At 45.5% G+C, this 288,358-nt stretch overlaps 2 protein-coding genes across 3 annotated transcripts; one reads left to right on the forward strand and one right to left on the reverse strand.

Moving 5' to 3' along the window:
* Window positions 1-33,019: 33,019 nt before the first annotated feature.
* Window positions 33,020-183,229, reverse strand: NUP210 (nucleoporin 210). The gene is made up of 40 exons (XM_073574284.1): window positions 182,884-183,229; window positions 174,335-174,471; window positions 171,560-171,691; window positions 171,188-171,284; window positions 167,959-168,109; window positions 167,712-167,844; window positions 166,754-166,916; window positions 156,291-156,355; window positions 155,453-155,559; window positions 154,492-154,632; window positions 154,196-154,333; window positions 153,814-153,969; window positions 151,395-151,590; window positions 144,852-144,997; window positions 144,466-144,687; window positions 142,221-142,394; window positions 127,645-127,837; window positions 127,454-127,560; window positions 126,999-127,103; window positions 121,376-121,477; window positions 112,842-112,970; window positions 112,520-112,647; window positions 112,268-112,403; window positions 111,419-111,481; window positions 105,193-105,372; window positions 105,008-105,088; window positions 99,854-99,985; window positions 91,001-91,159; window positions 81,572-81,663; window positions 69,896-70,070; window positions 64,993-65,168; window positions 64,263-64,483; window positions 49,968-50,104; window positions 45,818-45,941; window positions 40,222-40,368; window positions 38,762-39,012; window positions 36,560-36,767; window positions 35,698-35,805; window positions 35,543-35,617; window positions 33,020-35,350 (listed from the first exon to the last, which is right to left on the reverse strand). The coding sequence occupies exons 1-40, from the start codon at window positions 183,039-183,041 to the stop codon at window positions 35,241-35,243; spliced, it is 5,655 nt and encodes a 1,884-aa protein (XP_073430385.1). The 5' UTR covers window positions 183,042-183,229; the 3' UTR covers window positions 33,020-35,240.
* A 33,276-nt stretch (window positions 183,230-216,505) lies between these two features.
* On the forward strand, window positions 216,506-267,343 carry HDAC11 (histone deacetylase 11). Of its 2 annotated transcripts, XM_073574285.1 has the most exons (10): window positions 216,506-216,586; window positions 222,303-222,451; window positions 226,825-226,925; window positions 231,910-232,026; window positions 233,356-233,398; window positions 247,769-247,845; window positions 249,964-250,026; window positions 257,881-257,977; window positions 265,230-265,408; window positions 266,707-267,343. In XM_073574285.1, coding segments are annotated over exons 1-10 (1,008 nt in total). In that variant the 5' UTR covers window positions 216,506-216,584; the 3' UTR covers window positions 266,887-267,343. The 2 variants fall into 2 exon arrangements, with proteins under 2 accessions (XP_073430386.1, XP_073430388.1); XM_073574287.1 differs by lacking the exon at window positions 231,910-232,026.
* Window positions 267,344-288,358: the final 21,015 nt, after the last annotated feature.

Raw genomic sequence — 288,358 nt, forward strand, 5'->3', positions numbered from 1 at the left:
TCCCCCCAGAGGAAGGCAGCCTGCACGGTCTCATACTGCCACCCTGTACACAAGTAACACACCGCCATACACTGCCCAAATAGAAGGGCTGGGACGCCTGCACATTCCCCCCAGAGGAAGGCAGCCTGCACGGTCTCATACTGCCACCCTGTACACAAGTAACACACCGCCATACACTGCCCAAATAGAAGGGCTGGGACGCCTGCACATTCCCCCCAGAGGAAGGCAGCCTGCACGGTCTCATACTGCCACCCTGTACACAAGTAACACACCGCCATACACTGCCCAAATAGGGCTGGGACGCCTGCACATTCCCCCCAGAAGAAGGCAGCCTGCACGGTCTCATACTGCCACCCTGTACACAAGTAACACACCGCCATACACTGCCCAAATGGAAGGGCTGGGACGCCTGCACATTCCCCCCAGAGGAAGGCAGCCTGCACGGTCTCATACTGCCACCCTGTACACAAGTAACACACCGCCATACACTGCCCAAATAGAAGGGCTGGGACGCCTGCACATTCCCCCAGAGGAAGGCAGCCTGCACGGTCACATACTGCCGCCCTGTACACAAGTAACACACCGCCACACACTGCCCAAATAGAAGTGCTGGGACGCCTGCACATTCCCCCCAGAGGAAGGCAGCCTGCACGGTCTCATACTGCCACCCTGTACACAAGTAACACACCGCCATACACTGCCCAAATAGAAGGGCTGGGACGCCTGCACATTCCCCCCAGAGGAAGGCAGCCTGCATGGTCTCATACTGCCACCCTGTACACAAGTAACACACCGCCACACACTGCCCAAATAGAAGGGCTGGGACGCCTGCACATTCCCCCCAGAGGAAGGCAGCCTGCACGGTCTCATACTGCCACCCTGTACACAAGTAACACACCGCCACACACTGCCCAAATAGAAGGGCTGGGACGCCTGCACATTCCCCCCAGAAGAAGGCAGCCTGCACGGTCTCATACTGCCACCCCGTACACAAGTAACACACCGCCATACACTGCCCAAATAGAAGGGCTGGGACGCCTGCACATTCCCCCCAGAGGAAGGCAGCCTGCACGGTCTCATACTGCCACCCCGTACACAAGTAACACACCGCCATACACTGCCCAAATAGAAGGGCTGGGACGCCTGCACATTCCCCCCAGAGGAAGGCAGCCTGCACGGTCTCATACTGCCACCCTGTACACAAGTAACACACCGCCACACACTGCCCAAATAGAAGGGCTGGGACGCCTGCACATTCCCCCCAGAAGAAGGCAGCCTGCACGGTCTCATACTGCCACCCCGTACACAAGTAACACACCGCCATACACTGCCCAAATAGAAGGGCTGGGACGCCTGCACATTCCCCCCAGAGGAAGGCAGCCTGCACGGTCTCATACTGCCACCCCGTACACAAGTAACACACCGCCATACACTGCCCAAATAGAAGGGCTGGGACGCCTGCACATTCCCCCCAGAAGAAGGCAGCCTGCACGGTCTCATACTGCCACCCCGTACACAAGTAACACACCGCCATACACTGCCCAAATAGAAGGGCTGGGACGCCTGCACATTCCCCCCAGAGGAAGGCAGCCTGCACGGTCTCATACTGCCACCCCGTACACAAGTAACACACCGCCATACACTGCCCAAATAGAAGGGCTGGGACGCCTGCACATTCCCCCCAGAGGAAGGCAGCCTGCACGGTCTCATACTGCCACCCTGTACACAAGTAACACACCGCCATACACTGCCCAAATAGAAGGGCTGGGACGCCTGCACATTCCCCCCAGAGGAAGGCAGCCTGCACGGTCTCATACTGCCACCCTGTACACAAGTAACACACCGCCATACACTGCCCAAATAGAAGGGCTGGGACGCCTGCACATTCCCCCCAGAGGAAGGCAGCCTGCACGGTCTCATACTGCCACCCTGTACACAAGTAACACACCGCCATACACTGCCCAAATAGAAGGGCTGGGACGCCTGCACATTCCCCCCAGAGGAAGGCAGCCTGCACGGTCTCATACTGCCACCCTGTACACAAGTAACACACCGCCATACACTGCCCAAATAGAAGGGCTGGGACGCCTGCACATTCCCCCCAGAAGAAGGCAGCCTGCACGGTCTCATACTGCCACCCTGTACACAAGTAACACACCGCCATACACTGCCCAAATAGAAGGGCTGGGACGCCTGCACATTCCCCCCAGAGGAAGGCAGCCTGCACGGTCTCATACTGCCACCCCGTACACAAGTAACACACCGCCATACACTGCCCAAATAGAAGGGCTGGGACGCCTGCACATTCCCCCCAGAGGAAGGCAGCCTGCACGGTCTCATACTGCCACCCTGTACACAAGTAACACACCGCCATACACTGCCCAAATAGAAGGGCTGGGACGCCTGCACATTCCCCCCAGAGGAAGGCAGCCTGCACGGTCTCATACTGCCACCCTGTACACAAGTAACACACCGCCATACACTTCCCAAATAGAAGGGCTGGGACGCCTGCACATTCCCCCCAGAGGAAGGCAGCCTGCACGGTCTCATACTGCCACCCTGTACACAAGTAACACACCGCCATACACTGCCCAAATAGAAGGGCTGGGACGCCTGCACATTCCCCCCAGAGGAAGGCAGCCTGCACGGTCTCATACTGCCACCCTGTACACAAGTAACACACCGCCATACACTGCCCAAATAGAAGGGCTGGGACGCCTGCACATTCCCCCCAGAGGAAGGCAGCCTGCACGGTCTCATACTGCCACCCTGTACACAAGTAACACACCGCCATACACTGCCCAAATAGAAGGGCTGGGACGCCTGCCCATTCCCCCCAGAGGAAGGCAGCCTGCACGGTCTCATACTGCCACCCTGTACACAAGTAACACACCGCCACACACTGCCCAAATAGAAGGGCTGGGACGCCTGCACATTCCCCCCAGAGGAAGGCAGCCTGCACGGTGTCATACTGCCACCCTGTACACAAGTAACACACCGCCATACACTGCCCAAATAGAAGGGCTGGGACGCCTGCACATTCCCCCCAGAAGAAGGCAGCCTGCACGGTCTCATACTGCCACCCTGTACACAAGTAACACACCGCCATACACTGCCCAAATAGAAGGGCTGGGACGCCTGCACATTCCCCCCAGAAGAAGGCAGCCTGCACGGTCTCATACTGCCACCCTGTACACAAGTAACACACCGCCATACACTGCCCAAATAGAAGGGCTGGGACGCCTGCACATTCCCCCCAGAGGAAGGCAGCCTGCACGGTCTCATACTGCCACCCTGTACACAAGTAACACACCGCCACACACTGCCCAAATAGAAGGGCTGGGACGCCTGCACATTCCCCCCAGAGGAAGGCAGCCTGCACGGTCTCATACTGCCACCCTGTACACAAGTAACACACCGCCATACACTGCCCAAATAGAAGGGCTGGGACGCCTGCACATTCCCCCAGAGGAAGGCAGCCTGCACGGTCACATACTGCCGCCCTGTACACAAGTAACACACCGCCACACACTGCCCAAATAGAAGTTTTGGGACGCCTGCACATTCCCCCCAGAGGAAGGCAGCCCGCACGGTCTCATACTGCCACCCTGTACACAAGTAACACACCGCCATACACTGCCCAAATAGAAGGGCTGGGACGCCTGCACATTCCCCCCAGAGGAAGGCAGCCTGCACGGTCTCATACTGCCACCCTGTACACAAGTAACACACCGCCATACACTGCCCAAATAGAAGGGCTGGGACGCCTGCACATTCACCCCAGAAGAAGGCAGCCTGCACGGTCTCATACTGCCACCCTGTACACAAGTAACACACCGCCATACACTGCCCAAATAGAAGGGCTGGGACGCCTGCACATTCCCCCCAGAGGAAGGCAGCCTGCACGGTCTCATACTGCCACCCTGTACACAAGTAACACACCGCCATACACTGCCCAAATAGAATGGCTGGGACGCCTGCACATTCCCCCAGAGGAAGGCAGCCTGCACGGTCACATACTGCCGCCCTGTACACAAGTAACACACCGCCACACACTGCCCAAATAGAAGTGCTGGGACGCCTGCGCATTCCCCCCAGAGGAAGGCAGCCTGCACGGTCTCATACTGCCACCCTGTACACAAGTAACACACCGCCATACACTGCCCAAATAGAAGGGCTGGGACGCCTGCACATTCCCCCCAGAGGAAGGCAGCCTGCACGGTCTCATACTGCCACCCTGTACACAAGTAACACACCGCCACACACTGCCCAAATAGAAGGGCTGGGACGCCTGCACATTCCCCCCAGAGGAAGGCAGCCTGCACGGTCTCATACTGCCACCCTGTACACAAGTAACACACCGCCACACACTGCCCAAATAGAAGGGCTGGGACGCCTGCACATTCCCCCCAGAGGAAGGCAGCCTGCACGGTCTCATACTGCCACCCTGTACACAAGTAACACACCGCCATACACTGCCCAAATAGAAGGGCTGGGACGCCTGCACATTCCCCCAGAGGAAGGCAGCCTGCACGGTCACATACTGCCACCCTGTACACAAGTAACACACCGCCACACACTGCCCAAATAGAAGGGCTGGGACGCCTGCACATTCCCCCCAGAGGAAGGCAGCCTGCACGTTCTCATACTGCCACCCTGTACACAAGTAACACACCGTCATACACTGCCCAAATAGAAGGGCTGGGACGCCTGCACATTCCCCCCAGAGGAAGGCAGCCTGCACGGTCTCATACTGCCACCCTGTACACAAGTAACACACCGCCACACACTGCCCAAATAGAAGGGCTGGGACGCCTGCACATTCCCCCCAGAGGAAGGCAGCCTGCACGGTCTCATACTGCCACCCTGTACACAAGTAACACACCGCCACACACTGCCCAAATAGAAGGGCTGGGACGCCTGCACATTCCCCCCAGAGGAAGGCAGCCTGCACGGTCTCATACTGCCACCCTGTACACAAGTAACACACCGCCATACACTGCCCAAATAGAAGGGCTGGGACGCCTGCACATTCCCCCCAGAGGAAGGCAGCCTGCACGGTCTCATACTGCCACCCTGTACACAAGTAACACACCGCCACACACTGCCCAAATAGAAGGGCTGGGACGCCTGCACATTCCCCCCAGAGGAAGGCAGCCTGCACGGTCTCATACTGCCACCCCGTACACAAGTAACACACCGCCACACACTGCCCAAATAGAAGGGCTGGGACGCCTGCACATTCCCCCCAGAGGAATGCAGCCTGCACGGTCTCATACTGCCACCCTGTACACAAGTAACACACCGCCATACACTGCCCATATAGAAGGGCTGGGACGCCTGCACATCCCCCCCAGAGGAAGGCAGCCTGCACGGTCTCATACTGCCACCCTGTACACAAGTAACACACCGCCATACACTGCCCAAATAGAAGGGCTGGGACGCCTGCACATTCCCCCCAGAGGAAGGCAGCCTGCACGGTCTCATACTGCCACCCCGTACACAAGTAACACACCGCCATACACTGCCCAAATAGAAGGGCTGGAACGCCTGCACATTCCCCCCAGAGGAAGGCAGCCTGCACGGTCTCATACTGCCACCCTGTACACAAGTAACACACCGCCATACACTGCCCAAATAGAAGGGCTGGGACGCCTGCACATTCCCCCCAGAGGAAGGTAGCCTGCACGGTCTCATACTGCCACCCTGTACACAAGTAACACACCGCCATACACTGCCCAAATAGAAGGGCTTGGACGCCTGCACATTCCCCCCAGAGGAAGCAGCCTGCACGGTCTCATACTGCCACCCTGTACACAAGTAACACACCGCCACACACTGCCCAAATAGAAGGGCTGGGACGCCTGCACATTCCCCCCCGGGGAAGGCAGCCTGCACGGTCTCATACTGCCACCCCGTACACAAGTAACACACCACCACACACTGCCCAAATAGAAGGGCTGGGACGACAGCACATTCCCCCCAGAGGAAGGCAGCCTGCACGGTCTCATACTGCCACCCCGTACACAAGTAACACACCGCCATACACTGCCCAAATAGAAGGGCTGGGACGCCTGCACATTCCCCCCAGAGGAAGGCAGCCTGCATGGTCTCATACTGCCACCCTGTACACAAGTAACACACCGCCATACACTGCCCAAATAGAAGGGCTGGGACGCCTGCACATTCCCCCCAGAGGAAGGCAGCCTGCACGGTCTCATACTGCCACCCTGTACACAAGTAACACACCGCCACACACTGCCCAAATAGAAGGGCTGGGACGCCTGCACATTCCCCCCCGGGGAAGGCAGCCTGCACGGTCTCATACTGCCACCCCGTACACAAGTAACACACCACCACACACTGCCCAAATAGAAGGGCTGGGACGACAGCACATTCCCTCCAGAGGAAGGCAGCCTGCACGGTCTCATACTGCCACCCCGTACACAAGTAACACACCGCCATACACTGCCCAAATAGAAGGGCTGGGACGCCTGCACATTCCCCCCAGAGGAAGGCAGCCTGCACGGTCTCATACTGCCATCCTGTACACAAGTAACACACCGCCATACACTGCCCAAATAGAAGGACTGGGACGCCTGCACATTCCCCCCAGAGGAAGGCAGCCTGCACGGTCTCATACTGCCATCCTGTACACAAGTAACACACCGCCATACACTGCCCAAATAGAAGGGCTGGGACGCCTGCACATTCCCCCCAGAGGAAGGCAGCCTGCATGGTCTCATACTGCCACCCTGTAGACAAGTAACACACCGCCACACACTGCCCAAATAAAAGGGCTGGGACGCCTGCACATTCCCCCTACAGGACGTTTCACACTGTCCCTTTCTATATCCACAGGAACTAAAGGGGACCTGACAGCGCTGCCTAAACTGTGGCTAGCTTGTATCGGCCCCTGACTGTACGATCACAGCAGGGTATGATTGTCCTAGTCATACTTTTATTAGCCGCAGAGGACTGAGCCGCACGGGTGACTAGTCATAAAGACTGGCGCTGACCGTGACTGACGAGTGTCTGCCATTGTCAGCGGGCAGGGAGATGCCACCGAGGACTGGGTGCCTGTATGATTAATAGTGGGGCTCGGTCCTCTCTGATATGCCGCAGCGTTTTAGAGACAAACATACATACAGCCATGTGGCTATGATTGTGTGGCCAGTGGCTGATGCAGGCTGCCCATGGTTTGGGCAGCCTGTATCAGCTTACATGTTCCCTTTAAAGTGGTCGGTCTACCTGGCCACCCCTTATAAAATAAAAATAATATACCAGTGCCGTAGCGGTGATGCCACGTGAGCCCAGCATACACTATTGGGCTGCTGCGTTTCCTCTTTTACATGTTCGACATTCATCAGAGGGAAATGTGGAGGCAGCAGTCCAATAGTTGACTGCAGGACTAACGCAGCATAACAACGTCACGGGAAACCTGGTGCTGAGATGGCTTGGACGGCGCAACTGTGGGAGGTGAGAAATCTGTTATATTTATTTTAAAAGGGGGAACACTTCATTTTAAAAGTAAACAGCCCCTCTAAGGGCTCGTGCAGATGAGCGTATTTTTGTTCAGAGTTCAATCCGATAAATCATCGGCTCGCACTCAGGCTAATGTTATTCTATGCGGTCATCCACATGTCAGATCTTTACCTCTGACAGAGCCAACCCAAGGTAGAAATCCCTACATGTCCGAGTTTGATTTAATATTCAGCGCACTCGGCCGTGCTAGTCAATGAGTGCATCAGAAACATCTGACTGCACTCGGATAACATCTGAGTAGAATCCGATTTCTGCGCACTGACAGAATGGAGAAGATGGAGCACATTCTGCTTGCCCTCTTATTGCACTCTGATCACACTATCATCACACTCTGATCACACTATCATCACACTCTGAACACACTATCATCACACTATAATCACACTCTGGTCACACTATCATCACATCCTGATCGCACTATGATCACAGTCTGATCGCACTCTGATCACACTATCATCACACTATAATCACACTCTGGTCACACTATCATCACATCCTGATCGCACTATGATCACACTCTGATCGCACTATGATCACACTATCATCACATCCTGATCGCACTACTGTATGATCACATTCTGATCGCACTATGATCACACTATGATCGCACTCTGATCGCACTCTGGTCACACTGTGATCGCACTATGATTACACTCTGATCGCACTATGATTACACTCTGATCGCACTATGATCACACTATCATCACATCCTGATCGCACTATGATCACATTCTGATCGCACTCTGATCACACTCTGATCACACTCTGATCGCACTCTGGTCACACTGTGATCGCACTCTGATCGCACTCTGATCGCACTCTGATCGCACTGTGGTCACACTATGATCGCACTCTGATCACACTCTGATCACACTCTGATCGCACTCTGGTCACACTGTGATCGCACTCTGATCGCACTCTGATCGCACTGTGGTCACACTATGATCGCACTCTGATCGCATTATAATCGCACTCTCGTCACACTGATGACACTCTAATCACACTCAGCCAATGTCCAGAATATGATATGCTGTTTTCTTCCCTTGTACATATGTACAGTATGTAGTAGATGATATCTATTTTCTTTCACACGTCTTTTGTTAATTTTGATTTTCTTTATATTTTTGTATTGTACACAGATGTTTGAAAACTGATATTGGACAACCCCTTCTTAAAGGACCACCAACTGTTTGTTTTTATTGCTACACTGGAGTTGTGCTACTAATCTAAGTTCCCTGCACTAGTCTCATTCTTACCAGTCACCATCTTCTGTTTTCGGCACCACTCCGGTTGTCTTCTGCAGCTTGTGACCTGCCGGATCTCTCCAGTGTTTGCTGGGTGATCCAAAAGTCACAACTAAGTAAGTCAATGAGGGCCAGAAGGAGGGTCTCATAGAATGACACTGAGACCATTACCTCTGACTTTACAGCAGTCAGAAGCCGTGGTCAAAAGGTGGCAGCACGGAATCGGAGTGGCGCTGGGAACACCTGAAGACAGCAGCTAATAAGTATAAGACTAGGATTAGGGAACTTACATTAGTGGCACCACTCCAGAACTTAAATTAAAAAGAAACCTCTGGAGTGGTGCTTTCAACTACAGAGTAAAAAAAAACCCACATACCCCTGACATCAGCGCCATTTCAGAATTATCAGTGCCGGGTTTCCTGGCCCTTGCATGACTTAGTAATATTATGTGAGTGCTGAGCCCGCTAATCGGCTGCTTCGCTCACACTTTCCTTTGGACAAAACTCACACATTCGTGGCGTGGGATGAAAACCACTGATTGGGCGCTGATTGGCAGCAGCACTCACCTGACATAAAAACGTCACGTGAACTGGCGCTGACATTGCTGGATTGGGAGGTGAGTATTTTATTTTTATTTTACTCGGGGGATTAAAGCATTTAAGATGAGATCTTCCAATAGTGATGAGAGACCGTGCTTGGGTAAGGTGTTATCTGAGCATGCTCATGTGCTATCAGAGAATTTTCGGCATGCTCGAATACTATGTTCGAGTCCCCGTGGCTGATCGTCGGCAGCAGCAACACATGCAGGGATTGCCTAACAAACGGTTTTTGCTTTCCGCTTGCCTTCAATGTTTTTCATTTATAATCTATGGTGCTATTAATGTATCCGCAGAAAAAAAGCCAAGACAATAACTTATTCTAGCCGTAAGAATATGGATCAGTGAAAAAAAAACCGGCATCGCGTAATGTTGAAACGGGTCGCGGCTACACAGTGGATTTTCCAGTGGAAGCGTTGTGGAGGAGCATAACTCGACCACTGCTGCGGATTTCATATCTCCAGCTTTCTAAGTCTTGCTGCAGTCATTCACCATGGATTTCACTCTTTGTAATGAAAAGCGTGAACATTTTGGAATATCCGCAGCATTCGTGCAGCTGAACCGCAGCTATATATCTTCCCAAGTTAAATACCAGAAATCTTGCAGCAAATGCATCCAGTGTGAACGCACCCTTACAGCGATGGCATGGTGTGTCGGCTCTGCTTTAGGGCAGTTTCACGCGTCCAGATAATTCCGGTACCGGAGCTATCCGTGTCCGTGTGGATACGTAGGCCATCCGTGTGTGATCCGTGTAGTGAAAAAATTGGTTTCAATATTAACCCTATGACTCCTAAAAACGCACATGGACGCCATCCGTGTGCGGTACGTGTTTACACGGACCCATTGACTTGTATGGGTCCGTGTGATCCGTGCTGTTGCACAAAAACGGACATGTCAGCGTGTTTTGCACACGGTCACACGGTCCATGAAAACACGCTGACATCTGCATAGACACATTCATTAGAATGTGTCTACGTGTGTCAGTGTCTCCGGTACGTGAGAAAACTGGCACTACACGTACCAGAGACACTAACGTGTGAAACTGGCCTTAGGCAGAACCCTGCTCCTGTTTTCTCGCAGAAATAGAACAGGATTCCACCATTTTTGTTTATGTCACATTACGGTCACCAAAGGTACTCAATGGACCCTACCGATTTTGAATGAGGTCCTTTGGGTTTCGTCATGGTGTCCATCTTTTTTCACCAGAACATATTACTCTATTTGCATCAAAGGATCGAAAGCCGATGTCAGCAGAGCCTTATATACTGTAAAAAGGTCCAAACTATGTAGCCTTTAATTTAAATATACATTTTTTTTTAGTGATACAGGACAATCACGCTTTCACTTAGCCACAGTATTGTCTGAAGACATACTGATAGGGAATCCAGATTGTGAGCCCCAATAGGGACAGCGATGATGATGTCTATAAAGCGTTGTGGAATTAATGGCGCTATATAAGTAAAAAAAATAATAAATATTTCTACTTGCTGAAAACGCCACAAGGGGGCGACCACTGCACACATAACACAGCTCCTACTGAAGTCAATATAGCGGCAGCGATACAATGTGGGAATATCAGACCATGAGAGCACCAGGATTTCTGCTGTCAGACATGGCCGTTCTTAGGATAAATTCACATGCCGCTTATTTTTCGATAGGGTACCTGCCGCAAAATCCGTGCTTGTCAAATGCAGATTTTTGCTGCAGATTTGCAACAGATTTTTGAGATCTGGCGAAATTGCAGTGACCCAATTATATCACGGCCAGGCATGGTGGAGGGGTGCAAAGACTAAAATCTGCAGTCAAATCTGCACGAAGAATTGACATGATGCAGATTTTGACTTTTCGGTACTGAAAGTTAATTTCCGTGCAGAAAATTTTAGCAACTTGCAGACAAGATATGTTGCATTTTCGCTTATTAACTTGCTACTGTGGATCTTCCACATGCAAATCTGTGCATAAAGAGAACCAGAGAGGCGTTCCATCCTGACCATACCGAGTGCATCATGAATCACACCCTGGCTGCACGCTTCTGAAGATCCTGCTGGGGACACTAGCTGCAGACTAGATTAGTCTGGCTCTGCTCTTGGCCCTGGAAATTGCCGGCCAACTAGTCTGCTTTCTGGTTATGGTCGCCAGATGGATCTTCATGGTATATTTTTTCTGAAACACTGGAGCATTTCAGCCGGGCTGTGATTCCTGCTACCTGCGGTTTGAGCAGCGTTAATTTCCTAATAGGTTCCCTTTAACGTACATACCATGATACTTTTGTTTACTGATTTTCAGTAAGCAGATAAAATTGTCTGATGGATATCCTGATCATGAAGTGGGGTTTTGTTGCATCACGCCTGCTCTAAGGTTTGGGGTTGCAGGGGTTTGGTGCATCACTCTTGTAATATGGTTTGGGGTTGCTGGGGTTTTGGTGCATCACGCCTGCTCTAAGGTTTGGGGTTGCAGGGGTTTTGGTGCATCATGCCTCTTCTATGGTTTGGGGTTGCAGGGGTTTTGGTGCATCAGGCCTGCTCTAAGGTTTGGGGTTGCAGGGGTTTGGGTGCATCACGCCTGTTCTATAGTTTGGGGTTGCAGGGGTTTGGTGCATCACGCCTGCTCTAAGGTTGCAGGGGATTGGGTGCATCACGCCTGCTCTAAGGTTTGGCATTGCAGGGGTTTTGGTGCATCAGGCCTGCTCTAAGGTTTGGGGTTGCAGGGGTTTTGGTGCAGCATGCCTCTTCTATGGTTTGGGGTTGCAGGGGTTTTGGTACATCATGCCTTTTCTATGGTTTGGGGTTGCAGGGGTTTAGGTGCATCAGGCCTGCTGTAAGGTTTGGGGTTGCAGGGGTTTTGGTGCATCATGCCTCTTCTATGGTTTGGGGTTGCAGGGGTTTGGGTGCATCACGCCTGCTCTAAGGTTTGAGGTTGCAGGGGTTTTGGTGCATCACTCCTGCTCTATGGTTTGGGGTTGCAGGGTTTTGGTGCATCAGGCCTGCTCTAAGGTTTGGGGTTGCAGGGGTTTTGGTGCATCATGCCTCTTCTATGGTTTGGGGTTGCAGGGGTTTTGGTACATTATGCCTTTTCTATGGTTTGGGGTTGCAGGGGTTTAGGTGCATCAGGCCTGCTCTAAGGTTTGGGGTTGCAGGGGTTTTGGTGCATCATGCCTCTTCTATGGTTTGGGGTTGCAGGGGTTTGGGTGCATCACGCCTGCTCTAAGGTTTGAGGTTGCAGGGGTTTTGGTGCATCACTCCTGCTCTATGGTTTGGGGTTGCAGGGTTTTGGTGCATCAGGCCTGCTCTAAGGTTTGAGGTTGCAGGGGTTTTGGTGCATCATGCCTCTTCTATGGTTTGGGGTTGCAGGGGTTTGGGTGCATCACGCCTGCTCTAAGGTTTGGGGTTGCAGGGGTTTTGGTGCATCACTCCTGCTCTATGGTTTGGGGTTGCAGGGGTTTGTTGCATCAGGCCTGCTCTAAGATTTGGGGTTGCAGGGGTTTTGGTGCATCAGGCCTGCTCTAAGGTTTGGGGTTGCAGGGGTTTTGGTGCATCATGCCTCTTCTATGGTTTGGGGTTGCAGGGGTTTTGGTACATCATGCCTCTTCTATGGTTTGGGGTTTCAGGGGTTTTGGTGCATCAGGCCTGCTCTAAGGTTTGGGGTTGCAGGGGTTTGGGTGCATCACGCCTGTTCTATGGTTTGGGGTTGCAGGGGTTTGGTGCATCACGCCTGCTCTAAGGTTGCAGGGGATTGGGTGCATCACGCCTGCTCTAAGGTTTGGCGTTGCAGGGGTTTTGGTGCATCAGGCCTGCTCTAAGGTTTGGGGTTGCAGGGGTTTTGGTGCAGCATGCCTCTTCTATGGTTTGGAGTTGCAGGGGTTTTGGTACATCATGCCTCTTCTATGGTTTGGGGTTGCAGGGGTTTAGGTGCATCAGGCCTGCTGTAAGGTTTGGGGTTGCAGGGGTTTTGGTGCATCATGCCTCTTCTATGGTTTGGGGTTGCAGGGGTTTGGGTGCATCACGCCTGCTCTAAGGTTTGAGGTTGCAGGGGTTTTGGTGCATCACTCCTGCTCTATGGTTTGGGGTTGCAGGGCTTTGGTGCATCAGGCCTGCTCTAAGGTTTGGGGTTGCAGGGGTTTTGGTGCATCATGCCTCTTCTATGGTTTGGGGTTGCAGGGGTTTGGGTGCATCACGCCTGCTCTAAGGTTTGGGGTTGCAGGGGTTTTGGTGCATCACTCCTGCTCTATGGTTTGGGGTTGCAGGGGTTTGTTGCATCAGGCCTGCTCTAAGGTTTGGGGTTGCAGGGGTTTTGGTGCATCAGGCCTGCTCTAAGGTTTGGGGTTGCAGGGGTTTTGGTGCATCATGCCTCTTCTATGGTTTGGGGTTGCAGGGGTTTTGGTACATCATGCCTCTTCTATGGTTTGGGGTTGCAGGGGTTTTGGTGCATCAGGCCTGCTCTAAGGTTTGGGGTTGCAGGGGTTTTGGTGCATCAGGCCTGCTCTAAGGTTTGGAGTTGCAGGGGTTTGGATGCATCACGCCTGTTCTATGGTTTGGGGTTGCAGGGGTTTGGTGCATCACGCCTGCTCTAAGTTGCAGGGGATTGGGTGCATCACGCCTGCTCTAAGGTTTGGCGTTGCAGGGGTTTTGGTGCATCAGGCCTGCTCTAAGGTTTGGGGTTGCAGGAGTTTTCGTGCATCATGCCTCTTCTATGGTTTGGGGTTGCAGGGGTTTAGGTGCATCAGGCCTGCTCTAAGGTTTGGGGTTGCAGGGGTTTGGGTGCATCACGCCTGCTCTAAGGTTTGAGGTTGCAGGGGTTTTGGTGCATCACTCCTGCTCTATGGTTTGGGGTTGCAGGGGTTTTCGTGCATCATGCCTCTTCTATGGTTTGGGGTTGCAGGGGTTTAGGTGCATCAGGCCTGCTCTAAGGTTTGGGGTTGCAGGGGTTTTGGTGCATCATGCCTCTTCTATGGTTTGGGGTTGCAGGGGTTTGGGTGCATCACGCCTGCTCTAAGGTTTGAGGTTGCAGGGGTTTTGGTGCATCACTCCTGCTCTATGGTTTGGGGTTGCAGAGTTTTGGTGCATCAGGCCTGCTCTAAGGTTTGGGGTTGCAGGGGTTTTGGTGCATCATGCCTCTTCTATGGTTTGGGGTTACAGGGGTTTGGGTGCATCACGCCTGCTCTAAGGTTTGGGGTTGCAGGGGTTTTGGTGCATCACTCCTGCTCTATGGTTTGGGGTTGCAGGGGTTTGTTGTATCAGGCCTGCTCTAAGGTTTGGGGTTGCAAGGGTTTTGGTGCATCAGGCCTGCTCTAAGGTTTGGGGTTGCAGGGGTTTTGGTGCATCATGCCTCTTCTATGGCTTGGGGTTGCAGGGGTTTTGGTACATCATGCCTCTTCTATGGTTTGGGGTTGCAAGGGTTTTGGTACATCATGCCTCTTCTATGGTTTGGGGTTGCAGGGGTTTTGGTGCATCACGCCTGCTCTAAGGTTTGAGGTTGCAGGGGTTTTGGTGCATCACTCCTGCTCTATGGTTTGGGGTTGCAGGGGTTTTGTTGCATCAGGCCTGCTCTAAGGTTTGGGGTTGCAGGGGTTTTGGTGCATCAGGCCTGCTCTAAGGTTTGGGGTTGCAGGGGTTTTGGTGCATCATGCCTCTTCCATGGTTTGGGGTTGCAGGGGTTTGGGTGCATCACGCCTGCTCTAAGGTTTGGGGTTGCAGGGGTTTGGTGCATCACACCTGCTCTATGGTTTGGGGTTGCAGGGGTTTTGGTGCATCATGCCTCTTCTATGGTTTGGGGTTGCAGGGGTTTTGGTGCATCATGCCTCTTCTATGGTTTGGGGTTGCAGGGGTTTTGTTGCATCACTCCTGCTCTAAGGTTTGAGGTTGCAGGGGTTTTGGTGCATCACTCTTGTAATATGGTTTGGGGTTGCAGGGGATTTGGTGCATCACGCCTGCTCTAAGGTTTGGGGTTGCAGGGGTTTTGGGGCATCATGCCTCTTCTATGGTTTGGGATTGCAGGGATTTGGGTGCATCACTCTTGTAATATGGTTTGGGGTTGCAGGGGTTTTGGTGCATCACGGCTGCTCTAAGGTTTGAGGTTGCAGGGGTTTTGGTGCATCACTCTCTGCTCTGTGGTTTGGGGTTGCAGGGGTTTTGTTGCATCAGGCCTGCTCTAAGGTTTGGGGTTGCAGGGGTTTTGGTGCATCAGGCCTGCTCTAAGGTTTGGGGTTGCAGGGGTTTTGGTGCATCATGCCGCTTCTATGGTTTGGGGTTGCAGGGGTTTGGGTGCATCACGCCTGCTCTAAGGTTTGGGGTTGCAGGGGTTTGGTGCATCACGCCTGCTCTATGGTTTGGGGTTGCAGGGGTTTTGGTGCATCATGCCTCTTCTATGGTTTGGGGTTACAGGGCTTTGGGTGCATCACGCCTGCTCTAAGGTTTGGGGTTGCAGGGGTTTTGGTGCATCACTCCTGCTCTATGGTTTGGGGTTGCAGGGGTTTGTTGCATCAGGCCTGCTCTAAGGTTTGGGGTTGCAGGGGTTTTGGTGCATCAGGCCTGCTCTAAGGTTTGGGGTTGCAGGGGTTTTGGTGCATCATGCCTCTTCTATGGTTTGGGGTTGCAGGGGTTTTGGTACATCATGCCTCTTCTATGGTTTGGGGTTGCAGGGGTTTTGGTGCATCACGCCTGCTCTAAGGTTTGAGGTTGCAGGGGTTTTGGTGCATCACTCCTGCTCTATGGTTTGGGGTTGCAGGGGTTTTGTTGCATCAGGCCTGCTCTAAGGTTTGGGGTTGCAGGGGTTTTGGTGCATCAGGCCTGCTCTAAGGTTTGGGGTTGCAGGGGTTTTGGTGCATCATGCCTCTTCCATGGTTTGGGGTTGCAGGGGTTTGGGTGCATCACGCCTGCTCTAAGGTTTGGGGTTGCAGGGGTTTGGTGCATCACGCCTGCTCTATGGTTTGGGGTTGCAGGGGTTTTGGTGCATCATGCCTCTTGTATAGTTTGGGGTTGCAGGGGTTTTGGTGCATCATGCCTCTTCTATGGTTTGGGGTTGCAGGAGTTTTGTTGCATCACTCCTGCTCTAAGGTTTGAGGTTGCAGGGGTTTTGGTGCATCACTCTTGTAATATGGTTTGGGGTTGCAGGGGTTTTGGTGCATCACGCCTGCTCTAAGGTTTGGGGTTGCAGGGGTTTTGGGGCATCATGCCTCTTCTATGGTTTGGGATTGCAGGGATTTGGGTGCATCACTCTTGTAATATGGTTTGGGGTTGCAGGGGTTTTGGTGCATCACGGCTGCTCTAAGGTTTGAGGTTGCAGGGGTTTTGGTGCATCACTCTCTGCTCTGTGGTTTGGGGTTGCAGGGGTTTTGTTGCATCAGGCCTGCTCTAAGGTTTGGAGTTGCAGGGGTTTTGGTGCATCAGGCCTGCTCTAAGGTTTGGGGTTGCAGGGGTTTTGGTGCATCATGCCGCTTCTATGGTTTGGGGTTGCAGGGGTTTGGGTGCATCACGCCTGCTCTAAGGTTTGGGGTTGCAGGGGTTTGGTGCATCACGCCTGCTCTATGGTTTGGGGTTGCAGGGGTTTTGGTGCATCATGCCTCTTCTATGGTTTGGGGTTGCAGGGGTTTTGGTGCATCATGCCTCTTCTATGGTTTGGGGTTGCAGGGGTTTTGGTGCATCACTCCTGCTGTAAGGTTTGAGGTTGCAGGGGTTTTGGTGCATCACTCCTGTTCTATGGTTTGGGGTTGCAGGGGTTTTGTTGCATCAGGCCTGCTCTAAGGTTTGGGGTTGCAGGGGTATTAGTGCATCAGGCCTGCTCTAAGGTTTGGGGTTGCAGGGGTTTTGGTGCATCAGGCCTGCTCTAAGGTTTGGGGTTGCAGGGGTTTTGGTGCATCACGCCTCTTCTATGGTTTGGGGTTGCAGGGGTTTGGGTGCATCACGCCTGCTCTAAGGTTTGGGGTTGCAGGGGTTTGTGCATCACTCCTGCTCTATGGTTTGAGGTTGTAGGGGTTTTGGTGCATCAGGCCTGCTCTATGGTTTGGGGTTGCAAGGGTTTTGGTGCATCACGCCTCTTCTATGGTTTGGGGTTGCAGGGGTTTGGGTGCATCACGCCTGCTCTAAGGTTTGGGGTTGCAGGGGTTTGTGCATCACTCCTGCTCTATGGTTTGAGGTTGCAGGGGTTTTGGTGCATCAGGCCTGCTCTATGGTTTGGGGTTGCAGGGGTTTTGGTGCATCAGGCCTGCTCTAAGGTTTGGGGTTGCAGGGGTTTTGGTGCATCAGGCCTGCTCTAAGGTTTGGGGTTGCAGGGGTTTTGGTGCATCATGCCTCTTCTGTGGTTTGGGGTTGCAGGGGTTTGGGTGCATCACGCCTGCTCTAAGGTTTGGGGTTGCAGGGGTTTGGTGCATCACGCCTGCTCTATGGTTTGGGGTTGCAGGGGTTTTGGTGCATCATGCCTCTTCTATGGTTTGGGGTTGCAGGGGTTTTGGTGCATCATGCCTCTTCTATGGTTTGGGGTTGCAGGGCTTTTGGTGCATCACGCCTGCTGTAAGGTTTGGGGTTGCAGGGGTTTTGGTGCATCAGGCCCGCTCTATGGTTTGGGTTTGCAGGGGTTTTGGTGCATCAGGCCTGCTCTAAGGTTTGGGGTTGCAGGGGTATTGGTGCATCACGCCTGCTCTAAGGTTTGGGGTTACAGGGGTTTGGTGCATCACGCCTGCTCTAAGGTTTGGGGTTGCAGGGGTTTGGTGCATCACTCCTGCTCTATGGTTTGGGGTTGCAGGGGTTTTGGTGCATCAGGCCTGCTCTATGGTTTGGGGTTGCAGGGGTTTTGGTGCATCAGGCCTGCTCTAAGGTTTGGGGTTGCAGGGGTTTTGGTGCATCAGGCCTGCTCTAAGGTTTGGGGTTGCAGGGGTTTTGGTGCATCATGCCTCTTCTATAGTTTGGGGTTGCAGGGGTTTTGGTGCATCATGCCTCTTCTATGGTTTGGGGTTGCAGGGGTTTTGTTGCATCACTCCTGCTCTAAGGTTTGGGGTTGCAGGGGTTTTGGTGCATCAGGCCTGCTCTAAGGTTTGGGGTTGCAGGGGTTTTGGTGCATCACGCCTCTTCTATGGTTTGGGGTTGCAGGGGTTTGGGTGCATCACGCCTGCTCTAAGGTTTGGGGTTGCAGGGGTTTGTGCATCACTCCTGCTCTATGGTTTGAGGTTGCAGGGGTTTTGGTGCATCAGGCCTGCTCTATGGTTTGGGGTTGCAAGGGTTTTGGTGCATCACGCCTCTTCTATGGTTTGGGGTTGCAGGGGTTTGGGTGCATCACGCCTGCTCTAAGGTTTGGGGTTGCAGGGGTTTGTGCATCACTCCTGCTCTATGGTTTGAGGTTGCAGGGGTTTTGGTGCATCAGGCCTGCTCTATGGTTTGGGGTTGCAGGGGTTTTGGTGCATCAGGCCTGCTCTAAGGTTTGGGGTTGCAGGGGTTTTGGTGCATCAGGCCTGCTCTAAGGTTTGGGGTTGCAGGGGTTTTGGTGCATCATGCCTCTTCTGTGGTTTGGGGTTGCAGGGGTTTGGGTGCATCACGCCTGCTCTAAGGTTTGGGGTTGCAGGGGTTTGGTGCATCACGCCTGCTCTATGGTTTGGGGTTGCAGGGGTTTTGGTGCATCATGCCTCTTCTATGGTTTGGGGTTGCAGGGGTTTTGGTGCATCATGCCTCTTCTATGGTTTGGGGTTGCAGGGCTTTTGGTGCATCACGCCTGCTGTAAGGTTTGGGGTTGCAGGGGTTTTGGTGCATCAGGCCCGCTCTATGGTTTGGGTTTGCAGGGGTTTTGGTGCATCATGCCTCTTCTATGGTTTGGGGTTGCAGGGGTTTTGGTGCATCAGGCCTGCTCTAAGGTTTGGGGTTGCAGGGGTATTGGTGCATCACGCCTGCTCTAAGGTTTGGGGTTACAGGGGTTTGGTGCATCACGCCTGCTCTAAGGTTTGGGGTTGCAGGGGTTTGGTGCATCACGCCTGCTCTAAGGTTTGGGGTTGCAGGGGTTTGTGCATCACTCCTGCTCTATGGTTTGGGGTTGCAGGGGTTTTGGTGCATCAGGCCTGCTCTATGGTTTGGGGTTGCAGGGGTTTTGGTGCATCAGGCCTGCTCTAAGGTTTGGGGTTGCAGGGGTTTTGGTGCATCAGGCCTGCTCTAAGGTTTGGGGTTGCAGGGGTTTTGGTGCATCATGCCTCTTCTATAGTTTGGGGTTGCAGGGGTTTTGGTGCATCATGCCTCTTCTATGGTTTGGGGTTGCAGGGGTTTTGTTGCATCACTCCTGCTCTAAGGTTTGATGTTGCAGGGGTTTTGGTGCATCACTCTTGTAATATGGTTTGGGGTTGCAGGGGTTTTGGTGCATCACGCCTGCTCTAAGGTTTGGGGTTGCAGGGGTTTTGGGGCATCATGCCTCTTCTATGGTTTGGGATTGCAGGGATTTGGGTGCATCACTCTTGTAATATGGTTTGGGGTTGCAGGGGTTTTGGTGCATCACGGCTGCTCTAAGGTTTGAGGTTGCAGGGGTTTTGGTGCATCACTCTCTGCTCTGTGGTTTGGGGTTGCAGGGGTTTTGTTGCATCAGGCCTGCTCTAAGGTTTGGGGTTGCAGGGGTTTTGGTGCATCAGGCCTGCTCTAAGGTTTGGGGTTGCAGGGGTTTTGGTGCATCATGCCGCTTCTATGGTTTGGGGTTGCAGGGGTTTGGGTACATCACGCCTGCTCTAAGGTTTGGGGTTGCAGGGGTTTGGTGCATCACGCCTGCTCTATGGTTTGGGGTTGCAGGGGTTTTGGTGCATCATGCCTCTTCTATGGTTTGGGGTTGCAGGGGTTTTGGTGCATCACTCCTGCTGTAAGGTTTGAGGTTGCAGGGGTTTTGGTGCATCACTCCTGTTCTATGGTTTGGGGTTGCAGGGCTTTTGGTGCATCACGCCTGCTGTAAGGTTTGGGGTTGCAGGGGTTTTGGTGCATCATGCCTCTTCTATGGTTTGGGGTTGCAGGGGTTTTGTTGCATCAGGCCTGCTCTAAGGTTTGGGGTTGCAGGGGTATTAGTGCATCAGGCCTGCTCTAAGGTTTGGGGTTGCAGGGGTTTTGGTGCATCAGGCCTGCTCTAAGGTTTGGGGTTGCAGGGGTTTTGGTGCATCACGCCTCTTCTATGGTTTGGGGTTGCAGGGGTTTGGGTGCATCACGCCTGCTCTAAGGTTTGGGGTTGCAGGGGTTTGTGCATCACTCCTGCTCTATGGTTTGAGGTTGCAGGGGTTTTGGTGCATCAGGCCTGCTCTATGGTTTGGGGTTGCAGGGGTTTTGGTGCATCAGGCCTGCTCTAAGGTTTGGGGTTGCAGGGGTTTTGGTGCATCAGGCCTGCTCTAAGGTTTGGGGTTGCAGGGGTTTTGGTGCATCATGCCTCTTCTGTGGTTTGGGGTTGCAGGGGTTTGGGTGCATCACGCCTGCTCTAAGGTTTGGGGTTGCAGGGGTTTGGTGCATCACGCCTGCTCTATGGTTTGGGGTTGCAGGGGTTTTGGTGCATCATGCCTCTTCTATGGTTTGGGGTTGCAGGGGTTTTGGTGCATCATGCCTCTTCTATGGTTTGGGGTTGCAGGGCTTTTGGTGCATCACGCCTGCTGTAAGGTTTGGGGTTGCAGGGGTTTTGGTGCATCAGGCCCGCTCTATGGTTTGGGTTTGCAGGGGTTTTGGTGCATCATGCCTCTTCTATGGTTTGGGGTTGCAGGGGTTTTGGTGCATCAGGCCTGCTCTAAGGTTTGGGGTTGCAGGGGTATTGGTGCATCACGCCTGCTCTAAGGTTTGGGGTTACAGGGGTTTGGTGCATCACGCCTGCTCTAAGGTTTGGGGTTGCAGGGGTTTGGTGCATCACGCCTGCTCTAAGGTTTGGGGTTGCAGGGGTTTGTGCATCACTCCTGCTCTATGGTTTGGGGTTGCAGGGGTTTTGGTGCATCAGGCCTGCTCTATGGTTTGGGGTTGCAGGGGTTTTGGTGCATCAGGCCTGCTCTAAGGTTTGGGGTTGCAGGGGTTTTGGTGCATCAGGCCTGCTCTAAGGTTTGGGGTTGCAGGGGTTTTGGTGCATCAGGCCTGCTCTAAGGTTTGAGGTTGCAGGGGTTTTGGTGCATCACTCCTGCTCTACGGTTTGGGGTTGCAGGGGATTTGGTGCATCAGGCCTGCTCTAAGGTTTGGGGTTGCAGGGGTTTTGGTGCATCAGGCCTGCTCTTAGGTTTGGGGTTGCAGTGGTTTTGGTGCATCACGCCTGCTCTATGGTTTGGGGTTGCAGGGGTTTGGGTGCATTACGCCTGCTCTAAGGTTTTGGGTTGCAAGGGTTTTGATGCATCACGCCTGCTCTAAGGTTTGGGGTTGCAGAGGTTTTGGTGCATCACTCCTGCTCTATGGTTTGGGGTTGCAGGGGTTTTGGTGCATCAGGCCTGCTCTAAGGTTTGGGGTTGCAGGGGTTTTGGTGCATCAGGCCTGCTCTAAGGTTTGGGGTTGCAGGGGTATTGGTGCATCACGCCTGCTCTAAGGTTTGGGGTTACAGGGGTTTGGTGCATCACGCCTGCTCTAAGGTTTGGGGTTGCAGGGGTTTTGGTGCATCACGCCTCTTCTATGGTTTGGGGTTGCAGGGGTTTGGGTGCATCACGCCTGCTCTAAGGTTTGGGGTTGCAGGGGTTTGGTGCATCACGCCTGCTCTAAGGTTTGGGGTTGCAGGGGTTTGTGCATCACTCCTGCTCTATGGTTTGGGGTTGCAGGGGTTTTGGTGCATCAGGCCTGCTCTATGGTTTGGGGTTGCAGGGGTTTTGGTGCATCAGGCCTGCTCTAAGGTTTGGGGTTGCAGGGGTTTTGGTGCATCAGGCCTGCTCTAAGGTTTGGGGTTGCAGGGGTTTTGGTGCATCAGGCCTGCTCTAAGGTTTGAGGTTGCAGGGGTTTTGGTGCATCACTCCTGCTCTATGGTTTGGGGTTGCAGGGGATTTGGTGCATCAGGCCTGCTCTAAGGTTTGGGGTTGCAGGGGTTTTGGTGCATCAGGCCTGCTCTAAGGTTTGGGGTTGCAGTGGTTTTGGTTCATCACGCCTGCTCTATGGTTTGGGGTTGCAGGGGTTTGGGTGCATTACGCCTGCTCTAAGGTTTTGGGTTGCAAGGGTTTTGATGCATCACGCCTGCTCTAAGGTTTGGGGTTGCAGAGGTTTTGGTGCATCACTCCTGCTCTATGGTTTGGGGTTGCAGGGGTTTTGGTGCATCAGGCCTGCTATAAGGTTTGGGGTTGCAGGGGTTTTGGTGCATCACGCCTGCTCTAAGGTTTGGGGTTGCAGTAGTTTTGGTGCATCAGGTCTGCTCTATGGTTTGGGGTTGCAATGGTTTTGGTGCATCATGCCTCTTCTATGGTTTGGGGTTGCAGGGGTTTGGGTGCATCACTCCTGCTCTAAGGTTGCAGGGGTTTTGGTGCATCACTCCTGCTCTATGGTTTGGGGTTGCTGGGGTTTTGGTGCATCAGGCTTGCTCTAAGGTTTGGGGTTCCAGGGGTTTTGGTGCATCATGCCTCTTCTATGGTTTTGGGTTGCAGGGGTTTGGGTGCATCACTCCTGCTCTATGGTTTGGGGTTGCAGGGGTTTTGGTGCATCATGCCTCTTCTATGGTTTGGGGTTGCAGGGTTTTGGGTGCATTACGCCTGCTCTAAGGTTTGGGGTTGCAAGGGTTTTGATGCATCACGCCTGCTCTATGGTTTGGGGTTGCAGGGGTTTTGGTGCATCAGGCCTGCTCTAAGGTTTGAGGTTGCAGGGGTTTTGGTGCATCAGGCCTGCTCTAAGGTTTGAGGTTGCAGGGGTTTTGATGCATCACGCCTGCTCTATGGTTTGGGGTTGCAGGGGTTTTGGTGCATCAGGCCTGCTCTAAGGTTTGGGGTTGCAGTGGTTTTGGTGCATCAGGCCTGCCCTAAGGCTTGAGGTTGCAGGGGATTTGGTGCATCAGGCCTGCTCTAAGGTTTGGGGTTGCAGTGGTTTTGGTGCATCAGGTCTGCTCTAAGGTTTGAGGTTGCAGGGGTTTTGGTGCATCACTCCTGCTCTATGGTTTGAGGTTGCAGGGATTTTGGTGCATCACTCCTGTTCTATGGTTTGGGGTTGCAGGGGTTTTGGTGCATCAGGCCTGCTCTAAGGTTTGGGGTTGCAGGGGTTTTGGTGCATCACGCCTGCTCTATGGTTTGGGGTTGCAGGGGTTTTGGTGCATCATGCCTCTTCTATGGTTTGGGGTTGCAGGGGTTTGGGTGCATCAAGCCTGCTCTAAGGTTTGGGGTTGCAAGGGTTTTGATGCATCTCGCCTGCTCTAAGGTTTGGGGTTGCAGGGGTTTGGTGCATCACTCCTGCTCTATGGTTTTGGGTTGCAGGGGTTTTGGTGCATCAGGCCTGCTCTAAGGTTTGAGGTTGCAGGGGTTTTGATGCATCAGGCCTGCTCTAAGGTTTGAGGTTGCAGGGGTTTCGGTGCATCACGCCTGCTCTAAGGTTTGAAGTTGCAGGGGTTTTGGTGCATCACGCCTGCTCTAAGGTTTGAGGTTGCAGGGGTTTTGGTGCATCACGCCTGCTCTATGGTTTGGGGTTGCAGGGGTTTTGGTGCATCACGCCTGCTCTAAGGTTTGGGGTTGCAGGGGTTTTGGTGCATCAGGCCTGCTCTAAGGTTTGGCGTTGCAGGGGTTTTGGTGCATCAGGCCTGATCTAAGGTTTGGGGTTGCAGTGGTTTTGGTGCATCAGGTCTGCTCTATGGTTTGGGGTTGCAAGGGTTTTGGTGCATCATACCTCTTCTATGGTTTGGGGTTGCAGGGGTTTGGGTGCATCACTCATGCTCTAAAGTGTGGGGTTGCAGAGGTTTTGGCTCATCACTCCTGCTCTATGGTTTGGGGTTGCTGGGGTTTTGGTGCATCAGGCCTGCTCTAAGGTTTAGGGTTGCAGGGGTTTTGATGCATCACGCCTGCTCTAAGGTTTGGGGTTGCTGGGGTTTTGGCGCATCACTCCTGCTCTATGGTTTGGGGTTGGTGGGGTTTTGGTGCATCATGCCTGCTCTATGGTTTAGGGTTGCAGGGGTTTTGGTGCATCAGGCCTGCTCTATTGTTTGGGGTTGCAGGGATTTTGGTGCATCACGCCTGCTCTAAGGTTTGGGGTTGCATTTGGTGAAGTCATATGGGTAGAGACCCTACATGCACCTCCTCGTGAGCACACAGCTGTTCACACTGCTCAGGTCAATATGAGATGGACTTGTATGTGAGAACAGTCATGGGTTTTTCTGTACGTGACAAGTTGATGCTTCACCCTGTATTACCCTAACTAGAGAACTGTCTGTGCCTTCACCAGAGGGACCTATTATCTGCCGTCTGCTGGAGCTGCTCACTGTAGTGTTTAACCAGAAAAGACAGGTAAAAATAAAAAGAAGCTAAAAGCTTTTTTTTCCCCTTTGCTTATGAAAGTTTGGTGCAGAAATGACGTACCTTTTTTTTTAAATTAATTTTTAAGTGAAGAAACACTGGAATTTTGTATTTAAACACAATTGCGGTCTGTTTTGCCCCCCCATAGAAGCCTAACAGTAAAATATCACCAGAAAACACACAATACTAATGATATCAACCTGCAGATTAAAAGCTGCCTGGCCACTGTACAGAAAGTGCTGCACTGGGCAGAAAATGGACTTTATTTCTCCCGGCAGCCACCGGCTTTCAGTCATAGGGGCGGCGCCGACAGGGCATCAATAACCGAGCAGCGGCTGTAACTGCACCCCCGACACTGACTGACAGCCAGGTCAACGGTGCAGGAGGCTGTCAGTGTCAGGCATGATTACACTGTGTACTGAGTGGTGACTATATCTGTCCCGGAACGCCTGTGACAAAGTCGGAGGCTACCGGGAGGAATAAAGTCAATTTTCTCCCCAGGGCCGCACTTCCAGAACAGCTACCAGGCACCTTTATAATGCTATTAACATGCAGAGTAACCCTATAGATTTCAATACAGTCTCTTCCTACTTGCTTTGCAGTAAAAGCCTTTTCTATTATACCGCCACGAGGCTCTGCTCTTTCACTGACAAGCAGGGCAGAAAATTATGTTTTTGGCTTCCCTGTAATGAACAGAGGATAACTATGAAGAGGTGACTGTGGGGAGGGTGACTGAAGAGGTCACTCAGCCCATTAGCTGGGCGTGCACTTTGCTATACACTTTGAACACCAGGGGTGCCAGTGAGTTCCATAATCTCACTGCTCTTACAGTAAAGAATCACCATCAGTGATTATGATTAAACCTTCCTTCCTTCCTTCCTCCTGTTGGTCCCTAATTTAGTCAGGCGCTATGGCATCCATTCAGACCAGGGCACTGCCAGGGGTTTACCTCCTGAGCCTATACTCCCCAACATTATCCACAAACACAGTGGGCATTGAACCTTTATTATTTTTCACTCTTTGAATCCAGTCTTGACTTTGTTAAAAAAATTAAAAAAAGGCATAAAAAATTACACGTGTGATTGCAGCTTTACATCTGTTTTTCATTTATTTATTTTTTTTACCAAAAATGTGAACAAATCTCATCAAAATCAAGCAGCGAGTTAAAAAAAAGAAGAAAACTTTAAAGAGGGAGCAATCAAACATTAATGCGATCACGCCTTTAACGAGTTTCTTCTGTTCCGACTAAGTAGTATCACATCGCTGCGGAACTTGACAAATAAAAAAAAAAAGATTAAAAAAGGAAGGTTGCAATGTAATAGTAAAAGCAGAAAACAAGCGCATATCTGAAAATGCTTTTCCGACTCCTCTGGGAAGTTTCTGTAACGCTCAGTCATACGAGACCTCCAGATTACCAGCTGATGGAGGAGTAACCGCGCTTTGATGTTAAGAGGAGAGCGTTTTAATGACTCCTGGGTGTCCGTTTTTCTGCTTACTATGTACATATCACATGGCTTCCTAGCGATTTACTCATCTACATGTGACCTCCCGCCATGTAATTGGGGCGGCATGATGATGAGCAAGGAATCATTAGGGATTTAAAGGGAAGCTTCTACGATATAATAAGATAGCATCCATCAGATGTAATCAGAAAGAGCCGACTGCTAAATCCCAGGTGCTCCTCATATTCTGGACTATCTAATGGACTCATATATACATGACAGTAGTGGGGACCGAGTACAGCTCACCCGCTTTACTTCTTTTAGTATGGCAATCACTGTCTCCTCATGGTCAAAAGTGTTGAAATTGTTCCAGAAAAAGGCCAATAACATCCCTGGCCAGCGTCTCTCCGCACCACTCCAGGTTTCATAGGTAAAGGCCTATCATTAACTGGAGTGGCGGGGGAAGATGTCAATCGGGAGGTGACCCCTGACCAGCCTAATCTCCTCCTATAGACCCCGGAGGGCTCCTCAAACTAGATTTTCTTTGAAAGGTTGCAGCGATTCAGAGAAAGTCTTACTTGGCTGGAATCACACAGCCAGGCTCTGATTCATGCTGCCTGTGGTTCGGGCAGTATGAATGTAATGACAGGTTCCTTTTATTAAATATTGGTCAACCCCCTTATTAAAAAAAAAAATCTTATGCCAATTTTCCTAACCTTTACAAAATTTATTTTTATTTTATGAAAAAGAATGCGCCTTTTGCTCCTTGAAAACAGATAATACAGATGTGGCTGAAAGTGTTGGCACCCTCGAAACTGTTCCAGAAAATTATTGCAATTACACGTTTTGTTACCTACACGATTATTTCCTTTGTATGTATTGGAATAACACAAAAAAGAGGGAAAAAAAAAAAAAAAAAGGTAAATTGGACCTAGTTTCACACAAAACTCCAAAAATGGACTGGACAAAATTATTGACACTTTTCCAAACTATGTTTCAGGCATGTAATGCTCGTTCAAAGTCACCTGTGGCAAGTAAAAGGTGTGGGCAAAATCACACCTGAATTTAGTTACGAAAATAGGTATGATTTCTTGATAAGTGGGTGGACAATTTTTTTTTTTTTTATTAAAAGGAACCTGTTATTAGATTGATGCTGCCCTAATGACAGGCAGCATGAATCAGAGGCTTGACTTGTTCATTCCAGCCATGTTTGTGTTGAATCACTGCAACCTTTCAAAGAAAATAGTTTGAGGAGCCGGTCTATGGAAAGAGATAAGGCTAGTTAGCCTCCGGTCAACATCTTCCTACACTGCTCCAGTTGAATGATAGGCCTTTCCCTATGAAAGCTGTCAATCAGCTGGAGTGGTGCAGGGACACGCTGGCCAGAGATGATATCGGACTAGTCCCGTCTTTCCCTTTAGTCCCCATTAGACCAACTTTTTAAAATTGCTGGAGTGTTTCAGAGTAAAAACAAATCTGTTTGAAATTGGCAGCCGGTCTCCGATTCATGCTGCCTGTGCTTCTGGCAGTATCAGTCTAATGACAGATTTCCGTAAAGGAGTGTTGCATTCATAAGCTGATCATAGGAACTCCCTCTCCTGTGACCACTACCAGTAAAACGATTCACGGGATCCTGGTCCAGTCCCCATCCAAGGGATAGGAGTTTGTTTCTAGGTGACGGGAGCCCTGTGACCTGCCTCCTAACATCACCTTTTATGATTAATAGTCCTGATGCACCATCTTGTCTCACAGAAATGCAACGTTAATTCCAGCAGGCGGGAGGCAAATCATAGGTTCTCCTGTCCCACTGCCCCCAGACCAAGGTCCTGTGGATAAATCCGTTCATCTCTAGCTGTAATCTGCAAGGGAACTTGACATTTGCATCATGGCATTGTGCAATTCCCGTGCAGTATCATCACAACTTAATAAAGTTGAGCAAGAAGATTTCTGTAGCCAGAATAGGATGGTCTTCACTTGTCCTTGGTCCAGCATGCTGGCCACGTCTTGAATTTACTAGCCATAATGTTATATCACTGGGCACAGGAGGCACCAAGAAAGGGAACACTTCCCCTGGTCCAGCTGGTAGGATGCCGGACCAGAGCAGGAAATTCCGTGGTTGGTCTGGACATTTAATGCATGTACTTGCCAATATACACTAAAACGAGTTTATTTTTTTGCCACATATCATTGGTACACATAGACCTATGTGACCGAGCGTGCATGATCACCATCAATCAGCTCGTCAGATGGACCTGGACATTGTTATACACGTTCGACGCGAGGTGGCACCATACTGTGTAGTCCTCATTCACATCAGTTTTTTTTCCCCATACAAGAAAAATGGACAGAGTTTCATTTCAGTGTCATCAGTTTTTCTTCAATGTGAAAAAAAATCCCCAACGTTTCTCCTATGTAACAGTCTGCAAAAATTAGAACGCACTCAGATGACATCCGAGAGAGGTCCCTTTTTTTTCACGTATCCATTGACTTGCATTGCCATCTCCCTCCGACAGTTGGATAACAATCGGACATGTCTGCGCAATTTTGCGCGCACCTCTGGGTCTCGATCTGCGAAATTGTGAATGACCCCATTCTCTATCATGAGTATGAATGCCATCCATGAAAAACCTAGATCGCACTCTGACGAGCAAAGCGGACGTCTGAACGAGCCCCAAGAAAATGTCCCAACTCTTCACGGGTTCATTTTTCTAAAACCATGTAGATTGCAAATAACATAATTTTTTTATTATCTGTAGAGATATTTCACAAATTCTCTTCTTAGATCTATATGAAGGCAAACATGGCTTGCTTTGAACTAGTGACATCATTCAGTCAGCAAGAATTTAGCCGGTAGTGAGAGCCACGCTCGGTGTCAGCCATAACTTACAGGCCTGACTAATGATCGCCTGTATCTAGGATCTCACAAGGCATATAGCACACAGCTGCCAATAAGACTTATGTATCATCCCCGCCTCATCCCTGCACCCAACATATTTAATTATCTATATTCCATACATCTAATAATGACAATTGGTCATTAATTCACTAATCCCTCACTGCCCCCACGTATGTCACAAATAGACCCAGCAGCCATGTCATGAGCAAATAAGTAATGATTATTAGTTCTAAGAATGACATTGATCAGCCATAATTCAATCTGCAATGAACGTGCATTAATCAATAACTCTCGGGATGATGGCCACACTAGACCTTTTCTTAGGCCGGGGGGGGTCACACTTGCGAGAAACTCACACGAGTCTCGCGTCTCAATACCCGGCACTGCCGCCGATACTCGGGACCGGAGCGCTCAGCTGCATAGAAATACATACAGCTGCACACTCCGGTCACAGCGCCAGGTATTGAGAAGAGAGACTCGTGCAAGTTTCTCTCAAGTGTGACAAGAGTCTGTTAGGTCAAACTGCAAGTAGAAACTAAGCACATTGTCCTATAAATATTGCAGCCGTAGTCTAATCTACTAATTAGGGTGTTTGGTGCACCCTTGGTGTGGCCAAGAGGCTCGGTGCACTGTGCCGCCTACTGGTTTTTGCATGTCCCACCACCCTTAGAGGTGATAGACAGCGCAGGCTTGCCTTAGCTTTCTCTAGAGACAATGTAATCTCCAGGAAAAGCAGCGCTGTCAATCAGCAGTGATCGAATGCCAAAACCGTGTGCGGAGAACAGTCACCCCAAGTGTGCACCCTAACTAGCATATTTGGTTAAAGACAATAAGGCGTTATCTGAAAATGCTCAGGTGCTAACAGTGTTTTAAGCGTGCTCGAATAATATGTTCGAGTCCCAGCAGCTGCATGTCTCGAGGCTGTTCGACAGCCGCAGCACAAGCAGGGATTTCCTCTTTGTTTCGGTTGTCTCATCCATATCCAAGCACGTTCGAGCATCACTATTAGTTGAGCAAGGCAGGGCTGGCGTTAAAATACCAAAAACTTTATAAAATATTTGCAAAATTTAGAGTTCTGCTAAAATTTTTTACATTTAAAGCAATTTATTAGATGACTGGGCCTTTAAAAGGTGCATTTTTTAATGGTGCCATGTCTCCTACAAGGGTAGGTGGTTAGTTTATACGGTCAGCTTGGGCTGACAGACTCCTTTTAAAAGGAGTTTAAAGGGAGTTTGTTCAAACTAAGCTCAGCACCTTGTATGAAACATTGTACCCGCAAAGTAGGTCACCTTTAATTTTAAAATCTGTTGGGTCGTTTTGCAGAAATCATGAGTTATGCTAATAAGGTGTTCTATGCACGGAGGACGGAGAAGCTTCCCTCCTACATGTTCTCAGGTGATCTTCAGCCCCAACTCCATCGATTAACAGTGCGGTCTCTGCTGAAATCCCATATACGCGCACAATAGGGAGCAGAGCAATACCACAGGGAGAGGCTGTTCTGTCCAGGTCCAGTACTTGACATCAGTATTTGCAAGCCAAAAATCAGGAGAGGACCAATCAGATGAAAAGTATCATAGAAACACGTCACCACTTTTGCCAACAGTAATACATAAAGCTCTCAGCACCTTAGGCTTTGTCATAAACGATTAAGATATTATTTAGAGGGGTTTCTATAATTTTTGAACCCCTTCTAATATAGATCACATCTCATTTTGAAGTACTTAGGTTTTCCACTAAGGCGAAGATGAGCACTAACTCTGTTACACGTAGTTGTTTTATTGCACTGACATCTGCTGGGCGCAAACAGTCCTACCTAACCTGGTGGAAACGTCCTCTGGGATCTACAAATACACACATTTTTTTGAATTTAGCAAATATTGTAATCTGCCTATAGTACTGGGAAAAAGTTTGTCAGGTGTTGATAAACTTCTGCAAAGTTAGAATGCTTAAAATTGAAAAACAGAAGTTTATTTTTACCAATTATCAAAATGCAAAGCGAATGAACAATCTGCTTGTCTTGGCACACTTGCACAGGTTTTGAAGGAACTTCACAGGAAAGTTCTTCTAAAAATCTTGGAGAACATTTGGGACGTAATTTGTGTAAATCCTCCTGTCTCATCACAGACTTGATGTTGAGATCAGGGCTCTGTGGTTGCCGTATTATCACTTCCAGAACTCTTTGGCCCCAATTCATCCAAGCAATTTTGCCAGAATTGTATATATTCATAAATTGCTTTCAACAGTTGAAAAATGTTTGCGCAACTCGAAGTTGCACAGAAAATTTGTGTGACTTTTGGTGTTATGTCGAATTCTCCTAGCTCCTTCAAAATGGGCGGAATTGGGGTGGGATGGGGGCATGACGCCACAGCTGGTCTAATTCATGCCGAACTGTTGCATTCCTTACCCAGAAATCTTACTCCAGTCAGTGACTGAAGAAAGTTTTGTAGCGTGGCGCACACCACTTGTCAGACACTACTGATTCATTAAGAGACATGTACATTATCAAGTCTGGCAAGAAAAATTGCCAGTCTTAATTAATGAACATTGGCTTTATGTTTGAGGTCTTTTCCTTTTGTTGAAGGAATTTGAAACCAAGCAAACGCCTCCCTGTTGGTACTGAATGATTAATAAGCATCTGTCTGTACTTCTCAGACTTGAAGACATCATTGACCCTGACCAAACCTCCAACTTCAAATGCAGCCCCAAACTTGCAGGGACACTCAACCATGCTTCACTGCTGTCTAGCATGGTGGAGGGTCCCCACTTTCCAGCCCTTCAGTAAACAAACTGCCTTCTGCTATTGACAAATACATGGAATAAAAACTTATCAGTCCACCCCACATCCTATTATTTTGTGTATCTTTGAGTTGCTTGCCTTGTTTTCATATTGAAGGTATAGTTTTTGCTGCAATACTTCCATGAAGACCACTTCTCGCCAGACTTCTCAGAACACTAGATTGATGTAGCTGGCCCAACTGGTTGCTGCCAGATCTGAACTGATGGCACATCTTCTGACTTGGAAGACAAGCATGAGGCGTCTTTCATCTGAAACACTAAGCTACCTTCACAAACCACTAGGGTCCTCAACGTTGCCAATTTCTTGGTGTTTCTGCAAAAGAGTTTAAACAGTACACCTTGAAACTAGTCTCCTTTGAAATCATTGTTTTGGAGAGAGACCTTGCCGATGAAGTATAACTACCTTGTGTCTTGTTGATGTGATCACACTTGCCCTAGAGTGTATGACATGTGACATGAAACGGTCTTCCACAACCTCAGCTTTGTAAGAGTTTAGCTGTTCCTCACCCAGTTTTAAGCCTCCTACACAGTGTTTCTGTTTAAAGATAATGACTGCGTTTCAACATACATATGAAAAAGATGTTCCCATTATACTTTCTGGTGCTGTTCACATGTATAGGTTTCTTAGTAGGCACCGAACTTGTTAGTATCCACAGACATTTCTGTTCTTGATCAGAGTTGTGCATCAAAATCATCTATTCAATTCTAAAGGTCTGTAAAAATCATGGACAGGATACAGACTGGTCTCCTTAAGCTAGCATCACATGACTCTCCATCTGGAAAAATCAGAGTTGAATCCAATTTTCTCGGAGGTGGAGAAAAAAAAAAAAAAGTTTCTCCACCTTCACACGGTCACAAGTGCTAGGAGTGTAGCCCATAAGGGGGGGCTGCCGACTGACTGCAGTGCTCACGTGCCACACAATCCCGTCAGACCCGATGCTGACAGTGCTAGAATGATGCGAGTATATGCTTTTCCTCTATTTTACAAGGAGGCCTTGGGCTGCGTATTTATGGAACGCAACAGAAATAAATCATATGAATGTACTGTACCGTACCTTTAAACCATAGTATTATCATAAGAATTGTGGTACACACATATATAGAAATGTAATAATTCAGCGAACGACACGTATTAAGAAACAGTTTATTATACAAAGGAAAATTACAATGCAGCTGACACGGTAAAAAAAAAACAAGGCACAAATGGCATTCACGACAATAGCGAGCTAAACAAACGAGGATTCTGAGCCGCCATTATAGTATAAGAAACAAAAACAAAAATCAGATGACGTGTACATTCAGCTTGGTTTATCTTTAGGGGGAAAAAAAAAAAAAAAAAAGAAAGCTTGAGGTATTTGAGTAGAGAACACTTTACTACACTTTGCTGGCCCCTGAGTACGAGCTTCATCAGTTTTCAGCACTTGACTGCGACAAAGAAAACAAAATTGACATTTTTCACATTGTATTGCTCCCGTTACACATCACAGCGATCCGTCTCACGTCATGCCGGTACAACAATCATTGGCCATGAAAATTTTAGCATCTTGAAAACTGGCAAGACTGAATTATTTAAGACGTTTTAACACACGGTATCCCTGTGCCCATTAAATCAATAGTAGTACAGGAAGTCTGCATTAAAGGGAAAACTGTGAATCTCTGGCGAGATTCTTCATCGAGCCGAACAATTACCACTTGAAACACAAAATAATCAAATGCTCTGGGTACTAAACCTGACGGTGGGATATTGCCGACAATGAACTGTTAGTTGCACAGTAAGTAAATACAATTAATCAAGATATTGGTGACACTTGGAATAGGATGATATCCACTATGGAGGCAAGGGTGAGGTATATAGGTAAGGAATGTAGATGATATGTAACCGGTATGATAACGAAAACACAGCGGAATCACTATAAAAGACTAAAGGAGCATTTAATCACCACAATTCTGGACTGTCAATGCTCCTTTAACTAGCGCCATTCGACCATATACAAGACGTTTGGCGCTCGCTAAATAACCCGATCACATAAGCCGGTGACCAACGATGAGGGCAGAACGATGATCACTAATTACCACGGTTCTGACCACATACAGTGTCAGGTTGTCAGCAGCCCATCACCCATGTACACTGGGTGACGCGCCGCCGATCAGGATTTTCTGCCACCATAAACAAATAATTGCCCAATGTACAAGAAAACAGCCAATTCGTATGGTGATCGCTGTCATGTTTTCACCCGTGGATAACCAGGAAGTATGAACCTAGACTTCCTGGCTCTTTTATGAGAGTTTTCCATTGGGACAGTTCACAGTTTGTGTGTGAATTTTACTAACCAACCCGACTCGCCTAGTACCATCTTTACAAGATAAGTGTCAATGCCACAAGAATTATAACGGATCCTTTCCTTACATTCTTGCTATTTGGACCGTTGTGCAGAGGTAAGGGCGGAGTATTGCTCAATTTTATCCAGAAACATTGATTTGATGCTTACATTTGTCCAGTTGTATAATGATGATCTAACCAAGCAAAGCAAACGGCAGGATAAATAATATTACTATTAGTAAAAAAATTGGTGTTCTAGGAGGCAGCAGCCAGTCTTTGCATGGAGAATCGCTGAATGGTCATGGGGATAGTGGTTTCTCATTATCATTAAATGTCTCAAGCTCACAGAGTACTCTCTATCTGATTGTGACACCTCATGCACGTTTACCCCTAAAAGACAATGCCGGGTCTGGCAGTAGAGTATAGCGCAGTCAGTTTGTCGTTTCTATGGATAGAGACTAACATGCACAGGATTCATTCACAGCTATGCATTTCCAATTGGTCAGGCTCACATTGCAAGGCTACAATTACTGATCAGTGCAAAATATTCCTGAGTTACACAGAAAGAGCTGCCACGAATCACGCTTTCTACCTTCTACCTGAAGGGAAAAGCGAGTCGTTCGAAAAAGTTGAAATTATAACAGAAGAAAAAAAAAAAAGAAGTGAATAAAACCAGTCCTTCAATCCAACAACTAAAGTTGCAGTAAAACACACATAAAACAAACAATTCCATCTGATCTTTGTAAAAATAAAAAAAAGTACCGAACAACGAAATCAACTGGACGGCATTAAAACTGGCTGCCGACAGCTAAAAATTAGAAGATTTATGATGCCCTAAGACACATGGATCTCGGCCCATCCAGCACAGAGGAACCCACATGTATAAAAGAAAAGGATGCAAAACTCCAGTCATCAAACACGAGAACAGAAAGTGCATAATATGTCAGCATCATGCTGCGCAAAACACATGCACTACATACAAAAGGCACCCAAAGGAAACAGATCTGCTCTTTGGTAAATCCGGGGTTTCTTTAGTTGGAAGCGTAGTCTGGACTCCACAGTGGCCGAGTCTTGGAGTTGCTCTGAGGCCAGTTTGGACTGTGATGATTGGCAAAACTCCCTGGTGGTGTCGAAGAAAAACCTAAAAACACAACAAAAGGCAAAGCTTTTATAAAGTTTTTTCCATTAATTGCTTAAACAAAACCAACTATTAAGATCTTGACACATGCCAAAAGCATGACCAAAACTTTATAGTATAAGGACGAGTATGAAAACGCCAACCCCATCTCCACCCCAAAATAGTCTAAAAAACACTTAATAGGTATTAACTTACTATTCGGCGGTGCGGATTGAGGAGGCGAACGTGGGATAAACGCCGGGTGATTAACAGTCTCCTTTGGTGAAAGAACTGAAAAAGGAAAAACAAATATTACCGAATTGTGACGTTAAGAGACTGAACTACACTTGTATTATTGTGTCTGTGCTTACAGAGAATAGCAATGGCTGCCCCGGCTATGAGAGCAAACAAGGTGAAGAAGAACACAGGATAAGAGTCCATAAAGGTCTTGTAAAAGCTGTGCTCCCCGGTATAAGGCACTGCAAGAGAGGAACACCATGGAAGAAAAGAGACAAGTTGTTATTCAAGTTTCTGTTCATCACTGGAAACTAACATATATGGGGTATATATAAAGTATTAGGAGTCTGCCATACTTAGTGGTTGGCCGACACATAACATGCCCTTTATAAATAACTATTTTTAACCTTTATCCACTTTTGTAATTTGCTTCAATAAAAAATCCCCCACCATTTTCCCTGTCCTGCTATTCCCTATAACTTTTTTTTTAACTTTATTTCCTGTGATGTGACGTTTCATTGGAGGGGAGTGTCAAACAAGATGTCACAGGAGGATGGTCCTGCAGTCACTTCCCCTCAGCTTCAATCACCCAAGATGAAGTCCTGAATCAATTGTGGAGTTGGAGTTAAAGTGAAGTGGCTGCAGCTTCTTTCACCACCACTTCAGTCACCACCGCCCTACATCTTCAGTCTCCACTGCCACATAGCATCTGTCCTCGGCTGCCTTGGTCACTGAATCGAGGCGTCATCAGGGAAGGTGATAGAAGCAGGGTAAGTGACTGCGGCGCTGACCCTTAATGACTATTTGTTTCAGGTGTGGAGACAGCTGTGATGCGGCACTGATTTGACTCGCCCTACCATCACCGCCCCCCTGATGACGTCTCGTTTTAGTGCACGAGGTGGAAGGAACAGAAGCTGCGTGGCGTCCATGGAAAAAGCAGCAGGCACCTCTCCATTCCTCGATCACCACGATGGTAAATGTCACACACCTACATACCATTAAGTGGACCTGTAGCTGCCATAAGTCTGATGGGAACATCTATGGTTTGGTCTGACATGTAGCTGGAAACAGAAAGCGATGTGGATAATGATCCTCGATTTAATGCCTGCACATCAGTAATGCCAACTTCATATGTAACAAAGCTGGGAACTCCAGAGGACTTCTCTTTCAGATAAACCGTCACCATCGGGGATCCAACCTTCACCTGTCGGAAGAGATCACACAAGTTAGACAGATTTTATTCTGTAGAACGTACTACGTTATAGCCTGGGTAATGAAGAGCAAGTCTTCATTAAGTGCAGCCATTTTTTTTTTTTTAACTATATGATAAAATGTATGCTGCGCAGGAAGGATATTAAAGAAAATAAAACAATAAACATGTGACTCTGTATTACTTGCATCCTGCATTTTTCACTAATTTTCCCCTCTGGAGGTGCTGTGTTTATGGCCGAGTTCAAACAAGAGTATCAAAAATCGCTCAATTTCCATCCAGAAATTTCATACGATCTTCATTTGTGCCCCATCCGTTTTTAGACAACATTTTAAAATGTACATGATCAAATAATATAATAGGTTAACAATAGCAATGTGTCACTAAAAATTAAATGCTACACAGATGATCCATATTGTAGCTGATTCTCTTTTCTGCGCATCCTTTGACTTATATAGGCGAATTGCATCCGGTACACGGAAGAGACTAATGCATGCAGCTATTTTTTTTTCCACACAAGCACTCAGTCCGTGTGATCTAACAGCTATTTGAACAGATGTATTAAATTACATTAGTCGGTGTGCTTTCTGATGTTTTCTCAGACTGAATGAGCTCTGTTTCGCAGTTCCCCGTGAACGAGTGGGTGAAATCTAGCTGCTATCTTGTCTTCTTAAAAGAGAACACAGAGGTATTCCTGGTTTTATTTCCCTATGTAGCACATTACACAGAACTACTGAACTGTGTGGTGGTGAATACAGCTCTGGTGTGTGATAAAAGTTGACTGAAGCTGCAGCTGAGTGGCTGTGAATCCAGCACTGGAGTTAGGTGAGAGTTGATTGAAGCTGCAGCTGAGTGGCTGTGAATCCAGCACTGGAGTTAGGCGAGAGTTGATTGAAGCTGCAGCTGAGTGGCTGTGAATCCAGCACTGGAGTTAGGCGAGAGTTGATTGAAGCTGCAGCTGTGTGGCTGTGAATCCAGCACTGGGGTTAGGCGTGAGTGGATTAAAGTTGCAGCTCCCTGTAGCTCACCAATGATAAATACTTCTCTCCCCGCCCTAATCCATACTGTCTAATAGAAGGTCAGAGCCGGACACCTCACCTATTTTCTTTTTCCCCAGAGTGGATGGCGAGGTGGGTTCAGGAGGCAGGTGGAAGCAGTGGCTCATAAGTGTTAAAATAAAAGTATTTCTCTGATAAGATATAATACAAAGTGTTTTATATTAATTTATGCAAAGTTTGCTGAAATGACAGTGACCATTTAAAAGACTAAAAAAGCATCTCCCACCCCCATTAGCAGCTCTATTCCATGTATTACAAAACCGGACACTCATTTTAATGGCCTCAGTAGAATACTACAATTCCCCTGCAGTAGTGGCTGCAAAATAAATGAATGCACGGCGGCAGCTTGTCTCATCAAAGAATGCCCTGTTTAGATTAAAGCCGACCATGCGTTTAATTGATCAACATGGGTCCGGCCACAGGAACCCCCAGCAGTCGTCTGCCATCTCCTGGGATGTTCGAAGAAGAGAAACAGCCACGATCAAGCAAGAACTGGGCCGGCTTCGATCTAAGAGCTTCTGTTGAGGAGTCGATCCCTTTACTGCCACGCATAGTAATCGACATACATATCACGGCAGGGAAAGGGATAAAAAAAAAAAAAAAAAAAAAAGCTTTTTTTATTGCCTTAAAATAAACCAGCCTCTGCAATATTAAAGAATTGATCTAAAACTTTTCAGTGTTGTTTACCCACAGAGAGAAGCATGAGCCGAAAGAAGAAGCAAACCGTACCCATCTGATTTTCCCGTGCAATAACTCAACAGCTTGTCTTACAAGATATTACCGCAATCTTAAAGACTCTGGAAGGGGTTGAGAGAAGACTTGTGGGATTTGAAGACGCTGATATGATCGGGCATCGATTAAACCAGAACATTTGGGCAGGTTCCCGCTTCGCTAGGACGTGTGAACGATGATTAGCTTCAGAGCGCTCACCTCCAGATTGTTCAGAACTTCGGCGGCTCCAAATATCTTAATGTCGGCCGTTGTGTAATGATCGCTTAGAACTATTTCCTTCTGATTGGCGTAAAAGCCGGGATAAACAGAAGCCAGCGCACTGATCTGCTCCCTGTAGACGTGATTCCCAAGTGTGGCTGCCGTTACAGTAAGAGACGTGTCCCCCATGCTGAGATGTCTTAGCTGGCTCTCCGAAAGCTGCTGCCTTGAGAGGGAACAGGTGTAGTGACCTAGATATCGGAGAGATAACAGAATGGTGAGGAGTCGGCTCAGAGGAGGCCGTTATGACAGCAAAGAATTAGCAGGATAAGCGGACAGACGCAAGGCATAGCACTTTATACAGCTCATTTGGAAAGCTGCTGTGCTAAGTGTATTAATGGAGAATAAAGCCAAATTAAAATCAGGATATTGTAAAAGCTTAAACCTGCTTCAAATATAATCAAGACCTAAAAGTAAAAGTGTGGGAAATAAAAAAATAAAAAAAACGTTCTACACATTCATACTCTGAACTCCACAGAAAGTTAGGGCTTCTCTTGTGGACTTACCTTAATTTTACTAAAAACTTGCAACAAAATTAAGATCTGTTCCCTCGCTCATCCTAAATCCATTCATTATATGATCTTTTCTAAGCCTTTTTTTCTTTTGTCATCATCTTGAATTTTGCACCAAATTCACCAAAATGGGCGTAATTTTTCATAAATTGTTGCAAATTCAATAAATGGGGAGGCTTTTTCGTTTTGCACATTTTTAGAGAAATTAATTTCATGATCTTTTCAATAAACCTTAAAAGGGAACCGGTCACTCAATTCATGGTGCCCAAACCTCAGAAGGCACAGACTGTTGAACAGCCGCAAGACATGCAGCCATGGGGACTCGAACATATTATTCGAGCACACCGAAGACAGTCGGTTATAGCACCCGAGCATGCTCAGATAGCACCTGATCCCAGAACTTTCTCTCATCACCTGCCAATCAACTAGATTGGTGCAGGGAAAATCAGAAAACTAGTCAGGTCTCTTCAAACCATATTTTGTCAAACGCCGAAGCATTTCCAAGAAAAACATACCCGCCTGCAGCCAGGCTCTGATCCATGCTGCCCATGGTTTGATCTGAGTGACAGGTTCTCTATAAAATGTTGACTTTTAGTCTTCATCTCCGCAAATGTAAAATTTGAAACACAATTTTGCGACATTTCAAAATGGAAATACTCCATGGAGATGACGTACCTCGTATTCCAAGGTTTAGCTCTATGTAACCAGGAGAAGTGGAAAAACATGGATTTTTGTGATAACTCACCGTAAAATCCTTTTCTCCGAGATGCTCATTGGGGGACACAGGTACTGTGCTGTGTCCCCCAATGAGGCGAAGGAGAAAGTCCAATTCCACAGTCATACAAAATAAATAAAAAAAAAACACCAAATCTATGACAATCATCGTACCTGTCTCTACATCAAATCCAGTTTTAACAGAAAATATTTCAGGAGGTGAAACATCGGGATTCTGATTTTTAAAATGCAGGTGACAATGGATGAGGTTTTCTGGGTGAAGATCCTGAATGCTTTCAATCTGGACGGAAGAACAATCCCCTTAAAAGTGATTAAAAAAAAATTAGGAAATTTTAATCTACAAATATTAATAAACCAAAACCATCAACAAAACAGAAAAACAACAGAAAATCAATTGTTGCTGAGTTGCTGTGGACGGGTTTAATACACCAGTGTTAATTAAGGTATTTATTTTATTATAGATCTTACAGATCACGCTGAACTCTGGGGAACAGATGGGACAAAAGGGTAATTGGGAGATCTCACTGCTGGATTGCTGTAAAGCAGACATCAGACCGTCCTGCTTGTTTTACACTGCTGGCGATTTCCTTTCACATATAACGCAGGAAACATGTCATGTATATACATGCTATAGGTTTGTGGGTTTTTTTTATAAGGTGTTGTAGGACAAAAAAAAATGGCAATAGATAAAGCAAACTGAGAAAGGAGGTCTCCAACCACACTACAGCATAAGAGCACCATAACAGAGCAATTTCGGCCACAACTGAGACCGGTAACAGTTGATTGGCGAGGGTGCCGGATGTCACAGCCCCACCAGACATTGATGACCCATTAATTCCGGCCACCACCAAGACCAGGAACAGTTGATCGGCGAGGGTACCACAGCGCTACCGGACAACACCTTTAAAGGGAACTTGTCACATCCACAAACGCAACAGGGAGAAAAATCACACTATATTCTTCCTGAAGACACTCATTTCTGGTCATCGGGGGCAGTGCACACATTGGTTACCGCCACTGCTCACTATAATACAGGGCAACACGGTGGCTCAGTGGTTAAACCGTTACTTTGAAGCACCGGGGTCCTGGGTTCAAATCCCACCAAGAACAACATCTACAAGGAGAACCTCCGGGTCGTCCAGTTTAATTCCACACTCCAAAGACAAACTGATTAATTGGGACAGTTTCAATGTTTGTAAAGCACAGTACAATATCACAGCGCTATATAAACAATGCATAAGAAATAATACTGTGGAGCGCGGTTGTTATGGCTCCCCGGTACGGTGATGGACAGCCAGCTTTGCAGCACAACTAGTTAAAATCAGTGTAATTTTTCCAGGAACATTCCAGAGTCTTATGCTCAGTAACTTTTTATCAATGCTTTTTTAGTTATCTTTTAGTTAGTGATTTCTTTTCTTCAGCATTCTGTTATTATAATGTGTGCTGGAACATATTTTCCCTAACGTCCCAGCATGCATTGCGCCTGTGCTGAACTGATTCATCATCTCTCAAGTTATGCTTTTATGTAGTTTGACAAGATAAGTAGAGAGACATAGACCAACTACCAACACCTTCTTACAACTCTTCTGCGTCTCTGCTGCTACAGACGGATTACACTTTACAACAGGCAGTGAACAGCAAATGAAGACACTATGGAGACCCATAGTGCCCGGCAGTTTGAAGTGAATTTTTGGTGGAAAGACAATATAGTAATTTGTATATAAACTACTTATATTACCTAGAAATTGACATCCTGCTGTCTAAAAGTCTTACTCTTTCTGTATGAGAAATACAAGAATTTTCTAAAAAAAAAACAGTAATGTCAGAAAATCAGACAGACATGTTGGAGGTGCATCTGTCTTACAATATATGTTCAAACAAAGTACATTATTGCCCAGTGGCCCATCTGCTGCCTATACCTGGTGATCTGGTGTTATATACTGTACAGCTTATTTTTCAGGGTAAGACATAAATTGATATCACAGCACTGGATTATATTTAAAAAAAAATACCAGAGAAATAAAATTTTTATAACTATTGAAAAGTCTCCAATGCAGCAAGTCAGGAGAAAAAGAGGCCATATTTTATACTCCGCTACCAGAATGTACGATAAGTGGTTTCTTTGGATATACAGACATGTCAGACAGTGAAGTCCTTTGTGGATATAAGGCAGAAAAAAAAAAACATCTATTTTGTTTTCTAATAGACATCACACAAATGGTTATCATCTCTGCTTCAGACGCCTTATTAACCATCTGAACAATGACAAACCCGGCTCATTTTCTAGCTCAGACTTCTAGGCAATAAAATGATCCGACAAGATAAGCCAGACGGGAATACAGCCATCAAGTAAAAAAAATAAAAATCCTTCTACGAGGTAGTAGTAGCTTTTTATATAATTGTAGCGGAGAAGACAAGTAATAATAAGGACAACCAATTTGATGTCCTCCTGAACAACGTACCAGTGGGTGTGTAAAGGGGGCAGTCAGTCATTTGTTTTACCACTCACATGTCCCATTAAGTTGTCCTCAGAATTGTAAAAGTTTGTGCTACTTAGTAGCCACAGTGGGTGCAGAGACGGCAGCACTTGTGGCCCCAGGGGGAAGAAGGGGGGAAGCACTCGTGGCCCGCGTGGGGGTCAATGGCATGGATGCTCTCCCTCCAATGGCTACAGCTGCGTCCGCGAAGCCCCAAGCTATCAGGTACGAGGACTCTGATATAGCAGTGGGGGAAAAATACCCCAGACTTCATGAGCCCCGCACCTGCTGAAGGAGCTAGATTGACCCCGAAATGTGAAGTCTGAATAAAAAGTTTCTAATCTTACCGTTGGTCCCTATTGGTTGCCATCTTCGTGGCAGCGCTCACCAAGTCCACAGTATTTTTCTTCCACTACTATGAAATACCGATGTGACCGCTGGACCAGAGTCTTGCAAATTTATTTGTACATCTCTATTATTTAGGCACCATCAACCGCTATCCCAACCCCCTCCCTCCCCCCAGTATAAACCCTAAAGACTGTAACCACCAGAGCCCAATTATGTGATTTCCAGGTCCTACAGAAGCATCAGCAGTGCCAATTCTTCTGTTGGCTCAATGCCGTCAAGTGAGAAGACAGAGGCGGTAATAAACCACTTCTGTGCTTTACTGGCAACTTGCTGTTGGCTTGTAAAATTGCTCTTGGCTTGTAAAATTGCTCTATGTACATGCGGCTTTGGGGGGCTCTCGCACTAGTGTCATTTTATAAAGTGTTGTTGTATAATGGAGGCATTTACATGAACAGAGAATTTAAGTGGTTTTGATGGGCTCTCAAGAGACCAAACAGTAATTGCAATGAAGTGGATGAACCATAATCGCTAGCTGCAATCTAGAAACACAGATAGTTCTTTCATCCAGGGCTGTGGAGTCGGAGTCGTGGAGTCTGAGTCGGTGCTCATTTTGGTGGAGTCGGAGTCGGAGTCGGTATAAAATGGACCGACTCCGACTCCTAAAATATATAATAAATTGGGTACAGTAATTCAATGCAGAATGTGCTGAATATTTTTTCATAGGAGTTTGGGAAAGTTATGAAATGTCCTATAAATGGCTGTTATATTCCTGATCTAAGGCTACATTCACACACAGCATTTTTCCTGTGTTTTTTGAGGATACGTTTTTCAGCTGCAAAAGTTGATCATCTTTTTAAAAAACTGCATCACCTGAAAGGTTTTTGAGCTCATAGATAATGTTCTCAATAGCAAAAGCAGATTAGAAATCTGCTCTATCTATCCATTTATCCATATCTGTCTATCCATATCGTATCTGTACCAAAAAGAATGAAAACCGGGTAGTACACCAATATATATTCTGTTCTATCTAAATATCTTGATTATTGGATCATAAAAATGATTAAATGTCTGAGGTTCACATTGTACTACAATAAATTTTTCACTTAAATATCAGCAATATGTGTGGGAGTCGGAGTCGTGGAGTCGGAGTCGTGGAGTCGGTGTAAGGGAAATTGAGGAGTCGGAGTCGCAGGTTTGGCTTACCGACTCCACAGCCCTGCTTTCATCTAAAGAGACTAAAAAGTGACTCCACGAATGTCAAGGTCATGGTCACCAACGCGCCTCGCTGTGTCCTTATAGTGGGGACTTAAAACTTAAACATTAAAAGGGACATTTTCATTACACTTGAGTTTGCAGCTTCTATACAGAACGATTCATACAAATCTTTCACTAACGCAGAGGAGTTAATCCTTCATAGAGCAAACACATCCCACACTTACAGTTATTATGGAAAATCTCTGGGGTTTTAGTGCATTATATGGCATTTTACAGGAATATTCACACATACACTTCATCTGCCGTCACACAAATGTAGATGATGCCAGGAAGGGAGGTATTAGCCCTTGTGTAGCCGAGCTAGACTTCATACAGACAAATGGCTCCAACACACTACGGCACAGAGTAATCTTGGCTAACACCGAAATGGTCTGAAGAATCTGCGCACCCAAGATTGGATCGAACAATCGATGCCCCTGAATGCTCTTTGACATATTAGGCAGGAACATACTGTGTTTGGTGCTACTTTTAAAGCACTGGAACTTTATGGAAACAAGAAAACACACATCAAATTACCACCTTATGCAAATATTACTCCCGGCATAACTTGCCGAGATACTGATAATTGTGAACCAAAATATCTCGTCTTTCAATATAACAAACAGTGTGAAAAATTAATGAAAGTATCAATCTTTTCACACCAGAACATAAAAGATGATTTTTAAAAAAAATACATTGGGGCACATTTATCAATATGGTCCAATGCCGCATTCACACATGTGTGGATCCAGCTGGATAACAAAAGTTAGGTGGGCTGCGATGCTGCAGTAATCCAATTCTTCAATGAAAACAAGGTTCTTTTTTTTTTTTTTACAACGCGCTTCAATGCCGTACAGACGTCTTTATCAAATGGAAAGACACATTCATGTGTCACGGTCCATAGAGCGAACCTTAAGCAAAGAACTGCAGACTGTCCATGCATCTTGAGAATAGGGTCCGTTTTTGTTCTGTTGCGGCGTCTGTCGTTGGTGCCGCGAACGTCAAATTTTTTAAAAACCTTTTACTGACCACCAATAAACCTTTCTACTAACCTAAGGAAAGAGAATAATGCTCCACTATGGGTGAAAATGCAGAGGGCGTCAGTTTTACATTATAGATGACGTCCTGCTTCATTGGCAGCAATCGACGTTAGAACCAATCATAGCTGTTTAACCCATCATATGCTGCTTTCAATAGAAACACCAGCAACTAAATGGTTAACAGCATGTGTTTTGAACACACTGAGGTGGGCAATTTTTAAATTGGTTATCACTTTAGGGAAGGGTGTCACATAATGCAATAGAAAGGAAACTGTGCAAATGGAAAACAAAAACCGAAAGGATGGAACATTGTACTCAAAACTGTTATACAATTACTGGGCTCAAAATATAAAATAATGCTTTTAAATATATATATATATATATATATATATATATATATATATATACACACACACACACACACATATATACATACATACACACACACATATATATATATATACATACAAACAAAAAAACAACAACAAGCCGGAATGTTCACCGAAAAAAAAAAAAAAAAAAAAAAAAGACTGTCTAGCTGAGAAAAGGCATCTTGTAATATTGTTTGCGCTCCCTGCTCCCAGGCTGTTCATACAGAAAATTGAAATAGAGCCGTATGTTAAGAGTTACCTTTCAAATTGTTGCCATTTTCCCCAATATCAACAAGGAATTTATGAATATTTCCAGACTGTAAATTGATTTTCTCTCCGTTTGCATCTACAACTCGTGTTCTCTGCGGTGAGCGGATTAACACCTGTAATGTACAACAAAAAAAAATAAAGAATTGAATATTTGATAGACAAAGTATTGCCATGATATGCTTGAACGCCGTGCAGAGTAATGGTTTCCATGCAGTGAAAACATTTCGGTATTAGATAAAATATTTTTTCTGTCGTTTTCATTGGGGAACACAGGAGACCATGGGTGTACGCTGGTGCCGCCAACAGGCTGATACTAAGCATTGCAACTAAGAAAAAAAAAAATTCAGCTCCTTCCCAACCGGCTACACCCATGTACTGGCAACCAAGCTACTCAGTTTAGCATAGTGTCACTAGGAGGCATAGGTCTGGAGCTCCAAACCAGTTTTTGCTAAAAGTCTATTTTTCATTTTTTCTTTTTATTACTTTTCTTCTCTTGTTTCAACAGAAAGGACAACAGAGCAGGTTGGGCCACCGATTTCTCAACCAGAGGACAGAGAGCATAGTCTACCAGGGGTCAGTATGTATCCAGGACGGCAGGACCTTTTTTTCTACCGACGCAGTTAGCATTATGTACAGATACAGAAGGTGCGGACGGGTCCTGGATTCCTTTTCTCCTGCTCACTTTGTACACCAGAGCAAACGCGTGCATGGAGCAGAGACAGAGCCGAAGATCATCCTTGCGAAGAATTCAGCATTCCTTCCTTTAGGATGGGCAAGTGGAACATCTCCTGAATCCCGTTGGGTTTATCCAGCGACGTTTTACCTTTTTTCAATCTTTCTTCCTTTCCTTCATTCTGCCTCTCTTTTCCTTTCTGAAGCTCTTTCACAACCTTCTGAAGCCTCACCAGGGGTCAGGATTCAAATTTAGACCCTGGCTTCAGTTGTGGCTTAGTCGAGCCAGTAGGCCATGCCCCCTTTCTCCTTGGCCAGACACTTGCCTGAGTAATTCTCCCAACCTGCAGTGTCTCTGCCTCCTCCTACTTTCTGTGTAGCGCCATTTTCTTCCCCTGCAGCATTATATGGACCTTCCCAGTTCCACATCAGACCACTGTAGCTGGTACCTCTTTCTAGCTGGGACAAGTCTTTAAACTCCATGGATCGTTGAATTTGTCTTTCCCACCAGGTTAGAGTCTCTGTTATGGTGGCAGGACTCACCCCTTGTTTTTCTCAGTCGTTCCTTCCTCCCTATTAACTGGCAGATCATGACAACGGACACCAGCCTACTCTGTTGGAGAGCAGTCTTCTGGAAGTTGATGTTGCAGAATTGGTGGAAGATCCACAAAGTCCTCTTCCATATCAACATCCTGGAACTTGAGGTAATTCATCTTGCACTATTGCATTGCATTGGTAGGTTTAGCTGTTGGGTTTCCCAGTCCGACAATGCCACCGACATGGCTTACATCTATCACCAAGGAGGAACTTGTGGTTATCAATGTCAGAGGTCTCTCAGATTCTCAACTGGGCAGCACAAATAATTCCAAACAACTCCGCAAAACACATCCTGGTAGAGGAAAAGTGCGCTCAGAAGTCTTAAGTCTCGAAGGTCTATCTTCGAGAGAGTGGCCCCTACCTCAGACTGTCTTCGATCAGATCTGTCTTTGCTGGGACACTCTAGACCACGACCTGATGGCATCCAAGAACAATCATAAGGTATCCTAATTCGTGTCCAGAGCTTGCGGTCTTCTTGCAGTTCCATCCGACGCCCTGGCAATTGCCTGGTCTCACTTTTCCCTTCCTTATCCATTCCCACATCTAACTCTACTACTTAGGATTCTCAAGAAGATCAGGTCAAAAGGTATTCCTGTTACCTCATGGGCCCAGCCTGGTTTAGAAGATCAGGGTACACAGAAGTGGTCAACTTTCTAGCAGACATTCTGTGGAGGCTCCTGGACCATCCAGACCTTCTCTCCCGAGGTCTCCTCTTCCACTTCCCGGCTGCTCAATTTGAACTGATGAAGCCACAGTTCTAAGATCCTCCCGTTTCTCCAACAAAGTTGTACAGACCATGATCAAGGCTCGAAAGCCACGGGGAGATCATACAATCCATTTGCAGACATTCTCCTTCGTGGGATTTGAAGCCAGGATCCCAGCGGTGCATGGTTAAAGCAGTAACCACTAGAGCCACCATGCTGCCCCACATCATACAGTACAAATGACCACCAGCATGAAGGATATTTTCCCTTGCTAGTTAGTAGTGCCGGCCACAAAAGCACAAACAGAGATCACCACTTGGTAATAAGTGGAGCTGAGCTGCGCGGAAGATATGGAGCGGCCGGCTGCCCCTGGGAGCAACCGAGAGCGACCTGTCATCTGAAGGCGAGGGACCGGGGCCGAGCACTGACATGGCCGTGCCCGAGAGCTGGGTCACCAAATTTGTGGATCTTCAGAGGAGACACAGCGAGCAGGAGAGGTCCATGAGTGGAGGCTGAGACACCGGACAGAAAAACGAAAACGGTGCCATCCAGAAGACCAGGATGGTCGGTGAGAGCACGAAAACCGATAAGATAGCAGCCCTGGACACCCTCCAGGAATACTTCGGGGTCGATGATGGTCTGAATCCTCCTGTGTCCAACAAGGTGATGAGGAAGTCACGGCTAGAGCAGAATTTGGATGAGTGTTGAACAGAGGAGACTTTGTAATATGTTAGTCTGAATTGTGGTTTTGATCATTTAAAAGCTGCCGTATAAGCCATTTCATTTGGTTTCTAATGGATCCAAAAAACAGGTATGGTAAAAGCATATTTTGGTTATTTACCGTTATAGTAAGCACTATATGCAATTTTTTTTATTGTACTTTTCTCATCATGTTCACTGAGAGACAAACTTTGGTTATACAGCTGGAGTCGGTGCAAACCGCCTAATTTATGCAGGACCAGGAGACCATCAGATGTATATGAGGGCCTCCAACTCTCCCCCGACAGACTGTTTTGGTCATTGAAGACAAACCACTGCTAGAGGTGTCTGCCAGGTGCTTTCTACCCTCTAGTCATCGAAAATACATGAACGCTCAGAAAAGAACTCGTGTATGGGGGGAGCGGGGAGATAAATAGCAGACAGAGATTGCCAGGTTATCAAGACAATCTATTCTGCATCACATCCGATTACTATAAATTTGGTCTGAACCTTGTAAGAAAATCCTGTAAGAATTTTGCAGATCTCGTTGGACTCTGCACAAAGTATTTTTAACCGACAGCACCTGGGATCGTGACAAAGGAAATTCCACTAGGAACCTTTCCCTAAAGAGGATCTGTCCTTACTCCTGACAAGTCCGTTCTAGTAAATACCTGCATTTCTCATTAACTAATTCCAGATCTTATTTTCTAACAACTTTAGGCCAGTTTTACCAATTGTGTCTATTAGGAAAAGGAGACCTAGATCAGTCGCAAAATTGTCTAATGAATCACATTGGCTCTTCCTAGATAATAACTTTGGTGCATGTTTATTCCAACTATCGATTGGTCGTCAAAAAGTCGACTTTTTTTTTGCTACAGCAGTATAAAAAGTTAATGACACCCCTTTTATACACATTCAAGAAGCATTTCAGAGTAATTGTACTGACAGATTTTCTGAAAAAAAAAAAAAAAAAATTCTTCCTGAAATGTTAATTAATGTGGAACACACAGTTTACTAAAAGAAACAATACGTGTGCTAACCGAGTGTTTTCAGCGTACTCAAAAAATATGTTCGAGTTTTTTGTTAGGTAATCCCTGCATGTGTAGCGGCTGTCGAACAGCTGCGAGACATGCAGCCGCGGGGACTCAAACATACTATTCGAGCACGCCGAAGACACATGGTTAGCACCTGAGCATGCTCAGATAACACCTTATACAATCACGTTCGCACATCACTAGTAATTATATTTATAGAAGGCAAACTTTTGGGAATCTAGCCAGGTGGTGCGAGAGACGCAGTAACAAATTAATTGGGAAAGCAGAGGAGGGGACAGACCGTCCTCTCTCCAGGACTTAGAGAAGTAGGAGTCTAGCCCCAGATTTATTTCGATAGCTCCTAACGCTGCGTATAGACTGTACTTTTCGTTGATTGTGTCCTTTGATCAAAGCTCATTATAAAGTCCATTACCTCTCGGTAGGTTTTCAGCAGCCCAGGAATTTCATAATACACAGTTACATGTCCAGATTCTCTGGCTACAGCTGCACCCGACCTCGGATCAATCTGCAGAAGTGCCCTAGAGGAAGAGCTCCATGTCCCAGACAACCCTGTAAACCAAAATAAATGTATTAGAAGCCAAAGTTATATCCCATCTTACAAGGTTAGAATATTGGAAACGGCTTGTAAAAAAATATCAACATTTAAAATGACTTTTTATTAAAATTATGCCTCGCTACTGTTGTGCATTTTATTGTTTATAGCATGTTGTGATCGAACTGAACGTGTGCGGTGCTTACAAGTGATCTTGTGTGCACGGCACTGAAACTGGCAAGGATCGCAGAAGCGCGCCAATGGCTCTCTATCACAGCCAGCTTCAGTGTCACTGGGACCATGGGCCTGCAAGTGAATAGAGATGGCTACAAAGCCAAGTGGATGGGAGGGGTGTTATGCACTGGAAAACAAAAACTATACCGGGCACCAGAGCTGCATCCACTTTGCCCTCAGGATTAGTGATGGTCAAAGAAGTCGAGGCTCCGTGATCATAAAGTGATTTACCATCATATTCACAGATGGGAATAACCCTCTAACATCCCAACCTGTCACCAAAGCGACACATGAATGAACGGTTATCTAATGTGACACACAGGATCGTTTCATTCTCAGAGATTTGGCATTTTTGGACCTTACTCTTACCCAACACGCACCAACAAGCAGTTCATAAAGAAAATTTCCTTTTTGGATAATTTTCAGAGCAGAGATGCTTTGTAAATTTCATTAAATCATCGCACACTGATCTGAAATCCCCATCTGTTTCATCAATGAGAGCTGCATTAACCAATTTTTTTCAAGCTTCAGAACAGAAATCTTAAAGCATTATTTCCAGGCTCAGTGTCTGCACAGAACGAGCTCTAGCAATATTTGCTCTGTGACACGTAAAACAGGCTCTGTACTGTAGCATTATGAAGGAAAAAAAACCACACCAGTCGGTTACGTTATTGGTGTTCAGCTTATCTAAATAGTAAAGCTATTTTAGAGAGTCACCACATTACGTTTAAGCTTGCATGAAGTCCAGAGCTGCAATCATAATTGTGCAAACTGGAAGCCTCCCAACAGATGATATTGGGATAAAAAAAAAATAATATATAAATATATATATATAGTATTCCATCTGGTTATATAATAGACAAAAAAATAAATAAATAATGCTTCACGGTGGGAACCAGGCATGTAGAGTCCATCAGTTCACCTTTTCTGCGTCGCACAAAGACACGGTGGTTGGAACCAAAGATCTCAAATTTGGACTCATTAGACCAAAGCACAGATTTCCACTGGTCTAATGTCCATTCCTTGTGTTCTTTAGCCCAAACAAGTCTCTCCTGCTTGTTGCCTGTCCTTAGCAGTGGTTTCCTAGCAGCTATTTTACCATGAAGGCCTGCTGCACAACGTCTCCTCTTAACAGTTGTTGTAGAGATGTGTCTGCTGCTAGAACTCTGTGTGGCATTGACCTGGTCTCTAATCTGAGCTGCTGTTAACCTGCGATTTCTGAGGCTGGTGACTCGGATGAACTTATCCTCCGCAGCAGAGGTGACTCTTGGTCTTCCTTTCCTGGGGCGGTCCTCATGTGAGCCAGTTTCTTTGTAGCGCTTGATGGTTTTTGCCACTGCACTTGGGGACAATTTCAAAGTTTTCCCAATTTTTTGGACTGACTGACTGACTTTCATTTCTTAAAGTAATGATGGCCACTCGTTTTTCTTTACTTAGCTGCTATTTTCCTTGCCATAATACAAATTCTAACAGTCTATTCAGTAGCTGTGTATCCACCAGACTTCTGCACAACACAACTGATGGTCCCAACCCCATTTATAAGGCAAGAAATCCCACTTATTAAACCTGACAGGGCACACCTGTGAAGTGAAAGCCATTTCCGGTGACTACCTCTTGAAGCTCATCAAGAGAATGCCAAGAGTGCGCAAAGCAGTAATCAAAGCAAAAGGTGGCTACTTTGAAGAACCTACAATATAAAAGACATTTTCAGTTGTTTCACACTTTTTTGTTAATTATATAATCATAGAATCGTAGAGTTGGAAGGGACCTCCTGGGCCATCTGGTCCAACCCCCTGCTCAAAGCAGGATTCGCTAAATCATCCCAGTCAGATGTCTGTCCAGCCTCTGTTTGAAGACTTCCATTGAAGGAGAACTCACCACTTTTCGTGGCAGCTTGTTCCACTCATTGATCACTCTGTCAAAAAGTTTTTTCTAATATCTGATCTGTGTCTCCTCCCATTGCTTCTAGTCTTTCCTTGTGCAAATGAGAATAAAGTTGATCCTTCTACAATGTGACAGCCCTTGAGATATTTGTAGACAGATATTAAGTCTCCTCTCAGTCTTCTCTTTTGCAAAGTAAACATTCCCAAATCCTGCAACCTTTCCTCATAAGACAGGGTTTGCAGACCGGTCACCAATCTGGTCGCTCTTTTCTGAACTTCCTCCAGTTTGTTGATGTCGTTTTTAAAATGTGGTGCCCAAAACTGGACACAATATTCCAGATGAGGTCTGACCAAAGAGGAGTAGAGGGAAATAATGACTTCACGTGATCTAGACTGTATGCTTCTGTTAATACATACCTTATCCGAAAGACCTTAATGACTATAGACCTGTAGCATTGACATCACACCTGATGAAGGTATTAGAGAGATTGGTTCTCACACATCTCCGTCCTCTAGTGAGCTCAGATATGGACCCTCTCCAGTTTGCCTACAGGCCAGGCATTGGTGTGGATGATGCCATTATCCACCTTCTAGATAGGACTCTCTCTCACCTGGAGAAACCTGGGAACACTGTGAGAATAATGTTCTTCGATTTCTCTAGTGCTTTTAACACCATACAGCCAGGTCTACTGAGAGACAAGCTGGGCCTTGTTGGTGTGGACCTCCAACTCTCCACCTGGATCCTTAACTACCTCACGAACCGACCTCAGTTTGTAAAGGTTCGGGACAGTGTGTCAGACACGGTGATCTGCAATACAGGGGCACCTCAAGGTACAGTTCTTGCCCCTTTTCTCTTCACACTGTACACTGCGGATTTTAGGTGCAACTCATCTAGCTGCTACTTGCAGAAGTATTCTGATGACTCTGCAATAGTAGGCCTCATCACAGGAGGTGATGAAAGAGAGTACAGAGATACTAACCAAGCTTTTGTGGAGTGGTGTCAGAGGAACCACCTTAGGATTAATTCCGGGAAGACCAAGGAATTGGTGGTGGACTTTCGCAAGGGCAAAAATCCACCAGTAGTGGTGAACATTCAGGGAAATGACATTGAGATAGTCGACACCTATAAGTACCTTGGTGTGATCCTCAATAATAAGCTTGACTGGGCCCATCACTTGGATGCAGTGTACAGGAAGAGCCAAAGCAGGCTTTATCTGCTCAGAAGGCTGAGAGCCTTCGGAGTTAGAGGGGAACTCCTTGCATCCTTCAACTCTGTTGTGGCATCAGTCATCTTCTTTGGTGTGGCGTGCTAGGGTAGTGGCATATCAACCAGGGATAGGAATAGGCTGGACAAACTGATTAGAAGGGACAGCTCTGTCCTGGGATGCCCCCTTGATCCAGTTCAGGAAGTAGGCGACAGGAGGATACCGGCCAATGTGAGCTACATGGTGCAGAATGATTCCCATCCCATGCATGAGACCGTGACAAAGATGTGCAGTACTGTCAGTGACCGGCTACTTCATCCTAAATGTGAGAGGGAGCGCTATCGAAAGTCCTTCCTTTCTGCTGCAGTTAGGCTGTATAACCAGCACTGTCCAAAACGGAGAACGACCCAAACAATGAACTGATCGATCCAAAGTTGTGACAGTCCGGTTAGATTTTTTTTTTTTTTTCTTTTCTTCCCCGTATATGTACCTACCTACTGTCAATGTAATGCCTTTATGCATCTGTATCTGTACTTGTTCCTGCCTTGCTATTGTAATGCTCTGAATTTCCCCATGGTGGGACGATTAAAGGATTATCTTATCTCATCTTAGAATTGCATTTGCCTTTTTTGCTGCTGCATCACACTGTTGCCTCATATTCAGTCTGTGATCTATTAGTATACCCAAGTCTTTTTCACACGTGCTGTTGCTTAGCCCTATTCCTCCCATTCTGTATATGCTTTTTTCATTTTTATGGCCCAGATGTAGTACTTTGCATTTTTCCCTGTTAAAAACCATTCTGTTAATTGCTGCCCACTTCTCCAGTTTATTTATATCTTTTTGAATCCTCTCTCTTCTCTAGTATTAGCTATCCCTCCTAGATTTGTGTCATCAGCAAATTTAATCAGTTTACTATCAATTCCTTCATCTAAATCGTTGATAAAGATGTTGAACAATACAGGGCTCAGGACAGAGCCCTGTGGTACCCCACTTGAGACATTTTTCCAACTGGATGTGCAGCCATTTACGACCACTCTTTGGGTCCGATCACTAAGCCAGTTATGAATCCACCTAACAGTTGCTTTGTCCATTCCATACTTAGCCATTTTTTCAATAAGGATTGTATGAGATACTTTGTCAAATGCTTTGCTGAAGTCAAGATATACTATATCTACAGCATTTCCTTGATCCACCCAATCAGTGATTCCATCATAGAAGGAAATTAAGTTAGTCTGACATGACTTATTAGTTACAAACCCATGCTGACTCTGTTTAATCACTTCATTCTTATCCAGGTACTGACATACATGTTTAATAATTTGTTCAAAGATCTTTCCTGGTATAGAAGTCAGACTCACCGGCCTATAGTTGCCTGGGTCCACCTTCTTCCCCTTTTTGAAGATAGGAACAACATTTGCTCTTCTCCAGTCTTCTGGGACTTCTCCTGTTCTCCAAGAATTTTCAAAGATTATGGAGAGGGGTTCAAAAATTTCTTCTGCTATCTCCTTCAGTACTCTGGGGTGTAATTCATCTGGACCTGGAGACTTGAATTCATTTAGTTAGCTAAGTGTTTCCTCACTATCTTTCTGTTTATAGATATCCTGGATTCTTCTATTCCCTTAATAGGACAGTGACGAACAGTTGATGTTACATTTCCTTTCTGAGAGAAAACAGATGCAAAATAGGAATTTAAAAGGTCGGCCTTCTCAACATCCTGTCTTACCATTTCATCATTTTCATCCTGTAAAAATCCTGTAGCATCTTTGACTTTTCTTTTACTTTTTACATATCCCCAAAATCCTTTATTATTGCTTTTGACATCTCTTGCAAGCCTCAATTCATTGTCAGCTTTAGATAATCAGATTTGTGCCCTGCAGGTTCTGCAGACAGCATTATATTCTTATTTAGATATGCCTCCCTCTTTCCATTTTATAAACATTTTTTTCTTCCTTTTTAGCATGTGCTTAAGTTCTGTGTTCATCCATCCAGGTTTCCTTAAATGCTTCCTATTCTTCCCTCTTTTCGGAATTGTTAACATTTGTGCTTTGAGAATTTCATTTTTCAAGATTTCCCATCCTTCCTGGACATTTTTGTCTTTAAGGATATCCAGCCATTGGATCCCTCCAATTCTCTTTCTGAATCCCTTAAAATCTGCCTTTCTGAAATCTAACCTTGACATCTGAGTCTTCATAGGTCTTCCTCCTCTAGTTATCCAAAATTCTAAAATAGCATGGTCGCTACCTTCTAGGGTCCCAGCCACTTTTACCTCCTCAACCATTTCCTCCCTGTTTATAAGGATTAGATCCAAGGTAGCAGTTCCCCTTGTTTTGTCCCCTACCTTTTGGAAGATAAAGTTGTCAGCAAGAGAGGATAAGAATTTCCTTGACCTGTTAGTTTTGCCTGAGAGAGATTCCCAACAAATGTCTGGATAGTTGAAATCTCCCATGACAACTATGTCATTGTTTGGAGAACTTGGCCATTTGATGCATAAAAAGTTCATCCATATCTTCAGCTTGCACAGGCGGCCTGTAGTAAATGCCTACAATGGTGTCCTTTCCATTGTTCTGTCCTTGTATTCTTACCCAAACAGTTTCCACAGAACTCCCAGTCTCTGAAGCTTCAATCTCTGTGCAGATATACGCGTTTCTAACAAACAATGCGACACCTCCTCCTCGTTTATCAAGTCTGTTTCTTGCAAATAAGTTGTATCCTTCTAGCCTTGTATTCCAATCATGTGTATCGTCCCACCAAGTTTCAGTGATTCCAATGACATCATATTTCTTTTCCTGTGTTAGTAGTTCCAATTCTCCTTGTTTGTTGCCCATGCTTTGTGCATTAGTATAGAAACATTTTAGTTTGTGATTGGTTTCTCTTTCTCCAATATTTTTATTAATTAGATTCTTTTGTCTTTGTTCTTCCTTTCCACTTCTAATAGCAGAGTTCTCAATAGCATTTGTCAGGTGTATGGCTTTTTCTGGTCTTTTGCTTCCCTTCCCATGTTGTTCTAGTTTAAAGCTCTCCTTACAAGTGTAGCAAGGCGACTTCCAAATACATGTTTTCCAGTCTTCGTAAGGTGCACCCCATCTCTAGCAAGTAGTCCATCATAAAGGTAATTCATTCCGTGATCCATAAATCCAAATCGTTGCTGACGGCACCATCGACGTAGCCAGTTGTTCACCTGCAGAATCTTATTCCACCTCCTTGTTCCATGGCCATCCACTGGGAGGATTGAAGAGAAGACCACCTGCGCTCCCAGTTCTTTCACTTTCTTGCCTAAGTCTTCAAAGTCTCTGCAGATGGTTTCCAGGTCGTTTCTTGCGGTGTCATTTGTCCCCACATGTAGTAGCAGGAATGGGTAGTCATCTGTAGGTCTGAAGAGTCCTGATATCCTGTCAGACACATCTTTAAATTTTTGCACCTGGAAGAGCACATTTCTCTTGAAGTTATATCCGGTCTGCAGATAGCGGCCTCTGTTCCTCTCAACAGGGAATCCCCCATGACCACCACTCTCCGTTTCTTCTTCACAACATTTTTCTTTCTCCATCCAGGAGGACTCTGAAGGTGTACAAGGTTGCCGTTTGTGGGCAAAGTCTTATCCTGATGTATTTCTTCATCGTTTTCCTGCGTGAGAGCCTGGTACTGGTTCCTGAGAAGTATGGGTGCCGACTGCCTCCTGATCCTCCTGCTTCTCTGGGTCACATGTCTCCATTCCTCTGTTTCTTCAGGTGCACTTCGAATTTCTTCTCTTTCTGTAACATGAAGAGATAATTCTGCTCTGTCCAAGAACTCTTCACCTTCCTTAATGATTTTCAATGTAGCTAACCTCTCTTCGAGATTTTGCAACTTTTCCTCCAACAGGGACACAAGCTTGCATTTCTGGCATGTGAAGTTTGGCTTTTCAACTGGTAAGTCTGTTAACATGTAGCAAGAAATGCAGCTCACCAAATGGCTCCTGACCTCTTCCATATTGAGATTTCTTAAAAACGATGAAAGATGAGCCAAAATTGGTTTTCCGATTTCCTCTTTTCAGCTGCAACGGCCAAAACCCAGTGATCGTTGAGCTCGCGGAGACTCTCCACTTATCCCAGAAGGCACTGGGAATATGCAAATGATCTCCTCAAGACTCTTCCCCTGGTTAATTCATAATTTTGATGCCTTCAGAGTGAATCTACAATTTTCATAGTCATGAAAATAAAGAAAACTCTTGGAATGAGGTGTGTCCAAACTTTTGGTCTGTACTGTGTGTGTATAATATATATATATACACTGTGTATATATATATATATATATATATATATATATATATATACACACACACACACACACACACACACACACACACACACACACACACACACACTACTATACACACACTGCTCAAAAAAATAAAGGGAACACTTACATAACAGAAAATAACTCCAAGTAAATCAAACTTCTGTGAAATCAAACTGTCCACTTAGGAAGCAACACCAGGAGACGTGGAGGGGGCCGTAGGAGGGCAAGAACCCAGCAGCAGAACCGCTACCTCCACCTTTGTGCAAGGAGGAACAGGAGGGGCACTGCCAGAGCCCTGCAAAATGACCTCCAGCAGGCCACAAAAAAAAATGTATCTACCTATATCCAGGTTCTCTTGCCTTGTCCATGTATGGTTTGTTCCAGTAGCCCACTTTTCATCAGATTGTCCTGGCTCCTCAACATCTGGCGCGTACCTTGTTAATTCGGGCGACGTCCAAGCCGGCATGACACTGTTCGTGCCACTCATGTTTATTGAGGTAGGCACTCTAGTGCTAATAGTGTATAGTGCTCAATGGGAAGAAAAAAATCTGAGCCATCAATACATATGCCCTGCCATTTATCAGATACCCTGCTGGCAAAGTGTGCTGGCCCAAAGAAGAGATGGAAGCTGCAGATGTGAAGACAAAAGCTCCTCACAATGCATGGAGGCTCCACCCTAAGTCTAGCACCCAAAGATTGTATAACAGAAAGGAGGGCGGCCGAGGCTTTATAAGCATCCAAGCCACCATCACAGATGAAATAAGGAGTATCCAGGAATATATCAGAAGAATGGCACCAGAAGATGAGATGCTGAGAGAAAGTCTGAGGCAGCAACAACAGATCTGGAAGGAAGAACAGGAACATGAAGCGCCATGGCAAGACAAGCCGCTGCATGGCATGTACCATTGACAGATAATGGAGGTGGGTGACATGGAGAAATCCTACCAATGGCTGGAGAAAGCTGGACTCTGAGACAGCACAGAGACACTAATCATAGCGGCACAAGAGCAAGTACCAAGTACAAGATCCATAGAAGCAGGAATATACCACACAAGACAAGACTCAAGGTGCAGACTATGCAAAGAAACCTCAGAAACCGTCCAAAACAGTGTCAGGATGCAAAATGCAAGCAGGAACAGCGTATACTGAACGCCACAACCAAGTAGCGGGAATTGTATACAGGAAGATCTGCACAGCATATGGGCTAAGTCCTCCTAAGTCCAGGTGGCAGTGCCAAGTGAGAGCAACATCAGAAAGAAGGAATATGAGAAGCTGGAGAAATACCAGGGCCTCAAAGGACAACTGGAGAAGATGTGGAAGGTGAAGGTAACAGTGATTCCAATGGTGATAGGAGCACTTGGAGCAGTGACCCCTAAGTTGGAAGAATGGCTACAAAAAAAAAATAATAAAAAAAAAATATTATATATACACATATACATACACACATATATATACATCTCTATCTATCACACTATTTATATATATATATATATATATATATATATATATATATATATATATAAATAGTGTGATAGATAGAGATGTATATATATGTGTGTATGTATATGTGTATATATAATATTTTTTTTTTATTATTTTTTTTTTGTAGCCATTCTTCCAACTTAGGGGTCACTGCTCCAAGTGCTCCTATCACCATTGGAATCACTGTTACCTTCATATATATATACACACACACTCACTGGCCACTTTATTAGGTACACCATGCTAGTAAGGGGTTGGACCCCCTTTTGCCTTCAGAACTGCCTCAATTCTTCGTGGCAGAGATTCAACAAGGTGCTGGAAGCATTCCTCAGAGATTTTGGACCATATTGACATGATGGCATCACACAGTTGGCGCAGATTTGTCGGCTGCACATCCCTGATGCGAATCTCCCGTTCCACCACATCCCAAAGATGCTCTATTGGATTGAGATCTGGTGACTGAGGAGGCCATTTGAGTACAGTAAACTCATTGTCATGTTCAAGAAACCAATCTGAGATGATTCGAGCTTTATGACATGGCGCATTATCCTGCTGAAAGTAGCCATCAGATGTTGGGTACATTGTGGTCATAAAGGGATGGACATGGTCAGCAACAATACTCAGGTAGGCTGTGGCGTTGCAACGATGCTCAATTGGTACCAAGGGGCCCAAAGAGTGCCCAGAAAAAATTCCCCACACCATGACACCACCACCACCAGCCTGAACCGTTGATACAAGGCAGGATGGATCCATGCTTTCATGTTGTTTACGCCAAATTCTGACCCTACCATCCGAATGTCGCAGCAGAAATCGAGACTCATCAGACCAGGCAACGTTTTTCCAATCTTCTACTGTCCAATTTCGATGAGCTTGTGCAAATTGTAGCCTCAGTTTCCTGTTCTTAGCTGAGAGGAGTGGTACCCAGTGTGGTCTTCTGCTGCTGTAGCCCATCTGCCTCAAAGTTCGACGCACTGTGCGTTCAGAGATGCTCTTCTGCCTACCTTGGTTGTAACGGGTGGCAATTTGAGTCACTGTTGCCTTTCTATCAGCTCGAACCAGTCTGCCCATTCTCCTCTGACCTCTGGCATCAACAAGGCATTTCCGGCCACAGAACTGCCGCTCACTGGATTTTTTTTCTTTTTCGGACCATTCTCTGTAAACCCTAGAGATGGTTGTGCGTGAAAATCCCAGTAGATCAGCAGTTTCTGAAATTCTCAGACCAGCCCTTCTGGCACCAACAATCATGCCACGTTCAAAGGCACTCAAATCACCTTTCTTCCCCATACTGATGCTCGGTTTGAACTGCAGGAGATTGTCTTGACCATGTCTACATGCCTAAATGCACTGAGTTGCCGCCATGTGATTGGCTGATTAGAAATTAAGTCTTAACACACAGTTGGACAGGTGTACCTAATAAAGTGGCCAGTGAGTGTATATATATATATATATATATATATATATATATATATATATATATATATATATATATATATATACACACATATACATACATACATACAGTGCCTACAAGTAGTATTCACCCCCCTGCAGATTTAGCAGGTTTGATAAGATGCAAATAAGTTAGAGCCTTCAAACTTCACACAAGAGCAGGATTTATTAACAGATGCATAAGTCTTACAAACCAAAAAGTTATGTTGCTCAGTTAAATTTGAATAAATTTTAAAAACATAAAAGTGTGGGTCAATTATTATTCAACCCCTAGGTTTAATATTTTGTGGAATAACCCTTGTTTGCAATTACAGCTAATAATCGTCTTTTATAAGACCTGATCAGGCCGGCACAGGTCTCTGGAGTTATCTTGGCCCACTCCTCTATGCAGATCTTCTCCAAGTTATCTAGGTTCTTTGGGTGTCTCATGTGGACTTTAATCTTGAGCTCCTTCCACAAGTTTTCAATTGGGTTAAGGTCAGGAGACTGACTAGGCCACTCCAACACCTTGATTTTTTGCCTCTTGAACCAGGCCTTGGTTTTCTTGGCTGTGTGCTTTGGGTCGTTGTCTTGTTGGAAGATGAAATGACGACCCATCTTAAGATCCTTAATGGAGGAGCGGAGGTTCTTGGCCAAAATCTCCAGGTAGGCCGTGCTATCCATCTTCCCATGGATGCGGACCAGATGGCCAGGCACCTTGGCTGAGAAACAGCCCCACAGCATGATGCTGCTACCACCATGCTTGACTGTAGGGATGGTATTCTTGGGGTCGTATGCAGTGCCATCCAGTCTCCAAACGTCACGTGTGTGGTTGGCACCAAAGATCTCGATCTTGGTCTCATCAGACCAGAGAACCTTGAACCAGTCTGTCTCAGAGTCCTCCAAGTGATCATGAGCAAACTGTAGACGAGCCTTGACATGACGCTTTGAAAGTAAAGGTACCTTACGGGCTCGTCTGGAACGGAGACCATTGCGGTGGAGTACGTTACTTATGGTATTGACTGAAACCAATGTCCCCACTGCCATGAGATCTTCCCGGAGCTCCTTCCTTGTTGTTCTTGGGTTAGCCTTGACTCTTCGGACAAGCCTGGCCTCGGCACGGGAGGCAACTTTCAAAGGCTGTCCAGGCCGTGGAAGGCTAACAGTAGTTCCATAAGCCTTCCACTTCCGGATGATGCTCCCAACAGTGGAGACAGGTAGGCCCAACTCCTTGGAAAGGGTTTTGTACCCCTTGCCAGCCTTGTGACCCTCCACGATCTTGTCTCTGATGGCCTTGGAATGCTCCTTTGTCTTTCCCATGTTGACCATGTATGAGTGCTGTTCACAAGTTTGGGGAGGGTCTTAAATAGTCAGAAAAGGCTGGAAAAAGAGATAATTAATCCAAACATGTGAAGCTCATTGTTCTTTGTGCCTGAAATACTTCTTAATACTTTAGGGGAACCAAACAGAATTCTGGTGGTTTGAGGGGTTGAATAATAAATGACCCTCTGAATAAACTTTTCACAATTTACAAAAAAATTAAACAAAGAAATAACATTCTTTTTTGCTGCAGTGCATTTCACACTTCCAGGCTGATCTACAGTCCAAATGTCACAATGCCAAGTTAATTCCGAATGTGTAAACCTGCAGGGGGTTGAATACTACTTGCAGGCACTGATTATATATATATTATATATATATATATATATATATATATATATATATATATATATATATATATATATATATATATATATATAGTCATGATCCAGGTAGGATGATTACAGTTAAAAGCACATGTAACTTTTTTTTTTCCTTAAGCTGTGTGCTTAAGTGTGCTTTTTGCCCCCGGTAGCCATTTGGATTATTGCACTGTGGTGTCCTTTGTTCTGAGTTTGCCCCCGATGGTGGTGAGCATCATTGCACTCTGTTTCTTTAGTTAAGTGCATATGTTATAATGCAGGTGTGATTGCTGGCTCTGCTATAAAAGAGTCACAGGTGTTGCAGTCAGCGTTTGGTGATAGTATTCATTTCCAACCATCCCTGGTGGAGGAAGGAGCTGGAGAGAGCTCCTTGCTGCACGGTCAGAGCCCTGGTGTGGAAGGAGTCAGAGGGAATTTCCTTGCAGCTCTGACAGAGCTTGGTGGCAGCGTTTCAAGAGGAGAGCTGCATTCTGGTGGTGGACTCTGCTGCCAGGAGCGAGTGCAACAGAGTAAAGCTAAGTGGTGTTTCCCTGTTTGTGCCTTTCCTTTGTGTGTGTTTCAGTGCAGTGGTGGGATTAGTCTCTGCACCGGCCATTTCACTAGAAAGGGGTAGGTGCAGGGCGAGCTAGAGTTTAAATGTATCCTGAGCGGCGCCCGATGCGGAACTGGCCTAGGGATCATTAGGAATGTAGAGACACTGACTCAGGGGAGAGCAGGAGGTCTCCACGTCCCCATTCCCTATCGCAGGGCCCACCACTGTAATTGTTTCTCTGGTGTTTCCCCTTATTATTTAAATTCGCCCTGCTGGAGGCGGTGTATCCGGTTTTACGTGTATTTCTGAAATTCGCCTGCTGGAGGCGGTGTATCCGGCTGCACGTCTTATTATTTAAATTCGCCTTACTGGAGGCGGTGTATCCAGGGTCGCGTGTGTCCTATAAATTCGCCCTGCTGGAGGCGGTGTGTCCAGTCACACGTGACCATTACATATATATTCTGATTATATATAAACATACACACATATATACAAATTTCATAATATATTATGATTATTATACAGCAGACAAAATATATCTATTCTATTATGTCTAAACACCGCTTTTCGGTGCTTCCTTTGTATCTCCGTTCATACTCCACCCACACACACAAATGATACACCATTTGAAAGGTAAACTTGCTCCCTTCAGCAATAAAATAGCCAAACAAACCACACATCCACGATTTTATCACTAAATACAGTCTAAATATTAATTTTAATAAATCTGCAGTAAGGAAAAATGACCTGCAGGTGGCACCACAGTACCCCAAAGCACACTACCACAAAGCTGCTTACAGACATCACAAACAAATCCAAACATTTGCCTTGGGGGCTTTCCAGCTTGCTCAAGTGCTTGCCCAGCCTGTTTCAGGCACATTGGAGGATTGCACACTTCACTGCAGGTGAGTCACATATGCAAAACACATCTGTATACATGCTCTGCTTTTTCAGTGATTACTTTGCCCCACACACACAAACACAAATGGTGAGTCACATATGCAAACACATTTGTAAACATGCACTGCTTTTTTTGCTGATGACTTCGCCCCACACACACAAATGATACACCATTTGACAGGTAAACTTGCTCCCTTCAGAAAGAAAACAGCCAAACAAACCACACATCCATAATTTTATCACTAAATACTGTTTAAACATTTATTTTCATGAACCTACAGAAAGACACAATGACCTGCAGGTGGCACCTCAACCGGAAAACATTTTTTTGTCCTCTACTTATCAAAACAATTTACTGTATTACTGTACCTGTATTAAATATCTGTCTTTGTGTGTTTATCAGCTCATGAAATACATTTACATTTGACCAGCTTGCTTTTTCTGAAATTGCCTGCGCCCCCGACGACCAATGTGCGAAAATTTTGCACGGGCCAAGTATAATAGTTTTTTTTAATTGAATAATAGTTTATTACCTTCCTGGCTTGTTACTGGGCATGAAAAACAAATGATATCCCCAACCACAGCTTCTTCCTTCACAGCTGGGAATATGCTGTGCTGTACAGGGATGGGGACATAATCGGAAATTCCAGGATTCTCAGTATCCCATACTGTAAATATTGTAAAACCAACGTTGACTGTGCGCATGATAAAGCTGTCATTTGTTGCCCCCTTTCCAATTTGTACAAAATCATCCCTGCAACCAAGAACATAAAAAAATAAAATAAAAAACAACCCGAGATTAAAACACAAAAAAGATCCACAATATTACCATGTAAGAGAGTAACGCTACAACACTGCCATCATGTGGTTAAAGAAATGCATTACTAACGTCAAGACACTCATTCATAAATATGTATTTTTTTTTTTCTTTTATAAGACAGAGATCTGCAAGATACGATTTGTGATCGTAAAGCCGCAGTCTCATTGAAGATCTTAATGTGAAAAGAACAGCAAAAATTCATAGAAGAATTAGGCGTAGTGTCCCTTTAAATTCTTATATTTTGTTATAAATCTTGTAATTCACAGAAATTCTAACCATGTAAATGTATTTATGCAAATCTGGAAAGTCAGATATTGTCTTTACATTTTTTTTTCTTAAATGACAAATTTGAGACAGATTGCAGAGAAAGTGGCTGCCGAATGCATCATTTACAGAAAACTAATGGCTTTGATAATGCACAAAAATACTGAATCTACTCAAACCTGTTAATTGCAAAGTTGAGAATGGAATTCTGTGCGTGGAAGACCTCGCCGGTGTTGTCATGGAAACGGGCTGAGAAACGCAATGTAGCTCCCAGTGGAACTGCAGACAATAGATGGCCGCTGCCCGTGAGTATGGCCGGGCCGGTGACCAGGCGCATATACGAGATGGGCGAAACCTGTGTGATAATAGCAGGAATATTTAAAGACAAGATGGAAAAAAAAAAAAAAAAAAAAAAAAAGCGCAGGTATAAAGTGGAGACCCATCACTTACACAAATATTAGAGGTTTATTCCCGACCCTTAACACCTCTATGTATCTCAGACCCCACTGCACAGGGCCGGATGTATATTACCGCCAGCGGCACACAATGCATACTTGTATATTGTTACAGTCATATGTAAAAGTTTGGGCACCCCTATTAATGTTAACCTTTTTTCTTAATAGCAATTTTGTTTTTTGCAACAGGTATTTCAGTTTCATATATCTAATAACTGATGGACTCAGTTATATTTCTGGATTCAAATGAGGTTTATTGTACTAACAGAAAATGTGCAATCTGCATTTAAACAAAATTTGACCGGTGCAAAAGTATGGGCACCCTTATCATTTTCTTGATTTGAACACTCCTAACTACTTTTTACTGACTTCCTGAAGCACTAAATTGGTTTTGTAACTTCATTGAGCTTTGAACTTCATAGCCAGGTGTATCAAATCATGAGAAAAGGTATTTAAAGTGGCCACTTGCAAGTAGTTCTCCTATTTGATTCTCCTATGAAGAGTGGCATCATGGGCTCCTCAAAACAACTCTCAAATGATCTGAAAACAAAGATTATTCAACATAGCTTTTCAGGGGAAGGATACAAAAAGTTGTCTCAGAGATTTAACCTGTCAGTTTCCACTGTGAGGAACATAGTAAGGAAATGGAAGAACACAGGTACAGTTCTTGTTAAGCCCAGAAGTGGCAGGCCAAGAAAAATATCAGAAAGGCAGAGAAGAAGAATGGTGAGAACAGTCAAGGACAATCCACAGACCACCTCCAAAGACCTGCAGCATCATCTTGCTGCAGATGGTGTCACTGTGCATCGGTCAACAATACAGCGCACTTTGCACAAGGAGAAGCTGTATGGGAGAGTGATGCGAAAGAAGCCGTTTCTGCAAACACACCACAAACAGAGTCGCCTGAGGTATGCAAAAGCACATTAGAACAAGCCAGTTACATTTTGGAAGAAGGTCCTGTGGACTGATGAAACAAAGATTGAGTTGTTTGGTCATACAAAAAGGCGTTATGCATGCGCTGTATTGTTGACCGATGCACAGTGACACCATCTGCAGCAAGATGATGCTGCAGGTCTTTGGAGGTGGTCTGTGGATTGTCCTTGACTGTTCTCACCATTCTTCTTCTCTGCCTTTCTGATATTTTTCTTGGCCTGCCACTTCTGGGCTTAACAAGAACTGTACCTGTGTTCTTCCATTTCCTTACTATGTTCCTCACAGTGGAAACTGACAGGTTAAATCTCTGAGACAACTTTTTGTATCCTTCCCCTGAAAAGCTATGTTGAATAATCTTTGTTTTCAGATCATTTGAGAGTTGTTTTGAGGAGCCCATGATGCCACTCTTCATAGGAGAATCAAATAGGAGAACTACTTGCAAGTGGCCACTTTAAATACCTTTTCTCATGATTTGATACACCTGGCTATGAAGTTCAAAGCTCAATGAGGTTACAAAACCAATTTAGTGCTTCAGGAAGTCAGTAAAAAGTAGTTAGGAGTGTTCAAATCAAGAAAATAAGGGTGCCCATACTTTTACACCGGTCAAATTTTGTTTAAATGCAGATTGCACATTTTCTGTTAGTACAATAAACCTCATTTGAATCCAGAAATATAACTGAGTCCATCAGTTAGTAGATATATGAAACTGAAATAGCTGTTGCAAAAACCAAAACTGTTATAAAGAAAAAAGGTTAACATTAATAGGGGTGCCCAAACTTTTACATATGACTGTATATGTTCAGGTAAATAAGATATTACTCCTGAAAGGCTGATTTTAATAACAGGTGTAAAAACTATTAAAATGATTATATAGTCATTCTGATATGACCTTTCATGGGAACTACACCAGCTTCATCAGGTCTATGAGATTTATTAAATAATGTATGTGGTTTAGGTTGTGAAATTTAGTGACAGATCTGCTTGAAATAAAAAACAAACACCATCAGCTTCTCCACCACCTGACCTCCAGCATCACCAGCGTCACCACCACCTGACCTCCAGCTTCACCAGCGCCACCACCAGCTCACCTCCAGCTTCACCAGCGCCACCTCCAGCTTCACCAGCGCCACCACCACCTGATCTCCAGCTTCACCAGGGCCAGCACCACCTGACCTCCAGCTTCACCAGCGCCACCACCAGCAGACCTCCAGCATCACCAGCGCCACCACCACCTGACCTCCAGCATCACCAGCGCCACCACCACCTGATCTCCAGCTTCACCAGGGCCAGCACCACCTGACCTCCAGCTTCACCAGCTGACCTCCAGCATCACCAGCGCCACCACCACCTGACCTCCAGCTTCACCAGCGCCACCAGCAGCTCACCTCCAGCTTCACCAGCGCCACCTCCAGCTTCACCAGCGCCACCACCACCTGATCTCCAGCTTCACCAGCGCCACCACCACCTGATCTTCAGCTTCACCAGGGCCAGCACCACCTGACCTCCAGTTTCACCAGCGCCACCACCACCTGACCTCCAGCATCACCAGCGCCACCACCAGCTGACCTCCAGCTCCACCTCAAGCTGACCTCCAGCTTCACCAGCGCCACCACAAGCTGACCTCCAGCTTCACCACAAGCTGACCTCCAGCTTCACCAGCGCCACCGCAAGCTGACCTCCAGCTTCACCAGCGCCACCACAAGCTGACCTCCAGCTTCACCAGCGCCACCACAAGCTGACCTCCAGCTTCACCAGCGCCACCACAAGCTGACCTCCAGCTTCACCAGCGCCACCACAAGCTGACCTCCAGCTTCACCAGCGCCACCACAAGCTGACCTCCAGCTTCACCAGCGCCACCACAAGCTGACCTCCAGCTTCACCAGCGCCACCACAAGCTGACCTCCAGCTTCACCAGCGCCACCACAAGCTGACCTCTAGCTTCACCAGCGCCACCACAAGCTGACCTCCAGCTTCACCAGCGCCACCACAAGCTGACCTCCAGCTTCACCAGCGCCACCACAAGCTGACCTCCAGCTTCACCAGCGCCACCACAATCTGACCTCCAGCTTCACCAGGGCCACCACCACAAGCTGACCTCCAGCTTCACCAGGGCCACCACCACCTGACCTCCAGCTTCACTAGGGCCACCACCACCTGACCTCCAGCTTTACCATGGCCACCACCACCTGACCTCCAGCTTTACCATGGCCACCACCACCTGATCTCCAGCTTCACCAGGGCCACCACCACCTGACCTCCAGCTTTACCATGGCCACCACCACCTGATCTCCAGCTTCACCAGGGCCACCACCACCTGACCTCCAGCTTAACCAGGGCCACCACCACCTGACCTCCTGCTTCACCAGCTGACCTCCAGCTTCACCAGCGCCACCACCACCTGACCTCCAGCTTCACCAGCGCCACCACCACCACCTGACCTCCAGCTTCACTAGGGCCACCAGCACCTGACCTCCAGCTTCACCAGGGCCACCTCAACTTCAGCTTCATCAACACCACCGCCTGACCTCCAGCTTCATCACCAACACAACAGAATACTCCCAACTAAATGATGGCCATTGTGAAGGAGCAAAACCACTTGTAGCAGCTTGCTCTGATAATGAATGGGGGCTTCTCTGACCTCTAAAGTGTTCATTTTTGGAATTATGAGGTCAAATTGAACACAGTAACATGAAGATTTTCTGGAGGGTTGTCTACATAAATTATTTTAAAAACATTAAAGACAATTCAATAAATGATCCTCATATCACGGAGACTATCACCCTCTCATAATTGTAGAACCAATTTTTTTTTGTAGCATTTATCTTGTGACCCCAATAAAAAAAAAACCAAAACAGAAAACATTAAGTTGATTTCATAAGTCCTGGTATATCTCTTTTCATTCTTATAAATGTTTAAGTGTCGGTTGCGCACCCTAATCTTACAGTTTACCCCGCCAGGACACTGAGGGGACATAGGTTTCTACTCTAGTACGGATTTCTCATCAGCGGTAAAATGATAAAATGTAGTCCTTTATCTAAAGTTCTAGATGTTATCTCACTCCTAGCAGTTTAACAACGACTACCCATGGCCCCTGCGTAACTTTAGATGGTGGCATGTGAAACTCGTGTTATTTCAAGTCACAAGGGTGAAGGGCTCAAATCTTCTGAACTTACCGGCCCCTGTAAGGTTTGTGTAGAGGTTTTACAACCCCCTTTTATCAGAAGCTTAAGCCGTATGATGTATTTGATGGTCAGAACTCAACTTTTCATACAAAACAATCATCTAAAACTCCCAAACTGAACTGCTCCCTTGAGTACATCACCTATCGCTTGTCCCACAATATTAAGACAACGGACATTGAATCTGACACATCTTTAATCCAGACTCCCCCATTGCCATGAGCTTTTAATGAACCCACAAAGCCGATTCTGCTCCAGCTCTATTGTGGCTAGGTAAATCAATCACAGCTACAGCCCGGCCATAAATAATGTGCGAGCCAGGAATCGAATCCAACTTCGACTATAACTTATGTCACTTTGCGGCGGTTATACACAAGCACCACTAGGCACTTTATTAAGTTTTTAACCGCGGCATCAAGAACAATCTTTGATTTCAATGACAAACAGTATAAAACTACTAAACAGCGCAAAACACAAAGATAATTATTACAGTCACTCAGCACCAGGAAAATTACCTTAACTGACACAATAATGGTTTGGTTGATTCCAAAGGGTTCCTGAGAATTAATTTCTATGGTAGAAAGCCCAGTGAGAAAACCCGACGTCAGTAACCCATTACTGTCCACTTGTACAACAGGCAACTTGCTTGGCCCATCCAATATCTGGTAATTAACAATGGCGGCTCGGTCTCTGTAGGAAGAGGAAGGTGACGTAATGTCAGAATTGTATATCAAGTAAGAAATAGAACTTTATGTAAAAGTAGAAGAATCTTTTCTTAATTTGTTTAATATATTTTTCAGGTATACATACATGTATATATGTGCGTGTATACAGGTGAAAAAAAAAAACAAGGCTATATAAATACATGCAAATTAAAAGAAAAAGTTTTTTTTAACATGCATGTATTTAGCCTTTTTTCTTTTTAATAATATATATATATATATATATATATATATATATATATATATATATATCTCCACAAATTGAGAAAATAGATATCCGGAACTGTTGTGTGAAAAAAATGCCCTCAATTTCTGCACATTATTTTTCACATTAATAAAAAAACACCTTAATCCCACTTGGAACGGGTGCTCAATCCCATATTGAAAAAACCACCATGGTTACTTACCGGTAGCCGGTTTTTCCGGAACCCATGACAGCACCACATGAGAGAGCGATCCGCCCCGCCAGGACAGGAACCTACTGAAACATAAGGGGCGGCACCTCTCCCCCGCTTCAGTTGGATTACAGAGCATTTGAGAGGACTTCCCGGTTAGTTACATATTTATCCAACACCACATCACACAAATACACCCGACTATTGTGCACATCCAAACGGTGAAAAGGGGGGGAAATATACGGGTGCTGTCATGGGTTCCGGAAAAACCGGCTACCGGTAAGTAACCATGGTGGTTTTCCCTTCACCCATGACAGCACCACATGAGAGATTCTGGAGACTTCGAACACCTTAGGGAGGGACCACCGCTTGCAGCACCCTTCTACCAAAGGTCAAGTCAGCAGAGGAGGATAGATTTAGTTTATAGTGTCTAAAGAAGGTTGAGGGTGAGGCCCAAGTAGCGGCCTTACAAATTTGCTCTATTGATACCTCTGCTTTCTCAGCCCAGGAGGTCGCCACGGCTCTGGTGGAATGAGCCTTGATGCCGTCAGGAACCGGGACGCCACTAGCTGAATAGGCTACACTAATGGCCTCCCTAATCCATCGGGCAATAGTCCCCTTTGACACTCCATAACCTTTCCTAGCACACTGGAAGGCTACGAATAGGGACTGGGACCTCCTCCACTGGCTGGTTATAGACATATACTCTACTAGGGTTCTTTTAACGTCTAGGCTATGAAATTTCTCCTCCCCTGGGTTTTTCGGATTCTCGGAGAAGGAAGGGAGGACAATTTCTTGGTTTCGGTGAAAGTTAGTTACTACTTTCGGCAAGTAAGCAGGGTCTGTTCTCATAACCACCCTATCCTGGTATATCTGGGTATATGGTGGGTTGACCGAGAGGGCCTGCAAGTCACTAACTCTACGTGCCGACGTTAGAGCTACCAAAATGATGGTTTTTAGGGTGAGATTTTTAGTTGAAATCTGCTGTATGGGTTCAAACGGCTCCTTCGTAAGGGCTTCCAGTACCAGATTTAGATCCCATGGAGCTATTTTTGGTAGGGAAACTGGCCTAGCTCTGTGGCAAGATTTTATGAACCTGGCTACCCATCTGTTTGCCGCTATATTGCAATTGTATAACGCACCCAGCGCTGAAACCTGTACCTTGAGGGTATTAACCGCCAGGCCTAGCTGCAGGCCTGCCTGCAGGAACTTCAAGATGGACTCGATTGGGGGCTCTTGACCCAACGGTTTTCCCAGGAATTGTAGAAACTTCTTCCACGTCCTGCCATATATGTTGGTCGTTATTGGTTTCCTACTTTTCATTAGAGTAGTCACCAACCCCGGGGAAAACCCTTTATCTCTCAAAAGTGCCCTCTCAAATTCCACGCCGTCAGATGGAACCCCTTGACTTGTTTGTGGAATATCGGCCCCTGAGCCAATAAATCTGGGATTTCTGGCAGTACCCACGGGTCCGAGAGAGACATCATTCTTAGTAGTGAAAACCACGGTCTTTTTGGCCAGAACGGGGCTATGAGGATTACTCTGGCTTGCTCGTCTCTTATCTTTTTTACCACTGCCGGGATTAACGCTACTGGGGGAAAGGCATAGCTCAGTATGAACAGCCACGGGATTTGCAGAGCGTCTACTGCCCACGGGTTTTCCCCTGGGTTTAACGAGCAGAACCTCCTCACTTGCCGGTTGTTTTTGGTGGCAAAAAGGTCGATCACTGGCTGCCCCAATAACTGTACTATCCTCTGGAATATTACACGATTTAAGGCCCACTCTCCCTGTTTTAACTTGTTGCGGCTTAGAAAGTCGGCTTGAACATTTTCTGTCCCCCTGATGTGTAGGGCCGTCAGGGAGGTTAGATGTTGTTCTGCTTTGAGAAAGATTCTTCTGGCTTCGTCCATTAGGGAGTTTGACCTTGTCCCTCCCTGGTGGTTGACATACGCCACTGCCACCCTGTTGTCTGACATAATTCGGACGTTTTGACCCTGTAACATGGGAATGAATGCCTCCAAGGCTCTGTTCACCGCTCTTAACTCTCTTAAGTTGGAGGAAGCCTTCTGCTCTAGGTGACCCCAGGACCCTTGGGCTATTTGTTCTCTCAGGTGTGCCCCCCATCCCGAGGAGCTTGCGTCCGTCAATATTACATCGGACACGGGCCTGTGCCACAAAGTTCCTCCTGCTAAATTTGTGCCGTCTATCCACCAAGTGAGAGAGTTTTTCCCCTTTTCGGAAAGTTCCAGCTTCCCTTCTAAACGCCCTTTCAATCGTTTCTGGGCTGACAAGATATCCGCCTGCAGTTGACGGGTATGAAACTGTGCCCAGTTGACCGCAGGAATACAGGCTGTTAGCGTGCCCAACAGGGACATTGCCCTTCTTAGGGTCATGTGAGGATGCTGTACTGCCGTAAGGGTCATTTCTCTCACCTTCTCTAGTTTTTTCTCTGGCAAGAGACAAACTTGACGGTCGGAGTCCAAGACGAAACCTAGAAATGTTTGTTTCTTTAGGGGTTGATGTTTTGATTTCTTTAAGTTTATCATCCAACCCAGTCTTTGCAGGGTTTCTGTTATTTTCTCTACTTGATGTGCGCAGTGATGTTCTGAATTGCCAATGACCAAAAAATCGTCCAAGTAAGGCACCATAATCACATTGTGGATTCGAAGGAAAGCTGTCATTTCCGCTATTACTTTCGTAAAAATCCTTGGCGCTATGGAGATGCCAAACGGAAGAGCTGTAAATTGAAAGTGCCTGAGGTCGCCCTGGATGTATAGGGCTACCCTCAGGTATTTCTGGTATTCTTGGTGCATCGGGATGTGGTAATAGGCGTCCTTCAAATCTATTACGGCCATGAAGCAGTTGTGGTGTAACAGCCTTATGGCCGAAGTCACCGATTCCATTTTGAATGTTTGGTTTATGATCCATTGATTGAGGCGCCTGAGATTTATCATTGTTCTGAAGGAAAGGTCTGTTTTTTTTATTAGGAAGAGGGGAGAATATAACCCCCTTCTCTCTTGATCTTTCGGGACCTCTATTAGAACTTGTTTCTCCAACAGTCCTAAAATTTCCGTTTCTATGGCTGATTGCTCTCCTGGTTCCTTTCTGACGGGGGTTACCACAAATGAAGCTCTCGGATGCTGGAAGAAAGGGATTTTTAGGCCATTCTTTATAATGCTCAGAATCCAATTGTTGGCCGATATTTTCTCCCATTCTTGAGAAAAGAGCTTCAATCTTCCCCCCACGGGAGGGCTGACGTCATTGCGGGGATTTTTTGGCGGTTGCGGTAGTTCCCCCAAACATGAACCCTGGTTCTTTTTTCCTCTTGTCGTCCCACCTTTTCCGCTCTCCCGGGGGACGGCCCCGATTGAACTTTCCCCTCCGAAAGGGCGGTCTCCTCTGATCACCCATGAATCTGGGGAAGCCCTTTTTTTTATCACCGGCCTTCTCCAGGATGTCATCCAGGTTTTTCCCAAACAGGAACTGTCCATCACATGGTAACGAGCATAACCTCGCCTTAGATTGAATGTCCCCAGGGCAGCCTTTGAGCCATAACGCCCGTCTTGCGGCGTTCGATAGCCCCGCTGCTCTTGCCGTTAACCTCATTGAGTCGGCGGAGGTGTCAGCCAAGAAAGCGGCAGCTCCGTGTAGCAAGTACATTTCTCCTAATATTTTCTCTCTTGGTACCTTGGAGGCTAATTTTTCTTCAAGTTGTTGCAACCAGACCATTAATGATCGGGCTGTGCAGGTGCCGGCTATTGCCGGTTTCAGACCCCCTGCCGCTGCCTCCCAAGTGTGCCTTAGGTATGAGTCCGCTTTTTTATCCAGGGGATCTCTCAAAACCCCTGAGTCCTCCAGGGGCAGGGCCGACTTCTTGGAAGATCTAGACACTGCTGCGTCAATCTTTGGGACCTTGTCCCAGACGTCCGTGTCCTTAGCCTCAAAGGGGTATCTTCGCTTTGAAGAGGAGGGAAGGCTACCTGACTTCTCCGGTTTCTTCCATTCTCTTTCGATTAGGGCCTGAACCTTGTCATTGACCGGAAAGGTACGCTTCTTCCTTTCTTGCAGGCCGCCAAACATTACATCCTCCAGTGATCTCTCTACCTTTTCCACTTGCAGGCCCATAGTGGACCTGATGGCTTTGAGGAGAGCGTCCGTATCTTCTACGGGAAAGCAAGGTCTGCCCCCCGTATCACTGTCTGAGGATGAAGATGACCCGTGTTCAACATGATATTCCGAAGAGGAGGAGCCTGACTAGGAACTCGGGGAGGCTCTCCTACTCTTACCCTTCTTTTTTAATAATTTTTTAAGTGAGCCCTGCACCTCAGATTTTATTATCGATCTGAGGTTTGTTGCCAGGCTCGGCACCTCTTTAGCCATAGTCCGCTGGATACAGCTGACACATAAGTCCTTTTGGTAGTCTTTTGCTAAAGGGCTGTGGCATATGGCACATTCTCTATTTTTCTTTTTGCTTATAGCTTTTTTGCCTCCCTAAAGGAGAAAAAACAAGACATAGGAAGGCCTATTATTGTCTAACTTTCACGGAGATCACTCACCACCCAGGAAAGACGAATACCGGGTTCTGGGGCTGCGAAGGAGCGCGCGCTCTGCGCTCTCTTGATCTCGAGGAATCCCTCGATCGGTGACTCGGACGGCTGCTGCTTTTGCCGCTCGAGCGGCTCTTGCGACCAGAAGCTTGCGATGGGGGCAGGGACAACGGGGATGGTGAGCGATCCTCCTGAGACGCCATTGTCACCCCTGCAGCCGCTTCTGCTCCTTCCTTTATGTGGTGAGTGAGCCCCTCATTACCCCTCCCCCCCGCGACCGCCAGCCGCTTCTCCTGGCAGGCGTCGCGCCCGGCGCCATGACCGTCGCGTCCAGATGACGTCACGCGCCCCACGTCAGATGCCGGTCTCCGCCCCCGGCTTCCCCTGCATGCAGGGGAAGGAACGGGCGCGCGCGCAGGGGGAGGGCGGCACAGCGAGGAACCTCCGAAGGGAGGACATCGGACCGTGCCCGCACGAACCCGGGGCCCGTACAAGGAAAACCCCGGGGACTGCGCTACCAGCTGCCGACGGCCAGCGTTGCAGGTGAGCCAGCCCTGCATCTTCACACGCCGGGACGGCCCTGGGTCTTTTCATCCTGACAGGCAGCGCCGCTGTCAGAGGGATTCCTTTCCAGGACAGGAACCCAACTGAAGCGGGGGAGAGGTGCCGCCCCTTATGTTTCAGTAGGTTCGTGTCCTGGCGGGGCGGATCCCTCTCTCATGTGGTGCTGTCATGGGTGAAGGGAAAACAGAACATTTCGTTGTAGAGAAAGAGAAAAGGCAGGATGGCACTCACCGTTCATGTGAACCAAATCACTTTATTTCACATACAGAGGGCATAGGCATGGGAGCAATGTGCTGGAAGACAGACAACAGCCGTTCCGCGCTACACATACATACATATATATATATATATATATATATATATATATATATATATATATATATATATATACACACATATATGAAATATATATATATATATATATATATATATATATATACACACATATATGAAATATATATATATTATATATATATATATATATATATATATATATATATATATATATATATATATATATATATATATATATATATATATATACACACATACATACATACATACACACACACACACACCAGCAAAGCAAAGTCCAGCAATAACGTGAGCAATCCAGGATGCTGTTAAAAAATTTTTTCTTTCTTTTTATTCTGGACCGTGAAGAAGGCGGGTTCTGCCGCTGAAACGAGTAGTCCTATCTGCACTACTTTCCTGCGTTATTGCTGTTTTGAACTGCTTGGACCATTGCATTTTAATGGATTTATGAATAAAAAGAAAGAAAAAATTTTTTAACAGCATCCTGGATTGCTCACGTTATTGCTGGACTTTGCTTTGCCATTGTTCACATTTGTATGGATGGACTACTGCATCCAGATCCGGGCACAACGGAGTTAACCAGGTCAGCTGAGGCTCCAGGTGGTTCACAGGAGTATATATATATATATATATATATATATATATATATATATATATATATATATATATATATATATATATATATAATCTATATATCTTTTTTAAGGTTAAAAATGAATCAGAAAGAGGAGAAAAAACAAACCATTTTTGGTCTTACTGTGTTCAGAAAATGAGGCAGCATGTATGTCTATCCAGCTGTCACACTCTGGTCAGGAGAGCCGATGGCCCATCCATGCATTGGGTTGCAGTCCTTGAGTTATAGGACAGTCCCACTCTTTCCTAAGATGCGTTTTTTTTTTAGCAAGAAACACCAAGGTTACTTTCCGGTAGCCGGTTTTTCCGGAGCCCATGACGGCACACATGAGAGAGGGGATCCGCCCAGTCAGGACAGGAACCCTACTGAAGATAAAAGGGGCGGTACCTCTCCCTCGCTTCAGTTGGTTTACAGAGCATGAGAGGCCTCCCCGGCTTAGTACACATGGTAAAACTATCACCACATTATTTCTAACTAAAAAAGCACCTAAACTATAGTGCACACCAAAGGAGTGAAAAGGGGGGGGAAATATACAGGTGCCGTCATGGGCTCCGGAAAAACCGGCTACCGGTAAGTAACCTTGGTGTTTTCCTGTCTCCCATGACGGCACACATGAAAGACTTTTGTAGAATAAGACACCTTAGGGAGGGACCACCGCTTGCAGCACCCTTCTACCAAAGGTTAGGTCAGTAGAGGAAGATAGATCAAATCGGTAATGCTTAAAAAAGGTTGAAGGTGAGGACCAAGTAGCGGCTTTACAAATTTGTTCAATCGATACCTCAGCCTTCTCTGCCCAGGAGGTAGCCACGGCTCTGGTGGAGTGAGCCTTGATGCCTTCTGGAACCGGAGCGCCACTTGCAGAGTAGGATGACATAATGGCCTCCCTGATCCATCTGGCAATGGTACTCTTAGCTACCCCGTACCCTTTTCTACTACCCTGAAAGGCTACAAAAAGGGACTGATCTTTCCTCCACTGACTAATTATAGACATATACTGTAATATGGCTCTTCTTACATATAATGTATGGAACTTTTGCTCCCCAGGGTTTCTAGGATTGTTACAGAAAGATGGCAAGGAGATCTCCCGAGTCCTATGAAACTTTTGGACTACATTGGGGAGGTAGGCCGGGGTCTGGTCTTAGAACCACTCGGTCATCCAAGATCTGCGTATTTGGAGGGCATATAGATAGAGCTTGTAGGTGGCTCACTCTCCGGGCTGATGTTAAGGCTACCAGTAACACAGTTTTAAGTGTAAGTAGCTTTGGTGACAGCTCTAGTAGTGGTTCAAAGGGATCTTTGGTTAAGGCCTCAAAGACTAGGTTAAGGTCCCAGGGTGGTATCTTTCGGATAATGACCGGCCTTGACCTGCCACAGGACTTTATGAACCGGGACCCCCACCTATTGGCTGCTAAGTTGCAGTTATATAGGGCCCCCCAAATCGGAGACTTGGACTTTGAGTGCGTTAGTGGCTAACCCAAGTTGCAGCCCCGACTGTAGGAATTCTAGGATAGGTCCCACTGGAGCTACATCCCCCAAGGGTTCCCCCAGGAAGTCTAGGAACTTTTTCCATGTTCTATCGTAGATTTGGGATGTTATAGGTTTCCTGCTTTTCAACAGGGTGGAGACTAGCCCTGGAGAGAATCCCTGGCGACTCAGTAGCACCCTCTCAAATTCCAGGCTGCTAGATGGAAGCCCTTCACTTGAGTGGACCACTGGTCCCTGGCAAAGCAGGTCTGGAATCTCCGGTAATATCCATGGATCTGTCACTGACATGAGTCTCAGAAGGGAGAACCAAGGTCTCCTTGGCCAAAACGGAGCTATAAGAATTATTTTCGCTCGATCCTCCCTGATCACTACTGGGATCATTGTTATCGGGGGAAATGCATAGGCCAGGATGAACTTCCAGGGTATTTGTAGGGCATCTACTGCAAAGGGGTTTTCCCTTGGATTCAGTGAGCAGAACTTCTTGACCTTCCTGTTGTGTGTGGTAGCGAACAAGTCTATTTCTGGTTTGCCCCTGGCCTGAACTATTTGTTGGAAGACTTGGGGGTTTAGGGACCATTCCCCTTGTCATAGGTGCCTGCGACTCAGGAAGTCTGCCTGTTTATTTTCTACCCCCTTTATATGCAGTGCTGTGATGGATAACAGATGTTGTTCTGCCAGCTGGAAAAGTAGATCCGATATTTGCATGAGGTCCCGAGATCTCGTCCCCCCCTGGTAATTGATGTAGGCTACTACTGCCTGATTGTCAGTCATGACTCGAGTGTGGCGGCCCCAAAGTAAGGGAAGGAAATGTTCCATGGCTTTTTCTACTGCCCATAGTTCTTTTACATTTGAACCCTGATCCTTTTCTAGCGAGGACCAGGTCTCCTGTATTGAGTGTGATCTCAGGTGTGCTCCCCATCCTGTGGCACTCGCGTCGGTTGTAATAAAGTCCTCGACTGGTTTTTGCCACGGAACACCGGCAATTAGATTCTTTTCTACAGTCCACCAAAGCAGGGAATCTCTTACAGCCACTGAGAGACATAGTTTGTCCTCTAGATGCCCTTTTAATTGTTTCTGTGCTGACAGAACTTCCCACTGTAGTTGTCTTAAGTGGTACTGCGCCCCCGCTACCACAGGTATGCATGATGTCAACGAGCCTAAAAGGGACATTGCGTTCCTCAGTGTCATAGCTGGTCTTTGTATTACTGTGCGAGCTAGGCCCCTTATCTTGGTCACTTTGTTCTCTGGCAGGAGGCAGCATTGTCGCTCGGAGTCCAATATCAACCCTAGGAAGGATTGCTCTTTTACTGGGGTTAACCTTGACTTGGGGATGTTTCCTATCCATCCTAGTCCTACTAGAGTTGCTATCACTTCCTTCACTTGGTGTGCGCAGTGGGTCTCCGACCTCCCTATTACAAGAAAGTATTCTAGGTATGGGACGATCACTATGTCCCGGGAACGAAGAAAAGACATTACTTCGGCCATCACTTTGGTGAACACTCTGGGGGGCTGTAGACAAGCCAAACGGAAGGGCTGCGTATTGGTAGTGTTTCACCTCTCCTTGGACAGAGTGCTACTCTCAAGTATTTTCGATACTCCCGATGAATTGGGATGTGATAGTAGGCATCTTTTAAGTCTATCACTGCCATGAGGCAATGCTGGAACAAGATCTTTGTGGCCGTGTTGATTGACTCCATTTTGAAGGAGCAATTGTCTACCCCCTTAAGGCTAGTCACCAAATCAGGGGTTTCCTCCTGTATAATTTTATTTATACAATCAGCGCAGGGGTCTTTCTGCCAGTGGGTGTTTGCATAGGCCGCATTCCCTATTCTTGGTTTTGCTGCTAGCCTTCCTCGACCCCTAGTGATCAAACAGAGAAAATGGAACCCCGTTACCATAAGGGTGACATTCACGTAGATCACTCACCACCGCTGACAATCAGGGGTACCGATCTCGGAGGCTCCTCAGATGCACTCGTGACATTTCTTCTGGACGTCTCAGAGTCATGCCGGTCGCGTTTACGACTGCCGCTCCCACCACTCGAGCGGCTGCTCCTGGTATGCTGGCGGCTCGGCCTGGCATCTGGCGAGAGCTCTTGCTGCTGACGCTGCTGCTGATCTTGCCCCATTTCCATTGTGAAGCCTTGGGCATGAGTGCGTCTTCTGTGGTCATCCCCCTTATGTAAGGGGGATCCACTGCACTCTCCGCCTCCTCCGGTTACCCCCACAGCCCCTCCCCCCCGCCATGCCGCCGGGATATTCTTTTGCCGGCCGGCGGTTTTTCCTATGGGTGCCGCCATCTTGGATACCGGTGCCGCCTCCCGACGTCACGCGGGCACGCCCCTTCCCAGCGTGCCCTGCGTACGACATCAGAGGGGCGCGACCCGGAAGCGGCCGCTCCCTGACGCTGCTGTGCTGCTCCTGGATGCGGCAGAGGGGAGAGGGCGGCGCGGCAGCGCCCCAGGCCGTGCTGCTTCTGCGCCCGCTGAGCCCCCGGGGGACCAGCTGACGGCGCTTCCCCCTCCCGACGCACAGCGCCCAGGACCCTGCCTGTTCTTCCATGCCGGCACGAGAGAGGGGCAGGTACGTGTTCTTCAGTACACGGGTCCCTGTCAGGACAGGAAACCCAATTGAAGGGAGGGAGAGGACCGCCCCTTTTATCTTCAGTAGGGTCCCTGTCATGACTGGGCAGATCCCCTCTCTTATGTGTGTCGTCATGGGAGACGGGAAAAAACCCTTGCTAAAAAGTGTGTGCACCTTGTAGTCCAGAGGCAGCTTCCTAAGATGGGAGGACTGCAACCTTCCCAATCACAGAGAGAACTGCTGCACTACACTGTTCTATGTGATTGGAGCAGAGCAGGAAGCCACAGGGACCAGTACACAGGCTGAGTAACATGCCTGGAAGTAATAGCCGTTACTGTGATGACAATGAGAAGACTGCTGAAAAGTGATCGCTACAGAACAGGAAGCTGTCAGCCCATTATGGAATTCAGCCGTCTAAGTGCAAACCGCAAGAATGCAGGACTTTCTTCCAACATAGATCGTGATCTAGAAAGTCTAAAAAAAAATAAACAAACTTGTGAATGCTCACATCATGCACAGTCAGCGCTGTCAGGATTCTCTGGTGTCGGGACTGGTGGGTCACGTGACCACAAGTTTGTGATTTGCAGACTCTGGGTCGTATTCCGACCAGACTTGTCCGGCTTCAATCGATTCACTTGTATGGAAATCAAATGATTGTGGTCAATATGCCTGTGAATCCTGTCAGTGCGCACACTGAAGATTCACAAGTCTGCAGGCAGAGTGTGACTTTAAATCAATAGATTAGTAAAGGTAATTTAGATGGCTTAGTTTGAGTATCATGGACCAGCTGTATCTACTTATGAAATTTCAGGGTTTTTTTTTTTTACTTACACACCTTATTCTTACCTTCACCCTTCTTTTTTCATTTTCTTTTTATTAAATTTCAAGGTTTTGGAAACTTACACCACTATATATTTCTTTCAAGAGAAAAAAAGCAATTAAATTACCTGTTAGTTTGTAGCCTCAAGTTGGAATTTGGAGACATAAGTATCTGCTCAGCTTCTATACTGGGGTTTATTAAATGCAATCGCTCAAATACCTAGAACAGAAACTGGAAGTTAGAAAATTGCTGCAGGAAAATGAGCCATGGGAAAAAAAACAATAATGAAAAGTCACGTAACGTCAATACTTGTCACAGGTTTAGGGCGACAGAGAGGGTCCAGAAGACAGCGGTGTCTGATTTCACATACTGCTGCACTAATTAGAAGCAATTCACCATCATATTAAACAGTGCAGGTTTTTTCTAACAGTGCAGGGGTTACTTTGATCAGTTGGAGCTCCTGGAGCTTTCCTGCTTTGATTGTGTCAGCTGTTCAGTGTTCGCCACTCCCCTCCGCTATAATATTTATTATTATGGCGCCATTTATTCCATGGCGCTTTACATGTGATGAGGGGTATACATGATAAAAACAAGTACAGTAATCTTAAACAATACAAGTGACGACAGGGTACAGGAGGAGAGAGGACCCTGCCAGCGAGGGCTCATAATCTACAAGGGATGAGTGAGGATCCCGTGAGGGCTCATAATCTACAAGGGATGAGTGAGGATACAGTAAGTGAGGGTATACTCGCCTCTGGCAATCAGGGATTGCCAGTGTTAGTTTCATACTGCCTGTTTCAGGAGGAGGAGGTGTTGGTTGTTTGAGAAGTTAGGAGTGTTGTTCAGAAGACTGTTGCTTGGTGATTTGTCTGTGGGTGCATATCCTCATCCTCTCCTATTTGATTTTTTCCTTCTCGGTGTTCCACTCTGTGAGTGCATATTTGTAGGATAGGCATTTTCAATTATCCCTGTACGTCTTCCCTTGTTAGTCTGGTTAGTGTATTCTTATACACTACAATTCCCCACTTTCCTGGGTGGGGGAGGAGACATAACGGCTGATTTAGGCGTTCAGCAAGGCATGTGGCCCTAGTGTCCCAGTACCTCCTATCTGCTGTAAAATATAGTTGTCGGGTGGTTACCAAAAACCTATGTCCTGTTATGTGATTTATTTGATAAATTGAGAGGTCACCTTCCTAGGCCACTCTACCTTCAGCCTAGGTCCCGCTTCCCTTAACCCCTTCATGACCCAGCCTATTTTGACCGTAATGACCTGGCCATTTTTTGCAATTCTGACCAGTGTCCCTTTATGAGGTAATAACTCTGGAACGCTTCAACGCATCCTAGTGATTCTGAGATTGTTTTTTCATGACATATTGGGCTTCATGTTAGTGGTAAATTTAGGTCGATAATTTTTGCGTTTGTGAAAAAATCAGAAATTTGGCGAAAATTTTGAAAATTTCGCAATTTTCAAATTTTGAATTTTTATTCTGTTAAACTAGAGAGTTATGTGACACAAAATAGTTACTAAATAACATTTCCCACATGTCTACTTTACATCAGCACAATTTTGGAAGCAAAATATTTTTTGTTAGGAAGTTATAAGGGTTAAAAGTTGACCAGTGATTTCTCATTTTTACTTCAAAATTTACAAAACCATTTTTTTTAGGGACCACCTCACATTTGAAGTCACTTTGAGGGGTCTATATGGCAGAAAATACCCAAAAGTGACACCATTCTAAAAACTGAACCCCTCAAGCTACTCAAAACCACATTCAAGAAGATTATTAACCCTTCAGGTGTTTCACAGCAGCTAAAGCAATTTGGAAGGAAAAAATGGACATTTTAATTTTTCCAACACAAATTTCCTTTCAGATAAGATAAGATAAGATAATCCTTTAATCGTCCCACCATGGGGAAATTCAGAGCATTACAGCAGCAAGGCAGGAACAAGTACAGATACAGATGCATAAAGGCATTACATTGACAGTAGGTAGGTACATATACGAAAGGAAAAAAAAAAAAAAAAAAAAAAAATGTAACCGGACTGTCACAACTTTGGATCTATCAGTTCTCTGTTTGGGTCGTTCTCCGTTTTGGACAGTGCTGGTTATACAGCCTAACTGCAGCAGGAAGGAAGGACTTTCGATAGCGCTCCCTCTCACATTTAGGGTGAAGTAGCCGGTCACTGACAGTACTGCACATCTTTGTCACGGTCTCATGCATGGGATGGGAATCATTCTGCACCATGTAGCTCACCTTGGCCAGTATCCTCCTGTCGCCTACTTCCTGAACTGGGTCAAGGGGGCATCCCAGGACAGAGCTGGCCCTTCTAATCAGTTTGTCCAGCCTATTCCTGTCCCTGGTTGATATGCCATTACCCCAGCACGCCACACCAAAGAAGATGACTGATGCCACAACAGAGTTGTAGAAGGATGCAAGGAGTGCCCCTATAACTCCGAAGGCTCTCAGCCTTCTGAGCAGATAAAGCCTGCTTTGGCCCTTCCTGTACACTGCATCCAAGTGATGGGCCCAGTCAAGCTTATTATTGAGGATCACACCAAGGTACTTATAGGTGTCGACTATCTCAATGTCATTTCCCTGAATGTTCACCACTACTGGTGGATTTTTTGCCCTTGCGAAAGTCCACCACCAATTCCTTTGTCTTCCCGGAATTAATCCTAAGGTGGTTCCTCTGACACCACTCCACAAAAGCTTGGTTAGTATCTCTGTACTCTCTTTCATCTCCTCCTGTGATGAGGCCTACTATTGCAGAGTCATCAGAATACTTCTGCAAGTAGCAGCTAGATGAGTTGCACCTAAAATCTGCAGTGTACAGTGTGAAGAGAAAAGGGGCAAGAACTGTACCTTGAGGTGCCCCTGTATTGCAGATCACTGTGTCTGACACACTGTCCCGAACCTTTACAAACTGAGGTCGGTTCGTGAGGTAGTTAAGGATCCAGGTGGAGAGTTGGAGGTCCACACCAAAAAGGCCCAGCTTGTCTCTCAGTAGACCTGGCTGTATGGTGTTAAAAGCACTAGAGAAATCGAAGAACATTATTCTCACAGTGTTCCCAGGTTTCTCCAGGTGAGAGAGAGTCCTATCTAGAAGGTGGATAATGGCATCATCCACACCAATGCCCGGCCTGTAGGCAAACTGGTGAGGGTCCATATCCGAGCTCACTAGAGGACGGAGACGTGTGAGAATCAATCTCTCTAATACCTTCATCAGGTGTGATGTCAATGTTACAGGTCTATAGTCATTAAGGTCTTTCGGATAAGGTTTCTTCGGAACTGGTACCACACACGATAATTTCCACAGTTGTGGTACTATACCCATTCTCAGGCTCATATTGAACAGATATGTAATGATCTCACTCAGCTGGTGCCCGCAGGTTTTGATTAGCCTTGCACTGATGCCGTCAGGACCTGCAGCCTTCAAAACTTTGATCTTATTCAGTTATTTTGCAACCTGGGTACTTGTGAAGAACAGACCCTGGCTCAGTTGACAAGTTGCAGCAGGGGGTGAGGTTATTGTAGCAGAGAGGTGTGAATGGTATGCAGGGGCAGGAGCAGCCAGTGTGTGATTAAATCTGTTAAAGAATAGATTAAGTTCATTAAGCCCCTCTTTATCTACAACCATCCTGGAGAAAGTCTGTCTATGCCCAGATATAGACTTTAGACCCTCCCAGACTTCATGGATCCTTTTCTGTGACAATTTCAGTTCAATCCTTCTCTTATAATTAGCCTTTCCCTGCCTGATTAGATACTTCAGATCCTTCTGAACCTCTCTCAGCCTGCCCTTGTCACCTGATCTGAAGGCCAACTTCTTCTCTTTGAGAAGAGCCTTTATTCCGGGGCTGATCCATGGTTTGTTGTTAGAGAAGCACCTCACTACTTTTGTGGGTACCGTGTTGTCTACACAGAAATTAATGTAGTCCGTTATACAGTGTGTGAGACCATCCATGTCATCACCATAGGAATCTTGCAGCACTTCCCAAGTGGTTGTTTCAAAGCAGTCTCTCAGAGCATCATCACTCTCCTCAGTCCATATCCTCATTGTGCGAGTGACAGCAGGTTCTCTCTGTACAAGTGGCTTGTACACGGGTTGGAGGTGCACTAGGTTGTGATCCGATCTTCCAAGGGGCGGTAGGGCTGACGAGGCATATGCCCCTCTCACATTGGCAAAGAACAAGTCCAATGTTTTGTTGTCTCTAGTGAGGCAGGTAACATACTGTGTGCAACTGGGTAGTATGGATGCTGGAGACACATGATTGAAGTCTCCCGAAACCAGAAGGAGTGCTTGGGGGTGAAGGGACTGCATCATGCTCACTGTGGATTGTAGGACCTCAGTGCCGGCATCAGTTTCGCAGAAGGGGGGACATATGCAGCCATCATGATTACATGCGATAGTTCCCTCGGTAAATAAAAAGGTCTCATGCCCACAGCTAATAGCTCAATGTCCTTACAGCATGTTTGCTCTTTGACCACGATGTGCCTAGAGTCACACCATCTATCATTCACAAATATCGCCAGCCCTCCGCCTTTCCTCTTACCGCTCTCCCTTGTCCTGTCCGCGCGAATGAGTTTAAAGCCATCCAACGAGACAACAGTGTCCGGAGTACCTTCGGTGAGCCAGGTCTCTGTAAACAGCAACATGCTGCTCTCCCTTAATTCCCGATGATGTCTGGTCAGCGCCGACAATTCGTCCATCTTATTCCCGAGTGATCTCACATTGCCCATAATGACGGAGGGAAGAGCAGGTCTATAGCGCCTTCTTCTAGCTTTCCCGAGGGCTCCAGCTCTGCAACCTCTTCTCTTAGTCCTCCTTATTTCTGGTGGAATGACCTCTGGTCTATTAGCAGCATGCTGCCTTGCTGGATCCCTAAGCAGCAGTATAGCTTCTTTGGAGTAGACAATAGGGTCTTGTTCAGTTCCTGGATTTCCCAACACAATAGATCCAAGTAAAAACAAGGTAAAAAGTCCATCAAAGGTCCAGGTCCTCTTATGGTTTTCCATAGTGCAATGTCCCTTTGGAGTAACAATAAAAAAAAAAAAAAAGGAGAAAGGAAAAATAGAAAATAGAAAAAAAAGGAGAGCAAAGAAGGAGCTACTGTAACAGGCTGCCACTCCAGCGGCGCCAGGAAGTGAAATCAATTTTTTCATTTTCACATGGGCAACAGGATAAAATGGATCCTAAAATTTGTTGGGCAATTTCCCCTGAGTACACCGATACCTCATATGTGGTCATAAACCACTGTTTGGGCGCACGGCAGGGCTCAGAAGGGAAGGAGGGCCATTTGACTTTTTGAATGGAAAATATGCTGGAATATTTAGCGCTTGCCATGTCGCGTTTGGAGAGTCGCTGTGTGCCTAAACACTGGAGCTCCCCCACAAGTGACCCCATTTTGGAAACTAGACCCCCCAAGGAACTTATCTAGATGCATAGTGATCACTTTGAACCCCCAGGTGCTTCTCAAATTGATCCGTAAAAAAAAAAAAAAGTACCGTTTTTCAGAAAAAATTTTTCATTTTCACATGGGCAACAGGATAAAATGGATCCTAAAATTTGCTGGGCAATTTCTCCTGAGCACACCAATACCTCATATGTGGTCATAAACCACTGTTTGGGTGCACGGCAGGGCCCGGAAGGGAAGGAGCGCCATTTGACTTTTTGAATGGAAAATTAGCTCCAATCGTTATCGGATACCATGTTGTGTTTGGAGATCCCCTGTGTGCCTAAACTTTGGAGCTCCCCCACAAATGACCCTATTTTGGAAACTAGACCCCTAAGGAACTTATCTAGATGCATAGTGAGCACTTTGAACCCCCAGGTGATTCACAGAAGTTTATAATGCAGAGCAGTGAAAATAAAAAATCTTTTTTTTTCCTAAAAAAAATTTTTTTAGTCGGCAATTTTTTATTTTCACAAGGGTACCAGGATAAATTGGACCCCAAAAGTTATTTTCCAGATTGTCCTGAGTACGCTGGTACCCCATATGTGGGGGGGGGGGGGGACCACTGTTTGGGCACACGTCGGGGCTCGGAAGGGAAGTAGTGACATTTTGAAATGCTGACTTTGATGGCATGGTCTGCGGGCATCATGTTACATTTGCAGAGCCCTTGATGTACCTAAACTGTGGAAACCCCCCACAAGTGACCCCATTTTGGAAACTAGACCCCATAAGGAACTTGCCTAGATGTGTGGTGAACACCTTGAACCCCGAAGTGCTTCATAGAAGATTGTAACGCAGAGCCATGAAAATAAAAAATCTTTTTTTTACCTCAAAAAATGAATTTTTGGCTCGCAATTTTTTATTTTCACAAGTGTAGCAGGAGAAATTGGACCCCAAAAGTTGTTGTCCAGTTTGTCCTGAGTACGCTGGTACCCCATATGTGGGGGGAACCACTGTTTGGGCACACGTTGGGTCTCAGCAGGGAAGTAGTGACATTTTGAAATGCTGACTTTGATGGAATGGTCTGCGGGCGTCATGTTACATTTGCTGAGCCCCTGTGTGCCTAAACAGTAGAAACCCCCCACAAGTGACCCCATTTTGGAAACTAGACCCCCCCAAGGAACTTATCTAGATGTGTGGTGAGCACCTTGAACCCCCAAGTGCTTCACAGAAGTTTATAACACAGAGCCGTGAAAATAAAAAATAATTTTTTTCCCTCAAAAAAATGATTTTTAGCCCGCAATTTTTTTTTTCCACAAGGGTAACAGGATAAATTGGACCACAAAAGTTGTTGTCCAGTTTGTCCTGAGTACGCCGATACACCATAAGTGTGGGGGAACCATTGTTTGGGCACACGTCAGGGCTCGGAATGGAAGTAGTGACGTTTTGAAATGCAGACTTTGATGGAATAGTCTGCGGTCGTCATTACGTTTGCAGAGCCCCTGATGTGCCTAAACAGTGGAAACCCCCCACAAGTGACCCCATTTTGGAAACTAGACCTTCCAAGGAACTTATGTAGATGTATGGTGAGCACTTTCAACCCCCAAGTGCTTCACAGAAGTTTATAATGCAGAGACGTGAAAATGAAAAAAACATTTTTTTTCCACAAAAATAATTTTCTAGCCCCCAATTTTTTATTTTCCCAAGGGTAACAGGAGAAATTAGACCCCAAAAGTTGTTGTGCAATTTTTCCTGAGTACGCTGATACCCCATATGTGGGGGTAAACCACTGTTTGGGCACACGTCGGGGCTTGGAAGGGAGGGAGCACCGTTTTACTTTTTGAACGCAAAATTGCTGGAATCAAAGGTTGCACCATATCGCGTTTGGAGACCCCCTGATGTGCCTAAACAGTGGAAACCCCTCAATTCTAACTCCAACCCTAACCCCAACACACCCCCCTAACCACAACCCTAACCCCAACACATCCCTAACCCTAATCCCAACCCTAACCATAAACCTAACCCCAACACACCCCTAACTCCAACTCTAACCATAACACTAACCACAAGCCTAACCCTAATTCCAACCCTAACCCTAATTCCAACCCTAACCCTCTTTTCAACCCTAACCCTCTTTTCAACCCTAACCCTAATTCCAACCCTAACCCTAATTCCAACCCTAAGCCTCTTTCCAACCCTAAGCCTCTTTTCAACCCTAACCCTCTTTCCAACCCTAACCCTCTTTCCAACCCTAACCCTCTTTCCAACCCTAACCCTCTTTCCAACCCTAACCCTCTTTCCAACCCTAACCCTCTTTCCAACCCTAACCCTAACCCTGATGGAAAAATAAAAATAAAAATATTTTCTTTATTTTATTAGTTATGCCTACCTATGGGGGTGATAATCGGGGGGTTCATTTACTTTTTATTTCATTTTGATCACTGTGAGAGTGATCAAAATGAAATAATGGAATCTGCAGCCGGCAGATTCGGGCTGGCGCATTGCGCATGCGCCCGGAAGAGTATCGCAGCTAGAAAGATTGCACCTCAGTCAACAATCTATCGCATCATCAAGAACTTCAAGGAGAGAGGTTCCCTTGTTGCCAAAAAGGCTCCAGGGCGCCCAAGAAAGACCAGCAAGCGCCATGACCGTCTCTTAAAAGTGTTTCAAGCTGCGGGATCGGGCTACCAGCAGTGCAGAGCTTGCTCAGGAATGGCAGCAGGCAGGTGTGAGTGCATCTGCACGCACTGTGAGGCGGAGACTCTTGGAGCAAGGCCTGGTCTCAAGGAGGGCAGCAAAGAAGCCACTTCTCTCCAGAAAAAACATCATGGACAGACTGATATTCTGCAAGAGGTACAGGGAGTGGACTGCTGAGGACTGGGGTCATTTTCTCTGATGAATCCCCTTTTCGATTGTTTGGGACATCTGGCAAACGGCTTATTCGGAGAAGACCAGGTGAGCGCTACCACCAGTCTTGTCTCATGCCAACTGTCAAGCATCCTGAAACCATTCATGTGTGGGGTTGCTTCTCAGCCAAGGGAATGGGCTCTCTCTCAGTCTTGCCTAAAAACACAGCCATGAATAAAGAATGGTACCAGAATGTCCTCTAAGAGCAACTTCTCCCAACCGTCCAAGAGCAGTTTGGCGATCAACAATGCCTTTTTCAACATGATGGAGCACCTTGCCATAAAGCAAAGGTGATAACTAAATGGCTCAGGGAACAAAACAGAGATTTTGGGACCATGGCCTGGAAACTCCCCAGATCTTAATCCCATTGAGAACTTGTGGTCAATCATCAAGAGACGGGTGGACAAACAAAAACCTTCAAATTCAGACAAAATAAAAGCATTGATTTTGCAAGAATGGACTGCTATCAGTCAGGATTTGATCCAGAAGTTGATTGAGAGCATGCCAGGAAGAATTGCTGAGGTCCTGAAGAAGAAGGGTCAACACTGCAAATATTGACTTGCTGCATTAACTCATTCTGTCAATATAACCTTTTGTTACTCATAATATGATTGCAATTATATTTCTGTATGTGATAAACACATCTGACAAACACACATAAAAACCAGAGGGCAGCAGATCATGTGAAAATATAATATTTGTGTCATTCTCTAAACTTTTGGCCATGACTGTAAGTGCTCAGTGTGAGGGACACAGGGCTAGCACGCCACAACGCCACCTGTGACATTCCTAATTTATTTATTATTGGCCAGCCCTGGCACCTATAACATCTAGTTCCCCCCCTGGGCACTGCATCTTCACCATCAGAAGTAATCCGGGGAGCAGGGATAGCTAGGGCACCCCTAGCTTTAGGAATAGGGAAGGAGCTACTAAACCCTAGGAAATTATGCAATAGTGCCGTGACACCACTGTTGTGTAAGAAGATGACAGTGACCATCACGTAAAGAGGGGACAACACGGAAAAAAGACCCCAAACACAGACTAATTTTGGCAGAACCCACCCATATCTGTCAACTCTATGTGGGGGCTTCTCGAAAAATATCACTGGCGAGAAGAATACGGCATCAGCTCTCAGAGAACACAGAAGCGCTTGGTGTATTGTGGAGTGGCTAGAGTTCACTGTCAGTCGACCAATCGTTCATAAAGTTCTTTAATGTGCACAGGAGCCATTAAAATAGTGTTTTTGTTTCAATTACCTGAATCTGAATCTCATCCGACAACTCCCGTTTCTGGCCGGAGAACTGATTTGCCGAAGCATCCGTTACTCGCACGGTTACTCTGAGCCCTGTTTTTCCTTTCATTTTGGCATAAACATTCATGGCAAAGTTGAATTGTTCGGGAAGATTGAAAGATGCCTGATGAGAAAAATTGCAAAAAACAAACAAACATCACAGTCTGGAGTATAGAAAACAATAAGATGACAGAAGACACTATTGGCCAGCGAGATGGCACTTTGGACACCCAAATATGTCAAAACATATGCTTTAGAATTGGCAGACAATGTAATTATCAAGAAGAAACTGGCAACATTATGTATCAGATTATGCGGTTCATTTCATACAAAAAGACAATTCCGCAATTCTTTTTTCTGTTCCTGGCAATCATTGTGTGGTAATAATGACCTGGTAATATGACCTGTAACCTTTTCATTTTTCAGTCCATGAATCTGTGTGAAGGTTTGCTTTCTCATCCCAGCCTGACTATTTTATTGGTACCATCTTATATGTCAGCTATGATACTTTGATTGCTTTTTACTGAATTTTTATAGCGAGATTGCAATGATCAAAAACACAATTCCACAGTTTTTTTTCTCACTTTACCAATCACACCACACAGCCACCGGCTGGTACCGTATTTATAAGAAAAAGTCTAGTGATGAGCAAACTCGAAACTAGAAAGTTTGGGGTTCGTACCAGACACTTAGTGGCCATTATCAAACCCCGAACCCGGACTTTGTACTGTATGTACTTTTTGCTGTTTGGGTTCGCCAGTCTAATACAGCTTGTTGAAAGGTTGCAGAGCAGCCAATCAACAAGCTTTTGTAGACTGTGGGCACTTCCAAAACCATCACAGCTATGCCAAGTACTGCTGTGGTTGTGATTGCCCGGCGCAGCTCGTGACCCGGCCTGTATAAAGGATGGAACATGAGTGCTGCCGCCATTATGCTTTCATTAGTGTACGGATAGGACACAGCTGGAGTGCGGGACAGATAGTGACTGTGCCCTCTGCAACCCATATCAGTGGTATTACTGTGCTAAATGTCACTGTGTGTACTCTGCACCCCCACCTGTGGGAGTACTATCTTTTAAGTCGCTGTGTGAACTCTGCACCCCCCCTCCCCCGTGGGAGTACTGTCCTTTAAGCCGCTGAGTGTACTCTTCAACCCCTGCCTGTGGGAGTACTGTTAATTTAAGCTGCTGTGTGTTTTCAAGTAGTCTAAAAAATAAATAATTGGCATCAGCTGTCTCATTACCATTAGTAGGCCAAATAAATAATTTTTCAGGACCTCTGTGTATTTTCTAGTACTTTTGCCAATGAATAAATCTACTCTTCCGCCATCTCTTTGTGAGCAGGGTTTAGAAAATCAACTTCCAAAACTGAGGAGAGAATCAAATAAAGCGACATGGCAGTGCTCATGTAACTGCTGATGGTGTAGCTGATGCAGGGAGAGGACGTGGCTCCAGTTCCTTCGCATTTTCTTAAATAATGCAGAAAGTGCACAGTTGGCACCAGAGGGACATGGTCATCCGGCTTCCACCTCACCGCTCACAAATCAGCCAAGCAGTCTGAGCCCCATGTCATGCAGCAGTCTGTTCTGCTTTTTGATGAATCTGATGGCTGCGGTTCCATGGCCCATCGACATATCCCTACTTCAGAAGTGGAAGACTGATTGCACTGATGCCCAGCCACTTGTTAGGTTGGATGAGGAGTACATGGGAGGGCTAGTGCACACGTCAGAGGATGATAAAAGTCTATTAACAACTGCAGCGTCTTTATGCAGTGTGCAGACTGGCAAGGAAGGCAGGGTTGAGGAGTTGGTGGAAGATGATGTGGGGGATGAGATGGCTTGCGGAGGCCAGCCTAGTGCCGTGCACAGTTCGGAAAAAGAGGAGGTGGCCACTCTGCTACAAGAGCACAGCAAAAGAGGGAGCAGGGCACAGAGGACAGCCCCTAGGCAGTACATCGGCAGCTGCTGCCCACCGCACCGCTGCTTTAAGCACACCAAAGTTTAAAATAACTGCCGGGATTGGCATTTCTTCAGCGACAGGTGGTTTGCACTTTGTGCCGTCAGAACCTGAAGTGAGGCATAAATGCTCTGAACCCAAGCACCACTTGTATGACGAGGCATCTGAATTCCAAGCATGAGGTGCAGTGGAGGACACACACCTTAAAAAGCATGACAGATCTGAGCCTCCTCCTGCCTCCCTCTTCTGCTGAGGTCTCGGCCTCTTCCTCTCATTCACGATCAACACAGCCACCTACTTCCCGGCAAAGATAGGATGTGACCGCATCACCACCACCACCAGTGTCAAGGAGCGACTCCAAATCATCCTATGTATGTGTTCAGATTCCATCCCCCAACTCAGACAATTTTAAAAAACTAATGTCTGTGGCTATCCCACTGTACGTTGTTCCCAGCAGTCACAACTTTTCCCAAGCTGGCCATCCCTGCCTAAACATGTTGCAGAACAAGCCAAGTGTGCACTGCACATTGCCAGTAGCAAGGTCCACACCGATACGTGGACCAGTAAGCACGGCCAGGGTCATTTTATCTCCCTAACTGACCACTGGATAAATATAGTGGCAGCTAGGGCACAACGCAAAGGAGTTGTGGAATGGGATCAAACAGCAGACAGATCAGTGGTTGGTGCCGGTGTACCTCAAAACCGGGCCTGGTGGTGCGATAACTGCTGAAAAATAATAGCAGCCTTGGGCCTAGCCGGTTTGACGCATATCCTTTGCCTGGCCCATGTGCTAAACTTGGTGGTGCAAAGTTTCCAGAAGAACTAGCCACACATTTTGGCGCTGCTGCTGAAAGTGGGGGCAGTGTGTGCACACTTTCGGCGTTCTCACCCTGCTGCTGTTAGCCTGTCTGCACTTCAGCGTCACTTCTGCCTTCCCGGTTACTGGCTGATATGAGACATACTAACAAGGTGGAACTGCATCTTGGCATATGCTGAAGAGACTGTGAGAGCAGCAGCAGTCAGCAGTGGAGCTTTAGCTGCAGCACGCATGGATGAGTCGCTCTGCAGGACACCACTTCAAGACCAATGAGTGGGCCTCCACGCGGGACGTTTGTGCCGTGTCACGCTGCAGTGAATATTCCACTAATATGGCCAGCGATGATGATGGCATCATCATCGTTACTATACCACTTATATGCCTGCTGGAAAAAAATAATTCAGGCAATGATGGATGAGGTGGTGGCATAGGAAGAAGAGGAGCAGGTCAAATTTACACCGTTATCAGTCCAGTCATCTACACATGGCTCAGAGAGTGTTACTGTCCCAACATCAGCCAGGTACCCAACTGTACAGCCAAAGGACAGTATGGGAGTATAGTGATGATGAGGAGGCGTGGGAGGAAGAACAACCGTGTTCACAGCAGGATGGCACTCAGATCAGCTCACAGGCATCACTGGAGCACGGCTGGGGGGATAGAGCACCCAGATAAGATACCTCCCACTGAGGATAGCTTGTCGCTATCTCTGGGCAGCCTGGTACACATGAGCCAATACATGCTGCAGTGCCTGTGCAATGACCACAGAGTTGCCCGTATTGTTGCTCCCGAAAAGCGCCATACATTAACTGCGCTCGTCTTTAACCCCTTCACCCCCAAGGGTGGTTTGCACGTTCATGACCGGGCCAATTTTTACAATTCTGACCACTGTACCTTTATGAGGTCATAACTCTCGAACGCTTCCATGGATCCCGGTGATTCTGACATTGTTTTCTCGTGACATATTGTACTTCATGTTAGTGGTAAAATTTCATTCAAATAACTTGCGTTTATTTGTGAGAAAAACGGAAATTTGGCGAAAATTTTGAAAATTTTGCAATTTTCCAACTTTGAATTTTTATGCCCTTAAATCACAGAGATAAGGCACACAAAAAACTTGATAACTAACATTTCCCACATGTTTACTTTACATCAGCACAATTTTGGAACCAAAATTTTTTTTTGTTAGGAAGTTATAAGGGTTAAAAGTTGACCAGCGATTTCTCATTTTTACAACACCATTTTATTTTTAGGACCACATCACATTTGAAGCCACTTTGAGGGGTCTATATGATAGAAAATACACAAAAGTGACACCATTCTAAAAACTGCACCCCTTAAGGTGCTCAAAACCACATTCAAGAAGTTTATTAACCCTTTAGGTGCGTCACAGGAATTTTTTTGAATATTTAAAAAAAAATGAACATCTAACTTTTTTTCATAAAAAAAATACTTCAGGTTCAATTTTTTTTATTTTACCAAGGGTAACAGGAGAAATTGAACTGCAAAAGTTATTGTGCAATTTGTCCTGAGTACGCAGATACCTGATATGTGGGGGGGAACGACTGTTTCGGCGCATGGCAGAGCTCAGAATGGAAGGAGCGCCGTTTGACTTTTTCAATGCAAAATTGGCTGGAATTCAGATTGGACGCCATGTCACGTTTGGAGAGTCCCTGATGTACCTAAACAGTGGAAACCCCCTACAAGTGACCCCATTTTGGAAACTAGACCCCCCAAGGAACTTATCTAGATATGTGGTGAGAACTTTGAACCCACAAGGGCTTTACAGAAGTTTATAACGTACAGCGGTACAATTAAAAAATCATATTTTTTCCACAAAAATGATCTTTTCACCCCAATTTTTATTTTCCCAAGGGTAACAGGACCCTAAAAGTTATTGTGCAATTTGTCCTGAGTACGCTGATACCCCACATGTGGGGGTAAACCACTATTTGGGCGCATGGCAGAGCTCGGAAGGGAAGCAGCGCCATTTGACGTTTTTGGCTGGAATTGAGATCGGACACCATGTCGCGTTTGGAAAACCCCTGATGTACCAAAACAGTGGAAACCCCCCACAAATGACACCATTTTGGAAACTAGACCCCCTAAGGAACTTATCTAGATGTGTGGTGAGAACTTTGAACCCCCATGGGCTTCACAGAAGTTTATAACATAAAGCCATACAATTAAAAAATCATATTTTTTAAACAAAAATGATCTTTTCACCCTCAATTCTTATTTTTCCAAGGGTAACAGGACCCTAAAAGTTATTGTGCAATTTGTCCTGAGTACGCTGATACCCCACATGTGGGGGTAAACCACTATTTGGGCGCATGGCAGAGCTCGGAAGGGAAGCAGCGCCATTTGACGTTTTTGGCTGGAATTGAGATCGGACACCATGTCGCGTTTGGAAAACCCCTGATGTACCAAAACAGTGGAAACCCCCCACAAATGACACCATTTTGGAAACTAGACACCCTAAGGAACTTATCTAGATGTGTGGTGAGAACTTTGAACCCCCATGGGCTTCACAGAAGTTTATAACATAAAGCCATACAATTAAAAAATCATATTTTTTCCACAAAAATGATCTTTTCACCCTCAATTCTTATTTTTCCAAGGGTAACAGGACCCTAAAAGTTATTGTGCAATTTGTCCTGAGTACGCTGATACCCCACATGTGGGGGTAAACCACTATTTGGGGGCATGGCAGAGCTCGGAAGGGAAGCAGCGCCATTTGACGTTTTTGGCTGGAATTGAGATCGGACACCATGTCGCGTTTGGAAAACTCCTGATGTACCAAAACAGTGGAACCCCCCACAAATGACACCATTTTGGAAACTAGACCCCCTAAGGAACTTATCTAGATGTGTGGTGAGCACTTTGACCCCCCCAGTGCTTCACAGAAGTTTACAACGCCCGGGCGTGAAAATAAAAAATTCGTATTTTTTCCACAAACATGATCTTTTAGTCACCATTTTTTTATTTTCCCAAGGGTACCAGGAGAAATTGGACCCCAAAAGTTGTTGTCCAATTTGTCCTGAGTATGCTGATACCCCATATGTGGGAGAAAACTACTGTATGGGCACACGTCGGGGCTCGGAAGGGAAGTAGTGACGTTTTGGAATGCAGACTTTGATGGAATGGTCTGCGGGTGTGATATTGCCTTTGGAGAGCCCCTGATGTACCTAAACAGTGGAAACCCCCCACAAATGACACCATTTTGTAAACTAGACCCCCCAAGGAACTTATCTAGATGTGTGGTGAGCACTTTGACCCCCCCAGTGCTTCACAGAAGTTTACAACGCCCGGGCGTGAAAATAAAAAATTCGTATTTTTTCCACAAACATGATCTTTTAGTCACCATTTTTTTATTTTCCCAAGGGTACCAGGAGAAATTGGACCCCAAAAGTTGTTTTCCAATTTGTCCTGAGTACGCTGCTACCCCATATGTGGGAGAAAACTACTGTATGGGCACACGTCAGGGCTCGGAAGGGAAGTAGTGACGTTTTGGAATGCAGACTTTGATGGAATGGTCTGCGGGTGTCATGTTGCCTTTGGAGAGCCCCTAATGTACCTAAACAGTGGAAACCCCCCAAAAATGACACCATTTTGTAAACTAGACCCCCCAAGGAACTTATCTAGATGTGTGGTGAGCACTTTGACCCCCCCAGTGCTTCACAGAAGTTTACAACGCCCGGGCGTGAAAATAAAAAATTCGTATTTTTTCCACAAACATGATCTTTTAGTCACCATTTTTTTTATTTTCCCAAGGGTACCAGGAGAAATTGGACCCCAAAAGTTGTTGTCCAATTTGTCCTGAGTACGCTGACACCCCATATGTGGGAGAAAACTACTGTATGGACACACGTCGGGGCTCGGAAGGGAAGCAGTGACGTTTTGGAACGCAGACTTTGATGGAATGGTCTGCGGTTGTCATGTGCGTTTGGAGAGCCCCTGATGTACCTAAACTATTGAAACTCCCCACAAGTGACCACATTTTGGACACTAGACCCCCCACGGAACTTATCTAGATGTGTGGTGAGCACTTTGAACCCCCAAGTGCTTCACAGAAGTTTATAACACTCGGACGTGAAAATAAAAAAATCATTTTTTTTCCACAAAAATGATATTTTTGCCCCCAATTTTTTATTTTCCTAAGGGTAACAGGAGAAATTGGACCCCAAAAATTGTTTTGCAATTTGTCCTGAGTAGGCTGATACCCTACATGAGGGGGTAAAACACTGTTTGGGCGCATAGCAGAGCTTGGAAGGGAAGGAGCACCATTTGACTTTTTCAACTCAGAATTGGCTGGAATTGAGATCAGACGCCATGTTGCATTTGGAGAGCCCCTGATGTGCCCAAACAGTGGAAACCCCCAATTCTAACTCCAACCCGAACCCCAACACGCCCCTAACCCTAGCCCTAACCCTAGCCCTAACCCTAGCCCTAGCCCTAACCCTAACCCTAGCCCTAACCCTAACCTAACCCTACCCCAACACACCCCTAGCCCTAACCCTAGCCCTAACCCTAATGGAAAAATGGAAATAAATACATTTTTTTTATTTTATTATTTTTCCCTAACTAAAGGGGTGATAACGGGGGGTTTGATTTACTATTTATGGCGGTTTTTATGTTTGGCGGCTGTCGCACGCTAAAAGACGCTTTTTATTGTAAAAATAGTTTTTGCATCACCACATATTGAGAGCTATAATTTTTCCGTATTTTGACCCACCGAGTCATGTGAGGTCTTATTTTTTGCGGGACGAGTTGACGTTTTTATTGGTACCATTTTCGGGCACGTGAAATTTTTTGATCGCTTTTTATTCCGATTTTTGGGACGCAGAATGAACAAAAACCAGCGTTTCATGAATTTCTTTTGGGGGGGGTGCGTTTACACCGTTCCGCGTGCGGTAAAATTGATAAAGCGCTTTTATTCTTCGGGTCAGTACGGTTACAGCGATACCTCATTTAGGTCTTTTTTTATGTTTTTGTCAGTTTTATGCAATGAAAACTATTTTATATAAAAAATAATTATTTTTGCATCGCTTTATTCTGCGAGTTATAACTTTTTTATTTTTTTGCTGATGATGCTGTGTGGCGGCTTGTTTTTTGCGGGACAAGATGACGTTTTCAGCGGTACCATGGATATTTATATGCGTCTTTTTGATCTCGCGTTATTGCACTTTTTGTTTGGCGGTATGATAATAAATCATTATTTTTTGCTTCGTTTTTTATTTTTATTTTTTAAGGGGTTCGCTAAAGGGGTTAACTAATGGGACAGTTTTATAGGGCAGGTCGTTACGGACGCGGCGATACCTAATATGTGTACATTTATTGTTTTTTTTTTTTATTATTTTAAAAAAATGAATTTATTGGGGAATATTTTTTTTTTTTTTACTAATTTATTTGGCGATTTTTTTTAATTTATTTTTACACTTTTTTTTTAATTTTTTTTTACTTTATTACATAGTCCCAGGTGGGACATCACTGTCCTGTGACAGATCGCTGATCTGTCACATCACAGATCACTGTGACAGATCAGCAATCTGTCACAGGCAGTGCACAAGGCTTCCTCGTGCCTGCGCTTTGCAGGCACTGAGGAAGCCAGCTTCCCCAGGCCCCCGAAGGCCCCCGTCGCCATCTTGGATTCGGGGGCCTGGAGGATAGGAGTCCCCCGCAGCAGCGCTGCACATTGCGCTGCCGTGGGGGGCTCAGGGAAGCACGGAGGGAGCCCCCTCCCTGCCGATGCTTCCCTTTAACTCCCGGTACACCGCGATCGCGTTTGATCGCGGTGTGCAAGGGGTTAATGTGTCGGGGGCGGTCCGTGACTGCCCCTGACACATTGTGCCGGGTGTCAGCTGTGATAATCAGCTGACACCCGGCCGCGATCAGCGGCGCTCACCACGTGGGCGCCGCTGATCGCGGTAGACGTACTATCCCGTCCCCGGTCATACGGGCCCGGGTACCGTGGACGGGATAGTACGTCTCATGTCAGGAAGGGGTTAAAGAGGTTAAATATCTGCATTTCTAGCACAAAGATGTCTTACCTCATCGTGCCTGCTCTTCACCTCTATGAAATCCCGTTTTATCACAGACCAGTGGAAAGTAAGACCAGGAACAGCATTACCAAATGAGAATGGGGTTTGGCTACTGGACATTCCCATTACGTAAACCGGCATCTGTCATAAAAAAAAAAAAAGCACAATATTGGCATATAACAGATTATTTGTAGATATACTAATTGCCTACTAAAAAAAAAAACAATGTAAGAGCATATTCACACATCACTTATTATAATAATAATAATGCTTTATTTATATAGCGCCAACATATTCCGCAGCGCTTTACAGTTAAACAGTTTCAAACACAACAGTCATAAGTAACAATATTAACCGGGCCAATTTTTACAATTCTGACCACTGTCCCTTTATGAGGTAATAACTCTGAAACTCTTCCATGGATTCCGGTGGTTCTGACATTGTTTTCTCGTGACATATTGTACTTCATGTTAGTGGTAAAATTTCATTGATATAACTTGCGTTTATTTGTGAAAAAATGGAAATTTGGTGAACATTTCGCAATTTTCCAACTTTGAATTTTTGTACCCTTAAATCACAGAGATACGGCACACAAAAAACTTAAATAACATTTCCCACATGTTTACTTTACATCAGCACAATTTTGGAACCAAAATTTTTTTCCGTTAGGAAGTTATAAGGGTTAAAAATTAACAAGCGATTTCTCATTTTTACAACACCATTTTATTTTTAGGGACCACATCACATTTGAAGCCACTTTGAGGGGTCTATATGATAGAAAATACCCAAAAGTGACACCATTCTAAAAACTGCACCCCTTAAGGTGCTCAAAACCACATTCAAGAAGTTTATTAACCCTTCAGGTGCATCACAGGATTTTTTTGAATGTTTAAAAAAAAAAAAAATGAACATTAACTTTTTTTCACAAAAAAAAATACTTCAGGTCCAATTTTTTTATTTTACTAAGGGTAACAGGAGAAATTGGATGGCAAAAGTTATTGTGCAATTTGTCCTGAGTACGCCGATACCTGATATGTGGGGGGAACCACTGTTTCGGCACATGGCAGAGGGAAGGAGCGCCGTTTGACTTTTTCAATACAAAACTGGCTGGAATTCAGATCGGACGCCATGTCGCGTTTGGAAAGCCCCTGATGTACCTAAACAGTGGAAACCCCCCACAAATGACACCATTTTGGAAACTAGACGTGTGGTGAGAACCTTAAACCCCCAAGGGCTTCACAAAAATGATTTTTTCACCCTCAATTTTTATTTTTACAAGGGTAACAGGACCCCAAAAGTTAGGCTAGTTTCACATTAGCGTTTACGGCCGCGTCAGGCTGCGCACGGCCGCCGCTAAGCCCCGCCTCCGCCGGTAGCTCCGGCCTACGGACGCATGAAGTGGCATGCGTCCTCTATCTTTAGCACTGGGGGTGCAGGTATGCGTTTGGCCGTGCATGCGTCCTTTTGACGCTGCGCCGAGCGCACCAAATTGCACCTTTGGTGCGCTCGGCGCAGCGTCAAAAGGACGCATGCGCCGCCAAACGCACACCTGCGCACGGCCTGCGTCCCCAGTGCCAAAGATAGGGGACGCATGCAGCGTCATGCGTCCGTAGGCGGAGCTACCGGTGTCGACGCGGCAGGGGGCGGGGCTTAGCAGCAGCCGTGCGCAGCCCGACGCTGCGGCCGTAAACGCTAATGTGAAACTAGCCTTATTGTGCAATTTGTCCCGAGTACGCTGATACCCCATATGTGGGGGTAAACCACTATTTGGGCGCATGGCAGAGCTCAGAAGGGAAGCAGCGCCATTTGACTTTAATCGCTGGAATTGAGATCGGACGCCATGTCACGTTTGGAAAGCCCCTGATGTGCCAAAACAGTGGAAACCCCACACAAGTGAAACCATTTTGGAAATTAGAACCCCCAATTAACTTATCTAGATGTGTGGTGAGCACTTTGAAATCCCCCCCCCCTCCAAGGGCTTCACAGAAGTTTATAACGCCCGGGCGTGAAAAAAAAAATATATATTTTTGCCCCCAATTTTTTATTTTCCTAAGGGGTAACAGGAGAAATTGGAACACAAAAGTTGTTTTGCAATTTGTTCTGAGTAGGCTGATACCCCATATCTGGGGGTAAAACACTGGGCGCATGGCTGAGCTTGGAAGGGAAGGACCACCATTTGACTTTTTCAACGCAGAATTGGCTGGAATTGAGATCAGATGCCATGTTGCGTTTGGAGAGCCCCTGATGTGCCCAAACAGTGGAAACCCCCCAATTATAACTCCAACCCTAACCCCAACACACCCCTAACCCTAAATCGGAAAATGGAAATAAATACATTTTTTTTTTAATTTATTATTTTTCCCTAACTAAGGGGGTGATAACGGGGGGTTTGATTTACTATTTATAGCGGGTTTTTATGTTTGGCAGCTGTCACGCTAAAAGATGCTTTTTATTGTAAAATAGTTTTTGCATCACCACATTTTGAGAGCTATAATTTTTCCAGATTTTGACCCACAGAGTCATGTGAGGTCTCACTTTTTGTGGGACGAGTTCACGTTTTTATTGGCACCATTTTTGGGCACGTGACATTTTTTGATCACTTTTTATTCCGATTTTTGGGACGCAGAATGAACAAAAACCAGCATTTCAAAAATTTCTTTTGGGGGGTGCATTTACACGGTTCCGCGTGCGGTAAAATTGATAAGGCGGTTTTATTCTTCGGGTCAGAACGATTACAGCGATACCTCATTTATGTCATTTTTTTGTGTTTTGGTGCTTTTATGCAATGAAAACCATTTTATATAAAAAATTATTTTTGCATCGTTTTATTCTGCGAGCTATAACTTTTTTTTAATTTTTTTGTGGATGATGCTGTATGGCGGCTCGTTTTTTGCTGGACAAGATGACGTTTTCAGCGGTACCATGGTTATTTATATCCGTCTTTTGGATCGCGCGTTATTGCACTTTGTTCGGCAGTATGATAAAGCATTATTTTTTGCTTTGTTTTTTACTTTTATTTTTTAAGGGGTTCGCTAAAGGGGTTAACTAATGGGACAGTTTTATATGGCGGGTCGTTACGGATGCGGCGAAACTAAATATTTGTACTTTTATTGAATTTTTTATTTAGCGATTTTTTTATAAATTATTTTTACACTTTTTTTTTTTATTACATTGTCCCAGGGGGGACATCACTGTCATGTGTGAGATCGCTGATCTGACACATCACAGATTGCTGTGACAGATCAGCGATCTGAAACAGGCACTGCAGCAGACTTCTTCATGCCTGCGCTCTGCAGGTAGTGAGGAAGCTGTCTCCCTGCAGGCCCCTGAAGGTCCCCGCTGCCATATTGGATCCGAGGACCTGCAGAGAAGGAGGCCCCCGCAGCAGCGCTGCACATCGCGCTGCTGCGGGGGTCTCAGGGAAGCACGAAGAGAGCCCCCTCCCTGCCGATGCTTCCCTAAACCCCTGGTACACTGCGATCATGTTTGATCGCAGTGTGCCAGGGGTTAACGTGCCGGGGGCGGTCCGTGACCGCCCCTGACACAATCAGCTGGCACCTGGCAACGATAACGATCAGTGGCGCTTCCCCCCGTGAGCGCCGCTGATCGCTATGACGTACAATCCCGTCCATGGGCATAGGGGCCCGGGTCCCATGGATGGGATAGTACGTCAGATGTCAGGAAGGGGATAATATAATGATTAAAGCAAAATAAAGCGACCTTGCTCGTGAGAGCTTACAATCTACAATCAGGTGGGGGAGATACAAAGTACAGGTGTGTATTTACAATGATGTATTTACAATGATGGTCCAGCCATCTTGAGGGAGTGAGGGATGGATGGAGATTGTGCATGGGCTACACATGCACACTTACACGTAAAAAGACTGATTAGGGAACGTGATAAGCCGCTCTGAACAAATGTGTTTTGAGGGAGCGCCTAAAATTATGCAAATTGTGGATAGTTTTAATTTTTTGGGGTAGAGCATTCCAGAGGATTGGCGCAGCGCAGGAGAAGTCTTGGGAGTCGGAAGTGGGAGGTGCGAATTAGTGCCGAGGTTAGTAGAAAGTAGGTTGCAGAGCGCAGCGGTCGGTTAGGCTGATAGACAGAAATGAGGGAGGAGATGTAAGGGGGTGCCGCACTGTGGAGAGAACAAGTACTTTGAATTAGATCCTATAATGATTGGGCAGCCAGTGTAATGACTGTCGAAGAGCGGACATGTCAGAGTACCGATTAGCCAGATGGATGACCCTGGTTGCTGCATTAAGGATGGAATGGAGAGGGGGAAAGTCGAGTGAGAGGGAGGCCAATTAATAGAGCATTGCAGTAGTCCAGGCGGGAGTGGATCAGGGCGACAGTGAGGGTTTTTGTTGTTTCCATGGTGAGAAAAGGGCGGATTCTAGAGATGTTCTTTATGTGTAAGTGGCAAGAACAGGCAAGAGATTGTATAATGGATGTGAAGGAGAGATTGGTGTCAAACATAACACCCAGACAGAGCGCCTGCTGCCGGGGTGTTATTATGGTGCCACCCACGGAGAGGGAAATGTCAGATTTATGGAGGTTAGTAGATGGCTGGAGCAGAAGAAGTTGAGTTTTGGAGAGGTTGAGTTTCAGATAGAGAGCGGACATGATGTTGGAGACTGCGGACAGACAGTCACTGGCGTTCTGTAGTAAAGCAGGGGTAAGGTCAGTGGATGACATGTATAGTTGTGTGTCATCAGCATAAAGATGGTACTGAAAGCCAAGTCTGCTGATGGTCTGTCCAATTGGGGCCGTGTAGAGAGAGAAGAGAAAAGTTTTCTCTCTGTTTTTAAAAGGTGAAAGCACACAGACTTTATAGAGTTTAATGGAACTATTCATACATTCGTTTTTCATCTGTTTTAAAAGGATCACTGACAACAGAAAATAAAAGTTCATAAAGTTTATCTTTTTCAGTTCTATTTAATCCCCCCTGCTGGAAATCTCACGCAGGTGGGATCACTCCCAATGCAGATTGTCTTCTCAGAGGGGACAGTGTATACACAGATCGATAGTCTAGAACTTCCTTGCACATGCTCCGCTCCGGGAGTGATGGCACCTATGTGAGATTCCTCAGCCTGCTTTCTCTTTTTTTTTTCATGATATTCTATCAGTGCTTGTCCAGTCACTGCATCATTACTACCTACCTGTGTGCCACTCTTCATCCTGGTGACCGGGGCGTGAATCCGAACACCAAAGAGTTTAACTACTTCAACTTGTACTTTATCCTAAAAAGAGAAGTGACGTCATGCACACAGAAAAGCTGTAGATGGTTGGCTTTCCCTGTAATCATTACCTGATCGCCCATTCTATTAAACAAGGATCTCTTTACCTCGGATACGATTGCCACTTTTCCAGATTCAGCATCAACGGCTTGGATGACGCCGGTCACGGTAACGTTTCCAACTTTTGCTCCTTTCACCAATCCGTTACCGCTTACCGAGGCTACGGCATCATCCGTGATCGAGAAGAGGATGTTGGACTGGGGTTGTGGGCCTCCTTCCGACGTTATCTAGATGAACGCAGATTTATTGTTTCAATACATAAAACAGGATTTTTGGGTTGCTTACCGTAAAATCTGTTTCTCGGAGCCTTTATTGGGGGACACAGAGACCTTGGGTGTATGCTGCTGCCACTAGGAGGCTGACACTATGCACAAAAAAAGATAGCTCCTCCTCCGCAGTGTACACCCCACCGACCGGCAGAGAATTCCTCAGTTAGTGAGAAAGCAATAGGAGAAGGAACAGAATAGGTTGACAACATAGACAACTCAACTGTAAACATTCAACCAAAGTAAGAACAGGAGCTGTAAAACATGGGAGGGTGCTGTGTCCCCCAATGAAGGCTCCGAGAAACAGATTTTACGGTAAGCAACCCAAAAATCCTGTTTTCTCGTTCGCCTTATTGGGGGACACAGAGACCTTGGGACGTCCCAAAGCAGTCCCTGGGGTGGGAAACAAACTTCCATCAGGCCAGCGGACTCACCACCGCGGCCTGCAGAATCCGTCTACCTAGGCTGGCGTCCGCCGAAGCGTAGGTGTGGACTCTGTAGAATTTCACAAACGTGTGAACCGATGACCATGTTGCAGCTTTGCAAAGCTGCAGTGCGGAAGCTCTGTGGCGCACCGCCCAGGAGGCACCAACTGCTCGAGTAGAGTGGGCCCTGATACCCGGAGGGGCTCCGCGACGCTTAACACGGTAGGCTTCCAGGATAGCCGATCTGATCCAGCGAGCAATGGTGGCTTTTGATGCCGGGTGACCTTTCCGCGCTCCATCAGGGATAATGAAAAGAGACTCTGTCTTTCGCAAGGAAGTCGTCCTAGACAGATAGACTCTTACCGCCCTAACCAGGTCCAGCTTGTTCAAGGACCGCTCTCGGGGATGAGTTGGATTCGGACAAAAGGACGGGAGCACGATATCCTCGTTGAGGTGAAACGAGGACACCACCTTCGGAAGGAACGAGGGCGGAGGCCGCAGAACTACCTTATCCTGGTGGAGAACCAGAAAGGGAGAGCGGCACGAAAGAGCTGCCAATTCCGACACGCGCCGGACGGAGGTGATGGCCACCAGAAAGGCTACCTTCCAAGAAAGGAGAGAAAGGGAAATATCCCTGAGGGGTTCAAAGGGCGGACCTTGCAGAACCTCAAGAACCAGATTAAGATCCCATGGATCCACGGGCGCCCGGTACGGCGGGACCGTGTGAGCCACGCCCTGAAGAAAGGTCTTAACCTGAGGACGGGAAGTCAACGTTTTCTGAAACAGAATGGACAGCGCCGAAACTTGACCCTTCAGGGAACTGAGGGCAAGCCCCGCATCCAATCCTGCCTGAAGAAACGCTAGGACTGAAGGGAGCGAAAAGGACATGGGCGCGACGTCATTGGTCTCACACCAAGTGAAATAGGCCTTCCAAGTACGGTAGTAAATCTTGGAAGATGATGGCTTTCTGGCTCGGATCATGGTCTGAATTACGTGGTCGGAAAATCCTGCTCGTTTCAGAACCTCGGTCTCAACAGCCACGCCGTTAAATTGAGCGGCCGAGAATTGGGGTGGCAAATCGGACCCTGAGACAGCAGATCTGTTCTGTCTGGAAGCCTCCAGGGGGCGTCCGCGAGAAGGTTGACAATGTCCGCGAACCAAGACCTTCCGGGCCAATTCGGGGCGATGAGAATGACCGGAAGTCCTTCTGCCTTCATCTTCTTCAACAGCTTGGGAAGAAGAGGCAGAGGAGGGAACAGGTAGGGAAGTTCGAACTGGGACCAAGGAACGGCCAGGGCGTCGGCGCCCACTGCCAGAGGGTCCCGAGACCTGGACACGAATTGTGGGACTTTCCTGTTGAGGCGAGACGCCATGAGGTCTACATCCGGGGTTCCCCACCGAAGGCAGAGCAGATGAAACACTTCCGGATGTAGGGACCATTCTCCCGCCTCGAGACCCTCGCGGCTGAGAAAATCGGCGGCCCAGTTGTCTACGCCGGGAATGTGAACCGCGGAGATTGTCGGGACGGAAATCTCCACCCAACGAAGAATCTTGGACACCTCCGCCAGGGCTGAAACACTCCGTGTTCCCCCTTGGCGGTTGACATATGCCACCGCTGTGGCGTTGTCTGTCTGAATCCGTACCGGCAGTCCCTTGAGGAGCCTTTCCCAGTGGACCAGAGCAAGATGGATCGCTCGAATCTCCAGAACGTTGATCGGTAGCGCTGATTCCCGATCCGACCATCGACCCTGAACAGTGTGGTTGCGGAACACAGCACCCCAACCGAGGAGACTGGCATCTGTGGTTACTATCTGCCAGTGAATGGGAAGGAAGGATCGACCCGAAAGAATGAGAGGTGACGACAACCACCAGTTGAGAGACCGCTTGATCCGGTAAGAAAGATGGACAGGGCGATCCAGGGACCGAGGCGACCTGTTCCATTTCGACAGAATGGCCTGCTGGAGAGGCCTGGCGTGAAATTGGGCAAAGGGAACTGCCTCTATTGCCGCGACCATCTTTCCCAGGACCCTCATGGCTGTACGGAGGGATGGGAATCGCGAGGTCTGCAGCGATCGTACTTCCTGCTGCAGAGAGAGAATCTTTTCTTGTGGGAGAAAGACCCTTGACCGACGAGTGTCGAACAGAAGACCTAGAAAGACCAGGCGTTGGGTAGGAACCAGACAGGACTTTTTCCTGTTGACGATCCACCCGAAATTGGAAAGAGTGTCCAGGACGATTGACAAACTTTGGTGAGCCTGTTGGAATGAGGGAGCCTTGATCAGAATATCGTCTAGGTACGGGAAAAGAACGAGGCCTCTGACTCTCAACAAAGCCATCAACGCAGCCATGATCTTCGTGAAGACTCTGGGAGCGGTGGCAAGACCGAAGGGCAGTGCGACAAACTGGTAGTGGTGCTGTCGAATCGCAAAGCGCAGGAACTTCTGATGTCCGGAGAAAATTGGAACATGTAAATAGGCATCTTGGATGTCTATTGAGCACATGAATTCCTGCTCCTCCATGGAGGCGATGACCGAGCGAAGCGACTCCATGCGGAAGTGGCGAAGGCGGACCCTCTTGTTGAGCAGCTTGAGATCCAAGATGGGTCGAACTGCGCCGTCTTTTTTCGGCACTACAAACAGGTTCAAGTAGAACCCCGTGAAGCGCTCCGATTCGGGAACGGGCACAATCACCCCGGAACTGAGGAGAGCGGCGATAGCTGTAGAGAACCCCGGGATCAAGGCTGGATCCTTTGGAGGCCGGGATTCGAAGAAACGATCCCGTGGGAGAGAGACGTACTCTATCTTGTATCCTGAGGATACGACCTCCCTGACCCAGGCGTCCTCCACGGCGGCCAGCCAAACGTCCTTGAAGGAAAGAAGTCGACCTCCCAATTGGAAAGGCCCTTCGCGTGCCCGATGATAGTCATGCTGAAGTAGACCGTCCAGATCTAGATCTGGACGGTCTGCCCTGGGAGGAGTGGGGTCGCCAGGAAGGAGTGGGTCTGAAGGAAACTTTCCTTCTCTCCTGGCGAGCCAGCGGTCTCTGTTGGCTGGAGGAGTTGTCCGCCGTATTGAAACGGCGGAAAGTCCGAAAGGGTCGAAACTGACGCCTTAGTGGGGGTCTGCGAGGCTTGGACTGAGGGAGGAGTGAACTCGTGCCTCCGGTGGCGTCCTTAATAATCTGGTCCAATTGGGACCCAAAGAGGCGCACCCCCTGAAAAGGCAGGTTAGTGAGGGACTTTTTAGAAGACAAGTCCGCTTGCCATGCCTTTAGCCAAAGTGTACGTCGAATTGCAATAACGTTGCTTGACGCCTGAACTGCACAGGATGCAGCATCCAAGGAAGCGGAGAGAAGAGTCCCCAGCCTGGGAGATCTGATTGGCGAGATTGGCCAAATGCTCCGGTTGCGCCTTATCTAAGATGCCCTGCCGAAGGTCGTCTGCCCATGTGGCTATGGTCTTTGCTGTCCAGGATGAAGCAAAGATTGGACACACCGCCGCTGAAGCCGCTTCAAAGGCAGACTTCGCCAGGGATTCTATAATCCTGTCATTAGAATCCTTTAGGGACGCCACGCCTGAAAGCGGGAGAACCGTGTTATTGGATAGCCTGGACACGGGCGGATCGACTGAGGGGGAGGCCGACCAGTTGTCCGTGAGCTCCTTAGCAAATGGGTAGAGTATGCCGAGACGTTTTCCTCTTTGAAAGCGTCTGGTCGGATCCTCTCTTTCCTTGGTAAAAATTTTCCCAAACTGGGAATGGAAAGGAAAAACCCTGGAGGGAGTTTCTGCCCGTCTGAACGAAACCTCCTGATCTGAGGATTTCGCAGGGGAGTCAGCAATATCGAAGGTATGATGGATCGCAGCAATGAGGTCCTGCACTGTGACCTTCATGCTTGCATCCTGGTCTGAATCCAGCTCTAAAATCCCCTCAGATGACCTGTCCGAAAGCGCTTCCCCTGACTCGGGAGAGGAGGCCCGAGAGGGAGACTGGTGAGAAGGGCTATGCGGTGAGATGGGACTAGGAGAGGATTCCGGCTGGGAATCTTGCCTAGGTCTTTTGCGACTACCGCTGGCTGATTCAGATGGAACAATGTGGGACCTGCTTGGCCCTGCTGAAGAGTCCAGGGGCAACTTATCAAGAACGGCCACCAGGGACTGAGACACCCTGGTGAGGTCTGCCACTGATTGAGAAAGCGAGGAGGCCCAGCCAGGCATGGGGGGCTCACTCTCACCTGGGGCCGCAGATGGCTCCTGGACGGCGTCAGGCTGAATTGGATTGCTACAATCCAGGCAGAGGGGAGTGGACTGGCCTGAGGGAAGTTTGCGATTGCACGAAGAACATGCAAAGTACTTGACTAAAGTGCAGGGGGGGGCGGTAGAGCGGGTACGATCAGACTTAGACATAGTGAAAAGCTGAGGTAATGCCGGAAGGTTAGAAGCGATGCTCTGCGACCTGTCAGTGGATGCAGGTCAGAGCGAAATCCGGCTGACAGACCTCCTGAAAAAAACCAGCTGGAGAAGATGCTGTCCAGTGAGGAGCTGGTGCCCGGCTAACAGGCTGGGAAAATGGCGCCGTCCTGAGAAAAAGCGCGCCTTAGGAGAGGAGGGAGGGCGGAGCACCTCGCAGGGTTAAAATTCACCGCCCTCTAGCCAATAGCAGGCTGGGCAGGTGAAGGACAGGCGGTGGGAGGGCCTGGGAAGAGCGGGAGAGAAGCCCGCTTAGAAGAAAGGGGCGGGGGGCGTGGCCGCGACGCAGCGGTAGGCCCGAACTGAAGCCGGGGCCTAAATTAGTTGCGGCGGCCGCCTGTCAGCAGGGGGTCGGCGCGGAAGTCCGAAAAAGTGGGGCGCCGCAGTCACAAGTCGCTCCCAATGGGGAAAAAAAAAAAAAAAACCCCTGCTCCCTGTACCCAGAAAGGGGGGAGGGAAGGGGGGGGGATGCCCAGCAACATTGAGCTGCGTATAGCCTTGTGGCGACTGCGAGCGACCGCAGCGCCTACCCCTGTGACCATTGAAGAGGTGACCGTCGGGAATGGGCAGCAGGGCCTAATACTCACCTATCCACGATCCATTACCTGTCTGAAGAAGTCTTGCGTCTCATCCAACCGACAGGCTCTGGTAGGCGAGTGGGAGGGAGACTGGCGACAAGGACCCCTGGAGTCGCTGGCACGTCTTGGTGTCGGCGTCCGTCTGGCTGGTCCTGCCGCGGAGAACCGCAAGGATACGGGGTAGCAGTACACGCCGTACTTGCAGACTCCATGTGGGAGTACAGATGTGACTTTTCACTCTGTATCCCTCCGTAGAACCTGAAAAGGAACGACGCACAACGAGGTAGATATGGGTCTAATAAAAGACCCGTGTCCACCTCCTACTGACACTAAGCTAAACTGAGGAATTCTCTGCCGGTCGGTGGGGTGTACACTGCGGAGGAGGAGCTATCTTTTTTTGTGCATAGTGTCAGCCTCCTAGTGGCAGCAGCATACACCCAAGGTCTCTGTGTCCCCCAATAAGGCGAACGAGAAAATCAGATTTTAGGAACCCTTGACAAATCATAAATCACCCAAATTGACATTCCCAAAATAAGTACCTGCACGGAAGCACCAATGAGTAGTACGATTCGCCTAGGCAGAAGTCGGAAAGGAGGGAATACCTGTGATATAATGGGACAAAAGTGAGATCCACCATAATCGGAATTATTTGTAGGATATAAAATAGTTACACACATATTTGCAAGTCAATTTTTTTTCCCTTTTTTAGCTTTACTTTCTCCTCTCCTCCTAAATTCTATCATAGTTTTATCAGTTTTGCTTTTATGAACTTCATTGTGCGGCAAAAATGACTTGGAAACATGATTCTCCCAAGTCAGTACTATTACTACAGTACTTAACAAAGATTTATTTTTTATTTAAAGGGGACATCAGGGACTTTGTATATATATAAAAAAAAAAGTGTTTAAGAACGAACAGTCAGGTATTTGCTACCTGCCTGAGGTGCCAGTCGCAGTTCGGACAGTCCGCTCTGTGCCGGCAATAAAGCTGCCGCCGCTTACATCGCGTAGCTGCTTCTTTTCCGCTCTGTTTACAGGGCGGAAATGCTGACGTAATGCTGATATTGGGAGTGGCGGCTGTCAATCACAATGACATCGAAAGTCACATTCCGTTGACCGAATGGAAAGGAAAAATAGCCGATGGTCCGTCGACATGATGTCAGCAGAGGCAGCAGAGTGGCCAGCCTGTTTGTTAGGCAATCCCTGCATGTGTTCTGGCTGTAGGACAGCCACGAGACATGCAGCCGCGAGGACTCGAACTTATTTTTCGAGCATGCCTTAGACACTTGGTTAGTACCCAAGCATGCTCAGATAACACCTTATCCCAGCACGCTCGCTTCTTCCTACCAAAAGCAAAAGTAACACCAGTATCTAGCCAGCACGATTTACCTCTAATGATTTGGGTGAAGAGTCAATCTTGTTAGCGCCTTTGTCCACAGCAGATGCAGTGAGACTCGTCTGACCTATCGCCAGACCACGGACAGCAAAGACGGCGGTAACGTCATCCACTTTTTCGCTCAGGGCCCTGAAAGTATTTAAAAAAAAAAAAAAAAAATTTACAATAAGTGAATTACACAATCCGCACAACAAATTAGAATATATTTTCCAAAGAATCTTTGGAAAACTCTAGAACACACTTACTTGATTGACACAATCTGCGAGGACGATCCTAACTCCAAATTCATATAAGCAAAATATTTTGCAAGAAATGGTTTCTGAGAAGAGTCCAGGACCCTCACGTAGGCTTTAACAGTCTTCCCAATTTCTACCTGTAGAAGTTAAAGAAACTTTATTAAAACTTTCGTGTTCCATGGCAAACATATTAAATAGATGTGTTGGTTTGTTTTTTGCAAAAAAGGTATCGCATTAGTGATTTGGCTTTTAGTTAAAGTATAAAATTGCGGGTTTCAGAAATGTAGCATAGCCAAGGAGCCACGCAATGAGCACAAATCAACGATATTACCTTGTCCACCACCCTAACATCCACCTGGAGAATATCCGACACGTGAACGCCAACTGCGGCCGGCGCAGGGAAGGCGAGACAAAGGTCGTAAACCATGACTGATAATGTTCCTGGACGCAAAGGATAAACCTGAAAGACATATTAAGTCATAAAACAAGCGCAGGTCTGAAGTCGTGTCCATTAACAGCGAAGACCATTACAGCCTACCTGCAGAGAACGAGATGTCCACCATAACACATTGATTTAGTGGATTTAATAAATGCAGCGCAGCTCTATGTATTTTCACAAAGAAAAGAGCCAAGACAACAACTTAAATGGTAATTACATACCAAAAGCCTGATAACAGAGGGGTACATGGCAAGAAAGTGCATAAAAACATAAATAAGCGAATATAAAATGTGTATAAATAATAACAAATAAATGTTCAACTCAAGGACAAAACAATAGATGTGGCGTAAGGTCTCCTAAAAGGACAAACTCACTCTAGGGTCTCGTTCACACGACCGTATTTTCGGTCCAAGTACTGTCCGCGAACAAAAAAAAGGACCAATGTTATTCAATAACGGGGTGGAGATGAGCTATTTTTTTTTTCTTTGCCACAGACCAAAGCTTCATGTGGAAAAGAAAAAAGGATAAAAATGGATAACTAATGAGAAAAAAAAAAAAGTTGGCCGAGTTTTCTAGATGAAAAGAGGACTTATTTCTTGTTCGCCTTATTGGGGGACACAGAGACCATGGGTGTATGCTGCTGCCACTAGGAGGCTGACACTATGCACAAAAAAAGGTTAGCTGCTCCTCCGCAGTGTACACCCCACCGACCGGCAGGGAATTCCTCAGTTTAGCTTAGTGTCAGTAGGAGGTGGACACGGGTCTTTTATTATACCCATATCTACCTCGATGTGCGTAGTTTCTTTTCAGGTTTTTCCGGAGGGATACAGAGTGAATAGTCACATCTGTACTCCCACAAGGAGTGAGTATGGCGTGTACTGCCACCCCGTATCCTCGCAGATCTCCGTAGCAGGACCAGCAGCCTTCCAGGCGGACGCCAACACGAAGACGTGTCAGCGATTCAAAGGGTCCTTGTCGTCAGTCTCCCACCCACTCGCCTATCAGAGCCTGTCGGTTGGACGAGACGCAGACTCCCTTCCGGAACAAGGTACCTTTATTCGACAGGAATTCGGCCCGGGATGGGTAAGTATTGGGCCCCATTTGCCTCCTCAGAGGGCACGGTTGCAGCCTTCCCCTTGGAGCAGGGATGCGGTAGCACTGCGGACACCTGCGCCTACAGGCAGCCTCCGCTCTCTCTTACAGCCGTTCCCTCCTCCCCTGGCAGGTTTTTTTGCGACAGCGCTCATACTGCGGCACCTCCGCGCTGACACCGTGCTGACAGGCGGCCGCCGCTATTAATTTAGGCCCCGGCTTGAAATCGGGCCTACTTCAGCGTCGCGGCCACGCCTCCCGACCCTTTCTACTAAGCGGGCTTCTCTCCCGCCCGTTCCAGGTCCTCCCACCGCCTCGCTCTCTTGCACCCCAGCCTGTTCTTGGCCAGCGGGTGGTGCCTATTTCAGCCCGGCGGTTAGCTCCGCCCTTCTTCCCCTGGAAGCGCGCATCTTCTCTGTTCCTCTCAGGGGGTCGCCATCTTCTCAGCCTGTCAGCCGGAAACCGTTCTCTTGGCCTGTCAGCTGGATATCGCTCTCTTGGCCCGTCAGCCGGATTTCGCTCTGACCTGCATCTGCAGACAAGTCGGATAGCATCGTCTCTGGGGACACCGGATTGTGAGTTGCTCTGCATCTGCAGACTGACACGCTTCTCTGCCCTCTGTCCCCCAACCTTCCGGCACTACCTCAGTTTTCACTATGTCTAATTCTAAATCTGATCGTACCCGCCCTACAGCTCCCTCCTGTACTCTAGTCAAGTTCTTTGCATGTTCTTCTTGCAATCGCAAACTTCCCTCAGGTCAGTCCACTCCCCTCTGCCTGGACTGTAGCAATCCAATTCAGCCTGACGCCGTCCAGGAGCCATCTATGGCCCCAGGTGAGAGTGAGCCCCCCATGCCTGGCTGGGCTTCGTCTCTATCACAATCAGTGGCAGACCTCACCAGGGTGTCTCAGGCCCTAGTAGCCATTCTGGATAAGTTGCCCCTGGACACTTCTGCAGGGTCTACCAGGTCTCAAGAGATTCCATCTGAGTCAGCTAGTGTTAGTCGCAAAAGACCCAGTCAGGATCTCCAACCGGAATCCTCTCCTCGTCCCATCTCACCGCATAGTCCTTCTCAGCAGCCTCCCTCCCGGGCCTTCTCTCCCGAGTCAGGTGAAGCGTTTTCGGACAGGTCATCTGAGGGGATTTTAGAGCTGGATTCGGACCAGGATGCGAACATGAAGGTTACGGTGCAGAACCTCATTGCAGCGATTCATCATACCTTCGACATTGCTGACTCCCCTGCGAAATCCTCAGATCAGGAGGTTTCGTTCAGACGGGCGGAAACAACCTCCAGGGTATTTCCTTTCCATTCCGAGTTTGGAAAGATTTTTACCAGGGAAAGAGAAGATCCGACCAGACGCTTTGAAAGAGGAAAGCGTCTCGGCGTACTGTACCCGTTTGCTAAAGAGCTCACGGACAACTGGTCTGCTTCTCCCTCGGTGGACCCGCCCGTGTCCAGACTTTCTAATAACACGATTCTCCCGCTTTCAGGTGTGGTGTCTCTAAAGGATTCTAATGATAGGATTATAGAATCCCTAGCAAAGTTTGCCTTCAAAGCCGCTTCAGCGGCGGTATGTCCAATCTTTGCCTCATCTTGGGCAACAAAGGCCATAGCTACTTGGGCAGAGGATCTTCGTCAGGGCATCCTAGATAAAGCACAACCAGAGCGATTGGCCGATCTCGCCAATCAGATTTCCCATGCGGGGGATTATCTGCTTTCTGCTTCTTTGGATGCCGCATCCTGCGCAGTTCAGGCGTCAAGCAACGTAGTGGCAATCCGACGTACAATTTTGCTCAAGGCCTGGCAGGCGGACTTGTCTTCTAAAAAGTCTCTTACTAATTTGCCTTTTCAGGGAGTGCGCCTCTTTGGATCCCAATTGGACCAGATTATTAAGGACGCCACTGGAGGAACGAGTTCTCTCCTCCCTCAGTCCAAGCCTCGCAGACCTCCACTAAGGCGTCAGTTTCGACCCTTTCGGGCTTTCCGCCGTTTCAATACGGCGGAGAACCCCTCCAACCAACAAAGACCCCAGGCACGCCAAGATAGAAAGAAAATTTCCTTCAGACCCACTCCCTCCTGGCGATCCCACTCTTCCCAGGGCAGACCATCCAGATCCAGATCTGGACGGTCTACATCAGCATGACTATCGTCGTACTCCCGAGGGTCCCTTCCAATTGGGAGGTCGACTCCTTTTCTTCAGGGACATCTGGCTGGCCTCAGTAGTGGACGCTTGGGTCAGGGAGGTTGTATCGTCAGGATACAAGATAGAGTTCGTCTCTCTTCCACGGAATCGTTTCTTCGAATCCCGTCCTCCAAAAGATTCAGCCTTGCTCCCGGGGTTCTTTACGGCCATCGCCTCTCTCCTCAGTTCCGGGGTGATTGTGCCCGTTCCCGAATCGGAGCGCTTCACAGGGTTTTAGTGGAACCTATTTGTGGTGCCGAAAAAAGACGGGGCTGTCCGACCCATCTTGGATCTCAAGCTACTCAACAAGAGAGTCCGCCTTCGCCACTTTCGGATGGAGTCGGTTCGTTAGGTAATCGCTTCCATGGAGGAGCAGGAATTCATGTGTTCAATAGACATCCAGGATGCCTATCTACATGTTCCCATATTCTCCGGACATCAGAAGTTCCTGCGTTTTGCGATTCGCCAGGAACATTACCAGTTCGTTGCGCTGCCCTTCGGTCTCGCCACTGCTCCCAGAGTCTTCACGAAGATCATGGCTGTGTTGATGGCCTTGTTGAGGATCAGAGGTCTCGTTCTTTTTCCGTACCTCGACGATATTCTGATCAAAGCTCCCTCTTTTCAACAGGCTCGCCTAAGTTTGACGATCGTCCTAGACACCCTTTTCAATTTCGGGTGGATCGTCAACAGGAAAAAGTCCTGTCTGGTTCCTACTCAACGTCTTGTGTTTCTGGGCCTACTGTTCGACACTCGTCGGTCAAGGGTCTTTCTCCCACAAGAGAAGATTCTTTCCCTGCAGCAGGATGTATGATCGCTACAGATCACACGATTTACGTCCCTCCGAACAACCATGAGGGTCCTTGGAAAGATAGTGGCGGCGATAGAGGCAGTTCCCTTTGCCCAATTTCACGCCAGACCTCTCCAGCATGCCATTCTGTCGAGGTGGAACAGGTCGGCTCTGTCCCTGGATCGCCCTGTTCGTCTTTCATGCCGGATCAAGCGGTCACTCAACTGGTGGTTGACGTCACCTCTCATCCCCTTGGGTCGGTCTTTTCTTCCCATTCACTGGCAGATTGTAACAACGGATGCCAGCCTCCTCGGCTGGGGTGCAGTGTTCCGCAATCACACTGTTCAGGGTCGATGGTCGACTCAGGAATCAGCTCTGCCGATCAACGTTCTAGAGATACGAGCGATCCAGCTGGCTCTCGTCCACTGGGAGAGGCTCCTCAGGGGCTTGCCTATCTGGATTCAGACAGACAATGCCACAGCGGTGGTATATGTCAACCGCCAAGGAGGGACACGGAGTGTCTCAGCCCTGGCAGAAGTGTCCAAGATTCTTCATTGGGCAGAGATTTCCGTTCCGACAATTTCCGCGGTACACATTCCCAGCGTAGACAACTGGGCCGCCGATTTTCTCAGCCGCGAGCGTCTCGCGGCGGGAGAGTGGTCCCTACATCCGGAGGCATTTCATCTGCTCTGCCGTTGATGGGGAACCCCGGATGTAGACCTGCTGGCGTCTCGCCTCAACAGGAATGTCCCAGTTTGTTTCCAGGTCTCGAGACCCTCTGGCAGTGGGCGCCGACGCTCTGGCCGTTCCTTGGTCGCAGTTCGAACTCCCCTACCTGTTCCCTCCCCTGCCTCTTCTTCCCAAGCTGTTGAAGAAGATCAAAGCAGAAGGAATTCCAGTCATTCTCATCGCCCCGAATTGGCCCAGAAGGTCTTGGTTCGCGGACATTGTCAACCTTCTTGCGGACGCCCCGTGGAAGCTTCCAGACAGGGCAGATCTGCTGTCTCAAGGCCCAATTTGCCACCCCAATTCTCAGCCGCTCAATTTAACGGCGTGGCTGTTGAGACCGAGGTTTTGAAATGGGCAGGATTCTCCGATCAAGTAATTCATACCATGATCCGAGCCAGAAAGCCATCATTTTCCAAAATATATTACCGTACTTGGAAGGCCTATTTCACTTGGTGTGAGGCCAATGACATCGCGCCCATGTGTTTTTCGCTTCCTTCTGTTCTGGCGTTTCTTCAGGCAGGGCTGGATGCGGGGCTTGTCCTCAGTTCTTTGAAGGGTCAAGCTTCGGCGCTGACCATTTTATTTCAGAAGACGTTGACCTCCCGCCCTCAGGTCAAAACCTTTCTTCAGGGCGTGGCTCACACGGCTCCTCCGTACCGAGCGCCCGTGGATCCATGGGATCCTAATCTGGTTCTTGAGGTTCTGCAAGGTCCTCCTTTTGAACCTCAGGGATGTTTCCCTTTCTCTCCTTTCTTGGAAGGTAGCTTTTCTGGTGGCCATCACTTCCATCCGGCGCGTGTCGGAATTGGTGGCTCTTTCTTGCCGCTCTCCTTTTTTGGTACTTCACAGGATAAGGTAGTTCTGCGGCCTCCGCCCTCTTTCCTTCCGAAGGTGGTGTTCTCTTTTCACCTCAATGAGAATATTGTTCTCCCGTCCTTCTGTCCGAGTCCAACTCATCCTCGGGAGCGGTCCTTGAACAAGCTGGATCTGGTCAGGGCGATGAGAGTCCATCTATCTAGGACGACTTCCTTGCGAAAGACAGTCTCTTTTCATCATTCCAGATGGGGCGCGGAAAGGTCACCCAGCTTCAAAGGCCACTATTGCTCGCTGGATCAGATCGGCAATTTTGGAGGCCTACTGAGTTAAGCATCGAGTGGCTCCTCCGGGGATCAGAGCGCACTCTACCTGGGCAGTGGGTGCCTCCTGGGCGGTACGCCACAGAGCTTCCACGCTGCAGCTTTGCAAAGCTGCAACCTGGTCATTGGTTCACACGTTTGTGAAATTCTACAAAGTCCACACCTACGCTTCGGCGGACGCCAGCCTAGGTAGAAGGATTCTGCAGGCTGCGGTGGTGAGTCCGCTGGCCTGATGGAAGTTTGTTTCCCACCCCAGGGACTGCTTTGGGACGTCCCATGGTCTCTGTTTCCCCCAATAAGGCGAACGAGAAAACAGGATTTTTGGGTTGCTTACCGTAAAATCTGTTTCTCGGAGCCTTCATTGGGGGACACAGCACCCTCCCATGTTCTACAGCTCCTGTTCTTACTTTGGTTGATTGGATACAGTTGAGTTGTTTGAAAACAGAACAATCTATTCTGTCACTTCTCCTACTGCTTTCTCACTAACTGAGGAATTCCCTGCCGGTCGGTGAGGTGTACACTGCGGAGGAGGAGCTAACCTTTTTTTGTGCATAGTGTCAGCCTCCTAGTGGCAGCAGCATACACCCATGTCCCCCAATGAAGGCTCCGAGAAACAGATTTTACGGTAAGCAACCCAAAAATCCTGTTTTTCTCCTCCAGAACTGAGCTTTCATTCTTAAAAACAGCAATTCTCGGGTAAAAGTAGTCTTCAGTGAACACAGATTCTTCTATTACGGAGATAGGAGAAGACAGTTGGTGCTCATAAGGTTCTTTGGAAAACAGTTTCAGCAGAACGTGCAGCAGATTGTCTGCTTCTAGCTCCTCCAACCAAAGAACTTTATAAGCACCAACTGCCATTTCCTATCTCAGTAATGGAGACATATTTGATGCATAAATTCACTTCAACAGGGGCAGTTCGGGAATTGTTTTTTGGGGAGTCACAATAAAGGCCAGCTGGTAGGTGAGAGCATCAGTGGACAAAGCCAAGTTTTTCAGAGGCAAGTTAAGACAATAACTCTGTAGGCATAATTCCCAGTCCTACAGACTGTCCCCACCCTGACAGTGGTGTCAAAGTGCAGACTAAGTGCACACTAAAGTGCCCAAAATTAAAGGTCTCCTCGGTAAAAGACCCAGTGCCCACTACAGGGATGGAAGAGACATGGAAATACAGTGTATTACATTTTTAACTTGACGGTGTACAGAAAAAAAAAAGAAAACACACTTTTCCATATAGTACAATAAAGGTATACTGATGTATACTGGCCAAGAAGAGGCCAAAATGGACAATCTTTGGTCCCCACTTGGGTGATTGGAGCCCCATGAATACATTTGTTGCATACGGCAAACGATCAGAAGAGAACCTAAGGCTATATAAAAATTAACTGGAGAATACAATTGTAGCCGTTCTTTATTACATATACACCCTTGTGCTTCTCTCCAATGGGAGACATAGCCCTTATATCTATATATAAAACAGAATGTATGTATGTATGTGTGTTGTGTGTATCACCAACCAATCACGAAGCATCTTTCATTTCATCAGAGCTGTTCAAAAGAAGCTGAGCTGTGATTGGTTGCTATGAGCAACAGTTTTCCTTGCAACCAATCACTAAGCATCTCTCATTTCACCAGAGCTGGTTAAAAGAAGCTGAGCTGTGATTGGTTGCTATAAGCAAGTTTTCCCACTCCACAACACCTCAGCAGACAGTGACATGGTGGGAGAAATCTAGCATCCCCGGGAACATAAGCTCCAAGCCATTGTCTGCCCCCCTGAATGGAGCACAGAGCACATGACAGAAATGAACCCCCCCTCCCGTGCCCATATACACATCCTCCATCCCAGAGGCACATCTTCCCTCTTAAAGGGATCTCTGGTATGGAAGTCAGGGCAAATCCATCCAGTGCTCTGGTTCTGACCCAAGGCCTCTCTTAAAGGGTTCCCCGGTAAGGAAGTCAGGGAAATTGCCTTCAAATTCTCTGGTATTGACCAACAGGCTCTCTTAAATGGATCTCCTGTGCGGAAGTTAGGGAAAATCCCTCAGCGCTCTGATTCTCACCCCAGGGTTCTATTAAAGGGATCATTGGTATGGAAGTCATGGAAAATCCACTCAGCGCTCTGGTTCTGACACCAGGCCTCTCTTAAAGGGATCCCCGGTATGGAATTTAGGATCGTTCCACTCAGCGCTCTGGTTCTGACCCCAGGCTGACGGGATGATGCGGGATATTAGGGGGAGTAGTCCGGTGGCTCTGACGGGATGATGTGGGATTTAGGGGTAGTAGTCCGGTGGCTCTGGCTGACGGGATGATGTGGGATATTATAGTGAATGTGGCTATGCAGAGTGGGAGGGGCTCTACACAGATATAATGAATATATATAATATATATTCTAACTTGTTATAACTAACCGTAGTTAGTTACTATGCCTGGGCAGTGCCGGGCTCTTCAGAAAGTGTTTAATAAGCGAGAGATATATGATCTGGCAAATGCCACTTTACTCACCGTCACGGCGCCTTTTGATTCTTGAAAAACTGTGTTAATAATATTGGGAATGCTGCTGTTAATAAAGAAATATCCTGATCCCTCTAAAATTGTGAATTCAGCCTGAAGAAAAAAAACAAAAAAAACAACAACAAAACTGTATGAATTAAGAAAAAACAAAACTTTTTACGTAAAACGATGCAGTCGCGGGGACTCGAACAGCCGCGAGACATGCAGCTGCGGGGACTTCTACATATTATTCGAGCACACCGGAGACACTGTTAGCACCCAAGCATGCTCGGATAACACCTTATCCGAACACGTTCGCTCATCACTAATTAAACGAGTTAATTGTTGCTGTTCCAATAGAGCTGCATAACACGAAAACATCACTAATCGATACTCACCCTCCCCTGGTCTGGTCTAACGCTCCCTCTCCGGCCAATCATGGTCAATTGGCTGTAGGTGTGACATCACCACTGCTGCCTATCATTGAGCTCAGTGGCTTGTGTCGTCTACATTGGTAGAGCAGCGGAGTTCAGTGAATGGATGCAGCGGTAGCGTTCAATGTAGACGTAACGTCCACACTGCAGCCCATCAACAATGATCAAAGCTCTGTGTAAAGGCTGTGGTGACCCATTTTTTCAAGTGGTTGTTTTAGAACGTTCATTTTATCAAGCCGCATCGCACGTCTGCCCAAACTTCCAACTTCTTGATGCTGGGGGTCAGGCACTCCTGCTTGAGTGACAGTGCAGGTCAGCAGCATGGTGGTGCCGCTGGTGTTAACCGGTCTTCCAATGCTGTTATATGAAGATGCACCCTTGACATTAGATGTACATTGGGGTTGGAAGGAACTGTCTGGAATTAAGAGCAAGGATGAGCTGACCCATGGAAGTTCAGGTTCTGGTACCTGACTCGAAGGCTATTTGAAAGTTCCGTTTGGGTACTAGATCTGTTCCCAGAACCCCAATGAAAAATAATGGTCTCTCTCTCTGTTCCCCCCTGACAAAGCAACTGTGAAACGCGCATCCGGTGCCTGGTGGGTGAGTATCTCTGCCTATAATGTTTGGTAGCTAATATGTAACACACTTTACTTACATTTGGATATTAGCTTCTCCACCCTTTTTTTCCTGTTTGCTATGACTACTGACCTAGCACTGTGACACATTATATTCTATATAGACTGTGGGTCATACTCTTATTATACATGCTGTCGGCTCTTATTCTATGATGACTTTATGTGGAACTACTAGAGACTCCTCAATATAAGTAGCATTTTTTTGTCATCTTGTATATTACAGCATATTTCAGAATTCAATTTTCAGGGTCCCCACAGTCCCAGAGTATTCCTCACTCACCCGTTTTTTTGCCTGTGTGTATGAAGATTTTTTTTTTAAAAAATTCCCTATATTTTTTTTTTTTTTTTTAACATCTGCACTAATTATTATTATTATTATTATTATTATTATTTATTGTTATAGCGCCATTTATTCCATGGCGCTTTACATGTGAGGGGGGTATACATAAAAACAAGTACAATAATCTTAAACAATACAAGTCATAACTGGTACAGGAGGAGAGAGGACCCTGCCCGCGAGGGCTCACAATCTTCAAGGGATGGGTGATAATACAGTAGGCGAGGGTAGAGCTGGTCGTGCAGCGGTTTGGTCGATCGGTGGTTACTGCAGGTTATAGGCTTGTCGGAAGAGGTGGGTCTTCAGGCTCTTTTTGAAGGTTTCGATGGTAGGTGAGAGTCTGATATGTTGTGGTAGAGAGTTCCAGAGTAGGGGTGATGCGCGAGAGAAATCTTGTATGCGATTGTGGGAAGAGGAGATAAGAGGGGAGTAGAGAAGGAGATCTTGTGAGGATCGGAGGTTGCGTGCAGGAAAGTACCGGGAGACGAGGTCACAGATGTATGGAGGAGACAAGTTGTGGATGGCTTTGTATGTCATGGTTAGGGTTTTGTAATGGAGTCTCTGGGCAATTGGGAGCCAGTGAAGGGATTGACAGAGGGGAGAAGCTGGGGAATAGCGGGGGGACAGGTGGATTAGCCGGGCAGCAGAGTTTAGAATAGATTGGAGGGGTGCGAGAGTGTTTGAGGGGAGGCCGCAGAGCATGAGGTTGCAGTAGTCAAGGCGAGAGATGATGAGGGCATGGACTAGGGTTTTTGCAGATTCTTGGGTGAGGAATGAACGGATGCGTGAAATATTTTTGAGTTGAAGTCGGCAGGAAGTGGAAAGGGTTTGGATATGTGGTTTGAAGGAGAGATCAGCATCAAGGATTACTCCGAGGCAGCGAGCTTGTGGGACTGGGGAGAGTGGGCAGTCATTTACTGTAATTGATAGGTTCGTAGGGGGGGTCACGTGAGATGGGGGAAAGATGATGAATTCTGTTTTGTCCATGTTGAGTTTCAGATATCTAGTGGAGAAGAAGGATGAAATAGTGGACAGACATTGAGGGATTCTGGTTAGTAGGGAGGTGATATCTGGTCCAGAGATGTAGATCTGTGTGTCATCAGCATAAAGATGATACTGAAAGCCATGAGATTCTATGAGCTGTCCCAGGCCAAAGGTGTAAATAGAGAACAGCAGGGGCCCTAGGACTGAACCTTGTGGGACTCCGACAGATAGGGGGCGAGGTGAGGAGGTGGTGTGTGAGTGGGAGACGCTGAATGTCCGGTCTGTTAGGTATGATGAGATCCAGGAGAGGGCCAAGTCTGTGATGCCGAGGGATGAGAGGGTCTGTAATAATAGGGAATGGTCCACTGTGTCAAAGGCAGCCGACAGGTCCAGGAGGAGGAGGACAGAGTAGTGTCGCTTGCTCTTGGCAGTTAAGAGGTCATTGGTGACCTTAGTAAGGGCAGTTTCAGTGGAGTGGTGTGACCGGAAGCCAGATTGTAAGCGGTCGAAGAGGGAGCAAGAAGAGAGATGGGAGGACAGTTCAAGGTAGACGTGTTGTTCCAGTAGCTTGGAGGCGTATGGGAGAAGTGATATAGGGCGATAGCTAGATGCAGAGGATGGGTCAAGAGAGGGCTTTTTGAGGATAGGTGTGATGGAGGCATGTTTAAAGCTTGAGGGGAAAACACCAGTTGTTAGTGATAGGTTGAAGAGATGGGTTAGGGTTGGGATGAAGACTGTGGTGAGGTTTGGGATGAAGTGGGATGGGATCGGGTCGAGTGCACAGGTGGTGAGATGTGATCTTGAGAGTAGAGTGGAGAGTCGATCTTCTGTAATGGTGGAGAAGTTGGTTTTGAAGGTGGAGGGCTGGGAAGTCGGGAGGAAGGGCTCTGGGGGTTGTTGACCAAAACTGTCCCTGATGTTATCAATTTTCTGCTTGAAAAATGAGGCAAAGTCTTCAGCTGAGATGAGTGGGGAGGGAGGAGGTGCTGGGGGGCGGAGGAGAGAATTGAAGGTGTTGAATAACTGTTTAGGGTTGTGAGACAGGGAGGATATGAGAGATGAGAAGTAGGTTTGTTTAGCTGTGGCGAGTGTGGTCTTGAAAGTAGTGAGGGACTGTTTGAATGCGATGAAATGCTCGTTGGAGTGGGATCTTTTCCATCTGCGCTCAGCAGCCCTGGAAGCTCGCCTCAGCTCTTTGGTCAGGCTGGTGTGCCAGGGCTGTCTGTTGATTTTGCGAGTTTTGGTATGTGTAAGTGGGGCAGCGGATTCCAAAGCTACAGCTATTGTGGTGTTATATAGAGCGGCAGCGTCATCCGCATTGTGTAAGGAACTTATATCTGTAAGAGGGAGGAGGGATTCGGAGAATGAGTGTAGGTCAAGGTGTTTAAGATTCCTGCGAGGGTGTGAAAGTTTGTGGGGTGGGGATTGTAGACATGGAGTGAAGAGGGAAGAGAATGTGAGCAGGTTGTGGTCAGAGAGAGGAAGAGGTGAGTTAGAGAGGTTAGATAGGGAGCAGAGGCGGGTGAAGATGAGGTCCAGTGTGTGGCCATCTTTGTGGGTGGCTGTAGAAGACCATTGAGTGAGGCCGAAGGAGGAAGTGAGAGATAGAAGTTTAGTGGCAGCTGAGAGGGAAGTGTCAATGGGGATGTTGAAGTCGCCCATGATGATAGTAGGGATGTCCGCGGAAAGGAAATGAAGTAACCAGGTGGTGAAGTGGTCAAAGAAGGTGGTGGCTGGCCCTGGGGGGCGGTAGATGACAGCCAGTTGGAGGTTGGAGGGGGAGTAGATGCGCACAGAGTGCACCTCAAAGGAAGGGAGGGTAACAGAGGGTGGCAGTGGGATTGGGGTGAAGGAGCAGGTATCTGACAGGAGAAAACCAACTCCTCCACCATGTTTGCTGCTGGGGCGGGGGGTGTGAGAAAGGTGGAAGCCGCCATACGAAAGTGCAGCAGGAGAGGCTGTGTCAGAAGGGGCGAGCCAGGTTTCGGTGATGGCGAGGAAGGAGAGTTTGGTAGTAACAAAAAGATCATGGATGTAGGAAAGCTTGTTGCAGACAGAGCGAGCGTTCCACAGAGCTCCTGTTAGTGGGACTGGGGAAGCGGGGGCTGGGTGAATGGGTATAAGGTTGGAGAGGTTACGGAAGGTTGTGATAGAGCGTGGATGGGAGGTAGAAATGACTGTGGGAATGTGGTGAGGAGGACCAGGATTTGGAGAGATATCACCAGCAGTGAGAAGGAGCAGAGAAAGTGTTAGCAGGTGGGAGCAGGAGAGGGCATGAGGGGGCTGTCTGTGTTTGGAGACAGAGGATTGTATGTTAAGGAACAGTTTTGAGGCGGAGGTGAGGTGGATGGGGAGGATTGAAGAAGAGATGAACAGTTCCTTACTAGGAGTAGGGATTAGGGGAATTAGCAGAAAGTGAAGGATTACTGGGGTGAAAGTGAAAACAAACAGAAACATTGTTTACAGTGACTGTGTCCAGTTACCTTCAGTTCCCTTCTGGTTCAATTCTGGTTTTAATTCTTAAAATGATAATAAATAAAATAATAAAATGAATTAAATAAATATTTAATTGCATTTGTCTTGGCACATTTTTTCTCCCCTTGTCGGTATCAGTTCAGTTCATTAGTGCCTTGAGGGACACATTATCCCCACCTGGGTTTAGAATTTTCTGTTTCTCACTTTTGTTAGTTAAAACCGCTTGATCTCGTGCTATGATAGTATGGGGGACAGAAGAGGTTTGCGAGACTCCACCGTGTATGCCAGGAGTTCCCGTCCCAGATGTTCGACCCTGATCAGGTCCTTTAGGGTGGGACTAGGGGCTCTTCTGGGCAATTATTCTAATTAATGTGATTTGGTGAAATCATCTATGGCTGCATTCTGTTTTCTTAAAGTAGTGACATGCAGACTTGTAAATCCTCACAAATCGTACACTGTGAGCTGTCAGGATGCTGGCGTTGGGAATGGAACTACAAACATGCGATTTGCATACATGCTGTCATGTGCAGACTAGACGTGCGCGGCCTCACTCAACACAAGTGAATTGATTGCGTCTGGACACATCTAGTTGGAATGTGGCTGGATGTAGGCAAATCGCAGTCTAGCTGTCACATGATCGCCTGCTATTGGCACCGGAGAATCCTGACAGCACGCAGTGTGTGGATTCACAAGTCTGCAGCCACATATGGTGACTGCCGCTTGAGCCCCATGCCTGGATGGACGAGTCGTCATATTCAACCAAACCTCACCGTGACATCCGGATGATTATAGATGGAAATTGATCCAGGGTTTACTCTCACATCCTCCACAAGAAGCAGCTCTAAACTGGCGGCAACTGGTGCGAGTGATTTGGACTGGAACAGAAGAGACAATTAACTGAAGTGCAAAATAACAGACTAAAAAACTAGATCACAAGTCTGGAAAGGTAAACTGACATTCTCCTATGAAACTCAGACAACGCCAGAGGCTGGGTTTCATAGTAGGACAAACATGTCAGTGAAGGGAAGCTTTGCTCCTGAGCCAGCTCCATAAACGCAAACCCAGTTGCACAGTTATGGCAAGGTGAGAGAAAGGGTTAAAATTAAAACCCTTGTACCTCTGCATGCCTGATTGCAAATTGTGCCGTAAACCATCATCTGTATTACACAGAACAATGGGATCATTTATAATAATCACAAAGACTACAAAGGCTTTTGCAGCTTACCAGTGTTCTGACATTGGCGGCTTTGAGATGAGATTCCTGGTAATTACTTGCTTTGGCGGTAATAACGGCTGTGCCGGATACTTGATGAACATGAACAGTGTTCAGACCTAAAAGAATGACCGCAGATGAGATCTCATAGCGTCGTCTTTACAGATCAGTCACAACAAGGGAAACATGATCGGACGGAATACCGTGCATCTTCCTCTGACCACTTCCATCTTCTTTCTGGCTATATTCCATGGGTTTAAAAAGATCAAAGTTGGCCAATGCCATCTTAGAGGAATCCCACTCCACAGCCAAAGAGGAAAAGTTGTCAAACTTTCGTCCCTGGTGATCGTAGGCTGACAACTGCAGTAACTGATTCCGATAGTTGGAAACTGGAATCTAGGACAAAATAAATGGTACCCAGATTTAATGTGTAAATCGTGGACAGAATACATTTATACCAATAGGGAACATAATCACACTAGTAAAATATTAGAAATCTTTCACATTTCGGCTTTACCCAAAAAGTCTGGCTTCATACCATCACATATCTCAATCAAATGACCACTATGTCAGCCTATGATGGGGCGTCACAGGAAAAATAAATTGTTGGCGTAACTAAGTTTTCTAGGGAGAAGCTGTATAAAATAAAAGATAAAACTGAATATCTGCAAAATAAAAAGATATCTTCAATTAAAGTTAAATTAAAAAGGATCTGTGTTGCCCCCAAAAAATATTTAGAAGCCGCAAAAATAAAAATTGCTGTTTTCAATGCAGCAATCCAATATTTGAAATATTACTCTGATCATCACGGACAAAAAAAAACCAAAACAAAAAAAACAAAACACTGGGTTGGAAAGGGGGTAAAGAAGCAGCAGTCACCTGCTATAACTATGATTGCTTTACTTTGTGTAACTGCCGCTGTAATCCCGAATCTGGTGATGTTTTACTTCTGGTTACTAATTCTCTCTGCTCAAGAGATATGGCCTGATCATCTTTGTATGTAAATCTAATCTTACATAATTGTGCGCGGGAGCGGCCCAGACTCTTATGGGTGTCGTTCTGAAGACCACGCCCAGATGACTACAAAAATTGATCTAGGCGGCATTCACACAAATCCGTTTAACGTTTTTTAGTGCTTCATTGATCCGTACACACATCTGATCTGTGCACCCGGTCTGTGAGACTCAGACGATTACATTCTCATCCATGTTGTGCATCTGACTCAGTGATTGAAGTCTCTGGGGATCCATTAACCCCTTCATGACCGGAGCTTTTTCGGTTTCGTTTTTGCTCCCCTCCTTCCCAGAGCCGTAACTTTTATTTTTCCGTCAATATGGCCGTGTGAGGGCTTGTTTTTTGCAGGATGAGTTGTAGTTTTGAATCACGTAGGAGAGAGCAATTAGTTCCAGCTGCGTGTAAAATCTTTCTTTATTTCTTCAATAAAATGCATAAATCTTCATAATGTGTGCCACAACATGGACAACGGCAACGCCTTTCGATCTGTAAGATCTTTGTCAGAGCCAGACAAAGATCTTACAGATCGAAACGCGTTGCCGTTGTCCATGTTGTGGCACACATTAAGAAGATTTATGCATTTTATTGAAGAAATAAAGAAAGATTTTACACGCAGCTGGAACTAATTGCTCTCTCCTACTTGTCTCACGTCAGTCCAGACGGAGTTCCGAGGTCTGCGGTGGAAGTGTGGTGAGCTGGCTTATGTTGCTTTTGATAGTTTTGAATCACACCGTTAGGTTTACCATGTCCTGTACTAGAAAACAGGAAAAAAAAAATTCCAAGTGTGGTGAAATTCCAAAAAAAAAGTGCAATCCCACACTTTGGCTTTTTTGCTAGGTTCACTAAATGCTAAAATTGACCTGCCATTATGATTCTCCAGGTCATTACGAGTTCATAGACACCAAACATGTCTAGGATATTTCTTTATCTAAGTGTTGAAAAAAAAATCCAAAATTTGTTAAAAAAATAAATTAAAAAAACTGGGCCATTTTACAATACCCGTAGCGTCCCCATTTTTCGTGATCTCGGGTTGGGTGAGGGCTTATGTTTTGCATGCCGAGCTGATGTTTTTAGTGATACCATTTTGGCGCAGATACGATCTTTTAATCGCTCGTTATTGCATTTTAATGCAATGTCACGGCGACCAAAAAAACGTAATTCTGGCGTTTTGAGTTTTTTTTCCTCGCTACGCCGATAGCCATCGGGTTAATTTTTTTTTTTTATTTTTTTTTTTTTACTGAATTCTGAATGCTGTGATACCAATTATGTTTAGATTTGTTTTTTTTTTGTTTTATTTTGAATGGGGCGAAAAGGGGGGTGATTTGAACTATTTTTTTAAATATTTTTAAACACTTTTTTTTTACTTTTGCCATGCTTCAATAGTCTCCATAGGAGGCTAGAAGCTGGCACAACTCGATCACCTCTGCTACATAGAGGCGATGAGCAGATCGCCCCTATGTAGCAGAATTACTGACTTACTATGAGCGCCAACCACTGGGTGGCGCTCACAGCAAGCTGGCAGTGACAACCATAGAGGGCTCCAGGAGGCCTTGGGTTGTCATACCGACGCACCGGTGACCCGTGATCACATGACGCGGGTCACCGATGTGAGTATTTCCGGCCCGATTACCGGAAGCGCAATTTAAATGCCACTGTCAGCGTTTGATAGCAGCATTTATCTAGTTCATAGCTGCGGGTAGATTGCGATTCCACCCGCAGCAATGGCAGGCACATGTCAGCTGTTCAAAACAGCTAACATGTCCCGGAAAGGATGTGGGCTCACCGTCGGAGTCCGCATCAAAGTGGGGGCTACCGACACCAGCGTACTATTACGCCCGATGTCGGAAAGGGGTAAGGATGAAACCACCATGGTTACTTACCGGTAGCCGGTTTTTCCGGAACCCATGACAGCACACCTGAGAGAGGGATCCGCCCCGCCAGGACAGGAACCTACTGAGACATAAGGGGCGGCACCTCTCCCCCGCTTCAGTTGGGTTACAGAGCATTGAGAGGACTTCCCGGTTAGTTACATGTTTAATCCAACACCACAACACTCAAAACACCCTACTAATTGTGCACACCCATACAGTGAAAAAGGGGGGGGAATGTACGGGTGCTGTCATGGGTTCCGGAAAAACCGGCTACCGGTAAGTAACCATGGTGGTTTTCCCTTCACCCATGACAGCACACCTGAGAGATTTTTGGAGACTTCGAAACACCTTAGGGAGGGACCACCGCTTGCAGCACCCTTCTACCAAAGGTTAAGTCAGCAGAGGAGGATAGATTTAATCTATAGTGCTTAAAGAAGGTTGAAGGTGAGGCCCAGGTAGCGGCCTTACAAATCTGTTCTATTGATACCTCTGCCTTTTCAGCCCAGGAGGTCACCACGGCTCTGGTGGAATGAGCCTTGATGCCGTCAGGAATCGGGATACCACTAGCTGAATAGGCTACACTAATGGCTTCCCTAATCCATCTAGCAATAGTCCCTTTTGAAACCCCATAGCCTTTCCTGGCACCCTGAAAAGCTACGAATAGGGACTGTGACCTCCTCCACTGGCTAGTGGCAGATATATATTCTACGAGAGCCCTTTTAACATCCAGACTATGGAATTTTTCCTCCCCCAGATTTTTTGGATTTTCGCAAAAGGATGGAAGGACAATTTCCTGACCCCGATGGAAATCTGATACTACCTTGGGCAGATAACTGGGGTCTGTTCTTAAAACTACCCTATCCTGAAAGACTTGCATGTAAGGAGGATTTACTGAGAGAGCCTGTAAGTCGCTTATCCTGCGGGCTGATGTGAGGGCTACTAACAGGATTGTTTTTAGGGTCAAGAACTTTAGGGGTAGCTGATGTAATGGCTCATACGGATCTTTTGTAAGGGCTTCTAACACCAGGTTTAAATCCCAGGGGGCTATTCTGGGTATTGGAATAGGCTTAGCTCTATGGCAGGATTTAATAAATCTGGCTATCCACCTATCTGATGCCAGTTTGCAATTGTAGAGCGCCCCTAGTGCCGACACCTGAACCTTAAGTGTGTTTACTGCTAACCCCATCTGCAACCCAGATTGTAAGAACTCTAGGATGGCCCTAATCGGGGGTTCTTTTCCTAACGGCTTACCCAAGAACTGTAGGAACTTATCCCATGTTCTGCCGTAGATGTTAGTAGTCACCGGTTTCCTGCTTTTTAGCAGAGTGGCCACCAGCCCAGGGGAGAACCCCCTATCCATTAAAAGCGACCTTTCAAATTCCACGCCGTCAGATGGAATCCTTTGACCTGAGCGTGCAATATTGGACCCTGAGCTAGTAGGTCCGGGATTTCTGGCAGAACCCATGGATCGGAGAGGGACATCTTCCGTAGCAGAGCAAACCAGGGCCTTTTTGGCCAGAATGGAGCTATTAGAATCACCCTGGCTTGATCGTTTCTGATTTTTCTTACCACAGTTGGGATCAGAGCTACTGGGGGGAACGCGTAAGCCAGTCTGAAGTTCCACTGGATGTGCAACGAGTCCACTGCCCATGGATTTTCCCTCGGGTTTAGAGAGCAGAACCTGTTTGCCTGTTGTGCTTGTTTGCAAAGAGGTCTATCACCGGTTCCCCCCAAAGCTGAATTATCTTTTGAAAAATGGACCGGTTTAGCGCCCATTCTCCTTGCCTCAGGGTATTGCGACTCAGGAAATCTGCCTCTATGTTTTCTGCCCCTTTTATGTGTAGGGCTGTCACGGAGTGTAGGTGTTCCTCTGCACTGCTCAGAATGTCTGTTGCTGCTTCCATTAAGGAGTGTGATTTTGTCCCACCTTGGTGGTTGATGTATGCCACTGCTACCTTGTTGTCTGACATGATGCGTACGTCTCGACCCTGGAGTAGCGGAATGAAGTGGCTTAGGGCTTTGCCCACTGCCCACAGTTCTCTCAGGTTGGAGGATGCCTTCCTTTCTTGAGGTGTCCAGGAACCCTGACCTATGAGGCCCCTTAGGTGTGCCCCCACCCCGAGGAGCTTGCATCTGTTAAAATTATATCTGTCGCCTGTCTGTCCCATGGTATTCCTAAGGTCAGATTTGTCCCGTTCAACCACCAGTTGAGAGAGTCTCTGGCTTTTGAGTATTGAGTACTGGTTTTTGGTTTTGGAAAGCTCCAGCTTCCCTTCCAAACGCCCTCTTAGCGATCTTTGTGCTCTTAGTATCTCCCCCTGGAGTTGCCGGGTGTGAAACTGAGCCCACCTGACTGCCGGAATACAGGATGTTAGGGTACCTAGTAGGGACATTGCTTTTCTTAATGTCATACATGGTTGGTTTCGGCCCGCCAAGGCCAGATTTTGTACCTTCTCTATCTTGGACTCTGGGAGCAGACACTCTTGCCTTTCTGAGTCCAGTATAAATCCTAGGAAGGTCTGTTTCTTTAGGGGTTGTAATTTTGATTTTTTGAAATTGACTATCCACCCTGATTCTTGCAAGGTGTTGATCACCTGAGTCAACTGTGCTGTACAGTGGTCCTCTGAACTGCCCACTATAAGAAAATCGTCCAGGTATGGTATTATGACCGTATCGTGAATCCGGAGAAAGGCTGTCACTTCCGCTATGACCTTGGTGAAGACCCTCGGGGCTATGGATATGCCAACCGGAAGAGCCCTGAACTGAAAGTGCCTTAGTGTGCCCTGAATATAAAGCGCTACCCTCAGGTATTTCTGGTAATCTGGATGGATAGGGATGTGATAATACGCATCCTTTAAATCGACTACGGCCATGAAGCAATCTTGATGTAGCAGCTTCACTGCCGTAGTCACTGATTCCATCTTGAAGCTCGGGTTCCTTATCCAAAGATTGAGGCGTCTGAGGTTTATGATTGTCCTGAACGACTGATCCGGTTTTTTTATTAGAAAAAGGGGTGAATAAAACCCCTTTCCTTCCTGTAAGCGTGGCACCTCGGACAGTACCCGCTTGTCTATCAGGCTCAGGATTTCTGTTTCTAAGGCCAGTTGTTCTTCGGTCATCTTCCTGATAGGTGTGATGACGACCACGGGTTTTGGCTGACGAATAAAGGGGATTTTAAGGCCTTCTTTTAGGATGCTCAGAATCCAGGTATTGGAGGAGATCTTTTCCCAGGCCTGGAAAAAGAGTGCCAATCTCCCTCCTACTGGAATACCGGCGTCATTGTGGTGACTTTTTTGAGGTGGAGGTGCCTCCACCAAACATAAACCCTGATTCTTTCTTTCTTTTATCCTCCCATCTTCTCCTGTCAGCGGGAGGACGCCCTCTATTGAATCTCCCCCTCCGAAAGGGCTGTCTCCTCTGATCCATAGGGAATCTGGGGAAGCCTTTTTTCTTATCGCCTGCTTTCTCCAGAATATCGTCCAAGTTCTTGCCGAACAGGAATCGACCATCGCAGGGGAGAGAGCACAATTTGGCCTTGGACTGAAGGTCACCCGGACAGCCCTTAAGCCATAACGCGCGTCTAGCAGCATTTGATAGTGACGCTGCTCTGGCTGTCAATCGCATAGAGTCCGCCGAGGTATCTGCCAAAAAAGCCGCTGCCCCGTGCAAGAGATACATGTCTGATAAGATCTTCTCTCTTGGGACCCTTGACGCCAGCTTCTCTTCTAACTGCTGCAGCCAGATCATGAGGGAGCGTGCCGTGCAGGTGCCCGCTATCGCCGGCTTTAGACCTCCTGCTGTCGCTTCCCATGCGTGCCTCAAATATGAGTCCGCTTTTTGTCCAGCGGGTCTCTAAGAACCCCTGCATCTTCCAAGGGCAGGGCCGACCTTTTGGAAGATCTGGACACCGCTGCATCTATTTTTGGGACTTTGTCCCATACCTCCGTATCCTTGTATTCAAAGGGGTATCGTCTCTTAGAGGCGGATGGAAGGGCCCCCGATTTTTCAGGCTTTTTCCACTCCTTCTCAATAAGCGCCTGGATTTTCGCGTTTACTGGAAAGGTTCGTTTTTTCCTCTCCTGAAGCCCCCCAAACATGACGTCCTCTAGGGTTTTAGCAGCCCTTTCTTCCTGTAGGCCCATTGTGGTTCTAATGGCCTTTAGGAGGGCATCTGTATCTTCTACAGGGAAACATGGCTTACCCCCTGTGTCACTATCTGAGGAGTCTGAGGAGGATGATTTTTCCGCCTGAGATGATACTGACGCGGAATCTGAGGGGGAACTAGGGAAATCCTTCTTGCTTTTTTTCCCTTTTTTCAATAAGGACTTAATTGAGCCTTCCATTTCTGACCTGAGGGCAGATATTAGATTGGCTGCGAAACTAGGCGCTTCCTCCGCCATAGTCCGCTGAATGCACGAAGCACAGAGATCTTTTTGCCAGTCTTTTTGCTAGGGGAGATTTACATATAGCACAATCCCTATTCTTCTTCTTGCTTCCCGCTTTTCTGGGCCTTTCCTACAGGGTGAAGCATACAATAGAAAACCCCTATTAATATACTGTTAACATTCACGAAGATCACTCACCACCCGTAATCAAGGGTACCGGACTTGGAGGCTGCATCGGAGCACCTGACCCGCGCTCTTTGGACCTTGAGGAGTGCCCCGACCTGCGGCTGGGGCGACTGCTGCTTGAATGGCTTCCATGCTTCCTGCCAGAGGGCTGTGAGGGAGGCAGGGACGCTGAACGTTCCTGCTCGGACTCCATTTTGCACCGCCGATCTACAGCTGTCTTCCTCCTTTTAAATTGCATGCCTCCGCCTGGTGAGCGTCTTCCTCCCCTCCCCCCTGCGACCGCCGGCTCAGCGCTTCAGAAGCCGGCCGGCGTCGCACCCAGCGCCATTACACCGTCGCCTTCTGCTGACGTCAGCCGGCGCACCCAGCATTCCAAGCGCCGCTGACGTCAGCGGCCGGAAGACGCCAGCGTCTCTCCCCTACCACGGGGATCGAGATGCGGCGTGCGCGAGGGGAGGGCGGCGCGGTGGGGGCTTCCCGGAGCCACCGGAATGTCATCCACGCCCGCACGAACCCGGAGCCCCAGGGACCCCGGGGACTGCGCTTCCAGGACCCGACGGCCGGCGCTACAGGTAAGCTACCTGTTCTTCCCGCGCCGGGACGGGCCTGGGTCTTATCTTTTTCTTCGCCCATGACAGGCACCGCCACAGTGGGATTCCTTCCAGGACAGGAACCCAACTGAAGCGGGGGAGAGGTGCCGCCCCTTATGTCTCAGTAGGTTCCTGTCCTGGCGGGGCGGATCCCTCTCTCAGGTGTGCTGTCATGGGTGAAGGGAAAAGACATAATTTTGGCTTAGGTTTTTCATCCGTGCAAGGTGCAGGATTTGGTTTGAAGAGTCGATAAACCGTGGAAAAAAAAATAAATTGAAATTTAAAACTATATACCATATTTTACGGATTATAAGACACATACCAAATTTTGAGGAGAAAAATAGGTGACGCTTCTTATAATTCGTGTGTCTTATTGTTTACAGGGGGTGGTGGCTGCGGTGTAGCGAGATCCCAGGGTCGCTGCTGGAGGAGGCAAGAATGGAGCGTTGCTGCAGGCCACAGGCTGGGATGAAGGGCTGTTCCGATGTGTGCCGTTGCGGGTGTTCGGTAGTGTGGGGGCTCTGCCGACATTTTGTGAAAGCCCAGAGCCCCCGCACTTACCGTACATGGTTTACCGTGCGGTGGACTCTGGGAAAATGGCTGCCGGGGAACCTGCAGATTGAGATCTCGGCACCAAGATCTCGGGAGAGGATATCTTCTCCCCTCTACCCAGCCTGCAACAACGCTCCACTCTTGCCTCCTCCAGCAGCAACCCTGCTACACTGCCGGTAAGGCATATCCACAATAAAAGAAGCACCCCCCATTTTCCTCAAAAATTTTGGGGTAAAAAAGTGCATCTTATTATCTGAAAAATACTTTTATTTTTTTTTTTTAATCCATACCAACAACTCCGACGGTCATCGTGCAGGCTTCCCTGATCCTTTACAACAGAACAGTTTAGAATATGGGTTTAATTTCTTGCTCTTTTATAACTGCACCAGTTTTTTATGGAGTGGATTCTCTCCAAAATAGGCTTAAAAACCCCTTGGAAATTTTAAGCTGCATTTTACAGTACCAGCAAAGCCTATGAGATTTCAGAAATGTCATGCACGCCCTTTTTTTTATGACCGATTTGAAAAACTGCTGCGTTTTTGCAGACTGCAGCATGTCACTTCCATCAACGTTTTTTTTACCCACAGGAAACAATGGCTAAGTGCAAAAACGCAGGTATCAATTTTTCCTGCAAAAAAAACTAACAAAGTTAAATCAGGCTTTTGGGGTGGGGGGAGAATTAAACTTCATCAACATGCACAAGAGACAACAAAAATGCAGCAAAAACACAACATGAACATAGCCTAATTCTTCCAATTGAATTTGCTGCTTGTATAATGTTTTTTTTTTTGTTTTTTTTTTTAGCTCCCCCATCCTTAGGATTTAAAAAAAATGCCTAGTAGACAAATGAAAGCGCGAGTAACTTCTTTCAAGAGGAACCTGGAGGAAACTTTTCTAAACTACGGACTGTACAATGAAAAGGCTGCATAGAATGCTCCAGGAAAAAAAAAACAAAAAACGACATGTCTCTCAGTGACCGACTTTTCCCTAGCTAGGTCTCTCACCAAGCGCAGTCATTGGGTGGGGTGGCGCATTCGCAGCGAGATCCTGATGATATTGTGAGAGCGAGATAATCAGTCAGTTTTGCACCTGCCAGTGAATAGCTATATAGACCAGATCCACCCTTTTTGGGCTGGGCATCTTTGTCTATATAGCTTTCTACAGACAATTGTTGAAATACTAGATATAGGACCATCCTGATTGGGTCACCTTGTCGTGGTGGGATGGCTTTTATGCTTTTTTGATCAAAATAATGCCAACCAGGTACAACATGTTATTTACATGAACTACTATTTACTTGATGCAGAGTATTTGCTCATTTATTTCCCCCTAGGTTTTATAGGGGTAGATCCAACGGACCAACCCCCAGGTGAAACGACTTACAGATCATGTCTTACTGATGTACTTTACGACTACAGCTCACCCGGTTTTTCAAGTCTTCTGTGTAAATACTAATAAATGCAAGTTCTATAAAGATAATAACACACATCTGTGTTTTTGAACATCAACACTTGGTGGTGGGATATGTGCCAAGTGCGGTACACACCTTTTGGCTGCAGAAGAAAGATTCTGACATCATTCAAGTTACTGCTTTATCTTTATGCTTTGTTCATAGCCTCAGACAAAAAAAAAATCTATTCTGCAACATAAGGACTACATTTATTCATATATCTGGCATTAAAAGGGTATTCTCATCCCCGAGATTCTATCTCAATATGTAGTAGGTGCAATAAAAATATTAGCAAATACCTTCAATTAGAAATGAAGTATACTTCTGATTTCCCATGTCGCTTACCCCATGTGCAGGGCATTGCAGTAGCTTAGGTATCCATGGTTACGACCACTCATAACGTGACAGTCGTTAGTGGTTTTAACATTGATACCTAAACTACTGCAATGCCCTGCACATGGAGTAAGCAACAAAGGGAATCTTAAAAACTACACTACATTTCTAATTGGAGGTGTGATGAACCAGCCTCTCACCACCCCACCTGACGTCACTATTACGTAATGCTGTCTCCCCACTTTCAAAGTGACTTTCCGCACAACCTGGGGATAAGCAAAGTCAGCTTGATACAGTTTTACACAAACACCCCCTCTCCACATGGGTCCAGAGACGCAAAGGGAGTGAGAGGATGTGGCCAACACAGTCACTGATGTGGCACCACACTTGCCCACAACCCTGACATGCCACTTTTCACTAGCACCAGTGCCTGATCAGTCCGGTAGGACTGCCACCAGTTCCTCCTTAGATATAAACCCGGTCCATTAACGGGATTATGTCGGGCCAGAAACCAGCCATGGTAGCATAGAAAGTTTAGCCGAGAAACAGATGTGTGGATACTTGGATTGAGATAAAACAGCAGCGCAAGGTTAAATTATACACATAATGGTCAGATAAACAAATACAATAGTGGTAGGACAAAAGATATAAGTAGATTGATCATGTCAACTACCGGTTTGATGGTAGACCACGTGCGCTGGGCTGCAGGGCTCATGGGCTACCAGCTGGTTCCTTGTTCCTTCACAGAACGTTATTCAACATGGCCCCCCACTTTCGAAGTGAACCGCAAGCATAACAGAGAGAGGTGCTGCATGGCCTTACACTAGCCTTTATCCCCTTTGGGTTACTCCCCTCCTGCCCACTGGGCTGAACCTAAACCCCCTCCCCTTGCCTCTGGGAGCTAAAAACTACAAAACCCAAGATGGGTCATAACGCCATAACAGATGGTCTTAGGAAGGCGTATTGGCACCATCGGATCCGACCTGGGTCCTGCAAAGCGTTGAGACCAAATGCAGCTTTGCCAACTGGCTCTTTCTAGCCGTTCTACATATCTCCCCATCCTGTGGTGGTACAACAAAAATCGAGACCCTGGAAGGCATTTGGTCCGGTCCAGAGATCTGGAAAATGTAACCAGTGTGTGACAGGGACGTACGATAAATCCATATTCTCCTTATGAAATCATAGCTGACTCAACAAAGAAGTTAGACCGCATGGTATCAATTTTGCAAGCAAGTCTTTTGTTCTGAGCTTAGTTGGCTCAAGGTGTGAGATCTGTCACTCGCAGCCTTTTGAGGCTTGACCGCCTGTTGAGGCAAGTGTCCAGTTACAGCTGCACATGGGAAGGGGGTTTTATAATCCCATACCAAATAGGATACAAATGATTGACAAATTATATCTCCAATATTCTTCACAGGAGGCATTTGCTATTATTACACCTACTATATATTGGGACAGGATGTCAGGATATGTGAATACCCCATTAAAGAGGTTACCTTACGTTTGCTCAGGAGCACCTTGCTCCTCTGCCTCCTGCTTTTCAGTTTGGACCAGTGACATGGTTCTGCCACTAGCCTGGAAATGCGCTCTCCTGTGCTTCTAACAGAAATTTAGAAAACTAGGAGGAAAAAGAGCGCGATAGGGTCTTATCTGGAAGGGCTAGAAGCGTTCAAAAAAGGTCATGCTAACCTGGTTTAGTTGTGTATATACAACATTTTCATGACATAGATCCAGTTGCTGCAAATTCAACAGGACATTAGACCGAAGAAATACAGAGGAGGAGGATTTGTGGATGATTCGCACTGCTGGTCAACAGTATAATAGATCCAAATCCAGACAAGTGATAATAGCGGCTTTCTTTACTCAGTCGGCGCGTTTCAAAGTACTACAGTACCATGTTTTCTTTTGTCCTGATGAAGTCTGTAGTACTTCGAAGAAAGAAAGCCGCTATTATCACATGTCTGGATTTGGATCTACTATACAATTGTGCAGCAACGCGGATCATCCACAGATCATCCTACGCTGGTAAAGGAGGCAGCTTTGCCTCAGCAGCATTTGGTTCTTAAAGGGGAGGTGCCGAGTTTTTTCATAATTTAATGTAAAATAGAAAATAGTATAAAAAGATATTGCCCCCTAAGCTTGACTCAGTGGTGTGTATGGTTTTTTTTTTTTTTTTTACTGTATTAATGCAGCCACTAGGGGCTGCCATCTTACCTTTCTGCCTGCTGAACGACACTTTCCATGCTCATTTACGGCAGTCCCTGGGCATAAGAGACAAAAGTCGGCTCCCGACCCCATCTCTAGCATTGAAGCAGCATCAGCTGTGAACTGGGCACGCCTCTGTGGGCAGCTCAATTCACAGCTGTAGGTGTGGCCAGGCGCCATTTTATTAGAGCCCAGTGCTTTCCTTTTAGCTCCACTTACACTCTATTGCAAGCCCTGGATGCTGTACTGTTCCAGCATAACAGGGCTTGGATGTTCACTCTGCACATACCAGCTGCAGGAGAGGAACCAGGACGAGCTCCTGGAGACCGAGCTGTTCTTTCCAAAACATCCGACCAGCTGCAACCCCTGCTCTTCCAAAACATAGGAGGAGCTGCTCCCTCCTCTTTCAAAACACTTGGCCATCTGTTGGACATCTAATCCTATCCTGTGTGATACTGACTGCTGAGCCGTGTATCTAATCCTTTCCTGTGTGATACTGACTGCTGAGCTGTGTATCCAATCCTCCCCTGTGATACTGACTGCTGAGCCGTGTATCTAATCCTATCCTGTGTGATACTGACTGCTGAGCTGTGTATCTAATCCTATCCTGTGTGATACTGACTGCTGAGCTGTGTATCTAATCCTCTCCTGTGTGATACAGTCTGCTGAGCCGTGTATCTAATCCTATCCCGTGTGATACTGCTCTCCTGAAATACTCTGTGCTGCTGTCACCCTGCTGGTTTTGTGTGTGATCTACATGGTGGTATTGTATATGAGCTATATGGCGGCATTATGTGTGAACACTATGGCAGTATTATCTGCTAAAAGGGGACCCATTCTAGGGTCGTTCTGGCTGAGCACCTGTACACGGGTCAGGGGTAATAGTTACAGTAGGTGCAGTCAGGGGAGGGCTGGTGAGGCAGCTGAAGACAGGGGTCTCATATTTATCGTTACTGTATGGCTACATTTCCCCCCAGCCTGCTTCCCAGCGTCACCCGGACTGCGCCTGTCGCCTCGCTTTCACACATCGCCAGGACAGGATCTGAGGAGGGGAATGAGGTCTTTGCATGCAAAGTCTGGATCAGAACAGACCATCAATCAGCAGAAATGTTTCCTGGATTTCTGTGGTGCTGTCACCCTGCTCCTCTCCCCCATATATCTCCCTCTGTGTCCCCCATAGACCAGCACACTGCTCTCCTGAAATACTCAGTGCTGCTGTCACCCTGCTCCCAGAATCCTTGCTGCCTGCCATCCTCTGTGACCAAAGACCCCATTCCTCTCCTCAGATCCTGTCCTTGCGATGTGTGAAAGCGAGGCGACAGGGGCCTGATATATGGTGGAAGGAGCAGGGTGACAGCAGCACAAAGTATTTCAGGAGAGCAGTGTGCTGGTCTATGAGGGGCACCTTGTTCGGTGCTAGGGATTGTACATAGAGCGCTTTGTTTTATACACATGGATGGACTGTCTTCTTGTCTGCTCCACAGAAATCCAGGAAACATTTCTGCTGATTGATGACCTGTTCTGATCCAGACTTTGCATGCAAAGACAGTCAGTAACTTTGCAGGCCCCATCAAAATGGCTGCTCACTGTGTTCCTAGATGTCATCCTCTCTTTTCCCTTAGCAAACACCCAGAAGGGGAGGAGAGGAGTGACATCACATCCATGTCAACAGATTCCGCCCATAATTACTGCAGGGCAGTAATGTGAGCTAGTTGTACACTAGGTTTTTGTGCCAAATTTCAGTAGCTGCTCCCCCTAGTGTTAACAAGTGGAAATGCCAAACTTTTTAAAATTATTTTTCATATTTTACAAAATTAAAAACAAATGATAATATTTAAGAAAATGTAAACATTAATTCTTTACATTTTTTCAATTGCTGAAAATTTTTTTTTTGGATGGCACCTTCCCTTTAAGCTGGCTTGATCAAGTGATCTGTTCAGTTTCAGGGAAGCACTTACACTCTAAAACTTTAAAGTGTATGTTCCATGCGGTTGAGACCAGCCACTTCTGGTAGACTGCAGAGGTGGCCGGTAATCTAGGCAACAAGCAGTAAACAAAAACATTAAAAAATCCTGGAATTTTTACCCATGCATATGCTACCTATGAAGTAGGAACTCTCGACACCAGATACTAAATTTTTCACAAACCTTGTAACTTCATTATGCGGCATAGAAAGCAGGAAGAAAAATCACGTACCACTTGCTTCTCTTGCTGCATCAGGGGACATATGAGGTCCATATGAGAATGTTTATACACCGGATTCACAGTAAATCGTGATGGGGGAGAACAGGCAAGTTTCACGTTAACACCCTCCACTGCTGGAAACGGGTTGGTCTCTGTGGGCTGATTGCCAATGGAGAGTGAAATTATCTGCCAAAAAAGAAAAGTCCAAGTTAAGCCTCGAAATGTGTCAGTCTAAAAGGTGCCCAAAAATAATAAATTAAAGTCTGCAGAACCGTCTGACCACGTAATGTGCCTAGGGGCTCCTTTGCCTTCTAAGAGAAGTATCGGGCAAGCCGAATTACAACGCTCAGACTATTTCCTATGGAAATAGGAAACTGACAGTGACTAACTACGTCCTTTCATAGGAAGACACACAGATTCTCAGCCGAATGGAGCGTGAATGTGTATAGGGAGCAATGTACGATTTGCATACATCGCCACACAATAACAATTGATAAAAACAATGGTATTATACGGTTGACTTTTAGGCTTAGTTCACACGTGGCGTTTTTTCGCGTTTCCGCGGCGGTTTTAACCGCGCGATTTTGCCGCGAAAAATAAGCATCCCATGCATTCCTATGGGATTCCGCAATCCTGTGCTAATGCTGCGGTTTTTACCGCGGCGGAATCGCTTCGCGGTAAAAACCGCAGCATGCTCATTAATTTGCGGAATCGCGGCGATCCCGCACCCATAGGAATGCATTGTTCCGCTTACTTCCCGCATGTGGCTGTGCACACCATGCGGAAAGTAAGCAGAACAATTGCGGATGGTACCCACGGTCTGGAGGAGAGGAGACTGTCCTCCGGGCTTTGGGTACCATATCCCTGTAGAAAATAGAATTTAAAAATAAAAAATATTGTTATTCTCACCCTCCGACGTCCCGCGCAGTCTTCCCGCTTCTCTTCACGCTCTCATTCCCAGTAGTCCTTTGCGAAAATGCCCGCAATGGCGTCCGTTCTCGCGGGATCGTGAAGTCTCGCGGTCATTCGCGCGACGTCATCGCGAATGACCGCGAGACATCGCGATCCCGCGAGAACGGACGTCATCGCGGGCATTTTCGCAAAGGATTACTGGGAACGGATGCGCGGGACGTCGGAAGGTAAGAATAACACCATTTTTTAATTTTTTTTTACATGCTATCTTTTACTACTGATGCTGCATAGGCGGCCTCAGTAGTAAAAAGTTGGTCACACTTGTCAAACACTATGTTTGACGAGTGTGACCAACCTGTCAATCAGTTCTCCAAGCGATGCTACAGATCGCTTGGAAAACGCTAGCATTTTGCAAGCTAAATACGCCTGCAAAATGCTAGTTTTTCCGCGGGAAAATCGCGGGAATTTAAAATGCGATTTTCCCACGGACTGGAATTCCGGAATTCTCGCGGTAATTTCCGCAAGAGTTCCGGTACGTGTGCACTTAGCCTTACAACTCTACAGTTGCATATTGAGCAGTTGTCTGCCAGACATGTGTCACATACCGTATTTTTTCCGAACTACAAGACACTTTTTTCTCCCAAAATTTTGGGAGAAAACAGGGGTGCTTCTTATAGTCAGAATTGACTTACAGTTAGCGTGGTGGCAGCAGGAGTCAGGCCATTTTACCGGTGGTCCCAACACTGCAGGGCAATGATCTCGCTCCCATCCCAGCCTGGTGCAGCAGCCTCGGCAGTGCAGGGGGCTCCGGCAACATTTTGCGAAAGCCCAAAGCCCCCGCACTTCTATTGCCTCGATGCTGTGGCCTCCAGGAAAATGGCCACCTGAGGCGGCGCATGCACAGACTGGATCTCTGCTTCGAGACCTCGATGCCAAGATCTCAATCTGCGCATGCGCCGCCTCTGGCAGCCATTTTCCCCAGAGGCCACAGCATTGACGCAATAGAAGTGTGGAGGCTCCGGGCTTTCACAAAATGTTGCCGGAGCCCCCCGCACCACCAAACCTGCCTGGGATGGGAGTGAGATCATCGCCCTGCAGCATCGGACCACCAGAAGAATTGCCCGACTCCTGCTACCACCAGCGCCGCCGATCCCCCCAGGTAAGCTGATTTCGGGACTCTAAGACCGTCCCCCCATTTGACCGATTAATTTCCCCCCCGCCCCCCCATTTTCCTTCTGAAAATTTTGGGTGCGTCTTATAGTCCAAAAAAATACGGTAGATACCATGAAACCACAGACGTGTATGCTCAAACTTCAGATACAGCCATGTAGACACTCAACATTACCTGTTCCCCAAGATCTCGGCAAACAGTTCTGATCCAATGCTGGAAATGGTTACGATTTAATGGGGTGTCAAGAAGGAACAGACCAGTGTGGTCTTGATCTTCTGCAGATAAATTCCTGAAGAATTTCAGAGGTTCAAGAATCCACGGCTTGGGCCCCCCTTCAAACAGCATGTCTTTAGAAGAACCCAATGTAACCAGTGCTACTGATGGCGGATCAATAGTCTATAAGAAGTGAAAAAATAACAGTTCATTTACACATATATACACACATTCATTTACTCCAAGATTATTAATGACCACAATAGGTCCTAAGAGACACAATCAGGTGAACTGGACTCTACGTACTCCACAAAAAGGGAGTCCTAATGAATACAGGTTGGAGTTACCTTCAGGGGTGGGTAGGCAGCCACAATGATTTTAGTCTTTAGATGTACATGGCCATGTGTGTAGCTTACAAATATGGTTGTGTACCCGGGTGTTTCAGCATGGACTGTGATACCGCTACAATAGTCAATACCAGGCTTTAGTCTTCCTGTAAAAAATTGGAAGAATAGGGAGAGAGTGGTATCACATTTGTAAACGATATGCATTAAAGGGGTTGCACACTACTCCGACAACCCTTTTTCAATCCCTAGGTTTCCCCTACACCTATACTCCCCCCTTCAGTGGCATTCGCACTTGCTCTCCTAGATCTTGGGTGACACTGGCCACAGGGATCAACACCAACTTCTCTCTCCCAGCCTTTCCACAAATCAAATACATTCGGAGGAGGTCAGAGCTGCAGCTGCTCTTTCACTTCCTCCAGATGTATGTGATTTGTCTGTAGGAGAGTGAAGCGGCCACTAATTGGCAACAGGGATCGCGTGACATAATGTCACACAAGCCCCGGGAGAGCCAGCACTGACACCGCTGGAGGCCAGCATAGATGTTATGATTTTACATGGGGGAAATATAGGGATTGAGAAGAGGTTGTCCGAGTAGTGGACAAGCCGTGTAACCGAAGTAGCAAGATAAAAGGTCAGTTCTTAAATATAAAACTATTAATAGGAGACGATCCCGGCGCTGGGAATCACACCCACAGTGGGTACGGAAAATATTCAGAGCCTTTAAATTTTTCACTCTGTTTCATTGCAGCCATTCGGTAAATTAAAAAAAATAGGGATTTTTGTGTACTCACCGTAAATTCCTTTTCTCCGAGCCAATCATTCGGGGACACAGACAGTGGGTGTCATGCTGCTTGCCACTAGGACGACACTAAATAAACAGGAAAAAAGTTAACTCCTCCCCTGCAGTATACACCCTCTTGCTGGATGAGATTTCTCCAGTTCGGTGAAAAAAAAGCAGTAGGAGCATAAACAGTCAACAATAACCATAACTATGTCAAAACCTAAGAATGCTACAGTGAGCCAATAGGCTAAACAGGGTGGGTGCTGTGTCCCCCAATGATTGGCTCGGAGAAAATGATTTTACGGTGAGTACACAAAAATCCCTATTTCTCCTACGCCTCACTGGGGGACACAGACAGTGGGACGTCCTAAAGCAGTCACTGGGTGGGGAGCATACATCTGCTAATACCCCATGTACCACTGACTTAACACTGTGGTACTGCCGATTGCAGGATGCGTCTGCCGAGAGATGCATCCGCAGAGGCCTGAGAATGAATTTGGTAATGTTTTGTAAAAGTATGCAGACTGGACCAAGTCGCAGCCTTGCAGACCTGTTCTGCCAAGGCCTGGTGCCGAATGGCCCAAGAGGCGCCCACTGAGCGGGTAGAGTGCGCCTTAATCTCTACTGGGACAGGCTCGTTCCTGACACGGTAGGATTCCTGAATCGCCAAGCAAATCCACCTGGCTAGCGTTGCTTTTGAAGTGACTAGACCCTTCCTATGCCCCTCTGGAAGTATGAACAGGGCATCTGACTTGCGGAAGGGAGCAGTCCGCGAGATTTACCGTCTCAAAGCCCTAACCACATCCAGGGTGTGGAGGGCCTTCTCAATGGACTGGTGCCGGACAAAAGAAAGGCAAAACAATTTCCTCATTGAGATGTAAAGAGGATACGACTTTGGGCAGGAAGAACGGGGACGTCCTGAGAACTGCCTTGTCCTGATGAAAGTTCAGGAACGGAGGGCGGCAGGACAGGGCCGCCAATTCCGAAACTCGTCTGATTGACGTAATTGCCACTAGAAAGACTACCTTCCAAGACAGGACGGTCAGTGGCACATCCTGCAGCGGTTCGAAAGGAGCCTCCTGTAAGGCCCCGAGAACCAGGTTAAGATCCCATGACTCCAATGGCCTTCTATAAGGAGGCACCACATGGGAGTCTCCCTGAATGAACGTCTTGACCTGAAGTTTGGTGGCAATTTTGCGCTGGAATAGCACCGACAAGGCCGAAATCTGTCCCTTGAGCGAGCTAAGCCTGACTTTAATCCGGATTGAAGGAATTCCAATATGGCCGGAATGGAAAACATCAGAGGGGATCGACCATGATCTTTGCACCATGAAAAGAAGGTTTTCCAGGTGCGGTGATAGATGCGCATGGACACAGACTTCCTAGCACTAATCATTGTGGAAATCACGTCGTGAGAGAACCCAGCCTGTGCTAAAATCCAGGATTCAAAGGCCACGCCATCAAAGACAGGGCCTTGGAGTTCCGGTGGTAAATCGGGCCCTGAGAGAGTAGATCCATGCGATCTGGAAGTCGCCAGGGGACGTCGGCAACCAGTTGTATCAGTTCTGCGTACCATGCCCGGCTCGGCCAATCTGGCGCGACTAGGATCACCGGTACTCCCTCTGTTCTGATCTTCTTGATGACCCTCGGAAGCAAGGGAAGGAGGGAGATGTACGGGAGCCGGAACCAGTGCCATGACAGAACTGGGGCGTCCGCTCCGATGGCGCATCAGGCAATGAATCAAGGAAGCTTGTTGTTTAGTCTTGAGGCCATGAGATTCACATCCGGAGTCCCACAACGATGACAAATCGGCTGAAAGACTTCCCGAAGAGACCACTCTCCCGAGGCAAGGCCCTGGCGACTGAGAAAATCTGCCGCCCGATTCTCTACGCCCAGGATGTGGATTGCTGAGATGGGCGAATGGTTGGTCTCGGCCCAATGGAGGATGTGACTCACTTCGTGCATGGCCATCCTGCTCAGAGTACCTCCCTGGTGGTTGATATACCCTACAGCCGTTGCGTTGTCGGATTGGACCCTGATGGGGTGACCTGCGAGATGGTGGAAACTCCGTAGAGTTAGTCTGATCGCATGTATCTCCAAGATGTTGATGAGGAGACGTGACTCTCGGATTGACCAACGACCCTGTGCCGTGTGGTGACGAAAGACCGCACCCCAGCCCAGAAGACTTGCATCGGTGGTTACTACCAACCATCTTACTGGGAGAAAAGACCTCCCTTGACTCAGGGAGGGCTTCAGTGTCCACCACTTGAGGGCTTGTCTGACCCGCAGGGACAGAAGGAACCGACGGTCCAGGGAGAATGGGTTCTTGTCCCAGGCTAACAGCAACGCGTGTTGTAAGGGACGGAAATGGAACTGTGCAAATGGAATTGCTTCCATCGCTGCCGCCATCTATCCGAGAACTCTCATGCTGAAACGAATGGAGTGAGAAACCGGTCGGGAAAGAGTCCGCGCTGCCTGTTGTAAGGCTTGGGTCTTTTCTGGAGGGAGAATGACCAACCCGCGGGAAGTGTCCAAGATCATTCCTAAAAAGGAAATCTGCTAGGTCGGTTTTGGGAAAGACTTTCGAAGTTTATCTTCCAGCCCAGGCGAGAAAGTGTATTTACAGTTATAAAAACGGTGGGGTCTAAAATCAGACCCAAGTGCCTCCTGCAGACACTAAGCAAGAACTGGAGAAATCTCATCCAGCGAGAGGGTGTATACTGCAGGGGAGGAGTTAACTCTTTTCTGTGTTTACTTAGTGTCCTCCTAGCGGCAAGCAGCATAACACCCACTGTCTGTGTCCCCCAATGAGGCGTAGGAGAAAGTTCATTTTTTCTCATTAATGTACACACTGCACCCCATCTTGACTGAAAAAAACAAATATAGAAATTTTTGCAAATTTAAAAAGAAAAACTGAAATATCACATGGTCATAAGTGTTCAGACCCTTTGCACAGACACTTATTTAAGTCACATGCTGTCAATTTCCTTGTGATCCTCCTTGAGATGGCTCTACTCCTTCAGTGGAGTCCTGCTGTGTTTAATTAAGCTGATAGGATTTGATTTGTAAAGGCACACACCTGTCTATATAAGACCACACATCTCACAGTGCATGTCAGACCAAATGAGAATCATGAGGTCAAAGGAACTGGCCAAGGAGCTCAGACAGAATTGTGGCAAGGCACAGATCTGGTAAAGGTTACAAAAGAATTTCTGCAGTACTCAAGGTTCTTAAGAGCACAGTGGCCTCCATAATCCTTAAATGGAAAAAGTTTGGGACCATCATATGTCCTCCAAGACCTGGCTGTCCAGCCAAACTGAGCAATCGTGGGAGAAGAGCCTTGGTGAGAGAGGTAAAGAAGAACCCCAAGATCACTGTGGCTGAGCTCCACATATGCAGTAGGGAGATGGGAGAAAGTTCCACAAAGTCAACTATCACTGCAGCCCTCCACTAGTTGGGTCTTTATGGCAGAGTGGCCCGACGGAAGCCTCTCCTCAGTGCAAGACATATGAAAACCCGCATAGATTTTGCTTAAAAAAAAAAAAAAAAAAAAAAAAAAAAACCATGAAGGACTCCCAGACTATGAGAAATAAGATTCTCTGGTCTGAAGAGACGAAGATAGAACTTTTTGGTGATAATTCTAAGCAGTATGTGTGGAGAAAACCAGGCACTGCTAATCACATGCCCATTACATTCCCAACATTGAAACATGGTGGTGGCAGCATCATGTTGTGGGGGTGTTTTTCATGAAATGCAAAAGGAGGGGTGCACTACTGTCATATCTTAATCTCCAGTGGAGTGCAATACCTAGCCCGTAAGCAGAGAAGCTGGTTTTCAGCTGCAGGGACAGGACGACTGGTTGCAATTGAAGGAAACATGAATGTGGCCAAGTACAGAGATATGCTGGATGAAAACCTCTTCCAGAGTGCTCTGGACCTCAGACTTGGCCGAAGGTTCACCTTCCAAACAAACAATGACCCTAAGCACACAACTGAAATAGCAAAGGAATGGCTTCAGAACAACTCTGTGACCATTCCTTACTGGCCCAGCCAAAAGCCCTGACCTAAACCCAATTGAGCATCTCTGGAGAGACCTGAAAATGGCTGTCCACCAACGTTCACCTTCCAACCTGACGGAACTGGAGAGGATCTGCAAGAATGGCAGAGGATCCCCAAATCCAGGTGTGAAAAACTTGTTGCATCATTCCCAAGACGACATATACTGCCACCCCGTATCCTCATATGTCTAGTCGGCAGGACCCCAGGCCATAACACAGAAGAGTGTTTAGGAGATCCGTTTTTGGTCCTGGCCCTCATCTCCTACCCACTCGCCCACCGGAGCCGGTCGGTTTAAGGAGGCATGGACAGCCATATGAGGATACGGGGTGGCAGTACACGCCGTACTCAGTCTCAGCGTGAGAGTACAGTTGTGACCGTTCACACTGTATCCCTACAGAGGTAAAGGAGAAGATCCATCTGAAAAAGAGGCGGCTTTACTGGAAAAAGACGAAACCGAAATACCGTATTTTTCGGACTATGAAACGCACTTTTTTCCCAAAAAAGTTTTGGAGGAAAACGGGGGTGCGCCTTATAGTCCGGATGTACTTACCAGGAGTCTCATCCCAGGCTGATGTGCAAGTTTTGAAGATGCTCAGTGGTGCGGGGGCTCCGCCGACCTTTTGTCAAAGCCCGGATGTCCGCCGCAATTCCGCTAGAGGCCGCACATGTGTAGATTGAGATTTCGGCAGCGAGATCTCGTCTCCCAAGATCTCATTCTGAGCATGCGCCGCCTCCGGCAGCCATTTTCCTGGAGACCAACACATAACAGCAATGGAAGTGTGGGGGCTCCGGGCTTTCGCAAAATGTCGGAGTAGCCCCCGCACTGCTGAGCATCTCCAAAACTGCTGTGAATCACCCTGGGATGGATGTGTGGGGGCTTTCAAAAAATGGCAGCGACCCCGCACCACCGAACCTGCCACATCAACCTGGGATGAGTCAGACCATCGCCAAACCACCAAACACCTCCACCACCAGCGCTCCCGATCACACCCTACGCCCGGTAAGCTGAATAATTCGGACTGTAAGGCGGACCCTCATTTGACGCATTACTGTTCTTTTCCCTATTTTTTTTCTGAAAATTTGGGGTGTGTCTTATGGTCTGGTGCGTCTTTTAGTCCGAAAAATATGGTAGATATGGGTCTAGTGAAAGACCCGTGTCCACCTCCTACTGACAGTAAGCTAACACTGATTAACCTAGTGCCAGTTGGTGGGGTGTACACTGCGGAGGAGCTAACTTTTTTCTGCATAGTGTCAGACTCCTAGTGGCAGCAGTATACACCCATGGTTCCTGTGCCCCCATTGAAGCGAGAGAGAAATTTCAGTTTTTCTTTAATAAATTTGCAAAAATGTCTACCTTTCTGGTGTTTTTTTTCCAGTCAAGATGGGGTGCAGCGTGTACAATAATGAGAAAAAATGAACGTTTTGAATTTATCAAATGGCTGCAATGAAACAAAGAGTGAAAAATTTTAAGGGGTCTGAATACTTTCCGCACCTACTGTATCAGGCGTTTATCACATGTCTGGTTGATAAGTCATAAATGTATTACATGGAAAACACCATTTTAAAAAAGGAACAAGAATGGCTTCCATTTTTACAGGAGCCGCCGCAGTCAGTTATGAACAGATTTCCGTAACCAGACAGAAAAGAAGTATAATTTTACTAGAATGTTACACGCAAATATTAAAAGTTCCCACATTTACTTACCTGGCAGTATCTTAAATATCCCTGATGTCTCCAATTCTACGGCCAAGTCAAAGTGCGAGCAGTCGCTCAGTGTCACCACTTCGTTGTCGCCACTCAAGAGGCCAAATATCCTGAGAGGCAGCTCAAGATGCTTCCCCAGTATGGCCTCAACCCGACAAGGGATGAACTCCATGCCAGTGGGTTCAATGACGAAAACCTAAAATTACAATAGGTTAGGAATTACTCAGTCAAAGAAATCCAGTCATGAGAATAATCATAAAATACAGATAGTAGAGACACAGGCAGACCTCATCTTCCATACAGCCATGTCCTATATGGCACATTAACACTGAAAGATCATGTACGAGCGTTCCTAGGAGCAAAAACGCTCGTTCATCAGGTGTAATGATCTTTTGTGCTGCACAAAATATCATGTCTCGGCAGCACATTGCCTTGTGTAAACAGGGCTTAGGCTACCATTGTTCACGGAACCATCACTGGTCAGTCAGTGCCGCTAGTTCACCGGGCACCGAATTAAACGACTGCTAATCGGTAAACATTTACCAATCAGAAGCCGTCTAACGCCGCCAGACGGTTCGTGGGAACAGACCCGTAGAATAATTTGGACCATCTTAAAATCCTATAGAAAAACAAGACAAATCTAAAAAGATGATCCATTTATCACCAGCAAGTTCTGTGTACGGACGACCGGCTGCCAGGAACGCATGCGATCCAGCACACAATGGAGCGTCCAGTACATCATCCTGCTAGATTTCCATATATGAAGTCTCACCTTAAGAAAGGAGCCATCCGAAACCCGTGGTTCGGCTGTGTGAGATGCTAGCTGGAAATATCTTAATGTGTGGAAATAGAATAGGATTTTATACTGGAGGCTGCATTGTGTGCAGGAATGCTCGCATTCGTGGTTATTGGACTACAAACCATACAAATGTAGCTCCGCTGATAATCCAATAAAGTGGGATCCCACTGCAATCTTGTGAAAACCTTTGTAGGGCACATCTCGTCTTGCTCCAAATTCACCAACAGGACACCAATGGGACTGCCTGCAATGTTACCGATACAGCAGACCGGTACTGGTTACTTTTTCCATAAACTTGCATACTACAGACTACACACAGCTGACACACGGATTAATGAAAGACCAAGTGTTAGCACAAATTTGTAATTTTCCATACGCACCAGAATGCTGTAGTCTTGTCCACCCCTCAAATGAGGCAATGCTAGTTTTAACGTTTGAGCATTTGTGATTTTAATAACAGGTATTGTCAAAAATGTAGAAAAGTAAACAATAACCCACCCCCACCCAAAAAAAAGCCCAACTTTATAGCAAAAGTGTAGCCGAAACTTCCAAATTATGGAATCCAGTCGTGCAGAGCCAAACCCCACAGCCCTCCATAACTCCCGCCCATTGTAAGAGCATGACATCTCACTCCATGCACTGACACGTACGTTACTAAGCTCATGTTGCCGTTCAGTAAGGTAAGGGGAGCGCTGAATTTTTGTAAACAGCAAGATCTTGTGATCACCCACTTTCACTGTGAGAGGGGCCACGGAGGATTCTGGGAACCCACTCTACATGTCACAACCTTGAAGTGCCGTCTCTTCTTTTGCTAGAACGCACCACTGGGCCGCCCCATCCACGAGCGCACCACAGGGCCGCCCCATCCACGAGCGCACCACAGGGCCGCCCCATCCACGAGCGCACCACAGGGCCGCCCCATCCACGAGCGCACCACAGGGCCGCCCCATCCACGAGCGCACCACAGGGCCGCCCCATCCACGAGCGCACCACAGGGCCGCCCCATCCACGAGCGCACCACAGGGCCGCCCCATCCACGAACGCACCACAGGGCCGCCCCATCCACGGGCGCACCACAGGGCCGCCCCATCCACGGGCGCACCCCCGGGCCGCCCCATCCACGAGCGCACCACCGGGCCGCCCCATCCACGAGCGCACCACCGGGCCGCCCCATCCACGAGCGCACCACCGGGCCGCCCCATCCACGAGCGCACCACCGGGCCGCCCCCATCCACGAGCGCACCACCGGGCCGCCCCCATCCACGAGCGCACCACCGGGCCGCCCCCATCCACGAGCGCACCACTGGGCCGCCCCCATCCACGAGCGCACCACTGGGCCGCCCCATCCACGAGCCTCGTCAATGAATTTTAACAATTGTGTGCGAGCATACCTGCATATTGATATAATAAAAACTATAAAAGTGTACAGTCCCTAAGTAAATAGTGATGTGTATATCCTAAGAAATGTTTTAGTGGTTCAGGCTTCTTTCTAAGACCAGATGCACTAGATATCTTTACATTGTAGACAGAGCTATGATATCCAAATTAAACCAGCAAGTAGATGACAATAGAGGGTATGGAAGTGTAGAATTAGACCCATTGTTTTTTATCCCCCTTTACCTTCATTTCTCCATAATGTAGAGGATTCTGAACATCTCGAGCTCGTATAACACTGACACCTATGTCGTCTCCCGTAGTCATAAGACCTTTGACGGTAAGAGTGGCCACGGCATTATTAGATGAGGACCAGGAGAAGTTACCACTTCCACCTTGTACCTTGAAATCAGCAATAAAAAAAAGTCATCAGTTATGTCTAAAAGTTTAAAGAGAAAAGTATTTTTTCATATACAATCAACTAAACATGATGCACATCCTCGATATAACAAAGGCAAAGTAGCAAACATGGCTAGAAGAATGCTCTGACCACATGTGTAATCATCTGTGCAATAGATATCCCAATGGCTAGGAGACACATAGCCATTACGCAAACAATAGTGAATACCTGAATTATATACTGATAGGCTCCAGGTCTCGGCTGCCAGGGGAAAGTTAGGATTTTGGGTGACAGAGTAATTGGTGTGTAGATCTCCACCTCCTGCTGATTCCGCACTGGATTTGGCAACACATGAACACCCCCATCCTAAAACAGAAGATACTCTTTGTTATTCTGTACACATTGGATTGCACACAGCGTTGCTTTATACATGTATGGACCGTGTTTTTTTTTTAACCCCTTTTATTTGAAACAGGGGGGAAAAAAAAAAAAAAAAAAAAAATCAATCAATAAGTGCTACGCACCTCATCAACCATGCAAGTGAGAGCCGCATCAATCACTGTCTGACCGCTCTTCAAGGATTTCACACGATGGTACGAACCATTCAGGGATGATTCCAAGACATCAAAATATTCTTTAGGTATCTTCGCTTCAATGCGGATATTCTTAAAAAAAATAAAATATATCAATAATTAAGGCAAGAAACGTCCTCTCAACTCTTGTCATATCCATGGGATTCATGGTGCAGTTAAGCAACTCAAAAAGTATTCAACTTTGCTGATCTCTGGGTGTAACAATTACAGACACCAAACAATAACTTTGCAGACACCTTCTTCCATGTGTCCTCTATATCTTGCTAATGAACAGTGAATTTGACTGCTCCGCATTAGAAACAGGCAAAAAAAGAAGTGTTCCAACTCACGAAGCCATTTCCATTGGTCCAAAAGATTATTTTTTAGCACTATAGACAGAGTTAGCATCATAAATCTGTAAGATGGGGAAACAGTGGGCCTGATTCATTAGTACCGGCATGCGCACAACTTCATGAGTTTAGTGTCTCTAGTAAGCGTCATGCGCCTCCGTGGCTGGGCTAGAAATGCTACTCCAGTCAATGGACTGGAGTAGCATTCTAGTGCAGAAAACACCGGCAAATGTGTTGCCCATTTCAGCAGATCTAAAGTGGTGTGAAAATGCAGCAATTCTGGCCAACTCTGTGACTGCAACTTTTCAAAGCTTTTGCACCACTTTTGTGGGTGAAAGAAAAAGTTATCACCTATCTTCAGGATCAAAGATACGCTTTTGACTAGCTGTCTCCGGTAGTCCCATAGGGAATATAGTGGCAGTCAAGCATGCACAGCACTCCATTAAAAGAGAGGAACAGTTCTGGTGGTCTCAGGGGATCCTCACAGATCTTACCAAAATACGCCTTTAAGAGAACTTAAAGGAGAGGAGGGAAATAGGGCAGTAAATAATTAAGATTCTTACATCGGACAAGTGGACCTTATTACTAGACTTGTCATATACATCAATGGTTATTTCATAATATCTTCCAGCTTCAAGAACCCACCGGTCACCAGGGTAGACAGTAAAACCTGTATAAAGAAAGCAAAAATTAAAAAAAAAAAAAAAGAAAAAAAACATATCCCAAAACAGAGCCTAAGCTAGAAACTGACAAAACCATCAGTTACCCTGAGTTTGTAGGTTCCCCAGTATTTGTGTGAGCAGCCTCCAGGTATTTGGGATTTCTCCATTAATCCAAAAATATACTGATTAACTAATTTCTCAGTATCATTAATAGTTAAAATTGCAAAGTGTTTGCAAAAAGCAACTTTACAAAAAAATTTTATTAGAATTTCTCTCCATTCTCAAGAACTTATGGAGTTTTAATTCTGTTGCTTACCGCTCTCGTTTCCCAGGTTACTGGCCACCATTGTAGTCCATCAGTGGTGGACAGTTGCCTGGGCAGATAGCTGTATTCGGCCGGCGTCGCTACCTCTGCACTCCGACGCTACAGAAACAAGTTGTCCATGTTGGCACCATCCTAGAGCGCACAGTATGGACCGGCAACTCAACCATGCTGCTGGTTCAAACTCGCAATTAAAAAGAATTCATTACTCCCCGGCAAGCAGAAAGGCAGACATCTTGGCTCCAGCAGGGCTCAAGTGCTCATGATTACTTTTTAGAGATTGCAATTGTCATCAGAAATTACAATGCATCCAATGTTAAACCAGAAAAAAAAGGTCCTGAAAAGCACGATAATGACCACCCAGACGTGATGTGCACGGACAACTGCAATCATGATACAGAAGACAAATATAGCTACCTAAATATCCAGGTTCAACCACATAGATGGTACCATTTGGCAGCCGGGAAGCACCTTGCATACGAATATGTACAAGATCATTAAGGAAAACAGGATTAAAAGGTAGAAATCATGGCAATATAAATATTGGAAGGTGTTGTCATCAGAATATTACACCCCACAGTGATGGAATGTGTGTACAAGGTGCTTTAAAAATAGAATTACACTTACCGGTAATTCGGTTTCTAGGAACCTTCCACGACAGTCACCTTGGAGGTGGTCTCCCCGCCCTAATGGGGGACAGGAAACACAAAGAGGTTAAATAACCCTCCCCTTCCTGCTACCTCCAGTGTTTTATCTGGACATACTAGCATGAATAGTTACCGCCAGTAGAGCAGGAATCGTCCGGTAAGATATTAGATAGGGAGGGAAATTAGTGCTGTCGTGGAAGGTTCCTAGAAACCGAATTACCGGTAAGTCTAATTCTATTTTCTCCAGTCACCTTCCACGGCAGTCACCTTGGAGTTATACCAACACTAATTTTTAGGGAAGGACTACGGCTTGCAGAACGCGCCTTCCAAATGTTAGATCCCTATTAAAATTCAGTCTGTAGTGTCTGGTAAAGGTGTGTACAGAGGACCAGGTGGCAGCTCTGCATATCTGCTCCGAAGACGCGTTTCCTCTTGCTGCCCAGGATGTAGCGACTGATCGAGTGGAGTGGGCCTTTAGCATCTCGGGAGAGAGATCTCTTGATGAATATGCCAGGGAGATGGACTGCTTGATCCAACTTGCTATCGTGTTTTTTGCCGCCTTCTTTCCCTTATTTCGTCCTGAATACTGAATAAACAGGTTCTGGTCAATTCTCCAATCCCTGGTTAGTTCAAGGTAATGGAGGACCACCCTGCGAACATCCAGGGTGTGAAACCTTTCTTCCTTCGTATTAGAAGGATTTGGGCAGAATGAGGGCAACACAATATCCTGACCTCGATGGAAGTCTGACACCACTTTGGGCATAAAGGAGGGGTCTAGGCACAGTACTATACTGTCCGAGTTCAGCAGGAGGTATGGTTCTTGTACCGACAGGGCCTGTAGTTCCCCCACCCGCCTAGCAGTGGTGTTTTCTACAAGAAAGACTGTTTTAAGTGTGAGGATCCTCAATGAAATTTCTGACAGGGGCTCAAACGGGGCCTGTGTTAGGCTATTCAGCACTATATTAAGATCCCAGGGGGGAACCAGACTAGGGAGTGTAGGCCGTATTCTACTTGCAGCGGTCATGAATCGTTTAACCCAATGGTGTCTGGCCAGGTCTTGGTCAAAAAAAGAACTAAGGGCAGATACTTGAACCCTTAGTGTGCTTGGAGTAAGTCCTAGCTCTAACCCATTTGCAGGAAATCTAGGACCTTGGTAATATTGGCATGGAAGGGGTCAGGGACCTTAGGAAGACACCAGGAAGAAAATTTCTTCCATATTTTGCCATATATGGCATTAGTTACCGGCTTTCTACTTTTTTGAAGGGTCCGGATTACTTCATCCGATAGCCCTTTGGCCCTCAGAATGCTGGCCTCAATAACCAAGCCGTTAGACTCAGTTTGCTGGGGTTTGGGTGCAGTAAGGGACCCTGGAAAAGGAGGTCGGTCTTTTGGGGTAGAAGCAAGGGACCTTCCAGGGCCATGTCCAACAGGGTGCTGTACCAGCTCCGTCCTGGCCACATTGGAGGCACCAGGATTGTCGTGACTCTGTCTGATATGATTTTCTGCAGTGTCCTTGCTAACATAGGGATTGGTGGAAAGGCGTAGGCCAGTCTGAAGACCCATGGATGAGCGAACGCATCCGTCCCCCGGGCTCCGTACGTGGGACCGAGGGAGAAATAGGTTGCTGTTTTCGCGCTTTGAGCATTCGCAAATAGGTCGACTTCTGGGTCTCCCCATCTTAAGGTCAGAGCCTGGAAGACCTCCTGATTCAGACACCACTCTCCCGGATGGACGTCCTTCCTGCTTAGGAAGTCCGCCTGGATGTTTTCCGACCCCTTCAGGTGTACCGCGGAGATGGATAATATGTTTTTCTGCCCATAGGAAGATTCTTTTTGCCACTGTCTTCAGACTGGCATACTTCGTGCCCCCCTGGTGTCTGAGATATGCTACTGTGGTTATGTTGTCGGAGTATATCCAGGCGTGATGGTTCTGGATAAGGGATGAAGCGGCTTTTAGTGCTTCTTCCACTGCCTTCAATTCCCTTAGATTTGAGGATCTGGTTCTTATGTTCTGGGACCATTGTCCCTGGAAGTAAGACTCCTCCACCACGGCTCCCCAACCTCTCACACTGGCATCGGGGTACAGAGTATTTTCAGAGGAAGCTGGTCCCAGTTTATTCCTCGTGTCAAGTTCCGGTAATTCAGCCACCACAAGAGGGCCGATTTTACATGTCCTGGAAGTGGAATCCTTTTTGACAGGTTGTTTGGCTACTTCCTTGCGTTTTCCAGGACGTATGACAGAAGGATTTGCGTATGTGCCTGTGCCCAGGATACCGCCTGAATACACGGTCACGGAATCCAGGATAGACATGGCGTCCCTCAGAGTCGGTGTCCTTTGTTCTCTGAATCGGATTATTCTCCAACGAAGGTCTGATTGACGATCCTCGGGAAGAAAGGACATCCTCTTTTCCGAATCTAAGAGGATCCCCAGGAATTTTTTCCTTGGGGAAGGATGAAGGTTCGACTTCTGGAGATTCGGTATCCAACCTAGGGATTCGAGCATCTGCAGGGTCTTTGACACAATCTGGTTCAGCCGGGATACCGACGGAGAGATAATGAGCAGATCGTCTAAATATGGAACGATGCATATTCCCTGAAGACGGATAGAAATGACTGCTTCCCTCATAATTTTCGTAAATACCCTTGGTGCCGGGAATACGCCGAATGGAAGGGCGTTGAACTGGAGATGGCTGATCCCTTAGTTGTGGGACACCGCGAACCTCAGGAACTTCCGGTGATCCGGATGAATTAGGACATGGTAATAAGCGTCCCTTAGGTCTATCGTAGCCATCAGCCAGCCCTGCCCAATAAGAGGGATTGCCGATTTTACTGACTCCATCTTGAACCTCCGGTATCTGATGAAGCAATCTCATACAGCAGCGTGGGAGGAAGGAGGAAGCCGGGGAGCTAACGGGAGGACCCCGGCCAGCACTATACCGCCCCGCTTTGCCCCGGGGGGCGCGGGAGGGGCGGACAAGTCCCAAGTCACACCGGGAGGTGGAGACGGGAGCAGCAACACGGAGGAGGAGAGGCGAACCCCCCGACCTCGGCTGCCCAGCTTTGAGTATGTAGGAACTCCACTCGCTGGCCACGGCAGCCCCTTCTGTAACCTCTTCATGCCCCACTGGGGGACAGGATAAATACTGGAGGTAGCAGGAAGGGGAGGGTTATTTAACATCTTTGTGTGTCCTGTCCCCCATTAGGGCGGGGAGACAACCTCCAAGGTGACTGTCGTGGAAGGGGACCGGAGAAAGTGAAGGTGCCACCAGTTTTCTTGTAGTGTTTTTTTTCTGAAATTAGCCTTAAAATAGTAATTAAAATGTATTAATGCAATGTTTGCACACATTTCTATATGAAAAATTAAAAAAATATATATATATATTTTTTTTTTATTTTTCATATAGAAATGTGTGCAAACATTGCATTAATACATTTTAATTACTATTTTAAGGCTAATTTCAGAAAAAAAACACTACAAGAAAACTGGTGGCACCTTCACTTTCTCCGGTCCCCTTCCACGACAGTCAATCCTATATACACATATATATATATATATATATATATATATACACATACACACATACATACATACACACACACATATACACTAGCTGAAGAGCCCGGCGTTGCCTGGGCATAGTAACCAACTGTGGTTAGTTATAGCAAATTATAATGATTATATTGCACATAAAAACCGTGCATCTAATCCTATCATGTGTGATACTGACTGCTGGGCCGTGTATCTAATCCTATTCTGTGTGATACTGTCTGCTGAGCCGTGTATCTAATACTATTCTGTGTGATACTGTGCGCTGAGCCGTGTATCTAATCCTATCCTAAGATTCCTGTAAAAGAGAAATAGCGCAATAGTGCATTATCCGGTGTGCAGATAACAATTGCAAGCAATACACTGACCAAATGGAGTTTTGTAACAGGCAATGGAGGATTCGCTGCTGCAGAACCACAGATCCACAAGGGACCAACATAGAAGATTCAGAATAGGAAAAATGTGGTCAGACAATCCGCGCTGCAAATCACTAAAAGCTCGGATTATTAATACAGTGGTCTTTATTCTACGCGTTTCAGAGTCTCACAGAACTCCTTCCTCAGGAAAAAAAACACCAGTTTTTTCCTGAGGAAGGAGTTCTGTGAGACTCTGAAACGCGTAGAATAAAGACCACTGTATTAATAATCCGAGTTTTAAGTGTTTCGCAGCGCGGATTGTCTGACCACATTAATCCTATCCTGTGTGATACTGTCTACTGAGCCGTTTATCTCTTCCTATCCTGTGTGATACTGTCTGCTGAGCTGTGTATCTAATTCTATTCTGTGTGATACTGACTGCTGAGCCGTGTATCTAATCCTATCCTGTGTGATACTGGGCTCCCCTGCAGCCTGTGTTGGCACAGTAATAAATTATTTCCAGCTTTACAGAAGGACGATTACACCATAGAAATAATAATAGGCAAAATTGTTTGTTGAATTGGAACGCGCGGGGTTAAAATTTCGCCTCACAACATAGCCTATGACGCTCTCGGGGTCCAGACGTGTGACTGTGCCAAATTTTCTGGCTGTAGCTGCGACGGAGCAGATGCCACTCCCGGACACACAGATACATACAATCATACACACACATTGAGATAGATTATATATATATATATATATATATATATATATATATATATATATTACACACACACACAGTACAGACCAAAAGTTTGGACACACCTTATCATTCAAAGAGTTTTCTTTATTTTCAGGACTATGAAAATTGTAGATTCGCTCTGAAGGAATCAAAACTATGAATTAACACATGTGGAATTATATAATTAGCAAAAAAGTGTGAAACAACTGAAAATATGTCTTATATTCTAGGTTCTTCAAATTAGCCACCTTTGCTTTGATTACTGCTTTGCACACTCTCGGCAATCTCTTGATGAGCTTCAAGAGGTAGTCACCGGAAATGGTTTTCAGTTCACAGGTGTGCCCTGTCAGGTTTTATAAGTGGGATTTCTTGCCTTATAAATGGGGTTGGGACCATCAGTTGTGTTGTGAAGAAGTCTGGTGGATACACAGCTGATAGTCCTACTGAATAATAATGTGTATTATGGCAAGAAAAAAGCAGCTAAGTAAAGAAATACGAGTGGCCATTATTACTTTAAGGAAGGTCAGTCAGAACGAAAAATTGGGAAAACTTTGAAAGTGTCCCCAAGTTCAGAGGCAAAAACCATCAAGCACTACAAAGAAACTGGCTCACATGAGGACCGGCCCAGAAAAGGAAGACCAAGAGTCACCTCTGCTGCAGAGGATAAGTTCATCCGAGTCACCAGCCTCAGAAATCGCAGGTTAACAGCAGCTCAGATTAGAGACCAGGTCAATGCCACACAGAGTTCTAGCAGCAGACGCATCTCTACAACTGTTAAGAGGAGACTTTGTGCAGCAGGCCTTCATGGTAAAATAGCTGCTAGGAAACCACTGCTAAGGACAGGCAACAAGCAGAAGAGACTTGTTTGGGCTAAAGAACACAAGGAATGGACATTAGATCAGTGGAAATCTGTGCTTTGGTCTGATGAGTCCAAATTTGAGATCTTTGGTTCCAACCACCGTGTCTTTGTGCGACGCAGAAAAGGTGAACGGATGGACTCTACATGCCTGGTTCCGACAGAGAAGCATGGAGGAGGAGGTGTGATGGTGCTTTGCTGGTGACACTGTTGGGGATTTATTTAAAATTGAAGGCATACTGAACCAGCATGGCTACCACAGCATCTTACAGCAGCATGCTATTCCATGACCCCAAACACACCTCCAGGCTGTGTAAGGGCTATTTGACCAAGAAGGAGAGTGATGGGGTGCTACGCCAGGTGACCTGGCCTCCACAGTCACCAGACCTGAACCCAATCAAGATGGTTTGGGGTGAGCTGGACGGCAGAGTGAAGGCAAAAGGGCCAACAAGTGCTAAGCATCTCTGGGAACTCCTTCAAGTCTTTTGGAAGACCATTTCCGGTGACTACCTCTTGAAGCTCATCAAGAGAATGCCAAGAGTGTGCAAAGCAGTAATCAAAGCAAAAGGTGGCTACTTTGAAGAACCTAGAATATAAGACATATTTTCAGTTGTTTCACACTTTTTTGGTAATTATATAATTCCACATGTGTTAATTCATAGTTTGATGCCTTCACAGTGAATCTACAATTTTCAGTCATGAAAATAAAGAAAACTCCTTGAATGAAAAGGTGTCCAAACTTTTGGTCTGTACTGTATGTGTATATATCACTAAGGGGAGAATTAGCTGGAAAATTGGGGTAGTAACTGCTGACATCACCATTTACCTCCCCTTTTGGGTGGTCTAGTACCCCTGGGGCAGAATGAAGAGTAGCATCACAGGGCAGTGCCATTTTGTGGGTGACTGCCCTGTGATCTGCTATTACCACTTAGGGTACCGTTACACCTAGCGATGCACCAGCGATCCCGACTAGCGATATGACGCGGTCAGGATCGCTGGTACATCGCTAGGTGGTCGCTAGTGAGCTGCCACACAGGCAGATCTCACCAGCGACATAGCGGTGGTCGGGGATCGCTACTTACCTGTCGGACGCGGCGATCCTGCGTCCTCCCGCCCGGCTCCACGCGTCGCTCGTCGGCGCCATAGGAAGCCCAGCAGGAAGTGGCCGACGAGGAATGGTCCAGGAGCTTCTCGCGCGATCAGCGATAACCAGCGGGGGAGCCGGTCGGAGGTAAGTATCACATGCAGCGATATTGCTAGCAATATCGCTGCAACGTCACAAAATCAGTGACTTTACAGCGATATTGCTAGCGATATCGCAGTGTGTAACGGGGTCTTTACTGTCTCTCACCCATCAGTCTTCATTATGTCTCTCTCATCCCCCCCCCTCCACAATGTCTGACCATTCACTGCAGCTCCTTATCTAATCTTACTGATGGATGAAACACAGCTCTGATAATGCTGATGGTACACTGTTCCTCCTTGATGTCTTGGATACTCTGCCTGCATATTTTTCCCATATTTTACTCCTATCAATCTAGGATTTGTTCTGCTGGAAGCAGTACTGTTTGTTAGCAGATCCGAGGGCTCCATGAAAATGGCAGCAGAACACTCCCAACTACTGTGAATTGTGCAGCCCACAGAAGCGTGCCCAGTTCACAGCAGTGACAGGATCAGAGTCCTTCTGTTATCTCCTATGACCATGGGGTGCCTATTACGACACTGAAAGTGTTGTGTGGCTACTGTGAAAGCAAGATGTCAGCCCCCACTGCCTTCTCCTATAAAGGTCCTGTCACACTAAGATATCGCTAGCAATGTCGCTATAACTTGTGACGTTATAGCGATATTGCTAGTGACATCGCTGTGTCTGATACTTACCTACGACCCGCTCCCCCGCTAGTTATCGCTGATCGGGCGACAACATCCAGGACTGTTTCTCGTCGTCAGCTTCCTGCGGCTCTTCCTGTGGAGAGACGAGCATGGAGCCGGGAGGGAGGACGCAGGATCGCCTGGTGAGACAGGTAAGTAGCGACCCCCGTCCCCAGAGATGTCGCTAGTGAGATCTGCCTGTGTGGCAGCTCACTAGCGACCACTTAGCGATGTACCAGTGATCCTGACCGCGTCATATTGCTGGTCGGGATCGCTGGTACATCGCTAAGTGTGACAGTACCTTAACACACAAAATAGGTTTCAAATGCAATCAAAACTTGGTTATAACAGCATGTTATGCTGAATTACATTGATTTATTAATGATCTACAGAAATGGTACCTTCCCTTTAACGCTGAGTAAATTCTTATCTTTCTTGTAAGAATCCGTTTTGCTGTTTTTGAAAAATCCATAGTTGATTTTGTATGCTAATGAACTGCAAGTGCAGTGGGCAGGCGCTGCTCTTACAGCTGTCCCGCCTATTCCCCACCCTCTGTGTCTCCCATTTCTAAGTCACTGGTGTTTCAATGACCTGTCAGTCAGAGGCAAGCAGTTAACTGGGAATAGGAGAGGCAGGCAGGGGGCATGGAATAGGGAGAGATGCAGGAGAGCTGTAAGTGCAGCGCTCGCCCACTGCACTTGTAGCTCATTAGCATACAACTTCAACTGTCCATTTCTCAAGAACAGCAAAAGGGATTTCTACAAGAATGGCAAGGGTTCAAAGGCTTTCTTTACATTAAAAGTTGTCCCCAGAGTTGGGGATAATGTGAGTGGGGGTTACTGCATGTTTCTATTGACCTACAGCAAACATCTGGACAAAGCTTTTTGGCTACATAAAAAGCTGTTTATTAAGAAACCCTTAAGAGGTGACTACTTTGTTCTGCACCCTTGTCAATCGCCTGCGTGACTTCACCGTGGTTGAGCTGCAACACAAGCAGAAGCAGCCAGCCATGCTTAATCTCATACGGCAAAGAAAATTGTGAACGAGCATGGAGCTTATCTCCCACAGAACAAAACAACCAGGTGTTGAAGTTAAACATGACCAATCCTTCTCTTGGTCGACGTCATATATTGAGTCTTAGGGAGGCCCAATGGACCTGACAGGGTTTTCAGGTTAGCGACACGTGGATTCTGACGATTTCAATGAGTTGGGCATTTAAATGTCCAATTAGCTATCTGAATTATTGCTGGGGCTTTTATACAGAAAGCAGATGGTGTAAATGTAGTTGTCAGCAGCTTTTTACTGTTTAATCAGAGAGCAGCAAAGTATAGGGCAAGAAAGTCTGATTTCAGGGATGTGTCACTTATTGGGCTGTGTGCTGTAGTTTCAATACAATCAGTGTTTTATCAGCAGGAGATTATCACTACAGGATTAGGTGTCAGGTACAAGAAAGTCAGGCTAATCTGTGTAACTCCGCCTCCACCACTGATTGGTAGTTTCTGCACAGTGTAAACAGGAAGCTGCCAATCAGTGGTGTGGGCGTGGTTATACACAGCTCAGCATTTGAGCTCTGCTAGATCTACAGCAGAGAAAACAGGAATTCTATGAAAACTACAGCAAGCAGCCCAGTAAGTGATACATCGCTGTAATCAGCTTCTCTGCCCCTGCATTATTCTGCTCTCAGATTACATGGTACAATCTTGCTGACAGATCCCTTTAAAGAATGAGTACTCACTTTAAATTGGATGATATTTTGGTACCCAAGCTATCTGAGAAGTGAGTGGAGCAATCCAAACCAAAACAACCGCTTTAAATAAAAAAAAAAAAAAAAAAAAAAAGAAGTGAAAAAACATTATCAGTTATCCACGGGATAGGTGACAAGTTACTGAATGGTGGGATCTGCACCGATCGGCAGAATGAGGGAACTTCGATCCCCATTAGAATGGAGCCGCAGTGCACATGCTTGACCATTGCTCCATTCATTCTCAATGGGACTGTTGAGAGTCAAGCTCAGTCCTATAGTAAATGAATGGAGAGTACATTAAGTATTGCGCTCCATTTCCATGGAGGACAAATGTGCTGCTTTCAGGCGGTCAAACCCTCAACTTCTAGATCATCTAAATTTTAGCAGGAAAATTATTACTGGTCTGTAACAAAACAAAAAAAAAAAAAAAAAAAAAAAACACTACAATTTTTAGAATCAATAACTCCCCATAATTTTCAGTTTACATTTCTGCTCTGTAAATATTATCTAGCACTAAACTATTTTCTGCATAATTACGTCAAAACTATAAAGGCGGCCAAATCTGTGCGGCTGGTGGCAGCCTGCCATGATAATCGGCCACTATTACAAACACTTAAAGGATTTTGTCCCGGCTGCTCACACAGAGCTGTTTGTGTTAGATCTGACTGCACGATCCCACTTCTGGACGGTACACGGCACACAGGCCATCTGTAGCTCACTACAGTACAATACTGTTTGTTTTGGTGAGCCCTGGGGACATTGCTGAGCTCCCTCCCCCTCTCTTGGGGACGTTGCCAAGTTCCCCCCTAACCCCAGGGACTTTGCCATGCCCACCCCCAACCCCCCAGGGACGCTGTTAAGCCCACCTCCACCCCCCCCAGGACGTTGTCAAGCCCACTCCCCTCCCCCTCCGGGGACGTTATTAAGCCCACTCCCACCCCCCCGGGGACGTTATCAAGCCCACTCCCACCCCCCCGGGGACGTTATCAAGCCCACCCCCACCCCCCCGGGGACGTTATCAAGCCCACCCCCCCAGGACGTTGCCTGAGGACACAAGTTATATGGGGCGAGCTACGAAGACATCTGAAATGTAGAAATCGCAGGAAGCCATCGCACAAGGATATTTTTATGAAGCAGCACTATGCTGGTTTGGCCCTTTTGAAACGCTGTCACAGTAGACGTCCCCTGGTCCAGCCTAGCCACAGGTCTATCCTCATAGCCCCCGTGAGACGGAACCTGATTCTGGAGCTGGAAAGCGTATTGATCAGACGGCATGGCTAAATCTGGAGAGAGAAGAACAGAATTGAAAAGGCCTTTACAATGCTTACAAATGTGAAGGTGTAATCAAATGCAAAAAAACAAAAAAAAAAAAAACAACAACACAGCAACAATCATGGTCTCCTTTGAAGCCCAGCTACAGAGCTCTGTAATGGAAGGCACGGAGGTCTTCATCAGAATCCCGGTTGCTAAGCAACCCATCAACGCCCGACAATCATGTCACAAGGCAGGGGTGAGAGCATAGAATGACATACCCTTATGCCGGCGTATTTTTCATGCAGCTGTCAGAGATTAACAGTGGAATTTAACAGGTTAACAGCAGGAGGTGGCAATGTTGTGTGAGGAATAGAGCTGGAGTGACATAGGCTTCAGATCTACCATAGCTCTACAGCAGTGGTTCCCAAACTCCAGTCCTCGCGGACCCCAACAGGTCATGTTTTCAGGATTTCCATAGTGTTACACATGTGAGATAATTCCTGATGCCTTGATGATACTTCCATCACCTGTGAAATACTAAGGACATCCTGAAAACATGACCTGTTGGGGTCCGCGAGGACTGGAGTTTGGGAACCACTGCTCTACAGCTTCATTTCCATATCTATTCAAACACTGAGAAACAGAAGAACGGACCGGCTATGCAAAGTTATTTCTGGACTGGTCTTTGAAAGAGCCACTTGTGCAGATAAATAGTTTATGGGGGGGGGGGGGGTGGGTGACATCCTGCTGACAGATTCACTTTAAGGCTGCAAACATGACAAAAAATATTATTTACATCGATGTCCTGGATCAGAAAAGCTTACCTGTGATTTTTCCCTGTTTGATTTTCTGCACTTTGTATTTTATGGAGGAACCAACAAGCAAATAAATATCAGACGCCGGATAAAGGAGAATGTTTTCTAGGATAAGGAGTCGGACTTCTGCCGGATTAACATTCTGTAACGCAACATAAAAACACAAAACTCACAAAAACCCTTGTGTATTACACGGAAATTCATGTAGAAATCACAAAAAATGCTGCCCCTCTCCCCCAGTTTCCCATCCACTTGCCTCATATACTGGTTCCAAAATTTTTGCCCGCAGTTTGGAGCTTCCAGTCTTCATTCCGGACACCAGAACGGTGTCCCCCTGTTTTGCAACTTTCTCCATCTCAGAAATGTAGGCTGGTGGCACATAGGTGGACTCCAAAAATTTAAGAATTCTAAAAATTAAGAGATTAAATTTCATTTAAAAGGGTTATTTCCACCTTCATAGATAGGGCTTATAAAAAAAGAAAATTTCAGCCGTCATGTGCTTTAAACAGCCGCAGGCAGCGCTCTGCCTTCATAGGAGCTTGTGATTTTGCTCAGCTTCAGGTCCCCTAAGGGGACTAACAAAGAAAGAAAAACAAAACCACACAAAAGTTCAAATCACCTTCATAAAAAAAAATTATGGAATCACTAGCCTTGGAGGATGTTCATTCAGTTGTTTAATTTTGTAGAAAAAAAAAGGAAATCACAGACATGGCACAAAACTAAAGTCAATTCAAATGGCAACTTTCTGGCTTTAAGAAACACTAAAAGAAATCAAGAACAAAAAATGTAGTAGTCAGTAATGGTTACTTTTTTAAACCAAGCATAGGGAAAAATTATGGAATCACTCAATTCTGAGGAAAAAATTATGGAATCATGAAAATCAAACCAATAAAAAACACTCCATCACTAGTATTTTGTTGCACCACCGCTGGCTTTTATAACAGCTTGCAGTCTCTGAGGCATGGACTTAATGAGTGTCACACAGGACTCTTCATCAATGTGGCTCCAACTTTCTCTGACTGCTGTTGCCAGATCAGCTTTGCAGGTTGGAGCCTTGTCATGGACGATTTTCTTCAACCTCCACCAAAGACTTTCAATTGGATTGAGATCCGGACTATTTGCAGGCCATGACATTGACCTTATGTGTCTTTTTTCAAGGAATGTTTTCCCAGTCTTTCCTATATGGCAGGATGCATTATCATCTTGAAAAATGATTTCATCATCCCCAAATATTCTTTCAATTGGTGGGATAAGAAAAGTGTCCAAAATATCAACATAAACTTGTGCATTTATTGAATATATACTGACAGCCATCTCCCCAGTGTCTTTACCTGACATGCAGCCCCATATCATCAATGACAGTGGAAATTTGCATGTTCTCTCAGGCAGTCATCTTTATAAATCTTATTGGAACGGCACCAAACAAAAGTTCCAGCATCATCACATTATATGACTTTCATCCAGTCATCCACAGTCCACGATTGCTTTTTCTTAGCCCATTGTAACCTTGTCGTTTTCTGTTAAGGTGTTAATGATGGCTTTTGTTTAGCTTTTCTGTATGTAAATTAGGCGGTTTCTTACAGTTCCGTCACAGACGTTGACTTCAGGTTCCTCCCATTCGTTCCTCATTTGTTTTGTTGTGTATTTCCTGTTTTGGAGACATATTGCTTTAAGTTTCCGGTCTTGACACTTTGATGTCTTCCTTGGTCTACCAGTATGTTTGCCTTTAACAACCTTCCCATGTTGTTTGTATTTGATCTAGATTTTAGACACAGCTGACTGTAAAAAAACAACATCTTTTGCAACATTGTGTGATGATTTACCCTCTTTTAAGAGTTTGATAATCCTCTCCTTTGTTTCAATTGACATCACTCATGTTGTAGCCATGATTCATGTCAGTCCACTTGGTGCAACAGCTCTCCAATGTGTTCTCACTCCTTTTTAGATGCAGACTAATGAGCAGATCTAATTTGATGCAGGTGTTAGTATTGGGAATGAAAATTTACAGGTTGATTCCATTTTTTTTTCGTCAGAATTGAATGATTCCATAATTTTTTCCCTATGCGTGGTGTAAAAAAGTAACCATTACTGACCACCACATTTTTTGTTCTTGATTTATTTTAGTGTTTCTTAAAGCCAGAATGTTGCCATTTGAATTGACTTTAGTTTTGTGCCATGTCTGTGATCTGCTTTTTTTTTTTTTCTACAAAATTAAACAACTGAATGAACATCCTCCAAGGCCGGTGATTCCATATTTTTTGCCAGGGGTTGTATATATAAACATATACACACATATTTGGTATCTGTGTACTCGTACTGACCTGGATAACCATGATGCCAGGTCATTTTTACCATACAGTGAACATGGCAAATAAACACCAAAACCATTAGCAGGTGCTTATGTGGCTTTCTTTAGGTAAATTACAGCAAAAAATATTCTGCTGGGGATTAATCTAGTAAATCAGATCATACTCACCCCCTTCTTCTCCGATGGTCTCCGGCGCCGCAGTTCTTCCTGTGTTCTGCGGTCACATGGTACCGCTCATTAAAGTAATGATTATGCGCATATTCATTACTTTAATGAGCAGTACCACGTGACCGCTGAACGCTGGAAGGCGCTTCCAGAGACAATCGGAGAAGCAGGGACTGCAGAGACCGTGCCAGAAGGGGGTGAATATATCGGGGAAGACAGGGAGAGCCATGCGATATTCACCAGTCCTCTTTCCACTGCCGCACGCCGCTCTGTCTTCCACGTCATCTGGCTGTGACGTTCAGGTCAGAGGGCGCAATGACGTGGTTAGTGCGCGCCCTCTGCCTGAACAGTCACTGACAAAAGACCCAAAAGACACAGCGGTGTAACGGGGACAGTCCCCCAGCGATGAGAGGTATGTCATTTATTTTTTTAATCGCAGCATATGGGGTATATAGATCTATGGAGCATCTTATGGGGCCATAACCTTTATGGAGCAGCATATGGGGCATATTCTATGGAGCCATCAAGATATATGGAGCAGCATATAGGGCATTTTCTATGGACCATCTTATGGGCCATAAACTTTATGGAGTAGCTTATAGGGCATATATATCTATGGAGCATCTTATGGGGACAACAACCTTTGTGCAGCATTATATGGGGCATATTATTTTATGGAGCATCTTATGGGGCCCATCGTGAACTTTATGGATCATTATATGGGGCGTATTTTGTTGGGAGCATCTTATGGGGCCATCATGAACTGTATGGAGAATTATAAGGGGCTCCTGATTCAATATGGATATTCAAAACCATTTAACCTACTGATGTCTCAATTAATTTTACTTTTTTGGTATCTATTCTTATTTTTGAAATTTACCAGTAGCTGCTGCATTTTCCACCCTAGGCTTATACTCGAGTCAATAAGTTTTCCCAGGTTTTTGTGGCAAAATTAGGGGCCTCGGGCTTATACTCGAGTATATACGGTATCTAACATGGATATTTCTATTACCGCAACGTGTTGTGTGAATCAGAGTAGCCGTCCACATCGGCGTCTTTCACCACTGTCCAGTCAAAGGCCATGCCAGCCAAAGTACTGAATGTATTCCCTGCAAAATACAAAAACATTACAGTGCAGGGAAACCTCTGGAAGGATCAGATAAAATTACAGTAAAATAAATAAATATGGCATTCTATAGAGTTGGTCTTCTCAAAGAGACCGTCAGCATGCAAAATATCTGATGGAACTGAAAATCTGTCAAAGGAAATTTGATCTGGATAAGAGGAAGGTTTTCTCAAAGAAGGGAGGTTTTGGAGAGGATGCACTGCCTGTAAGATGACGTATAACTACACTGTATGGAAATTAAGGAGTGTAATATTTCACCTTCAGAGTCCAGTGCTTGTATCTTTAGCTTCAGCGGCGAGTCTTCCAGGTAAAGTTCCCTTGTCGTCGATACAATCTGGATGTCATGAACTATGTCTACGATCGCATCACATCGGAGGACCTGTCCAGTGTCTAAAGTAACACGGAAAAAAAAAAAAAAAAAACAACTTTAAACAGAACAGCAGGTAAAAAAAAACCTAGAGGGCAAATAATTTAAACATATTTAATTGAAGTTATAAAAGAAAAAAAAAAATCTACACGCCACGCACCAATGTAGAGGGTACCATTCACTGACGAATGGTTTGTACAGGAAAACCTCAAACTTAAAAGGGTTTGTTCAAAATGGACAGCTCCATTAAACATAAAAGAAATTACCAGGTCAGCCCCCACTTCATTTTTCCACTATAGGCCAAGTAGATTTTGTAGCTTAGCATGCCTTCCTGAGGAATAACTAACATATAACAATTATTTGTAATTTTCATCTCATGAGACAGTAAAAGCAGCAATTGCACAAACAAGGGAAAAAAAACCCACAAAGTTTTGATGAAGTTTTTGCACATTTGATTTTATTTTTAAATCCTCAAGTCAAAATCTTTATAAAAAAAAAAAAAAAAATGTAAAAAATAAAATAATGAACTTCTCTTTTTTTTGGTCTCCAACCACAACTTTAAAAACAGTGAAAGAAAGAAAAAAGAAAAAAAAAAACACTTAAAGTTTCAGAATGTAAAGTAATGGATAATGACTGGGAAGCATAGAAAAAAACATTTCGTTCTCTATTCGTCCCCTTCCATTCCACTACAAAATATATTAACAAGACTGCAATTTGGACAGATTTTGATGAAGGTAAAAATATCCAAAATATTCATACATGCGTTTTTACGCCGGTTTCACACATTTGTTACACTCGTACAGTTTTATCATCAGAAGACCCAGTTCAACTGTGGAAGCCCCAATGAACGGTAGACAAAAAGCAGTGTGAAAGCACTCTTAGGCCTCCTTCACACCTGATGTTTCCTGTACCCGTGTTATCCATGTCCGTGTGCATCATTCATGTGTCACGTACCGGATTAGAATGAAGAATATAAATTGTATGTTGGTGTGACGAGGATAGGGAGGGTGCAACGAGGATAGGGAGGGTGCGACGAGGATAGGGAGGGTGCGACGAGGATAGGGATAGAAGATAAGTGAGGTATAATTAGTGCCTTGCGTGTGTAGCTTACTGTACATTTATTAAGCTAATCAATGAAAGAAACGACTTGTGGTCCTCCTTATTTCTACTAAACAACAAAGGTAAAGCAGACAGCTGCGGGCTTATATTATCAGGCTGGGAAGGACTCTGGATATTGAGCCCTTCACAGCCAAAAAAATACAAGTCCGCAGAGGCCCAACACTCATCCTAGTTCACCAATTCTGAGGAGCATTATCGTTAGAACGTATGAGAATAACAGTAACTTTATTGCTAATCAACGACGCCAGGGCCAAATTCGGCGAACCGCTGGACTAGGTCAGACCTGCATGGCAGGATTTTTTCTAATAAACTGGTGAAAGAGGGACAGTCTGTTGTATTTATTTCTTGTTTCCTAGGTATCCATTTCTTGACCACGTCAGATTCGGTGGACCACGTGAGATCTGCATAGCTTTTATTTTTTTTTTTTTTTTTGGAATAAAATTGGTGAACCAGGAAAGTGTCAGAGAGCGTTTTTTTCAAATAAAGTATTTTATATTGTGTGTGTTTATTTTTGACAACTGGGTGAGTAATTAGTCTGATACACAGCTGCATTACTAACCCCAAGGCTTGATGCCAGATGTAACTTTTGACTGACATCAAACCCAACTACCATTACCAAAATTGCCATCGCACCAGGGGAATCGGTAATAGGTGAGGAAAAGCATCAGAATTGGGGAATTTAATGTGATGCGCCACTTCTGGGGCGGCTAAGAGCTGGTATTTTCAGGCTAGGACAGGTCCAATAACCAGGGACCTTCCCAACAGGATAATATCAGCCTGCAGCTGTCTGCTTTACCTTTGCTGGTTATCAAAATTGAGGGAACCCCATATGTTTTTCTTCATTTATATGATTAATACAAATACAGTAAACTACACAAGTAAAGCACTAATTATATATCTCACGGATATCCATCTACCTCATAACTCTATCTTTGCATATTCAACATCTAGACATGTCATTTCCATTCCGGTACATGTCATATGGATGGATGTTGCATATGGACGGCACAGGGATGATACACTTTATGTCATCAGTGTGCGGGGTGTATTGTCACCTGTGCTGCTGGAAAAAAACAGACATGTCTACGTCTGGGTCACACCGACTTGTGTACAACCCAATGGATTATTATGAGTGCGCATGTGTAACTGTCTACAGTAATGTAACTGTCTCCGGTAAGTGTGTAACTGTCACCACACGTACCCCCGGATGCACAGACGTGTGAAGGGGGCCTTACAGTGATACATGCTGCAGTTGGAACCATTGACCCTTTACACCAGCTTATTTTAAGAAGAGGGACATCAGTGTCCTGACATCAGCAACTGGTCCTGTAACACCGACCTCTGAAAGAAAAGCCCGGCTGACCGACACGTGGCCGGCTTCTGAGAATAGAATTCAGTGTCAGCTACAAATCAACAATACTAGGAGTTAGTTATACTGGATTAATGCCAAGCTTTACTTATACAATGGGGTAAAAAAAAAAAACAAAAAACAAAAAAAACATGGAACTTATAAAGTGACGGAGAGTGATATAAAACTGTACACTTACATATATCTTCTGCAAAAATGATGCTGGTTACTCGTGTAGGATGGGTGGCACGTGCCTGCACCACGGCCCGCTGTGAACACTGACGATCGTCGATGCTTACTTGTTCGATGCTGGCAACTTCGGGCCGTGTTGAGGACCTAAAATATGAATATGAAAATAAAGATTTAAAAAACCAAAAAAAAAAAAAAACACAATTTAAAACTATACATTGACTGAGGTAAAGAATAACAAGCAATAAAAAGCTTCCTAATCATATTGGCGAGTACATTAAGAACAAATAGTTACATCTGAATGCCCCCAGGGCCAGCTACAGGTTTATGTTAGTAGTACTTGGTCAATGGAGCAATTTTGGGTCCCCCAGGAGTGTCACATTTTATAATATTTTTTTCCATATACCATACAATAATGATCATGCTGGTGACTTTTGTGCCCTGTAATTTTCACAAAAAGCAAAAATGCCATAACCATTCCTCCCCCCCCCCCCAAAAAAAAACAAAAACAAAAAAAAAAACACACAAAACAAAAGCTTCAAGAGAACATGTCAGCACAACTTTGCAATTGTAAAGACATGGCTGTAATAAAGATTACATTGATACGTTTGGTGATGAACTCTGCGTTGTGGTTCTTTTTTAAACACCATTTAACGTTTTCTGCTAATTAGATTTCGGTGCAAGGAGCCGGACTGTGCACTGGGTCTTCTCCTCCCGATCTGTGATTCCCTGACGCCTCCGTCTATCTTCGGTCTGTGAATGACCGCTTCCTCTGTTTGAAATCTCAGCAGCGACCTGTCATTCACAGACTAGAGATAGGCAGAAGGGCCAGGTAATCACAGACAAGGAGGAGGAGACCCAGTGCAAAGTCCGGCCCCTGTGCACCGAAAGCTAGTGAGCACAAAACTTCAAGTGGCGATTAATGAAGATCAAGAAAGTGGATTTCTTCACCGAAGGTATCAATGTAATCTGTATTACATCTCCATTACCATGGCTGCGGAGTTGGTATAAAATGGACCGACTCCTAAAATATAAAATTGGGTTCAGTAGTTCAGTGCAGGATGTGCTGTAAAAATTTTTTTATAATAATTTGGGAAAGTTACTAAATGTCTGTTGTGTTACTGAACTAAAAATATTGGATTTTAGTGGAGATGAATCTGTGCTGCACTTTATGTACATGCTCAGTAGTGACCAGTGCTGTGGGGTCATAGTGGAGATGAATCTGTGCTGCACTTTATGCACATGCTCAGTAGTGACCAGTGCTGTGGAGTCGTAGTGGAGATGAATCTGTGCTGCACTTTATGTACAGGCTCAGTAGTGACCAGTGGTGTGGAGTCATAGTGGAGATGAATCTGTGCTGCACTTTATGTACATGCTCAGTAGTGACCAGTGCTGTGGGGTCGTAGTGGAGATGAATCTGTGCTGCACTTTATGCACATGCTCAGTAGTGACCAGTGCTGTGGGGTCGTAGTGGAGATGAATCTGTGCTGCACTTTATGTACATGCTCAGTAGTGACCAGTGCTGTGGGGTCAGAGGTGAGATGAATCTGTGCTGCACTTTATGTACATGATCAGTAGTGACCAGTGCTGTGGAGTCGTAGATGAGATGAATCTCTGCTGCACTTTATGTACATGCTCAGTAGTGACCAGTGCTGTGGGGTAGTAGTGGAGATGAATCTGTGCTGCACTTTATGTACATGCTCAGTAGTGACCAGTGCTGTGGGGTCGTAGTGGAGATGAATCTGTGCTGCACTTTATGTACATGCTCAGTAGTGACCAGTGCTGTGGGGTCAGAGGTGAGATGAATCTGTGCTGCACTTTATGTACATGATCAGTAGTGACCAGTGCTGTGGAGTCGTAGATGAGATGAAGCTGTGCTGCACTTTATGTACATGATCAGTAGTGACCAGTGCTGTGGGGTCGTAGTGGAGATGAATCTGTGCTGCACTTTATGTACAGGCTCAGTAGTGACCAGTGGTGTGGAGTCATAGTGGAGATGAATCTGTGCTGCACTTTATGTACATGCTCAGTAGTGACCAGTGCTGTGGGGTCGTAGTGGAGATGAATCTGTGCTGCACTTTATGCACATGCTCAGTAGTGACCAGTGCTGTGGGGTCGTAGTGGAGATGAATCTGTGCTGCACTTTATGTACATGCTCAGTAGTGACCAGTGCTGTGGGGTCGTAGATGAGATGAATCTGTGCTGCACTTTATGTACATGCTCAGTAGTGACCAGTGCTGTGGGGTAGTAGTGGAGATGAATCTGTGCTGCACTTTATGTACAGGCTCAGTAGTGACCAGTGCTGTGGGGTCAGAGACATGGAAATTGAGTCGGAGGTTTGGCTTCCCAGCTCCACAGCCCTGCCCATGTCCTTATTTTACAATAACAAATCATGTGAACAGGTTCTCTTTAAAAGGAGGAGAGAGGCAGCCGTACACCACAATGTTTGTAATTAACCTTTTCAATGCTGAAAAGGGTGGCTGTGAAAAGCTGACAGCACACGGACAGCATCAGAGTGCCATCACATTTTTCACTGACTCAGATTAGCACTGCCGATTTTAATCCAACACTTTGATCAATATCGGATATATCTCCGATTTTGCACAGACCACTCGATCTGGGGGATGTAAAAAAAAAAAAAAAAAAAGAAAAATATCAGACATTTGAAAAGCCACAGGTACCAGTGCTCTCTGTAGGAAAAAAAAAAAACAGAACCCGTAACGTGAAAAACTGACTAAGCGTTAACACTTTATTTGGACAGAATGTGAATTGCGTAAAATTTAAAACGTAAAAAATAAATAACAGTAGAGTTGCTATTTTCTTGTGTTTCTCCCCCTAGATTGTTAATAAAACTTAAGTAATGGGTTAAATATACCCCAAAACAGCATCACTAACAAATCCAACTCATTCCACGAAAATAAAAAGTCGCCAACGGGAAAAAAAAAAAAATGGCTGGAGTATGACGATGAAAAATTTGAAATAAAAGTGTCATAAAATGGGCAAGAGATGAAGGTGATCATCAGTTCCTATAATTAGGGCTATGTCGGTGCTTTTCTAGAAGCCGCATTCATAGAACTGAAATTTCTGCGATAAATCTGCCATGCGGAAATACACGGGGTGTGCGTGGTACATTGCAGAGTGAGATATAGGACTAATGTGATGATGTATTCTTGTGCATGACATGCCCCGTGTCCAGTAAGACGAGGCTACAGGTGGATCATAATGGAGACCGGCCCTTTTTAACATTTCAGTACAGTTACAGTGCAACAAGTGACGTATTAGGAAATCAGTCACGATTCCGACCTACGACTACTTCCTCCTACAGCAGAGCGTCCCTTACAAGTAATGATCACAGCACCTTAACTTGTAGCTTCCCGCCTGTAACTCCCAAAATTATTAATTTACCCATTTATGAACCCTGGAGTGAGTAACATCAACATATCAAGGGCCACCGTCCCCTGCTGCATGATGGCTAGAAGGGACGTCCGTGTACGGAAGAAGTGATTCTTACGTAAATATTTACAAGAGACATTTCTTTTCAGTTCTGTCTCCTGCTAATTAAGGATGTCAACCACTTAAAGGGGTCCGTCGGGTTTCGACAAAACGTACGTTCATTTTGACATCGTGCAACTCTTGATAACTGCAGCCATCCGCAAACCTGTAATAGAATGCCCATGATCCATGCTACCACCACCAGCAAGCAGGTTAACAAACGTGTAAAAAGAAAAACAAAAATTGGGTGAATGTAAGAGAAAAAAAACATAATGCTTACACATTTCGGGTAGAATAACCCTTAATTATTGGTATGGGGAGATGGTTATACCCATGGCCCCTTACAAGCTGTGAATACCAGCTCTCAAGTTGTCTGCTTTCACTTGGCTGGTTGTCAAAAAATGGGGTAACCCCACACCGTTTCTTTTTAATTATCTGTTTAATTTAAAAAAAAAAACAAAAACAAAAAAACACTGAGTGGGGACCCCTCCATTCCTGATAACCAACCTTGCTAAAGCTGACAACTGAGGGAATCAACCCTCAGCTGTTAGTATTGCCTGGCTGGTTATCAAAAATATAGGGGAACCCACACCATTTCTTTTTTAATTATTTATTTATTTAGAGAGCAGGCGGCGGCCGATGAATACTCCCACTAGCCACCGCCTGCACACACAGGCTGATGGGAGTAGTAGTTTCATCACCGACGCCAGTCAGTAGAGGTAAACTTTTTACCTCCAATGATAACTGTGGGCTCACACTGTCATTTGACAGCGTGAGAACCGCGGCTCTCTGATGGGCGGTAATGATTTTACCGCCAATCAGAGGCAGTGTTTGGCGCGCTGTCATGCACATGACAGCATGGCAAACACTGGATATTTGGGCACCCAATTCAAGGGAATGGGGTCCAAGTTTGTATACTGTTCTGGTACCCAAACTTTTTTTTTTTTTTTACTGTTCGGCTGAACCTGGGGCAGGTATATAGCTCCAGTATACACACGGCTAAACCTGCCGGATCCGAACATCCAGGGGTCCGTCCATCTCCAATGGTGCCCCCATAACCTCCTATGTGAGCAACAGCATTTATTAACTTATTTTCTTCTCTAATAAGGTCACTAGTGATGAATGAATGTGCTGGGATAAGGTGCTAACCGAGAGTCTTCGGTGTGCCCAAATAATATGTTAAGTCCCTGCGGCTGTTAGACAGCTGCAACACTTGAAGGGATAGCCTAACAAACAGGTATTCCCTGCGTGTGTTGTGTCTATCGAACAGCCATGAGACATGCTGCTGCGGGAACTCAAACATTTTTTCGAGCATACCAAAGTCACTCTGTTAGCACCAGAGCATGCTCAGATAACATCTTATCCGAGCACATTCGCTCATCACTAAAAGTCACCCAATTGTGTGCGCTTTCTTCGGCTGCACAGCACCTACAGAATTGCAATGTATCCGTAAACAACGGATGCTACACTGTGGCTCTGCTCTATATGGCATTCGTTTTTTGTTTTTTTTGGCAACTCCTCTGACACCTGGAAGACACTAGTGCATGATGCGTTTTTTATTTCACACGCAGATTTGGTCAGACCGAAAAAAATAAATCTCATTTGCACGGCCCCAATGCCTAACATTGGTCCTTGTGTGGTCCGTTTTGTTTCACGGATAGCACTCGGACGAAAAAGGATCTTCAAAAGGAGCATGAAGAACCAACTAGGTCACCACTTCTTATAGGCTCAGAACATAACGGCCTCGCTGCTTACTAATGTTGGCGCAAGAATCCGATATAGATCACAACTTGTCATCTGCAGCTTTCAGAAGTTGCTTGTTGTGGGCCACGTGCAGCCAATCATGAGGCTTCAATTTCCCAGATAATGACAATATTCACCTACCAAGGGCTGGATCAGACTCGGCAAAGTTTGGTCCACTTTTAACATCAAGTGTGCAAAAAACATAAAATACAATTGTAAAGCTTCTCCTACCCATTCTAGTGTTAAAACCAGCACAGATGGCATCTTGGCATCCACACGCTGGCCATCATTGTGATCAGTGCTTTGTATGAAATAAAGCCGGACATCTCAGTGAGTTTACTTTTGTAAATACAAGATATGCAAAAGAAAGACAGATATGTGAACAGCCCCAAAGACTATAATGGTTAGGTGTTCTATCCGCAAAGATATAGAACAAATACATGAATAAGGGTGTCAGAATGGGGCCTTAATGTCCAAAACGTGCTCATCACATAACGGAGGCAGATGGAAGCAGAGTGAGGACGTCACTGAGGATTGTGGACTCTGCTGGTTTCCGTCGTGTGCTCAATTTTTGAACAGAACACTATCAATGTGTCGGTATCCATCATGTAGGAAACATCGGGGCTCCGGTACACACGCGGGGGAAGGGGTATGGCTCCGGTACACACGCGGGGGAAGGGGTATGGCTCCGGTACACACGCGGGGCACGGGTACGGCTCCGGTACACACGCGGGGCACGGGTACGGCTCCGGTACACACGCGGGGCACGGGTACGGCTCCGGTACACACGCGGGGCACGGGTACGGCTCCGGTACACACGCGGGGCACGGGTACGGCTCCGGTACACACGCGGGGCAGGTGCACGGCTCCGGTACACACGCGGGGCAGGGGCACGGCTCCGGTACACACGCGGGGCACGGGCACGGCTCCGGTACACACGCGGGGCAGGGGCACGGCTCCGGTACACACGCGGGGCAGGGGCACGGCTCCGGTACACACGCGGGGCAGGGGCACGGCTCCGGTACACACGCGGGGCAGGGGCACGGCTCCGGTACACACGCGGGGCAGGGGCACGGCTCCGGTACACACGCGGGGCAGGGGCACGGCTCCGGTACACACGCGGGGCAGGGGCACGGCTCCGGTACACACGCGGGGCAGGGGTACGGCTCCGGTACACACGCGGGGCAGGGGTACGGCTCCAGTACACACGCGGGGCAGGGGTACGGCTCCAGTACACACGCGGGGCAGGGGTACGGCTCCAGTACACACGCGGGGCAGGGGTACGGCTCCAGTACACACGCGGGGCAGGGGTACGGCTCCAGTACACACGCGGGGCAGGGGTACGGCTCCAGTACACACGCGGGGCAGGGGTACGGCTCCAGTACACACGCGGGGCAGGGGTACGGCTCCAGTACACACGCGGGGCAGGGGTACGGCTCCAGTACACACGCGGGGCAGGGGTACGGCTCCAGTACACACGCGGGGCAGGGGTACGGCTCCAGTACACACGCGGGGCAGGGGTACGGCTCCAGTACACACGCGGGGCAGGGGTACGGCTCCAGTACACACGCGGGGCAGGGGTACGGCTCCAGTACACACGCGGGGCAGGGGTACGGCTCCAGTACACACGCGGGGCAGGGGTACGGCTCCAGTACACACGCGGGGCAGGGGTACGGCTCCAGTACACACGCGGGGCAGGGGTACGGCTCCAGTACACACGCGGGGCAGGGGTACGGCTCCAGTACACACGCGGGGCAGGGGTACGGCTCCAGTACACACGCGGGGCAGGGGTACGGCTCCAGTACACACGCGGGGCAGGGGTACGGCTCCAGTACACACGCGGGGCAGGGGTACGGCTCCAGTACACACGCGGGGCAGGGGTACGGCTCCAGTACACACGCGGGGCAGGGGTACGGCTCCAGTACACACGCGGGGCAGGGGTACGGCTCCAGTACACACGCGGGGCAGGGGTACGGCTCCAGTACACACGCGGGGCAGGGGTACGGCTCCAGTACACACGCGGGGCAGGGGTACGGCTCCAGTACACACGCGGGGCAGGGGTACGGCTCCAGTACACACGCGGGGCAGGGGTACGGCTCCAGTACACACGCGGGGCAGGGGTACGGCTCCAGTACACACGCGGGGCAGGGGTACGGCTCCAGTACACACGCGGGGCAGGGGTACGGCTCCAGTACACACGCGGGGCAGGGGTACGGCTCCAGTACACACGCGGGGCAGGGGTACGGCTCCAGTACACACGCGGGGCAGGGGTACGGCTCCAGTACACACGCGGGGCAGGGGTACGGCTCCAGTACACACGCGGGGCAGGGGTACGGCTCCAGTACACACGCGGGGCAGGGGTACGGCTCCAGTACACACGCGGGGCAGGGGTACGGCTCCAGTACACACGCGGGGCAGGGGTACGGCTCCAGTACACACGCGGGGCAGGGGTACGGCTCCAGTACACACGCGGGGCAGGGGTACGGCTCCAGTACACACGCGGGGCAGGGGTACGGCTCCAGTACACACGCGGGGCAGGGGTACGGCTCCAGTACACACGCGGGGCAGGGGTACGGCTCCAGTACACACGCGGGGCAGGGGTACGGCTCCAGTACACACGCGGGGCAGGGGTACGGCTCCAGTACACACGCGGGGCAGGGGTACGGCTCCAGTACACACGTGGGGCAGGGGTACGGCTCCAGTATACACACGGGGCAGGGGTACGGCTCCGGTACACACGCGGGGCAGGGGTACGGCTCCAGTACACACGCGGGGCAGGGGTACGGCTCCAGTACACACGCGGGGCAGGGGTACGGCTCCAGTATACACGCGGGGCAGGGGTACGGCTCCAGTACACACGCGGGGCAGGGGTACGGCTCCAGTACACACGCGGGGCAGGGGTACGGCTCCGGTACACACGCGAGGCAGGGGTATGGCTCCAGTATACACACGGGGCAGGGGTACGGCTCCAGTACACACGCAGGGCAGGGGTACGGCTCCAGTACACACATGGGGCAGGGGTACGGCTCCGGTATACACGCGGGGCAGGGGTACGGCTCCAGTACACACGCGGGGCAGGGGTACGGCTCCAGTATACACACGGGGCAGGGGTACAGCTCCGGTACACACATGGGGCAGGGGTACGGCTCCGGTACACACGCGGGGCAGGGGTACGGCTCCGGTACACACACGGGGCAGGGGTATGGCTCCAGTATACACGCGGGGCAGGGGTACGGCTCCAGTACACACGCGGGGCAGGGGTATGGCTCCAGTACACACTCGGGGCAGGTGTAAACCTCCAGCACACACGGTGCCGGCACTCACCACTTGTAGCAGCCCTCTGTGACCTCCAGGGTGAAGTTGATCCTGGTCCCTCGGGTGAAGGGCAGCAGGACTTTGGGGATACTCAGTTTGGACGCTGAAGAGACCTGCAGAAGAGTCAGGGCAATGACTCCGAGCGCCCAGCAGCCCCCGTGCCCCATGCCGGCCTCTGTGTGCTCACAACTCTCCGAAAGTGTCAGTACGGGACAGCGCCGCCAGCAGGGTCCCCGGGGCTTGTGCAGCAGCTCGTCGGGTCTACAGCTGGCAGTGTGCGCGGGGGGCCGGCTGGTTATCGGCTCCCGCCATGTGTTTCATCACCTCCTCCTGCCCGCACCGCTATCTGGGAGAAAGAGCCGTAAAGAGAGGGCGGGCTGAGTGCTGTGCACACGACATGCTGCTGTCACCCACACAGGGCATGGCTGCAGTCACACGGCGAGTCTAGCACTGCCATGCGTTTTCTGGCGTCATAGTTTTTTGGGGTTTTGTATTTATGTTCACTGTGTGGTACAAATGACCCGGCTACATGATTTTTTTCTTTTTTTTTTGGGGGGGGGTCCGTACGATTACGGCGATACCATTTTTATTTTATAGCGGCTCAAAAAAATCTGAAATTTGTAAAAAAAAAAAAACGGATGAGGCGTCAGTTCTTCAGTCCTGTAACGAGCCGGCGTTTTTTCTTCCTACCGTTTTGAGGCGCTTACAACTTTCTAGGGTTTTAGGTGGAAGTGCGGCAATCAGAAAACAATCCTGGAGGGGTTTTTTGTTTTCTTTTAATCTATAAGTTAAATAGTTTTCTATAATCACACTTTTATGGAGGCGACAAAACCAATCATTTATTTTGATTTAAATATATTTTGTAATCTGAAGGGTGAATCAGCTTATTTATTTTATTCAATCTTAGGCCTGTGTGTTAGGAAATTTCTGCATGTGTTGCGCCTTTCGAGACATGCAGCTGCGGGGACTAGAACATACTATTCGAGCACGCCGAAGTCACTCGATTGGCACCAGAGCATGCTCCGATAACACCTTATACGATCACGTTCGCTCATCACTAACAGGCGTCTTAATGGTTAACCAATAGTGATCGGCGTTCTCTCCATTTGTAGCTGTCAGAGTCTGGTACCTGCCATGTAACACGACCCTGCAGCCCAGGCGGTGTGATTTCCAGAGAGCAGGTGTGACAGGTGCATTTCCACCGTGCGTATATACATAGCTGGAGGCGAGAGAAGTGAAATGCACAGAGGTCATGGTGTCCGCTTTTTACAGGATTGACTTGATCTGTAGGAGTCCTTTTCTGCACGGTTTCCAGTGTACGAAAGATCAGGTTTGTATTTTGGCTCCAGACAACCTCTGCACCGTATTGCTACCCCCATAGACTACTGAGGGAGCAAGCTGTGCCGCCATATCTCTCTGCAGACGGGTATTTATGTATGTAGATTGGTAATGCAATAAATTGTTTTGATAAGTAGAGGCCAAAAAAGTCTTCCGGTTGAGGTGCCTCCTGCAGGTCATTGTGTCTTTCTTCAGGTTTATGAAAATGAATGTTTAAACTGTATTTAGTGATAAATTCGTGGATATGTGGTTTGTTCGACTGTTTTCTTGCTGAAGGGAGCAAGTTTACCTTTCAAATGATGTATCGTGTGTGTGTGTGTGGGGCGAAGTAATCAGCGAAAAATCAGTGCATGTTTGCAAATGTGTTGGTAGTGTGCTTTGGGTTACTGTGGTGCCACCTGCAGGTCATTTTTTCCTTACTGCAGGTTTATGGAAATTAATGTGTAAACTGTATTTTGTGATCAAATCGTGGATGTGTGGTTTGTTTGGCTACTTTCTTGCTGAAGGGGGCAAGTTTACCTTTCAAATGGTGTATTATTTGTGTGTGTGGGTGCAGTATGAACGGGGATACAAAGGAAGCACCGAAAAACAGTGCTTAGAAATAATAGAATAGGTTACAACCTGTGTCTAAATATTATTGTAATCTGATGTGTGTGTGATGCATCAGCACTAAATAGTCAAAGTTGGTGAAGGCAAGGTAGAACAATATAGGCATAAATTACATTTATGGGATAAAATAAACAAAAATTGGCATGTGCATATGTATTCACCCCTTTTGCTATTAAGCCCCTACAAATTTCATGCAAGCAGTTACCTCCATAAGTCCGATGCTTAGTGACAGGACGTCCATCTGTGTGTAATCTCAGTGTCACATGTCTGTCAGTATATACACTTTACCATTTCTGAGAGGCCACAGAGGCTGCAAACACCATTATCAAGAGAATCCACTAACCAATCAACACCATGAAGAAAGAGGCACCACTAACCAAGCAACACCATGAAGAAAGAGGCACCAATAACCAAACAACACCATGAAGAAAGAGGCACCACTAACCAAACAACACCATTATCAAGAGGCTCCACTAACCAAACAACACCATGAAGAAAGAGGCACCACTAAGCAAACAACACCATGAAGAAAGAGGCACCACTAACCAAGCAACACCATGAAGAAAGAGGCACCACTATCCAAACAACACCATGAAGAAAGAGGCTCCACTAACCAAACAACACCATGAAGAAAGAGGCACCACTAACCAAACAACACCATGAAGAAAGAGGCACCACTAACCAAACAACACCATTATCAAGAGGCTCCACTAACCAAACAACACCATGAAGAAAGAGGCACCACTAACCAAGCAACACCATGAAGAAAGAGGCACCACTAACCAAATAACACCATGAAGAAAGAGGCACCACTAACCAAACAACACCATTATCAAGAGGCTCCACTAACCAAACAACACCATGAAGAAAGAGGCACCACTAACCAAACAACACCATTATCAAGAGACTCCACTAACCAAACAACACCATGAAGAAAGAGGCACCACTAATCAAGCAACACCATGAAGAAAGAGGCACCAATAACCAAACAACACCATGAAGAAAGAGGCACCACTAACCAAACAACACCATTATCAAGAGGCTCCACTAACCAAACAACACCATGAAGAAAGAGGCACCACTAACCAAGCAACACCATGAAGAAAGAGGCACCACTAGCCAAATAACACCATGAAGAAAGAGGCACCACTAACCAAACAACACCATTATCAAGAGGCTCCACTAACCAAACAACACCATAAAGAAAGAGGCACCACTAACCAAACAACACCATTATCAAGAGGCTCCACTAACCAAACAACACCATGAAGAAAGAGGCACCACTAACCAAACAACACCATGAAGAAAGAGGCACCACTAACCAAACAACACCATGAAGAAAGAGGCTCCACTAACCAGACTCCATGAAGAAAGAGGCACCACTAACCAAACTCCATGAAGAAAGAGGCTCCACTAACCAAACACCGTGAAGAAAGAGGCACCACTAACCAAACAACACCGTGAAGAAAGAGGGTCCACTAACCAAACTCCATGAAGAAAGAGGCTCCACTAACCAATCACCATGAAGACCAAGGAGAGCTCCAAACAAGGCAGGGACAAAGTTGTTGAGAAGTACAAGGCAGAGTTGGGTTATAACAAATATCCCAGTCTCTGATGATCCCCCGGCGCACCATCAAATCTATTAATATCAAATGGAAAGAACATGGTACCACATCAAACCTGCCAAGAGAGAGCCGCCCACCATAACTCAGTCTAGGCAAGGAAAGCATTAATCAGGCAGCACAGAGACCAAAGGTAACCCTGAAGGAGCTGCAGGGTTCCTAAGCAGAGACTGGAATATCTGTCCATACAACCACAATAAGCCGCACTCTCCATAGAGGTGGCCGTTATGAAAAAGTGGGCAGCATAAAGCCTTTATTTACACACAAAAATTGTAAGGCTTGTTTGGAGTTTGCCAAAAGACGTAGGTGAATCCCCAAGTGTATCGAGGAAGGTGCTGTTGTCAGTTGACACCAAAATTGAACTTTTTGACCACCAAGGTAAATGCTATGTCTGACGTCAAACCAACACAGGTCATCACCCCAAGAACACCATCCCCACAGTGAAACATGGTAGTGGCAGCTTTATGCTATGGAGATGCTTTTTGGCAGCAGGGACAGGGAAAATGGACTGAGTCGAGGGGATAATGGATGGTGCAAAATTCAAGGATATTCTTGAGCGAAACCAGTTTCAGTCTGACTGTGAATGGAGACTGGGATGGAGGTTCAGCTTTCAACAGGACAATGACCCAAAGCATACTGCTAAAGCAACACTCGAGTGGTTTAAGGGGAAACGTATAAAATGTTTTGGAGTGACCTAGTCAAAGCCCAGACCTTAATCAAATAGAGAATCTGTGGTCAGACCTGAAGATATATGGTTTCCTCTGATGAACAGCAAACTTGAAGAAGCTAGTGCAATTTTGCTTTGAGGAATGGGCAAAAATCCCAGTGGCAAGATGTGGAAAGCTCATGGAGACTTATCCAGAGCGATTTGCAGCCAGGAGGCTGGCTCAGCTGTTCTTACCATTTCCCTGCTTTTGTCAAGGACCGATACAGATGATTTTATTTTCTGCACCATTCTCAACTTATTTTTGCAACTATTGAGTATGAAAAACCTAGAAAATGTGCATTTTGGAATCCTGGGCACATTTTTTTTTAATCCCATAATGTCCAGGCTAAATTTTTCAAACCTGATGTATGTCACTTTTATGTTGCAAAAACTCCTGGAATGTGAGAAAAATTGAAGCACTAAGTGCCCCAAAAAGATAGGAGCTGCTGACAGATCAGCGAGCTCGGAGTGAAGATCCGTAAGGATGAAATAGCTAATGGGTAAATAATAATTGATACTGTTGCGCTATACATATGGTGAGTAAATAAAGGACATGCAGGGAATGGTGCCAATTGTAAAAATAGTTGTATATAAGTTAACAAGATGAGTACAAATGACAATAATTCTAGGCCAGCAGAGATTATACATCTGAATGGTTAATGAATATGTAGCTAGTAAATGTCGTGTTCTCCATTGGTTGCTCTGGCATTCCAATTACATGCTATTATCACTAGTTTATTACCGTTTGTGGACTTCCAACCAATGGAGAAACGCTACATTTACTAGCTATGTATTCATTAATCATTTAGCTGAATGATCTCTGCTGGCCTAGTAAGTATTCTTATTTGTACTCATCTTGTACACTTATATACAACTATTTTTACAATCGACACCATTCCTCGCATATCATTTATTTACTCTGTTTTGCTCATCATCCTTATAACACGACAGTATCAATTATATCCCAGTAGTGTTTCTTCATATCCCAGTAGATTTGAGGTTGCTGTTATATGACGCATTATACTTTATGATAATGGTAAATTTAGTTCTATATGTTTTGTGTTTATTTATAAAAATATCAGAAATTTGACAGATTCTAAAAATTCGCAATTTTCAAACTCTGATTTTACGCAGCTAGTCACTCCACACAAAGTAGTCCGCTTTACATTGGGCTCCATTTGTAAAATGTTCTTTTATTTTTTGTTAGGGTGTTAGAAGCTTTAAAATTGTAGCAGTCATTTTTCATTCATTCACGGAAATTTTAAAAATTTACTTTTTTTAGGAACCTATTCAGGTTTGGGGACCTAGATATTGAAAACCCCCCAAAAGTGATACCATTTTAAAAATAGCTCTGCTCAACATTTCCAGAACTGCTCTGATGTGCTCTAGTGGCATGATTAGCTAAATGTTGCTAACTTCTGAACCAGCCACTATAGCCGGCAGACTCTAAGGCCATTTCTTGGCCATGAATTACCATGGAAATCATCAGGACCACACAATCATGATCTGAGGATGTTGATGGGGTTTAAGAGGGAGCCCCCCTCACTATGTTAACCATCTAGATGTGGTAGTCATTGTCACGCCCGTGAACCCTTACCAAGGGGTCTCCGCCCCCCCCGGCGCGTCCACGGTCTGCTCCCACACCGTTCCCTGTTATGAATGGGCCACCAAGGAGAAAAAAGCAAAACAAGCTAAGTCACAGAAAACCAGAGAGGTTGGTAACTATGCAGATTGCAGATCCCTGATCCTACCACACAACTAGCAGCAGCCGTGGAGCGTACCTACGATGTTCCTAGACGCTTCGTCACAGCCAGAGGGCTAAATAAGCCTGAAGCATGAAAAGGGGAAAGCTAACTGCCCCCGAGCAGACCCCAAAGGAATAGATAGCCCCCACACATGTATTGACGGTGAAATAAAGATGAAGGCACAAAAGGCAGGAAAATAGGCTGAGCAAACAATGGGGCCCAAACTAACAGGAAAGGAAAGACACTGTCTGCAACCTGCAAAAAACCCTACAAAAATAATGTCCAACACTTCTGGTAGCAAAATTAACCCTGAAGTCACTAAACTTCTCCCACTATATCAGCACTCTGAAATATTCTGAGAAAGAGCAAAAAGAGACCAAACTAATAAGGGACAAAAAGCAAATTGGCACAATACTGATAAATAAGAGTGGAAATTCAGCAGCACAGCCCCCAGCCGGGGCTGGCTGACCACACAAAAAACTGAATAGACCAACAAAGTCAAGTGTGAACATAGCAGAAAAACTTAGCTTTAGATGACTGGAACAGAGCTGAGAACCAAGATCTGACAAGCCAGAAGGAATCACCAGCAACTGAATAGGGCGCTGGCTGTCTTAAATCCAATCTGAGACTCCTGAGGTCCAATCGTCATCCTCATTCTCAGGTGGCAGATCTCCACCGATCAAATCAGCCTCACTACCTCCTGTTACCACCAGAGGGAGTCTGGACGGAGAACTCACAATTGGTGAACCAGAGAATGAACTCACAACAGTATCCCCCCCCTTGAGGAGGGGTCACCGAACCCTCATCCACGCCACCAGGCCGATCAGGATGGGTCCGGTGAAAAGCACGAACCAATCTATTGGCATGAATATCGGAGGCAGAGACCCAAGAATTATCCTCCTGACCATAACACTTCCATTTGACCAAATACTGGAGTCTCCGTCTAACCAAACGAGAATCCAATATTTTCTCTACCTCATATTCCACATTGCCTTCAACCAACACAGGGTCAGGAGGTGCTGCCATAGGAACCACTGGCTCAACAAACCTCTTCAACAGAGATTTGTGAAATACGTTATGGATCTTGAACATAACTGGAAGAGCCAATCAAAACGAAACAGGATTAAGAATTTCCAAAATCTTATAAGGACCAATAAATCTTGGCTTAAATTTAGGAGATGCAACCTTCATAGGAATATTCTTAGACGACAACCAAACCATATCACCCACTTTAAACCGGGGATCAATGGTCCTAAGCCGGTTGGGAAATCGCTGGGCCTTTTCCTGAGAGAGTGACAACTTATCCACCACTTGGTCCCATATCTGCTGCATTCTCTTAACCACAGTGTCCACACCTGGGCAGGACGAAGATTCCACTTGCCCTGAAGAGAATCGAGGATGAAACCCAAAATTACAGAAAAAGGGTGACATCAAAGTGGCAGAACTAGCTCTATAGTTCAGTGCGAATTCAGCCAAGGGCAAAAATGAGACCCAATCATCCGGATCAGCAGATATAAAACATCTCAAATAAGACTCCAAGGTCTGGGTTGTTCTCTCAGTCTGTCCATTGGTCTGGGGATGAAACGCGGAGAAGGAGGATAACTGAATTCCCAGAACAAAAGGCTTTCCAGAATCTGGAAACAAACTGGACTCCTCTGTCGGACACAATGTTCTCAGGAATCCCATGTAACCGATCCACCTGTTGTAAAAACAAGGGCACCAACTCAGCGGAAGATGGCAACTTTGGGAGTGGTACGAGATGGACCATCTTCGAAAATCTATCACAAATCACCCAGATAACAGTCATTCTCTGAGAGACAGGAAGATCAGAAATAAAATCCATTGAGATATGGGTTCATGGCCTCTTGGGCACCGGCAAGGGCATCAGCAACCCACTGGAACGAGAACAGGGTTTAGACCGAGAACAAGTCCCACAGGACTGTACAAAATTCCTGACGTCACGAGATAAGGCAGGCCACCAAAAGGACCGACTCACCAAATCTCTGGTTCCAAAAATACCTGGATGACCAGCCAATGCGGAGCAATGAATTTCAGACATCACTCTCTTTCTCCACTGGTCAGGAACATACAATTTTCCCATAGGGCAACGCTCAGGTTTATCCTCCTGAAATTCCTCCAGGGCGCGTCTCAAATCGGGCGAAATGGCAGAATGAACTAAACCCTCACCTAGGATGGTAGTAGGCTCGGTCACACTAAGAATCGGCAAAGAAACTCCTAGAAAGGGCGTCTGCCTTAACATTCTTAGTGCCCGGAAGAAAAGAGACCACAAAATTAAAACGCGTGAAAAACAAGGCCCATCTAGCCTGGCTAGGATTCAAGCATTTGGCCGACTCCAGATAAATCAAATTCTTGTGATCGGTGAGGACCACAACTTGATGTCTAGCTCCCTCCAACCAATGTCTCCACTCCTCAAATGCCCACTTCATGGCCAACAATTCCTGATTCCCCACGTCATAGTTGTGTTCAGATGGGGAGAACTTTTGAGAAAAGAAGGCACAGGGATTCATCTTAGAAGTCACAGGGTCTTTTTGGGACAAAACAGCTCCTGCACCAATCTCAGAAGCATCTACCTCCACCTATAATGGAAGTGAGACATCAGGTTGCCGTAAAACTGGAGCTGAAGTAAATCTCTGCTTAAGCTCCTGAAATGCTGAGATAGCCTCAGGAGACCAATTCAGCACATCAGCGCCCTTCTTGGTCAGACCAGTCAGTGGTTTGACAATACCAGAAAAATTACCTATAAATTTACGATAGAAATTAGCAAAACCCAAAAACTTCTGGAGGGCCTTCAAAGAAGTAGGCTGAACCCAATCATAAATGGCCTGTACCTTGGCTGGGTCCATTTCAATAGTCGATGGAGATAAGATAAATCCTAAAAATGAAATCCTCTGTACACCAAAGAGGCATTTCGATCCCTTAACAAATAGGGAATTCTCCCTCAAAATCCGGAACACAGTCCGGACGTGTTCCACATGAGAATCCCAATCACTAGAAAAGATCAAAATATCATCCAGATAGATGATCAAAAACTTATCCACAAAGTCACGGAAAATATCATTCATAAAGGACTGGAAGACAGAAGGGGCATTAGTGAGCCCAAAAGGCATCACCAGGTACTCAAAATCTCCAGAGTATTAAACGCCGTCTTCCATTCATCCCCGTGCTTGATGCGAATAAGATTATACGCCCCCCTGAGGTCAAGCTTAGTAAACCAGCAGGCACTCTTAACTCTGGCGAATAAATCAGACATCAGAGGTAACGGGTACTGATATTTAACCGTCATCTTGTTAAGGAAACGATAATCAATACACGGTCTTAATGAACCATCTTTCTTGGCCACAAAAAAAAAACCCAGCACCTAAAGGTGACGAGGATGGTCTAATATGACCCTTCTCCAATGACTCCTTAGTATAGGATCGCATAGCATCATGTTCGGGTACTGATAAGTTGAAAAGCCGACCCTTGGGAAATTTACACCCAGACATCAACTCAATTGCACAGTCATAACTCCTATGAGGAGGCAAAGACGCAGACTTGCTCTCACTAAATACATCAGAAAAATCGGCTACATAATCAGGAATATCATGAGACTGAGGAGAGGTGGAGAAAACAGGAGCGTCCCTAAGAACACACTGACAACCCCAACTCACCACAGACCCAGATTTCCAATCCAAAACTGGATTATGAGTTTGCAACCAAGGAAAACCCAAAACAATAGTATCATGCAAATTATGCAGCACCAAAAATTTACAATTTTCTTGGTGGTCTGGGGCAACTCGCATTGTCACCTGGGTCCAAAACTGAGGTTTCTTCTCCGCCAAAGGAGTAGCATCAATACCCCTCAAAGGAATAGGTGTCCGCAGAGGCGTCATGGAAAAACCACAACGTTTAGCAAAGTTCAAATCCATCAGATTCAACGCTGCTCCTGAATCCACAAAAGCCTTCGTGGAAAACGTGGATAAGGAGCAGATCAGAGTAATTGCCAAAAGAAACTTAATTTGTATACTGCCCACAGCAAATATGTGTGCAAAACGTTTCTGTCGTTTAGGGCAGACAGAAATAGTATGAGAGGTGTCTCCACAGAAAAAACACAGCTTATTACACCTACTAAACTCCTGACGCTGCGCCCTAGACAAAACCCCATCACATTGCATAGGTTCAGACGTTTGTTCAAAAGGTGGCAGCGCCTTCCGTGTAGTTTTACGTTCATGTAAACGCCGATCAACTTGAATGGCTAATGACATAGAATCATCCAGACCAGAGGGAACAGGAAATCCCACCATAACATCTTTTACGGTCTCTGATATACCCTTCCGAAAGAGAGCTGCCAATGCACTATTATTCCATGTAGTAAGGACCGCCCACTTTTGGAATTTTTGACAGTATAACGCTGCAGAATCCTGACCCTGGTTTAATGCCAACAGGGTTCTCTCAGCTTGATCAACAGCATTAGGTTCATAATACAACAACCCCAAGGCTTGAAAAAATGCATCCACATTAGTCAGAATAGGATTTTGAGGTGTCAGAGTAAAAGCCCAATCCTGGGGATCGCCGCCCAGCAAGGAGATGACAATTTTAACCTGCTGCACAGAGCTCCCCGATGAGTTAGGCTTCAAGGCCAGAAATAATTTACAATTATTCTTAAAATTCAAAAATTTAGACCGATCCCCAGAAAACACATCAGGAGTAGGGATCTTAGGTTCAGCAGCATGTGACTGAATGAGGTAGGTGGAAATTCCCTGCACTTCAGCAGCCAGCTGCTCCACACGATCAGACAATTGCTTAATCTCCATTAGGAAAAAGAAAAAAAAATCCTCCTACGGCCCCAGAGAAAAAAGAGGAAAAAATATCTAAAAAAAAAAAAAAATTCTGACACTTTTTTTTTAACAACTTTTTCCTGCTTTTGAGTACCCTAGAATCTGCGGTATGGCTGGTGATTCTGTTATGAATGGGTCACCGAGGAGAAAAAAGCAAAACAAGCTAAGTCACAGAAAACCAGAGAGGTTGGTAACTATGCAGATTGCAGATCCCTGATCCTACCACACAACTAGCAGCAGCCGTGGAGCGTACCTACGATGTTCCTAGATGCTTCGTCACAGCCGGAGGACTAAATAAGCATGAAGCATGAAAAGGGAAAAACTAACTGCCCCCGAGCAGACCCCAAAGGAATAGATAGCCCCCACACATGTATTGACGGTGAAACAAGATGAAGGCACAAACACAGGCAGGAAAATAGGCTGAGCAAACGATGGGGCCCAAACTAACTAGAAAGGAAAGGAAAGACACTGTCTGCAACCTGCAAAAAACCCTACAAAAATAATGTCCAACACTTCTGATAGCAAAATTAACCCTGAAGTCACTAGACGTCTCCCACTATATCAGCACTCTGATAAATAAGAGTGGAAATTCAGCACAGCCCCCAGCCGGGGCTGGCTGACCACACAAAAAACTGAATAGACCAACAAAATCAAGTGTGAACATAGCAGAAAAACTTAGCTTTAGATGACTGGAACATAGCTGAAAACCAAGAGCTGACAAGCCAGAAGGAATCACCAGCAACTGAATAGGGCGTCTGCTGTCTTAAATCCAATCTGAGACTCCTGAGGTCCAATCGTCATCCTCATTCTCAGGTGGCATATCTCCACCGATCAAATCAGCCTCACTACCTCCTGTTACCACCAGAGGGAGTCTGGAAGGAGAACTCACAACTGGTGAACCAGAGAATGAACTCACAACAGCTCCCCGTCTGCTTTCTCGGGGTCGCGGTGCGTCAATAGCCCGCGCATGCGCACTCGCCCTTCCTCTGCTGCAGGGCGTCTTGGGTGGCGCCCATCGGGTATTTTTGTTCGGTGTCTCTGCAGGTAAGACACCTGTTTGTCACTCTTTGCCCTTCAGGCCCCTGAATCCTATCCTAGCCTGCGTGTTCTCTGTCTTTGCCCTGTCGGCCGTTTGGCATCCTGTCTTTACCTGCCTGCCCTCAGTCCCTGCTCTGTCCGCCCGTCCTGTATCGCGGCCGTGCCTTTCACTTTGGTACCACTGCTATTGTCACTCCGTCCTGCTTGTTCATCATGCCTGTCTGTACTTCTTTGCCTTCTCCCTCAGTCCTGTGTCCCTGCTGTGTCTGACAGACCTGTGTCTCCCAATCTCATTGTGTCCTTTTCTTGCAGCTTCTGGTCCCTGCCTGTCCTGGTCTCCCCGGTCCAACTTGCCTCCCATAGTCCGCCGATCCACCTGCACCCCGACCTTCTTATCTCTCCCGTATACACCCTAAGTCGCCCCTTTGGTTCTGGCCGTTGTGGTTCCATCTCCCTTGGGCCTGCCCCTAACACTCCCGGTATAGGGGGTGGTCTTCACCTGGTCCGCTCGCCCTTGGGAGCTCTGGAGTCACGACCCAGACGGTCCACTTTCGGGTTCCTCCCCAGAACCCTAACAGTACAAACAGGCCATGGACCCCGCTGGAGACGCTGCGGCTCAGAAGGAGCTTGTCTACCTACGGGAGAATCAAACTCGTATCATGTCCTTCATGAAGCCTATGGACTCCCGCCTCTCCGCGCTCCAGACCTCCGATCCAGGAAGCACCTCCCAGCTGGCTGGACTGCAGCAAGAGCTGGCCCAACAGTGAGACACCCAGGCCCATATTCTAAGTTATATGGCCTCGGTGGATGACCGCTTGCTCTCCCTGCAGTCGGCTGCCTCGTCTCCTGCTCTGGCTTTGGCTCCCCACCCGCCTCCCCGTTTGGCTAAGCCACCTCGATACAATGGTGACCCCAAACTCTGTCAGGGTTTCCTGAACCAATGCGTCTCCATTTTGAACTTTTGCCTCTGCAATACCCCACTGATCGGGCCAAGGTGGCTTTCATAGTCTCCCACTAGGAGGGAGATGCTTTGGCATGGGTTAACCTGCTCTGGGAGCGTGACGACCCTGTGGTCTCCCAGCTATCTACCTTTCTGGAAACCTTTCGTCGAGTATTTGACGAGCTGGGTCACCTAGCCTCTACCACTGAATCTTTGTTTAACCTTCACCAGGGGTCCCTAACAGTAGGTCAGTACGCCATCCGGTTTCGTGCTCTATCCTCTTATTTGGGCTGGAATAACGAGGCCTTGGTAGGAGCCTTCTGGCGAGGTCTTTCGGGGCGAATTAAGGATGAGTTGGCTGGTCGCGATACTCCCACGGCCTTGGAAGATCTAACTGGCTACGCGTATTGATCTTCAGTGCAGGAGCGTGCCCGTGAGAGGAAGCTTCCGCGTCTTCCACGGCCACTCGTAGACCGCCCAGCCCTCGACCCGGGACGTCCGCTTCAGCTTCTGCGCCAGAACCCATGCAAGTGGATCGGCTCAAACTGTCTGAGCAACGCCGTGTGGAGAGACGCACCCAGGGTCTTTGTTTCTACTGTGGCAGTGCCTCCCATCTGCTCCGTGCCTGCCCGGAACATCCGAAAAACTCCTCCGCCTAGGTCAGGTAAGAGAGACCTCCCTAGGTGTATGTGATACCTCTCTACCCCTCACTCTGTCTGTCTTGCTGCATGTTGGTGGTAAACGTTTTTCTTTGGCAGCCTATATAGATTCTGGCGCGTCAGGAAATTTTATTAGGCTCAAGGAGAACTTTGGAATCTCCGCAGATCCTCGCATCCGTGGATGGCAAGCCTCTACAAGAGACCATTACTCAGGTCACACAGGAGATAGAACTCCAAATAGGGGCCCTGCACAAGGAGAGAATTGCCTTTTATGTTTTGTCCGGCATCTCTCATCCAGTTCTTCTCAATGCAATATACTAAAGAACAGAAAAGCGCAATAGGGTCTTATCCGAGTTAATATTAAAAGATTAAAAGAAATTCACTCACCTATTTGTAGGAGAGATCAAGCACATAGGATTCGTGGTCAGCTACTGCACATCCAAAGATCAAACCGAGTGACCGCTGATACATCAATTCTTATGGAAATAGTTTATGGACTTCCATGCGCTGCTTGACAAAATACAGAATCCCACTTACGGTGAAGGATTAATCATTTATTCCCAATGCGTTTTGAAGTAAGGACTACTTCTTCCTCAGGGGATGACAAACATGTTTGTCATCCCCTGAGGAAGAAGTAGTCCTTACTTCGAAACGCGTTGGGAATAAATGATTAATCTTTCACCGTTAGTGGGATTCTGTATTTTGTCAAGCAGCGCATGGAAGTCCATAAATTATTTCCATAAGAATTGATCCAGTTCTTCTCGGCCTTCCTTGGTTGCGGACTCACAAGCCCACCTTGGATTGGCACAATGGTAACATTTTGCACTGGGGGGGAGTCCTGTCGGGCGCGGTGTCTGCTGCCGGTGCATCCTGTAGGTGGTCCCTGTTCCCCCTCCGTTTCCTCCGGGTTGCCCGCTGTTTATAGTTCCTTCTCGGATGTCTTCAACAAGAAAGAGGCCGAGTGTCATGATCCAGGACGGGGTTTTGTCTTTGGCCCGTCCTGGTCAGACAGAGGTTAATTGTTTCTGCCTCTCTCTGGCCGAGGGCGGCTATTTAGTTGCCACTCGACCTAGGTCCGGTGTCAGTTATACTTCTGCCCTTGGCTGAGTTAGTTGACCCCTTGCGTACTTGTGCCTGATATCTTATTGCTTGTTTGGTTTTGACCAGGTCTGTCTCTTCGTTGTGATTTTGTCTGCTGTTTTGGTACTGTGTATTTGCCCATTCTGGTTTACTGATTTCTTGCTACGTCCTGACAATCCGTTCTGTCTCATCCTCCGGTACTGTCGTGCTATCTCGTGTTTTGACCCCAGCCTGACTGTTAACGTCTCTGTCTATGCCCCTTGGTAACTCTGTCCCGGAGTTACCCTTCTAGGAGTTTTCCTATAGCTCCTAGCTCTCTGGAGTTTAGGCCACGCCCACAGCAGTCACATGCTTCAGGTCCTGTTGGTCTGAAGCACGCATCTTCACCGCTGCTTCCCTGCTCCACAGGTATCTCTGAGCACAGTCAGTCTTACTCAGGATGTGTGCACTGGCTCAGTGAGCAAGTGCAGTGCGGTGTCCATGACACCGAGAGTCTCCCTCCGCACCAACCTTACGATTGCCCTATCGATCTTGTCCCTGGATCCATCCCTCCAAGGGGTAGGATTTATCCGCTCTCGCCTGCAGAGACGCAAGCCATGTCGGAGTACGTTCTAGAAAATCTGGCCTGAGGCTTCATTCGAAAGTCTTCATCTCCTGCAGGCGCGGACTTCTTCTTTGTAAAGAAGAAGGATGGCTCCCTTCGTCCATGCATCGACTACAGAGGTCTAAACAACATTACGATAAAGAACAAGTACCCGTTGCCACTCATCCCTGACCTCTTTGATCGCCTGAGAGGAGCGTTAATATTTACCAAACTTGACCTTCATGGAGCCTATAATCTGGTCCGAATTCTCGCTGGTGATGAGTGGAAGACCGCATTCAACACACTTGATGGTCACTATGAGTACCTAGTTATGCCTTTTGGCCTCTGTAATGCGCCTGCGGTATTTCAGGAGCTCGTAAATGATATTTTTCGGGATCTCCTCTACTCCTGTGTCGTAGTCTACCTAGACGACATCCTCATCCTTCCTCCGGATCTTTCCACCCACCGACAAGATGTACGTCAAGTTCTGCAACGTCTAAGGGAGAACCATCTTTTCGCTAAATTAGAAAGATACATCTTCGAGCAGCCCTCCTTGCCTTTCCTAAGTTATATTGTCTTGAGGTCTGGACTGAAGATGGATCCCGAGAAAGTTTCCGCTGTCCTCAGCTGGCCTCGTCCCCTTGGACTCAAAGCTATTCAACGCTTTCTCGGCTTTGCCAATTATTATAGACAATTTATTCTCCATTTCCCCTCCGTGACCAAACCTATTTTTGCTCTGGTACGCAAGGGGCCAACCCCACGCTCTGGTCTTCTGAGGCAAAGAACACCTTTCAGACTCTGAAAAAAGAATTTGCTACAACCCCTGTTCTCCACCGTCCGTACGCCAATAGACCTTTTATCCTCGTCGACGCATCGTCCGTTGGAGGAGTGGCAGCTTTGTTGCAAAAAACCTCCTCTGGGCGAACATTGACCTGTGGATTCTTCTCTAAAGCCTTCTCTCCTTCCAAACGCAATTATTCCATTGGGGACAAAGAACTACTGGCTATAAAATTGGCTTTAGAGGAGTGGCGTTACCTTCTTGAAGGAGCCGTTCATCCCTTCATCATATTCACTGCACACAAGAACTTGGCGTACATTCAATCTGCCCAAAGGCTTAATCCTCGGCAAGCCAGGAGATCCTTGTTCTTTGGACGCTTTGACTTCGAACTCCACTTTTGTCCTGGGAATAAAAACACCAAAGCTGATGCTCTATCGAGGTCATTCCAGCCTGTGGATGGAGAAGAGAGCCCAGGACACATATCATCGATCCAGCTAAGATCGTCACCGTGGCTCCCCTAAGTCTGGTCAACCCACCACCTGGCAAGACCTTTGTATTGGACGGTGACAGAGTGAGAGTCCTCCGTTGGGGACATTCTTCTAAGATCGCGGGACATGCCAGTGTCAAGAAAACTCTGTCACTCATCTCCCGCCATTATTGTTAGCCATCACTCCGCCAGGACGTCTTAGAATTCACTGCCTCTTGCTCCTCCTGTTCCAGAAACAAGGTCCCAAGACAGCTGCCTTCTGGACTCTTGCATCCGTTGCCTGTGCCTTCTGTCCCTTGGAGCCATATTGCCATGGACTTTATCACGGATTTACCTCTGTCCTCCAACTGTATCGTCATCTTGGTGGTCGCGGACCATTTTTCCAAAATGGCCCACTTCATCCCACTGCCTGGTCTGCCTTCTGCTCCCAAGTTGGCAAAGATTTTCTTGCACCATATTTTCCGACTTCACGGCTTTCCTCAGCATATCGTGTCGGACCGTGGAGTTCAGTTCACCTCCTGTTTCTGGAGAGCCCTCTGCGGACTAATGAGGGTGACCCTGGATTTTTCCTCGGCCTATCATCCGCAGTCCAGCGGCCAAGTGGAGCGAGTCAGTCAAGCTTTAACTTCCTACCATCGGCATTTCTCCAATGCGCACCAGAACGATTGGGTTTCCCTGCTCCCTTGGGCAGAGTTTGCCTACAACAATCATTCCAACGAATCCTCTTCTAAATCTCCCTTTTTTGCAGTTTTCGGACAACATCCCGGCATTCCCCTTCCCGTTTCCCCCGCCTCGGGTGTACCGGCAGTGGACTCTTTGTAATCAGAATTCTCTAAGGTTTGGGTGGAGACTAAAGAGACCCTTGAAAGAGCTAACAACAGGATGAAGAGGTACGTTGATAAAAAATGCCTAGATGCCCCTCCTTATCTTCCGGGCGATAAGGTCTGGCTGTCCTCACGTTATATCAGACTTAAGATCCCCTCCTATAAGTTAGGTCCACGTTACATTGGTCCCTTTGAGGTTTTGAGTCACATCAATGACGTGGCCTATAAATTGAAATTACCTGCTTCTCTGCGGATTCCCAATGCTTTCCATGTCTTGCTCCTCAAACCTGTCTTCACCTGGTCCGCTCACCCCTGGGGGCTCTGGAGCCACGACCCAGAGGGTCCACTTTCTGGTTCCTCCCCAGAACCCTAACAGTCATTATTGACAGCAACATCTAAGGGGCCATGGTTGGTGCCAACACCGACCATGGCTGATGCCGCAGGGTGTCCGCCATAGTGTACAGCTGACATCTGCTGCATTTTCACACTATTGACTTATATCTCAGGTTAGTTCTGTCATTTTTGTGGTCACTAAGGGGTTATAATAAAGTTCAACCATTTTCTCTGGATGTTCCTACAGATATTCTACAAGTAGCTAAGGGTCATTTTCAAAAATGTTCTCTAGTGATGAGTGAATGTGCTGGGATAAAGTGTTATTTGAGCATGCTTGGGTGCTGAGTGTCTTTTGAATCCTCGAAAATTATGTTTGAGTCCCTGCGGCTGCATGTTTCGCATCTGTTCAACAGCCACAACACCTGCATGAATTGCCTAACCAACAGGCAATACCTGCATGTATTAGAACTGTATATGCATATAGGACATTGACTGTGGAGAGAAAATTGAGAGGTAACTGTCCAATATCCAGCCAGCATTGTGCACAGGTCTTATTCTAATTAGGGCTCGTGCAGACCACCGTAATAATCAGACGAGTGCTGTCCATAGTTTTGATTGATCGCACTCATCCCCATATTACACTATTGAGCTGTACACACGTCCGATTTTTTTTTTTCCCTTGGACTGAATTGGTCTGGGGAAAAAAACAATTGCAGGATGCATGATTTGCCTCCAAGAATCAGATGGCACTCGGCCATTCAACTCTATGGGTCTGAGGAAAACTTTGGACCACACTCAGATAACGATTTTCCCAGACGTATAATAGAGAGAAGGTGGAGAAACGTTTTTTTCTCCAATTCCTAGAAGATCAGATCACACTCCGATCAGTATAATGAGACTGATTTTCTCGACTGAGAGAAAAATGGTTATGTGACCCTAACCCTTAATGTGCCTGTGCATGCTACTCATGGTGGGGTCACATATTTTTTGCTGAAGAGATCTCTGTGCCTTTGTTTTCCAGATCAGCAAGGCACAATGGTTAGACCCTCATCAATCATAATGTTGTGGCATAATTTTTAACTACTTTCCGACCTTGAACATATGAATAGGTCATGGCAATTTTGCGCCAGAAGCTGTGCACTGTAATGCCGCTGGGTTTTCAGCTGATATGACAACTGACACCCGGCACTCACTGCCAGGAGCGGTACCCACACTGCTCCCTGCAGTTTATACCCCTAATCCACTATCCCTGACATCGATCGCAGCATTAAGAAGAGAGGGCTCAGATCGACGCCCTAGCGATGTCATAGTGACAGGCCGATTGTTGCCTTGATGACCGGATGTCCGGATCACCAGGGCTAGAAAGCCAGTTAGATAATGCGCAGTGCATGGTCTAACTAGCTTGTATTAGTGCAGCACTGACAGGTATAAAGCATAGCAATGCGCCTACATTGCTATGCTTTTTATATGCGACCAGAGCTGTGAAAGTGAAAGTTCCACAGTAGGACTAAGTAAAAAAAAAAATTGTAAAAAGATCACAATATTATAATAAAATAATAATACTGTATATACATTGCTCGAAAATAAAGGGAACACTAAAATACCACATTCCAATTATCACTGAATGAAATATTCCAGTTGCAAATCTTTATTCATTACATAGTGGAATGCGCTGAGAACAATAAACTATAAAAATGATCAATGTAAATCAAAATATCCCATGGAGGTCTGGATTTGAATGATAGTCAAAATCAAAGTGAAAAATCAAATGACAGGCTGATACAACTTCAGTAGAAATGCCTCAAGACAAACAAATGATGCTCATTAGTGTGTGTGGCTTCTACATGCCTGTATGACCTCCCTACAATGCCTGGGCATGCTCTTGATGAGACGGCGGATGTTCTCCTGAGGGCTCTCTTCTAAGACCTGGATTAATGCATCAGTCTACTCCTGAACAGTCTATGGTGCAACGTGGCGTTGGTGGATGGAACAAGTCATGATGTCCCAGAAGTGTTGAATTGGCTTCAGGTCTTGGAAATGGGTAAGCCAGTCCATAGCATCAGTGCCTTCATCATGCAGTAACTGCTGGCACACTTCATCCACATTAGGCTTAGCATTGTCATGCATCAGGAGGAACCCAGGGCTCACTGCACCTGCATATGGTCTCACAATGGGTCTAAGGATCTCATCCCGTACCTAATGTCAGTCAGGGTACCTCTGGCTAGCACATGGAGGGCTGTGCATACTTCCAAAGTAATGCCTCCCCACACCATTACTGACCCTTTGCCAAATCAGTCGTGCTAGAAGCTGTTGCAGGCAATAGAATGTTCTCCACAGCAGCTCCAGACTCTGTCACATGCACAGTATGAACCTGCTCTCATCCGTGAAGAGCACAGGGAGCCAACGTCAAATCTTCCAATCTTCCAATCTTGGTATTCTCTGACAAATACCAATCGCCCTGCATGGTGTTGGATTGTAACTTGAACACCCACTTGTGGATGGTGGACCTTCAAACCATCCTAATTTAGTCTGTTTCTGACAGTTTGAGCAGATATGTAGCCTACTGGAGGTCATTTTGCATAGCTCAGTCACTGTTCCTCCTGTTTCTCCTTTCTCAAAGTAGAAGGTAGTGGTCTTGCTGTTGAGTTGTTGCCCTTCTAAGGCCCCTTACAGGTCTCCTGGTGTACGGGCCTGTCTCCTTGTATCTGCTCCATGCTCTGGACACTGTGATCACACACAACTACCCTTCATGCCACGTCTCGCATTGATGTGCCATCCTGGATGAGCTGCAGTACCTGAACCTGAGCAACTTCTATGGGTTGTAGACACCGCCTCATGCTACTGTATAGTGCTTCTAGAGGTGAGAGCAATGACAAAATGCAAATGTCACGGTCACGTGTGTCTGGACGCAGCGAGTACCGCAAGGCGAACCCATGTGACACACGTGACCCTGGATACACCGCCTACAGTCGGGCGAATTTAAATAATAAGACGTTCAGCTGGATACACCGCCTCCAACTGGCGAATTTAGATATTAAACGTATATATACAAAAGTCTGGAAACCCCGCCTCCAGTAAGGCGAATTTAAATAATAAAGGGAAACCTGGGTAACAATAACAATGGAGGGCCCTGCGATAGAGAAACGGGGAAGTGGAGACCTCCTGCACTTCCCTGAGTCAGTGTCTCTACACTCCTATCGTTCCCTATGCCGGTTCCGCACCGGGCGACGCACAGGAACCTCAAAACCCTGACTCGCCCTGCACCTAAACCCTCACTAGGGAATTGGTCAGTGCGGAAACTAATCCCACCACTGCACTAAACACACACAAGGAAAAATGACAATACAGGGGGACACCACTTAGCTTTGCTCTGTTGCTTATGCTCCCCGCAACAGAGCCCACCACCTGCGTGCATCTTCTTCAACCGGATCCATCAACATAACCGGATCCATCACCATAGTGCAGCCTTGGAGCAGAGTCCACCACCAGTTGCAGCTGCCAAGTAATCAGAGTCCCAAAGATGAATCCAGCTTCTGCCAAAAAGTCCAGCATGCTTGAGTCCAACTTTTCTGCCAATAAGTCCAGCATGCTTGAGTCCAGCTTTCAGCAACCATGTCCAGCATGCTGAGTGCAACTCTCACCATAGTCGCCACTCCACCAAGCCATGCAAGCACTTCCTGCTGACACCATAAACTGCGACTCCACCACGCCATGCCAGCCCTTCTTGCAGACCCCATCGTTGGACTCCACCAATCCATGCCAGCACTCCATACAGACTCCATAGCTGCCACTCGTCCCCTCTGACTGGGCTGCCCAGGACTCTTGTTCAGCTCCATCTTTCACCCAGGCTTACTTGTGAATGACTAACTGAAGACCTATCACCAACAGTGATTGAACACACCTAACACCCTTTTATAGAGCATCACACCTGTTTTATAATTACGTGCACTTAACCAAAGAAACTAAAGTGCACTACCGCTCACCACCACCGGGGCAACTTAGAACAAATGACACCACAGTGCAATAATTCTAATGGCCACCGGGGGCAATCACACCACTTTGGCACATAGCCAAAGGAAAAAAAGTTCACTTGTGCATTTAAAACTGTCAGATCAAACATGGATCATGACAGCAATAATGACCAAAGCAGCCAAAAAGGATGAGAACAGAGAAATGGTCTGTGGTCACCCCCTGCAGAAACACTCTTTTATAGGGGTTGTCTTGCTAATTGCCTATAAATTCTACCTGTTGTCTGTTCCATTTGCACAACAGCAGGAGAAATTGATTCACAATTAGTGTTGCGTCATAACTGGACAAGACCATTTCATAGAAGTGTGATTGACTTGGAGTTACATTTTGTTGTTTAAGTGTTCACTTTATATTTTTGAGCAGTGTATATTTTACCCATAAATAATTATTTTTATGAGAAATAAAATGTACACATATTTGGTATTGCCGCTTCCGGAACGATCCAACCTATAAAACTGTCACACTTGAAAACCCCTTCAGTGAACACTGTAGAAGAAAAAAACAAGGCTTTTTCATCATACTGCCGAACGTAAAGTGGAAAAAAACTCAGTCAAAAAGATGAATGTAAATAAAGTGGTATTACTGAAAACGTCATCTTATCCCGTAAAAAAACACCACACACCTCTATCAGCAGAAAAATAAAAAGTTATAGCTCTCAGAATAAAGCAATGCAAAAATAATTATTTTTTTCATAAAATAGTTTTTATTGTGTAAAAGCGCCAAAACATAAAAAAATTGTATAAATGGGGTATCGCTGTAATCGTACTGACACAAAGAATAAAAAAAAATATAGCTCTCAAAATATGGTTATGCAAAAACAAATTTTTGCAAAAAAAAGCATCTTTTGTTGTGTGATAGCAGCCAAGCATAAAAAACTATATAAATCTGGTGTCCCTGTAATCGCACTGACCTGAAGAATAAAGTCACCTAATCACTTATACTGCACAAGGAACAGTGTAAAAAATAAACCTATTCTTCACTTGCTGTTGATTTGATCATTCTGCCTTCCAAGGATCGCAGTAAGGCTCGGCTCAATTTATCCTGTGCTTTACGCTGAGCGCTTGCACCGGGGTTTCCATGTAAATCTCTGAATTATGTGATTCAGACAGAACCCTCAGCAGGAGATTCCCTAAAATGAGGCAGATGAAGGCACTGTGGACGCTGTGTGGCCTATGATCCAGCAGTGTCCATCTTTGTAGGTGTGCATAAAAGCACGGTCTGCCAAAGTTTTGTGCACTTTTGAAAAGAAGGACACCGCTGAACAGAGGCCAGACAGAGTCCAGAGTGACTCTGCTGCCTCATTATAGTGAATGGATCCATTGGGGTTTCATCTGTCACGTCACTCAGAGATTTAGATGGACACCCCGATGTAAGTGCTCAGTGAAGAGCGCAGGATAAATGTGATGCCAAATGTCATGTAAAATGTGCCTAACAAAAGCTTCAACTCAATCCACAAAAAAGCAAGTCGCCACTCAGCTCCATCATCTGTTAATGGAAATACAGTATATGGGAATTCCACATAACTGATATTACAAAGGCCCTGGAAAAGCAAAATGGCTCCTCACCCTCCAAAAGAAATTCAGCAAACCCAAATGTCCCTTCCCTTATGAGCCCCAGTGTGCCTAAACCACATACTGTATAGCATCCACATGTTTAGAATTTCTGTAGCAATGAGAGCCCGCCTAATTTACAAATGCATGTCTCCACAAGTCAAAATTGTCACTACAAATGTAAAGAAATTCCCAAAGGGGTATAATTTCCTAAATGGGATCACTTGAGGGGGTATACTGCTCTACTAGCACTTAGGGGCTCTGCATATGGAGTCTGCAAACTATTCTAGGAAAATCTGCACTCCAGAAGACAAATAACACTCCGTCCCTCCCAAGTCTTGCCATGTGGCTAAAAGCCCCGTTACATTTAGCGATGCACCAGCGATCCTGACCACGATACGACCCGGTCAGGATCGCTCGTGCATCGCTAAATGGTCGCTAGTGAGCTGCCACACAGGCAGACCTCACTAGCGATGCAGCAGTGGTCGGCGATCGTACTCACCTGTCAGACGCGGCGATGGTGACCTGTTGTGAGTTCATTTTCCCCTTCATTACTGAGGCCCAAGGAACTCCCTCTTCTGGTAAAGAAAGGTAGTGAGCCTGATTATCAAACACCTGAGGCTGATGATGATAACTGGCTGAGTGGAGTTACTGACTGGATATAAGGTTGCCGACGCCCTTCTGCCCTGCGGGTGATTTCTCTGTGGGATCCTTGGAGACCAGTCTGAATTCCTTCTCCTCTAAAGCTAAGTTTGCTGCTCAGCCTTTTGCTTTGGTGCTTGACTTTGTTTTTCTGGATTTCTGCCATTCCCTGCTGGGGTGTGCTGAATTCATTTAGCTCTGTCTTCTGAAAATACCTGAGTGCTGATTTAGTTTTGAAGCCTAGCTGCTTCAGGGCCTTTTTCATATCAGCTTGTTGGCTTATGTTTTTGATAGGGTTTTGGCAGATTGCAGACAGCAGCCTTCCTGTCGTTTCCTATCTAGGTAGTTTTGGGCCCCGTCTTTGCTCAGTCTATCTTTCTGTCTGTGTTAGTATTTTCATCTTGCTTCACCGTCATTATATGTTGGGGGCTGCCTATTGCTTTGGGGTCTGCTCTGGGGCAGTTTAGATTTCCTCTTTCTTTCTTTAGGCCTATGTAATTCTCCGGCTGTGATCGAGGGGTCTAGGGCATCGTAGGAACCCCCCACGGCTACTGCTAGTTGTGTTGATAGGTTCAGGGGTCTGCAATCTGATAGTTGCCAACTTCTCTGGTTTTCTGGACTTAGCTTGTATTTCTGCTTTTGCCTCCTATGGTGACTCATTCATAACAGAATCACCCGCCATACCGCAGATTCTAGGGTACTCAATAGCAGGAAAGAATTGTAAAAAAAAAAAAAAAAAAGAAGTGTGTATATTTTTTCCTATATATCTCTGAGGCCGTAGGGGGAATTTTTTTTTTTCTCTCAATGGAGATAAAGCAATTGTCTGATCGTGTGGAGCAGCTCGCTGCGGAAGTGCGGGGAATTTCCGCCTACCTTGCTCATTCACATGCTGCTGAACCAAAGATTCCTACACCTGATGTATTTTTTGGGGATCAGTCTAAATTTTTGAATTTCAAAAATAATTGTAAATTATTTTTTGCCTTGAAGCCTAACTCGTCAGGGAGCTCCGCGCAGCAGGTTAAAATTGTCATCTCTTTGCTGCGTGGCGATCCCCAGGATTGGGCGTTTTCTTTGAAACCAGATGATCCTATTCTGACTAATGTGAATGCATTCTTTCAAGCTTTGGGGTTGTTGTATGACGAACCTAATGCCATTGATCAGGCTGAAAAGACCCTGCTGGCATTGAGCCAGGGTCGTGATTCTGCAGAATTGTACTGTTAAAAATTCCGAAAGTGGGCAGTACTTACTACCTGGAATGATAATGCCTTGGCTGCTCTCTTTCGGAAGGGGTTGTCAGAAGCCGTAAAAGATACTATGGTGGGATTTCCTGTTCCCTCTGGTCTTGACGATTCTATGTCATTAGCCATTAAGGTTGATCGGCGTTTGCGCGAACGCAAAGCTGCACGAGAGGTGTTGCCACCTGTTGAACAAATGTCTGAACCTATGCAATGTGATAGAGTTTTTTCCAGAGCGCAGCGTCAGGAGTTCAGAAGGCGTAATAAGTTGTGTTTTTTCTGTGGAGATGCCTCGTATATTATTTCTGTCTGTCCTAAACGAGAGAAACGCTTTGCACACACGTTTTCTGTTGGGGGTGTTCAACCTAAGTTTCTTCTGGCTATTACTCTGATCTGCTCCCTGTCCACATTTTCCGCCAAGGCTTTTGTGGATTCGGGAGCAGCCCTAAACCTAATGGACTTGGATTTTGCTAAACGTTGTGGATTTCCGATGACACCTCTGCAGACGCCTATCCCTTTGAGGGGGATTGATGCTACTCCTTTGGCTAAAAATAAACCCCAGTTTTGGACCCAGGTGGTAATGCGGGTCGCCCCAGACCATCAAGAAAATTGCAGATTTTTGGTGTTGCATAATCTGCATGATACTAATGTTCTGGGGTTTCCCTGGTTACAGATTCATAATCCAGTTTTGGATTGGAAATCTGTGTCTGTGGTGAGTTGGGGTTGTCGGTGTGCCTTTAGTGAGGCTCCGGTATTTTCCACCTCTCCTCAGTCGCATGATGTTCCTGATTATTTGGCGGACTTTTATGATGTATTTAGTGACAATGAGTCTGCGTCTCTGCCTCCTCATAGGAGTTTTGACTGTGCAATTGAACTGAGCCCGGGGTGTAAATTTCCCAAGGGTCGGCTCTTCAATTCATCTGTACCCGAGCACGAGTCTATGGAATCCTATATTAAGGAGGCGTTGGAGAAGGGTCATATTAGACCATCCTCGTCACCCTTAGGTGCCGGGTTTTTTTTGCAGCCAAAAAGGATGGATCATTAAGACCTTGTATTGATTATCGTGCCCTCAACAAAATTACTGTTAAATATCAGTATCCGTTACCCCTGATTTCTGATCTATTCTCCAGAGTTAAAGGTGCTTGCTGGTTTACCAAGCTTGACCTCAGGGGGGCGTATAATCTTATTCGCATTAAGCATGGGGATGAATGGAAGACGGCGTTTAATACTCCGGAGGGACATTTTGAGTACCTGGTGATGCCTTTTGGGCTCACTAATGCCCCTTCTGTCTTCCAGTGCTTCATGAACGATATTTTCCGAGATTTTGTCGATAAATTTTTGATTATCTATCTGGATGATATTTTGATCTTCTCCAAGGATTGGGATTCTCATGTGGAACATATTCGGACTGTGTTCCGGATCTTGAGGGAGAATTCCCTGTATGTCAAAGGATCTAAATGCCTTTTTGGAGTACAGAGGATTTCTTTTTTGGGATTTATTTTGTCCCAGTCAACTATTGAAATGGACCCGGCCAAGGTACAGTCCATTCACGATTGGGTTCAGCCCACTTCTTTGAAGGCCCTCCAGAAGTTTTTGGGTTTTGCTAATTTTTATCGGAAATTTATAGCAAAATTTTCTAGTATTGCCAAGCCATTGACTGATTTGACTAAGAAGGGTGCTGATGTGTTAAATTGGTCTCCGGAGGCTGTTTCTTCCTTTCAGGAGCTGAAGCGAAGATTCACCTCCGCCCCGGTTTTGCGGCAACCTGATGTCTCACTTCCATTCCAGGTAGAGGTGGATGCTTCTGAGATTGGTGCAGGAGCTGTTTTCTCCCAAAAGGATCCTGTAACATCTAAAATGAATCCCTGTGCTTTCTTTTCCCGAAAGTTCTCTCCATCTGAACGTAACTATGATGTGGGGAATAGGGAACTGTTGGCCATGAAATGGGCATTTGAGGAGTGGAGACATTGGTTGGAGGGAGCTAAGCATCAAGTCGTGGTCCTCAATGACCACAAGAATTTGATTTACCTAGAGTCGGCTAAGCGCTTGAACCCTAGACAGGCTAGGTGGGCCTTGTTTTATACACGTTTTGATTTTGTGGTTTCTTTTCTTCCTGGAACTAAGAATGTCAAGGCAGACGCCCTCTCTAGGAGCTTCTTTGCTGATTCTCCTGTGGTGACCAAGCCTGCTACCATCTTAGGCGAAGGGGTAGTTCTTTCTGCCATCTCGCCCGATTTGAGACGTGCTCTGGAAGAGTTCCAGGAGGACAAACCTGAGCGTTGTCCCAGTGAAAAGTTGTATGTTCCTGACCAGTGGAAGAAGAGAGTGATGTCTGAAGTTCATTGCTCTGCTTTGGCTGGTCATCCAGGTATTTTTGGTACTAGAGATCTGGTGAATCGGTTTTTTTGGTGGCCCTCCTTGTCTCGTGATGTCAGGAATTTTGTGCAGTCCTGTGGGACGTGCTCCCGGTCTAAATCGTGTTCTCGCTCTAGTGGGTTGTTGATGCCTTTGCCTGTCCCCAAGAGGCCATGGACCCATATTTCAATGGATTTCATCTCTGATATGCCTGTCTCTCAGAGGATGACTGTTATTTGGGTGATTTGTGATAGATTCTCTAAGATGGTTCATCTTGTACCACTCTCTAAGTTGCCGTCTTCCTCTGAGTTGGTGCCCCTGTTTTTACAACAGGTGGTTCGTTTGCACGGGATTCCTGAGAACATTGTATCTGACAGAGGAGTCCAGTTTGTGTCTAGATTTTGGAGAACTTTCTGTTCCAGGCTGGGAATTCAGTTGTCCTTCTCCTCTGCTTTTCACCCTCAGACCAATGGGCAGACAGAGAGAACAAACCAGACCTTGGAGTCATATTTGAGATGTTTTATTTCTGCTGATCAGGATGATTGGGTTTCATTTTTGCCCTTGGCCGAAATTGCTTTAAATAATAGAGCTAGTTCTGCCACTTTGATGTCACCTTTTTTTTGTAACTTTGGGTTTCATCCTCGATTTTCTTCAGGGCAGGTGGAGCCCTCTTCGTGCCCAGGTGTTGACACTGTGGTGGAGAGAATGCACCAGATCTGGGACCAAGTGGTGGATAAGTTATCTCTCTCCCAGGAAAAGGCCCAGCGGTTTTCCAACCGACATAGGACCATTGGTCCCCAGTTTAAGGTTGGTGATATGGTGTGGTTATCATCAAAAAATATTGCTATGAAGGTGGCTTCTCCTAAGTTTAAGCGTAGATTTATTGGACCTTACAAGATTGTGGAGATTATTAATCCGGTCTCTTTTCATTTGGCTCTTCCTGTCACATTTAAAATCCATAATGTGATCCATAAATCTTTGTTGAAGAGGTTTGTTGAACCTGTTGTTCCGGGGGTGGCACCTCCAGACCCTGTATTGGTTGAAGGTAACATGGAATATGAGGTAGAGAAAGTACTGGATTCCCGTCTGGCTAGACGGAGACTCCAGTATTTGGTTAAGTGGAAGGGTTATGGTCAGGAGGATAATTCCTGGGTCTCTGCCTCTGATATTCATGCCAAAAGATTGGTGCGTGCCTTTCATCGGGCTCACCCTGATCGCCCTGGTGGTGTAGTTGAGGGTTCGGTGACCCCTCCTCAAGGGGGAGGTACTGTTGTGAGTTCATTTTCCCCTTCATTACTGAGGCCCGAGGAACTCCCTCTTCTGGTAAAGAAAGGTAGGATAAAACTAGGGAAAGAAAGAGCGCAATAGGGTCTTATCTGGGTAAAAGATGAAATAAATTCAAATGGAATCTACTCACCTTTTCCAAGGTAGATTAAAGCATGTAAATCAATGTCAGCCTGCTGCACCCCCGAGGTTCACAACCGTGACCGCCGATAAAACTCCTTTTGGATAAAATATTCAGGCTTACTGTGCGCTGCTGAGACCAGGATAAAGTCACCACATGAGAAACTTTTTAACTCTTTATTCCCAACGCGTTTCAAAGTGGAAAACCACTTCTTCAGGGGATGACATAGAGTCTATGTCATCCCCTGAAGAAGAAGTGATTTTCCACTTTGAAACGCGTTGGGAATAAAGAGTTAAAAAGGTTCTCATGTGGTGACTTTATCCTGGTCTCAGCAGCGCACAGTAAGCCTGAATATTTTATCCAAAAGGGGTAAAGAAAGGTAGTGAGCCTGATTATCAAACACCTGAGGCTGATGATGATGACTGGCTGAGTGGAGTTACTGACTGGATATAAGGCTGCTGACGCCCTTCTGCCCTGCGGGTGATTTCTCTGTGGGATCCTTGGAGACCAGTCTGAATTCCTTCTCCTCTAAAGCTAAGTTTGCTGCTCAGCCTTTTGCTTTGGTGCTTGACTTTGTTTTGCTTTGTTTTTCTGGATTTCTGCCATTCCCTGCTGGGGTGTGCTGAATTCATTTAGCTCTGTCTTCTGAAAATACCTGAGTGCTGATTTAGTTTTGAAGCCTAGCTGCTTCAGGGCCTTTTTCATATCAGCTTGTTGGCTTATGTTTTTGATAGGGTTTTGGCAGATTGCAGACAGCAGCCTTCCTGTCCTTTCCTATCTAGGTAGTTTTGGGCCCCGTCTTTGCTCAGTCTATCTTTCTGTCTGTGTTAGTATTTTCATCTTGCTTCACCGTCATTATATGTTGGGGGCTGCCTATTGCGATGGGGTCTGCTCTGGGGCAGTTTAGATTTCCCCTTTCTTTCTTTAGGCCTATGTAATTCTCCGGCTGTGATCGAGGGGTCTAGGGCATCGTAGGAACCCCCCACGGCTACTGCTAGTTGTGTTGGTAGGTTCAGGGGTCTGCAATCTGATAGTTGCCAACTTCTCTGGTTTTCTGGACTTAGCTTGTATTTCTGCTTTTGCCTCCTACGGTGACTCATAACAGTGACCATCTTCCGCCTGCATCCATGGCTCGCTCGTCAGCACCAGCAGGAAGCCGACGACGAGAAATGGACCAGGCCGATCTCACGCGATCAGCGATAGCCAGCGGGGGAGCCGGTTGGAGGTAAGTATTACATGTAGCGATATCGCTGCTGCGTCACAAAATCGTTGACGCTTTTAAGCAGTACTGTGCTGCCACATATGGGGTATTGCCATATTCAGTAGGAATTGTGAGACAAATTTTGGTGTTATTTTTACCCGCTTCTGGCGTGAAAATTTAAAACCTGGTGTTCAAATAAAATTTGGGTGTTAAAAACGTAATTTTTTTTTTCTTCACTGCCCCATGGTATAAAATTCTGTAAACATATCCGTGGTGTCAATATGATCACTGCACCCCTCGATGAATTCATTGAGAGATGTAGTTTGTAAAATGGGGTCACTTATGAGGGCTTTTGCTGTTCTGGCACCTAAGGGGCTCTCACAGTGGGTCAACCCATAACAGTAAAATCTGGGGCTCCTTGCCTTCTGAGCTTTGCACTGTGCCTGAAAAGTTTTTCCCGATTACATGTAGGATGTTGGCGCACTCAGGAAAAAATGGACCTCAGTTTGTTGTAAAAAATTCTCCTATTAGCCCTTAGAAAAATTAAAAACTTGGGGCTAAAACAACATTTTAGTGGTAAAAATGTACTGTATTTTATTCTTTCCTTACCGCTCAGTAATATAAAACTCTGTAGGGCTCATGTGGTGTTAATATGATCACTATACCCTTAGATTAATTCATTGAGGGGTGTAGTTTGTAAAATTAGTTCACATATAGGGGGTTCTGTTGTTCTGGCACCTCAGGGGCTCTGCCAATGTGACATGGCACCCTCAAACCATTCCAGCAAAATCAGAACTCCAATATGGCGCCTCTTCCCTTCTGAGCTTTTCAGTGTGCATCAAAAGTAGTTTTCCTCCACATATGGGGTAGCTGCGCACTCAGGAGAAATTGCACAACAAACTGTATGGTGCAATTTCTTCTGTTACCCTTATGAAAATGCAAAATTTTGGGCTAAAAAAACATTTTTGTAGGGTAAATGTGATTTTTTTTTTTTTTTAAATTTCACGTCTCAACGTTATAAACTTCTGTGAATTCTGTGAAGCACCTGGGGGTTCAAAGTGTCCATCACACATCTAAATACATTCCTAGAGGGGTCTGGTTTCCAAAATGGTGTCACTTGTGGAGGGTTTCCACTGTTTAAGCACATCAGGGGCTCTCCAAACATGACATGGTGTTCGCTAATTGTTCCAGGAAACTTTGCATTCAAAAAGTCAAATGAAGACAGATCTATCGAAACGCGTTGTGGACTTGTTTTATCTTAATAAATGAGCATCTTTTAACTTTTTCCTGTCCTTTGCGTTCCCTTGGACCGGGTATTTTCATTTTTATCCAGTATTTTTCCTCATCTGAGGCACCCGGCTGGAGCAGCATTGGTCTACCTAGGATGCATGCAGCTGGTGCTCCCTTTCACCGTCCTATTCACAGTCTGCGCCCTCTTTTCCAAGCACTTTTTTAAGGTGGGTGTTAGAGCAGATTTGCCTGAAGCAGACATTGTGTGAGTATAGCTTCTTTTTTTTTTTACACTTTTATTCCTCAACAAATTTGTTTAGTTCATGATTTAGCCGTTAGCTTGTCAGGAGCCTAGAACAGATGGGTGAAAATCCCTTGGAAACTATAGCAGACAAAGCTAGTGGTGGCCCCCTGTGCAGCAGCAGTATCCAGAGCGTTATAGAGCCCATGTGCAGAGGTGTAACTTGAAGCTCATGGACTCCAATTCAAAATCTCCAATAGGGTCCCCAACTATCTTGGGTCTCTAATAGTGCAGGTCTTCTTATATGGACCAAATGAATCTCTTGGCCTCATTCAGTCTCCAAAGCCAGGTACGAATGTAGCCCCTGCCCCTTTGCAGATGCACAGGGTACACATACAGCTCTGGAAAAAAATTTAGAGACCACTGCACAGTTTTATAACAATCAGCTTCTCTACATATCTGACAGCCATTCCATTCCAGTGTCAGTTGAATTCCAACCAGAGTACACCTCATTCTACTTAATGTGCTTCTGATTAGGTGATCACCTGAACCAAATCTTATTTAACGAAGGAAAGTATAAAAACCTGCTGTGGTGTTCACAATCCTCTTGCAATAGGATAAGCTGGATGGCAAAACAATTGCTAGTAATATCCCAAAAGTAATAGGAATGGAAAAATAACTTTTAACCATGCCAAAGGAGTTGAAAAGTCTTGCGTGAGGAAAAGAAGGGCTCAATTCTGGCTTTACTAACAGAGGGATACAGTGAGCATCATGTTGCCTCCATCCTTAACATTTCTAAGCCAGCAGTCCATTACAACAAGGTCAAGCAGCAGACATTGGGGACAACAAAGCTACAGACCGGCAGAGGGCGAAAACGCCTCTCCACTCACCGGGATGACCATCATCTTATTTGAATGTCACTCAGCAACGCGCAGGATGACATCAAGTGACCTACAAAAGGAATGACAAATGGAAGCTGGGGTGAAGTGCACGGCAAGAACAGTTCGTAACAGGCTCCTAGAGGCAGGGCTCAAGTCTGTAAAGGTAGAAAAAGCCTTTCATCACTGAGAAGCAAAGGAGAGCCAGGCTGAAGTTTGCCAAAGACCATAAGGATTGGACCATAGAAGACTGGAGTAAGGTGATATTCTCTGATGAGTCTAATTTTCAGATTTGCCCAACACCTGGTCATCTAATGGTTAGACGGCGACCTGGTGAGGCGTACAAGCCACAGTGTCTTGCACCCACTGTGAAATTTGGTGGAGGATCTGTGATGATCTGGGGATGCTTCAGCAAGGCTGGAATTGGACAGGTTAATCTTTGCGAAGGACATATGAATCAAGCCGCATACAAGGTTATCCTGGAAAAACAGTTGATTCCTTCTGCTCAGGAAATGTTCCCCAACTCTGAGGACTGTTTTTTTTCCAGCAGGACAATGCACCATGCCACACAGCAAGGTCAATCAATGTGTGGATGAAGGACCACCACATCAAATCCCTGTCATGGCCAGCCCAATCTCCAGACCTGAACCCCATTGTAAACCTCTGGAATGTAATCAAGAGGAAGATAGATAGTCACAAGCCATCAAAGAAGAACTGCTTAAATTTTTGTACCAGGAGTGGCATAAGGTCACCCAAAAGCAGTGTGAAAGACTGGAGGAAAGCAGCCAGACACATGAAAGCTGTGATTAAAAATCATGGTTATTCCACAAAATATTGATTTCTGAACTCTTCCTGAGTTAAAACATTAGTATTGTTGTTTCTAAATGATGATGAACTTGTTTTCTTAGCATTATTTGAGGTCTGCAAGCACTGCATTGTTTTGTTATTTTGACCATTTCTCATTTTCTGAAAATAAATACAAAATTTAGTGCTTGGAAATTCGAAGACATGTTGTCAGTAGTTTATAGAATAAAAGAGCAATTTACATTTTACTCAAAAATATACCTATAAAGAGAAAAATCAGACAAAATGAAAATTTTGCAGTGGTCTCTTAATTTTTGCCAGAGCTGTATAGTGTGTCTGCCCCTGTTCAGAGGCTATAGTTGCCATGTCACCTCTTGTACATAGGAAGGCAGCGTGCTCAACCACAGAACACTCCCATCCCTCACATTTCCTGCAGCTCTGAGTTCTCTTTCGATATGTGTAGCAAATTTCATGACATCACAATGACAAGTGCATAACCCTGCCTACTCGTGACGTCATGTGTTGGAGGAGGAAACCAGCCCTCCACAGAAGGAAACAACATGTGAGTAATCAGAGAGGGGGGAGATGTTACATGGAGGGCGAGCAGGCGGCCTGTCAGTGTATGGATAGAGAGGGGCATGCAGGCTGCTGCTCCACATATAGGCAGGATGGGAGGGAGGCTGCTGCCTGGGTATAAATAGGAAGGCAGGGGTTGAATGCAGGTTACTGGGGGATCTGCAGGAAGGAAGAGGGTTGCAGATTTCTGGAATCTGGCTATACAGTATGATATGGATGTTCTGTGTATAGGAAGGAAGGCAGAGACTCAGTTTGCTGGTCAATAAAAGCAAGCATTTAGGCCTGCTAGACGGTATATAAGGGGATGTGGTATACTGGAGTACGAAGATGGAGAATGCATGGCCGCCAGCACTTCGTATACTTAATAAGGCCTCATTCAGACTTCTGTGTTGTATCGTTATTTTTCATGGATAGAACTTGTAGCCATTAAACTCCATTTACGTGCATGAGTGTCCACACAAAGAAAAAACAAGAAAAGGACCAATCCATGGGAAAAACTGGGACAGGACACTGATCACATCCGTCTTGCTGTGCTGTCCACTTTTGACTGACTGCTAGAAGATTGAGAAAACTTGCGGGCAGGGTCATCTCCTCCTGTACCAGTCGTGACTTGTATTGTTTAAGATTATTGTACTCGTTTTTATTATGTATCCCCCCCTCACATGTAAAGCGCCATGGAATAAATGGTGCTTTAATAATGAATAATAATAACAGTTGTTGGGTTTGGGGTTTTTTTGCATACAAGAGAAAACAACCCTAGGCGACCGCAAAAAGCAAGTTGCTAAAAGTCCAGAAGCATTTGGATTTTTTGCAACTTGCTCGTTGTGGTTGCAGCCCCGTCACATAGCGATCTATGGCCACATGACTTGTGTCGCAGGCAAAAGTTGTCGTCATCTAACCCCGGGGTTAATGAGACAAGGGGCAAAAAAAGGTACATAAGTGTCTAAGTAAGATTCTGTTCTTTCGTCCGCCTCTGCCTCGCTGTCCAGGATTGATGTGGCTCTGGGGAGTGGTCCGATGTTAAGTCTAGTGGGTGAGGTAACTTATTTGGCTAGAACTCTGTTGGATCACTCGCCTATGTGTGTGGTGCTTCAGGGGCAGGGCTCCGAATTTTCCAGGAGACCCCTGTGGAGGCTAAATCCGTTCTGGCTCCAGCTGATTGATCTGGACGGCCATGTGGGGGCTGACCTGACGGAGTTCTTTAAAATTAATATGGGATCGGCCTCGGTATTAATGGTATGGGAAACCATGAAGGCCTAGTTTAGAGGGCTGTGCATTAAAGACATATCGCTAGTTAAGACCGAGATGGGCAGGAGAGACCAGGAATTGATTAGGTCATTAAAGGAAGCAGAGGCGGCACTAATTGAGGAGCAAACTCCTGAGGCCCGGGACCGTTTGAGATCAGCGCAGAGAGAGGTTTGTAATATGACTATGAAAACTGCCGAGAGGAAAAGGCTGTTCTGCAAAATGAAGTTTTTCGAGGAGGGAGAGAGAGCGGGTCACCTTCTGTCCAGGGTGGTGGCGGCCCAAAGGGAATCAGTGTATATTGCTGAATTAAAGGGGAAAGACGGATGTGAGCATACAGGCAGTAGGGCCATACTGGAGCTGATGATGGGATTTTACTCCAATCTGTACCAGTCACACGTGCAGCCGTCGAAGGAGGAAATTGATAACTTTTTAGTGGGGGTGCAGCTTCCACGACTCTCACTAGCGGAGCAGAGGCTTCTTGAGGAGCCCTTTGATATGGAGGAACTTGAGGCAGCTCTGACCTCTGTACCTAGTGACAGGGCCCCGGGGGGGGACAGTATCCCAGGGGAAGTCTACAAAAAATACAAGGAGGTGTTGCTTCCCAAGTTGATGGAGGTTTACTCTGCGGCTTTGGCGGGGGGGGGGAGCTGCCCCGTTCCATGCGAGAGGCGATAATTGTTGTCCTACCAATGCAGGGAAAAGATTTGACGGACCCAGCTTCATATCGTCCGATCTCTTTGTTGACCACTGACATTAAGTTATTGGCCAAAATGCTGGCGAACCGACTTAACAAGGTCATCGAATCCCTAGTTCACCAAGACCAGTCAGGGTTTATGCCCAATAAATTCACAGCTATAAATCTCCAGCGATTATACTTAAACATGCAGTCGAGGGCGGATAATGTGGGACAGAGGGTAATAGTTTCCCTAGATGCCGCTAAGGCGTTCGACAGTTTGGAGTGGAGGTATTTGTGGGCGGTAATGAGACCCATGGGATTTGGTGATCAGTTTGTGAGTTGGGTGCGTTTGCTATATACATCACCTAGTGCTAAAATACGGGTTAATGGTTTGCTGTTTGAGAGTTTCTCCCTATATAGGGGAACGAGGCAGGGGTGTCCCCTGTCCCCCCTGCTGTTTGCGATTGCGGTAGAGCCGTTAGCGGCAAAGATTCGGGGTACTACGGATATCCAGGGATTCCAATATGGCTGCTACGTAGAGAAAGTGGCTTTATACGCAGATGATGTGCTGCTGTTTCTGGCTGACCCAAGCAACTCCCTGAGTTCGGCTATGGCAGTTATTGGTAAATTCGGCTCTGTTTCTGGACTGACTATCAACTGGGATAAATCCGTGTTGCTTCCCGTTGACTCGGCTGCTCCCCTGGCGCTAGACCCTGGGACCCCTTTGAGGGTAGTTAGGGAGTTTATATATTTGGACATTGTGGTCTCGGCTAAATTGGAGGAATATGAACGGCTTAATCTTACCCCCCTTATCAATATGTTTCAACAAAAAATTGGAACATGGAAGAAACTATTCCTGTCTGTGGCAGGTAGAGTAAATTTATTAAAAATGATCCTCATGCCCCAGCTCCTATATATACTTCATAATACGCCTGTCTGGTTGGCGCAAAGTAAATTATACCGGATTGATTCTCTTTTCCGGGACTTGACCTGGAAGGGTAGTAGGGCACGCATTAAACTTGAACATCTACAGAGGTCAAAAGAGGAGGGGGCCTGGCAATCCCAAACCCGTGGGTTTATTATGTGTCATCCCAATGTCAGCATATGGTGGGGTGGGGGGAGCCAACTCAATCTACATCGGCCGGGAAGGTCCTTGAGTTTATAGTGGGCAGAGGTCCGCTGCTGGCTAGTCTAGAGGCTGGTAGGTTCCGGGTGAACCCTAAAAGGCTCCCGACGATCGCTATGGTGGACAAGATTTGGCAAAGAGTTAGACAATGGAGGGGCATTACAGAGTTCACGCGCTTTTCGTCGGTTTGGTTTGATCCGAGACTGGGGGAGTTAATACATCTGAGGGGATTTGCTCAATGGAGAAGGGTGGGGATATGGTTTGTGTCACAGCTGTTGGTTGACGGCATGCTTAAGACTTTTGACGAGATCAGGAGGGAGTTCCCTCTTAGTCAATCTCTCTTCTTTCAATATCTGCAGCTGCTGCATGCAGTCGATCGACAGCTTAAAACATCAAGAATAGTGGTGCAATCAGATGTGATGGTGAATCTTATAGGGTCAGTGAGGGGCACTAGGGGTTTCATCTCCCTCGTATATAGGGGTTTTTTGGATTCATTCCTAGTAAGGCACCCGGCTAAGTCAAAAGAAAAATGGGAGGAGGATGTGGGACCAATCTCGGATTCTCAGTGGGAGAGCGTATTACAATTCATCCCCAAGGTCTCTATGAGCGAAGCCAGGAGAGTCTCACAACTCTACCTAAAACATAGGGTATACAGGACCCCGGTCTGGATGAAGAGGGCAGGCCTGAGGGGAGATTCTTGCTGCCCGTGTTACTCTGAGGATGGGGCAGATCTCCTACATATGATGTGGTCCTGCCCTGCCCTACAGAACTTTTGGGTACAAACACTTAATTTGACTCAGGAGGTAATGGGAGTGGATCTTATAAGGAACCCGCTGACGTGTGTATTGGGATGCATGGAGAATATTTCAGTTGATGAGTGGGGGGAAGCTGACCATAGCCAGAATCCTATATGCTGCCAGAAAGCTCATTGCGGCCCACTGGTTAGATGACAAACTGCCAGTTAGACAGGAACTGTTTAATAAGGTTAACTTTATTACGTATTTTGATGGAACAGAACATATATGCGAAAAGAGGTCAACACATGCAGTTTGAGAATGTATGGGGTGGCTGGATGGAGCGCCCAGGCCTGGCTTCGGAGGCTCTTATGAGAGAAAGAATGTGTCTACCTACGCGCCCTTGACCCTCTGTGTTGGTACTTTAAACAGGGATCTTAAGTGGCTGTCTCGAAAAAAGATTCAAAATGTGACATGGTGTGTGATAAGTGCAATGATTTAAAGGGATGGGGTTAGGGTGGGTGAGGGGAGGGTAGGGGATTTAGGATGTAAGTACAGTTATATCGCCTGTCAGATTGAACATGGTTTATATTATATGCTAAAGTTAAATGTATTGTCAAAGTTTCATGCTGACAACTTTTAAATAAAAATCATCTGATTTAAAAAAAAAAGTAAGATTCTGTTCCGTAATGCAGTAAATATAGAACTTGGCACTCAGAAGGAAAATTGATTTCATCTTTATTTGTGATTGCAATTCAAAATCAAACATTTTAGTCCAAACAATAGACCTTCAAAAGTAACACAGATTGTCGGATTGTTAGGATTATTGCACTGTGGTGTCGTGTGTTCTAAGTTTGCCCCGGTGGTGGTGAGCGTCATTGCACTCTTGTTTCTTTAGTTAAGTGCACATTAATATAATGCAGGTGTGATTGCTGGCTCTGCTATAAAAGAGTCACAGGTGTTGCAATCAGTGTTGGTGATAGTGTTCATTTCAACCATCCTTGGTGGAGGAAGGAGCTGGAGAGCAGCTCTGACAGAGCCTGGTGTGAAAGGAGTCATAGGGGATTTCCTTAGCTCTGACAGAGCTTGGTGGCAGCGATTCAGGAGGAGAGCTGCATTCTGGTGGTGGACTCTGTTGCCAGGAGCAAGTGCAACACAGTAAAGCTAAGTTGTGTTTCCCCGTTTGTGTTTTCTCCTTAGTGTGTATTAGTACAGCGGTGGGGCCAGTGCCTGCGCCACCCAGCTCCCTAGCAAGGGATAGGTGTAGGGTGTGCTAGGGCGACAGGTTCGTGATCGGCGCCCGCTGCGGAACCGGCATAGGGAACGTTAGGAGCGTTAGGGACACTGACTCAGGGGACTGCAGGAGGTCTCCACGTCCCCTTTCCCTATCGCAGGGCCCACCGTTGTAACTGTTTCCCTACCACTTGTCTTGTTTTAGTTACCGGCCTGTGAGCCGTGTCACACAGGACAGTATCACGTGCCGCGTCCTGTTGTTTTAGTTACCAGCCTGCGAGCAGTGTCACACAGGACCGGTCCACGTGACAGGATTACAGCAAAGAATAAAGATATACGGTAATCAATATCCTTCTGAATGCCGAGTTCTACATTTATTAGTCTTCATCCAGGGTCTGATAGAGAAAAATGCGCTAAATTCATCAGATGTTTTGCACCTTTAAAAAATGTTGTGCATCTTTCATCTCCCTGTTGCTCAGAAATTTGCAACTTCTCTACTCCAGTTTTGTTTCATAAAGGACCTGATGACTTCGCCACTTCATTTCAGACGATTTGTTCAGATGCAGTTATGGAGAGATACAGTTTAATGACACCCACTTTTTATATGAAGCAGAGTAAAACCACCAAGGAAATAGTATTGTAATATAGTTTAAGTAATGATGAAATGCTTGGATGTGTTTCCTAGGCCTCATGATACTAGACTGTATGAGGACATCCCCGCAAGTCTCTGGCCGATTGTATATTCCACAGATTATAACATCACATTTATCGGACTGGAGAAGCTTCATCCGTTTGATGCCGGCAAATGGGGAAAAATCATCAACTTTCTCAGGGGTAATTATTTATTTTACTAAACGCAATCTCGGTCCATGGTCCAGGTCTGTGCTCCAGGGCTGCCACTAGGAATTTCGGGGCCCCATACTGGCAAAATTTTCGGGGCCTCCTTGAGACTCCGCCCAGGCTCCACCCCTCAAACTGTCCACAGTCCCACCGCTCTCTATTGGAAAAACTCCACTTCTCACCAATCACACATTAACAGTTCCCATCACCAGATCACACATATAGCCGGCAGCTTTTGCTTTGGACAAAAGATTAAAAGATTTTTTTAAGCCACCACCATAACAGGGTAGACACTTTTGGCCTGGCTCTACTGTTAAAATATGCAATACACTTTAGGTATATTTTTATTTATTTTTCAATTTTTAAAATGACCAATAATATCACATACAAGGAACAAATACCGCTACACCATGTCCAGACCACATATTACCACCACATAGTGACCTATAAAACCACATACAAGGAACAAATACCGCCACACCATGACCAGACCACATATTACTACCATAGTGACCAAATAATATCACATACAAGGGACAAATACCACCGCACCATGACCAGATCACATATTACCACCACAAAGTGACCAAATAATAGCACACACAAGGGACAAATACCACCGCACCATGACCAGACCGCATATTACCACCAGAAAGTGACCAAATAATAGCACACACAAGGGACAAATACCACCACACATGCCCAGACCACATATTACCACCACATGGTGACTGAATACTACAATACTGATCATTAATAAAAAAACAATACTATCACCATAAGTGGCATTATACACAGGAGATCTGTATTTATTATGTAGTGTCTGTGTACAGGTAATATAGTGATCAATGACATTATACACAGGAGCTCTGTATATAATGTACAGGTAACACAGTGATCACTGGTGACATTATACACAGGACCTCTGCATATAGTATACAATGTATAGTGTCAGTGTACAGGTAACACACTAACTCACCAGTGATGTCTCTAGGTGAAGTCCTTCATCCTTGCTTTTCATTCATCCAGCACAGATCGCCATCACGTATTCCAGCCAGGACTCGTGTCTGCAGGAAATAACACAGTTATCTAGAGCTCCACTTGCAGAACACATTACTTATTTTTTCCAACTTCTACATTACACCACATGAAGAAAAAAAGGCAACAGTGTCGCTCTGCACAGTAACAGTACCGCCCCCCCATTTAAAACAGTATACTCAAAAAAATTAAATACATCACTGCAGTAATAATATCCCTTAATTAGCCCCTATGGTAATAATATCCCCCATCCTGGCTCCGGTGTGTCTCATTCCTGGCTTTAGCCATATGTTCTCCCATCCCACCCTCATGAGTATCCATTCTGCCCCCATATGATATCCATCGCATCCATCCTGCCCCATGATCCTGTGCGATCTGTCACCAATCATGCCCCATATCTCCATTCTGCCCCAGTCTCCAGCATTCTGCCCACATGTCCAGCATTCTGCCCTATGTCCAGCATTTTGCCCCCATGTCCAGCATTTTGCCCCATGTCCAGCATTTTGCCCCCATGTCCAGCATTCTGCCCCCATGTCCAGCATTCTGCCCCCATGTCCAGCATTCTGCCCCAGTCTACAGCAGTCTGCCCCATGTTCAGCATTCTGCCCCCATATTCAGCATTCTGCCCCAATCCAGCATTCTGCCCCAGTCCAGCATTCTTCCCCATGTTCAGCATTCTGCCCAAGTCCAGCATTTTGCCCCTTGTTCAGCATTCTGCCCCATATCCAGCATTCTGCCCCATATTCAGCATTCTGTCTCATATTCAGCATTCTGCCCATCTCCAGCATTCTGCCCCCAGGTCCAGGATTCTGCCCCCACGTCCAGCATTTTGCCCCATGTCCAGCATTTTGCCCCATGTCCAGCATTCTGCCCCAGTCTCCAGCATTCTGCCCCATGTCCAGAATTCTGCCCCATGTCCAGCATTCTGCCCCAGTCTCCAGCATTCTGCCCCCAGTTCAGCATTCTGCCCCATGTTCAGCATTCTGCCCCAGTCTCCAGCATTCTGCCCCATGTTCAGCATTCTGCCCCATGTTCAGCATTCTGCCGCATGTTCAGCATTCTGCCCCATGTTCAGCATTCTGCCCCAGTCTCCAGCATTCTGTCCCAGTCTCCAGCATTCTGCCCCAGTTACAGCATTCTGCCCCCATGTCCAGCATTCTGCCCCAGTCTACAGCATTCTGCCCCAGTCTACAGCATTCTGCCCCCATGTTCAGCATTCTGCCCCCATGTTCAGCATTCTGCCCCAATCCAGCATTCTGCCCCAATCCAGCATTCTGCCCCAGTCCAGCATTCTGCCCCATGTTCAGCATTCTGCCCAAGTCCAGCATTTTCCCCCATGTTCAGCATTCTGCCCCATATTCAGCATTCTGCCCCATATTCAGCATTCTGCCCGTCTCCAGCATTCTGCCCCCAGGCCCCCCCAGATCGCCGCTGTAAAAAAAAAGTTCTCCTTACCTGGCTGCGCTCCAGCGGCGGGAGAGGCTCCCCCCGTCCCTCCACGCTGCAGTGTGCTCTAGCCGGCGACTGACACTGACGCCAGACGCCGGCGAGGTGCGTGCTGTGTCTGACGTCAGCTGCCAGCCTCCGATTGGCTGGCAGCTGTTAACTATTGACGTGCGGGCCGCCGGGTCCGCATGTCAATAGCGTTTAGCTGCCGCCCGCAGCGCCGCTAGCCATGGCCCGGTTTACCTGCTGGTAGGGGCCCGGTGAGCAGAGGAGACCGGGCCCCATGCGGGCCCCCTCTGCCCACCGGGCCCCATACGCCAATCAGGGCAGTAATGCCCTGATGGTGGCCCTGCTGTGCTTTCTAGCTGTGGACAGGAGCTGCATGAATTTTCTTACCCTCCGGGATCCCAGGCTCGGCTTATGAATGGCAAAGCTGGTGAGACGCCATCTGTACAACACACCCCGCACAGAATACATCACACCATGCCAGGATTCTCAAAGCTCAGGAAATTCACACAGCTCATAACCACGGCTAGAGAGCACTGACCTGGACCGTAGACCTGGGTTTTGTAACGTGATAATCTAACCATAGGTTAGGTCATATATATTAAATCAGTAGAGGTTGCATTGATCCACTCCCGCCTGGATTACTGCAACGCTCTATTAATTGGCCTCCCCGTCACTCGACTATCCCCTCTCCAGTCCATACTTAATGCAGCGGCCAGGATCGTCCATCTGGCTAATCGGTACTCGGACGCGTCCGCTCTTCGCCATTCCTTACTGCCCATTCATTATAGGATCCAATTCAAAGTATTTGTTCTCACCCACAAAGCTCTCCACAGTGCGGCACCCCCTTACATCTCTTCCGTCATTTCTGTCTATCGGCCTAGCCGAACGCTGCGCTCTGCAAATGACTTTCGACTAACCTCTGCACTAATCCGTACCTCCCACTCCCGACTCCAAGACTTCTCCCGTGCTGCTCCTATCCTCTGGAATGCTCTACCCCAAGAAATCAGGACTATCCACAATTTGCATAGTTTTAGGCGCTTCCTCAAAACACACTTGTTCAGAGCAGCCTATCACTTTCACTAATCAAAGTCATTCTCTGTGTAAGTGTGTGTGTGTAGCCCATCCACTATCTCCATCCATCCTTCACTCCCTCAAGATGGCTGGACCTTCATTGTAAATACACAATTGTAAATACACACCTGTACTTTGTATCTCCCTCACCTCATTGTAGATTGTAAACTCTCACGAGCAGGGTCGTCTTATTTTGCTTTAATTATTGTATTGTTAACGTTGTTACTTATGACTTGTGTTTTGAAACTGTTAAACTGTAAAGCGCTGCGGAATATGTTGGCGCTATATAAATAAAGATTATTATTATTATTATTATTATTAGAGGTCCGACACACAGCACTCCCACCGATCGAATGTTATTACCTCTGATGGTCACCAGATGTAAAAACTTTTAACGGAGCTGCAATGTACGGCTGCATTCAATGTGTAGTGTCCACTTCCGGGCACTGCAGAACAACTATTCAAGTGAATAGTAGCTGTGCTCCAGTACTAGGCTGCGGCTGCTACACACTTACTAAAGCTTCTCAGTGCACAAAGTCAATTGCTGACATATCCTATTATTACCATTTTTCATCAATATGTTGTGACCAGGCAACCCCCTTCAATGTTGGATCTGTGCAGGTCATTGTTCATTTGCTAAACTGACTCTCCTGTATTGGAAGGTAATAGGGGCTGCTGGAGTGTGTAAAACTCATTAAAACTAATTTCCAAAAAATGATTTTTAGCCTCGAAATAAATAGATTAAAGCAAAAAAAAATGTCCCCAACAACACCTTTAATTTTTGTTAATTGTTTCCCTTTTAGATGAAAAGTTAATCACAGATGACACTATTGTAACTGCAAAGGAGGCAACAGAAGATGACTTACTGGTTGTACATACGAGACGCTACATAAATAAATTAAAGGTAGTGTATTTTTTAACGTAAAACACAAACATAATCTCTGATTCATCATTTGTGGCGTTTTCCAGTGACTTTTCATTTTTGTCTTGGGGTCTTTGTTGTGGCCTTTTATGACAAATTCTTCAAAATGACACAAGTGGTAAAAAAATTTACTTTGCAGAAAATGTTCTTCATTTTTATTTGTAACTTTTTTTTTTTTTATGACTTTTTAACTTCCATGAAATCACTCCGGTAAGAAATGGAGAACATTTGTGCAAAAATTTAATAATAATAATAATCTTTATTTATATAGCGCCAACATATTCCGCAGCGCTTTACAGTTGAACAGTTTCAAACACAACAGTCATAAGTAACAACGTTAACAATACAATAATTAAAGCGAAATAAGACGACCCTGCTCGTGGAGCTTACAATCTACAATGAGGTGGGGGGGATACAAAGCACAGGTTTGTATTTACAATGATGTATTTACAATGATGGTCCAGCCATCTTCAGGGGGTGGGGGTTAGATGGAGATAGTGAATGGGCTACACACACACAAACATGACTTTGATTACTGAATGTGATAGGCCGCTCTGAACAAATGTGTTTTGAGCGAGCGCCTAAAACTATGCAAATTGTGGATGGTCCTAATATTTTGGGGTAGAGCATTCCAGAGGATTGGCGCAGCACGGGAGAAGTCTTGGAGTCGGGAGTGGGAGGTACGGATTAGGGCAGAGGTTAGTCGAAAGTCATTTGCAGAGCGCAGCGGTCGGTTAGGCCGATAGACAGAAATGAGGGAGGAGATGTAAGGGGGTGCCGCACTGTGGAGAGCTTTGTGGGTGAGAACAAGTACTTTGAATTGTACCCTGTAATGAATTGGCAGCCAGTGTAACGACTGGCGAAGAGCGGACGCGTCTGAGAAACGATTAGCCAGATGGACAACCCTGGCTGCTGCATTAAGGATAGACTGGAGAGTCGAGTGAGAGGGAGGCCAATTAATAGAGCATTACAGTAGTCTAGGCGGGAGTGGATCAGGGCGACAGTGAGAGTTTTTGTTGTTTCAATAGGTGGCGCTGTAGAGTAAAAGTCCTCTTTCTTTCTGAAGAGGCAATTTGCATATTATTTTCCCAGAGGAGCATTGCACGGCGAATAAGTCTCCTTACCTTGACAAGCCACAGCTGGCATGTCACTCTCCGCAAGGAGAAACGTTACTTCTTAGACCCTAGTCCAGAGCCTCTCACCTTGCCAAATCAGATCTCATACTTTGCACTGACGAGAGCCAACAGCTCGAAACACCGTGTCTGCAAATTGAGATTCTGATTTGGCTTGTATCCTAAGTCATACTACAAGACTCGTTAAAGGGTTGATTGTGACTTGTAGGATCGCTACTACCAATAGGTGGCGCTGTAGAGTAAAAGTCCTCTTTCTTTCTGAAGAGGCAATTTGCATATTATTTTCCCAGAGGAGCATTGCACGGCGAATAAGTCTCCTTACCTTGACAAGCCACAGCTGGCATGTCACTCTCCGCAAGGAGAAACGTTACTTCTTAGACCCTAGTCCAGAGCCTCTCACCTTGCCAAATCAGATCTCATACTTTGCACTGACGAGAGCCAACAGCTCGAAACACCGTGTCTGCAAATTGAGATTCTGATTTGGCTTGTATCCTAAGTCATACTACAAGACTCGTTAAAGGGTTGATTGTGACTTGTAGGATCGCTACTACCAATAGGTGGCGCTGTAGAGTAAAGTCCTCTTTCTTTCTGAAGAGGCAATTTGCATATTATTTTCCCAGAGGAGCATTGCACGGCGAATAAGTCTCCTTACCTTGACAAGCCACAGCTGGCATGTCACTCTCCGCAAGGAGAAACGTTACTTCTTAGACCCTAGTCCAGAGCCTCTCACCTTGCCAAATCAGATCTCATACTTTGCACTGACGAGAGCCAACAGCTCGAAACACCGTGTCTGCAAATTGAGATTCTGATTTGGCTTGTATCCTAAGTCATACTACAAGACTCGTTAAAGGGTTGATTGTGACTTGTAGGATCGCTACTACCAATAGGTGGCGCTGTAGAGTAAAAGTCCTCTTTCTTTCTGAAGAGGCAATTTGCATATTATTTTCCCAGAGGAGCATTGCACGGCGAATAAGTCTCCTTACCTTGACAAGCCACAGCTGGCATGTCACTCTCCGCAAGGAGAAACGTTACTTCTTAGACCCTAGTCCAGAGCCTCTCACCTTGCCAAATCAGATCTCATACTTTGCACTGACGAGAGCCAACAGCTCGAAACACCGTGTCTGCAAATTGAGATTCTGATTTGGCTTGTATCCTAAGTCATACTACAAGACTCGTTAAAGGGTTGATTGTGACTTGTAGGATCGCTACTACCAATAGGTGGCGCTGTAGAGTAAAAGTCCTCTTTCTTTCTGAAGAGGCAATTTGCATATTATTTTCCCAGAGGAGCATTGCACGGCGAATAAGTCTCCTTACCTTGACAAGCCACAGCTGGCATGTCACTCTCCGCAAGGAGAAACGTTACTTCTTAGACCCTAGTCCAGAGCCTCTCACCTTGCCAAATCAGATCTCATACTTTGCACTGACGAGAGCCAACAGCTCGAAACACCGTGTCTGCAAATTGAGATTCTGATTTGGCTTGTATCCTAAGTCATACTACAAGACTCGTTAAAGGGTTGATTGTGACTTGTAGGATCGCTACTACCAATAGGTGGCGCTGTAGAGTAAAAGTCCTCTTTCTTTCTGAAGAGGCAATTTGCATATTATTTTCCCAGAGGAGCATTGCACGGCGAATAAGTCTCCTTACCTTGACAAGCCACAGCTGGCATGTCACTCTCCGCAAGGAGAAACGTTACTTCTTAGACCCTAGTCCAGAGCCTCTCACCTTGCCAAATCAGATCTCATACTTTGCACTGACGAGAGCCAACAGCTCGAAACACCGTGTCTGCAAATTGAGATTCTGATTTGGCTTGTATCCTAAGTCATACTACAAGACTCGTTAAAGGGTTGATTGTGACTTGTAGGATCGCTACTACCAATAGGTGGCGCTGTAGAGTAAAAGTCCTCTTTCTTTCTGAAGAGGCAATTTGCATATTATTTTCCCAGAGGAGCATTGCACGGCGAATAAGTCTCCTTACCTTGACAAGCCACAGCTGGCATGTCACTCTCCGCAAGGAGAAACGTTACTTCTTAGACCCTAGTCCAGAGCCTCTCACCTTGCCAAATCAGATCTCATACTTTGCACTGACGAGAGCCAACAGCTCGAAACACCGTGTCTGCAAATTGAGATTCTGATTTGGCTTGTATCCTAAGTCATACTACAAGACTCGTTAAAGGGTTGATTGTGACTTGTAGGATCGCTACTACCAATAGGTGGCGCTGTAGAGTAAAAGTCCTCTTTCTTTCTGAAGAGGCAATTTGCATGTTGTTTCCATGGTGAGAAAAGGGCGGATTCAATGACTTTTCAAAAAGTCGGAAATGAAGAATCCAGCCAAAACATCTGGAACCCTGTCCATAATAAACTAAAAGAAAACAAAACAGGAAACACCAAAAAATGACTTTATAAAAGGCACAATATAGTGATGACTTGACCCCATATTTCTTGTATCTTTGCTTTTGCTATGGGTCCTAATAGAAGTGCCTCAAGCAAATTATATCTACGGGCTCCTACAGACGTCCGTGAAACTCGATCTGAGCATGAATCGCAATGGACGGACTGTCCATAAGTCTCCCGACTCAATAGTCTCATGTATGCCTAAAGGGGGCTTTACACATAGCGATATCGCTAGCAATATCGCTAAAGTGTCACCGATTTTGTGACGCAGCAGCGATATCGCTAGTAATATCGCTATGTGTGATACTTACCTCCGACCGGTTCCCCCGCTGTCTGTCGTTGATCGCGCGAGGTCGGCGGGGTCCGACGAGCGACGTGTGGACGCGGGTGGAGGACGTCATCATCGCCGCGTCTGAAAGGTAAGTAACGACTGCTGCTGCGTCGCTACGTCGCTGTGAGATCTGCCTGTTTGGCAGCTCACTAGCGACCATTTAGCGAAGCACCAGCGATCCTGACCGGGTCGTATCGTGGTCGGGATCGCTGGTGCATCGCTAAAAGTAAAGGGGCCATAAGAGTTGAAGAGGGCACAGGACTCCGCAGACATTTTGTATCACTTGGTTCTACTGATTGGTGGTGAAGGGGGCATCCTTGGCATGCCTCTAGCACATGTCTTTTGTAAACAGAAAGTTACCCACTAACTGTATATGACCCTGTTCGTCATTTCTGTAAAAGAGTATGTCCAGATTCATGCTTCTGACAATCACACTCCAAGTACAAACTAGTTAGGGTGGTTTTACACTTACCGTATTTTTGCGGGCCGATTTTGCGGCCCCAATAGCTTACTATGGGGTTGCAAAATTGGCCCGCAAAAATTCAATGGTGCGCCATGTGCCATACGGCCGCGAGGGCCGTATATGCGGTTGTGAAAAAAATATCGAGCTTGCTCGGTATTTTTCACAGCGTACGGACACGGCGCCCATTTAAATCAATGGGGCCGCAAAAACAAACCAGAAGTTTGTTTTTGCAGCCCGCCATCACTTCCAGTTTTGCGGAACGCCGTTTTTTTGTCCAATACTATTTCCATAGTATTGGGGGAAAAAAACGGCAATCCGCAAGCATTTTTTGTGGCCCGTTATTGCGGTACACCACAAAAAATGCAGCGATACGGCCCGCAAAAACGGGCCGCAATAACGGACCGCAAAATATGCGGTAAGTGTAAAACCACCCTTAGTCCAGACTGACCTTTGGTCTCCTGACCCAAACTCCACAGCCTTTTAGGAATACATGAGACTGTTGCATTTGGGTCAGGAGATCCATAACAAGTCCGGATTATAAATGTTAGGTCATCATAATGTACTCGAGGTATTCTTTAAAAATTGTCTTTAGCTAGAATCCTGTAATAAATAAGTGAAATCCTCACTGCAATATTTATGTCTTCTAGTGGTCATTTGTAGTTGCCACCATAACTGAGATTCCACCACTGGTTCTCCTTCCCAACTTTCTAGTTCAAAGAAGAGTATTGAAGCCATTGAGGACTCAGACAGGAGGCACCATAATGGTATGCAGAAGCAATATATTGTGTGTATCATACCTAGACTAGAATAACTGGTGTTTGGCTTGCCTTGTAAGGGTCAATTTAATGGCTAAAAGTCATCTAGGAACCTCAGTCAGAAATGGAAACTTTGCAACAGATGTAAGTCCCATTAATTACCCTGGTTATACTTCCAAAACGAACCCTGATTAGGGTTCGTGCAGTCGACCGAATTGCTGGTGGACAAAACATCAAATATCGTTTGGTCCGATGTTACGGTATTCTATGGGGCCGTGCGCATATCTGATTTTTTTTTTCTCGCACCGAGCCCGTCGAAGGAAAAAATTGCAGCATGCACGATTTGCATCATTAAAATCAGATAGCATTCGGCCATGCAAGCTAATGGGTTTGTCAAAAAAATCAGACTGCACACAAATGACATCCGTTTTTCACAGACTGACAGAATGGGAAAGATGGAGACTTTTTTTTTCAGTGTGTGATTAGCAATTATAACCAAGATAAATTGAAATGTTAATCACTAAAGGGTTATTCTCAAAAAGGCAGGTTATTTGCCATCTGTAGATAGGGCATAACTTGCTGATTGGTGGGGGCTTAACCACTGAGACCCCCATGGAGCCTGAGATATGGGCTCTGGAACCCCAATATCTAGAATCTGCAGCTCTGTCCTGAATACAGCGTGGGTGCACATCCGCAACCTTCATTCCGTTCATTGTCTATGGGACTGATGGAAATAACTAAGCGCTGTTTTCTCCGGCTGTCATACAGACAATGAATGGAGTGAAGGCTGAGCAGACCCACCTATGCTCCATTCAAGATGGAGGTGCAAAGCCCCAATCTTGAGGTTCCAGAGAAAGAGTCACTTTTGAGAATTTACATATAATACTTCTCAAAAGGGCAAAAAATCTAAATGGTTATCAAATCTGGTTCTTAAGAGAGACATTTGTAATAGGAATTGGAATGTAATCTGACTGAAATCAGTGTTCATAGGATTAGAGGTGGCCATTTACGGTATATTTTTAGAACTCGCCAGAGTCATAGACGTCAAATAGAGAAGTCATGTGATTGCTTCAATCCAACTTAGGAATCAAGTGATTGTGGGGTCCCTACAGTGGGACCCCCAGTAATCAGACACTTATCGCCTAACCTGTGAATAGCTAATAGGTTGTGTTTATAGGAAAACCCTTGTAAGTACAAATGCAACCTTAGACTCCTCTAATGGCAGCTTGTCCGGTCAGCGTCAAGTCCATGGAGTAGAACAGTAGGCATCAGCCGAGAATGATATAATGTCTGTTGCTATCATGGGTTTGAACCACAAGTTATCTATTTTTCTTTAAGGCTGGAAAACTGGCTATTGAAAGAGGATGGGCAATCAATGTCGGCAAGTATAAGATTAATTCTCTCTTACCTGGCTTATGAATAGTTAGGGTATGTGCAAACGTTCATGTCCGCTGCGTCCAAAGTGCTGCCGACTATTGAACACAGGTGATTCCATGCGGATTCACCATGTCCAATACATTGAATGGGTGAAGTAGACATGCTGCGGTCTGGAAAGACGCACCGCATGTCCGTCTCTGCGGGTGAGCCGCGGGTGTCTCTGGACGCATAGTGGGCATGGAATTTCTTGAAATCCCACCCACTATGCTGTACAGTGGATGCTGCGGGTTGGAGGTTGGACGCTGCGCAAGGTCGTAGCGTCCAACCTGCAGCATTTACTGATCGTCTATACATACCCTCAGATGTCAAAAGATGTCTCCCTTAAGGGAGAATAATAAAGACTGAGTGACATGGTTCTCACATCCTACATGTTCTTCAGTCTACAAACAAGGGAGTAATTGGATTCAAAAGTAAATATAAAAATACAAAATTTATTAATTAGCACATGCACAGACACATAATGAATTAACAGCAAAATTGCCGAAAAGAATCATGAGACGTATGCAGGATATATCCGAAAACAGTAAATATTACTGCCAAAAACTGCACATAATCAGTGAAGGAGAATAATCCTGCCTCAGTGCATTAGGGTGCTAGCGGTGATGGCGGTAGGCAACGCCCACTAAAGTAATCCCTAGATCCATAATGGACACATGTGGGGTGAGGGTGGTTGACTTACCAAAGGTGCGCAGGTGAACAGGTCTGGACGGCGACCCCCGACGCACGTTTCGCGCTCACACAGGGCGCTTTCTCATCCCCTCGTCTAGGGATTGTCCTCTCTGCGTCTCATGATTCTTTTTGGCAATTTTGCTGTTGATTCATTATGTGTCTGTGCATGTGTTAATTAATAAATTTTGTATTTTTATATTTACTTTTGAATCCATTACTCCTTTTTTCTCCTTGTTTGTATTATGAATGGAGTGGAATCTCTTATGTGATGGCGGTTTATTCCTCATGGTTACCGCCTTTTTGCTCATGTAGAGTATTGGGCGTCCTTTTTTGTGTCATGTTCTTCAGTCTGTCTTCACCAAGAAGCTAATCAGACATTGCGTACAAGATTAGAGATTGTACTTCTATGTCACTTACCATCAAAGATTTAAGATCTATGTCCATGTATTGTGGTGCCTGCAATCACTCATTGTAATGATTGTTGAAAAGTCGTGCCTGCCATGTACAATGGAGATTAGCATTTAGGGTACTTTATGTCACAATATTCTTTAACTTCTATAGAAGATAAAGGAGTTGTCTGGTTTAGAAAAACTATTTCATATACAATGTTAGGGGCTTCCGAGTTTCATCAGAAAATGATCCTTTGTTTCCTGTTCTTGCCCTTTTTGTTTTATCCTTCCCTTTTTTCAAGAGCAATAACTTTTTTTTATTATTTTTCCATATTCACTTTACCAATTAATGTACTAGAAAAAAAATCAAAGTGCAGTGAGTGAAAAAAATCCACGCAATTTCACCATTTCTTTTAGAATTTCATTTTTAACGATATTAAATGTACTGTAAAAAATGACCAGGTAACATATGGTAATTCTGCAGATCAGTATAATTACAGCAATATCTATCCTATACATATAATATATATTTCTTAGTATATATTTTTCTTGTATATAAAAAAAAAAATTTGTAAAAAGAAAAAGTGTGGTTTTGATCACTATTTCCTGAGAACTTTTCCATCGATAGCGCCCTATTTTTACTATTTATAGTTTTTATTGGTACAGTTTTAGTATACATACTGCACAACTTTGATGAGTTTTTATTTTTTTGCGTTACATCAAATAGGAATCTTGGTGTTTTTTTCGTTTTCTTTTTTTTCTTAGGCTGCCAGAGGAAGCCGAGTAAAACACTCAGGGTTTTTTTTTTTTTTTTGCAGTTTCCTTGACAATAAGTAGAGCCGAGGCAGCTGTGCGATATTCAGAACAGAGCGCCCTGATCGTGTGGTTCTTGGCCCCTAGGCTCTGTTCACACGTTGCGTTTTTTTTCAGTGTTTTTTTAATGCGTTTTTTAATGCAAATTTTCTGCTGCGTTTTACAGTACCAGAAAAGTCTAAATATGAGGTTTCAGAGATCTCATGCACACAGCTCAGTATTTTGTACAAAATCTTGGTTTTTGTCAAATGCAGCAACAAAATTTAGACAAATTAGACAAATATGAGGGGGACTAAAAAAATCCATACAACAACCATATGTCTATAATGTAAAATTGCTTTATTCATGGAAGGTCAAGGAATAGTATACATGCTAAAAACGCCAATTGTCAGCCACAGGAAAAATAGGGGCACAACAGACCATGATTGCCCTGATTATATAAACAGCATGTGGTATAAAACCTATATCAAACTATCATTACATCAAAGGTGAATACATACATAAAATAGCACATCATATGGCCTATGTAGGCAAATAATGTAAATGCTGGCCAGGAAATATCATAAATAGTATCAAATAGGTCTTATAGTTACAAATAAAACAATTATAATAACTGGCAAAAACACATCACCTGATATATGGGCAAGTGCGGGCAAACAGAGGGTCCACATGCCCGCCCCAATGCGTGTTTCGGAACACCTTCATCAGGGGGAGCGATATTGAACAAGTAGACTTGATTTAAAAAGGCCAAGACCGGAACCGCAACATGAGAGCCGACCCCGGAATTCGTCATCTGCTGCCTTGGCAACACACACACCAGCCAGGCACGGCATTGTCTGGGCCGTGATGTCAGAAACACGTGGGGCCCCACGTGATCAGATGTCCATAGCTCATAAACGTCGGCAAGGTAGTGAGGGCATTGCGCATGCGCAGATCGGGGAAGTGGCAAAATGCGGCATATTAACAATGGGCAGTGATAGAGGGCATATAAATAGACTTAAAAACACACATTTAAGAGACAATTTGTCTCAAAAAGACAACAATTAGTGACAACCAACCACTAATAATATGATACACCCAAAAAAATATATAATATGGTAATGTACCATCTATATATGAGGATCACCAGTACCACCACCGAAAGTATAAGAAAGCCAAATAAGTTAGCTATATCATAAAGAAAAAGAAGAAAAGGGGAATCAGTTTCATAGATCAAACAATATAGAAGCATATTACAAGATATACATTACCAGGATATACATATAATTATGACATTGTATGCTAGTTACGTATACAGATAATATTGAAACGGCATACAGTGTATTATATAAAAAACATGCAATACCTGAAAAAACAAGCATAAGACAGTGAGGTTATGTATAATGAAGTCAAACTATATATAAAAAAAATTACCTATACTGTCATAACAATAATACATGCTGCTCAAAAAAATTGCATAGACCTAGTAAATGTATATCATAGGAGATACATCAAAGATCAAAGGGATATGTGTTGTGAATGGGTCACCGAGGAGGAAAAAACAAGCTAAGCCCCAGAAAACCAGAGAGGTTGGGAACTATGCAGATTGCAGATCCCTGATCCTAACCACACAACTAGCAGCAGCCGTGGAGCGTACCTACGATGAACCTAGACGCCTCGTCACAGCCGGAGGACTAAATAAGCCTAAAGCAAGAAAAGGGGAAAACTAACTGCCCCAGAACAGACCCCAAAGGAATAGACAGCCCCCACACATGTATTGACAGTGAAACAAGATGAAAACACAAACACAGATAGGAAAATAGGCTGAGCAAACGATGGGGCCCAAACTAACTAGAAAGGAAAGGAAAGACACTGTCTGCAATCTGCCAAAAAACCCTACAAAATAATGTCCAACACTTCTGATAACAAAATTAACCCTGAAGTCACTAGACTTCTCCCACTATATCAGCACTCTGAAATATTATGAGACAGAGCAAAAAGAGGCCAATCTAATAAGGGACAAAAAGCAAATTGGCAAATACAGATAAATAAGAGTGGAAATTCAGCACAGCCCCAGCCGGGGCTGGCTGACCACACAAAAACTGAATAGAACAACAAAATCAAGTGTGAACATTAGCAGAAAAACTTAGCTTGAGCTGACTGGAACAGAGCTGAGAACCAAGACCTGACAAGCAGAATGAATCACCAGCACCAGAGTAGGGCGTCGGCTGTCTTAAATCCAATCTGAGATTCCTGAGGTCCAATCGTCAGCTTCATTATCAGGTGGCAGATCTCTACTGATTAAATCAGCCTCACTACCTCCTGTTACCACCAGAGGGATCCTGGAAGGAGAACTCACAACTGGTAGACCAGAAAATGAACTCACAACAGATATGTATATTTAAATCCTTAATAAATGATATCCGATAGCAAATATAAAGACAATAGTGTATCCATATGTAAAGTTCATTATAATAACATATAGTTTGAAATTTTCTTCATCTGTTAGCCAACTGTAAATGGATTCATCCAGCCAAGACCAAATTAAAAGGACGAATTTGAGAGAAATTTATCTAGACAAAAAATAAAATAGTATTAAAAACAATCCAAAAAGCATGAGAACCGGAGAACATGTGGAGGTTCACAAAACAATGATCAGAGAAAAGGGGCGAAACTTAGATTTTCATTTAACCCATGAGGATGTATAGTTCTTAGAATTCATGTCCACCTTGGTTCAAGGCATTCAAGTCTAGTAGATAGTATACCACCCCGTATGCCAATGTCAAGTGCATCTATTCCTCTAAACCGTATCAATTTACTATTGCTATCATGACATAATTTAAAATGACGTGGGAGTGTCTTCAATGTGGATGCATCCATGTGGTCAGCTGACGCCTAAATGCCCAATATGTCTTCACGTATACGAACCTTCAATTGGCGTGATGTAAGGCCTACATATATTAGACCACCCGGACATGTAGCATAATAGATGACATAATGTATATTACAGGTAATAGATGTCTTGATTTTAAATACTTTATTGCCACTAGAGTCTGAAAATGTAGCAGCACGATCGATATTAGGGCAAGCGACGCAGTGACCACATGGAAAACATTCACATCGAGTAGTGGCACCATCCAAGAAGGTAGTTTTTGGTTCCCCCATGTAGAGACGTGTGAGGTGATCCCTCAGATTCCTGGCACGTCTAAAAGACATTGCTGGTTGATCAGGTAGAATTTTAGAGATCACCGGATCCACTTTAAGAATAGACCACGATTTTTGAAGGGTCTCACACACCTTAGTAGCTTGAGAGTTAAAATTTGTTACAAATCTAATCTGTCCATCATTCATAGAGGATCCTTTCTTAGTATTATTATAAAGGAGAGATGCACAAGAGGAAAATCTAGCTCTGTTGTAGGCTTTCTTAATGGAACACTGACTGTATCCCTGGTTCAAAAATCGCGTTTTTAGTTCATTAGCCTGCTGTTCAAAATCCGAATCCGACGAACAATTCCACCAGAGATGGGGGAACTGTTCTATGGGGACAGCTTTGATAATATGTGCTGGATGGCACGAGGAGGCATGTAGCAGCGAGTTCGTCGCCATGGGCTTACGGAAAATATCCGTCTGTACCATGCCGGTGGAGTCCTTCTTCACCACAATATCCAGAAAATCCACTTTCTCAGTATCACAAAAAAATGTCAAAAGTCTATTAAGGTCATTATTATTTAAACCGGCCAAAAACATGGAAAGCTCAGGAAGTGGGCCCTGCCAGATCAAGAGGATATCATCAACGTACCAGGTCCATAAAAGGACCCGGTCCATTGATGCCTGTTGATCGGACAGGAAGAGGTCCCGTTCCCACAGCCCCAGGAACAGGTTAGCATAGGAGGGCACAAAGGCCACTCCCATGGCTGTCCCCTGGAGCTGCAGGAAAAAGGACCCCTTGAAAACAAAAAAATTGTGTGTTACAGTAAACTCAAGTAAATCAAGAATCAATTCCCTAAGTTTAACGGAGGACCCAGGGAGTTCCAAAAAGATCCGTAGTGCTTTCAAGCCATCCTGATGTTTAACGCTTGTATACAGCAATTCAACATCTGCTGTTGCCAAAATAGTATCACTGTCTAAATTGAGACAGTCAACTTTTCTGTGGAGCTTCCCAGTGTCCTTAAGAAAAGATGGCAAATTTTCAACTAAAGGTTGTAGATGAAAATCGATCCACCGATTAAACATTCTCCAGGAAATTTCCCCTCCCCGAGATGATAGGTCTGCCTGGTAGCACTCTGTTATCCGTATGTATTTTGGGGAGTAGATAAGAGGTTGAGATCGCAGGTTCAGACACTTTGAGTGCAGAGGCTAGATCTTTAGTAATGACACCACCCTCTAGAGCTAGGTTGAGGATGTTGTCAAGTTGAACACTGAAGACGGACAAGGGGTTGTACGTTAACTTTTTATAATAGATGTTATTATGGAGCTGACGGAAAGCTTCTTTTTCATACATGGCCTTGGGCCAAACAACCAAATTACCACCCTTGTCCGCTGGCTTCAGCACAATATCTTGAAGATTTTTTAATTGCTGCAATCTCAACCTTTCCTCCCCATTTATATCATCATTCCTTAAATGTTGAGTTATCTTCAAGAGATCCTGAGTTACCACCTGGACAAACATATCGATATTCGCACAGGTAGAGAGGGGGGGGAAACTTCCTGGATCGGGGTCGAAATGCGGGGCGTATCTTACCTCCCTCACAGGTGCTTTCAATGGAGAGCTCCTCAAGGGTCCTTATCGCATCCTCTTCTTCCTCTGTAGGGAATAATTGATTCAGGTTACAATAAAAAAAGTGCCGACAACAAAGATCTGGCAAACAGGTGCAAATCCTTAATCGCTGTAAAGGCATCAAAGCCTGCTGTAGGTGAAAAGGATAAGCCCCTACTGAGAAGTGAAATATCAGCTGGAGAGAGGACATGGTTACTTAAGTTAATCACCTTATTATCTTTCCCCACGTGGTCAGGTGAACGAGAGTGACGTCTTTTACAGTTGTGGCCAAAAGTATTGACACCCCTGCAATTCTGTCAGATAATACTCAGTTTCTTCCTGAAAATGAATGCAAACACAAATTCTTTGGTATTATTATCTTCATTTAATTTGTCTTAAATGAAAAAACACAAAAGAGAATGAAGCAAAAAGGAAAACATTGATAATTTCACACAAAACTCCAAAAATGGGTCAGACAAAAGTATTGGCACCCTCAGCCTAATACTTGGTTGCACAACCTTTAGCCAAAATAACTGCGACCAACCGCTTCCGGTAACCATCAATGAGTTTCTTACAATGCTCTGCTGGAATTTTAGACCATTCTTCTTTGGCTAACTGCTCCAGGTCCCTCATATTTGAAGGGTGCCTTCTCCAAACTGCCATTTTTACATCTCTCAACAGGTGTTCTATGGGATTCAGGTCTGGACTCATTGCTGGCCACCTTAGAAGTCTCCAGTGCTTTCTCTCAAACCATTTTCTAGTGCTTTTTGAAGTGTGTTTTGGGTCATTGTCCTGCTGGAAGACCCATGACCTCTGAGGGAGACCCAGCTTTCTCACACTGGGCCCTACATTATGCTGCAAAATTTGTTAGTAGTCTTCAGACTTCATAATGCCATGCACACGGTCAAGCAGTCCAGTGCCAGAGGCAGCAAAGCAACCACAAAACATCAGGGAACCTCCGCCATGTTTGACTGTAGGCACCGTGTTCTTTTCTTTGAATGCCTCTTTTTTTCTCCTGTAAACTCTGTTGATGCCTTTGCCCAAAAAGCTCTACTTTTGTCTCATCTGACCAGAGAACATTCTTCCAAAACGTTTTAGGCTTTTTCAGGTAAGTTTTGGCAAACTCCAGCCTGGCCTTTTTATGTCTCGGGGTAAGAAGTGGGGTCTTCCTGGTTCTCCTACCATACAGTCCCTTTTCATTCAGACGCCGACGGATAGTACGGGTTGACACTGTTGTACCCTCGGACTGCAGGGCAGCTTGAACTTGTTTGGATGTTAGTCGAGGTTCTTTATCCAACATCGCACAATCTTGCGTTGAAATCTCTTGTCAATTTTTCTTTTCCGTCCACATCTAGGGAGGTTAGCCACAGTGCCATGGGCTTTAAACTTCTTGATGACACTGCGCACGGTAGACACAGGAACATTCAGGTCTTTGGAGATGGACTTGTAGCCTTGAGATTGCTCATGCTTCATCACAATTTGGTTTCAAGTCCTCAGACAGTTCTTTGGTCTTCTTTCTTTTCTCCATGCTCAATGTGGTACACACAAGGACACAGGACAGAGGTTGAGTCAACTTTAATCCATGTCAACTGGCTGCAAGTGTGATTTAGTTATTGCCAACACCTGTTAGGTGCCACAGGTAAGTTACAGCTGCTGTTAATTACACAAATTAGAGAAGCATCACATGATTTTTCGAACCGTGCCAATACTTTTGTCCACCCTCTTTTTTATGTTTGGTGTGGAATTATATCCAATTTGGCTTTAGGACAATTCTTTTTGTGTTTTTTCATTTAAGACAAATTAAATGAAGATAATAATACCCAAGAATTTGTGTTTGCAATCATTTTCAGGAAGAAACTGAGTATTATATGACAGAATTGCAGGGGTGTCAATACTTTGGCCACAACTGTATATGGTTTTGCCTGTGGAAAAATGCATAAAAAATGCAACGTGTGAACATAGCCCTATTTTTATTGATCACCGGGGTCCCAGTGGTCAACCTTTCAGCGATCAATAAATGATCCCATATCCTAAGGATAGAGGATAATTTGCAATCCTGGTAATAACCCTTTAAATAAATATAAACCTATACAATTTAGCTAAAAATCCATCAGGTCCCTGTTATAGAGAATATATTAAGTACAGTGTTACAAAACCTAAAGAATGACTGCAAAAATAGTGATGTATAGATTCAGTAATTTATTGATTTACTGAATCATGCTAAAATACTTGACAGTTATTTAAAAAAGTGATGAACTTCATCCATAATGAATAGGAGGTCAATAACCCTTTAACCCCTTTCCTACAATGGACGTACTATTCCGTCCATGTGACCTGGGACCTAAGTCCCAAGGATGGAATAGTACGTGTAGTGCGATCAGCGGCGCTCACGTGAGCGCCGCTGATCGCGGCCGGGTGTCAGCTGATTATCACAGCTGACACCCGGCACAATGTGTCAGGGGCGGTCACGGACCGCCCCCGACATGTTAACCCCTTGCACACCGCGATCAAACACGATCGCGGTGTACCGGAGGTTAAGGGGAAGCATCGGCAGGGAGGGGGCTCCCACCGTGCTTCCCTGAGCCCCCCACAGCAGCGCAATGTGCAGCGCTGCTGCGGGGGGCTCTTTCCCTGCAGGTCCCCGGATCCAAGATGGTGACGGGGACCTTCGGGGGCCTGCAGGGAGCTGCCTTCCTCAGTGCCTGCAAAGCGCAGGCATGAGGAAGTCTGCGTCTATGCCTGTGACAGATCGCTGATCTGTCACAGTGATCTGTGATGTGACAGATCAGCGATCTGTCACAGGACAGTGATGTCCCCCCTGGGACAACCTAATAAAGTTTAAAAAAAGAAAGTGTAAAAATAATTTTTAAAAAATCGCTAAATAAAATAAAATAAAAAAAAATATTCCCTAATAAATTCATTTTTTGGAAATTAAAAAAAATAAAACAATAAAAGTGCACATGTTTGCTATCGCTGTATCCGTAACGACCCGCCCTATAAAATTGTCCCATTAATTAACCCCTTTAGCAAACCCCTTAAAAAATAAAATAAAAAACGAAGCAAAAAATAATGATTTATTATCATACCGCCGAACAAAAAGTGCAACAACGCGCGATCAAAAAGACGCATATAAATAACCATGGCACCGCTGAAAACGTCATCTTGTCCCGCAAAAAACGAGCCACCATACAGCATCATCAGCAAAAAAATTAAAAAGTAATAGCTCGCAGAATAAAGCGATGCAAAAATAATTATTTTTTATATAATATTGTTTTCATTGCATAAAAGCGCTAAAACATAAAAAAAGACCTAAATGAGGTATCGCTGTAACCGTACTGACCCGAAGAATAAAACCGCTTTATCAATTTCACCGCACGCAGAAGAGTGTAAACGCACCCCCCAAAAGAAATTCATGAAATGCTGGTTTTTGTTCATTCTGCGTCCCAAAAATCGGAATAAAAAGTGATCAAAAGATGTCACATGCCCGAAAATGATACCAATAAAAACGTCAACTCGTCCCACAAAAAATAAGACCTCACATGACTCGGTGGGTCAAAATATGGAAAAATTATAGCTCTCAATATGTGGTGATGCAAAAACTATTTTTACAATAAAAAGCGTCTTTTAGCATGTGACAGCTGCCAAATATAAAAACCGCCATAAATAGTAAATCAAACCCCCCGTTATCACCCCCTTAGTTAGGGAAAAATAATAAAATAAAAAAAATGTATTTATTTCCATTTTTCCGTTAGGGTTAGGGTTAGGGCTAAGGCTGAGATTAGGGTTAGGGGTGTGTTAGGGTTAGGGTTGGAGTTAGAATTGGGGTGTTGCCACTGTTTGGGCACATCAGGTGCTCTCCAAACGCAACATGGCATCTGATCTCAATTCCAGTCAATTCTGCGTTGAAAAAAGTCAAATGGTGCTCCTTCCCTTCCAAGCTCTGCCATGTGCCCAAACAGTGTTTTACCCCCACATATAGGGTATCAGCATACTCAGGACAAATTGCAAAACAACTTTTGGGGTCCAATTTCTCCTGTTGCCCTTAGGAAAATAAAAAATTGGGGGCAAAAATATCATTTTTGTGGAAAAAAATATGATTTTTTTATTTTCACGCCCGGGCGTTATAAACTTCTGTGAAGCACTTGGGGGTTCAAAGTGCTCACCACACATCTAGATAAGTTCCGTGGGGGGGTCTAGTTTCCAAAATGGGGTCACTTGTGGGGAGTTTGAATAGTTTAGGCACATCAGAGGCTCTCCAAACACACATGACACTCGCAGACCATTCCATCAAAGTCTGCATTCCAAAACGTCACTCCTTCCCTTCCGAGCCCAGACATGTGCCCATACAGTAGTTTTCTCCCACATATGAGGTATCAGCGTACTCAGGACAAATTGGACAACAACTTTTGGGGTCCAATTTCTCCTGTTACCCTTGGGAAAATAAAAAAATTGGGGACTAAATGATCATGTTTGTGGAAAAAATACGTTTTTTTATTTTCACGCCCGGGCATTATAAACTTCTGTGAAGCCCTTGGGGGTTCAAAGTGCTCACGACACATCTAGATATGCTCCTTAGGGGGGTCTAGTTTCCAAAATGGTGTCATTTGTGGGGGGTTTCCACTGTTTAGGTACATCAGGGGCTCTCCAAAGGCAACATGACACCCGCAGACCATTCCATCAAAGTCTGCATTCCAAAACGTCACTTCTTCCCTTCTGAGCCCCGACGACGTGTGCCCATACAGTAGTTTTCTCCCACATATGAGGTATCAGCATACTCAGGACAAATTGGACAACAACTTTTGGGGTCCAATTTCTCCTGGTACCCTTGGGAAAATAAAAAAATTGGGGACTAAATGATCATGTTTGTGGAAAAAATACGATTTTTTTATTTTCACGCCCGGGCATTATAAATTTCTGTGAAGCACTGGGGGTTCAAAGTTCTCACCACACATGTAGATAAGTTCCTTGGGGGGTCTAGTTTCCAAAATGGTGTCATTTGTGGGGGGTTTCCACTGTTTTGGTACATCAGGGGCTTTCCAAACGCGACATGGTGTCCGATCTCAATTCCAGCCAAAAACATCAAATGGCGCTACTTCCCATCCGAGCTCTGCCATGCGCCCAAATAGTGGTTTACCCCCACATATCAGCGTACTCAGGACAAATTGCACAATAGCTTTTAGGGTCCTATTACCCTTGGAAAAATAAGAATTGAGGGTGAAAAGATCATTTTTGTGGAAAAAATATGATTTTTTAATTGTAAGGCTGTACGTTATAAACTTCTGTGAAGCCCTTGGGGGTTCAAAGTTCTCACCACACATCTAGATAAGTTCCTTGGGGGGTCTAGTTTCCAAAATGGTGTCATTTGTGGGGGGTTTCCACTGTTTTGGTACATCAGGGTCTCTCCAAACGTGACATGGCGTCCGATCCGATCTGAATTCCAGTCAATTTTGCATTGAAAAAGTCAAACGGCGCTCCTTCCCTTCTGAGCTCTGCAGTGCACCGAAACAGTGGTTCCCCCCCACATATCAGGTATCAGCGTACTCAGGACAAATTGCACAATAACTTTTGCAGTCCAATTTCTCCTTTTACACTTGGTAAAATAAAAAAAATTGAACCTGAAGTATTTTTTTTGTGAAAAAAAGTTAAATGTTCATTTTTTTTAAATATTCAAAAAATTCCTGTGAAGAACCTGAAGGGTTAATAAACTTCTTGAATGTGGTTTTGAGCACCTTAAGGGGTGCAGATTTTAGAATGGTGTCACTTTTGGGTATTTTCTATCATATAGACCCCTCAAAGTGGCTTCAAATGTGATGTGGTCCGTAAAAATAAAATGGTGTTGCAAAAATGAGAAATCGCTGGTCAACTTTTAACCCTTATAACTTCCTAACAGAAAAAAATTTTGGTTCCAAAATTGTGCTGATGTAAAGTAAATATGTGGGGAATGTTACTTATTAAGTTTTTTGTGTGCCGTATCTTTGTGATTTAAGAGCATAAAAATTCAAAGTTGGAAAATTGCGAAATTTTCAAAATTTTCGCCAAATTTCTGTTTTTTTCACAAATGAACACAAGTTATTTGAATGAAATTTTACCACTAACATGAAGTACAATATGTCACGAGAAAACATTGTCAGAATAACCGAGATCCATGGAAGCGTTTCAGAGTTATTACCTCATAAAGGGACAGTGGTCAGAATTGTAAAAATTGGCCCGGGAGTTAACGTGCAAACCACCCTTGGTAGTGAAGGGATTAAATAAATTTATATTTTGATAGGTGATAATTTTATGGAAATGGCAATAACAAATACGATTTTTATTGTTTTCAGTTTTCATATTAAGAGTAGAGGGGTGATTTTAATTTTTTTGTATACTGTTTTTATTTTTAGACTACTTGGACTTAAACCATGTTATACTAGCAGTTTATACTTTAGCACTTGTAGTATTGCAGTTTATAGTTTGGAGTACCAAAATAATGGCAGTTGGGATCTTCAGCAGGACCGAGGCAGCCATGTTACCTTTTGGCACCCAATCAAAATTTTTCATAGATTTTTCTTATTCCACAGCATTGATTGACCTCTTAAAGGGAACCCGTCAAGTGAAAAAAAACGCTATTAACCTGCAGATATGGGGTTAATTGTAGAGATGAGCGAATATGTTCGGGTCCCTCCTTATTCGGCAAGCTATAGCACTTACCGAATAAGCTGCAGAGGGAACCTGGCTGCCTGGATCGCTCCTGCTCATCAGCTGTTTGGTGCCGCAGCTGCATGTGTCGCGGCTATTTTTCTGTCATAACACATGCATGGAGAACCTGTTTGTTGAGTTTGCCATTCAGCCATACACCCAAGTCTTTTTCATTGACAGTTTTACGCAGTATTTTACCATTTAGTACATCATTTTATTTCCTTTGCCAAAGTGCATAACCTTACTTTATTCTTCATTAAACTTCAATTGCCATTTTTTCTACCCGAGCCTCCACGTTACAAAAATACCTCTGTAATTTTAAATGATCCTCCTCTGTGTTGATTGCCTTGCAGAGTTTAGTATCGTCTGCAAATATTGAAATTCTACTCTATATACCCTTTACAAGGTCGTTGATACATTTATTAAAAAAGGGCCCAATACTGACCCATATTGTACCCTACTGTTAACTGTGAGACAATGTTGATGCTGGGCTATACATGTTGTGTCCTTAGAGAGTGCCTATAGTTTCAGAAAATCTCTGGCATGTAAGAGTGACATGTCAAAAAACAAAACCCAAAATGCGATGACCGAATGGCTATTTTTCTTACATTTCCACCTCAACAAAAAAATGTAAAAGATATAGGCACCTTTTTTTTTTTTTTTTTACAGTGAACTTCTTCTGCAGCCAGCTATGCTCAGAGATACATGAAGATACATTAGCAGATAAACTAATCAAAAATTAATGCATTTAAGTAAAAAAAAAAAAAAAAGTACAGATCAGCTGTTATCTGCTCTGGCGGTGGTCGATGTAAACCGTGAATGAAGCTGAACAGCACAGCTCTGCTCATTGTGTAGTGACTGTTGCTGGGAAAAACATCAGAGCTCTTATTTAAGAGAATAGTGGGTCTCTGACCCCACAGATATGACATTGATAATGATCAATAATGACCTATCAAAGGATAGGACAACAATATGTCCCCAAAAGTAGTCAACCCCTTTATCTTAAATTTCATATGGTGTTATTTTTAAGGTGGAGGCTTTCATCATTGTTCCGGTGACAAAGGAGGAGGATTTTGTGCATACGCTGACATAACGTTATCGATCAAGGTATAGTACAAGAGGTATTACTTTGACATAGTAGTTTATTTTAAAACCTTATTATAAACCATGATACACAAGGTGTTGTATAAATGATAGTTAGCCCCCATATACATAAGCGAAAAGGAACTCTCCACTTCCAGCTGTAGCTAATAAGCTTCTAATTTGCATTTGGGCCAATGAGGACTAGAGTGTAGCGTGATACGAGGCGCCCAGAGAGCACCTGAAGGAGCGGGTGGATGAAACCTAGACAGTGGAAACCAATTAAATTTCTGTCTTCATTTGAGGTTCAGGAAAACAAAGAAGGACTTTGGCTGCATTAGTCAGCACCCCTGTTCTTACTTGCACTAGTTTATATGCACATAATTGTGTTTTCAGTCCAATCATTAAAATGAACGTGAAGCACCCAACATTATTAAAGAACTTGTAGTTCTGCCGCAAGCATCGCAGCACTGTTTGGTTGAGTGTGCAGCTCACTAGTTGACACTTTTCTTGGGAAACCCTCAGACTCTGCCTTCATCTCATTAATGGATCCTCAGGGGTGCTTTTCAAAATGCCAATTTGGGCTCATCAAAGCATCACTTAGAGTTGAGCAAAATGATTTGATGGAACATTAATCTAGTGACCACGATGGTAGTCCGTGGCCGGTGAACCTCCTCTTACCTGCCAGCAGGATCCATTTGTCGGGTGATTGCTGGCACATTTACAAGGGCTGAGAACTGAGAATGAGGGTTCCTGGGATTATCTACTGGTCTAAACACACCATTGGTCCAAGTTCCCCATGTAAAGTCATTTTTTTCCGCTGTGTTTTCTTCTGTGCAGAAAATCCAATGTTTTTAACATTTCAAGCAAACTGGATGTTAACTCATGATAACTCATGCCTACTCTGTGTTTATTGAAAAGTTCATTGTTTTTTTAGAGGTTGCATTTTGCCCCCGAGGCTTCTGTGAGGAACGTAAAAGTTTAAATGTAAAAAAATTCATTTTGAAGTGCAGACTCCCAGCATTTTTCACCCCCCAAAATAGACACATTAAAATGCTGCTTCAAATCTGGACCAAAAACACATAAAAAATAGTTCGGTCTACAGATAATTCTCTGGTTTGGCTGGTTTGCGTTACTTTGCATATTTTTTTCCCATGGAGTGTTTCCTTATAAATATGTCTACTTGGGTCTCTTCAATGAGAGATGGTTCCACCTCTGAGCTCTGTTTAGGTATCTCAAACAGCCAATCCGTACTTTGCTCTGTACTGATGAGGGGTAAAAACCCAGAAATGGTGCAGTCCTATACATGGGTCTCTGGTTTGGCTGATATTAGCTATTTTTTTTCTTTGAGGGATAAAAATATGTCTCCGCTAGTGAAGAGTGAACGTGTTCGGATAAGGTGTTATCCGGGCATGCTCATGCGCCAACCGAGAGTCTTCGGCATGCTCGTAAAATATGTTTGAGTCCCTGCAGACCCGTTTTTGACAATGCTGTGCAGCAAATACAATGAAGACAACACAATGCTAAATATGGTGGCCATTCATTCTTTGGATTAGGCCCCTTCACATGTCCATATAATACCGATACCGGAAAAACGGTACTGGTGTGATCATTGTGCCATCAGTGTGTCATCAGTGAGCCATGCGTTTTTTTCTGAAAAAAAAAATCAATTCCAAAGCTTCTCCTATACTTTGCAATGTTAAACATGTATAGCCCGTGTGCTGCATGTTTTTTGCACAGACCTATACACTTTTATTGGCCCTTGTCATCCGTGCTGCTCGTAAAAAACAGACATGTCTCCTCGTGGTTTTCTCGGACGCAAGCTCCAGGCAAACAAACAGACATGTGAAGATCATCATAGATTACAACGGGTACGTGTGGGATCTGTGGAAAAAAACTGATGTCACACGCACCTGAAACACGGACAATGTGAAGGGGGCCTTAGCGTGGGTCCCAAGGTTCAGACCTCTAATGATCATAGAGTGGTGGCATATCAAGGTCATATGTCCTCACTTTATAAGATTGGAAAACCTTTTTAACCCTTTTTATTATTTTACAGCGGATAGAAGTTTAGGGTGTGAGTGCTGTATATCTGTAACCTAAAAACAGCTATCAATAATAAACTGTGTATGTTTCTTTTTATAGTTCTTGTTTGAGCGTCTTGAAGGTATTTCCAAGGCTACCATAATAGACCTGGACGCCCATCAGGTACCAAACTGCACATGTCATCAGATCAATGATCTGGGATCAGGGATCGCTGTGGATTCTGTTTCTGCATCTCAATGATTTGCTGTCATTTATCATTTCTCTATTATGTCACATGGCTATCATAGAATGGGAGAATTCTGTATATGAACCAGAGTAGAAACCCACCAAAAGGATTACATTACACGAACAGCCAGTGATCTATAGAGGAAATGATCAGCAGATCACAGCTTTCCCCGACAGATTCAGCTGCATGCTGGGGTCTCAGGGGCCCAATTATTTCAGCAGCTCTCACATTTATGGGATTGTCTGTGATGAGACAATTCCTGAAGATTTATGTTTTGCATCAATGTTTTAAAACATATATAATATTTAAGAAAAATATTTGTTTCAGATCATACTATATTGGAATAAAACTGAAAAATAACAAGGATGTGAAATTAAATATATAGTTAGTATGTGGAATTAATGGCACTATATAAGTGAGTAAAATAAATATATAGCATATATAAATATATATGTGTGTGTAAATATATGTAAATCTGAATAAATATATATACAGTTGTGGCCAAAAGTATTGACACCCCTGCAATTCGGTCAGATAATACTCAGTTTCTTCCTGAAAATGATTGCAAGCACAAATTCTTTGGTATTATTATCTTTATTTAATTTGTCTTAAATGAAAAAACACAAAAGAGAATGAAGCAAAAAGCAAAACATTGATAATTTCACACAAAACTCCAAAAATGGGCCAGACAAAAGTATTGGCACCCTCAGCCTAATACTTGGTTGCACAACCTTTAGCCAAAATAACTGCGACCAACCACTTCCAGTAACCATCAATGAGTTTCTTACAATGCTCTGCTGGAATTTTAGACCATTGTTCTTTGACAAACTGCTCCAGGTCCCTGATATTAGAAGGGTGCCTTCTCCAAACTGCCATTTTTAGATCTCTCCACAGGTGTTCTATGGGATTCAGGTCTGGACTCATTGCTGGCAACCTTAGAAGTCTCCAGTGTGTAAAATAATGCTTATCCTTGTAAATACTCAGGACTAGTTACCAGATAAAAATATAGTGGTTTATTTGGATTCTTCCATCAAAGAAAAGATTATTACAGAAAAATATAAAAATAGGTGAAAGAGAGATTGTCCATTAGTTCATATATAAGCTTGTAACCTTCTTTCCTGGAACTCTGAAAAGACATGTGTCCTGTAGTCCTGTGTCCCTTCTCTGGAGGGGGGGTTTGGATTAACATACCAGCTGTTCAGCTCTGTCCATGTGGAGAGGACATCTTGCGTCTGTGTCTCATGATGGTGAGGAAAGGATTCAGCGACCTCTACAGTTAGCTATGAATTATATACGTCTATTGAAGCATGTGATCCTGGTATATATGGAGTTGTCCTGTACCATGAGACATGCTTACAAAAATAGCCTATGTCGTTGTCAGCTAAAGCAATGTACAGAACTGAGTGTGATAAGAATACAACTCCATAACTAATATATATATCCATAACTAATATAAATCCATAACTAATAATATTTAACAATTCCCCCTTTTGAGGGAGACAGACATTAATTGGAACCCTCAAAATATAACAAGATCTTCTTTCTTCTTTTCTTCTTCTTTGACAAAATAATTTAATATCAATAACATCAGATTATTGTTATACGCACTTAATGATGTGAATTCATGTTATGGTAAGCCGTGAACAATATTCATATAAAATATGTATAATTATACTTCCCTAAGTCTAAATTGAAGCATCTCAGGTCCAGTCATCATCATCCGATGTCATCTAGTCTTCATTTTGATGTCTTCTGTCTTCTTCTTGGTTCTTTTAAAAACACAGTTTTTCTCTAGCATATAGATGTTGTAGAAATCGTGTTGTGTATCCATTCAAAGTCCATAATTTCAAATGTTAATACGAAAACAAAGTTTATAGATGCAGCTTTAATATCTGTGCAGTGTCATCTTTAAAAACCTGGGCTTACATTGGCTCGCCTTGGATATTCTGGAATCCTTCATCAGTACTGGTCTTTGAACAGGTGTGACGTCTTTGGTCAGCAAAGCAAGGGTTAAAATGACTCTTCCTTGCTAAACATAGCACCATAACCAGTCCTTGTCCTAATGCACAGGACATATGTCAGGGTTGTAGCTTCCTGACAATTACCTTATTGTTCACCAGCCTTCATCGAAGCTTTTCAGGTGATTGAAACCTCTGGAACTTGGTAAGAACGTGATAACACAGTTCACATCAGCATCATAGGATCATCGTCCTCTGGTTGTCAGGTTAGACACTTTAATTGACTGTCAGTGGTGGATTCTGCACTTGTGACTGTCAGTGGTGGATACTGCACTTGTAATTAACACAGTTCATTTCTCAGAAGTCATAGTTTTGTTACCTTCTGGGACTTCTGGATAGCGGCATTCTTCTTCTTGCAACTGATAAGAATCAATAAAGTTTAGAAATATGAAAAGTCTTTATTAACGTAATTTCAATATCTTGCTTGAAGTCTTCATTCCCTATTCTATACCAAACCTGGTAATTTTCCTAACCTATATCACAGCGTACCATAGCAATCAGTAATATCCATATAATTATTATCAGAATTTGTACCGTATATGGATTTCAATGTTTGAAATAATAAACCAATAATAAATGATAATACATTATTATCCATATTCTTCATGTGATAGAAATTTTTTTTATGTCATAGGTGTAATTACCTTTTTCAACCCATAGGTGTCACTGTGTTTTATGTAACCAGCGTTATCATCTTTATTAATAAGGAATATATTTATTATGTCAATAATATGTAGTAATGTATAGCCATGAACCAAAATAAGAATATATGAGTGAGCGAATGAATGAATGAATGAATGAATAAAAGAATTGTTGCATATAACTCAGAAGTGAAACATTTTCCTTTGTAATAGAACCATATCATTGCTATATTTAATGAAGCAATATTCTCAGTAGATATTACTTTACTAAATATTGATGAAAGAAAAAATAAAAATTTAAGAATTATAATAAAAATAGATTAAAAAATTGAAAATTAAAAATAAGAATAAGAATAAAAATAAGAATAAGGCCTTTATGTTGATGCAGAGTAGTTATGTCTTCAGTAACATATACCCTTAATATTTCCATGATCCGGATTATTTCATAATTGTCATAAACTTGTGTTACCAAAATATTCAAATTATGCAACTTTGCATATAATATTCCTCTTAGTGTAAAGAACTGACTCTTTATAATACTTATTATTATACCCAATACTTATACCATTGTACCTTATTTATTTATTTTCTATTAAAATGTGTGAAGAAGAGGTACTAATCAAATGTGATGATGTAGTCAGGATCAAAAACATATTTCCCCCTTAATACCAAAAAATATTGTTCTATGAAATAATTCATTTATCAAAACCAAAATTAAAAATAATTAATTTATAAATTGTGTAAATATTATACTTGCTTATACCATTATTTGTCTGAAGATGTGTGACCATTAAAATTAATTTGAATATCATAAAATTATCCTTTGGAAAAATTAATTTAAATGTAGATTTTCTTCATAAACCATTTTGATGTGCGATTGCACTTATCACAATTAACTAAATCAAGAAATAATTACTATAGAAATATAGAAATATATGTTGTATAGATAATATTTCATTATATATCCTGATATTCTAATAATTTAACTGATCTGCATATTTCTCCTAAAGATAAAGGCTTTTGGGTTTTTTTTTCTCTCTCTCATTCAGAATCCTGAGGCCTCATACAACAAACGTATCACATCACTCGCTCAGCAGCTGCTCCTACACTCAGTCACTGTCACTCAGACTGTGTCACATATTTAAGTTTAAACCAAATACCTCACATACGAAGGTGTGATGAATACACGTATTTTAACCCTAATTATCATAATTATCAATGCATTGTAAACTATTTAAATTTAGTCTTAATATTTCTTTGAATATTCCCCAAATACACATGACATAAATATATGTATAGCTATACTTGACATTTAGGCCTGGAAAAAAAATCCCATTGGTTTGCAAAAGTTGAGACCCCCTTAAAATTCTTTCCCTAAGGAACAGGGACATAGTATACTGGTATACTTATTTTTAGAACAAAGTTCAAATTTCATATGCTGTGGTTGTCATTCAAACCATGCAGTTAGTTATATGCATATTATTTCAGTGTTAAATATATAAAATCATGCAATTATTGCAACTTCCTGTGTAAATAAAGGCATAAATCCTTGGAAGAGAATTTTTCCGATTAAGTCCTGCTTTGAAATGAAAATTCTAAGGAAACATAAAAAATAAGGTTAATATCATATTCATAATTCTAAATATTATTACTGATGTAGATTACTTCTACAAACACTATATACTGTATATACTGTATCTTATCCACAAACCATAGAACTACAGATTATACTCTATAAAATAATTACATATAACTAATACATCGTATAACACTTTTACACAATATATATTACTTTTTTCCTAGCCAATTCCTACACCCATACTTATTTCTCTGCAAAAAATATCCTGAAAGGTTCTTGCCATTTTGAAGCTGATAGATTCTTGGAGCAGAGTATTCAGTTTACAGGCCATGATGTCACTCACCACCTGCTTCTGTCTGTCAAATTCGGCCATCTTTGTTACAGAAAGAAGATCAGAACTTGGAATTTTATAGGGCTTAAACTGTGAAGTTTTTTCGGTGATCCTTTGCATCATTCCATATGGCTTATAACAAATATGTGATTTTCTTCGTTCTTCATAGATTTGATTTTGGGGAAAACTCATTTTAGAAGGCTTTGCTAATACAGGCTTCTGATAAGATTTTACTCTGCCTGTCTTTACAAAATTAGCACAATTTACTTTTCTTTCACGATTCTCGTGTTTTCTGGCAAAATCAAGGGATTGCGCACATTCAAACAAAGAATCTTTTTGTGACGCAATAACATGAGATGCAGGATTTAAAAACCAAAATTTGCTTACAAAACTCCTTATGAGGGACTGTGTTTTGACATTCTCACTCAGCATTTTGTACAGACGTTCATATATGGACATAAACGTAAAAGTACATTCCTTCCGACCAATCCTTAATTTTTGAAGAATATCAATATCTGGATGATTTTCATTTGATGAGCAAAAAATGAGAATTTTTAATCTGTCCTTATCAGTTAAATTCTCATGTGTTTCACCAGATAACTTTAAAGTCAATCTCCTAGCAAAGGTTACAGGGATCCACATTTTGAACAACTGATTCTTCTCCTCGTTAGATAAATCAAATTTATCAACACAACTTTCAAAAACCTCAGAGTTTCTACAAACATGGATTTTGTTATCATATGCAGGAATGATTTTGCATATTTTTAGCAAACTTTTTCTTACTTTCCTTCGGATTTGGGCCTCTGAGTCGTCTATTTTTAGTGGTACGTCTTTCCCTTGTACGTCCTCTACGTCAGTTCTGAAGTCTCCTCCTACTTCTCCATCTTGTTCCACGTCTGCAAGGTCACCTTCAATGGCTGCTACAGACACTTGATTACAGTCAATCTCGAGAACATCACAACAATCATTTTTGGATTTCTCTGACACAGATCTATGAAATACATCTACCATCTGTAGAATATTTTTTAATCTCTCTCTTTCTCTATTGAAAAATTTACAATCTAACTTCTGATTCGCCAGTTCGCACTCGGCATATAAGCTAAGCCATAATACTTCTGGATTAGACTTGTCTACAGACTTAAATTTCAATTTACTCTGCTTAGCAAGAGAATTAATGACATCCATTTTATTTCCCTTACCTTGAAATGTCTCAGCTTGTTCCTTTGATGGACAACGCTGGGCTCCGGTCTTCACACGTCTGGCTTCAGCACGTCTGGCACTTTGGCACTTGTAGTACTTCTCAATCCATCTGGCAATTCTTAGTCCTCACTTCTAGATTCTGTCTGATTCTTGTGAATAGTGGAATTCCTGATAACTTGCACATATAACTGACGTTAGCAAAGTCCAATCCCCTTTTGGGCAAGTTGAGGGAAATCCACGAAAAAAAGTACAAAAATTCAGATCTGGCTGGCTCTTCAATGTAAAATAATGCTTATCCTTGTAAATACTCAGGACTAGTTACCAGATAAAAATATAGTTGTTTATTTGGATTCTTCCATCAAAGAAAAGATTATTACAGAAAAATATAAAAATAGGTGAAAGAGAGATTGTCCATTAGTTCATATATAAGCTTGTAACCTTCTTTCCTGGAACTCTGAAAAGACATGTGTCCTGTAGTGCGTAGCTTCTCTGGAGGGGGGGGTTTGGATTAACAGACCAGCTGTTCAGCTCTGTCCATGCGGAGAGGACATCTTGCGTCTGTGTCTCATGATGGTGAGGAAAGGAACCAGCGACCTCTACAGTTAGCTATGAATTATATACGTCTCTTGAAGCACGTGATCCTGGTATATATGGAGTTGTCCTGTACCATGAGCCATGCTTACAAAAATAGCCTATGTCGTTGTCAGCTAAAGCAATGTGCAGAACTGAGTGTGATAAGAATACAACTCCATAACTAATATATATATCCATAACTAATATAAATCCATAACTAATAATATTTAACACAGTGCTTTCTCTCAAACCATTTTCTAGTGCTTTTGAAGTGTGTTTTGGGTCATTGTCCTGCTGGAAGACCCATGACCTCTGAGGGAGACCCAGCTTTCTCACACTGGGCCCTACATTATGCTGCAAAATTTGTTGGTAGTCTTCAGACTTCATAATGCCATGCACACGGTCAAGCAGTCGAGTGCCAGAGGCAGCAAAGCAACCCCAAAACATCAGGGAACCTCCGCCATGTTTGACTGTAGGGACCGTGTTCTTTTCTTTGAATGCCTCTTTTTTTCTCCTGTAAACTCTTTGCTGATGCCTTTGCCCAAAAAGCTCTACTTTTGTCTCATCTGACCAGAGAACATTCTTCCAAAATGTTTTAGGCTTTTTCAGGTAAGTTTTGGCAAACTCCAGCCTGGCTTTTTTATGTCTCGGGGTAAGAAGTGGGGTCTTCCTGGGTCTCCTACCATACAGTCCCTTTTCATTCAGACGCCGACGGAGAGTACGGGTTGACACTGTTGTACCCTAGGACTGCAGGGCAGCTGGAACTTGTTTGGATGTTAGTCGAGGTTCTTTATACAACATCCGCACAATCTTGCGTTGAAATCTCTTGTCAATTTTTCTTTTCCATCCACATCTAGGGAGGTTAGCCACAGTGCCATGGGCTTTAAACTTCTTGATGACACTGCGCACGGTAGACACAGGAACATTCAGGTCTTTGGAGATGGACTTGTAGCCTTGAGATTGCTCATGCTTCCTCACAATCTGGTTTCTCAAGTCCTCAGACAGTTCTTTGGTCTTCTTTCTTTTCTCCATGCTCAATGTGGTACACACAAGGACACAGGACAGAGGTTGAGTCAACTTTAATCCATGTCAACTGGCTGCAAGTGTGATTTAGTTATTGCCAACACCTGTTAGGTGCCACAGGTAAGTTACAGGTGCTGTTAATTACACAAATTAGAGAAGCATCACATGATTTTTCGAACCGTGCCAATACTTTTGTCCACCCTCTTTTTTATGTTTGGTGTGGAATTATATCCAATTTGGCTTTAGGACAATTCTTTTTTGTGTTTTTTCATTTAAGACAAAAGAAATGAAGATAATACCAAAGAATTTGTGTTTGCAATCATTTTCAGGAAGAAACTGAGTATTATCTGACAGAATTGCAGGGGTGTCAATACTTTTGGCCACAACTGTATTTGTGTGCCATTATATATTTTTCTTTTTATTAGGGTAATGGGCATGCAAGAGATTTCATGGATGATAAACGGGTGTACATCATGGACATGTACAATCGGCACATATACCCTGGAGATACATTTGCAAAGCGTATGTAAATTGCATCTAACAATATTACCTCTGTATCAGCGTTATTAGAGCCTGGGGATGTCATTATTAGTGATAAAGAAGCATTGTTCTAGAAATAACTCTATGCTGCATAGTGTAAATAGGATTTTTTTTAACCTCTTAAAGGGAATTTGTCACCAGTTTTTTTCCACTTAATCTGGTGGCAGCATAATGTAGAGACAGAGATCCTGGTTCCAGCAGTATTTTACTTAGGCCGGGATCACACATGCGAAGAGTACGGCCGAGTCTTGCATGGTAATACCCGGCACTGCCACCGGCACTGGGATCAGAGCGTGCGACCGCATAGCGACACATTTAGCCTCACGCGCCGCTCCTGAGTGCCGGCGGCAGTGCCGGGTATTAACATGTGAGACTCTGCCATATTCCTCCCATGTGTGATCCCGGCCTTACTAGGCTACTTGCTGTCATTTTGATATAATCACTGTGTTATCAGGAAGATATTATCACTAGAGGGTTAGAACATTTTGCTGACATGTAGTCCAGCCACACCACTACTACTGATTTGCAGCTTTCTCCCTATGCACAGTGAACACAGAAAGCAGCCAATCAGTGGTATGGGCGGGGTTATACAGAGCTCAGCATTCAGATAACTGCTAGATCTGCAGCAGATAAAACAGGGATTTCATCAGCACTGCATTAAAGGGAACTTGTCAGCAGGATTCTGCTCAATAACCTGTGAGGTCGGCGCCGTTCTAATGATTAAAATGATACCTGGGTTGATGAAATCCATCTTGAGGTTGTTTAATCTGTATTTTCAGTTTTGAGTTAATGATATGCTTGTGGTCCGGGGCGGCCTATGGGTGGGGCTTCATGTAGGGCTCTGATAAGCTATTCATTTGTGTTGTTTCTGAGAGGTCAGTGATCCCTCAGTGACCTGCCCATTATTTTACATAATGAATATTATATATATATTGTAAAAAAAAAAATCACCTGCAGCAGGCCTTTACGGTACAGGTTAAAGGGAATCTGTTACCAACTTTTTGCTACCTCATCTCTCAAGCTATATCCTGTCAGAAGCCCATTTAACCCTGTTGAGTAAGGGCTTAAGGTCCCGTTACATTTAGCGATGCACCAGCGATCCCGACAACGATATGACCCGGTCAGGATCGCTGGTGCATCGCTAAATGGTCGCTAGTGAGCTGCCACACAGGCAGATCTCACCAGCGATGCTGCAGCGGTCGATACTTACCTGTCAGACAGCAGCGATGATAACGACTTCCGCCCACGTCCATGCGTCGCTCGTCGGTGCCAGCAGGAAGCCGACGATGAAAAAACGGCCCAGGACGTTCTCGCGCGATCAGCGATATCCAGTGGGGGGGCCGGTCGGAGGTGAGTGTCACATGTAGCAAGATCGCTAGCGATATCGCTGTTGCGTCACAAAATCGGTGTGTTCGTTAGTTACCAGCGCGCAGATGCATTGAGCTGGTAACTAACGTATACATCGGGTATCCAAGGGACGTGCGTCCCTAGATACCCGATGTGTACGTTAGTTACCAGCTGATCGCTGGTCTCCCGCCTGTCACACACAGCGATGCGTGCTGGCCAGCGGGAGATCAGCGACGAAAGAAATGTCCAGAGGTTTCTTGCAGCGTTCAGCGATACCGGCAGGGGGGCCGGTCGCTGATCGCTGTCACACACAGCGATCTCGCTGGTGAGATTGCTGTTGTGTCACAAAACTTGTGACTCAGCAGCGATCTCGCTAGCGAGATCGCTATGTGTGACGGGGCCTTCAGGGTATGTGCACACGTTGCGGATTCTGCTGCCAAATTTTCCACGTGGATTTGGCTAAATCCGCAGATCAAATGATCTGCGTTTTACCTGCGGATTTTGTGCAGATTTTGTGCGGATTTCCCCTGCGTTTTGACACCTGCAGATTCCTATAAAGGAAACGCTGCGGATCCGCACAAAGAATTGATATGCTGCGGATTTAAATCCACAGAAAATCCGCAGCATGTGGACAGCGTTTTTCAAATCTTATGCACTGTGATGGTACTGTACAACGCAGCCAAATCTGCTTCGGATCCGCAGCAGAATCCGCAACGTGTGCAGATACCCTCAGAGATCGTGGATATTCTAACTGGATGATGACGAAGGCAGAAAAAGTGGTAAATGCGATTGATCGTACGTCTCTTTTAGATGACTGTTTCCTCGCTGGGTAATGCTAGTAAAGTTGGAAAAAATAAAAAATAAAATCGGTCCAAAGAAACTAGCAGACAGAATAATTCTGTTGTGAATTTTTCTACCACGTATATCCCCCAGTATAAAGAAGTTATCAATATAATTAAAAGATATACCGTACACCAATTCTACATAATGACAGCAAATTGGATCAAATTTTGAATAATACTCAGGTCAGGTATGTTGCCAAAAGGGCACCAACATTGAGCGATATTTTATCTCCAAGCTTTTTTTCAAATAGTGGTAAAATAAAAACTGACATCTAGTTGACATACAGGGGTTTTTCAGGTGCGGGCATTATCCATGCAAAGTCTACAATTATGTTTCTAAAACTAATAAATTTAAGTCTTGTACTACAGGTATTTCATATCCTATAAAGACGCACATGAACTGCAATTCTGAAGGTGTTGTGTAACTAATAGAATGTGTTTCCTGCAATGTCCAGTACGTGGGCTGCACAATTGGTCCTCTTAAAGGGAATCTGTCACCTATTTTTTCGAGTATCAGCTGATGGCACCGCCAATGGGCTTATCCTCAGTATTCTGTAATGCTGTAGATAAGCCCCCGATGTAACCTGAAAGATAAGGAAAACGAGTTATATTATACTCACCTGTTGAGGGCAGAGCAGAGCAGAGTCCTGCAATGCGCAGGCGCCGGACCTCTCTGACCTCTCCCGGCGCCTGCACACTGCAGGACTCTGCTCTGCCCTCAACAGGGCAGAGCAGTGCACCTGCGCAGGAGCCACGACGGGAAGCAAAGAAGAGGATGTCACCGTTAGAAGATGGGAGGCGCCGGACCGGACTGCGACACCCATCGGACCAAAACCGCACCCGGACCGCTCCTGAGTGAGCATAATATAACTCATTTTTTTTATCTTTCAGGTTACATCGGGGGGCTTATCTACAGCATTACAGAATGCTGTAGATAAGCCCCTAATGGTGGTGCTGGCAGCTGATACTCAAAAAAATAGGTGACAGATTCCCTTTAAGAGAAGGATTAGGAAGCATTTGTCAGAGGCTACTAGCTAAAATTACAACATTTCAGCAGTATCTAGCCACTGTAAAATTAAACATAATGGAGATACTAAGGCCGGAGTCACACTAACCTGCGCAAAATACGGTCCGTAGTTTACAGGCGTAATACGGATGAATGACCCCTAAATAGTGCTCCGTATGTCATCCGTAATCAAGGTGTGGTCGCGTATTTTGCGCATGTCAGCATCCGTGTGTAATCCGTATGGCATCCGTATGCAGAGATTTTCTCGCAGGCTTGCAAAATGGACATATAATGGAGCCCTATGATAGGGTTTCTAACAGAAACCAAAGATTAGATATAGACACATAGAATGCATATATATATATATATATATGTATTCTATGTGTGTATATCTATTCTTTCGTTTCTTTATTAAAACTGTCAGTGTGAGTTTACTGTATCGCGCACTGAATTGCCGGCTTTGCTAAAAGACACCTGGTGCGTATTTCTCGCAAGTCACATGTGTGGTCCGTGTGTAATGCGTAACCCATAGACTTGCATTGGCGTACTATGGGCGTAGTACGCTGACAATCGCAGCATGCTGCGATTGGCACGGACCGTAGAATACGCCCGAGAAATATACGGCTGTTGGGAGCAAACCATAGAAAATCATTGGTCCGTGTCTAAGGCGTGCTTTTAGCACCTCTCACTCGGCCGTATTCCTCGCCAGTGTGACCCCGGCCTTAGGCTTGTTTCACATTTCAGTTTTTTCACGTCAGTTGAAATCCGCCAAGAGTGGAAAAAACGGATCCATTTCCGTTTTGCAATAAACGGATGACACCGGATCAGTTATTTGGACTGATCCGCTGCAGCTGGAAGCGGTCCGGAAAAGAGGAGAGAGAGAGACTTGCCAGAGAAAGTATTTCTGGCATACGCAGTTAAAAATAGCAGTCCGCCGCAAGAATAAAACGTTATAATGTCCATCCACTTCAGCCGGCAGCCTCTACAATTTTATTGGATCCGTCTAAAAACGGATGGAACGGACGACCATCAGTCAAAATCCGCCGCTAATGCAAGTCTATGGGGAAAAAAACGGATCTGCCAAAAAAGAGGCGGATCCGTTTTTTATAAAAATGGCGGATTTTGACTGACGTCAAAAAAACTGAAGTGTGAAACAGGCCTAATACTCTCAAAGTTATAGCAATAGAAAAAGTTTCTAAAGCGATTAGGGGAGGCGATTTTAGGAGGAAACTGTTGAATCCTGAGTCCTTTTGGATTTTTAAATTGAATACACGAGTACCACAAGGTCTGAACAAGCGCCTTGATCTCATCTTACAATTAGATTAAGGATATATTAAGTTTATTGATTTTTTTTAGTATATTTTTCGTTTGTTCTAATTAATTCTGGTTATTGAGCAGGATTTATTCTTTTTCCAACATGTATTTTGTATATATTACATGTTTTTCTATACATGCTGTTTTTAACTGTATTTGTTAGATGTGTTTCCTTTCCTTGTGAAGGGCTAATACTGTGTTTTCTCTTGACTCCACTGATTGACATTGTTCTCACCTGTGTTTAACTTGTCTTTGTGCTTTATGTAGCTGGTATTGTGTGTCTCTAACGAACCATGATTAAAGGGCCTGTCACACTAAGAGATATCGCTAGCAATATCGCTATAACTAGTGACGTTATAGCGATATTGCTAGTGATATCGCTATGTCTGATACTTACCTCCGACCCGCTCCCCCGCTGCTTATCGCTGATCGCGCGAGAACGTTCAGGACTGTTTCTCGTCGTCAGCTTCCTGTGGCGCTTCCTGCTGTGACGACGAGCGACGCGTGGAGCCGGGCGGGAGGACGCAGGATCGCCTGGTGTGACAGGTAAGTAGCGATCCCCGTCCCCAGCGATGTCGCTAGTGAGATCTGCCTGTGTGACAGCTCACTAGCCACCACTTAGCGATGTACCAGCGATCCTGACCGCGTCATATCGCTGGTCGGGATCGCTGGTACATCGCTAAGTGTGACAGTACCTTAAGACCTGGTGAGGTCGAAACACCTTTGCTGTACCTCCTGAGACACCACTTGCTATTGTGTCTATCTATTTTTCACTCATGTATTTTTAGTACATCTTGTATTTTTTAAAAAGAAAAAAAATAATAAATTTTTTCCCCATAGACTTGTATTATTGGCGGATTTTGACTGATGGTCATCTGTTGCATCAGTTTTTTGACGGATCCGTTTGAATTGTAGCATCTCCGGGGCGGAGCAGATGGACTATATAATGTTTTTTTGTAGCGGTGGACCGCTATTTTCAAGTGTGCATGCCTGGAAGATTTGCTCTGACAAGCATTATAACTCTGAATAGTGTTCCGGAAGTGGCGTAAATTATTCTCTCTCTCTCTCTCTCTCTCTCTCTCTCTTTCTCTCTCTCTCTCTTTCTCTCTCTCTTTCTCTCTCTCTTTCTCTCTCTCTTTCTCTCTCTCTTTCTCTCTCTCTCTCCTTTTCCAGACCACGGTTCCTTTAAATTTCCTGACCTTTGCAGTATCAGCGGTTCCGCCAAAAAACGGTCCGGTGACATCCGTTTGTTGCAAAACGGAAAAGGATCCGTTTTTTTTAATCTTTGGCAGATTTCAACTGAAGACAAAAAATTGAAGTGTGAAAAAGGCCTTAACCTCTACCTCATGCTGTCCTCAGATTACATAGCAAAAACCTTATGATAAATACCCTTTAAATAATTTTATATTTTTAGACAACATACTTTTCAATTTTTTTTTAATTTCTTTATTTTTAACTGTTGAAAAATATTTAGACACCACTTTTTTAAAAATGTTTCATTAAATGTTTTACCATTGCTTTAGTCCCGATAGGGGACTGCAACCTGTGATCGATTGCTATAGGCTCTAATACAATTGCTGATGAATGGCCCCACTATCTTTGTACCCCATATACCACACCATACCATCAATTATGGGTGTCAGGTCTAAGCATTCCTATATGAACAGTTTCCTGGAAAGTGGTTTGGTCGTCGTGGGTCAGTTGAATGGCCACTAAAGGCCCCGTTACACACAGCAAGATAGCTAGCAAGATCGCTGATTTTGTGACGCCACAGCAATCTCGCCAGTGATCTCGCTGTGTGTGACAGGCATCAGCGACCGGCCCCCCCGCCGGGTATTGCTGATCATGCTGGAACGTCCTGGGACGTTTTTTGATCACTGGTCTCCCACTGGCCATCGTGCATCGCTGCGTGTGGCAGCGGGAGCCAGCGATCAGCGACGCTGCATGTTGGTATCCAACTTAAACATCGGGTTTCTAAGTGCCACGTGGCTCTTAGAAACCCACTGTTTATGTTGGATACCAGCTTACTCGCTGGTCCTGATCACTGGTGAGTCTGTCTGTGTGACAGGTCACCAGCGATCACCTATGTCCCAGTGATCCCATCCACGTCGGATCGTTGGTGGGATCGCTGGGACATTGATGTGTGTAACGGGGCCCTAAGGTCTCTCGATCTGACCCCCTTAGACTTTTATCTTTGGGGTCATCTGAAGGCAATTGTCTATGCTGTGAAGATACGAGATGGGCAGCATCTGAAGCAACAGATACTGGAAGCCTGTGCTAGCATTTCTTGTGTGAGTGGGAGAAGAGGGTTGCATTGACAATCCAACACAATGGGCAGCACTTTGAACACATTTTATAAGTGGTCATAAACTTGTAAATAACTCATGAAAGAATAAAGTTACGTTAAAACGAAGCACACCATTGTTTTTCTTGTGAAATTCTCAATAAGTTTGATGTGTCACATGACCCTCTTCCCATTGGAAAAACTAAAGTTGGATCCAAAATGGCCGACTTCAAAATGGCCGCCAGGATCACCACCCATCTTGAAAAGTTTCCCCCTCCCATATACTAATGTGCCACAAACAGGAAGTTGATATCACCAACCATTCCCATTTTATTTAGGTGGATCCATATAAATGGCCCAACCAGGTCTAACCTTATAAATGACCCACCCTGTATAGTAATTAATTCTGGATTTTGTTTCGTCCTTTCTAAAAATATTTAGAAGCAATAAAGAGGAGAATAGAACTAGACTGGGGCACAGAAGACAAAGAATATTTGGAAAAAGTAGAAACTCATGTGAAAGGGTCACTGAATGAGGTCACCCCTGATGTGATCATCTACAATGCTGGGACCGATATACTGGACGGCGATCCACTCGGTGGGCTCTCAATCTCCCCTCAAGTGAGTATCAAATGTTTCACTCCAGTGAAATCGTGTAGATATAGTGATCCCATATAACCCGTCATGGCTTCATAAACGTGTGATTTTACACCATTGTAATAGGGCACATTTGAAAGTTTGACTTTGTTGTCCATAGCAACCAATCACAATGCAGCTTTCATTTTTCAGGAGCAGAATACAAAATATAACCTGCACTGTGATTGGTTGCTATGAGCAACCAAAAGTCCTTTTTTTTTTTAAACAGGATCATAAAATCAGCGGCAATCTGCAATGTACCGAACTAAAGAACCAATGACCGTTCTTTTTACATGGAGGTTTACCCGATGTTTTTCATCTACACAGTATTGTAAACTGATGAAAAAGTATTAAAGGGGTCGTCTCATGGTTAAATATTAGTTTTCTAATAGTAATAATATTATCTAATCCCTAATGTAGAGCATTGTTCATGGTCATCATAAAGAAAAACTCCAAAGGTGTTTTTTTTTTTCTTTCTGATTTATGCTCCTTTTGTACATTGCGATCGCCTGACCTGTTCATAGGAACATACAAAAGGAACTCAGGCAAAACAGATCCATTGCGTAAATGATGCAATCAAAAGCAGAGGGACCTCACTGATTATTATGGGGTCCGTCTGGGTTTTGTTTTGTATCTGTTTTGAGAACCGAAGAAAGAGAAAATCAAGCAGAACGTATTCTTCTGTTCCAAAAACTTACACATAAGGATTCATTCACACGTCCGATTTTCGCGTATGAGTGCTACCTGTGCGTTCACCCTTTATGGGAAATTTTTTTCTCCAAAGTGGTCAACGGAAAATATCCTAGACTTGTCTGATTTTAATCTGTAGGTCAGGTCAAAATCACCAATGCGAGTCAGTGGGTCCATGAAAAATTTGGGTCGCATTCGGATGACATCCGAGTGCAGTCAGATTTTCACGGACTGTCAGAATGGAGAAGATATGGATTTTTTTTTTAATTTCTCCACATACGAAAAAAATTGGATATCAGAGTCTGATCAGAATAATCAATCTGATTTTCTCGTATGACAAAAAATCGGATGTCTGAATGAGTCCTAGTGGCTCCATACAGAACTTATAATAATCATTGGAAACTGTCAGTTTCCGTTTCCATCAGTTCTGGATGTGTGTTGCAAGCACAATGTGCAAACCCAAATGTGATCTTCGCCTTACCCCTACAAATCATAGCGTTTATACTACATTAAATAGTCTTATTCCCATATAGAATTGAGCTTTGCTATTTTATATATAGAAAAATCATTTTTGCATTTCTTTTTATGATTAGGGAATTATAAAGAGAGATGAAATTGTGTTCAGCATTGCCAGGAGCCGTTCCATCCCAATACTGATGGTCACATCCGGAGGATACCAGAAGAGGACAGCGCGGATAATTGCCGATTCCATAATCAATCTGCACAACCTCGGCCTTATTTCCAATTCTCAGCCAAGTGATCCCAGGATATGAGCATTGCGATAGAAAAATTTGACTAATTCTGTGTGGCAATAATTTTCATTTTGTTTAAAAAAATGTAATACATGAAGCTAAAATACTGTGTATTTATTTTAGGGCGAAAGAAAAATTAGGACAAACGTGGGAAATTCTAAGATCCCTTTAATTTATTCACTTAATTACCGTTATTAATGGGGGAATCCACCTGAAAAGCATAAACTATTTGAGGTTTCCAGTTCGATGATCTCTGAATGGGGTTTGGGCAGGTTACTAAGCACTGCCGCCGCCGTCCCTTAACTGCCCCGTCAGTGATAGATTCCTATGTCACACTCTGACTTATCAGAAGAGGCTTTAATGGGAGTTTTCCCTGTAGATCATGTACACATCAGGTCTTTTTGCTAAGTTTTCGGAGCAGAAACTGATCGGAAACTCACAGGTTTTGAGGAGCTTTGAGATTTGAAGGAGGATTTAAATGGAATCTGTCACCTATTTTTTCGCATATAAGATGCGGCCACCGCCATCAGAGGCTTATCTACAGCATTCAGTGATGCTGTAGATAAGCCCCCGATGTAACCTGAAAGATAAGAAAAAAATAGTTAGATTATACTCACCGGGGGGGCGGTCCGGTCTGGTCCGGGTCCGATGGGTGTCGCGGTCCAGGTCCGGTACCTCCCATCTTCTAGCGATGACGTCCTCTTCTTTGTTTCCCATTGCGGCTCGGGCGCAGGCGTACTGCTTTGTCCTGTTGAGGGGCAGAGCAGTACGTCTGCGCCGGGAAGCAAAAAAGAGGACATCATCACTAGAAGATGGGAGGCGCCGGACCCAGAGCGGACCTACCCCCCCTGGTGAGTATAATATAACTCGTTTTTCTTATCGTTCAGGTTACATCGGGGGCATATCTACAGCATTACAGAATACTGTAGATAAGCCCCTGATGGCGGTGGCTGCATCTTTTACACAAAAAAATAGGTGACAGATTCCCTTTAAAGAATTTTTTGCTCAGTTTCTCCTCCCAAAACTTCTCTAAACACTTACAATACAAAGGTATTCTCTCCTTTGTGTGCAAATATTCTTAAGATGGTTTTCCCATGATAGGCATTTATGGCACTTGTAGGATAAGACATCAATACCTGATAAATGTTATCCCTTTTCAAGGACACCATTGAGGTGAACTAGTAACGTATTACTTGTGGACTTTTGTAGCAGCTAATCCATACTTTAAAAAAGTAACAGCAATGTAGATGATATTTAACATGCTGATTTGCGCTGCGGTTATAATTCACAAGTAAATTGACTTATAGATGGTTTTCCCATTATAGGCATTTATGGCACTTGTAGGATAAGGAATCGATACCTGATAAATGTGATTTATCTTTGAGGTGAACTGGTAACATATTACTTGTGGACTTTGTAGACGATTATCCGCAGTTTAAAAAAGTAACAGCAATATAGATGATATTTAACATGCTGATTACCCTGCAGATATCATTCGCAAGTGACATGCAGTGATAAGCATCAATTCTTTTTTGCAGAATTCCTTGCGGATTTCATTCTTGGGACTCACAGGGTGATGTCCACTGAAATTCTCTAACAATAATTGCGGCAAAACCCACATATAACACATACAACAATTTTGTTGCAGAAACAGTGGTGGATTTGCCTGCACGGTACTTTTTTATGTGTTTTTTTTCAGGTGGAAAAACTGCAACATTTTGCATTAACAAGAAAAAAAATTAAGATCTTTAAAATCTAGTTTCCATGTTGCATTTTTTATACTTGAGTTTTTTTGACTTGTGGTTCTTATTATTTGCCAACAGCTGCATCTTTTGGAGAATTTATTTTTGCCTGAAAGTGCCAAATGTTCCTTCTAGCAATAGTTGTTTGTGTGTCCTTATACACTACCTATTTAATAAAGAAGACAGCTCGATGGCGGGTATGTTCTACAAGACTATTACAATTATAAATACATCAACCCCAACCAATCAGAGGGGATAAAGAGGCATAGGCAACAAAATTGATAAAATTAAATATTTATTTCTAATAGTAAAAGTCAAAAATTCAAAGGGAATTTCTTAAACAGGTCAAAAAGAGAACAGCGAGTAAAAAGAGAACCAGTGTCGGTAAAATCAGTAGCAAATAAATCCATATATAATAATGGCTGAGACTATCCCCTGATGTCAACCAACAGCAAAAAAATCAAACATGCATAGTGCCCATCTATTGTACCAAGGTATCCATCATAGTGGTGAATAGTCATACACCAGTGTATAGAATCTTTACATAAAGTGCTTCAGTGCATATATAAATGACAAATGATACTTCATAAACCTTTCATTAGTCTACAAAGTCTTTCCTGGTCTCCTGGTGCCCACTGTCCCACCCCGACAGCGCTGTTTTGCCTGAATGGCTTCTTCATAATGGGGGGGCAATTTCACCAACATTGGTTCTCTTTTTACTCTCTGTCCTCTTTTTGACCTGTTTGAGAAATTTCCTTTGAATTTTTGACTTTTAATATTATAAATAAACATTTAATTTGATCAATTTTGTTGCCTATGCCTCTTTATCCCCTCTGATTGGTTGGGGTTGATGTATTTATAGCATTGATATGAGGATGGTAATATACCTTCAGTGGACATTTGATATTCATATCAAGACTTACAACGTTAGATTGTCACAGACACTGGATTATATGGAATTTTCTTTCTGATCTTTGGAGCAGTTACGGAGCTGAGAGGTAGCACAGGAATAGTCTCGGGTCTTTACACTAGGCAGCTTGTTTAGTTGTATTTCTTCCTATTTGTGATAGAGCTCAAAAAAGAAATTGTGGAACATCAGTGACCACTTTACTGGAGCAGGGACGGATAAGCAATCTCCATCATGATCCCTACAAATAGTAGAATAGATCTCCGCTTCTAAGCCACTTGTGATAGGAACGTGGAAAATCTTCCGCCGGATTTTTAGACTTTAAGCAATTATTCCGAATACTTTACCACCAGCAAAATGATCACCGTAAGCATGTTTTACTGACGCCTCTCCTGTTGTAATTTTGTAAGTGTTAATTTATTGTTGGTGATTTCGATAATGGTGGTTGTTAATAAATTATTACTTTATTAATTCCTGGATTCTCTTGTCTTGTTTCTGAGCCATAAAATCACATAGCTTTATTAAGGTCAATACAAAAAGGCATAGACAGATCTAAAAGGAGATACATATCCAATATAATACCACAAAGTACATATGTCAATAGGTAACAAGCAATGGTAGGCTTATTACCACAATATTTTCAAAAAGGACACCACCATTAAACCAATACATAACAGAGTAACTGCTGTGAATTTAATCTCGAAGCTGCTGCCACAAATCATGCACAATGGTGTGCAAAAGTGATCAAAAAGGCACAAAAGACCCCTAAAATGTGGTCATAAACATAGAAAGGTATAATACCAATAAGGAGACAAAGGAGTCCTGTTAAATGTTTACAGTGTCAATCTCTTGGCTATAAATAATAGTAAAAAAGCTGAAGCTTACTCGTTTAGAAAATGGTGCAAAGCATATGCTCTTAATGTATCAAATAGGCAATGCCTATAGTACAGCAATAGTTGAGCATACAAAAATATAAAGCAGTGCTCCTATTATATGCATTGCCCACAGCCAAACAACAATAGGGCAAATATATTAGCCTCAAACAGGTAAAATTACATATGTAAAGGTGCAGTGCCTATAAGGAACAAATATGTCCCATTAAATAGCTGCAGTTTCAGCCCTAGGCTGATGACACAAGAGGTTACAATGTGTGGCTGTGGGCAATGCATATAATAGGAGCACTGCTTTATATTTTTGTATGCGCAACTATTGCTGTACTATAGGCATTGCCTATTTGATACATTAAGAGCACATGCTTTGCACCACTTTCTAAACAAGTAAGCTTCAGCTTTTTTATTTTATTTATAGCCAAGAGGTTGACACTGTAAACATTTAACAGGACTCATTTGTCTCCTTATTGGTATTATACCTTTCTATGTTTATGGACACATTTTAGGGGTCTTTTATGCCTTTTTGATCACTTTTGCACACCACTGTGCACAAGGCCGGACTGGGACTAAAATTCAGCCCTGGCATTTGAAGTTACACAGGCCCACTAGTCACATGGTGACTATATAATATCTTTGTACACTTGTAGGTTACAAGAAGTGAGAGGAGATTAACACGACTATATAACATGTAGTCACAGCTGTGCCCAGTATTTCAGCTCAGTCCTATTTATTGCTTTTAGGTACAGTACTCCTCCCAAAGCTCTGTCCCCTTTTTGTATGCACAGTGACAGAATTCCTGGCAGAACTGCTATCCATTGGGTAACCAGACCCCCTGGTCACAGCCGTATCACAGCAGTCACAGCGGTCACAGCAGTATCATACCTCCCAACTTTTGAAGAAGGGAAAGAGGGAGAAAGACAGCCACGCCCCAGCCACATCCATTTTGCAACTAGTCACACCCATGTCCACGCCAAACCGCACCCATTTAGCACTGCTGATCACACTGGTACTGAGGGCACAGTGGCTGGCATTATGGGCACACTGACTGGCACTAAGGAAGAGAGAAAACAGAGAGAGAAAAAAGAAAGAGCGAAAGAAAGGAGAGCGAGAGAGAAAGAAAGAACAGAGAGAGAAAGTAAGGGGAAAGAAAGAAAGAACAGAGAGAGACAGAGAAAGAACAGAGAGAAAGAAGTAAAGAAAAGAAAGAGAACAGAGAGAAAGAAAGAGGGGAAAGAAAAAGAAAGAAAGATGGGAAAGAAAGAACAGAGAGTGAAAGAAAAAAGAAATATTAGAGAGAGAAAGAAAGAACAGAGAGAAAGAAAATGAGGGAAAGACAGAACAGAGAATGAGAAAGAAAGAACAGAGAAAGAAAGAAAAAGAGAGAAAGAAATATAGAAAGATTCTATAAAGATACTATAGCAGCCCGGCTCCCATTGTAGTGCCCACCTGAGCCTCCTGATGCAGGACATATCATGATCCGCTCACATGGCCGGAATCCCCGATTCCAAGGCGATCCTGCTGTCTGCGCTGTTGGAGGAGGACATGGAGATGGAACTGAAGCATTCCTGGTTCCGCCACAATCTCCTCATGAAATTATCTAATTTCCGGTCAGCTTCCAGCACATCACTTCCAGTGGAAGGTCATGTGTGAGTTTTAACCCCTTTCTGTCATGTGACGTACTATCCCGTCCATGTGCCCTGGGACTTAATCTCCAGGGACAGGATAGTACGTCACAGCGATCAGCAGCACCCACGTGGTGAGCACTGCTGATCGCGGCCAGGTGTCAGCTGATTATCACAGCTGACACCCGGCACAATGTGTCAGGGGCGGTCACGGACCGCCCCCGACACGCTAACCCCTTGCACACCGCGATCAAACATGATCGCGGTGTACCGGGGGTTAAAGGGAAGCATCGGCAGGGAGGGCGCTCCCTCCGTGCTTCCCTGAGCCCCCCACAGTAGCGCAATGTGCAGCGCCACTGCGGGGGTTGCCTTCCCTGCAGGTCCCCAAATCCAAGATGGCGACGGGGACCTTCGGGAGCCTGCAGGAGCTGGCTTTCTCATGCCTGCAAAGCGCAGGCAAGGAGGAAGCCTTGTGCAGTGCCTGTGACAGATCGCTGATCTGTCACAGTGATCTGTGATGTGACAGATCAGCGATCTGCACATCACAGCTATGTCCCCCCTGGGACAATGTAATAAAGTAAAAAAAAAAAAGTGTGAAAATAATTTTAAAAAAATCGCTAAATAAAAAAAAAAAAATTGCCTAATAAATTAATTTTTTGGAAATAAAAAAACAAAACAATAAAAGTACACATATTTGGTATCGCCGCGTCCTTAACGACCCGCCCTATAAAACTGTCCGTTTAGTTAACCCCTTTAGTGAACCCCTTAAAAAATAAAAATAAAAAGCGAAGCAAAAAATAATGATTTATTATCATACCGCCGAACAAAAAGTGCAATAACGCGCGATCAAAAAGACGCATATAAATATCCATGGTACCGCTGAAAACATCATCTTGTCCCGCAAAAACGAGCCGCCATACAGCATCATCAGCAAAAAAATAAAAAAGTTATAGCTCACAGAATAAAGCGATGCAAAAATAATTATTTTTTATATAAAATTGTTTTCATAGCATAAAAGCGCCAAAACAAAAAAAAACCTAAATGAGGTATCGCTGTAACCGTACTGACCCGAGGAATAAAAGCGCTTTATTAATTTTACCGCAGGCGGAATGGTGCAAACGCACCCCCCAAAAGAAATTCATGAAACGCTGGTTTTTGTTCATTCTGTGTCCCAAAAATCGGAATGAAAAGCAATCAAAAGATGTCACGTGTCCGAAAATGATACCAATAAAAACATCAACTCATCCTGCAAAAAATAAGACCTCACATGACTCTGTGAGTCAAAATATGGAAAAATTATAGCTCTCAATATGTGGTGATGCAAAAACTATTTTTACAATAAAAAGCGTCTTTTAGCGTGTGACAGCTGCCAAAAAACCCCCCCGCCATAAATAGTAAATCAAACCCCCCGTTATCACCCCCTTAGGATGGTTTCACATTAGCGCTTTTTAAGCGCACGCACGGCCGGGGGTAGCTCCGCCCCCGAGCCGGCTCTCTGCCCGGCATGCCTGCCCCTTGCTTGTAGCGCCGCCTCCTAGCGCACAGCGGCGCCTGCGATCGGCGCACCCTATCTTTAGCATAGGGTGCGCAGATCGTGCGCAGGCCGTGCGCTAGTTGCGCTTTGACCTGCGCTGCGCACTTTTGACGGTGCGCCGTGCGCGCCAAAATCAAACTTTTTGGATTTTGGCACGCACGGCGCACCGTCAAAAGTGCGCAGCGCAGGTCAAAGCGCAACTAGCGCACGGCCTGCGCACGATCTGCGCACCCTATGCTAAAGATAGGGTGTGCCGATCGCAGGCGCCGCTGTGCGCTAGGAGGCAGCGCTACAAGCAAGGGGCGGGCACGCCGGGCAGACAGCCGGCTCGGGGGCGGAGCTACCCCCGGCCATGCGTGCGCTTAAAAAGCGCTAATGTGAAACCAGCCTTAGTTAGGGAAAAATAATAAAATTAAAAGAAAATGTATTTATTTCCATTTTACCATTAGGGTTAGGGCTAGGGTTAGACCTGAGATTAGGGTTAGGGGTGTGTTGGGGTTCGGGTTGGAGTTATAATTGGGTGCTCTCCAAATGCAACATGGCGTCTGATCTCAATTCCAGCCAATTCTGCGTTGAAAAAGTCAAATGGTGCTCCTTCCCTTCCAAGCTCTGCCATGCGCCCAAACAGTGGTTTACCCCCACATATAGGGTATCAGCCTACTCAGGACAAATTGCAAAACAACTTTTGGGGTCCAATTTCTCCTGTTACCCTTAGGAAAATAAAAAATTGGGGGCAAAAATATCATTTTTGTGGAAAAAAAATGATTTTTTTATTTTCACGCCCGGGCGTTATAAATTTCTGTGAAGCACTTGGGGGTTCAAAGTGCTCACCACACATCTAGATAAGTTCCGTGGGGGGTCTAGTTTCCAAAATGGGGTCGCTTGTGGAGAGTTTCAATACCTTAGGTACATCAGGGGCTCTCCAAACGCACATGACACCCGCAGACAACTCCATCAAAGTCTACATTCCAAAACGTCACTACTTCCCTTACAAGCACAGACGTGTGCCCATACAGTAGTTTTCTCCCACATATGAGGTATCAGCGTACTCAGGACAAATTGGACAACAGCTTTTGGGGTCCAATTTCTCCTGTTACCCTTGGGAAAATACAAAAATTGGGGACTAAATGATCATGTTTGTGGAAAAAATAAGATTTTTTTATTTTCATGCCCAGGCATTATAAACTTCTGTGAAGCCCTTGGGGGTTCAAAGTGCTCACCACACATCTAGATGAGTTCCTTAGGGGGTCTAGTTTCCAAAATGGTGTCATTTGTGGGGGGTTTTACACTGTTTAGGTACATTAGGGGCTCTCCAAAGGCAACATGTCACCCGCAGAGCATTCCATCAAAGTCTGCATTCCAAAACGTCACTACTTCCCTTCCGAGCCCCGACGTGTGCCCATACAGTAGTTTTCTCCCACATATGGGGTATCAGCGTACTCAGGACAAATTGGACAACAACTTTTGGGGTCCAATTTCTCCTGTTACCCTTGGGAAAATAAACTTCTGTGAAGCACTGGGGGGGTTCAAAGTGCTCACCACACATCTAGATAAATTCCTTGGGGGGTCTAGTTTCCATAATGGTGTCATTTGTGGGGGGTTTTCACTGTTTTGGTACATCAGGGGCATTCCAAACGCGACATGGTGTCCGATCTCAATTCCAGCCAAAAACGTCAAATGGCGCTGTTTCCCTTCCGAGCTCTGCCATGCACCCAAATAGTGGTTTACCCCCACATGTCGGGTATCAGTGTACTCAGGACAAATTGCACAATAACTTTTAGGGTCCTGTTACCCTTGGAAAAATAATAATTGAGGGTGAAAAGATCATTTTTGTGGAAAAAATATGATTTTTTAATTGTACGGCTGTACGTTATAAACTTCTGTGAAGCCCTTGGGGGTTCAAAGTTCTCACCACATATCTAGATAAGTTCCTTGGGGGGTCTAGTTTCCAAAATGGGGTCACTTGTGGGGGGTTTCCACTGTTTAGATACATCAGGGGCTCTCCAAACGTGACATGGTGTCTGATCTGAATCCCAGCCAATTTTGCATTGAAAAAGTCAAACGCTCTGCCATACGCCGAAACAGTGGTTCCCCCCCACATATCAGGTATCAGCATACTCAGGACAAATTGCACAATAACTTTTCCAGTCCAATTTCTCCTTTTACACTTGGTAAAATAAAAAAAATTGTGAAAAAAAGTTAAATGTTCATTTTTTTTTAAATATTCAAAAAATTCCTGTGAAGCACCTGAAGGGTTAATAAACTTCTTGAATGTGGTTTTGAGCACCTTAAGGGGTGCAGTTTTTAGAATGGTGTCACTTTTGGGTATTTTCTATCATATAGACCCCTTAAAGTGGCTTCAAATGGGATGTGGTCTGTAAAAATAAAATGGTGTTGCAAAAATGAGAAATCGCTGGTCAACTTTTAACCCTTATAACTTCCTAACAAAAGAAAATTTTGGTTCCAAAATTGTGCTGGTGTAAAGTATACATGTGGGAAATGTTAGTTATTAAGTTTTTTGTGTGCCGTATATGTGATTTAAGGGCATAAAAATTCAAAGTTGGAAAATTGCGAAATTTTCAAAATTTTTGCCAAATTTCCATTTTTTCACAAATAAACGCAAGTTATATGAATGAAATTTTACCACTAGCATGAAGTACAATATGTCATGAGAAAACAATTAAAAACACACATGTGACATGCACAAATGTGAACAAGTCTGTTGGACAATGTTCACACCACCCTGGCTGAAACACAAACAAAGAGCACAGAATGACAAATGTGCAGAAATACCTTGCAGTAAGACATATGACAGTAGTCAGCAAGTGCTGATAAAAGGTAATAACAAATACAGGGTATTTAGTCGATACTTTTTTTGCAAAATAATGTATGCCAAGCTGCTCCACCTCGTCAAGGTAACCCGTATTGAAGCAGTCCCTATCTAATGTATTTAAAACCTGAACAGATGAACAGTGTCTAAATGAGCAGGATTAAGACAGGTGCTTTCTAGTATGGGCACGTGGTGCAAGACAGCTCCTTATGTGCGTGTCACACAAGAGAGGGGTGGGGTCTCTCATATCATGCATAAGCACGAAAAAAACTGGATTAAAAACAGACATGTAACATGCACAAATGTGAACAAGTCTGTTGGACAATGTTCACACCACCCTGACTGAAACACAAACAAAGAGCACACAATGACAAATGTGCAGAAATACCTTGCAGTAAGACATATGACAGTAGTCAGCAAGTGCTGATTAAAGGTAATAACAAATACAGGGTATTTAGTCGATACTTTTTTTGCAAAATAATGTATGCCAAGCTGCTCTACCTCGTCAAGGTAACCCGTATTGAAGCAGTCCCTATCTAATGTATTTAAAACCTAAACCTATGAACAGTGTCTAAATGAGCATGATTAAGACAGGTGCTTTCTAGTATGGGAACGTGGTGCAAGACAGCTCCTTATGTGCGTGTCACACAAGGGAGGGGTGGGGTCTCTCAAATCATGCATAAGCATGAAAAAAGCTGGATTAAAAACACACATGTGACATGCACAAATGTGAACAAGTCTGTTGGACAATGTTCACACCACCCTGACTGAAACACAAACAAAGAGCACAGAATGACAAATGTGCAGAAATACCTTGCAGTAAGACATATGACAGTAGTCAGCAAGTGCTGATAAAAGGTAATAACAAATACAGGGTATTTAGTCGATACGTTTTTTTGCAAAAAAATGTATGCCAAGCTGCTCCACCTCATCAAGGTAACCCGTATTGAAGCAGTCCCTATCTAATGTATTTAAAACCTGAACATATGAACAGTGTCTAAATGAGCAGGATTAACACAGGCGCTTTCTAGTATGGGCACATGGTGCAAGACAGCTCCTTATGCGCATGTCACACAAAAGAGGGGTGGGGTCTCTGAAATCATGCATAAGCACGAAAAAAACGATTAAAAACACACATGTGACATGCACAAATGTGAACAAGTCTGTTGGACAATGTTCACACCACCCCAACTGAAACACAAACAAAGTGCACAGAATGACAAATGTGCAGAAATACCTTGCAGTAAGATATATGACAGTAGTCAGCAAGTGCTGATAAAAGGTAATAACAAATACAGGGTATTTAATCGATACGTTTTTTTTGCAAAAAAATGTATGCCAAGCTGCTCCACCTCGTCAAGGTAACCCGTATTGAAGCAGTCCCTATCTAATGTATTTAAAACCTGAACATATGAACAGTGTCTAAATGAGCAGGATTAACACAGGCACTTTCTAGTATGGGCACGTGGTGCAAGACAGCTCCTTATGTGCATGTCACAATCAGATCTTAATTGTTTTACTGGTCCTCTGATGGAGAAGAATCATCTAAGGGCATTGATGAAACTGGAGGAATCCATAGACTCTGTCACTTCTATGTGTATTGCTCGTACACTCATGCACGTGAACAACACTGCCCAACGTTTACTTTCTGCATGTCCGCCTCTGGTACGACGTGCAGCGACTGCCTGTGGCCAAAAACGTCAAAGCCAACAAAGGTAAATGGAGGCTCTGTGCTTGTCCTATCGGCAGGCAAATCAGACATCTGTTGTTGTTGCAGTTTTCCTCTTGTCTTATGACACTGAACACAGTGATGAATTAAATGGGAAATCGGTCTCTTTGCTCCCACAATCCAGAGGCCTGCAGCTCTTAAGGCTCCTTCAGTGAAGTGTCTGCCTTGATGTTTGATTTTTTCAAGGTAATGTCGTATTAGTAAAGTGGTGATATGGTGATGACCAGGAATAATTAGAGAATTCTTTTCTGCCTCATCCAATTTAGCCTTGTTTAAACGACCACCAACTCTCAATAAACACCTCTTGTCTATAAGGCCTCTTTCACACATCAGGTTTTCGCCGTCAGGCGCGATCCGGCACTTTTGACAAAAACCGGATCCGGCGAAATGCAATGCCGGATCCGGTTTCCCCCCCATTGACTTGCATTTGCGCCGGATCGCGCCAGATGGCCATGCGTTTCATCCGGTTTTCGCCGGATCCGGCATTGTGTCTCAATCCGGCGTCTGGAAAAAATGGCTACTGTAACGTTTTTTGTCTCCGGCGAAAAAGCCGGACACGCCGGATCCGGCGCGTCCGGCTTTTTCACACAATGAAAGCCTATGAGCGCCGCAATGCGCCGGATCCGGTATTTTTGGTCTGAGCATGCTCAGTAGCTCTGCCCACAAGACACATATATAAAAGCAAGACAGTGGGACCCTCAGACACACCCAACATGCCACCCAAGACAGCAACCAGGCGCAGGAGAAGGCAGGAGACCACTGCAGCACCATCAGCACCACCACGACGCCAAATGGAGCAGCAAAGCGAACATGCTGAGGAGGGGAGTCCAGCAGCAGATGAGAGACGGTAATTATCAAATCCCCCATTCCTCCAAACTAGGGCCATGGAATATCAAGATATTCATAGGCCCTTTGTTTCTCTTTATTCAACAGCCACCCAAGAGATGCAGCAGCAGCAGCAGCAGAAATGGCATCACTGGCTGCAGCAACAGCAGCAGCAATACCCACAGCCATGGAGTCTGGCCATCAACAGGACAGCACATCTTCTTCTGGGAGCCCTCCCTCGCATCATCAGCGTTTGACGGTAAGTTTTTATTTCCAAAATCCATCATCTCTGTAATATATGTCTATTCATTGCCTTTTATTTCAAAACAGGAATCACAAGATGAAGAGGAGCTCCCAGAAGAAGAAGGAAGGGGTGGACAGACACCTGGAGTGGGCTCACAATTGGTAAGTTTTTGGCATCAAACGCAGCAACACAACATCACACTACACACAACACATAGAAAACAATGTTCTGCAGACCACACACAGCAAACAAATTCCTACATCCAAAGACATAACATTTTTTGTTTTCTTCTCTAGTCTTCCCAATCTGGTGCTCGGCCAAGAGGTCCTCGCAGTGCCTCCCAGGGTCGTCGGCGACAGCAACGCGGCGGTCACCAGCGTGTAAGTATAAATATTTTTGCTTTGTTTTTTTGCACTTTTTATTTCATTTCTTTTGTGGAGGCTAATTATGTTCTTTTTGTCTTTTTCTTTAACAGCCTTCACAGCGTGCTCCCAACTCTGACGGTGAGGATGGAGGAATCGATGTGGACCACCTCATCGATCTCGTCAGAGAAAGGGAGCCGCTCTGGAATATGGCTGACCGCCGCCACGCTGACCTGATCGTTACCCGACGACTCTGGGAGGAAATCTGTTCGCTCCTTGTGGGCCGCTGGGAGGACCTCGATGCTCGGGCCCAGATTAAAGAGCGTAAGTATATACAGTACCGGTTGCTTGATGTAAACCAGTGTTTCCCGAACTCCAGTCCTCGTGGTCCCCACGGATCATGTGTTCAGGATTTCTATTTACTATGGAAATCCTGAAAACAAGACCCCTGGGGACCATGAGGACTGGAGTTTGGGAAACACTGATGTTGTATACTAACCACTCCTTTCTCGTTTCAGGGAACAGAATTGTGAATCGGTGGCGGTCTGTGAGGGATCGTTTCAAGAAGGAGTTCAATAAAGAGATGCGGGCCCCGAGTGGATCTGGAGGACGCAGGAGCAAGTACAAGTACACACAAGCCCTGTCGTTCCTCCGGGAAACAATGGTCACTAGAAGGTAAATATTACACACCACATGTGAAAAAAAATGTTAGATGTAACTTATTTTTTCAGCCAGGGCCATACCATGTCACTATTTTAATTGTTTTTTTTCTCTTTATTCCACAGCACGGTGAGCAGCACTTGGGAGCCTGCACGATTGGACCCTTCTGAGGCGATCCCTGAGGAGACCGGCACCGAGGGACACTTCGACCGCCCCGGTACATCTGCACCTTCCCAGCCTTCCCACACATTCGACCCATTTGTCCCATCCACCAGCACAGGAGCATCGTGGCCGCCTACATTACATGAAGCTGCTGGTGAGGAGATCGTTTTCCCTTTACCCCACCCTTCTGCCCCTGCCACCTCTAGTACACCTGCGGGTACTGGGCGGCAGCGGCAGAGGGGTCAGGAAAAGACTTATGCGCCAGAGTTCTTGCATCTGAATGCATCTTTCCAGAACTGTCTAAAAGTCTTGTCAGAGCAAATCTCCGCAGGCTTTCAGCAGATCAACTCCAGCATTCTGGAGGTGAAGACACTTCTGCAAACCATGCATTCAGAAGCAAGATCTTCGCCAAACCACACCTTTTTCAGGTCTGTTGTGGAGCGCATGGCAACACTATCTCCTACCCAGCAGATGCATGTAATGCATTCATGCCACGGTGCTCTACAGCAAGTTACCTCCCAACCTCCACCTCCCACCACAGTAGTTCCTCCACCTGCACCCCCTCCAGCCACTTTCCATCCTCCCCCTCCTATTACATCTGCACCCCCTCCAGCCACTTTCCATCCTCCCCCTCCTATTACATACCATCCACCTCCCCAGTACCAGCAACCTCCCCAGTACCAGCAACCTCCCCAGTACCAGCAACCTCCCCAGTACCAGCAACCTCCCCACTTCCAGCAACCTGCCCCGTACCAAACTCCTTCCCCGTACCAAACTCCTTCCCCATACAACTTGCCATCAACATCATCTGCTCCTACAGTCCCTGCCCAACCCTCCACTCCACCGCCCACCACCTCTTCTGCCTCCCACATGTCCACCCATTCTGTAGCTTTTTCCACACCATCACCTCTAACTGTTCCTTCCCCACCACGATCCCAATCCTCTCTCCACACTCCCAGTGTCGAAGTGTCCCGCAGCCCCTCCAGCAGTATTTCCACCCCACACTACACAGATTTATGATGTGTTTTGTAATAAAAATGCCCAGTTGGTTTCAAACCTTTATTAAAAAAGTTTTTTTAACTTTAAAAACAGTTTACAAAAAAAAAATATTTTAAATAAAAGTTAAATTATTGTTTACACTGGTTGTCTGTCATTTCTTTCTGCGGCGAAATATGTTTAAAAAAAAGGTTAAATACAGGGTATTTAAAAGGTAAAAAGGTATTCAAAACCAGGTATATAACTGTGGGTAAATTTTAGCTTTTTGCCACAGTTGTGTTCCTGGTTGTGTTTGAAGCAAAGTATTTCACCTAAAAAGTTGTGTTTATTGTTGGTGATTTCCTAACAATGTACACAACTTTTGTTAAAAGGCGAAATACTTTGCATAAAACACAACCAGGTACACACCTGTGGCCTAAAGGTAAAAGTAGTAAGACCATGACAAGATAGCCAACTTTGGTTGGCAAAGGTATATACTGTTGGTACAGAAGGTACACAAGTTTGGTTGGGCACAAATCTTTCACACTCTGTCATCCTGCCAGTGTACTCTGCCTTGAGGTGACATAAAGTATAGTGCAAAATTGTCCCTCATTACTGAAACCATCACAGAACTTCTAGTGGTAATGTCATGGTAATCTTGCAAGGTGGTTTCTTCAGAGGTGTCCTCAATGGAAATGGGTTCCTTGCAGATAACAAAATTGTGGAGTACCACGCAAGCTTTGATCACCTCGTCCACAGTTTCTGTCTTGAGGTTGATCGCAGTCAATAGGACCCGCTATTTGGCTGTCAGAATACCAAAGGTACATTCAACCATTCTTCTTGCTCTTGTGAGGCGGTAATTAAAAATGCGTTTTGTTCTTGTCAATCCACTGCTAGAGTACGGTTTCAAAAGGTGTTCTGACAGCTGGAAGGCTTCATCCCCTACACAGACAAATGGCATAGGTGGACCAGATGTTTGCGGCAGCGGTCTAGGGGGTGGGAACTGGAAGTTGTTTCCATACAGTTTACGCTCCATGGCAGACAGTTTGAAAACTTGAGAGTCATTGGAGCGGCCATAGGCCCCAATATCAACAGCAATAAATTTGTATTCCGCGTCAGCGATGGCCATGAGGACAATTGAAAAATATTTCTTGTAATTGAAATTTTCCGATCCCGATCCGGCTGGCTTTACAATGCGGATATGTTTCCCGTCCACAGCGCCCAAGCAGTTGGGAAACTGACATATCTGTTGAAACTTTTCTGAAATTTCAATCCACCTCTCTGTTGTGGGCTCTGGTAAAAACTCTTCAGCTAAGGAGTCCCACAGTGCACGGCATGTGTACTTCACTATTCCAGATATGGTGGAAATCCCGAGTCTGTACTGGAAATGCAGTGACGAAAGGGATTCTCCAGTTGCAAGAAATATGTGGGGAATTAAAAAACAATCAATTAGTTTTAAATCACAGCATTACATACCAAAACTCAGCTATAACACTTGGAGATACAAACTACCACCAACAAGATTGCAGTGAAAGTGTGCTCTGATGCGAGCACATCCAATAAATGTGGCTTACCTTAAAGTCACCATCAGACGCTCTGCGGGTGAAACAGAGAAGCGGCAATAGGTGTCTGCTTTTCTTATGAGGTGTGCAATGCGCTCCACCAAGTAATCAAAATTCTCCATTTTCATCCGAACATATCCAAAAAATTTATCCGGGTTTTGTCGAAGGTCCATGCAGAGTGTAGAATAGACCCCACGCATCATTCTCTTGGCTGTGATGGGGTGGATCCACAAACGTCGTCTACGATGCCTGATGCGCTGCTGTCTCGCTCTCTCCTTCTCCAGAACAATCACCCTCAAACGATTTGCCTCCGCTGTAAAATCCGCCAAATTCTTCAAAATATTTCCAATGACAACATCCATCTTCGCCAGTAACTTGCTCTTCTCTCCAACCTGCACTTTCTCCTCTACAACCTGTCAAAGAAGGGCTGTAGGAACACGCTATATATAGTTTTCCAGTAGCCAATCCCGTTCGGAAGGCCACATGGGGTGTTTTTAAAAACCGGATCCGGCGTAATCCGTCGAAAAACGGATAGAAAAACGGATGAACCGGATGAGACGGATCCGGTTTTGTCTGTCAAGAACAAGACGGATCCGGCAGAAAACCGGATCCGTCACATCCGGTTTTACAAAACATTTTCCGGATCCGGCGTTCCGGCACGACGCCGGATCGCGCCTGACGCCGAAAACCTGATGTGTGAAAGTAGCCTTACTGGGTTTAAGTTAACAATGGGGCTGTTTTTAGGAACGTCTTGTTTTTTACTTATACATTCCAGTTCCTTGTGAAAAACATTCTGCTGCACATTGTGTATCACAGAGTTCACTCAGAGCAATGTCTTCTGCAGAGAGAGGCTTATGGCAGATATGCCAACCAATGACAATCAGTGTTACTGTCCTTATTGTGATAGCATTGTACAATGTGTACTAACCTTGCAATGGCGCGAACCAACCTCGTCCACCTTGAGAAGCGATCAAAACACCGACAGTCCAAGCCAACCTTCTCCTTGAATTTGGTAATGAAGGTGCTGACATCAGAACGGATCTCTGGGTCGACATCTGGATCCTGAAGGTTGAAGCTGTCTTCAACGGCAGTCTCTTCGCATTAGTCGTGAAGGAACCCTGGTCCTGTTAAGGCCTCTTTCACACTTCAGTTTTTTGCATCAGTCAAGATGCGCCAAAAAGAAGGATTGCGGATCCGTTTTAATACTGATGACAACGGATGGCACCCGTCCGTTTTTTTGACGGATCCGACAAATGAAGAATTTTAAAGGAATCGCAGCCTGGAAAAAGGAGAGAGAGAGAGAGAGAGAGAGAGAGAGAGAGAGATATTTTGGGTTAAATGAGTGTCTGGAGGATCCGCCACAGAAAAAAACGTTGCAAGCTCCGTTTTGAAATCTTTGAGGATGGTAACGGACAGGAGCTTTTGGCGGATCCGCAAAAAAAACTGATGCAACGGACGACAATCCGTCACAATCCGCCAATAATGGAAGTCAATGGGGAAAAAAACGGATCCTCAAAAGAAAATTGCGGATCCGTTTTTTTCAAAATCTGGCGGATTGTGACTGATTGTAAAAAACGGAAGTGTGAAAGAGGCCTAACCAAGAAGAGCTTGCAAAGGCATCAATAGACACTGGTCTTGTAGCAAGGTCCGTAGGGTTAAGATGGGATGGAACATGCTACCATTGCTGGGGCTTAGAGGATTTCCTGATCCTTTCCACGCGGTTACTGACATAGACGTAGAAGCGTTTAGTCTGGTTATATATGTAGCCCAGAACTACCTTACTGTCTGTGTAGAATTTTGTGTCATCCACGTGAATAGCTAGTTCGCTCTGTATGAAGTCTGCAATCTCTATGGCTAGTACAGCCCCACAGAGCTCGAGTCTGGGTATGGTGTGCTCGGGTTTAGGAGCCAGTTTAGCCTTTCCAAGCAGAAATCCAACATGGGCTGCATTGTTAGAGTCTACAACCTTCAAGTAAGCGACAGCGGCAATAGCTTCAGTGGAAGCATCAGAAAATACATGAATCTCTTTCCTTTGACTCGTAGCTAGGGATGCTGGAGTGTAACAATGTGGTATGTGGATCTTATCCAAGGCGCAAAGAGATTCTCTCCACGACTTCCACCTTAGTTGTTGGTCCGCAGGGAGTGGTACATCCCAGTACTTAATGCACTCTGAGAGTTGTCTCAGCAGGAGCTTGCCTTGTATAGTCAGGGGTGCGACAAACCCAAGTGGATCATAAAGGCTGTTCACCACTGACAGAACCCCGCGCTTAGTAAATGGTTTTTCCGCACCACTAACCTGAAAGCTGAAGGAGTCCTTTAGCAAGTTCCACCTCAGGCCTAGGCTTCTCTGTACTGGTGGATTGTCTGGGCCTAGATTCAAGTCCCTAAATTCTGCGGCATGATCATTAGGGTGAAAGGCCTTCATGACAACAGCACTATTGGAGGCAATTTTATGCAATCTTAAATGAGCTTTAGAAAGCATACCTTGTGTCCGTTTGAGCAGATCTATGGCTTCTTTCGCTGTGGGCATGGATTTAAGACCGCCGTCCACGTAGAAGTCCTTTTCAACGAACTGTTGGGCATCCTTCCCGAACTTTGCTGTGCCATCAGAGGCGGTCCTACGCAGGCCATATGTAGCGACTGCAGGAGAAGGACTGTTTCCGAACACGTGCACCTTCATGCGGTATTCAACCATTTCCTTGTTGGTGTCATTGTCTCGGTGCCATAGAAAACGGAGATAATTTCTGTGATCTTGTTGCACGACGAAACAATGGAACATTTGTTCGATGTCGGCGGTAATGGCGACCGGTTCCTTTCTGAATCTCATGAGCACTCCCACCAGGTTATTAGTCAGGTTCGGACCAGTGAGGAGAACGTCATTCAGGGATACGCCGTCATGTTTGGCGCTTGAATCGAACACCACTCTGATTTGTTTCGGCTTTCTTGGATGATATATTCCAAAGGAAGGTAGATACCAGCATTCTTCATCAGCTTGCAATGGTGGAGCTGGCGCTGCGTGGTCATTGCAAAATATCTTGTCCATAAAAGCTATGAAATGTTCCTTCATTTCAGGCTTGTTCCGCAATGTTCTCTGCAACGAGATGAATCTAGATAAGGCCTGTTCTCTGTTGTTAGGAAGCCTGGTCCTTGAAGCTTTGAAGGGTAAGGGAGCAACCCAGCGGTCAGATTCGTTTTTGAAGAATCCATTGTCCATCATTTTAAGAAACTCCTTGTCTTCTATGGATAAGGTGACTTTGTTGTCATCTTTTGTTGTGTGAAACACTGATCCCTATATCATCACCGTAGGGAGTAGGAATGATGTCAGGCTCTTGGATGCAATCAGAGAACCTTTCTTTCACTTCGTAGTGATGAGGGCATGGCTTAAAGTGAGTTGCGTGACCATTTTGGAGCACATACGATTTACAGGCGTTGACTTTAGATGCCTTGTGACTCCTATCCACACATACATCGCCCACGATTACCCAGCCTAGGTCGAGTCTTTGGGCGTATGGAGCATCATCTGGGCTGTTACATTGTTGGTGCACCTTGTGGACCTTTAGAATGTCCCTTCCGAGTAGGACCAGAATATCAGCATTCATGTCCAGAGGAGGGATTTCTTTAGTCAGGTGCCTCAAGTGGTGATGATGAAGCGCGGCTTCCGGAGTGAGAATCTCCTCCCTGTTATCTTGTATCTGGTCACATTCAATTAGGGTTGGCAAGGGTATATGCTTGTTTCCCTTGATTGAAGAGACTATGTACCCAGAGGCTCTCCTGCCAGAAGTCTCAATACGACCAGAGCAGGTGTTGAGGGTGTATGGAGTCGTTTGTCCCTTTATGTTAGGCTACTTTCACACATCAGGTTTTCGGCGTCAGGCGCGATCCGGCGTCGTGCCGGAACACCGGATCCGGCAAATGTTTAGTAAAACCGGATGTGACGGATCCGGTTTTCTGCCGGATCCGTCTTTTTCTTGACAGACAAAACCGGATCCGTCTCATCCGGTTCATCCGTTTTTCTATCCGTTTTTCGACGGATTACGCCGGATCCAGTTTTTAAAATTGACCCTTGTGGCCTTCCGAACGGGATTGGCTACTGGAAAACTATATATAGCATGTTCCTACAGCCCTTCTTTGACAGGTTGTAGAGGAGAAAGTGCAGGTTGGAGAGAAGAGCAAGTTACTGGCGAAGATGGATGTTGTCATTGGAAATATTTTGAAGAATTTGGCGGATTTTATAGCGGAGGCGAATCGTTTGAGGGTGATTGTTCTGGAGAAGGAGAGAGCGAGACAGCAGCGCATCAGGCATCGTAGACGACGTTTGTGGATCCACCCCATCACAGCCAAGAGAATGACGCGTGGGGTCTATTCTACACTCTGCATGGACCTTCGACGAAACCCGGATAAATTTTTTGGATATGTTAGGATGAAAATGGAGAATTTTGATTACTTGGTGGAGCGCATTGCACACCTCATAAGAAAAGCGGACACCTATTGCCGCTTCTCTGTTTCACCCGCAGAGCGTCTGATGGTGACTTTAAGGTAAGCCACATTTATTGGATGTGATCGCATCAGAGCACACTTTCACTGCAATCTTGTTGGTGGTAGTTTGTATCTCCAAGTGTTATAGCTCAGTTTTGGTATGTAATGCTGTGATTTAAAACTAATTTATTGTTTTTTAATTCCCCACAGATTTCTTGCAACTGGAGAATCCCTTTCGTCACTGCATTTCCAGTACAGACTCGGGATTTCCACCATATCTGGAATTGTGAAGTACACATGCCGTGCACTGTGGGACTCCTTAGCTGAAGAGTTTTTACCAGAGCCCACAACAGAGAGGTGGATTGAAATTGCTGACAAGTTTCAACAGATATGTCAGTTTCCCAACTGCTTGGGCGCTGTGGACGGGAAACATATCCGCATTGTAAAGCCAGCTGGATCGGGATCGGAATATTTCAATTACAAGAAATATTTTTCAATTGTCCTCATGGCCATCGCTGACGCGGAATACAAATTTATTGCGGTTGATATTGGGGCCTATGGCCGCTCCAATGACTCTCAAGTTTTCAAACTGTCTGCCATGGGGCGTAAACTGTATGGAAACACCTTCCAGTTCCCACCACCTAGACCGCTGCCGCAAACATCTGGTCCACCTATGCCATTTGTCTGTGTAGGGGATGAAGCCTTCCAGCTTTCAGAACACCTTTTGAAACCGTACTCTAGCAGAGGATTGACAAGACCAAAACGCATTTTTAATTACCACCTCACAAGAGCAAGAAGAATGGTTGAATGTACCTTTGGTATTCTGACAGCCAAATGGCGGGTCCTATTGACTGCGATCAACCTCAAGACAGAAACTGTGGACGAGGTGATCAAAGCTTGCGTGGTACTCCACAATTTTGTTATCTGCAAGGAACCCATTTCCATTGAGGACACCTCTGAAGAAACCACCTTG

Source organism: Dendrobates tinctorius, unplaced genomic scaffold, assembly GCF_039654945.1.
Source record: "Dendrobates tinctorius isolate UK_male_01 unplaced genomic scaffold, ASM3965494v1 ptg000038l, whole genome shotgun sequence".
Lineage (NCBI taxonomy): Eukaryota > Metazoa > Chordata > Amphibia > Anura > Dendrobatidae > Dendrobates > Dendrobates tinctorius.

Bases quoted from the DNA above. Each gene is read 5' to 3' on its own strand.
- NUP210 (XM_073574284.1), bottom strand. From the start codon at position 183,041: ATGGGGCACGGGGGCTGCTGGGCGCTCGGAGTCATTGCCCTGACTCTT. The intron at 112,648-112,841 runs GTAATATCGTTG...TAACTTCTACAG, and splicing joins ATGTTAGGGTGGTGGACAAG to GTAGAAATTGGGAAGACTGT. The intron at 45,942-49,967 runs GTAATGGACTTT...TGTACATTACAG, and splicing joins TGCTGAAAACCTACCGAGAG to GTGTTAATCCGCTCACCGCA.
- HDAC11 (XM_073574285.1), top strand. The intron at 233,399-247,768 runs GCAAGTATAAGA...GTTATTTTTAAG, and splicing joins AGGATGGGCAATCAATGTCG to GTGGAGGCTTTCATCATTGT. The intron at 247,846-249,963 runs GTATAGTACAAG...TTCTTTTTATAG, and splicing joins ACATAACGTTATCGATCAAG to TTCTTGTTTGAGCGTCTTGA.